The following is a 264176-nucleotide window of genomic DNA, read 5'->3' as shown; positions in this document are numbered from 1 at the left end:
ATGGGGCCTGGTCTTAAAAAAATATGCTGGTCTTTGTACTGTTATTTATATGTACTGCACCATCTTGCCTAGTGTCCCATTGTTCAATTTGGCACCTTTGCCCAAGTCAACAAAATGTCAGCCTGTACCAACCATAATATGGACCTAACCGTATTGATCCGAAAAGGCCTTCTATCATCATGTATAAACCTGTGCCTGACCCTCCCATTACTGATGTCACCAGAGGGATAGCACGTGTTCAGCAAGAATGTATAAAAGAATGCCAGCAGAAGGATGAAGGGGAAAATGTTGAGGGCAGGGCATGAGTCAGCTATTGTGTTTTGCCCTTACCCACCTGATCCTTGGGTAAATCAACAGGTTCCATTGCAACCAAGCAGCAGTTAATCTGTTTTTTGGTTGCCGCAGTCACTGACTGCAATTACCTTAAAAATGACATTAAGATTGTTTTGTATTTCTGTAGCCAGCATAGAGGTTGTAGCCTTTTTTGAAAAATTACTTTAAAGGAGAAGGAAAGCCTAAGTCACTTGGGGGTGCCAAAATGTTAGGCACCCCCAAGAGAATTTAATCGCTTACCTTTTACCCTGGGCTGGTGCCCCTGTTAAGAGAGAACCACACCAGCCCGGGGTAGCAGCGAGCACTTCCTTCTTCTGCGTTGTGCATTAGAGTGAATTAGAGTGAAAAGCTGAACTTTAAAGGAACAGTAACACCAAAAAATGAAAGTGTATAAAAGTAACTAAAATATAATGTGCTGTTGCCCTGCACTGGTAAAAGTTGTGTGTTTACTTCAGAAAGTCTACTATAATTTATATAAATAAGCTGCTGTGTAGCCATGGGGCAGCCATTCAAAGGAGAAAAGGCACAGGCACATAGCAGATAACAGATAAAACACTATTGTATTCTACAGAACTTATCTGTTATCTGCTATGTAACCTGTGCCTTTTCTCCTTTTTTCCTGCTTAAATGGCTGCCCCCGTGGCTACACAGCAGCTTATTATATAAATTATAGTAGTGTTACGGTAGCAAACACCCCAGCTGTACCAGTGCAGGGCAACAGTGCATTATATTTTTATTACTTTAAAGCTCTTTAATTTTTTGGTGTTACTGTTCCTTTAACAACAAAGTCGGCTTTTCACTCTACTGCGCATGCGCCGGCCCAGGGATTTCGATCCATACCTTAATTAAGCCTACTAAAAATAATTTAAACATTAAATAAACCCAATAGGATTGTTGGATTGCCTCCAATATGGATAAATTATAGCTTAGTTGGGATCAAGTGCAAGGTACTGTTTTATTATTACAGAGAAAAGGGAATCATTTAACCATTAAATAAACCCAATAGGGCTGTTCTGCCCCCAATAAGGGGTAATTATATCTTAGTTGGGATCAAGTGCAGGTACTATTTTATTATTACAGAGAAAAGGGAATCATTTAACCATTAAATAAACCCAATAGGGCTGTTCTGCCCCAATAAGGGGTAATTATATCTTAGTTGGGATCAAGTGCAAGGTACTGTTTTATTATTACAGAGAAAAGGGAATCATTTAACCATTAAATAAACCCAATAGGGCTGTTCTGCCCCCAATAAGGGGTAATTATATCTTAGTTGGGATCAAGTGCAAGGTACTGTTTTATTATTACAGAGAAAAGGGAATCATTTAACCATTAAATAAACCCAATAGGGCTGTTCTGCCCCCAATAAGGGGTAATTATATCTTAGTTGGGATCAAGTGCAGGTACTATTTTATTATTACAGAGAAAAGGGAATCATTTAACCATTAAATAAACCCAATAGGGCTGTTCTGCCCCCAATAAGGGGTAATTATATCTTAGTTGGGATCAAGTACAGGTACTGTTTTATTATTACAGAGAAAAGGGAATCATTTAACCATTAAATAAACCCAATAGGGCTGTTCTGCCCCCAATAAGGGGTAATTATATCTTAGTAGGGGTCAAGTACAGGTACTGTTTTATTATTACAGAGAAAAGGGAATCATTTAACCATGAAATAAACCCAATAGGGCTGTTCTGCCCCAATAAGGGGTAATTATAGCTTAGTTGGGATCAAGTGCAAGGTACTGTTTTATTATTACAGAATATCATTTTTTGAAAAATATTTGCTTATAATGAAGTCTATGGAAGATGGCCTTCCCATAATCCAGGACCTTTTAGATAATGGATCCCATACCTGTACTTAATGGTATTTTTGCAATAAATTGGTCACATCAGGTTTTTTTTTTTCTGGGTTAACTGTGCAAGAATGTTATATCTTCTTAAAGGAGAAGGAAAGGCTAAGTCACTTGGGGGTGCCAAAATGTTAGGAAATCCCTCGAAATCCCTGGGCCGGAGCATGCACAGTAGAGTGAAAAGCCGACTTTGTTGTTAAAGTTCAGCTTTTCACTCTAATGCGCAAGCGCGCCAACGCAGAAGAAGGAAGCGCTCGCTGCTACCGCGTGCTGGTGTGGTTCTCTCTTAACAGGGGCACCAGCCCGGGGTAAAAGGTAAGCGATTAAAGTCTCTTGGGGGTGCCTAACATTTTGGTCACTCACCAACCCCTTGGATGTTGCTCCCAGTGGCCTCAAAGCAGGTGCTGATTTTTCAATTTCTGACCTGAAGGCAAGTTTGAGAGGCATAAAGACCATGTGTACTGTCAAACCAGTACCAAATAGCCAATCAAAGCCCCTACTGGTCACCCCCTAAAAAATTTTTTAAATGCTTTTGTTGCTTCCCAACTTTTTATATTTAAATGTTGCTCACAGCCTAGTATAGAGGCATGATTACCATCCCCTAGTCACCCATAAACCGTCCTTTACTCGTGCCAGTGTTCTGGCAGGCCCCAGTCAAACCTCCTGTCCCCCTGGTGTTATTGATACTTATAAAATGCCACTAATTCAGTCAGTATCATATGTGTTTTGTAATCCTTTGCATTGATTACTATCTCACAATGCTACTTAAATTGATACTTAAAACATCTAAAAAAAGCTTTACCCAATTTCCTTCATCTTTCTTCAACTCTAAAGTATCCCTTGTGCAGATTTGGGGTGGGTACATATACAGAAGGGTACTATAATATCTGTGCCACGGTAGGACTGTCTGAGCAGGACAATTGCTGCTAGGTTTAGACACAATGTTCTATCTCACTTCAGTAAAATAAGCCTTTTCTTAGCACAACAGGTTTATGGTTTCCTTTAAAGGGAATGCAAACATTTTGTAGCATTGTTATTGTACCGAAAGGTTGCTGGAGCACAACTCCAAGCATACTCTGCCGTATTAACAAGGGCTAATGCATCCTGGGATCTGCAATCAACATAAGGAATGGACCATTAGAGCAATATTTTTTTGATAAAAAATTGTCCAAGGTTATCTAGGGCCAGGAGCTCAGTTGATGAAAGAGCCATCTTCCAGTGACACCCTGGGTATATTTGGCTTTCTGTTGTTTGTTCTTACAGACATTGCCAGAGGAATTCCATTTTTTTTCCAAGCAGCATAGAACAAAATAGCACTATACCTACCTTTGTGATGTTTGGTTATGGTGTAATATATGAAACATAAACAGTATGGCAATTTCCCGGTGCCCCATAATAGCAGCATAAGTGAAATAGCACTAATAGCAATTTTTGGTGCAGACTCACCTTAAATTTATAATAAAGTATGTACCACCTACTTTGGGGATCTGGGGGCGGCACAAATATGAAAGGTTAGAAGGTTTCTATTCCATTTAATGACACCAGCTTTGATTGCAGGAGCAAAATTAAAGAGCCAAGCATACACGGAGCAGATGGAATTCCCCCTGGACAATCTGTTTGAATTTTGCAAAAAATGGAGGATTGCTACCTTTTTGGCACTTTGTATACTGACTGGTGCAGTTTAAATAAGAGTATGCTGGTTCTCCACCTTCCAGTTTCAGAAGACTACTTAAGTGTTGTTGTAGTGATCCAGAGATTGACAATTTTTTTGGCCCACAGATGACCCTAAGCCACCCTAACCCAACCCAAGATCAAGCCAACCCACTGCAGAAATTTATATACCCACCCCATATATAAAAGTATATAAGTAAGTGCCTCAATATCACTAGTAGGACTGGGACAGCAGGGACAGGTCAGAGAAGGGCCTGGGCTGCCAGAATACAGCCCACTACTACCTCTGGGGACAACTGGTCAGCCCTAATGCCCAACCTTTCCCTCGGTAAACTGCATCACTTATGTGTTGCACTATTTCATCTAAGGCTGTTGGCTGTTTTGCAGACTTTTTTCCACCATTCTCAAAAAATAGCAGCAAAAGCAATGTCAGATTTGGCCTCCTAGGGCCCACAAAAGAACCGAATAAACCAGGCCCACTCTCACAGCATTCCAGTGGAGATAGTGCCAGAGTTTAGGGACCGACACACAATATACTGTATATATAGAACATAAATGTCACACTATATGACTGATTAGTAAATAATACAGGTTATTGGTACATGGAAACTCTGAAATCAGGGGTCACAATAATAATCAGCCCTGTTGTATGACATATATAACAAGCAATCCTTATTTTCTGCGTGATAAATTGGGAAAACCCCTAAGCTTAGCTTCTCAAAAGTTGCCCAGAGCACACTGAGCATGTGCAGTGTCACTGATACTCCTAACAGAATCCACAATGGGGAGTTCCTGTAAAAACTTTAAAGGCCTGTATCATTACTGCTATACTGAAGCTTTAGGCTGGTGCAATAAGTTCATTATATATAATATAGCATTTCTATCTATATTGTTTTTTAGGGTTTAGTTCTCCCAAAAAAAGATTGTTATAAATTTGCCCTTTTCAGACAAGATTGTAAAAGAAATTATTATACATTTGCATATTTCACTAGGAAGCTTTAGCAAAAGGCACACCTGTGTTTGGTATGGGATTACATGTGGGATTATGGCAGGCAATAGGTGGAGTTGTGTGGCCATGTTTTACAAGAGCTGTAAGCCGAAGGCTGCACCTGGATATATTTCCTTGTGCACTAGTCTGTGGTGAGCTCGAAATCTGGGAACTAGTTAAATACGATATTGTTTGAAGTGTAGCAGATTGTCTGAAATAGTAGCTCATTTACAGCAGAAAATCAGTTTCTGTTTGACTCTCTGTTACCGGTAACATTACAAGTGTCTGGTGTCTACTAGAAATGGCTGTAAAACCCTCGCAAAGCACATACCTCTGCCATGAATCCCGCTCCGCTTCTGAGAAAGGCGACTTCCCTTCCACCCTCAGGCAAATGGAAATTCTATGATTTATTTCATTGTCTAAACTTGCTTCCTAGGCCCTTGTAAAAAAAATCTTGATTATTTATCTCAGTTTCCCTTCATCCCTCCACTTTCCGAAATCTCTCTGTTGTAATTAAAGCAAGAAAAAAAGCAAATGTAGTCTGTGACAAGTCTTATACACTGATGCTTTTAGAATTTACATTGCCCTTCAAGTGATAGTATCAAGCGGCTGTTAGAATCTATTGGAAGATATACGAGAGATAAAGCAGATGCAGGACTCCAGAATGGCCTTTTGACAAGTGGTGTTCCGCCATGCTGAGTGTGCCCAAACATAAGAGAGAGAAGTTAATAAAAAAGATGAACAACCCCTTTAAGGAATAAATGGCTGCTCGATGTGAGTAACAGCCAACCCATTGCAAATGCAGTGTCTGCCTTTGAGCCTGAGACAAGAAAATCATAATATTGTCTTCATCATACCATGTGCAGAACGAGTGTGTAAACCATTCCTAAAGCTCTCCTGATAATGAGAGGCAATGGCCTAACCCAGCCTAATTATCCAGTTATTCCCATTACTGTCTGTCCAAACCCTGTCGCAACTTCACCACTTTTGTGGTCCACAAATCAGGCCCCTTTGTTTTATTGGGCCTCATCCTGCCATAGGACCCCTGACAGGACTTCCATAAGTCCACCGTGATGGCTGCCCTGTATAAGGATTCTGTGTCATTGATCTCCTAAAACTACAAGAGGGGAGCAGAGGCTTGGCTCAGTGGTAAGGGGGGATTTGATTGGTGGGTCTTGTCAGGATATATGTCCAACCCTGACATGAGCACATATTTCAAATATTTTTATGTAAAAATGATCTTATCATATGTGTTTTATGCGAAAATAAAATCTTACCTGTGCATTATCACAGGTTAGGGGTTGCACAGACCATGCTTGGGGAATTAAGTATAGTTATTCAGTAATGCAATGTAAGTAAGTTAGGTAACAACAGTCCTATGAACAAATATTTCATGGACTCTATGCAATTAAGCCCACCCTCCTAATTTAAAATGTTATTTTCCTCACGGCCTCTAGGCCACAATAGCACTGCATCCAACCCCATGAAGTGGGGTTGCCACCAATTTAGTTCTGAACCAGACCACCTGGCAACCTAAATGTGCCCAAGTGATGCAGTAAGCCTGTCCAAACATTGTAGCCCCACCCCTGACATCATCAATCCCACCCTCAATGTCATAGGCCCTCCTTTCATGTCATCATCCCCTGACTGCATTGGTTCACCCCCTTTGCTGGTTTTAAAATGGTGGCAACCCTAGATCCACATTGCTGCATAAGGGGCACAGGAAAACTTGTGCTTACTGACTGCTTAGTTGCCTCCAACCTTCTGCTCCTCACCTGCCCCTGCCCCTCACCATTACAGCTCTGACTAGCGCAGTCAGTGCTATATTCATGTAGGAAGAAGAAGGTCTTTGTGCTCTGAAGCGGAGTGCAATTTGTAAAGGGAAAAATGCAGCATGGTCAGTTGCAGCTTTTTTTGCAATTTGCACATGAGTTTTTACCATGTAGGAATATAACATTACCTCCAGTGTCTCAACTCTCATTTATGTGCATTCTATTATGTCCAATTCCATTGTAGGTGTAGCATTTGGATATAGAACCAGCTGTTTTGTCTAGGACAATACAGATATGAATGAGTTAAACAACTTTCTGCAACTTCCTCTCTTGCTGAGTTAGACCAGATGCTGTATTCATAAGAACTTATTGTCTTCCTCTCAACTGATTGAAACCGCCTGATGGAAGGAGCAAAGGGCTGGACTACTGCCAACCAGCGTCTCTAGGAAGCCTTCAATAGAGGGGTACAGAAGCTTGTTCTGCCTATGACTTGCAGCATTGGCTTTTATCATCAGTCTCCATGCACTGATCTTCAACCTGTGGCTTTCCAGCTGTAGCTTAACTCCAGCTTGCTGCATCCCAGTGACAGCCAATGAGAATCCCGTTTGCTCTGTTTATACCCAGCTCCTCATCAGTTTAGTCTCGTGGGTCTTCTGGTCATGGGCCTTCTAGGAAGATCCTCTTGTACTCTAGTAGGGCAGTTGGAACCTTCTCCTTATCATTTGCTGACATGATGGACAATGGGGGAATTAACCACGTTGGCTAGCTCGCACATATGATTAAACACATAATAAGGACTATGTCCACCTATCCTGATGTTTGATTTCGTTGAAATATCATCAAGCCAAAATTACCCAGTAATTACCCTATGATTTATAACTGCAGGATGGCTGGCATGGCACTGGAAGGGAATATTTGCATCAGTAATTAAGTTTGGTGGCCAGCCTAATTTAAAGAGCCAAAGAGGGCAATTAACAAATTTAAACAAGGTTTCTTCTGCATTACCCTTAACAAGAGGTCATTTTATCAGGAGAGTCAAATTAGTCATTTTCTTATCCGATTGCTCCACCATTTTCTTATTGTGAGGGGCTTTTTGAAGATTCTGATGGACTAGTAAGTGATTTTATCAAGGTCACTTATTCTGGACTGTGACCTCATTCTCAAGCCCCATCCACTTAAGTGGAAGATACATGCAATCTAGTTTTTTTTACATGTTGGCCAGCTTGCAAACCAGTCATTAAGCTCACATAACAACCATCCCTTAAGTGCAATTTACTGCAAAGGTTTAAATGCTATGCAAAGTCAGCATACTAGCATAATATACCCTCTAGTTTCCATGCAGAATTGTATTTAGTACAAGGAAATACTTGTGGCTAGGGTATACAGGCTAGGAAGTTGTCCCAGCTACAGAACATACCATGCCCCATGGACTCCTGGGCCCTCTTTCTGGAATCTTGTTATGGGATTATAACATAATAAAATGGCCATGGAAGTTGTGATTGTAGAGAGGAATACATTTACAATTACAAAGACAGCAGTGTTGCTCCAAATGTAAGTGAAAGCGAGGGCTTTAGTCTGTGATTTATAGAATCAAGGAATGTGGGAGACACAAAGCCCTGAAGCATTTTACATCTCATTGACTTTGTATAAAGTAACCTGGTGCTAAGTATATTGTTAACAGATTGAAGTTATGGGATCTTATTGTCTACAAAAAAGTTCAAGTCCATTCCTAAATCCAAGGTGTTTTGGATCTTGCAAGAGAGACTGGTTTGATGAACGACTTGAGCCTCTTGTCCCCAGTATCTCATTCATTACACACCCTGAAGCAATTGGGCGGCTCTGATATTTCCTGAATACCAGCCGCTATGGATCACACATGACCTTACATGAAAGATTACTTTTTTGTTGCCCTGCAATGTTTTCTTACCTGTGGCAAAGTTCACACCACTAATAGCATAATTTGCTTTAAAATTATATCTACAAAATTAGGCAAGGGTTTATTTTTTTTATTTGGTATTTAAGACTCATTCAGCCTATACTTCCAAATAGAAATACCCAAACAAGGCTCCCTCTCTTTAGGGACCTAGTTTATTTTTTTACTGTCTAATTTATATAAAGTGTCTTTATCCCTGTTGACTTGTAAAGCACTGATGCTATATATACACTACATTACAATGTGAACTATATTATTATTGATTCTGACCTATTAGAAATATGTTGCTTAAGGGTAGGCTGGCTTATCTGGTCAGTGGGCATCTATCTTGGTGTATCTTACCTCTAGGTGTATCAGTGGGCATCTGTCTTGGAGTTTTAGGGCATTTTCAGATGAAGCGTATATCCGCCAATCCGCACTGCTCTGTGTGCGCTTGGGCTGATGCTATTGCATTTTGCATGCACAGAGAGCGGTGTACCGGAGCGGATCCGCTTCTCTCAGCCAGGCAGAAAAGTGCAGGGCTGAGAGAAGCAGATTAATGCTTCGTCTGCCTTTGCCTTTAGAGCTGGAACTAGGGTTAGAAAGGAAAAGCATGAGCTTTCGGCACAGTTAGGGGGTGCAGTAAAGGGGGAGCAATTGGGGAGGAAGGTGCAAGTAATAGGGAACCTGTTCTAGACCGAATGGTTTGCAGCAGGCAGAGTAAGCAGGGGTGGGTATGCGCCAGCGTTTGGGGAGGATGGACAGAGGTACAGTCAGCTTGAGTAATCCGGGAAGGGTACCGGGCCAAGTAGTACTACCTTGGGCAGCAATGCTTGTTGGCCCTGCTATGTGTCTGCTTTACATTGTCTTATGGTGGCCATAAATGGGCCGATTGTAGCTGCCGATATCAGTCCCTTATCAGCCTGTGTAGGGGCACAAATGATGGGCCTGCCCGACTGACATCTGGCCTGAAAACGGGCAGATATTGATCGGGCAAGTTAAAAAATTTAGTTGGATTTAGTTGGATCGGTTCATTTATGCGGTCCCCGAACCGACTGCACCTATTACCGGCATTCTAATTTGATTGTTTGGTCCTAGGCCCTAGGGGATATCGGGAGAAGATCCGCTCACTCGGTGACCTCGCCAAGTGTATGGCCACCTTTACTATAGACTCCATCGAGTGAGAATCAGATCTTAAAAGGAGAAGGAAAGGCTAAGTCACTTGGGGGTGCTAAAATGTTAGGCACCCCCAAGTGAATTTAATGGCTTACCTTGTACCCCGGGCTGGTGCCTCTGGTAGGAGAAAACAGCACCAGCCCGGGGTACCTGTAGCGATACGCTGCCTCCTTCCTGCTTCGTTTCGCTGCGACTAACACAATAGGCGCATGCGCAGTAGAGTGAAAAGCCGACTTCTCTGTTCTCTGTGCGCGCTCGTGAAGACGGAAGGAGGAAGCCCGGGAGAAAAGGTAAGCGATTCAAGTCACTTGGGGGTGCCTAACATTTTGGCACCCCCCTTTCCTTCTCCTTTAAGTAGCGATGAGCAATTTTTTTCAGAAGGCATGGATTCTCAACAAACTTTTTTTTTTTTTTTTTTTTTTTTAAACTGTGGCAAAAATTTGCCACGAAAAAATTTGCCATAACAAGAATGACGCTAAGAAAAAAAAAGTCACCAAGACAAAAATGTTACTGATATAAAAAAAGGGCATTGACTGTAATGCTTGCATGCAATGCGTGTAAAATTGTATCTAAAATTTGTTGCCTATTGACTTCAATACTTTTCACAAATTTTTAGCGGAAATGAAATGGGACAAATTTGCTCATCACTAAACATGTCTAAGGAGGTAATATGTTTCAAGGTAATATTTTTTCCTACAACTAATAGCTGCTAGAGCTAGGCATTCTGTGGGATATAAATGTATAAATGTTTATATGCCCTTTTCTAAGCTATCCCTGGATTACAACTCCTTTCATTGATGGACTGGATAATGCCATTGCCCTTACCAAGCAATGGATAGTTATGAAACAAAAGGTATTTTACAATTTCAGCTGCAGAAAGACTTCACTTCCATGGGAATTCTGCTGTATACACTAAAATATCTGCAACAGCTTTGCATTTTATGATTTGATTTATATTTTTCCTCCCAATGAACCCTTGTAATGATGGGGGCCAAGTTAAACTGCCCTTTAGGCTTAAAACTTCCCCTGTGTATTTAACTCCCCAAAAGATTTGTGTTAGGGGATATGGGAAGACTTACTGAATCGCACCACAAGAAAGTTCATTTTGTCATTATAGGTTTTCGAGAAGCACATAAATAACAGCCGACAATGAAATGGAGACTTCTGGGTAAAAGCATGAACAGTTACAGTTACATTAAAAATAAATAGGTCTGTTGGGTGGTATTGTTTCATGTGCTGTTCTGTGGCTCCCACCACATGCAGAGAATTTATAGCGTCTGCGGGCACTGGAGAGGGGTCGGAACTTGGCAAAGTTAATCCTAAAGTCTACTAAGAACTTATTGTGACTTAAAGAAGAACTAGGGCTAAAAGTACAAAATGACCCTATAAACAGAGAACATTAACACAAATATAGGTGCCTTACACTGTAAAACACTAATGGACTTAATCTTAGTGGGACATGTATTTTCCTTAATAACATTTATCAACCACAGGAAAGGAAAACTATACCCCTAGATTGAATACATAACCAACAGATAGTTTATATCATATTAAGTGGCCTATTAAAGAATCTTACTAAACTGGAATATACATATCAGTAAATATTGGCCTTTTACATCCTTTCCCTTCAGCCACCATTTAGTGAAGGGCTGAGTGCTCCCTCAGAGATCACATGACAGGAAATAATGCAGCTCTAACTGTAACAGGAAGTAGTACAGGAGTAAACTCTGTCCATTCATTGGCTGATGTGACCTAACATGTATGTGTGCCTTGGTTAGTTTGTGTGCATCATGAATCATATGATCCCAGGGGGCGGCCCTTAGTAATTAAAATGGCAGTTTTCAATTTAGGATTACCCAATGGCACATACTACTAAAAAAGTCTATTTTTATGAAAATGGTTTATTTAGATGAAGCAGGGTTTTACATATGAGCTTATGTAATACATTGTTTGGGGGTATAGTTCTTATAAATCTCTTCCTGGTTCCTAAAAGCCAACGGCTAACTTTAATGCATGCAAGTCCTTGAGGGAAACACTGGTTTCCAAACCAAAGTTTGTTAAAGAGCCCCACATAACAGAGAGACTCCTAATATGCTGTAATATCACTTTAATCTGTTCCTTCAAAAAGTGCTATTTTATATGCTAAAATCTAGCTACAAAACAGTTCTTCTCTTTTTGCATCATTTGAAATCCTCGCAGGGGAGGAGGGACTAAAACACTTACACGCCTATGGATTTAAGGGTGTCTGCCCTATGCTGTCTATGCGTGCCATACTCTGCCTGCCTTATGCTGTCTGTGTGTGTCATACTCTACCTGCCCTACCCTGTCTGTGTGTGTCATACTCTGCCTGCCCTATGCTATCTGTGTGTGCCATACTCTGCCTGCCCTATGCTGCCTGTGTGTGCCAAACTCTGCCTGCCCTATGCTGCCTGTGTGTGCCATACTCTGCCTGCCCTATGCTGTCTGTGTGTGCTATACTCTGCCTGCCCTATGCAGCCTGTGTGTGCCATACTCAGCCTGCCCTATGCTGCCTGTGTGTGCCATTCTCTGCCTGCCCTATGCTGCCTGTGTGTGCCATACTCTGCCTGCCCTATGCTGCCTGTGTGTGCCATACTCTGCCTGCCCTATGCTGTCTGTGTGTGCCATACACTGCCTGCCCTATGCTGCCTGTGTGTGCCATACTCTGCCTGCCTTATGCTGTCTGTGTGTGTGTCATACTCTACCTGCCCTATGCTGCCTGTGTGTGCCATACTCTGCCTGCCTTATGCTGTCTGTGTGTGTCATACTCTACCTGCCCTACCCTGTCTGTGTGTGTGTCATACTCTGCCTGCCCTACCCTGTCTGTGTGTGTCATATTCTACCTGCCCTATGTTGCCTGTGTGTGCCATACTCTGCCTGCCTTATGCTGTCTGGGTGTGCGATACTCTGCCTGCCCTGCCCTGCCTGTGTGTGCCATACTCTGCCTGCCCTATGCTGCCTATGTGTGCTATATTACAGCTGCCCTATGCTGCCTGTGTGAGCCATACTCTGCCTGCCCTATGCTGCCTGTGTGTGCTATATTACAGCTGTCCTATCCTGCCTGTGTGTGCCATACTCTGCCTGCCCTATGCTGCCTGTGTGTGCTATATTATACCTGCCCTATACTGGCTGTTAATCTTGTAACTAACAGAAGTATACAATGATATGTATATGCAAAGAAAAGCTGGTATTTGACTCTTGTAAGGGCCAAACCATGCAATTGTGCTATGTGACAAAATACAACACCATTACAGTTAAACCTGTGGGATTGAAATGGCATCTAAGCAGAGAATATGGCACAAACATATATAAAAGGGTGCATCGCAGACAGAAGGCAAGTAGGATGGGTTAGGACAGTTCAGTGAAACAGGTTCATATAGAAACACAAAGATTGCCCTAACAAGTCGGTGATGGTATGGAAGAGGTAGATAATGTGGCGTAACTATATGGGCCAGGTAGGAAGCAATAACTGAAATTAAGAAGAACAATAGGGTATTGTTAGAACAAAGGGAATGCTGTGGTATCCCAAGATGTAGCATGTCTAGCCTGTGGGTGGACAGGACTGGCTCTGACATAATCTTTATTGGGAGACGCTATCTGCTCTGTGTGTACAAACTGCCTTATTTCACTTGTTTTTTTTCCAGTGCTGGTTAAATGTACATTATATTTAAATGCATAAAAAGAAAAAAAAATCTTTTTTGGTGTTACTTAGTAGCCTGAGACAGTTACTTGTTAAAGAACTATAGGGTTATGTGGCAATCCAGCTTCCACCACAGCTAAAGGGTACCGCACATGTATGTGCAGATGGCTGTACAGATATAATGCAATAAAACATGTCAGTATTTCTTTTAAAACTACCACTAACCTGGTGCTTCTCTGGACAGCCAACAGCCTAGTATAATTCAAATTTTGGTTCAATAGCAGGGAACTCATCAATTCCAAAAATAAGATCTTTGGGTATCGTGTAGCACCAATCCAGCCCTGCAAAACTGCTAGGAAGAAGTGTGTGCATGGACTTTATTCAAAGGTTATACTTTCTCTCTTATTCCATGAAACCTGTTTAACATGATAAACTACAGGAAGACATTCTTTCAGAAAAATCCCAGTTTAAGAGACCACACAGTTTGGATACTAAAGATAAATGAAAATAAAAAATGACAGATAAAATATTTCAGGAATAAAGGCACAGTTTCCTTTCTATTTCAAGCCTATAGAAGCTTCCAGAATAAACACTGTTAGAAGTCTACTGACAGAGCACATAATGTAAAGCAACTGTATTTCTTCTGGAGAAGCCCACACTGGGGATTTTATTTAAAAAAAAAAAATCAAAGCTTACAGGAGTCTGAATTTTTGGGAAAGGAAAGTAGGGAAACTCCAGATGTCTAACTGCTCTTATACAGATGGGTCATTTGGCAGGCAATTTTTCTATTTTTCTATAAAGATGCTTTCTCATGACATTTTGGCACATACCAATGGAGTCTTGGCTGCCTCTGGGACTTGTCAGTTCTTGAACCTCCTCCCAGATGTAATTATTCACCCAATGTGCAAACCTGGCATGCTGCTCCTTAGGGTAAAGACACACAGAGTTACTTAGTAGCAGCTACTAAATGCCAGAAAATACCCTGCCATAGACAATACTGAGAATTGCCTCTGCTAAAACACACGTAGAGACAATTATCAATAAATGATCAGCACTGACTATTTTAGTAGCTGTGAAAAGTAGCTGATACTAGTAGCTCTGTGTGTCTTCACCATTAGGAAGCCAGGCTATTCATAAAAGAGAGACATGCCATCAAGAATGTTCTTTAGCAGGTGTGGGGAAACAGACCGATACATTAATGTTAGAGAAGAAAATCTGTGGGCACGTAAATCTGTATATTCAGGATTAAGGGGCAGATTTAGGTACAAAAAAAGATGTCTGCATTTTTTATCAATATCGGCAATATTTTTTTTTTTAATTTGACAATTTTTATTGTTTTATCATCACAAACAACCAACAACATGATATATAAGTAGCCTCTGACAAGGTTATCATTATAGTAAGTATCTTAAGGCTAAACATCTATGTATGAACCATAACTTATGCTCTTTGCAGAGCACGCTTGGGAGAAAGGAGGAGAGGGGGAGAGAAAAAGAGCAAAGCAAGAGTGTAGAAGAAGAAAAAAAAAAAAAAAAAAAAAAAAGGAACACATATATATATATTAACCCATATAATTTCAGTACAAACTTTCAAAGACCTTTTACTTAATCTTATATTCCCTCATAATTTATCTTTATAGTTTTTCCATAAGGACCATTTTTTACTGTACATGTTCATAGCATTCTTGTTTCTAGCATCAAAGAATTCGAACTTTTCAGTTAAGTCTAGGAAGTTGACCATATCCGAGATATCAGGAATGGTGTCTGATTTCCATCTCTGTGCAATTAAAAGTCTTGCCACTTCTAAAAAATGCACCACTAGTAATTTTTGAGAAAATTTTACAAAGTCCAGCTCCAGGTTCAAAAGTGCGGTGGAGGGTGTTTTAGGAATTGGTATATCTACTACTTTGTTTAGTAAGTCGAATACCTGTGTCCAGAATGGGACCAATTTGTAACAGTCCCACCATATGTGGATATGAGATCCTTCTTGTCCACATCCTCTCCAGCATTTATTGGGTGAAGTTTGTGGGTAGATTTTATTTAGTCTCTCTGGAACCAGGTACCAACGATACATTAATTTAATACTGGGTTCTAATAGTCTGGCTGATTTTGTCGAGGTTGAGATCAGGGCAAATGCCAAGTTCCAGTCTATCGGATCTTGTGTAACTTTCAGTTCGTTTCCCCAGGCAGTTAAGTACGGATCTGGTGGTCTAGAAGTTTGATCGTTGATGCTGGCATAAAATTGAGAAATCCGCGCTCCTGTTAGAGTAGCAGAAGTAATTTTTTGTTGACTAGCCGACAGGCGTTTTGGGATGCAGTAAGGATTAGCTCTGAGAAAACTCGAAAGTTGGAGATATATGTAGAATGTCTTGGCAGGTACCAACCATTTGTTTCGAAGGATATCGAATGTAGGTAAATGATCATTAATCAAAATGTCAGACCATAGAGTCATTCCAGCCTGAGTCCACTGGTGTGGATTGAAGTCAGGGATGATCCCTTTAAAAGCAGAAAGGGGGAATTTTGGATGTAAACCTTGGGTCAGAGGGTCAGAATGCATAAATAGGTCCCAGACCTTTATTGATGCCTGGCATGTTGGGAAAAGCTTGATAGTTTTTAGCCTTAACTGCGGAGGGATCCAAATCAATTCATCTAACTGAAGTAGCGCAGGAGTGGATAGGTCCTTTTCTTGTAATACCCATTGAGGTTGGTTTGTTGCAGTGACAATGCGTTGGATAAAGTTTAGGTGAGATGCTTGGTAGTATTTTTTAAAATTAGGGAAACCGAGACCTCCTTGTAATTTGTTTTTTGTGAGCACCTTAGTCGAGATTCTAGGTTTTTTAGTTTTCCAGACATATTTTGATAGTAGTTTTTTGTAGTAATACAAAGAATTTGTTGGGGATCCTTATTGGGATTGTCCGGAACAAATAGAGAATTTTAGGTAGTATCATGATCTTGATGGAGGCTAGTCTGCCCAACCAAGAAATTTCCTTAAAGATCCAAGTTTTAAGGTATTGTTCTGTTTTCGCTAGGATGGGTTTAAAGTTAGCATTGTAGAGACTTGCTGTTGAATAACCAACCTTAATGCCTAAGTATGAGATAACAGATTGCTGCCAGATAAACTTATAGGACGTTTTTATTTCAGTTAAAGAATTATGGGGTAACCAAATTGGTAGGGCTTCGGATTTAGCTGTATTAATTTTATAATAAGAAATCTCTGAGAACTGGGTGAGTAGCTGAAATAAAGCCTTTAAGGATTCTACTGTATTGGTCAATGTTAAGATTATGTCATCTGCGAATAATGATATTTTGTATGACTTTTTTCCTATCATGAAACCAGAGATTAAGGGGTGTTGTCTTATTGCTTCTGCTAGCGGTTCCATTAATAGTACAAAGATTAATGGTGAAAGGGGGCATCCCTGCCTAGTACCATTTGTTAGTGAGAAGTTGGGGGAGGATTGGGCATTTGTTCGGATTAGTGCTGATGGAACTTTATAAAGTGTAAGAATGTGTTCTAGAAAGGTACCCGAGAAACCGAACTTCACCAAGACATTTTGTAGATAAAGCCAAGAAACCCTATCGAATGCTTTTTCTGCATCTAAAGCTAGTAGTAGACAAGGTGATCTAGTTTGATTTGCTTGGATGGCAATATTTATAACTTTTCTTGTGTTGTCTGGCGCTTGCCTTGTTGGGACAAATCCGACTTGATCATTGGCAACTAGGCCTCTTAATATGGGGTTGAGTCGGTTAGCCAGAATTTTAGCATAAATCTTAATATCTGAATTGAGTAGTGAGATAGGGCGGTAATTTTCTACCTTTGTGGGGTCTTTATTAGGTTTTGGAATGGTTGTTATCATGGCTTGGAAGAGTTCCTTTCTCGGGGACTGTGCATTATATAAAGAATTGAACAGATTAGTTAAGTTAGGTACCAGGGGAGCTACTAGTTTTTTATAAAAGTTATTTGAGAAACCATCCGGGCCTGGCGCTTTATTATTTTTAAGTGCCTTTATTGTGCTGGTCACTTCTTCCTGAGTGATGGGAGCATTTAAAAATTCAGATTGTTCATCTGATATTGTTGGTAATGATAATTTGTCCAGGAAACTTGTAATGGAATCTGGGTGCGGCTGTGGGGTGAGAGGGTCATCTTTTAAATTGTACAGTTTACTGTAGTATTTAGAGAATTCCTGTGCAATTTGTTCTGGGTTAGATATGTTGCTTCCATCTGTTGATTTAATACATAGAATTCTATTATCAGCCCTAGCGTCCTTCAGTTTACTGGCCAGCAATCTGCCATTTTTATTGTCTTCTATGTAATATCTTTGTTTTGTCAACAGTATTTGATATGCAACCTTTTCCATATTTAAAACATTAATTTCTTTGTTAAGGGATGTCACCTTTTGGGCCAGCTCACCAGTTGGATGAATCTTGTGTTGGCTTGTGACTTCAGCTAGTTCAGCTATTAGCTCTGTTAATTTGGTGTTTCTTATTTTCTTTTCTTTAGAAGCTATGGCTATTAGATGGCCTCTAATAAAGGCCTTATATGAACACCAAAGTAAGTCATTAGGGGTGTCAGGGGAGGAATTCAAATTGAAGTATTCCTCAGTTAGTTTTGTTATTTTTTCTGCATGTATTTTGTTCTGTAATAAAGTATTGTTTAGTTTCCAATATCGGCAATATTTTTAATGAATGGAATGTTTTTCATCTATTTACCAAAACATTTGTTGAAATTTACCATTAGCTTCACCAGGTCTGAGATAGCACACACCATTATACCCTATTGTTGCTTTTTTGTATCCTTGTAAGAAAAAGTGAAAAAACTATAGATATTTTTGGGATATATGGGATCCATTTTAAAGAAACCCGCTATCCAGAAAGCTCCAAATGACAGAAAGACCATCTCCTATAGGCTCAATTTTAATCAAATAATCCTATGTAATAAGAAAACAGTTTGTTGTACTTGATCCCAACTAAGATATAATTACCCCTTATTGGGGGAAGAACAGCCCTATTGGGTTTATTTAATGGTTAAATGATTCCCTTTTCTCTGTAATAATAAAACAGTACCTGTACTTGATCCCAACTAAGATATAATTACCCCTTATTGGGGGCAGAACAGCCCTATTGGGTTTATTTCATGGTTAAATGATTCCCTTTTCTCTGTAATAATAAAACAGTACCTGTACTTGATCCCAACTAAGGTATAATTACCCCTTATTGGGGCAGAACAGCCCTATTGGGTTTATTTAATGGTTAAATGATTCCATTTTCTCTGTAATAATAAAACAGTACCTGTACTTGATCCCAACTAAGATATAATTACCCCTTATTGGGGCAGAACAGCCCTATTGGGTTTATTTCATGGTTAAATTATTCTCTTTTCTCTGTAATAATAAAACAGTACCTGTACTTGATCCCAACTAAGATATAATTACCCCTTATTGGGGCAGAACAGCCCTATTGGGTTTATTTAATGGTTAAATGATTCCCTTTTCTCTGTAATAATAAAACAGTACCTGTACTTGATCCCAACTAAGATATAATTACCCCTTATTGGGGGCAGAACAGCCCTATTGGGTTTATTCAATGTTTAAATGATTCTTTTAGTAGATACGTCACAATTTAAAGACATTATTGTGGTGTATTTTCTCTTTTTCTTTCTGCAGACATAATACAGGGTTTGATGGCTGTACAAACACTTTATAGGCTGAAGATTCTGTTTATGTTGAGGCTGCAGTCTGTTGGGTCTTTCAGTTAGGAGTTGGAATTTTAAGAAAGGAATATCACATGGAATGTTTGCAAAGCAAAAAGAATCCTTAGAAGAAGACCAAATCTTGCTCCTGAAATTGTAATACCTTCATGGAATACCCTACAGAGTAAAGCTTACCACTGAGCTTATAATGCACCTCAAACTCAACCTAACAAAAACTGAACTAATGATCTTTCCGCCTAAACCTGGTCCTACTCCCCCCTTTTCTATCTCTATTGAAGGCACCCTCATCAACCCTGTCAATTCCATGCGTTGTTTGGGGGTGATCTTTGACTCCAGTCTCTCTTTCTCTGACCATACTAACACCACTGTCAAAACCTGTCACTTTTTCTTACACAATATTGCCAAAATCCGCCCCTTTCTTTCTACTGTAACAGCTAGGCTGCTCATGCATGCCCTCATCCTATCCCGACTTGACTATTGTAACCTGCTGCTAACCGGCCTCCCTAATTCCCATCTTTCCCCCCTACAGTCTATATTAAACACCGCTGCCAGAATTCTCCTCCTCTCATCCAGGAGAGTTCAGGCCCCTCCCCTGCTAAAGGCCTTATCATGGCTTCCTGTTAAACAAAGAATAGTTTACAAACTCCTTCTCTTAACCTTCAAAGCCCTCCATTCCTCTGCTCCTCACTACATCTCTTCCCTGGTGTCTCCGCATGTTCCTGGCCGTCTCCTTCGTTCCTCGCAGAGCAACCGTTTGGTTGCGCCCCCCACTACTACTGCTGTTTCCCGCCTTAAATCCTTCTGCCTGGCTGCCCCTTACATTTGGAATTCCCTCCCTGATGTCCTCCGGAGAGAATCCTCCCTCAGTCTTTTTAAAACTAAACTTAAAGACTACCTTATGGAGCACTCGCCCAGCACCTGATCTTGAAACTGGCACTTATACTGTAATGTCACCCACTGTGACCTATAGCACTTATATTTGCCTATTTGTGTCTGTTAGTTACCCTCCCATATAGATTGTAAGCTCTACGGGGCAGGGACCTCCTTCATCTTGTGTTTCTGACTCTTATTGCAACTGTACCTTGTATTTATTTGTATTTATTGTTGTACTTTGTATTTATCCATTATCTTTAACCCCCTGTCTGTATTAATGAATTCTACTGTACAGCGCTGCGTACATAAGTAGCGCTTTATAAATAAAGATATACATACATACATACATACAATGCAGCCCCTTAGTTTGGGTGTAGGATTTTGGTGTAGAACAGGGTTTTCTAATCAGCATGAAAAGCAGAGAAAGTAGATCCATTTAGGGGCAGATTGATCAAAATGTGAGTTCAGCTCAATACAGAAAACCTCACCCACATTCTATTCATTCCTATGGGATTTTTAGAAGCTTATTTATCGAATGGTGAACTCTGAAATAAGAATGGCTGTCAGTATAGCTTCACCGTTTTTAACTGGTCATTGAATTAGATGGACCACATTTTTTCAAAGCAAAACCTATGGTTAGATATGGGTGAAATATTTGGGCAAATTTCTAAATTCTATGGCTTTTTGTGGTTCACCACCATCAAAATGATTTGCAAATGTGACCAAAAGTAATTTTTATTAATGTTCCAACAAAACTTTTAAAAGGTTCCAAGAAAGCAGCAGTTCATCATATGGTCTTAAATTTTCACTTGTGAGTGCCAGGTAAGGGGCAGTCTGGGTCAATATCATTTAAACATACATCTACTCTGCTTCATTATACCTACAGAAAGGGAAAACTCCTGTTATTTTTGTAGCAAAAGCACATTACCGCAGATTATATACATCACCTGCCCAGAGGAGCTTACAATCTAAGGTCCCGATAACATTCATTCACATGGTCAATTTAGTGTGAAGCAAATAACCTGCCTGTAGGTTTTTTGGAGTGTGGGATAAAAACCAAAGTACTTGATGGAAACTCACAAACACATAGCAGAAAGTGCCCTGGATGGGATTAAACTCAGAACTGCCACTGAGCCACCATGCTGAAAGATTTATTGCTGTTTTGCTCTAATTGCCCCATTTTATAGCCTGTTTTGTTTTCGGTCCCTCATTTTATAGTCTGTTTTGCTCTTATTTCCCCTAGAGAAGTAATAGTGCTAAATAGTAGCATATATAGGAGCAGAGACAAGAGGACGGTATTAGATAGGGTAATTTCTGCTTAGTTTTTATTTATTCTACTTAAATATGTATCAATAGCACTAGATAGGTGTCTAAGTTACTAATATATAGGAAAATAGATAAGGTGCTTAAGTTGAACGTAATTGCCTGTATATGGGGCCAAAATCACTGCCTTCACTACCGAAATCCATCCCAGGAGAGGTTTAAAAATTTCTTTGGACAAGGAGACCAGCAGCCCATTGATGCTGCCCTCTCCTAACAGGTCATTTGCAAAGGGGCCAAATATTTGGATATGACCCTACCAGCAGGCCTGAACTGTGTATTCTTACAAATGCCAGAGGCAGTGTCGGACTGGGACCCCAGGGGCCCACCAGAAAACCTTAGACTCTAGGCGAAAAGTTGCTGTATAATGACCTGTTCAAACAGGCAGTAGCTGGGGAAAGGAAGGAGTTTGTTTATACAGGGGCCTCTCAGAAGACTGCTGATTTGTTTTGACCATGCTCATAGAATATGACTTTGCTTAAGTATTATATGTTGCCTTGTTCAGTGTAAGCAATTTTAAAACCATGCATATTTCCAGCTTAAAAAGTATGTTCAGCACAAGCCCCATGGAATGAACTAATGTTTAAAAAGGGGGTATATTGTCCCTTTAATGTATCACAACACTCCTTTCAACTGACAAATGCATAAAAGCATTAGCCCTTGGTTTCCATTATCTAGTAATGGCCCTTATCCAGATCGTGCTTAATGAAAAGTCAATTTGTTTCTTGAATAAGGGATTCTAAAATAAACAGCCCCTTTGGTTTATTTCTGAGACACTGAGAACTGCACACGTCCCACCCAAGCATCAGCTACCCGTGGGTGTCTATTCAGGAAGAGAAAAAAATAGTTGTTGCATTGTTCACAGTTGTGAGCTTCCTTTCACTCACAAACTCTGATGCTTTAAAATATTTCAGAGATTAGTGAAATACCCTAAGGAGCTCTTATTGTGCTTCATAAACACCCCTCTATAACCATTTACAGACACAAACGGTAAACTGAAATGACGATGACATGGAGCCACTTTCACTCTCACAAATCCCTTTAGACAGGACTCACAATAGTTCTGAGGCACTAAAAAGCCTTTATTAAATACAGCTTAATGGATCCCAAGATGACAAATGGCTTGTTTTGGACACATGTCTGCTAATATGAGATATGGGGAGGCTTCAGTTATTTACGTTTGTAATTTTGTTAAAGATTTTAAGCTTTGTTAGTCTCTGTTATGTCTGGTATGAACCTTCTAGCTCTTATTAGTTACATTAAGTACAGGACATAATTACATCAAAGCTTTACCTTCCCTATTGGAATGTATTGTTTACTAAATGCCTATGGGTCATCTTTAGCACTGTCTGACTGAGCAGCTCACAGGCAATTGCATCTTGTCAAATTTGGCCTTTATTTATTTGGGATGAACATAGGCAGCTGCTACTACCCAATCCATATAATAAACAGCACTGGTGGATAACATTTTCACATGATCCAATTTGATTTTAGGATGATCTGTCCAAACTATAGATTGCATTTGGCATTTGCACAGCATTATCTGAATGCTACAGTAGCCATATGGTACAGTCAGGGGTAACTGGGCAACTGCAAAGAAAAGGACAATTAAAACACATGTTATAGGTGGTTTATAGAATGTCAGGAATAGTGATGGCCGAAATGTTTCGCCAGGCATGGATTTGTGGCGAATTTCCGCGTTTCACCATTGGCGGATTGTTTCGCGAAATGGATGAAAAAAATACGCTGCAGAAAAATTAGTCGCACGTCCAAAAATTGTTGTGGGCGTCAAAAGAATAGCCGTGTAACAAAATAATAGCCGTGGGCGGCAGTTTTTTTTGCCGCACAACATTTTCGCCGGAACAGATTCGCTCATCACTAGTCAGGAATCATATGATTGTGGAATGGGATTGTAGTCCGTGGAATACCCTAGTATGATGCTGACTGGTCTCTAAACCAGCGTTTTTCAACCGCTGTTCCGATGATGTTGCCTGGTGTGCCGTAGGTGAAGACAAGACTCCCCCGGTCCCCTCTGGGACACCTTCCACTTCCTGGCTCCCTGATGCCCGGAAATCGTCACTGCCTGTGACGTCATCCGGCATCGGATCCAGGAGGGCGGAGCAACCAGAGAGGAGAGGCAGCACTATCCTGCCCTGGCACAACCCGACCGGGGGGAGCAACTGCCCAGGCCCTGCCCCGACAGACCAGATCCACCAGGGGCCAGGCCCATGCACAGCCGCCCTACTCCCCACCGGAGGACAATCCCGGGACACCCCTGGATGCCGCAGCCTGACATGTAAGAAAACAATTAATAATAATATATATATATAATATAAATTTTTTGTGTGTATAAAAAAAAAAAAAAAAAATCAGTGGGGGGGTGGGTTTGTGGAGAAAATGTCCCGGAAAATACTTTCTTTGTGTTTATTTGATTCCTATTCAAGAGAATTACTTTATATATAGTCAATATAGGCACAGAGTTACATTTTTTAACATTTTCTAATGGTGGTGTGCCTCGTGATTTTTTTCATGAAACAAGTGTGCCTTTGCCCAAAAAAGGTTGAAAAACACTGCTCTAAACGATTGAATTACAATGACAGGTATAGGAGCCATTGGAAAAATCAATAAGCCCATGCAGTCTTTGATCCAATGGGGCAATCAAGCCTGCCCAAACAACATCTGGCCAATTTTCTAACGACCCATATTGGCAGCTTAAATCTGCCCATGTATGGCCACCTTTACATATTCAAAGATTAGATCGGAGAGGGTTGCAACCCTCCCCCACATTTTGTAGAAAGTATCTAGTAGTCGACTGAGGGCTTCAGAAATTTGTTGTGTATATATTTATATAGGCATCATGGGTTCTATGTGTCTATATAGAAAATAAGGCCCTGCAGACCTGACCATGCCCTGTGGCACCAAAGCCCCTAAGAAGACACCTTCCTGCCCACCTTGATTGCAGCCTGCTTTTATACCATATAGGGGAGTCTTGCTTGTTTAACTATTATAAAACCCACTGTAATTATTGCAATTGTAATTATTGTGAAGTGCTATGTAACATAAATAATTGATGATTATATGTTCCTGTCTGCCACAAAAAACTCCCCATGACTCTCTTTTGAATCGGAAGAAGGATACCTGGGAGTTGGTAAAAATTGATGAAAGCAATGAAGCTGGCGGAAAAAAAAATAATGATCCAGTACAACCCCTTTATATGGGAAGTAGTCTACAGACAATGACACCCAATATTTTTTTAGCAGCCTTTGGCATTTGTTCAGCCCAAAGTGTAACCGATGGAAAACACATGAATATGAGGTTTGTAATTGGCAAAGGTTGAAGGGATCGTTTATTATATGTGAATTAATTTCCCTCCTCCAGCTCAGTGTTTAGTGGAAATATATTGCAGAGGGTAGTATGGGAGGATGGACGACTTGTAAGTAAAACAAAAATAAATGGTCTTATTACATGTTGGAAATCATTTACCATTGCCCCAGAGGTAAGTACAAGAGCAATAAGGGTATATAATAGGGCCTGATCTCTGCAGGGTGTGTTTTAAGCCTTGTGCATTATTATGAATCTGGTGCAAGCAACAGAAAGCAGCAGTGTCAGGTGTGGGGATCCTGGTATATAATGTTTGCCAGAGTCATATGGTACAGGGCTCTCCTACACCTTACAGGGGCCAATAGAGTGTAGGGATCCATAGGGTTAACTAGTCCCTATGGCTTTACTCCCTGCAGCTTCCTGGTTTTGTGCTGTTACTGGGCAAAGACCCATGTATCAGTTTTGAGTTCATATGTGTGATTATTGGTTAACAGGGAGACCACTCCCTTGGCACTCTGATATAGTGTTTAGCAGGGGGTGGGTCTGTCTCTTTGGCTGCCTGTGTTCTGAGAGAGAGGAGCATTGAGCCTGGAGGGAGAAGACTAGGCCTCCAGTAAAGCCATGTGCCCCAGAGTGTGGTCAGCCACTCTGGTGAAGTCGGGGACAGGGACCCCGTGAATGAGGACCAGTTAGATAGCAAGTTTTGTGGAGCACTTTCTAGTAAAGTGAGATAGTGAGGGAAGAGAGCACGAGCAGTTTGGCTCAGAGGAAAGTAGCTGTGGGAGTACCCTTCCAGACAGGCACTGTGCCTTACTGTAGGGCCACGGTTTAGACCTAGGAGGCAGGTAGATTGAACCCTGATCCAAAGTTGCCGTGGGGCCTGAGGAGTGTGGTATCCGAGCTGGCTGTTCCACAGAGTGAGCAACTGAACCGGTGGCACTGATCCTGCCCGGGCTCAAGGGGAGTTGGGAGGAGCGGGTGTGCACCCTCTCTGTGCTGTCCTCAGAGAAAGCTATGCTAACTGATGTGTGAGTATATCTAAAAACCCTGCAAGTTGCTTGTTGCTGAAAATAAACCAGTTCTACTGTTAAACTGCAAGAACCTTCTGGCACCCATTTGTTATTCTGCACTGCACACAGCTACAGTGGGTTGTAGTTGCACTACACCATAGCTCCGTTTGGTTACTTCCACATAGCGATGGCCCATCCTGAAGGATTGAGTCACGTGTACCCCATGCTCAAGGCCTATCTAGCCGTGCTGTTGGCTTGTTACAGCCAAGAAAGGGTTACAAGAGCTACCTAACTTTTGTTACAGAATGAAGTGCAAGCTGTTCCAGGGGACAGTCACATACCCCCAAACACCCATCAGTGCTGCCAAGTGCCATATGCAATCAGCATCACATTCAGGTACAGTCCTTTGTGCCAAGTGGTGCCTTGTGAACTTACTTCCTTCTGATGATTCTATATCTGGCAAGGACTAAACCCATTATTAATTGCAACATTTTTTAATGCTAGTGTGAAATTTGATTGATAGCTTTTGGCTTATATAATGTGATTGACTAATAAGCAGTTATTGTTCCTCCAGACTTTAAGCTAATAGCACATGAGTCACTTTATTTACTGATTTGTATACACCAGCAGAGAAAGGTCTATCCACTGCCTTGCACTCTCTGAATGTGTGTGTGTACTGATAAGCATGAAATCAGCCTCCCAAGGCACACACAGCGGATTTTGGCAAAAAACACCCGTGGGTATTCTAACGGGTTGGACCTCTGCCTGTCAGCACACACACATTCAGAAAGTGGAAAGCAGCAGATTGGCTTTTCTCCACTGGTATATAAATGCCGGTGGCAAAAATTACCTGTCTGCCATTAGCCTAAATGTGTGTGTACTAAGGCATGGGACCAGCCATTCAGCATACTCACAGAGAGGATTTCAACACAAGTTTCCACACTGAAATCTGCTCTGTGCATTGACAGGCTGAATGATTTTCCTGGTTAGTGCAAATTGGCCAATGGAGGGATTTTTGGCATCTTCTGCATCCTTTTTTGCTACCATAAAGCCATCTGCATTCCGTCAAGAGGAAAGTTATTGTGCAGACTTAGCCAGAAGGCATCAGCTAGGGCAGGGCTAGAGCCTTTTTTGGACTAGAGGGGCAGAGACGGGGAGTTGTTTGGTTACTCATGGCACTACCCAATCCCTGGACAAGTGTTTTAGAAACTGCAGCTAGGGTATGGGGATGCCTTGCCCCCTTCCCCCCCATTCCCTACTTGCCTCTATATACCTCTATCTGCCTCTCCCTACTTCCAGCCCAGTCTGTGACTTCTCTGATTTTAGGTCAATAAGGAAAAAGGAAGGAAATATTACATAAATAGAAAACTGCTGAACACAGTAGGGGTTCCCTTATCTGGAAAAAACTATTGGCTTTATTTACTGTTTGTACATGTTTTTTTAGTATGGTCATCCAAATTAGGGAAATACTCCTTTTCTAGAAAATCCCAGGTCCAAGCAAACTTGATAAAATACATTTTAAACATTCTTATCTATTAATGGGAGGGAGCAGAATGTGCAGTTAGGTTTGAGTACCCTGAGTTTTTGCCAATTATTTTAATCACAAAAAGTCTATGTTTCTGTTATTTCTTGACACAAAGGAGCACAAAGGAGATTGAAGATACTTCATGTTTGGTCCTTGTGTGGTAGAAAGATTATCTGGTAATTAAATTACCTACCTAATGTGTAGTAGTTTTAATCTATACATTTTCTCTGCTCATAATTACCTTGTATTGTGAGCTGCAAGATGATTGGATATGGTAGGGTCCCATTAGCAAGCAAATTTCATTAATATGCAGAAATGCTGGCAGCAAAACCCAACCAATGCAAAACCAGTTTTCTTCTTTGACATTGATAAAGAACATAGACCCAAGCTTAAAGTGGGCAGGAAAAAATAAATAAAGGAGATCAACAATAGAGAAGAAAAGTCATAAGGCATTAAAGGACAAAAACGCAAACTACTGACACTGGGAAAAATCTGAATAAGTAGATATAAGGGCAGACATTAATAGAAAAGAGTAAGATGAAAAGAACATTAGAGAAATGGAAAAGTGAACTGGAGAACCTTAGAGAGAACTTATGGAGATAAGAACATGAGTTTGTACTGACAAAAAACAAAGGAAGGGAAATAGAAGTGAAAAGCATATAAGAAAGAGGGAGAATGGGAGAGCAAATTAAAAATAAAAAAGGAAGAGTAATATAGAAATGGAGAATATAAACAAGATTAGGCAAGTGTTGAGGTGTGCTTGCTATGTTTAGGTATCGGGAAAAGTATAGTTATGGGCATGTGCCCTGGGTCTTTTTCAGACCTTGCAACAGAGCCAGTCTGGGATATTTCTGTGCCCTTGGCCACAGTACACTGTTAAGGGTGATGGCCAGGATGAGCGGCAGTCAGTGGGGAAGGTCATGCTCTGGGGCAGTGGGAATCTGGTCCTGGGAGACCCTAGTGCAGGGAGATCCTCAACCTTTTTTACCTGTGAGCCACATTCAAATGTAAAAAGAGTTGGAGAGCAACACAAGCATCAAAAATGTTCCTGGTGTTACAAATAGGGGCTCTGATTGGGGATTTGGCAGCCCCTACGTGGACTGGCAGCCTACAGGAGCCTACAGTTTGCCCAAAAGCCAGGAATTAAAAAATAAGCACCTGAGGCCACGGTGAGCAACATGTTGCTTGTAAACCACCGGTTGGGAAACACCAGATATCTGTCAAATGCACCAAGAGGCCACTCCTACTCTACGGCCCCAAACCCCCCCCCCCCCCCCAAGATTGGCTTAGCATGCCGCCCCTAAATCCTAGGTCTGGGCCTTTGTGGCCTTACCACAAATCCGGGCCTGCCTAGAGGTTCAGTTTCCGGTGGAACCAAATTACTTCAGTCCGACTCTGCCTAGAAACACTCCTAGTGATTAAATCCTGCTATGGAGGATATGATTAAAATGTTAAATATCAGTGGGGGGGAAGGGAAACTGATTATAAAGCATATGCACAAAATGTATAGCAAATTCTTCTTTTGACCTGTAATTGTAATTCTACTCTACAGCAATAATCCATCTAATGCTTGGCAGCAGCACAGCACGAGAAGGCAATTTAGGTAGAAAGGCCACAATGACATCCCTTGGGCTCTGATATGATACTGACTGTTCCCTGGCTTGCCAATAGCATTCATGTCCTGATGGACTTCATCCAAAGACGTTCCCATGTTTCATGACAATGAAGAGAATAGTAAATAGCTGTGAAATTCCTAAGAGAGTGAAGCTAAAAGGTCATTATATTTGCAACAATACAAACGCATTGAAAAGACTCAACAAGTCCCGCCATGCCTCCTGTAAGGCACAAAGAGCACACTTTTAATCTAGATATTGTATCATCAAATACATTGGCCTGATCTATTTAATTGATGTAAGTGATGTAGCAGGTCTATTAATGAAGAGCTTTTGAAGTCGAATTCTTGCTGTTAACTTTGTTCTCTTTCCCTGTGCTTATAACATCTTTTAAATATTCCCTTCTCTTTTTTAATGGGCAGCTAAAAATAAAACTGAAATTCCATTTCAATGTCTTAAGGGCACTTCTGCAGTAATTATATTTAATTATAGCAAAAATGTATTCAGTCCCTGCTTAGGTTTAAAATATCCATAGGAATTATTTCTCCTTGTTATGTGCAGTGCATAAAGGTAACTACCAATATAAAGGAAACTTGAGTGAATGGGGCATATTAAATATATTTAATGCTCATGCTACATCACAGGTTTGGTTTCAGAATGTATCAAGCCATTAACGTGCCATTATATAGTAAAATTATGGCTAAATCCAATATATATGGCTGCTAGGAGGTTAAGTACTAAGGTCGGTACTTGTTAAATTGCTGAGGAACCTATTCTGATTTATTATAATTGATATTCTATGGGTAGCTCTTAGTGTGAAATCATCTTAAAAATGCTTCCCCCATAGTGAAATTAGAGACAAAAGTTAACACTAACAGCTAGAAATGATCATCATCAATTTATGTAGCGTCCCCCAAGTGAGGCAGCACAAAATAGCTTTCTGTATGTGAACTGATAAAATCTGCCATGTCTGTCCCTTCAGTTGGCATCTAATTGGCCAAGGTATGGGGCCTGCTGGCTGGTCTAACCAACCAATATCTCACAGAAATATTTTACAGATATCTCACAGAAAACCTCATTTGGCAAGGACTAAATTTGATTTGGTCTAGAGGCCCTGTTGCAAAATATATGTGTTAGCCCCCAGGTCAACAATTGGCCTGGGGGACTGATTTGGCCTATCATGTGGGTGGGCATATTGGTCCAAGTGGATTTCACTCTGTATGGCCATCTTAACTTATAACCAATTATGATAATCCAGTAAACAAAAGTTGCAGAATAAAAATAGAGTTAGGAGGCCCTTTTCACCGCAGCTTACAGTCTAAAGGTTGAGGGGCCAATAGATATACAAGGTGACAGGCAGAAACTCAAGCAAAGTCTATAATGAAATGTATGTAGAGGTGAGAGGAGAAGTGAAGAAGCAAAGCACGGGGAGAGCCAAGTAGTGTATTTTGAGATCAGAACTCATATATGGTGAGAGGTTTTGTTTTGAATGCGAATATTAGTAATTTAGAGTTAATTTGAAAAGTGATTTGTTTATAAGATTACACATTTTTTGGTTCAGCCCTAATTATCCTTGTATGAATTCTATATAGACCCCTCAGATTTCCAGATTTGCATTTGAGATCTTCTGGAAATAGCAAACGTGGCCAGTTGGGCTTTGTGCATACTGAAGTCCAGTGCTTTGAGCAGGGTCATTGGTGGGACCTGGGGAATAATGGGTTCAGCGGGACCCTTTATATAAATAACCAAAGGCTGTCCTGTCTCTGACTCTCAACTGTTCTTAAACTGCAAATATCAACAACCAATGAACAGCCACAGAAAAAGTGTTAATGCTGGCATCTTACCCTAGTGTAGCCATTTAGTTATCCTATACCTGCTATTTCCCCAACCTTTCTTCCTATAGCTGACGCTTGATTGGGCAGCTCTTCCTCTGAAGTGCCATTTGTAGTCTGTGATCACTGGATCACATCATACCCATTAAGAATGCCACTGGCCATTTTAATTTTCATTTTTTTTGCAGCTAAGATACCAAAAAATTGCATCTCATTTACAGCCAATGTGTTCAGACTAAGTTTTCATTTGGATCAAATTATGGAAATTAGCATCTCTGCTCAAGGCAATGCATTATTATATACACAGCTTTGGATCAGAGCTTTGTAAAGAGTAGAAAGTGAACAGTAGTTCCAGTATTACATATGTGGGTCTCTAAGGAGCCTCTAGGAAAAAAGCTATTTGTAGGGAAAATGTAAATAGTTCATCTGTTTTATTTCCATATTTGCCCTTCTTTGCAGATTTCATTATGCATCCTCTCAATAACAACCAGGGGCGGGCCAAGCCGACCGGGCACCCTAGGCAACCCGGTCGGCCAACTCCGCCCACCTCCCCGCCCCCTGCAATTCGATCGGTCATTGCCTCCACCACTAATGTTAAGTGGCGGAAGCAATGACAAAGTAGCACTAGGGGTAGGCAGGAGAGGTACCTGCCTGGCGCCCCCCAATCGTTGCGCCCTAAGCAGCTGCCTCTTCTGCCTACCCCTAGTTCCGGCCCTGATAACAACGTAACAGTTGCTTGCAACTCTAATGGTTTCCTGTAGAACAGTGGTTCCCAAACTATGGGGCTGACCTCCTAGTGGGGCTCAATGCCCTAACATGGGGGGGCCAACATAAAAGCCACATAGGGACAAACTCATGCACATGAGTTACATAAAGGGGTTACATAAGTCTAAATATATCTGAAGACCATTGCTGGAGAGGATATGCTCCATCTCTAGTTAGCCAAGAACTAGAAACCCCTTACACATTTTTATGGAGACTATACCACAGTATTTCTTAACCAAGTGACCAAAAATGAGCCAGAGAATCAGTTTTGGAAGCAAAGAAAACTGGTCTGGAACCAGTGATGTACCCTGTTGAATTACTACTTGCTTTCTGTATCATGTCTCACCTTAGAGATGATTATTTGCTTGGGAAGCACAAGTCAAACTCCATAAACAATAAAACTGCTTATTCTGCTAGTGTTAAATGTAGCGAGCCACAGCTTGATTAGCTCATCGGCGCTCATAAAGAATAGTATTTTAGCAGAATGGTAATCTCATGTGCAAAAGAAAGCAAATCTTCCATTATTCTAAATCCTGTTGCCTTTTTTTGTGCAGTGAAGCACAAAGGTCCATAGTTCATTCCCATAACAAACACAGAGTTACTTAGTATAACATTTTCTGATTATTAAAGTGGGATAATGATCTGGCTCCTATTTAATTCCCTTCTACAGAAAGAAGTGTGCAAGTATAGTTTATTGTATAGAAAGTGTCATTTTAATATCTCTCTGCTAATTCACCATATCCAATTATTCAAACGTATTTAGCCCCTTATAAGCTTATAATATGGGTGGTTGCTACAACATTGACCACGGAACATAACATGGATATCTTGTTAAATAACAGATAGTTCAGTAGTGACTTAATGGGACACTGTAATTTAAAAAAATAAATATATATATATACCTCTTTTTATCGGAATATAAGCATATAAGAAGACCTCCATGACCATAACAAGAACAGTTTTCTTATAGCCTGCACAGAGACACAGGGTTGGACAGGCCAACCAATGATCTCCCTGTAGGTCCCTGCCAAAAAGTTTTCTTTATCCCTTTCTATTTCCCAGGTCTATATGACACTTATGTGAGAAGAACAAATATAGAACACACAAAACTTTATTTATGGGAGCTTACCCAAGTGTCAGTTACAACACAACAATATGGTATATGACTGTTATTAGTACTGTCAACATGGCTATGAAAGTGAGTCCTTCATGTCAGGTTCTCCAGTGGACCCTTGGAGGCGTAGTCTGGCACTAAAGATAGACACCTTAAAGAAGAACTAAAGCTTAAAAAGAAGAAGGCTAGAGATGCTACACATTATGTTTTGGGCGGCTCTACTATCCCAGAGGGTGAAGACACTAGTAGCTACTAGTAGCAGCTACTTGTCATGGCTACAAAAATAGACAATGCTGATCATTTACATGTGTTTTAGAAGAGGCAATTCTCATTTTTTTCTACTGATTTCCAGCTCATGCCCTAGGGACCAACTCTAAATATATAAAGTAAAGTATATATAAAGAATATAAAAGCCGCAATATAAGACTAATTATTATTACATGGCAGCTCAGTACCTAGTAGGTTTGTGCAGAATGTAGTTAAAATTTAATGATCAGCCCTATAGCATTGGCTTTGTGAAGCTTTTCTCCTTGACAATTTCTGACTTGACTATCCCCAAGCTTAGTTTCTTAACAGCATATTGAGCTTGTGTGTTATCACTGATGCTATTAAAAAAAATTATCATTTGCTTAAAATGGAGTCTATGGGAGCTTTCTCATAATTCCGAGCTTTCTGGATAACAGCTTTCTGCATAACGGATCCTATGCCTGTACTAGAATTCATATTCATTGTATTGTGTTTTGCAAATTTGCAAAAAAAAACAGTGACACTTTTTTTTGGAGAATAGGGATGGTGAGTTGCCTGCCACTGAAAAACATATAACCTGGAAATGTAAAATTGAGGGCAATGGCATGCTGGTGTTTCTGTGTTGGCATAGCAGATTCTCTGGTATACAGAACACATCTTTGTGTTAACACATATTTGCAACTTTATGGAAGTTTGTAGTTCAATTTGACTGGACTATTTTCTTTTTGTCAATCCATTTTCATGTTTGCCGAAAGTCAACAATAGAAAAATGGGAGTTTGTACACATACAACAAAGCCCTTCCCAAATATTGGTCTGTGCTCAGGCAGCCAGATTGCCAGAGAAAAGTAAACCATTTCATAGAGTAATGAATAGACTGCTTAGACCACAACATGAAAGGGAAAAGAGAGTGTGTGGCTTAATGGCATAATATCTTTGTCTCCCTTCACCCCAATGGTGCATGAAATGATACTGTCTAAACCTTTACACAGTGCATTGTGTCCTTGCATGGAAAAAATGAAGCCTGGGGTAGAGTATGTTATTACTGGACCCCTTTAGAGCCCCTTCCCTTGGCCTCCACCCTCTCATGCTTCTGATGAAAGGCGACTCTGTCACAGGCACAGGGAAACTGCTGAAAAGGCCTCTTTCCATTAGCTGCTGAATGGAGATTTGAGTGGTAGACACCCTGGATAAACAGTCTGCACTAAAGCAGCCCATGCTAAAGAGGAGAGTTCAAGCAGAGGCAATGAGGAGCTTTAGGTCAAGAGTTGTGTTTGCCTACATTGGGGCAGGAGAGTATGTACACTGGGGCTCTCCATTGCTAAAAGGAAATTCAGCTATAAGTAGGGTTTATTTTCATTTCCAGTGAGGTAATAACCTATTGTTTGCACAGAAAATTCCTTCTTAGCCTATCTGCATTAATGTGTAAGTGCAAACTGCCATAAATAGTAAGCCAGCTGAGGCATTTTATATTTTAAGCAGCATGATGGGACAATGGTTATTATTGCGGCCTTTCAGTGCTGAAGTCCTAGGTTAGATTCCATTCAGGGTACTATCTGCAAGGAGTTTGTTTGATCTTCCTGCATCTGAATGGGTTTCTCATTCAGGTATAAACATAAAAGCAGGTAAATTGCTCCTGATAAAACTGGCCCTAGCGTGTGTGTGATAGGGACCTTCGACTGAAACTCTACTAGGTAAAGGTCCCCATACACTATAAGATCCGCTCGCTTGGCGATGTCGCCAAGCGAGCGGATCTTCACCCAAAATCCCCACCTACGGGTGGGCAATATCGGGTAGCAAGTAGCTAAAAAAAAAAATAATCCGATCGTTTGGCCCGGGGGGGTATGGGGACCTTAAGGGGCTGATGTCAATGTATAACCTCTGTAGAAACACAGCAGAACACATTGTTGCTATATAAATAAAGAATAATTCCAGTTGCTTTTCTAAAGATATGTGGGGGTTGCTTTCTATGGGTCATTTATTATACCTATGGCTGCAAGAGTGCAGGGTGCTCAATGCAGAGGGCAGTGCCAGGATGCTGAATAACGCAGACATATAGCAGTGGAAGTGGGGATACCATGTGCTTTTCCCCATCCAACCCTCGTGGATAGAGTTCTGCCTAACGCAAGCAGCATTCTATTCAATTTGACCTATGGACTGCAAAATGAAATGCAGAGGCGTGTGGCCTTTCTGGACAGGGAGAAAAGTGCAGTAAGTGCAGAAAATACTTGATTGTGGTCTTTTGAGGGCACTTTGCACAACAGCAATATACTCCTGGCAGGGTTTGCAAGATGACAGCAGCCACTAGCAGGCATACGTAAAAAAAATAAAGAAGAAGGCTGGATTTCTAATGCATTCATCCCTAGGCCGACCACCAGGCAGTGCAGATGTGGCTAAGTGGCATGCTTCCCTGTGCCTTAGTGGCCTATCCACAAATCTGGGCCAGTAAAGAAGTAATTTTCTATGAATAACATAAGAATGCCTTATATAAATTAGAGTTTACAAATCCCACTGACACAAGTTCTGGAGCAATAAGGAGCACAAAATTGCACCTAAAGCTGGCCATACACGCCGAGGTCACCAAGCAAGCGGATCTTCTCCTGATATCCCCACCTATTGGTGGGCAATATTGGGCTAATTAGAGTGGTGGGTATAGGCACCACCGGTTCGGGGACTGCATCAAGGAGCCGATAACGTCCCTGATCCAAAGGAGAAATAAAACCTGCCTGATTTCAGGCCAGATATCGGTCGGGCAGGCCCCTCGTTCATGCCCATACACGGGCAGATAAGCTGCCAAATCGCTCTAAAGGACCGATATCGGCAGCTAGAATGGTCCTGTGTATGGGCACCTTTAAAGTACAACTACAGAGCACTTGCCTCAGTTTGCACGTTGGAATGACACATAATCAGTGCTGCGTTCTGTATAAGGCACAACTCCTTGTAAATCATTCTAGGATCACAAAGATTTGTGCCTTAGGGCACAGTCAGATAGGAAGGTGCAACATGTATGAAACTTGAATCTTGCCTCTTGATTGATATATGAGATTATATCAATGGTTTTTTTTCTTGTTTCAGTTAAAAAGATAATGATATTTGTAAACTTGTGGCAGCCCTGACATACAGTTGCATACCTACCCATAGGTTGTGCATTTGCTTCAAACATTGTCAAGCACCCTACAGATTACACGACTCATGCAGAGTGTGCATTCTGTTCTCTAGTGTTTCCCTGTTGTCAAGGCTGATAACTTTTAATTTGTTATAGAATGACCAATTCTTAGCAACGTTTCAATTGGTTTTAATTTTAATAGTTTTTGAATTCTTTGCCTTCCTCTTCTGACACTTTACAGCATTCAAATGGGGGTTCACTGATCCCGGCAGCCAAAAAACTATTGCTCTGTGAGGCAATTTTATTGTTGTTGTTACTTTTTGTACCTTATCTTTATATTCAGGCCTATTTAAATTCCACTTTCTTATTCAAACCACTGGCTGGTTGCTAGGGTAATTTGGACCCTAGCAACTATATAGTTGCTAAAATTCCAACTAAAGAGCTGCTAAAGAAAAAACTAAATGGGGAGGGGAAAATGCAACCAATCAGACTGCTTTTATTTTTTTGACTGCACTTATTAGACATATACATATACTCCTAGGTGCCCTGTAGCCATTGGGTCTATTATCTATTGTTATGGCTCTGGCTTGGTCTTAGAAAAAAATAAAATTTAAGTATGAAAAAATGGTTGACATTTAAAAAATTGCCTATGTTATCAACTTCACCTACCTATAACACGCCAGCTTTGACAGAAATCCTTCTTTGACTGCCATTTTGCTCTCTCGTCATAGTTTCCATTGCTACATCGCCGACCATTCACTTCCCTGCAGCGCCGGCAGAGCAGTTGTTAATACACAATTCCTACTTAGACTCAAATTGCGGAAGACTTTACTACTTCACTGCTTTAGAATAAAGGACCCTTCATTTAAGAATGACACTTTAAGATCCATTTGTGATAGCCTCTCAGTAATCTCTGAATGCTTCAAAATATTCATGGAAATCATAATTTTACATGTACCCGTAGCCTTAAGGGGCAGGTCCACTCAACACGCACTGAAAGGGCAGCACTCGTAAGAAGTGTAAGAAGTATTGCTTTCTGCTGTACAATGGCCATTTTATTCTTTCTCCTACATGAAAGCTGCTGCTGAGTAAATATAGCCTGAAAGCATACTTGTGGTGCTTGAGTGCCTCCATTGTTGGCCAGGCTGCTGCTTTCTGACTCCTAGATAACACAACTGCACAGAGCCAGCTCTTGAAATAAGATATTGTGCAAAAGCTCTCAGTGCCCTGATAATTATATGGCCAAAATGAAAAAACAATAATCCTAGAAGGGGAAAAACAACACAGATTGTGGGCCTGCACTGTTTTATGGTCTGGTACAGGCTCCCTGGTACATCCTACTTTAGTAGGATCAGTTTAATGTACAGCCAGTAGATATTCTCCGCCAAGGCATTCACATTTCTTATCAGTTTTCGATCAAACCCATTACTTTAAAGCAGTAGTTGTCAGACATGTTGGATTCAAACCTCTTTTTAAAGTCAAACATTTGGCCAGGGCCCCCCTTAGCTCATACAAAGGCCGCAAACATTGCTAAAATACAATAGTCATTGGGTGGGACTTCAAAGATGGCATTTCACTTGTATCTAGGATAGCAAATAGACATTCTCCAGAAATATCTTTAATGAACTTCAGTTTAAACCCCCCAACCAAGGCTATGAGTCCACCTAGGGGAACCAGCTCCAGAGTTTGGATACTACTGATTTAAAGCATAACTATGGATTTTAATTTTCCTTTGCCTTATGGAAACATATATAATTATTTTGCACTTACTTAGCTGTCCATAGCTTCTGTGTTAATTTTGCAGTTCCAGCCTTGCCTTGGTGTTTATTGTTGAATTATTTGACAACCTCTGTACAACTTTCATTTTGCCCATTCATGTAACTACAGGGTTGTAATCTTTTTAGAAAAGTCCAACAAGGTATGTTATTACTGTATAGCTTACCAATACTGTACAGTAGTCGAACTATTGACAATAGTTCGACTCAAATTGGTTCAAACTCAAATTGGTAAAACATATATATATTAACCTTCCCCAACACACAAAAAAGGGGCAGAGTTAACACAATATGGTGGGATCTTGGGCAGATCAGAAAAATAACTTGGAGTAGGAGGGTGTTTCCTGCAAAGATGGATTTTGGTTTTAAATGTTGTCAAATTTGGTATTGTGTGCAGAGTTAATACAAGAACCTGAAGGCAGCAGTATGAGGTAGGTTACCAGAGGAGGTAAAAAGGTCAGAAGACAGAAAGGGTAAGTATGGGGGGTGAGAGAGTGAGAATCGCAAAGGCTCAAGACTGGGGGAGTTAGAATCATCCTGACTGTGTGTAAATGAACAGTAATATAGCAACATAGTAACATAGCAGATGAGGTTAAAAAAGGCATGTCCATCAAGTTCAAACTATTTGCTTAATTAAAACTTGCCTAATTGCTACTTGATTTAGGAAGGTGAAAAAACTGTCTCTCCAATGTGCTTCAATACAAATTCCTCAACAGAGAGTGTATTGTATGGCTCCCTTATATAATTATACAAAGTTACAGAGAAATTCATGAAACGGCGATAAATCCATGAAATGCGTTTGTTGCGTCTTTATTTTGTCACTTGCGACCCCCAACCCCATGCAGGGGCCCCCGCCTGTCATCCTCCCCTGAGCACACAGAAGTGATACACATCAGAGGAGGACATCAGCGACCAGGAGAAGTGCAACAGGGATCAGGTGTGGCCCGCCGGGGCCCACCAGGTTAAGTCCGACCTTTCTTCCAGGTGCAAATTTATTTTGTGTGCCCAGATGGGGTACGGGCCCAAGTGCAGTCACACCCCCTGCACCCCTGGTAGTTATGCTCCTACCCTGCTGGCTTGTTTATTATGAGAATTATCTCTAGGTTTTTTCCATCCAGGATTTCTCTTATATGGTCCCATTAAGGGTTTATGTGGGCATTGTATTATGTGGTAGTACTGGAGTCTACAAGGAAACTCACATTCACTGGGAGTGCACAGATAAAATTGCTTACTTTCTAGCCTGGTCCAGATCGCCTTTTCTATTACCCACTATCCTGGGGTACTTTCCATTAGAGTATTGCACCACCACCATCTTCTTTCCTTCTCCTATGGGTGGGTATATGTGCAGTACAGGCATTTTTCTGACTTTCCCCTGATAGAGAAAGTCAAAACATGAGTGGATTTCTAGCTTTCCTGTTCTGTTCTGTTCTGTTCTATCCACGCATAGAATGGCTTTTATTTGGCATAACTGTTCTCGGGATCCTGGCATTCACTCCTGTTCTCAGGTGTTTGACTCATGATTTTTACTTCTATTATGGCCAGTCCCAGAGCACAGCTCAGAACAGCAGAATCCCCCTAGTACATGACAGAGAGTCACCCCTTAATTCAGATCCCGCTGTCTATGTCCTTCCTAGGCTGCTGTAACAGCAGATATTTTTTAACTGAGAACATGTCAAATAAACGACGGCGGATGATGCGGTCTGTTTCTCATTAAGGGCTGCCCTGGGTTTTCTTCTCTGCGAGACATTCTTCAACTAGAAGAAGTTGTGGGATAAAGCTTGGGATTACAGTCTGGGCTGGGGAAGGGGGCTGCTGCTATGAATCAGATGAGTGAACATACAGTATTATTTAAGGAAAAAAGTAATAAAAGGGGCAAGTGAAGGTGACACTAGTAATTAGAATGAAAAGGCCAGGAGGTTGCGGCTAACTGAGAAAAAAAAAGATCCTGTTTGAAAATGTGAACCATACTTTTTTATTTTTCATTGCTGCAGTTTTGACTGTATGAGCTGAGCTACAGTACGGAATCCCATTCATTATCTGAACAAATGGATTGGAACGATCAAGCTGGCAAAGCACAGCTTAATTTTCCATTTATTCTCCCTTAAAAACAGTTAAGAATAAAGAACTGCCATACATAATACCTTCTTCCACTTCGTAAAGAACTTCTGTCAGAAATGGTCCAATGGCCACAACACTTGTATAATCTTTTCAAATATATATCATTAGAAAATAATTACATGCTGTATACATATATTAGTCGAAGACAAATATTTAGCCTGTAATACTTCACTGCCTATGCCTCTCACCGCCACAGACTTCCACTCGCTACAAAAATAACTGCTGCAGGGACTAGAAGCAGCGGGGCTCATTGGGAATTCTTCCAGTGTCCTGGCAGTGTCAGACTAGGATGCCAGGGACCAATGGTAAATCCTTAGTTAGACCATAGGCCCACTCAAAGTTACATAGTGAAGTTGGGTTGAAAGTCCATCAAGTTCAACACCTCCAAACAAATCCCAGTGCATATACAGTATATACACACATTTATACCAACCAATATATACACTCACATACATAAACCATATACACCAACATCAATACTAACTGTAGATATTAGTATCACAATAGCCTTGGATACTATGCTTGTTCAAGAACTCATCCAAACCCCTCTTATGAGCATTAATGGAATACTGTCATGGGAAAACATGTTTTTTTCTAAAACCCATCAGTTAATAGAGCTTCTCCAGCAGAATTTTTAACTTTAACAGAATCTGCCATCACTACATCACTAGGAACCTTACTGTGAAAAATTACCTACGCTGCTTCAAATGGAAGTTCTGTTCCTCCAATTTATAGGGGTGGCCTCTTGTGTGTTGATTGTTTTAATGGGAAAAAAGATCCCCCACTGTCTATAATGCCTTCTAATGTTCTTAAAAAGAGTAATCATTAAGGTGACCAGATTTTCAAAGAGAAATCAAGAGACGGGGAACTACAGCAGTGAAAATTTGAGACCATGCCCACTTTGGGAGACAAACCCCTAATAAACCAGTCGCCATTTTACAGATATGCCCTCGGTAAATATAGAAATGAACACAGTGGCAGTTTCATGTATAATTCCCCCACAACTCATGACCCCCTTCCACTAAGGTGCAATCCGTCATATATATAAATTGAACCCCAAGGAAATATCAGCCCAGTGCTCTTGGAACCCAAACCCTCCTTTCCTACACCAAGACTTTAGCCAAACTATTATTACCCCTCTCCTCACACAAACTCTATATTCTCATAGTCTCTTTTATTTACATACTATAATCTGTCTTTCTATTTATTTCGCCTCTATGTCAATTAAATAGGCCAAGTGGTTAGAAGCAGGAAAGCCCACTGACACCTCGGCCCATTTACAATACAGATGGAACAACTTTATCAGGAAGGATTGTTTTGTGCACTTTTGAGCTCATACTGTCGGTAACTCAGTTCAAGGTGAGATGGCCAACAGATGTGAATCTAGGTGCTACTCACTTAAAGAAGATAGGCAAATACACTATTAGAGGGATAGATTTATCCTAAAATCCCATAGGAATTAATAGAAAATGGTTGAGCTTTTCTGTGGTGAGTTGTAATCTCACATTTTGATAAATCTGCCCTAAAACTAAGCTACACTTGGAAGTGGCAGTAACCTAGTAAAATTGCAGAAAATTTCAAGAATGGTGTCCAAAATATAATAAAAACTCCCCAACTTCTTCTTGGATAGTAGGCAGACGCTGCTCATTTTGAGAGCTTAGCTAGACATGACTGTTTCATGTAGATTTTAATGTTTGGTAATGATAGATCACTAGATTCTAAATTTTATTAACTAGGTTTTGCGTATTAACATTTACAAGCAACTCATTGATTGTATATAGTTACATAGTTACATAGTTACATAGGGTTGAAAACAGACCTGTGTCCATCAAGTTCAACCCATCCAAGTAAACCCAGCACACCTAACCCACACCTACCAATCTATACACTCACATACATAAACTATAAATACAACCACTAGTACTAACTGTAGATATTAGTATCACAATAGCCTTGGATATTCTGATTGATCAAGAACTCATCCAGGCCCCTCTTAAAGGCATTAACAGAATCTGCCATTACCACATCACTAGGAAGGGCATTCCATAACCTCACTGCCCTCACCGTGAAAAACCACCTACGCTGCTTCAAATGGAAACTCCTTTCCTCTAATCTAAAGGGGTGACCTCTGGTGCGTTGATTGTTTTTATGGGAAAAAAGAACATCCCCCAACTGCCTATAATCCCCTCTAATGTACTTGTACAGAGTAATCATGTCCCCTCGCAAGCGCCTCTTTTCCAGAGAAAACAACCCCAACCTCGACAGTCTAACCTCATAGTTTAAATCTTCCATCCCCTTAACCAGTTTAGTTGCACGTCTCTGCACTCTCTCCAGCTCATTAATATCCTTCTTAAGGACTGGAGCCCAAAACTGCACTGCATACTCAAGGTGAGGCCTTACCAGGGACCTATAAAGGGGCAAAATTATGTTCTCATCCCTTGAGTCAATGCCCTTTTTTATACAAGACAGCACTTTATTTGCTTTAGTAGCCACAGAATGACACTGCCTGGAATTAGACAACTTGTTATCAACAAAAACCCCTAGATCCTTCTCCATTAAGGATACCCCCAACACACTACCATTCAGTAGATAGTTTGCGTTTATATTATTTCTACCAAAGTGCATAACTTTGCACTTATCAACATTGAACCTCATTTTCCAGTTTGCTGCCCAGTTATCTAATTTTGTCAAATCGCTCTGCAAAGCGGCAGCATCCTGCATGGAACTTATAGTTTTGCACAATTTAGTGTCATCAGCAAAAATAGAAACAATACTGTCTATGCCCACCTCCAGGTCATTAATAAACAAGTTAAACAGCAAAGGCCCAAGGACTGACCCCTGCGGTACTCCACTAACCACACTGGTCCAATTAGAAAATGTTCCATTTACAACCACTCTTTGTACTCTATCCTTCAGCCAGTTCTCTATCCAATTACAAATATTATGTTCTAGGCCAATATTCCTTAATTTGATCATTAACCTTCTGTGAGGTACTGTATCAAACGCTTTAGCAAAGTCCAAGTAGATGACATCAACTGCCATTCCAGCATCAAGGTTCCTACTCACCTCCTCATAAAAGGCAACTAAATTAGTCTGGCAAGATCTGTTACGCATAAAACCATGCTGGCACAAACTAATAGTATTGTGAACTGCAATGTATTCAAGTACCCTATCCCTTATTACCCCTTCCAAAAGTTTTCCTACTACTGATGTCAGACTAACAGGCCTATAGTTTTCAGGCTGAGAACGGGATCCCTTTTTAAATAACGGCACCACATTAGCAATCCGCCAGTCTCTTGGCACCATGCCAGACCTCAATGAATCCTGAAAAATTAAGTGAAGAGGTTTGGCAATCACAGCGCTCAGCTCATTTAATACCCTGGGATGAATCCCATCCGGCCCTGGACCTTTGTTTACCTTTACATGTTCAAGTCTCTTTTGAATTTCCTCCCGAGTGACCCATGCGTCAGTAGCTAAATTACTAGAACTGGGCATATTACAAGGGAAGCCTTCATTATCTGGCTCCTCAGATGTATAGACAGATGAAAAATAAGAGTTCAAAATTTCAGCTTTTTCCCCGTTTTCATCAACCAACGTACCCCCCCGTGATAATAAAGTTCCCACCCCTTCTTGCTTCATTTTTTTACTATTCACATAATTAAAAAATAATTTTGGATTCTTTTTACTCCTAGCTGCAATATCCCTTTCCATCTCTATTTTAGCTTGCCTGATAGCTTTTTTGCATGCTTTATTTGCTTCCTTGTACCTGATGAAAGTTTCCGCTGTCCCAGCTAACTTGAATGCCCTAAAAGCACATTTTTTCTTACCAACCTCGACAATAACACTTTTATTCAGCCATAAAGGTTTTGCTTTGCGATGCCTCTCCTTGCTTACTAGGGGGATATACTGTTGTGTATACCTACAAAGCAATGTTTTAAAGATGTTCCATTTTCCTTCTGTGTCTAACCCCATGAAAAGCCTTTCCCAGTTGACACATTGCAGAGATGCCCTTATACTGACAAAGTCTGCACGTCTAAAATTGAGTGTTTTAGTTACTCCCTTATTAAGTATATGTTGCTACTTTGCCTCTTTTTTCATCTCAAGTCACTTCTGGAGGGGCATATTTAGGATGCCATGCTCTTTGGTTCAGGGCCTTTTTAATAAATGGGCAAAATGGGACATTTGCCTATGGCCCACAGGGTGGGGGGCCCACTAGCAGACCTTTCGTCTGGGATACCTTTTGGCAGAAGCATCCTGCAGAGGTAGCAGACCCCTCATTTTAATCAGCTGGAAGTGCTTCACAATATGGATTTCAATTTTTTTGCCTTTTTCTTCTGGCATCATCATTTGGTCATTGGTCTGCTCCCAAGGCTGCTGGGCCAAGGTCTGTGCTTACTTCAGTAAGCACAGACCATTTCTTCACTGCCTGCCTTATTATATTTATTTATTTATATGGGTTATTTTTTCACAAACTTCTTGGGGCAGTGGAGGCCCACCAATAAAATTTTGCCCAGGGCCTGTTGGTACCTTAATGTAGTCCTTCTTTGGTTGTTTGTTAATCCTTGCACCCTGCTGTCTTCCCGCTAGGGATAATTACACTATAATGAGAAAAGAATATAATGAAAGCGAAATCTACATTCACCTGGTAACATTTCCATTGAAAAGATAAAAGAGGAAACATTAAAAAGAAGGGTTCAATGAGCTTTCAACATTGTTCAAAAAAACTATGTTTTTATAAATACATATAACAAACTGAAACCTTTATGCGCATCCAGAATTTTCTCACACTGGATACCCAAGATGCCCTAGGCCAAGTAGGTGTGAAGTTTTCTAATGTCAGATCGCTCTTTTGTGAAGCAATGTACCATGACACTAACAAGGAGAGGCAGGTAGCAAACTTGATTTCAGTTTTGCATTTATGATTAATCCTTAGCTTCCTTCCCTGTCTCTACTTGTTGCTTGATCTCTGTGTACCACATTGCAAGATCTGTAAACATTTTGCCGTTGCTATGGAACCCAGTTGTTAACCAGATGTACATACAGATAGCATCAGTGTATTAGGATGAGGGTAACTTTTGTTTGGGTGGCTTGGTATTAATTGTCCCTGTGCTGATGGATATTATAACTAGATCCACAGCAGAGGGTTGAATATAAGTTCAAAGGGCGACAGAATACTATAGAAACTCCTGATAAACATTAGGGCCCCATATTTATTAATGTTTGCTAAAACTTTGCGGGATTTCCTATTACACAATATCATGAACCACCTTTAATTCATATGGATCTGTGCTAGTAAAACCAACAAATGACTCAACTGAATTCATCATAGAAAAAAAATGATGACTGGACCATATATTGTTTCTTTGTTGGCCAGAATATTGTGAAATATTTCTGTTTTCATGTCTGAATAAAGGAAATTTTTTTAATACATGCGCTACTTTTTGTTGGGAATGCAGGAACAGCCTCTTTTAGCTTTGGTATTGTTTATAGTTTTTTTATGGTTAACTTAGCAGGCACCTGGGCCGCTGCTGGTCAAATGGGTGCCCTAAGCAGAAATTTACTTTTGTGCCCCCTCCCCCAATTATTACGGAAGTAAAAATAAAATAATAAAAAAAAACACCTACTATAGGGGCCCCACACACAGTGCCCCCAATTGCCCCCATAGACAATGCCCCCATAGTAAGTGCGCCCAATAGCCCCCATAGACAATGCCCCCATAGTAAGTGCGCCCAATAGCCCCCATAGATTGATAGAACTATCCGGGACAGCGGGATGCACTATAAAAACCGGCAGGACAGTGTTGGGGGATATGTTATAATATATAAAAATGTTTTTTTTTGGAGCAGCTGGGATGGTGTCCCCCTGGGAGTTGGTGCCCTATGCAGACTGAGTACTCTGCTTATAGGGAACGGCGGCCCTGGCAGGCACGGGCACCAGAAGCTTCCGGTTTTGCAGAACAGAAGAAGAAGAGCACAAATAACTATTCCCTTATATCACAGGCAATGTAATTTATGTAAATAAAGTAGTGTAATTAATTATTTTGTGAAAAGGAGAGTAGTATGCCACAAAAATGGTAAATTCTTCTATGGCCTTCTCTACCATATTTACTTCTACAGGTATGGGATCCCTTATCCGGAAACCCGTTATCCAGAAAGCTCCGAATTACGGAAAGCCTGTCTCACATAGACTCTATTTTAACCAAATAATTCAGAATTTTAAAACTGATTTCCTTTTTCTCTGTAGTATTATAACTGTACTTTGTAATTGATCCCAACTAAGATATAATTACCCCTTATTGGGGCAGAACAGCCCTATTGGGTTTATTTAATGGTTAAATGATTCCCTTTTCTCTGTAATAATAAAACAGTACCTGTACTTGATCCAACTAAGATATAATTACCCCTTATTGGGGTCAGAACAGCCCTATTGGGTTTATTTAATGGTTAAATGATTCCCTTTTCTCTGTAATAATAAAACAGTACCTGTACTTGATCCCAACTAAGATATAATTACCCCTTATTGGGGGCAGAACAGCCCTATTGGGTTTATTTAATGGTTAAATGATTCCCTTTTCTCTGTAATAATAAAACAGTACCTTGTAATTGATCCCAACTAAGATATAAATAATCCTTATTGGATGCAAAACAATCCTATTGGGTTTAAATAATGCTTTATTGATTTTTTAGTAGACTTTAGGGCTCTGGCACACGGGGAGATTAGTTGCCCGCGACAAATCTCCCTGTTCGCGGGCGACTAATCTCCCCGAGTTGCCATCACTTGCCATCCCACCGGCGAAAGTGTAAGTTGCCGGTGGGATGGCACACGCGGCGGCGCGATCTTGGCAAATCGCCGAAAAAGCCTCGTGAGGCAACTTCGGCAATTTGCCGAAATCGCCTGTGCGGGTGACTAATCTCCCCGTGTGCAAGAGCCCTTAAGGTATGGAGATCCAAATTACAGAAAGACCACTTATCCGGAATACCCTTGGTCCCAAGCATTCTGGATAATGGGTCCTATACCTGTAACTATCATTCTCTTGATATGGAATAACCCAAATAACACACTCCCAATCTATATCTGATTAGGGCTCATTCTAATATAGATAGCAACAGCTGAAGTCCTGGCAACTCAAGATAGGGCTGTGGAAGGAATCTACGACTAATGCATCTGCTCTGGGCCCAAGACAGTTGGCCTTGGATTCAATCAGTCTTATGAATTCAGAAGGCACACACCAAATGCTTTAGGTGTGTGCCAACTGAATTGCTATGACGGTATTTGGAAGACTCCCGAGACAGCACCATCTGAGCACAATCATCTGGACTTTGTTATGTGTGATTCCCATCAATTTAATCATCATGGTTTGGCCCACTACTTTGTTATAGGGGGAGAAAGTGCTAAAAGATGCTGATGCAAATGCAGCTTAAATTTGATTAGAAGTGAAAATTGATGTCGGGATTTAAAATTTCAGCTGAAAGGTAGCATTGGTTAAACACACAACAGCTTTTGTACGTTTATTTAGGTTCTTCCCTTTCATGCAGTGGAAACAGAAATGATGGACTTAACCTTAAACTGGAATAATAGTTGACTTATATGGGGAAACACTGGAAAGCCATTGCTAAGGGCTGATTTGTTTCCTCACATGGTATGATGTTGCAAATCATGTCAATAAAGGCCACCCAAACTGGTGCAGAATACTAAATCACATCTTTTCTTTAATAGGTTATGTCAATAGGTGTGAAATGGGTCAAAAATCTTCTCATCACCTGATCTGCATCATCATTGTTAAATATCATGTTCTTATCGTCAAGTTTGATTGACTACAATGTGGCATTGGTCCTTCACGAGTAAAATAGCTCAACCTAAAGAATAAGTCTGTATTTCAGAGTTAAACTAAGGGGTTCCCTGCCAATATGTGCAGCTGTGAAAGCCCTTAATTCATTCTTCTTCATCTTAGTCTCCCAGTATAAGTGAAAACAAATACATTTGTCAGAGATCCATGAATCAAAAGAAAGTGTAGGCACATGGATCCACTTTACTGTATAGGCATATTTTAAACTACTTAAATACTGTAGGTTCCCTTAAGTTGAGGGCATGCAACAGGGAAGAAAAGCCATTGCGTTTTTCTCTATAATGAGTTATTATCCTTCCTGAGGTTGATTCCAGGGGCGGGCCAAGCCGACCGGGCGCCCTAGGCAACCCGGTCGGCCAACTCTGCCCACCTCCCCACAGGAGGAGGTGCAGGGGGGGCGGTGCGAGAGAGGCTCCTGCCTGGCGCCCCTCAATCGTTGCACCCTAGGCAGCTGCCTCTTCTGCCTACCCCTAGTTCCGGCCCTGGTTGATTCTACTAATTTTTCTTAGTTGTAAGCTGGCATAGAAACTAAGAGCATCTACCCTTAACAAAACATTGCTAACAACCATAAATATAGCATATATCATTATTATGGACAAGAGCCATAAATATCCTGTAAGCAATATCCTTATAAACAGTGCTTAGTAATGTCATCAGTTATAATTGTGCCTAGTGGTCTCCTTGATGTCTTAGATGTGACTCATTGAAACTTGTGTATATCCTTATAATACACAACAGTCATGAATATTCTGTTTATTATATTTTTATAAACAGTACTATTGATGTCATCAGATATAATAGTGTCTAGTTGTGTCAAGTGACGCAATGAAATGTGTGTATGATATGCTCATAATACACAACGGACATGGAAACTTGTGTATTAATAATGTTTGCCCTATTGTAAAGTATGAGGATATTAGAAGTCACCTCAGAGTTCCATGGCCTTGTGGTTTTATATAACTTTTAGGTTATACATAGTTTAAAGTAGACACTACAGTTTTCCTTTAATATTGCAGCTTTATCATTCTGTTAAGGGTTTTCCCAGTCACAATGATGTAAATGCATCAAATGGATCATCTTCGACTCCACTATGCCAGCCATAAAGCATCACAGGTCTGCTGTATCCTACATAAAGGAAGTAAATAAGATCTGCTTACCTGCCATGGAAAAAGCTCTCAGGGAGTTTCTGAATAAGGGATATTTTCCTAATTTGGGTCTCCATACCTTAAGTCTACTAAAAAATCATTTAAACATTATTTAAACCCAGTAGGACTGTTTTGCCTCCATTAAGGATTAATTATGTCTTAGTTGGGATCAAGTACAAGGTACTGTTTTATTATTACAGAGAAAAGGGAATCATTTAACCATTAAATAAACCCAATAGGGCTGTTCTGCCCCAATAAGGGGTAATTATATCTTAGTTGGGATCAAGTACAGGTACTGTTTTATTATTACAGAGAAAAGGGAATCATTTAACCATTAAATAAACCCAATAGGGCTGTTCTGCCCCAATAAGGGGTAATTATATCTTAGTTGGGATCAAGTACAGGTACTGTTTTATTATTACAGAGAAAAGGGAATCATTTAACCATTAAATAAAGCCCAATAGGGCTGTTCTGCCCCCAATAAGGGGTAATTATATCTTAGTTGGGATCAAGTACAGGTACTGTTTTATTATTACAGAGAAAAGGGAATCATTTAACCATTAAATAAACCCAATAGGGCTGTTCTGCCCCCAATAAGGGGTAATTATATCTTAGTTGGGATCTAGTACAGGTACTGTTTTATTATTACAGAGAAAAGGGAATCATTTAACCATTAACCCTTTTACTGCCAGCCATTTTGGTCAAAGCGGAACTTGTATTGCCAGACAGTTTTTGAACATTTTGCACTGTTTCACTTTAGGGGCCTTTCCTCGGGGGGACTTTTAGTTTACCAAGGAAAACAATATATCGTTTTTTTCAGAACAACCTAAGCTTTCAAAATATGGTAGAATTTTTGTGTAATTCCAATTCTGTAACAAGATATAGGCTTCTAAATGTCTAAAAATGCAAAAAAAAATCAAATTTTCCATAATATAATCACACATACTAGAAACAAAAATTATTTTATGCATGAATATACAACTGATTTGGAAAGTCCCATGTCTCCTGAACGTGCCAATACCAAATATATATAGTTTTATGGAGATTTCTCACTTGTATAGGTCAAAAACTCCCAGCAGTACACTACCAAATTCCCAAAGCACTGCTCCAAAAAAACTGCATACTTTGGATTTCAAGGCCAAAATTCCACTAACAGAAGGTTTATCCCAGAAAATTGTACATTTTTGGAAAGAACAGATTCTGGGGAATACAGAATAGGCACAACTGTCTGTCTACTCCAAACTATCAAGTCGCAATGCTTTCCTAAAGTTATTGGTTTTTATCAAAATTTGTGATTTTTTTTAAAAATCGCTTCAAAGCTTCTAGTCTATAGTATCTTATCTCTTACAGGTCATAAAGTAACCAAATAAAACACCCTAAATATGAATGCCTGGGGTCCACTGAACAGTTTGATGCCCAATATGTATAGGTTTACCTAAGTATGTGGCATGTAGGGGCCCGAATGTGAACATACCCCATATGAACTGTCATTTCTGTCATTTCAGCTTCTGCAAAATCAACACATTTACATCATTATATGTGGGATAAAGCTAGTAAAAAGTATGCTCACCCCAGAAAGTCATATATTTTTGGAAAGTACACATTCCCCCGAATCTAAAACGGGTACCCATGTCTTTCTACTCCAAAGTACCAAGCCGCACAGCTTTTCTAAAGTTAGCAATTTTGATGACATTTCCAAAAATCCCCTCAAAGCTTCCACTTTGAAGCATCTTATCTCCCACATAGCATTAGGTACCAAGATAAAACACCCTGAATTTGAACGCCAGGGGTCCACTGAACAGTTTGATGCCCAATATGTATAGGTTTACCTAAGTATGTGGCATGTAGAGGCCCCAATGTGAACATACCCCATATGAACTGTCATTTCTGTCATTTCAGCTTCTGCAAAATCAACACATTTACATCATTATATGTGGGATGAAGCTAGTAAAAAGTACGCTCACCCCAGAAAGTCATATATTTTTGGAAAGTACACATTCCCCCGAATCTAAAATGGGTACCCATGTCTTTCTACTCCAAAGTACCAAGCCGCACAGCTTTTCTAAAGTTAGCAATTTTGATGACATTTCCAAAAATCCCCTCAAAGCTTCCATTTTGAAGCATCTTATCTCCCACATAGCATTAGGTACCAAGATAAAACACCCTGAATTTGAACGCCACGGGTCCACTGAACAGTTTAATGCCCAATATGTATAGGTTTACCCAAGTATGTGGCATGTAGGGGCCCGAATGTGAACATTCCCCCATATATACTGTCATTTCTGTCATTTCAGCTTCTGCAAAATCAACACATTTACATCATTATATGTGGGATAAAGCTAGTAAAAAGTATGCTCACCCCAGAAAGTCATATATTTTTGGAAAGTACACATTCCCCCGAATCTAAAATGGGTACCTATGTCTTTCTACTCCAAAGTACCAAGCCGCACAGCTTTTCTAAAGTTAGCAATTTTGATGACATTTCCAAAAATCCCCTCAAAGCTTCCATTTTGAAGCATCTTATCTCCCACATAGCATTAGGTACCAAGATAAAACACCCTGAATTTGAACGCCAGGGGTCCACTGAACAGTTTGATGCCCAATATGTATAGGTTTACCTAAGTATGTGGCATGTAGGGGCCCCAATGTGAACATACCCCCATATATACTGTCATTTCTGTCATTTCAGCTCCTGCAAAATCAACACATTTACATCATTATATGTGGGATAAAGCTACAAAAAAGTACGCTCACCCCAGAAAGTCATATATTTTTGGAAAGTACACATTCCCCCGAATCTAAAATGGGTACCCATGTCTTTCTACTCCAAAGTACCAAGCCGCACAGCTTTTCTAAAGTTAGCAATTTTGATGACATTTCCAAAAATCCCCTCAAAGCTTCCACTTTGCAGCATCTTATCTCCCACATAGCATTAGGTACCAAGATAAAACACCCTGAATTTGAACACCAGGGGTCCACTGAACAGTTTGATGCCCAATATGTATAGGTTTACCCAAGTATGTGGCATGTAGGGGCCCGAATGTGAACATACCCCCATATATACTGTCATTTCTGTCATTTCAGCTCCTGCAAAATCAACACATTTACATCATTATATGTGGGATAAAGCTACAAAAAAGTACGCTCACCCCAGAAAGTCATATATTTTTGGAAAGTACACATTCCCCCGAATCTAAAATGGGTACCCATGTCTTTCTACTCCAAAGTACCAAGCCGCACAGCTTTTCTAAAGGTAGCAATTTTGATGACATTTCCAAAAATCCCCTCAAAGCTTCCACTTTGCAGCATCTTATCTCCCACATAGTGTTAGGTACCAAGATAAAACACCCTAAATTTGAACGCCAGGGGTCCACTGAACAGTTTGATGCCCAATATGTATAGGTTTACCTAAGTATGTGGCATGTAGGGGCCCCAATGGGAACATACCCCCATATGATCTATCATTTCAGCTCCTGCAAAATCAACACATTTACATCCTTTATGTGGGATAATGCTACAAAAAAAGTACATTCACCCCAGAAAGCCATATATTTTTGGAAAATACACATCCCCCCGAATCTATAATGGGTAAATATTTCTTATTGCTACAAAGTACCAAGCTGTAAAGCTTTCCTAAGTTTGCAGATTTATATGACATTTCGAAAATCGCATAAAAATGTTGCAATTTGCCGCATTTATCTCTCACAATTTCTTGATAAAGATCAGATAAAGACAAATCACCCCAAAAAGGAACACCAGAGGTCTACTGAACAGTTTGATGCCCAATATGCATAGATATACCAAAGTCTGCGGTATGTACTGAACCCAAAATGAAAATAGCGCATAAGGATTTCTCGCCTGCCAGCTCAGCTTTTGCACACAGAGCCCCCTGTCAGTGTATTATGTGCCAAAACTTCCCCTAACCATACAGTGACCCCCACAAAACCATATATTTTTGGAAAGTACACATTCTGACAAATCCAACAAGGGTAAAGAGTCCTTTCTACACCAAAGTACCAATCTGCAGAGCTTTCCTAAAATTATTGGTTTTTATGACATTTCAGAAAATCGCCTAAAAATGTTGCAATTTGTCACATTTATCTCACACAATTTCTTGCGTACAAAGGCAAGTCACCCCAAATAGGAACACCAGAGGCCTACTGAACAGTTTGATGCCCAATATGCATAGATATACCAAAGTCTGCGGTATGTACTGAACCCTAAATGAAAATAGCGCATAAGGATTTCTCGCCTGCCAGCTCAGCTTTTGCACACAGAGCCCCCTGTCAGTGTATTATGTGCCAAAACTTCCCCTAACTATACAGATCCCCCACAAAACCATATATTTTTGGAAAGTACACATTCTGACAAATCCAACAAGGGTAAAGAGTCCTTTCTACACCAAAGTACCAATCTGCAGAGCTTTCCTAAAGTTATTGGTTTTTATGACATTTCAGAAAATCGCCTAAAAATGTTGCAATTTGTCGCATTTATCTCACACAATTTCTTGCGTACAAAGGCAAGTCACCCCAAATAGGAACACCAGAGGCCTACTGAACAGTTTGATGCCCAATATGCATAGATATACCAAAGTCTGCGGTATGTACTGAACCCTAAATGAAAATAGCGCATAAGGATTTCTCGCCTGCCAGCTCAGCTTTTGCACACAGAGCCCCCTGTCAGTGTATTATGTGCCAAAACTTCCCCTAACTATACAGATCCCCCACAAAACCATATATTTTTGGAAAGTACACATTCTGACAAATCCAACAAGGGTAAAGAGTCCTTTCTACACCAAAGTACCAATCTGCAGAGCTTTCCTAAAGTTATTGGTTTTTATGACATTTCAGAAAATCGCCTAAAAATGTTGCAATTTGTCGCATTTATCTCACACAATTTCTTGCGTACAAAGGCAAGTCACCCCAAATAGGAACACCAGAGGCCTACTGAACAGTTTGATGCCCAATATGCATAGATATACCAAAGTCTGCGGTATGTACTGAACCCTAAATGAAAATAGCGCATAAGGATTTCTCGCCTGCCAGCTCAGCTTTTGCACACAGAGCCCCCTGTCAGTGTATTATGTGCCAAAACTTCCCCTAACTATACAGAGACCCCCACAAAACCATATATTTTTGGAAAGTACACATTCTGACAAATCCAACAAGGGTAAAGAGTCCTTTCTACACCAAAGTACCAAGCCGCAAAGCTTTCCTAAAGTTATCGGTTTTTATGACATTTCAGAAAATCGCCTAAAAATGTTGCAATTTGCCGCATTTATCTCACACAATTTCTTGCGTACAAAGGCAAGTCACCCCAAATAGGAACACCAGAGGCCTACTGAACAGTTTGATGCCCAATATGCATAGATATACCAAATTCTGCAGTATGTACTGAACCCTAAATGAAAATAGCGCATAAGGATTTCTCGCCTGCCAGCTCAGCTTTTGCACACAGAGCCCCCTGTCAGTGTATTATGTGCCAAAACTTCCCCTAACTATACAGATCCCCCACAAAACCATATATTTTTGGAAAGTACACATTCTGACAAATCCAACAAGGGTAAAGAGTCCTTTCTACACCAAAGTACCAATCTGCAGAGCTTTCCTAAAGTTATTGGTTTTTATGACATTTCAGAAAATTGCCTAAAAATGTTGCAATTTGTCGCATTTATCTCACACAATTTCTTGCGTACAAAGGCAAGTCACCCCAAATAGGAACACCAGAGGCCTACTGAACAGTTTGATGCCCAATATGCATAGATATACCAAAGTCTGCAGTATGTACTGAACCCTAAATGAAAATAGCGCATAAGGATTTCTCGCCTGCCAGCTCAGCTTTTGCACACAGAGCCCCCTGTCAGTGTATTATGTGCCAAAACTTCCCCTAACCATACAGTGACCCCCACAAAACCATATATTTTTGGAAAGTACACATTCTGACAAATCCAACAAGGGTAAAGAGTCCTTTCTACACCAAAGTACCAATCTGCAGAGCTTTCCTAAAATTATTGGTTTTTATGACATTTCAGAAAATCGCCTAAAAATGTTGCAATTTGTCGCATTTATCTCACACAATTTCTTGCGTACAAAGGCAAGTCACCCCAAATAGGAACACCAGAGGCCTACTGAACAGTTTGATGCCCAATATGCATAGATATACCAAAGTCTGCGGTATGTACTGAACCCTAAATGAAAATAGCGCATAAGGATTTCTCGCCTGCCAGCTCAGCTTTTGCACACAGAGCCCCCTGTCAGTGTATTATGTGCCAAAACTTCCCCTAACTATACAGATCCCCCACAAAACCATATATTTTTGGAAAGTACACATTCTGACAAATCCAACAAGGGTAAAGAGTCCTTTCTACACCAAAGTACCAATCTGCAGAGCTTTCCTAAAGTTATTGGTTTTTATGACATTTCAGAAAATCGCCTAAAAATGTTGCAATTTGTCGCATTTATCTCACACAATTTCTTGCGTACAAAGGCAAGTCACCCCAAATAGGAACACCAGAGGCCTACTGAACAGTTTGATGCCCAATATGCATAGATATACCAAAGTCTGCGGTATGTACTGAACCCTAAATGAAAATAGCGCATAAGGATTTCTCGCCTGCCAGCTCAGCTTTTGCACACAGAGCCCCCTGTCAGTGTATTATGTGCCAAAACTTCCCCTAACTATACAGATCCCCCACAAAACCATATATTTTTGGAAAGTACACATTCTGACAAATCCAACAAGGGTAAAGAGTCCTTTCTACACCAAAGTACCAATCTGCAGAGCTTTCCTAAAGTTATTGGTTTTTATGACATTTCAGAAAATCGCCTAAAAATGTTGCAATTTGTCGCATTTATCTCACACAATTTCTTGCGTACAAAGGCAAGTCACCCCAAATAGGAACACCAGAGGCCTACTGAACAGTTTGATGCCCAATATGCATAGATATACCAAAGTCTGCGGTATGTACTGAACCCTAAATGAAAATAGCGCATAAGGATTTCTCGCCTGCCAGCTCAGCTTTTGCACACAGAGCCCCCTGTCAGTGTATTATGTGCCAAAACTTCCCCTAACTATACAGAGACCCCCACAAAACCATATATTTTTGGAAAGTACACATTCTGACAAATCCAACAAGGGTAAAGAGTCCTTTCTACACCAAAGTACCAAGCCGCAAAGCTTTCCTAAAGTTATCGGTTTTTATGACATTTCAGAAAATCGCCTAAAAATGTTGCAATTTGCCGCATTTATCTCACACAATTTCTTGCGTACAAAGGCAAGTCACCCCAAATAGGAACACCAGAGGCCTACTGAACAGTTTGATGCCCAATATGCATAGATATACCAAATTCTGCAGTATGTACTGAACCCTAAATGAAAATAGCGCATAAGGATTTCTCGCCTGCCAGCTCAGCTTTTGCACATAGAGCCCCCTGTCAGTGTATTATGTGCCAAAACTTCCCCTAACTATACAGATCCCCCACAAAACCATATATTTTTGGAAAGTACACATTCTGACAAATCCAACAAGGGTAAAGAGTCCTTTCTACACCAAAGTACCAATCTGCAGAGCTTTCCTAAAGTTATTGGTTTTTATGACATTTCAGAAAATTGCCTAAAAATGTTGCAATTTGTCGCATTTATCTCACACAATTTCTTGCGTACAAAGGCAAGTCACCCCAAATAGGAACACCAGAGGCCTACTGAACAGTTTGATGCCCAATATGCATAGATATACCAAAGTCTGCAGTATGTACTGAACCCTAAATGAAAATAGCGCATAAGGATTTCTCGCCTGCCAGCTCAGCTTTTGCACACAGAGCCCCCTGTCAGTGTATTATGTGCCAAAACTTCCCCTAACTATACAGAGACCACCACAAAACCATATATTTTTGGAAAGTACACATTCTGACAAATCCAACAAGGGTAAAGAGTCCTTTCTACACCAAAGTACCAAGCCGCAAAGCTTTCCTAAAGTTATCGGTTTTTATGACATTTCAGAAAATCGCCTAAAAATGTTGCAATTTGCCGCATTTATCTCACACAATTTCTTGCGTACAAAGGCAAGTCACCCCAAATAGGAACACCAGAGGCCTACTGAACAGTTTGATGCCCAATATGCATAGATATACCAAAGTCTGCGGTATGTACTGAACCCTAAATGAAAATAGCGCATAAGGATTTCTCGCCTGCCAGCTCAGCTTTTGCATACAGAGCCCCCTGTCAGTGTATTATGTGCCAAAACTTCCCCTAACTATACAGTGACCCCCAGAAAACCATATATTTTTGGAAAGTACACATTCTGATGAATTCAAAATAGGTAAAGTTATTTTTGTACACCAAAGTTACACCTGGCAAAGCTACGCTAAAAACAGATCAGGAATACTTATATAGGGATAAAATGTGATAAAACCACAAAAATTGTGCAAATCAGTGAAACAACAAAATAAGTCACATGACAGTGTAATTAGTGGCCAGAATATCTGATCCAATAGTTACGCTGTCAAAATAAACAGTTTTTAGGTAAAAGAAAATAAAAACAAAGTGGTAAAATGAAAAAAAAAAAAAGCAAAACAAAAAAAAACCAAAGTGTTTGTGTATACATGTGTGTACATGTGTAAAAGTTGTGTGATAGTGTGTAAGTGTGTATATGAGTGTATAAAAGTGTGAAAAATGAAAAAAAAAATAAAAAAATAAAAAAATAAAAAAATGCTAAAATGTGTGCTGTAAGTGTGTGTAAATGTATGTAAGTGTGTATAAATGTATGTAAATGTGTGTATAAGTGTGTAAAAGCAATAAAAAAAAACTCCTTACCTGTTCCTGAAGACCCGATCGCTCCTGGCTCAGTTGGGCCGGCGCTGGGGGAGAGGGAGGAAGCAGGAAGCAGCAGATGCGATGCGATCGCGTCTGCTGCTTCCTGGAGGGTCCTGCGAGCGATCGGCTCGCAGGACCCTGATGACAGCCCCCCTGGCACATTGCCCAGGGGGGCTGTCATTGTTAGAAGCCCTCTGCAGCGGCGGCACATGCCGCCGCTGCAGAGGGCAGCGCTTAAACGCCAACGACGTATGAGACACGTCGTTGGCGTTTAAGCCCTTTTACTGCCAGCACGTATGCCATACGTGCTTGGCAGTAAAAGAGTTAAATAAACCCAATAGGGCTGTTCTGCCCCCAATAAGGGGTAATTATATCTTAGTTGGGATCAAGTACAGGTACTGTTTTATTATTACAGAGAAAAGGGAATCATTTAACCATGAAATAAACCCAATAGGGCTGTTCTGCCCCAATAAGGGGTAATTATATCTTAGTTGGGATCAAGTACAAGGTACTGTTTTATTATTACAGAGATAAATCAAATCAATTTTTAAAAATAGAATTATTTGATTTAAATGGAGATTATGGGAGATGGCCTTTCTGTAATTTGGAGTTTCCTGGATAACGGTTTCCGGATAACAGATCCCATACCTATACAATAAAAAATAGTATTCTCAAAATAAAATATATTTCTTTATATTGATGATAATATTTATATATATAATTAGTATCACAGTTGCTTACTTTTATGGGGGCTAAAGTAATTTTTCTAAAGACACTCATAAGAAATTAAATGTTTTCTTTCAAGGTAGCTTGCCCTTAAGAATTACTTATATAAATATATTTAACATGACCTGCTCTGACTGGGTGTGGTCTCAGACGATCAGGGGTGGGACTTAAAATGGTGGGAGGGATGCACTCTAGCAGCAAGAGTGCTTGCATTTTCTTGCATAGCAACAAGCATACTTTTCTTTATTTTAAATAACTGGGTGCACATTTGATGACAATTTTCACATCCATTGCACCACTCATTAAACTCAGTCCAGAGGTGTTTCCTCTGGGAGACTTTCCTATAACTTGTTCTTGATCCAAGCATCAAATTGGCAACTCCATCATGCTTCTATTTTTGTTAGAGGCGGGAGACATACTGGAATGTTCTGATATAAATGCAGCCTGGATTTGGTTAGGAGTGTAAATGAATGCCTGATGCCTGGATCTGAATTTCCTGACTCTTTGGTTTCATTATACTGGCAATATGGCAATGCTTTACTGGGCTTTAATTGCAAGATCTGATCTACAGCATTTATACTCTGAAACTGTACCCCTACCTTGTTCATCAACAACTCTCAAAATTAAATATTGGTCAAGTAAATCCAAGTACTTTCAAAGCCGTCACCATAATCTGTAAAACTGAGGCTTTTTAATTTCCCTTCTGAAGGACCTCGCCCTCTCTGAAATAGAGCTCCTGATTCAACAGTCACGCAGGCAGATTAGTGCCACACAGAAAGCACTAGCACTTTGTAACTGTGTCAGTATTTCTATTGCACTTTTTACCTACATTTAGGCATAAGGCACAGTGCTCAAAACTATAAGGGAGCTTAATTAAAATCCAGATATTCCCTTGTGCCCTGTACCTACACCTTTTTGCACCAACTAATATGCACATAATTGGAGGGTGTGTAAGAGTATGACCATGGCCCATCTATATGATCCGACTGATGCTCAGCATTTACAAAGCACCTATTGGCTGGCTGATTTTTTTGCATTTAGCGCACTGCCTTATTTAAGGTGAAGAGGTCTATTGTCTACTTCTTTGATCCCTTAATTTTCTGTTATCCTTCCAAATCCCTATGAGCAATCTAAGTCATGCAATAAACCTGGCACAACATATTGGGTGTGCGACATGTTTTGATATTATTTGGCACATGATAAAATATACTAGCGAAGACCAGTAAGGGAAATTGTAGGTATAGCTTCTCCAGGAAGAACCTCCACAATTTGCTTCTAGCCTGTTAGTATTGGTATAAGCCTAGTTCAGAAGGAAAAATTACATTTTCATCAACACTCAATTAGGGTTTGCCAAATTTCCAGTCACTATGTGGTTAAAAGTATGTGGCAAGATTTTATCTGTATCAGGTATGTTTTGTAATAACATACCTGATAGTAAAATTGGGTAAAATGCATTGAAAGAAGCCTTGGGAAGAATTGGTTGTTTGGCAATATTACAAATGAGTGGACATAATGGTTACCATACCCACAGTGCCTGGAAGCTCTACTTAGCACTGATATTTGGAAGGGTAGACTGACAGGCCTCCAGGGCCAGTGGGCAGCCTAATGTAAGAACATCATCTAATTATTCCCTGTTGCCCCATTTGTCTTTGGGTTTTATTTACTATTGTTTTGTACCTAGCACCAATGTGCCAGTTGCTCTTAGGTTCAAGCCCAGTTTGCAGAGAATGTGAGCCCTGGAGCAGCAGGGTCGGAGGAGGGGCTGCATGACTAAAAAGCGCTGGGTGGATACTGAACATGGATAATTGGGAAAGGGGACCGGATAGGTCCCAGAGTGGCAGCAGTTATCCTCTGAGCTAGGGATTTGGCGGCTGGAGTATAGCACGGCTCAAGGTGGTTGTGGAAGGGCAGACTGGCAAGGGGCTCGGGGTCAGTATTTTCGGTTCGGTAATGTTTGCACTTGTTACATTGATGTATTGTTATATTTAAACATGTTATGAGTTTGTATTCAATTTTCACTTTTTGTATTTATAAATAAAGCTGTGGCCCTTATCATTTCCAACAATGATATCGTCACACAGTTTTTATTGGTGAGTGAGGTGAGCAAGTGTAGGTGGATGCGTGGGTCATGAAGGGAGTTCTGTGCTTTTCACCTGCCTTTGGATGAATGCAAAGTACAGGGCTTTCATTGTGCACCCACAGGGCGCCTGCATGATTTCCAGAATGTACCAAGCACATCCTGTTTGCCATTTAGCAACAGGCAGAAATGTTGTGCCATTGTATAATTACACTGGCAGGAATCTTATTGGAGTCTACTCTTGCACCTGGAATTAAGAGACTGCTATTTGAAGGGGTAGAAAGTGCAATGGGAGAGTTATGAAGGACTAACATGTCATTTATATGCATGTGGCAGACAAATAAAGAATAACCATGGGCTGCATTAGTGTTTTGTCCTCTTTCCCATTAGTAAAAACAGATAGGTAGCATCTCAAGGGGCCCAAAATAGATAGGTGGCATCCGCCATGTGAAGAAGTCACAATTAGAATGATATTCCGCTGTGTGTACAAAAGGGAAATACAATGATACATTGGGTAAGATTTCCTACAATCACCTTTAGGGCTGTGGCAGACAGGGAGATTAGTCGCCTGCGACCCACTGTGACCTACAGCACTTATATTTGCCTATTTGTGTCTGTTTGTTACCCCTCCCATATAGATTGTAAGCTCTACGGGGCAGGGACCTCATTCATCTTGTGTTTCTAACTCTTATTGCAACTGTAATTTGTATTTATTTGTATTTATTGTTGTACTTTGTATTTATCCATTATCTTTAACCCCCTGTTTGTATTAATGTATTCTACTGTACAGCGCTGCGTACATAAGTAGCGCTTTATAAATAAAGATATACATACATACATTGTTGCGGGCTACTAATCTCCCCGATATGCCACCCCACCGGCTTAAATGTAAACCTGTCTGCCACGGCCCTTAACTTAAGGAATTTATTATGCCCTAATTCTGAAACTGTGATACTGGGTCAAAGAGCCCCATTCATAAAGAAACTTTCCCAAGTGTAAGTTAGCTAGGCTACCCCCCCAGCTATGATTGTGGTAGTCTATTGTTTTTAGTGGTTAACATTTGTATCACTTGACTTTGCTTGAGAAGAAGTAATGACGCTGTACATCCCTTTTTCCTTAAAGTAAATGGGCAGCAAGGCAATTTTAATATCTAATTTTATCTCTTATAAATGCCCCTTGCTTTAACCACAGATCCCAAGGAGTTAAATGCTGCTTTCAAGCCAGGCTTCAGAAAATGCCATGTCCTGCATAATGTGGCAAGCTCTGGAGAACAGTTTTATGAGAACGCTTTATCGAAACAGCCTATATTTGCCACTTTTCCCATATGCTCTTAAATACACAATAGGCTCATTAACTTCTTAAAATTTCAGTAAATTGTTTTAGTTGGTTCCAAGATGACTCATGTTTCTAAATTATAACAAAGTCTGCTAGAATTTAATCTACTGTGACCTTTCTCCCCCTGGCAAAGCTGAATACTGGGACAGATCTCCAATTGACTGAACTGATCTTTCTACACTGTGTAAAGTCTAAAATGGCTTTCACTTTATGGCCATAAATACAGTATAAAAGAACTATTTTACACCTTAGCTTGGCTTGGTCAAGTATGTATTTAAATAATAGACTGCCTTTTTAATATGTCGTTCTTTTTGCCTTCATGTTATGACCGCATTTGGGTGAATTGCAACAGAGCAGATAATGCTTATCCAGCAACTGCTAGGAAACAAACTACATACCTGCAGAACAGGTAGAAAGTGCAATACCTTTAATAAAGGTGGCTTTTCATGCAACTGACTGCAGGTAAATTGTGGGGACTGCACTTGCAAATGTACATGAACCCTATAGTTTTGTACGTATTCTTTCCCCATCACATCTCTTTGCTCTTCTAGACACACCTGGAAGCCCAGCTTGAAGGTTAGTTAGAGTGAGATTTGGGGTGATTATGTATTTTCTATCATACATATTCTTGGACCTTCAAGTGTCAAGTGAACTGAAAAGGTTTGGACAACCACTGGTCTAAAGATAATAGAGATTAGTGGGACCCAAGGTTAATATCTAACTGTATTTAGAAATTCAGGTTGAAGAAATAGTTTGGCGACATTAACTTTATGGCTGTGAGATAAAAGAGATTTTATTCGAACAACTTTAACATCAGCAAGACGTGATGCAAGAAGACAGATGTGAGAATTAAAGACCTTGTAAAGGAGCTGATATAAGTTAAAAGGTTGGTGTGTAGGCTTGGCAGAAGATGTGAAATGTAATGGAGTATTTGAAACTCTGTAGGTAGTAGAATGTCTGATGACATGTAGTAATAGAGTACAGGGAGACAGGTAGGGAGCTGCTAATGCAAAGTCCTGTAGGTGTGCATGTGGTGAGGTTACTAGGGAGAAAGAAAGTCTGAGGTCATTGGCCAATTTGGAGAAAATTTGGAGATGGGGTTTGTGATGTAAGGTGGGGCAAGAGAAATCTGTATATGCGAGGTTCAGATATTTTAATCCAATATGAGAATATGTGTACGTACTACTCACCATGGGCAAGGAAGGCAGGGTGGCCTCCCCCTAGGGAGTGGCAGGAGGTACAGTCCACATCAGGGCCGTGTGTAGGTAGCCAGTGTAGGCATTTGCAGAGAGTTGCAGCAGAGGTGGTTTGATGAGTGAGGTAGATGAGACTTGCAGCTGGATTTTGGATTGATTATAGAGGGGATAAGAAGGTTAATTGCAAGAGGAGGGCGCAGAAGTCTAGATGGGAGATGTCTCCTCCAGTACATAACAGCAGAAAGATGGTCAATCCACCCGGCAAAACAGAAATGGTAAAGTAGCTGTGACATAAAATGAATGAAACATTTTGGATGAGGAAATTTAAAACAAAACCAAAAGAAAAACACTATAACAATTGTTTGTCCCTGCCCAGGTATAGCATCATGGAGAACGGGTGGCTATGGATGCTGATTACTGAGTTAACAAAAGATGCAATCCACAAGTTTGACATCTCTATTAATAGAGTGTTTAAAGGTTCCCGGTTCTGTTCCTTTGCTGACAATAACACACTGGCATCGTTTCACCGTCTTTGTATTCTGCACAATGAAAAATGTTGCTGACATTCAGGAGACTCCTGGAAAACTGTTATACACTCCCCTGGATAAAACATGCTATTAGAGCTGAGCTGCAACAATTGCTAAACAGCTGCACGTCGGGTATAATGGCTTGGCAGGGACACTGTAGGAAATAAAACTTGACAAATGCAATTTTTTGAATTTCAGCTTGAAAACATGACCAACCTTATCTTGCAGCTCTGTGGAGCAAATGCATTTCATTGTCGGGCTGTGGAAGGCAATTATTTTATTCCCAACAAAACCCTCCTTCTCTTTTAATCATTCCGGAACTTTTCTCTGTATTCCGTCCCTAGGCCATTGACTGTATGTGCACTGCTAGTCTCTTAGCATGTCTGTACATTACAAGGCCCAGAGTATGTGGGTCATAATTATTAACACCATAAAACACAAGAAATGCCAAACTGCTGCTGGGGGACAAGGGGCCCTGGATCAATACAAAGAAGCCTTGGGCCTCAATAGACAGGCAGGAATTGCAGCTTGTTGTCTCCCTCCCAACAGACTTCAGCTCTCTAGGGGTTGCTGGAAATCTAGTGTCTCACAAGTTGAGTATCACTGGTTTAAATAAAAATGTAAAAACAATTTTTTAGATAATCTGTAATTTGTTCTCATAGCAAGGATATGCTCTGGTCAAGAGGTCCTAATGGCAATCATAAAGGGAAAGGCTTGCCCACCATGGCTTCTCAATACTTGAGAATGATATAATGATGAAGTGTAATTATCTATTTTCAAATGGCTTCCAGAGGCTGCAATGGTGTGTGATTGGTTGATACCAAATATTTTGTGTTTGGAAAGAACATGGCAGGCTTGTTCCAGTAAATCAGATGTTGGCCAAGCAAAATCTAGCCTTGATTGAGATCAAAAATCCATGTAGGGTAATAATCCCACACAGCTGTCTCAAACAAAACCAATTGTTGCATTTACTGATCTTCTGTGCTTAAATAAAAAGCATTTTCTCTGGAGATTAAAGCTCTTTAAGGCTTAACTTTTCTGCAAGATCATGAATGGGCCTGGTCTGAGGTAGCCCCTATATGGACTGGCAGCCTACAGGAGGCTCTATTTGGCAGTACTTGTGGTTTTGCAACTTGAATTGAAGAAATTCAATAATACGCACCTGCTTTGAGGCCACTGGGAGCAACACCCAAGGGTTTGGGAAGCAACATGTTGCTCCTGTGCCACTGGTTGGGGATCACTGTCCTACAATATGGTTTGATTTTACATCCACCCAATTGAACTTTAGAAAGGTTCTTCAGGTTTGAGCATCTCCAAACGGGATTTGATAATGACAAACACAAAATCATTGATTTTGACGTTTATTTTTGATCCAGTTTTTTGATTGGCAGTGGAAGCAATTACAAGAAAATGATGCCAAATGCATTATATAAATAAATGCTATCTAAAGGGTTTTCTGCTTTTAATTTCAAGTAGCTTCTTTGAAAAACCAAAGAATCCTGCACAAATCTCTTTTAACTATCTCATCAATGTAATAACATGCAGCTGCATGGAACAACTTGCCGGAGCGCTAGTTCTCCTCCATCTTTACCTTAAATGGCACACATTTACAACAGAGTACAGTATATTTGAAATATGCAAAACATAAAGCATGTAAAAGCAGCCTTTCTATGTCTAGTTGCAAGATGGAGCACAATAATTCCCTTTTTCTCTGTAGGGGAGGCAGAAGGGGGGGGGCATGCTTAAGTTGCACGCTGGTCCCCTCCAAACCGCCAAAGATTTTTTTGCAGGGGGGCCTGGTGAGATCTAGGAAAAAAAACAGACAAAAAAACTATAGACTAAGTACAACATTCAGATTCTATTGCTAACACAAGCCCTATTTATTGGGATCATGTGTATCACAGGTGTATTTAAAAACATTGAATATTTTCCGATAAAAATAATGTTTTACAAGAAACACTTCTTTATGGCCCAGTATGTTGAACAGATGGAATGATGCCACATAGTATTGATAGTCTAAGGATGAGTGTATTTTCCAGATGATGATAATCAACTAAATGCCCATGTTTAAATACATACCCAGCACTGTGTGATATTCTAGGTGCACCGTCTGCCTGATGACTCAAATAATATGGCATAAAATCATATTTCAATGCAGAGTACTAAGGGTAAAATGCATTAGAAATTATAGCAGAGTTTGTCATTCTGAAGAGCAAGTAAAGATGGCAAATGTATACGACTGTGGGGAGTTATAAACTCTCTTTGGAATCAATGAGGAAAAAAAAACTACAAAATACTTCTAAATCCAGAGATAATATATTTTTTACCACTGTAGTATGGAGCACCATGAACCATCATGCTGTTAGTGATGAATTTGCCAAAGGGTGAGGACACACAGAGCTACTTAGTAGCAGCTTCTTTGTACCGCCTACTAATCCCCAGAAAATACCCTGCCATAGACAATACTGAGAATTGCCTCTGCTAAAACACACACAGACAATTATCAATAAATGATCAGCATTGTCTATTTTAGTAGCCGTGACAAGTAACTGCTACTAGTAGCTCTGTGTGTCTTCACCCTAACTGTGCCTTTGTGCCTGTGCAAAGAATCCCCAATACTATAGTTTATTGCTTACTTTCAGTATGTTATAGAATGTCCTACTCCAAGCAACTTTGCAATTGGTCCTCATTATTTATTTTGTATAGTTTTTTATATTACAGGTATGGGACCCATTATCCAGAATTCTCGGCACCTGAGGTTTTCCGGATAAGGGGTCTTTCCGTAATTCAGATCTCTGCGAAAAAAATTATTATTATTATTATTATTAACAGTAATTAAACCCAATAGGATTGTTTTGCCTCCGATAAGGATTAATTATATTTTAGTTGGGATCAAGTACAAGGTACTTTGTACAGAGAAAAACTAAATCATTTTTAAAAATGTGAATTATTTCTTTATTAATTATAGCAAATATATACACTATTTAAGGTGATATTTCAACCTCCCTTGGCATAATTCACTTATTGACTATATCTTGGTCTAGCCATGTGACATTATGTGCTCCTTTTTGTCTACCAGCTGGTCTAGGTAAGAGATGTGATCATTCAACTGCTCTCATTGGCTACTTGTTGGTTTAGCCATGTGAACATTTGAATCACTCTTAAAACTCAACCACATTCTATTCATTCCTATGGGATTTTTATATTTATCAAATGGTAAACTCTAACTTTCACCCATTGAAAAAAATCCCATAGGAATGAGTAGAACATGGGTGAGTGATCCCCAACCAGTGACTCGGGGCAACATTTTGCTCCCCAACCCCTTGGGTGTTGCTCCCAGTGGCCTCAAAGCAGGTGCTTATTTTTCAATCTCTGGTAAGGAGGCAAGTTTTGGTTGCATAAAAACCCAGTGTAAAGCCAAATAGAGCCTTCTATAGGCTGCCAGTCCACATAGGGGCTACCAAGCAGCCAATTATAGCTCTTATTTGTACCCCCAGGAACTTTTTCCATGCTTGTGTTGCTCCCCAACAATTTTTTCATTTGAATGTGGCTCACGGGTATAAAAGGTTGGGGACCCCTGATCTATGTGTTAAACTCTGAGCTGACATTTTAATAAACCTGCCCCTTTATGTTGCTTCTACATGGAGCACACTATGTATTAAACAGAAAGAAGCTGACAGACTGGCTAATGCTTATAACATAGTGATTTTTTACACTGGTTGCTGGTTGATATTTGTTTCCTCAATGTGTCATCAATGTGAATGTCATTAACACCTGTTTCTGCCAAAACTGGCATATAAAAACTATGTCAAAGTACAGAGCCAAGAATTCTTGTAGTGAGAATTTGAGCAACTCTTCGTATTTCGTATTAAGAAAAAATGCCAAAAAGTTACTGGTGAATTTCACAATGAGTAATCCTTGGCACAGCGTATAGAATCCCGACTAATGCTCGGAGAGCATGGAAATAGCAGGCGTATGGGAACAGTTAGAATTTTCATGCACGTATGACAAATGAAAAGGACTGTTTAGAATAACGACAGCCCCTCCAATATGGCAGCCCCCTCACCTGCATTATCATTTTTCATGCTCTCTAATCTTATACTTTGCTTCTTCAGCGCAATATTACTCGACAGCCAGATGTGGAAGATCTATAAAATCCCAGAGCTTTCCCGAAGCCATATAATATTTTGGATAGAACAGTCTAAGAAAGATACAATCATTTGCTGACAGTTGTGAAGTGTCTCTGCCTAAATGAGCTATTCTGCTGAGAAAAATATGCTTTGAAGTTATGAAAAATACTCCATTAACATGGAGCACTGCAGCTGTGGCCAAAGGACTTGCTGAATGCAATTACTGGCAGTTTCTCTCGAAGTCACGTTACAGACAGCCTTCTCTCAGTCTTCATTAATGACTTTATTTCCTTCCTGGAACTCTGGGAAAATCTTTGAAGCTGATTTATAAGGTTTATAATGGAAAATATGTAACTTCCATTTCAGGGATATCCGTTCACTCCCCAATCTATCTGAGATCTCACCCTTGCAAGGAAAAGATCCTGCTGCCAAGCCTCATCATATTATGTGTCTGGTCTTAATTGTGCCTGATTATTCCCCCAGCTAGAGAAACAATGTTTCAGTTGCTCTGAGGGAGTGGAACACTGCTCTCTCTGGGCTGGTAGCTGAGTTGGTATTAGGGAACAAAACCTTGAATATTTTTTATGCATTTGCATTTCATTTCATTAGTATAATTGTGGGCTACAGGAATATATTGCTTAACCAATTGTTAAAGGCATATTCCTATAAACTGTGTTTTTTTCTTTTGTTTGACCCTCTGCTTGGAACATTGATTTTGTGGAATCAGTTCCCAGGGCCGCCATCAGAAATCACGGGGCCCCTCACAACAACATTTTCTGGGCCCCCCCCTCCTCCCATACCCCCAATGGCCCCTCCCCTAGTGACCCCTCCCATCAATACAAAGGACATACAGACATTGGTAGCCAGGGCCCCCCTAAAACATTGGTGGCCAGGGGTTACGTTTTGCATTGGTGCCAGGGCAGGTACCCCCTAAATCATTGCTAGCCAGCCCAGGGCCCCCTAAAACATTGGTGGTCCTCCCCCAAATTACTCATACTATGGCCTGCTCTCCGCTGCTATCTTCTGCATCCTTCAGCTCCCCCCCAGCGTCCTCCGGCTCCCCCCAGCATCCTCCTGTTTCTTCCCAGGCCACCCAAGCATCCTCCTGCCCCCCCAGCATCCTCCTGCTTCCCCCCAGGCCCCTCCAAGCATCCTCCTGCTCCCCCCCAAGCATCCTCCTGCTTCCCCCAGGGCACCCCCAGCATCCTCCGGCTCCCCCCAGGGCCCCCCCAAGCATCCTTCAGCTTCCCCCAGGGCCCCCCCCAAGTATCCTTTAGCATCCCCCAGGGCCTCCAAGCATCCTCCAGCTCCCCCACAGCATCCTCCTGCTTCCCCCAGGGCACCCCCAGCATCCTTCAGCTTCCCCCAGGGCCCCCCCAGCATCCCTCAGCTTTCCCCAGGCCCCCCCCAAGCATCCTTCAGCTTTCCCCAGGGCTCCCCCCAAGTATCCTTCAGCTTCCCCCAGGGCCCCCAAGCACCTTCCATTTCCCCCCTTACCTTCCCCCCAGGGGCCTCCAGCTCCGGTGATGTCCTCCGCTATGTGCCGCGGCTCCCAGCTACTTCTGTGCTTTTATAAGGTTGCGCCCCATGCGTGTGATATCAGTACGCACGGGCGCAACCTTATAAAAGCGAGGATGTAGCAGAGAGCCGCGGCACATAGCGGAGGACACAAGTAAAGATAGGGCCCGGGCTTGATGGAAGGGGGCCCGAGCTAAGGGAACTCTAGCACGGCCGGGCCCCTGTAAAGCTAAAAACGCCCAGGCCTGGGACGATCGTACCCCCTGTGCCCCCCTGATGGCGGCCCTGTCAGTTCCAGTCTATTAAAGGATAAGTAACCTTTTTTTTAATCTAAAATGACTCTGCACAGCCCCCAGAATAGCATACCTTTCACTATTGCAGCCAGTTCAACTACAGCTCTTTTACTGACTTCCTTGTCTACATGAAGCTCTTCCCCTTTTGCTTTCTGAGCCCTCCTTCTCTCCGACTATGATGACCTAAATGAGGTGCCTACTGTGCATGCCTGATTTTAATTGGAGCAAAGGCAGTGAGCATGCCCAGTAGGCACCTCTTCATAGTTGGAGAGAGAAAACACTAGACATGGAAATCAGTAAAAGAGATGTAGTTGAAGTGGCTGTAATAGAGAAACAAAATAAATCTGGATGCAAGGAGAAAGGTGTGTTATCCTGGGGCCTTATAAAGCAATTTAGAGATAAAAAAAGGCTTACTTATCCTTTAATGAGAACTAACCCCCCTCCCTACAACAGCCTCCTTAACTGTCCCCCTGCAGGAGTATGCACAGCTAAAGCCGATTTCTGACAAGTCCCAACTGCATATGTTCCTGCAGGGTCCATGTCACCGAAGAGACCCCAAAGAGTATTGGAATGGACAGAAGATGGCGCCTGGGAACTCTGCTGTGCTGATCTACTTTTTTACCTCTGGTTTTAAATAGGGGCACCTTTCCACATAACAGACTATGCGGGGAGGGAGAGGTAAGGGAAGCCGATAGAGGGCAGTTAAGGGGGGCTGTTGTAAGTAGGGGGGTTTAGTTCTCCTTTAATCAACTATTTCCACCATTGTTCTCTATTAGACACCAGGAAAGGATTCTCCAGTGAGAATATTTTTTCTGCTGTGTCTGCTGCTCATCATTAAATAACAAAGTTACTAGACCCAATGGCAATATATTTGCTTTAGATATATTTGTGCACAGATTTATTAAATTTGTGCATCATTGGGGAACCCAAGAGACCCTCTATAGTAGAGCAGCTGCCTCCATTATAAGCAGTTTAAGCCATGTTGTTCTTCTCTCTATGTCCAATATGTGCTCTGCCTGAAACATTAGACATATTTGTCTTTCTCCAGGTATTTATTCAGTTGAAATTACTATCATAACATTTTCTTCCACTGTAGCGGTTAGTGAACACAGAAAAAAACTGTATTTATTTTAATCCGCAGATATATAGATCAGAGTTCAGCTCTGTCATTATTCCTGCAGATTGTTCTGAGTCAGATTTGCACATCTGTAACTATAATGCAGAAATAAGCTCCCTCACCCAATACTCTTTGGGATGGGTCTTCCTGAAAACACAGTGACTCTGCTGCCCTCTGCAGGATGCATATGGTCCTGTAGCCAGACACACACAATAAACATCTATGCGTGTAACAATTAGGTACAGAATTTGTAATAACAAAGACTGGTGTTTTACAATATTCTTGTTATACACATCTACAACTATCTTTTTGCTACAACTATCTTTTTATTAACCATTGGTAGAAAAGAGAGGCTTTGTACATTTAATCATTTGTTATCTAAAGCAGTGCTGTCCAACTTCTGTTGTACCGAGGGCCGGAATTTTTCCGACATACGTGGTGGAGGGCCGATAATGGAAGCCAGTTTTTACCACTCCCCTTTTTGAAACCGCACCCACTTGAAACCACACCCATGTTATCACATGACCATACCCATATTAATGGTTGCAGTACAGCAAAAACCTGCCATACTCTGCCTGCCCTACCCTGCCTGTGTGTGCCATACTCTGCCTTCACTACCCTGCCTGTGTGTGCCATACTCTGCCTGCCCTACCCTGTCTGTGTGTGCCATACTCTGCCTTCCCTACCCTGCCTGTGTGCCATACTTTCACTGTGTGTGCCATTCTTGGCTGGTTTGTGCCATACTTGGCCTGTGTGTGCCATACTCTGCCTGCCCTACCCTGCCTGTGTGTGCCATACTCTGCCTTCCCTACCCTGCCTGCGTGTGCCATACTTTCACTGTGTTTGCCATTTTTGGCTGGTTTGTGCCATACTCTGCCTGTGTGTGCCATACTCTGCCTTCCCTACCCTGCCTGTGTGTGCCATACTCTGCTTGCCCTATGATGCCTGTGTGTATGGCACACACAGGCAGCCTACAGTGACACAATGCTGGCACTGCTCCTACAGTCTGCACAATAAATTTGTAGTGTGCAGGGATTATTTGTGGTTTTCTACTGCTCCTGAGGTGTGAACAGGGGAACAATGGGGGTGATTACAGCCTGAGCCTGAGGTGTGAACACTGCAGGGGTAGAACAATGCAGAGATTAAAAGGTGTGAACAACACAGGGGATTACATATTTAAACAATACAGCCTGATTACAGCCTGAATCTGAGGTGAGAACCATGCAGGGGGGGCAGTTAATCACAGTACTGATATAGAGCTTACACAAGAGTAAGCCATCAAAGCAGCCAGACAGGTGGGGGGCCACACAGAGGGGGGTCGCGGGCCGCATGCGGCCCGCGGGCCGCCAGTTGGACAGCACTGATCTAAAGTATAATAATGATAAAACTATTGCACCGTTAAAGCTGTGTATATTTTCCCTTTAATGTCAAGAGGTATTATTCTAATAAATTAATTTTATGCTTTCCTGCATATACTAGTTATGGACTATGAATATATTAATCATGTATAGGGTTCTAACCCATATCTGTGCCATGCTTGTAAATAGCTGCTGTAACCTGCAACAATATTTAACCATTTATGTCTACATCAAATGCTACAAGTACATGCCCCCATCTAAAGGGGTGGCCTCTCATTCTTTGATCTTTTCTATGGGAAAAAAATAGCACCCAGCTATCTGTCTATAATCCCCTCTAATGTACTTGTACAGAGTAATCATGTCCCCTCGCAAGCGCCTCTTTTCCAGAGAAAACAACCCCAACCTCGACAGTCTAACCTCATAGCTTAAATCTTCCATCCCCTTTACCAGTTTAGTTGCAGTCTCTGCACTCTCTCCAGCTCATTAATATCCTTCTTAAGGACTGGAGCCCAAAACTGCACTGCATACTCAAGGTGAGGCCTTACCAGGGACCTATAAAGGCAAAATTATGTTTTCATCCCTTGAGCTAATGCCTTTTTTATGCAAGAAAGCACTTTAAATGTGTTACAAAGTTTGGATTTTTCAAACCTGCCGAACTGACCGCTATCCCCATTATGATCAATTTAATCAGGAGCTACCCTAGTATCAAGAGGAAACCCGCACTAGCATGGGGGGAACATAGTAATTACATTCCCAGCAACATATGGGATTGCATAGATAGCATAATGATGGCACGTGTACATTAGAGGATTGAAGATAAAATGCACAAACATTTTCTTGTAAACCATTCCGAAATCCAATTCATGTATCTTGATATTTTTTCTGATTCTTTAGTGGGACATTGATTTTCAGCCTTTGATGACTGTTCCTACATGAACAGGGATCTTTATAACTAATAATTATTTGCAGGGTTTTCTATGAGTTGTAGTGCAATAACCTTTGAGCAGCCATGGTTAAAAAGCACAATTTTTATTTACGGAATGGGCAATAGTAGCTTGTATGGTGGTGGCCAGTTTAGATGATGTTCCTTATGGGAAGACCTATTTAATTCCATTTGTTTAGCTGGCTAGCACACAAGGTTCACTAGGGTCATATCTAGAGCCCTACCAGGTCCACAAGGCCCAGTCACATCAGAAAAAAACAGCCATCTTTTGTGGGGCCTATTCATTTTTGATAAATTCTAACTCCCAACTTACTGGCAACCTCCAAGAGTGCTACTATAAAATGAAGGGCCCCAGTTTAGGCAAGACTTAACGTGTTACTGTCACATTGCCTTGTGTCACCATTACTAACACACTGCCTGCAAAGGCAGTCCACTATTCAATATCAATATTTATAGAGTGGAACAAAGGAATTTCAGGGACACTGGGACAACACATAAGGTGTCAAACATGCAAAACTTCTATAGCCAAATGAAAACAGTCAGCAAGTGACTGAGGATACTGGGACTTGTAGTTTATGTATCTGATTTTACTTTCCATTATCCCTAAGCTGGGGGAGGGATGGCATGCCGGACCCCTTTCAATCTCACAGCAGCTCAGCTGCATCCCAACCCTTAACCACAGTTACCTGCCTCCAAAAACCCCTGGCAGCCTTAACCAGCATCCCCTCTAAGCATTTTTGTGTGAAAATACATCATATTCTTTCAGACCCAACCCTTGTGCATACAGTTTCCTAAAGTAACCTGTTGTTGCTGGATTATATCTCCCAGCATTCTCTATCACAAAGGCCAAAACAGACCCCCGCCAGCCTGAAAAATAGTGAATGTCTACTATGGCATCCTACACCAGCCCCTTTGGCATTTGCCAGTCCCCCAGTGAACACAAGTACCAAAATCTTTACTAAAACCTTGCTAGTGGTTGCTAGTCATGTAAATTACATAACATTTAGCGTAAGTTTATCTGTAAGTTATGCAATTTATATAATTTTATGGTATGCAGCTGGCCCCCCTTTTGGATCAGAATTTCGCTTGGCCCAGAACAACAGCCCCCCCCCCCCCCCCCCACTGGTGCCATCTTTACATTAACTTTGAATAATAATTTAAGTACCATATCCTGTGTCAGTCACTGACGTGTTTAAGCTGAGCCATTTTTGCTGCTATGAAGTGGGCAGTTTTGGACTGGGCTGGTGGGACAATGAGAAAAAACCTGGTCGCCGACCCAGCCCATTCCTCCCACTCCCCCTGCCGGGAACTGCATGTGCCAGTGCACCCTGATTGCAGAAACGGTGCAATAGGTGGTACAGGGGGTGGGGTGTGGAACAAGGAGCTCGCCACTGGAGTGGGGAGGCCCCAGGAGGCAGCCCTGTGGGCTCCTGACAGTCCAGTACTGCAAGTGGGTCTTTAAATTATACCATACACAGGCAGATATAAGCTGTCTAATTGCCCCATTCAGACTGAGTTGGCAGCTTTTCTGCCCGTGTATAGGAACCTCCGACTTGCCTGTCCAACAAAAAAACTGGCTAAAAATTGCCCAGGTGTTAATGGGGCAGGTTTAAAAATCCCATCAGGATGAGACTCACATTGGCTTGTTGATGTGGCCCTCACCTTGATGCAGTGCTGGGCTCTAGGCAGCCCGATTGGCCAGCTCACCCACAGCACCGCCCCTATCCTGTCGCATTACCCATTGCGCCCTAGGCACATGCCTTTTCTGCCTACCCCTAGTTCCGGCCCTGCCTTGATGGCCTACATACCTTCACTGTAGGCAAGGTGAGCCCTGATGTTGCTGGGCAGGGAGTTTGTATGTATTCCTAATACTTATGTGGATTACCTGCCACATTTCAAAAACATACAAACAAGTTAATTGGCTTGTGATAAAATTGATCATAGTGTGTGAATTTGAAATTAACTCAAATGAAGTAAATGACAGGCTCAACAGCCACAATCAGGTGCTTTTCCGCCAGCAGAAAAACTGCATTAGAGGATAAGCCTGATTGCCATAGGCCTATCTACTTTCCACGTTGCAGTTATGTCCCTTCTACTCTACAGTCTTGATAGTCCATTTCAGCCTGAAGTGGTAACACCAGGAGAACTAAACATTTAAAGTATCTGTTTAGAAGAATGCAGGGAATTTAGCCACAGGTTTTGGCAAGAACCCAACATCCCAATGCAGAAAGATTCAAAGACATTTACCTTTAAGTGTGGAACCAGCACATTAAACATGGGGATTAAACTAATGCTGCCACAGGGAATTGTAGTAAGAAAGAACAGAAAAGCACAGAGCAGCCAATACACCTCACTGAGATTGAGGTTTAAAGAATAAGATTTTGTGCATAAGGTTAGTTGCTGAGACAGATGTTTCTGGATGGGTAGGACTCGAGAGGGCAGCATCATTGGCTTTCAGCAGCATTAGGGACCCTTTGGAGAAAACAACAGAGGTAAAAGTAACATAGAGAAATTGCTAGATTTTTTGAACAAACTGATAGATATAAATCTTGTTTGCTATCAGCTGCTGTTGAACCGCAACTCCCAGAGTAGTTATTATTTTTTATTTATACAATCATATTTATATTTTACAGCACAATACAGACATTATACAGCACTGACATCATTCCCTGTACCAGTCCAGCCTACAAGGTTCCTATCATATTCACTATGGTCAATTCTATCAGGAGCCAATTAATGTCCCTGTATGTTAGGAAACCTACACAACCACATGGAAAACTTACAGATTTCTTGCAGATAGTGTTTCCGGCTGGAATAGATACTTGAACCCCTAAATGAAGAAACAATTGTTGGAATGTTCTCAATTTATACATATAAATTATATATGTCACGAGTCTCAGTTTTTCTGCATTACAACTTTAATTGACTGTATGCACAAAGCTAACATGGGCTACAGGAGGTTGTAAACAATGAATATATGTTTGACTCATTCTTTTAATTAGGATCTCATTATCTAGTTTTATAAAAAAACAGATCAGGTTAGGTTATATTTATGCTTATATATTAATATCAAATTCAAAGGGGTTCACAAAATTAAGCATCACTGTATATCTTCTATGGCTGCGGTGCAGCTTTCCACAGCAGTTATATGAAAACTAATATACAGCCCCATTTACCTACTGTTTTGCCAGGGCTAAGCAAATACCCTAAGAAGTTCTCTCTGAGACCTGGAAAAGAAGGCTGAACCAGAGAATCCTTGGAAGGTAAGTTTTAATAGCATCCCATCTGGTATAGGGCCCAAAGAGAGCTCTCCATATACAAAAGGATAATAAGAAATAAGACTTTGTACATAGGGTATATTTACCCATTTCTCCCATCTGTATCCAGTGCTACTGATTTTAATTTTCTTTATTGGTGGAATTATTTGGCTCAGTGAGTGATACACACAGTGCTAACATGCTAAGTTATAAAAGGACTGATATAAGTCTGGTTATGGAAGGTTCTGACCAATTTTGGAAACACTGGGGATTATCTACTACCACAAATAATGCACTAGAACAGGTAACCCATAGCAACCAATCAGATCTTCAAAGTCATCTTCTAATTTGTAGCAGACCAGCAAAATAAATTCTTCTTGGTTGCTGTGGGTAACTGAACTAGTGCAGTTCAGCCCCTACATTAGAAAGTCAGCTCCACTATCCAATTTGCAATGGTCTGAAAAAGTAACAGAAAAGAAACATAACAGCAAATGAATGGGGACTATTTTGAGTACACAGTTAGAATCATAATTTCTATATTTTAGTGATTCAGATATAGGTTCTGAGGGAGGCACAATAGACTTAGTGATGCACTTTTTGACCTTAGTAAAGGAAATTGTATTCCAGGGAAATTCTATTCTGGGGCGAAGTCTCAGACTCTTGGCTGCAGGCTAAAGGAACCATTGGCTGCAAAACTAGGGAGCACTTTTGAGGCAGTACCATTTTCTGCCAACAGATGGCAATATATAGTTCAATATCCCCAAACTTCACAGGCTAGCTTTTTTTTTTTAAGAGAGCAAGTAAGATTGTTGTCTAAATAAAGTTTTTTTTAGGAATGCACTCAGATAAAAAGCATTGTTTAAGCAATATAATTATTTTTCTATAGAAATATTTTGAAGCCATGTGTCAAATAGTCTAACATTTCTATGTATGGCTATATAAATAAAGTATCTTGGCATACTTATACAATCATATAGTTATAATTATACTAATATAATTATCCCATACTAATACAGGTATGGGATCCATTATCTGGAAACCCTTAAGGGAATTAAGGGAAGGCCGTCTCCCATAGGCTCCATTTTAATCAATAATTCAATTTTTTCAAATTCATTTCCCTTTTCTCTGTAATGATAAAAAAGTAGCTTGTACTTTATCCCGACTAAGATATAATAAATCCTTATTTCAGACAAAACACTCCTATTTGGTTTAGTTAATGTTTAATTTATATTTTAGTAGACTTAAGGTATGGTGATCCAAATTACCGAAAGACCCCTTATCCGGAAAACCCTAGGTCCCGAGCATTCTGAACAGGTCACATTCCTGTATTAACATAAAACTTATAGTGTAGTAGTACCTAGGCCATTTTGATCATTATCTACTTGTAGCACCAATTAATGCTTATCTGGCAGCTTTGGGTCACTTCCCAGAGGCATTAGGGTGTACTCTAGCACCTCCCTAAGTCAAGAGTTAAGGTGGCCATACAAGCTAAGATCACCTACGGGTGGGCGATATTGGGCTAATGCGGTCGTTTGGCCCTGGGGCCAAACAATCGAATTAGAACAATGGGTATAGGCATCCTTCGGTTCCAACTAATTTTCAAACCTGCCCGATAGAAATCTGGGCAATTTCAGGCCAGATGTCAGTCAGGCAGGTCTGTCGTTAGTGCCTATACATAGGCCGATAAGCTACCGAATTGGTCTATGGGACCGATATCGGCAGCTAAAATCGGCCCATGTATGGGGACCTTGAGGGTGACCCATAAACATTCACAGTGGGTAGCCATATGCTTACATACACTTTCCTTTACTCTAAGGTCCTTGTTAAATGGCGTATTGTTTTTGTTATTGCAAGAGTTGTGGCCAATGTTTGGTGTGATCAACACAGAAACCAAAACTGGGCCTTCCAAATAACCCAAAGGTAAGGACTGTATATGGGACAAATGGCCAGCCAAACACTAGAGTATGTGGGCCCCATGTGAATTATGTGCAACCTTCCAAACTCGCTTTGTATATAGTTTTCAAATGAGCAAAAGAGGTATTCTTGCTTTCATGGCAAAAAGAAATCAAAGGTATGAGCTGGCATGTAAATGATCAGTTCATAGGTCATATAGTTGCATAGTGCGCCTTTTCTTGGCACTTCTGGTACAGGTAGCATTTGGCTGGAAAAAGCACAGAACAAACAGAAACTGCTTTAATAACTAAACATTAATGAATAACTTTAAATAATTAAAAATTGTAATAAATGACATAGTAACATAGTAACTTGGGCCAAAAGAGACACATGTCCATGGAGTTGGGCCTTTTATGTCTAAATAAAACCTGCCTAACTGCTAGATATTTATATTGGAAATATAGTTAGAATTAAGTTTACTCTTATTATACAACATTTTGTATTTGACTTTAAACCCATGTAGTATATTTCTCTGTTTGGCAGAGAGGGTTGTTGCCAGGGGGAGTTTAGCTGGAGCTCTGCGCACTGATTGGCTCAGTCTAGGTTTAGTGCAGTTTTGCTGGACAGAAGAATACAATAGCCCAATAATGAACATGATGACATTATATTATGGCAACTACTCTCACTCTTGCACTGCATCACATAACTGTAATGCTTTCATAAGGTGAGGAACTGCTTTAGGTTCATAAAAGTTATTTTTGGGTATAAATTGACCTTTAAATCCTGGAAAGCGATTAGAACTCACAGCTGCCAAAACAACAGCAGTAAGGCATGATAGTTGCTGGGATCACAATTACCTCTCGTGTCACGGTGTTATTCCTTTCAAATTCATTGTAATGTGATGTAAGAATTTGCTTTTATTTGGTGCAGTATTTAAATTCTATAAAAATAAAGCCTGTGACTTTTACATGCTTTACATATAATTTTAGTATGATGCACAGACTGATATTATGAGACAATTTGCAATCAGTCTAGTCTTTTTTCAGCAGCTCTCCTGTTTGGAATTTCAGCAGCTATCTCGTTGCTGGGGTTCAAAATACCCTAACAACCAAACAGTTGAATTGTGTGGAATATGAATAGGAGAGGCCTGAATAGAAAGATAAGTAATAAAATAAAGCAATAACAATAAAATGAAAGCCTCACAGGGCAATCGTTTTTTGGCTTCCAGGGTCAGCGACCCCTATTTAAAAAGTGGAAAGAGGTGGAAGAAGAAGGCAAATAATTCAAACACTATAATAAATAAAAAATGAACATTCTATAACAAAGTAAAAGTTAATTGGAAGGCGAACTACCCCTTTAACTTCTACATATCTTGGCCTCATCTTAAATCTGGTCAAATCCATTGTTACCTACAACGTTGTACAATACATTTGTAATGTGAAAGGTAGAACTTGAAAATGGAGCTATCATATAACATGTTGCCTGTATTCTAAGTATACTTTAAGAAAACAGAATTAATACAGGTTATAAATTGGCTACAACTCTGCTGAAGCCTAAAGCTGAAGCAATTAGCAAGGCAGCTCTCACGCTTATATATAAATGACAATATCCAGTGGAAGGATGTTCTTTACAAACAGTAATAATGAATGAAAGATAAAGCTGACTTGTAAATACCTTATAGGTTAAATAATCTGCCAAATCCCACTGTTGTTCCCACAGGAAATAAATAATTGAGATACAAAGCAGACGTTGGCGCTTAAGACACAAAATGCTGTAATCGTTCTAGTGACTGACGTGTTCCTGTTCTATCAGCTTGATCTCATATAACATAAGGGTTACCACCTTTTCTGGAATAATACCAGCCTTTTTAAATACCAGTCAGGTATGTCTGTATGAATAAGGCAGAGCCAATAGGGTTCATTTATATTTTGTTACTCACTAAATAGGGTTAACACTACTCTGATTGCTGCATCGTGCCATTACTTCTGTTCTGATCCACTTTTTTGGGCCATCAGCTGAACAAGCGATTCAGCGCCCATCTGTGTGAAGGGGACATCAGACTAAACTACTGAAATACCTTCCTGCAATGGTTAAATAATGACATAATGTCCCTATGAGACATGCTGATTGGGTCCAGTAAGTACTAATATATGTCTAACACAATTTTTTTGTGCACACCACAATTTCTTACGTGTGATGCTTACATAATTGCCGACAACTTATATTGTCAAATGTTTTCAGATCAAGCTCTCTTTAAATGTCCAACCTTTGGTCAGGGGGACTTATTTTAGCCCATGAAATGGGTACAAATAGGAAAATAATGGTGTATAGTTCCAACAGCAAATACATATTTAGCCCAAATCTCACCCTAACTGACATTAAAGATGGATTTTCAAATGTATCTCAGAGAGCAAATGGTAATTCTACCCAATTCTCACCCTAAGGCTAATGATTTCCAGGGAGCAGATGTTACACAAGGAGCAGAACAGATATCGGCTTAAAACTATGCATTTTTTTACCGATATCCAAACCTTCTGTCAGTGCAGAGACATACTACTAGTGGGGCTCATTTATAAAAAATGAGCAAATTTGCACCTGGGCAGTAACCCATAGAAACCCAATCAGTGATTAGCTTTTTGCAGCCAGCTGCATGCCGAACAATGAAAATAAACATCTAACTGGTTGCCATGGGTAACTGCCCAGGTGCAAATTTGCCCAATGTTTTTATACGACCCTATTGTGGAAGGGAGAGCAATGGCTTTTCTCTTACTAGAGAGAAAATGCAGGCAGAGAGAAGCTGACATTAGCCTAACAGACCTTAAGGCTGAGACCCCCTTGCTACTGCTACAAACCCCCCCAGGAAGGCCAGCCACACAGTTTGGGAACCACCAATGTAGATGGTAAATAAAGCAGCAATTCTGGTATATTCAGTTTTCAAAAACTTCTGCCTGTGAGCCTGCACGCCTGATGGTTTCACCTACAATTAATTCAAATCAATATTGTTTTTTTATTTTTGTCATGAGTGAAAGATGTAAATGTTTTTGTTTCTTGGTTGCCCCGTAGTGGTTGCCCCGTGCCCCTTAGACACATCAGTACATTTAATTGTCTTCTACCTGTACCTGTATTTAATTATCTTCTACCTTCAGTACATTTAATTATCTTTATATTTTAGTGCAAGTTGGTCTTTGCAGTTATTATCCTAACGTTGAAAAGAATGTAATGGTGGGACACAAATCCTGCAAATATATACAATATAATATTATTTATCTGTACAATATACAGTCAAATCCTGAATTTACATCTCCAGATTTAACGTTTCCCTATGAAGCATGTATGTGAGATCACTTAAATATCTCAGCAGACTGTAAAATCTCCTTTCTGCTGCAGAACACGGTAAGCACTTAATTGTTAGTCCCAAAGAAAACACTTTTTTTTTCCTTGAGGAGGAAATATCAGACATTACACACATTCCCTAAAACCTACAAAATCCGAATGAAGTCATCGAACGCTGCAACAAAAAGTAGACTGTGATAGTCGTTCTCAGATTTCCCCCTTATTCTGTATGAAGGGACAGTTACATAGAGAGTAATGGAAACTGGCAATGAGTACAGGAACGAGACATTCTATACTTTCTGAAGTGCAGCTTTCTATTCTTTATTTAGCTTGTTAAAAGGCACACTAACCTTAACATTTTCTTTTCTCACTTGGGTCTATTATGGGGCGGTGTACATTCTACAGATGGTTTTATGTTACATCTTAACACTAGGGTTGCTAGGTTGCCTAGCTGGTAAAATACCAGGCAAGGCTGGGCCGGTGTTTACTGGCAATGTACATACAATCCACCTCTGATCCGCCCCCCGTTGTGACTTGACGATATGACTCTTCCCTCTCTACGTCAGTCTGCCCCTTGACATCATGACTCCACCCCTCAATGTCACCCTCCCCATAATGGAGCCACCCCTAGCCAGTATAGACATTCTAAAAAGGTTGCAACTGTACTTAGCACAGGCAATCTGAAAAGGTAGGGGACTCCGCCTCCCCCTTTTTTACCTGGTCACTGGTATTACTCTGATTTTGACTGGCCAACCATTCTACATCCGAATAACATCAGACCAAGTATTTCCTTAAACTGTGAGGTCAGCCTTGCTTGTGAGACCTAAATACAGTTGTGGCAAGGCCTTTATAATTTCAGTCTTAGTGTATTTAAAGTGCCAGTCTCCTATTCTACTAAATTAATAACTTCATACCCTCCTGTCTTCATTATCTCTCTTCTTTATTAATAACATTGCCATCAGGTATCATTTTTACTGACCTGAAAAACATTGGTCATTCTAGTAGGGATTGTTGAAATAAACAATGCCTATATTTACGGTATGATAAATGCTTTGGGTTTTGGTGGGCAAGGGTTGAGAACCACTGCAAGAGGCTGTGATCCCAAGCTGGTATACTAACAGGGGATTGTCATATAGACTGTAAGCTCTATGGGGCAGGGACCTCCATCCTCTTGTGTCTTTGACTCTTAACTTATTGCAACTGTATCTTGTATTTTTTGTATTTATTCATTTATTTGTATTTATTGTTATACTTTGTATTTATCTATTATTATCTTAATAACCCCCTGTTTGTATTAATGGATTCTACTGTACAGCGCTGCGTACATAAGTAGCGCTTTATAAATAAAGATATACATACATACATACATACATACATGGTAGATATGGTAGTCCCATAGCTAGTATGTCTGACTGAGATTCAAAACAAGCCCTTGCAATTCAAGTAGACTTAGGTCTAAACAGCCCCCACATGCCCAATAATGAATAGTGTCTGCCTATGCCATCTTATAGAAGTTTCCTTGGGGGTTTCACCCTTCTTTGGGACTCTTTTCAAACTAAACTGGCCTGTTGATTACACCTTTGGGTCATCCTACCCATTAGGGGATCAGTTATCACTCTAATCCAGTGATCCCCAACCAGTGGCTGGTGACCAACATGTTGCTAAGAACCCCTCGTTGATGTTGCTCCCAGGGGCCCCAGAGTAGGAGCCCATTTTTACATTTCTGGCTTGGGGCAAGCTTTGTGAGCACAGAGACACAGTTTTACTTCAAGCAGAGCCTCCTGCAGGCCAGCAGTCCCTATGGGGCTACCAAATAGCCAATCATAACCCTTATTTGGCACCCCCTAAAGAACTTTTTACATGAGTGTGACTCATGAGTAAAAAAGTTTTGGGATCCCAGCTCTAATCCCTGGCATTTTCACCTGAGACCCCACTTTGTGTATTTGTTACACAAAGTATCAATATCTACATTGTACTAAAAGTTTATTTGAATGTGATCTACCCCTTTATTTAGTATATTACTGAACCCATTTTAGAAACCATTTAATGACATGTCAGGTATTTTGGCAATCAGTAAAGTCATTTTTTATAAATGATTGGAATGGTCAAAAAAAGTAAAATGAATGTGTCAAAAAATGAAACATTTTTAGCAAAATGGGAAGAATTAGACTAGACTAAGGCATCCACAGGGAATAGAAGTACAATGACACCTGGAGGGTCGCTGACCCCATTTCTGAAACCCTAAGCCATTATTATATGATGCCATTATAATTGTGCAGTAGCACACACGGATGCAAAGCATTTTGCCTTCTATTCCTGTAACTGTGTGATGTGCCCCGCTGTTAACCAGCCCATGTGTTCTAAACCAATAAATATGAATTATGTAAAAAGAAGTAAAAATAACCCGGGCATCGCTGCCAAGTCTGACTTGCCTCACAGTCTTAGTACCACTGGCACTAAAAATTCAATTATTCAGTTGTAAGACCCTGGAGGAGATTAAGATTAAAATGACAAAACCACATGAAGCCAAGTGAATACAGAATGCTGCAGAAAACTGTTTATTAGGCTGAAAAATAGAACTACATTTGTTTAAAAATGTGGGAACTATGATTTAAATACAATAGAATGTACTAGTGCTTCATCTTGTAGTTTTTCCATTAAAGAAACTTAATTAGTGCGTACCTGAGATATTAAAACACATTTCTACATCTAGTTACACAGTGTAGGGAAAGAACATATTATAGGGTTGTTTATTGGAAAATGGTTTTCTCGCTTCATCTTTATTTGTAAGTATTTATTTTTCTGATCCATGGGCGATTCTGGGTGTGCTTCTGCTGGGGGAGGGGGGCAGGGTATAGTATTAAGAGTATTATTGAGCTCTCTTTACTTAATGTGATTTTTTTGGTTAAAAACCTGGATATTCAGATGAGCAAATGAGTATGGGCAGTGGCACAGGAGGAGACTAATCTCCCCAACATGCCATCCCACTGGCAAGAATGTAAATCGCTGGTGGAATGGTATACGCATCGACTCATCGCCCAAAGTTGCCTTGCAAGAAAACTTCGGCCGACTTTGCAAAACCGAAGCAACGCAAATGCCATCCCACCAGCCATTTACATTCTTGCCAGTGGGATGGCATGTCGGGGAGATTAGTCGCCCGCAATAATCTCCACCTCCTTCCACTTGTAAGGGTGAAGACACATGGCTACTAGTAGCAGCTACCTGTCATGGCTATCAGCATTGTCTATTTTAGTAGCTACAACAAGTAGCTGCTACTAGTAGCCGTGTGTCTTCACCCTTAAGCTGCCCACCCTGTAAATTCCCCCCCTTGGTACCTCCAACTGCCCCCTCCACCCTCCCACTTGGCAAATTCTCCCTACAACTTGCCCTCAGCCTCTAGCTCATTGGCCCCCATTTTCCAACTCAGAGCAGGGCCAGAATTCTGCTTACCCCTAGTTCCAGCCCTCTTTCAACTCCTAGGAGTATGAACATGGGACATTTTGTCTGCTGCTGCAATCAGGCGGAACACAGAAGTGAACAAAATGCCCCTGTCCATCTGTCATTGCTCATTTAGTAGTAATTAAAAAGTGCTATATTGTATACACATGGAGTGGGGATGGGCAGACCTTGGTGCCAGAACACTTTTGTCAGGAGCAGTGACAAGCAGACATTCTAACCTCCACTGTTCTCAGCCTGCAGGGCTGCAGTGGTCAAAACACCCATATGCCAGTAGCCTAAGGCATGCATCCCCAGATTATTATTCCTCCTCCTCCAAAGTTTACAGTAATCATTAGGCAATCAGATGTTCTGCTGGCATTTTCCAAACCCAGACTCATCCGACAGATGGTGCCAGATGTGTGAAGAAAACATATTTGAACTGCTTCATGTCCCATTTGAATCCATGTCAGATAAGGTGGCTTTTCTTAAAGCATTCCTGCTGGTGCAGAAAATCCCAAAAACCATTAGCAGGAACTCCCACCAAAGGTTTTGCATAACATGTATAGCAGTGCTTGTCAGACCTTTTATGTTTAAGCCTTCCTTGGTGGTCCAAATATGACCCCTCTAGATTATAACAAGGTTATATGCATAGGAGAACATTAGTGTACATTCCAAGAATATCTAGGGCAGCAAAATTCCACCCTAACTGAGCTTCAAGCTGGACTAATAGACATATTTAGGAAGAGCTAATAAACATTTTCTCTAAAAATGGCCTAAGGAAAGAGATTTGGAGATGAACCTTTACTTATGTTACCAAGGTCTGGCCCACTTCTGGTTTGATGAAAGTATACACATAAGTTATATGTGTGGATTGGTGGGCTGGCTGTCAGGGATAAGATAAGCAATGTGCCTTCATGTATTTGGGGTGTGGGAGGAACACAGGGAGTGAATACAGACTGCTTTCAGGTAGGTCTTTGGTTGTAACTAGCCTCAGGGTGCAGCACCACTATCTCTTGATGCCCTGTGCCCCCCAATTCAGAGATAATGGTAACATGCAAGGACATGCATATTTTGCAGTTTTCTGTGACATTTTCCAATTATCCCCCAAAGGCTCAGAATTCTACTGTTTGTTAATCAGGGAAGGACATACCTGCAGGTTTAAACTCTCTCCGATGGAGAGGAGCCTTAACTGCAACATGGTACTAATTTGGAGTCCACGTGTTCTAGACACTGAGCTTTTTTTTGACCTAGGCTAACCACTAAAAAAATATTTCTGATGTTAATATGTCTGGGTCTTAAAAACCTGGAAGCCGCCCTAGAACTAGGCAGAGACCTATCACTCCTGGGGGCACATGCAAAAATTTGTGTCCAGTTTGTACGACAATATCGCGTTGTATCTGAACGATCGTAAATGGCACAGTAACCTTTCAGACTTCAGTGCATGATTTTGAAAGCCTCCCATAGGGCTCAATGACACTCTGCAGCTCTAACCCGGCCCAAGGAAAGTCTCCCATAGGGCTCAATGGCACTCTGCAGCTCCAACCTGGCTCAAGGACAACCTCCCATAGGGCTCAATGGCACTCTGCAGCTCCAACCCGGCCCAAGGAAAGTCTCCCATAGGGCTCAATGGCACTCTGCAGCTCTAACCTGGCCCAAGGAAAGTCTCCCATAGGGCTCAATGGCACTCTGCAACTCCAACCCGGCCCAAGGAAAGTCTCCCATAGGGCTCAATGGCACTCTGCAGCTCTAACCCGGCCCAAGGAAAGTCTCCCATAGGGCTCAATGGCACTCTGCAGCTCCAACCTGGCCCAAGGAAAGTCTCCCATAGGGCTCAATGGCACTCTGCAGCTCCAACCCGGCCCAAGGAAAGTCTCCCATAGGAATCAATGGCACTCTGCAGCTCCAACCCGGCCCAAGGAAAGTCTCCCATAGGGCTCAATGGCACTCTGCAGCTCCAACCCGGCCCAAGGAAAGTCTCCCATAGGACTCAATGGCACTCTGCAGCTCCAACCCGGCCCAAGGAAAGTCTCCCATAGGGCTCAATGGCACTCTGCAGCTCCAACCCGGCCCAAGGAAAGTCTCCCATAGGGCTCAATGGCACTCTGCAGCTCCAACACGGCCCAAGGAAAGTCTCCCATAGGGCTCAATGGCACTCTGCAGCTCCAACCCGGCCCAAGGAAAGTCTCCCATAGGGCTCAATGGCACTCTGCAGCTCCAACCCGGCCCAAGGAAAGTCTCCCATAGGGCTCAATGGCACTCTGCAGCTCCAACCCGGCCCAAGGAAAGTCTCCCATAGGGCTCAATGGCACTCTGCAGCTCCAACCCGGCCCAAGAAAAGTCTCCCATAGGGCTCAATGGCACTCTGCAGCTCCAACCCGGCCCAAGGAAAGTCTCCCATAGGACTCAATGGCACTCTGCAGCTCCAACCCGGCCCAAGGAAAGTCTCCCATAGGGCTCAATGGCACTCTGCAGCTCCAACCTGGCCCAAGGAAAGTCTCCCATAGGGCTCAATGGCACTCTGCAGCTCCAACCTGGCCAAAAGATAGTAACAAAACCAAAGCTTGAATGAATTCCGAAATGTTCATAGTCACTGCGAAAAATATGATTTTTTGTGTGCAAATTTAGGCAAAACGCGAAAAAGTTGTGTAATTTTAATGATATTACCGTGGACATTACGAAACGTTCTAAACTTTAGAAAAAATATGAATTTTTCACAATCGTGGTCATCGTGCTTTAATGAATGGGCCCCCTAGTGTGCATAATACAGCTGTAAATGAGTAGGATAAAATAAGCCTTCCCAGTAAAATGCTATATAGATTGCCATTGCCATAAGAAGCAATATTGGTCACTCTGTACAAAATCAGTGCTTCTCAGCCATAGGTCCTTAGATGTTACTATACTACATTCCTAAGCATATACCAGCAGCTAATTGGTATACTCCATGATACTGGGCAGTCATCAAAGAGTAAAAAGGCAATTCAGTAAATCATCCATAAGTATTAAGAAGGCTATCAAAATCGGTTTTGGGCTAGTTTACATAGAATTTTGTCAGGAATTGTCCCATAATGATGAGTTAAAGCTGATCTGGGGGACCCAGAGTTAATATTAGCAATAGCTACCTAAATAAGAAATTCTGGCCTCCCTGAAAAAGGGGAGGACAGGAGGGAGGACAGTGCTGTCCAACATTTTCCGTGCCACAGGCAAAGGATTGGAATAAAATAAATACGTCAAAAAAGAGATTTACTGAGTTCTTGGGAATGTTGGTGGGGGGCTTAGAAAGCAACATCTGGCCCCTGGACCACAGTTGGAAATCCCTGTCCTAGACCATGATGACATTCTTTAAGGTCTTGGACTGTAATGTTGATGAGCAATAGCAGCAGCCTTTGTCATGAGTCAGTCATCATCAAGGAGTGACAACACAATCCATTATGATGCAATTGTATATTGCAATAGTATCTGTAAGCTTCATTTATGAACACTGGGCATGTTTGCACATGGGAAGCATCTCATACCAACATATCAGCCAGCAGCAAACTGAATAAATGAAAATTTGATTGGTTGCCATGGGTTACTGGCCAGGTTCATGATTTGCCCAGGGTTTATAAATTTGCCCCCCTTTGTTTGGGTTTACCAGTATGGCTTCTACCTTTTTTAAAACCTGCCTTTGTATCTTTTTTATCTTTCTTCCATACAAGCAACATTTAAATCAATCATTTTTCAATCAATAATCAATCATTACCATCCAGGTGACCACCCTAATGGTTGCTATTCATGTTAGGCTGATGCCACACGTGGCGTTTTTACGCTGCGTATTTTCTCAGCCTAAAAACGCCGCACAAGCCACACAGCCCCTGACTATGGCGTTTTTCAGCCTAGTACTGGTGACGTAGCAAATCCCGTTTCCCATGGTGCTAATAGTGTGAAATAGTAAAATACGCAGCGTATTTCCGCTTGGTCTGGCAGCTGCCTTTGTGTATACATAGGGATAGGTTGCTGTGCAAATACTGGCGTATTTCGGCAAACGCTTGAAAAATCCGTGGTAAGGCGCTTTCTAGCGTATTTACGCATTGTGTGGTTTGCTTCGAGTCTTTTCAAGTTATTTCTATGGATGATGATATCATGCGTTTTTCAGCCGCTGAGAGAATTAGAAAATATGCAGCGTAAAAACGCCACGTGTGGCATCAGCCTTAAGATCCTCTCATTTGGCAAGGTCACCATTCAGGCTGAAAAATAGTGTATGTGCACATGCGCTAACTTTTGGGAGAGGGGGGCCTATGGGCGCACAATTTAGAAATCCAGGCCTGGCTTGGGGCAGTCCTTTGGGCAACTAAAAAGTGTCAAAGCAAAGACTTTTGATGCATTGTGCAATATTTGCAACAAAGTACAAGTTTTACTACAGGCCCATCCTCTACCCTCCTCCCTATGTGGGTAGATCCCCTCCATAGTGTTGCAGGGCCCCTGAGGTCCCACCATAGTCCCATGTGCCACACACCCCGGCACCATTGGTAGATATCACTGCCTCTCTAGCAGAGACAATACATTAACAGGGGAATGATGAGGTCCCCCATTCTCTTACATGCTTAGGGCCCCCATTTGTCTTAATCAGTCTCTATCAGCAAAACTTGTTTTTCCTAAATCCAACCCGACCCCATCCCACCCCCTGCCCAGTTAAATCTGCAAATGTCCCTGCATACAAGGTCCCACTAAATTACTGACAGTAATACAGGAAATGGTATCAGCAGAACTTTCCATGACCCCCAGTCTTATTCTCCCTGTGAATTTTGGCCTGAGCTGTCACAATCCAATTCTTATGGAAACAGAACTGTGTGGGTTGCAGAGAAATCCAGGGCCCAGAAGATAGATAAATCTGAAAGGCAGAGAGTAAATGAGCTGGTGCCAGTGGAAGGAAATACATTATTGTTGGTCTCATCTCTGTCACAGTTTTCCTCACTCCTACATTAAATCTAAGTTACTGCTCTACAGTCCTAAACGTCCATTTCAGCCTCAGGGGTGACACCATGAGAAGTGAACATTTAAAGTATCCGCTAGAAAGAATGCAGGGAATCCAGCTGCAAGTTGGGGCAAGAACCCACCGTCCCAATGCAGAAAGACACAGGGACCCCAAGCTTTTCCCTGTTAACCCATTACCCTAATTGTGGAACCAGTAGATTAAACATGGGGATTAAACTGAACCTGCCATGGTAACTGTTAGTAGGAACAGAACAGCAGAGACTGCCCAACAAACATCACTCAAACTGGGCTAGAAAAAACACTGGTGATTTTGTATATAAACTCAGGTGTGATTTCAAATACACTAAGGGGGTATTTGCCCTGGGGGCTGTTATATAGGAGATTTTTTTGTGTGTACACAGAGATGTAAATCCTGAAGGATTTCAGATATTGTTGAACTGTAAATCCAACTATCCCTCTGACATGTCAAGAGCAGAATTTCAACAATAGCTGGGGGGCCATTCTTTTGGCATGAAACAATGTTAAGAATTGTTAAAATGCTTTAAAGGAAAACTATGACTGAGGAACCATGGAAAGATTAGTCACCTGTGATAAATCTCTGCCCACCAGTGGAAAGGCCTATGCACCGCTTTGGCACCGCTTTGGCTTTCTGTGTGACTTTGGAAAACCTAAGCGATACATAAACCTATCTACCGGCGATGCCCTTTGTTGCCAGTGGAAAGGCATTTTGGAGAGATTTATCACAAGCAACTAATCTCTCTGTGGGACATTAGACTTAGGACAGTGGAACACGGGGAGATTAGTTTCCCATAAATATTCACTAAATCACCTGTGGGATGGCATACATGCCTCGCAAGGAAACTTTGGGCAACTTCAGAAAACCAAAGCAACATGTATGCCATCCCACTGGCAATTTACATTCTTTCTGGTGGGATGGCATGTCGGGGCGACTAAGATCCCCATGTGCCACTGCTCTAAAGCTTAATAAACCAATTAGACTAGAAATGCTCACATTAAGTTTTGGGCTTCTGTACCAGCCCAGAGCAACCACAGCCCCTTAGCAATGAGTGTCTGTACCTTAAAAATTGTCACCCAATGAATCCCCCCCATCTTTTTTTGATATTTTCCCAGGCGTGCATAAAAACATTTCTGGCAGCTTGAAGTTGCATCTTTACCTTAGCAGCAGGTCTGGGATTCAAAATAGGCCCTGGCATTTCCAGTACACAGAGGCCCAAACAACACCCCATTGGCCCATTAAAAGTAAATGTATATGGCATCTTATAAAAGCTCCTCTGGCATTTGCCAGAATCCACAGATTCACACTGGATCTCTGGCAGGCTATTTAGTTGGTTCAGAGTATGGGAAAAGGTGGCTAATACTATTTATATTTATCAAAAAAACATGGAAAAACCAATTATGGGATAAGACTGTAATCTTGGGATGGGGGGGTAGAAATTACTATGCACATCACACTTCCTGTCTATAAAGTGGCCATACCTCAAAATTAGTGTTTTCCATGATCATAGAGTTGATTGGGCCTACAATTTAAAGCAATTTAAATGACAGGGTAGAAAGAATTAATTCCATTTAAACAAGCAGTTTAACTTTTTAAAATTAATTATTAGTTCTACATAGACATTGATGTTTGGAGATAAATTGCAGCTGGTCTTCATTTCTGCTATCTGACTTTCTCCAGCCTGGAATTAAAAATGATATCTGAATGTTGTGCTTTATGAACTAAAAAGCCACAATGCACTGACCATTTGGCCTGATGGGGGCCATTTACCCAGGGGTCTGATCATTTTTTAAAAAAGCATTAAGAAAGAAGATGTTCCATTAGTAGTTTCACCATTGAATGGTGTAGTCCAGTGATCCCCAACCAGTGGCTCAGGAACAACATGCTGCTCCCCAACCCCTTGGATGTTGCTCTCAGTGCCCCCAAACCAGGGAGTTATTTTTGAATTCCTGACTTGGGGGCAAGTTTTGGTTGAATAAAAACAAGATTTCCTACCAAATAAAGCCCCCTGTAAGCTGATAGTGTGCATAGAGGCTGCCTAATAACCAATCTTAGCCCTTATTTGGCTCCTCCATGAACTCTTTTTACATTTGACTGTGGTTCACAAGTAAGAAAGGTTGGGGACCCCTGGTTTAGTACATGGAGCATATAAGGTGTGTTATGGGGTTCCATCTGTAGTCTATATTTCACCCTGCTCTAAACCTGGTCTTGCTTCCTGTACTGTATTTCTAAATGTCCCAGGCTTCTGGCTGTTTCAGATTACTCTCTTCTGTGATACCTTCCTTTGAACCAGAAAAGAACTAATGTTAAGCGCCACTAAAGCAATAGCATGTAGCCATTCTGCTACACCTCACTAACAATAGCCACAGGTGCAGCCCATACACTCCCAAAAGAGAACTGAGCACTACTAATCAGAGCTGAAAGCCGATAGATCAAACGTGCAATGGATTGAAAGGGGTCGGCTCTCGCCCAGCACCAAGGACACCTGTCACATTCTTCATTTCTTCATACGGAGTTGAGGCTGCTCATCCTTTTCACATAGGGACCTCAGGGATTTCAAAGCCCTCCCTGCGCCAGATTCTAAAAAAAGATTAAAAGGAGTTGGAACACAAACTGGGATAATTCACAATGGCCTCCAGCTGAAAAAATAAAGCCTCGGACCTGCATCATATTGAATGAATCCTGCTTTGTAGGATTCTCATTATTGGTACAGGTACAGGACCTGGGTATTTTTGGAAGAGGGGTCCTTCCCTAATTTGGATCACCTACAAAAAATCATTTAAACATTAAATAAACCCTAAAGGATTGTTATGCTTTCAATAAGGATAAAATATATCTTAGTTGGGATCAAGTACAAGGTACTGTTTTATTATTACAGAGAAAAGGGAATCATTTAACCATTAAATAAACCCAATAGGACTGTTCTGCCCCCAATAAGGGGTAAATATATCTTAGTTGGGATCAAGTACAAGGTACTGTTTTATTATTACAGAGATAAGGAGTTTTTTTACATTTTGAATTATTTTAATAAAATGTCTATGTCTATGGAGTCTATGTCTATGGAGTCTATGGAAAATGGTCTTTTATTATTATTATTAATATTTAGTTATAAAGCGCCAACATATTCTGCAGCGCTGTTCAATAAGTTTGCCATCATTTGGAATTTTCTGGATAATGGGTTTCCAGATCCTATCCCTGTATATATAAAAGCAGACAAAGCAAGTACCTGTATCTAGATTATTTAGGGTGTTTTTTTGCAATTAGTTGCGCACTGCCGGAACTTGTTACTGTATCCCACTAAAACTGACAGCAGCTTATTTTTTCCAGAATTGCTTTTTGGAGAAGGACCATTTAAATCCACACCCTGCCCATTCAGTCACACCCAACTACATCTAGAAGGTCATTTCCCAAACACCATAAGGATATGAAACACTAGATTGTCCTCTGTAAAATACAACATATGAGATGATCTGTAGCATGATACACTTGGACCGACTATTCCCCTCTCCCCTGTACGTTTTTACCCCTTCCTCTCCACGTTGTTTCAGAGCATCTGTGCCCCACCTTCAATGTCATATACAGCAAATCAGACATTTGCAGGCCAGTTAATGCTACCTGTTTATTGGTAACTTTAGGCCACTATACCCAAACTATACAGCAAGCTTCACAGCTGTTATATCCAAAGGAGACGCAGAAACTAAAGTTGGCCATACACGGGCCGATTGTAGCTGCCGATATCGGTCCCTTGGAACGATTCGGAAGCTTATCGGCCCGTGTAGGGGCAGCAACGGCTGGCCTGCCCGACCGATATCTGGGCTGAAATAGACCAGATATCGATCGGGCAGGTTAAAAAACCCAGTCGGATCGGGGACCACATCGGCTCGTTAACGTGGTCCCCAAACCGACTGTGCCCTTAACAGTCCTCATAATTCCGTCATTTGGCACCAGGGGCAAAGGATCGAATTAGCCTAAATTCCCCCGATATCGCCCACCCGTAGGTGGATATTGGGAAAAGATCCGCTCGCTTAGCGACCTCGCCAGGCGAGCGGAACTTTACGTGTATGGCCACCTTTAGGTAGCTAGCCTTATCTATATATACAAACACACCTGCACCGCTGCTCATACAGATAGCTGCTCAACCAGATAGCTGCTCAACCACACACCTGCAACAATGTGAAAACTCCTAGATTTAGGTCTGAAGTTACTCGCTAATCTCTTGCATTATTATTATTATTATTTTTATTATATAGCACATTAATTCAGAAAAGCTTACAAAAGTTAAAAAGAAATAGTAGGTAGTGCTCAAATCTGAATCAAATTCAAAGACCCCATTTATGCTAGGAAGTCTTTTTAAGCACGGCCACAATACTAATCACAGAATAGCTCAGGTTCTGGGGAAAAACAATAAAAGTTTGTAATTTCCATTGTGCCCCAAGGCTACGGTCACACTAGACTGATTCTCGGCCTGCAGATAACCCAGGCCAAGAATCAGCCCCTACACTCCAATCAGCCAACCCCTGTGCCTTCCCTGAAGCTGCTGCATCAGCCTGGGTGCAGGCACACAGAACAAATTTCAGAGCCAAAAAGCATACTTTCGTGTTGTGATGCTAAAATCCACAAATAAGCAGATCACTGATGAACTTATGCAGACCCAACTGGCTGATGCAGCATCACCTTCTTCTTCTTAAACCTCTGACTCAAGAGTGGCTGCTAGTGAGTCCCATGTGTAGCTAGCATTGATAGTATAGGAAGGGAATCATCTACACAGTATTGCAGTTTATATAGAGGGGGAGTGAAAAGAATCATTAAATGGGTGATGTCTGGAGCTTTTGCAGCAGTGCCAAGATCATAGGATTTCAGCAGACAATTTTCCCTACAGTTAAGATTTCCAGTATATGCCACATATTGGCATGCAGACAAAGTTTTTGGGTAAGATATAAACGAATAAGGATATAAATTAATAAAAGTAAATTTAATAATTACATTGAAAAAAATTTAATGAATCTTTGAAGGAGTAGCAGAGACTAAGGCCTTGCATCCAAGAATACAGCCATGCTTTGACTACTATAATTATATTATCCTGCATTTAATATGGCATCATGTGGGTCCTGTCCATGTTCTTTACACCAGGACCATCATGCAAGTGCATCTCTTTTACAACTATGTTTCAGGACTGGGCCTGTAGTGTAGGGCAGAGAGGACATTTGCCCTGTGCCCACATCACACTGTTATTCAGTCCCCTAGCTATACTGAGTTACAACTATTGCTATGGCTGCTTGCAAGGTCATATGAGTAAAGGTGGCCATACACTGAAAGATCCATCCATTTGGCAAGGTCGTCAAACAAGTGGATTTTGCGCCCTCTGATTGTTTGGCCTGAGGTCCAGTAGATTGAATCACATTAAAACAGGCCCAGACTGGCAATCTGAGGGTTCTGGCAAATGCCAGAGAGGCTGCTGTAAGATGCCATAGGCAGTCACTATTTATTGGGCTGGCGGGGGGCTGTTTGGGCCTCTATTTACATGAAATGGCAGGGCCTATTTTGAATCCCACACCAGACCTGATTGACAGGATGTAGGCTGCACAAAGAGCTGATGCAATCCTCACCCCTAATTTCCAGACAAATATCAGTCGGGTAGGCCTGTCTGAGGGCCCCATGCACGGGCTGATAAGCTGCTGACTCAATCCATAGCCATTTTTTATAAGCTCATGTATGACCACCTTCAGTGTTCACTAGCAGCTGGAAAATAATTTTCTTCCCCTTCAAAAGGGAGCAACAGCCTTTCCCAGGATCCATTCTTTTATAAAGGACCCCCATATAAGATAAGGCTGTTGAGGAACGCAAGTTAATGGTCCTTAAGAAGCACAACCCTTTCCTAGGAGAGTAAGGGGAAAAAAATACAACTATAATGTGCTTTATGTCTAAACAGCAAAACAGATGTCAATAAGTCAGACTTTTCCTTTACAATAACTTGCTGTTTGTGGGTTGCTGAGCACTAACTGAATTATGAAGAGGGCTGAAGTAATGGTTTGTGCAGCCCAAGAGACAGTTCTTGGCTGAATTGGGCGGCGGCACACACATGGCCCTCATTGGGAGGTACGGAGAACTGTAAATAATCAATAGCACTGAGAATGTGTTGATGCACTGAAGTGATTTTCAGTTAGAACAATGAGGGGTTAGAAAAGGGAATTAAATTAACTGAGAGGAGTGGCAGGCAGGAGGAGGGAGATCATGACAGTCAATGAGGAAACAGGGAGTGGGAGAGATAGTAGGAGAATTGGGAATTCACAAAAATGTAGGAAAGGAAATGGACATTTAATAAAATAACAACAGCTACATAACAGACCACGGTGAGTCACCCCAACCACAGACAGACTTTATATCCCATATTTAAAGGGGAAATACACCCTATGTAAAATTATGGGCTTTGTCATTTTAGTTTTCTATTAAGGGTGTTTGCATAATTGTTCATATGCAGGAACTGCCATACTGTTTTTTTTACACTTGTACCTGAATCTCAACCACTGAAACAGAAAACCTTTTCAGACTTTTTTTTCTTTTACTCAACATTTATGTGAGGCTTTACTTGCCCTTTAACTATACTTCCCTATAGTCAAAATCCAGGAATAACTATCAGGACAGAAACTAGACAAACTCATATGTCCACTGCCAAAAGTGTCTCCAAGGGGAATGTAGAGGCAAGGCAGTCTTGTCTGCCCTCTGTTGACCTATGAAGGCATAACCTGCTTTAGAGAGATTTTAAACAAATTGTTGGGGTACCACAACTGGGTCCAATGTAGTCTCAACCCCTATAACTATATAAGAAACAAAGTACAGCATTAGACAGTGATTTAGCACTGGGCATCCCAAAACCCATAGGACTAGTGGGCTGGCAGGTTCGGGCCGACAAATTATGAGTGGCTTGTAGCCCTAACTCTGCCCAGGGCCCTTCCACTGCTGATGTCACTCCCCCAGCCCCTCTTGTGTTACTCCCCCTAGCCCAACCACATCTGACAATGGCCTGCTGGTCTGATCATAAACTTGTACCAGCCCCCTCCATAGAGATGTATAGGCACAATCTCTCCCTGCTATACCCGCTATCCCACAGCCCCAGTCCCTTCCCAGAGGCTATTATCCCCACTGCTACTATAGGCACCATCTCTCCCTACTATACCTGCTATCCCACAGCCCCAGTCCCTTCCCAGAGGCTATTATCCCACTGCTACTATAGGCACCATCTCTCCCTATTATACCTGCTATCCCACAGACACAGTCCCCTCCCAGAGGCTATTATCCCACTGCTACTATAGGCACCATGTCTCCCTACTATACCTGCTATCCCACAGCCCCAGTCCCTTCCCAGAGGCTATTATCCCCCCACTGCTACTATAGGCACCATCTCTCCCTACTATACCTGCTATCCCACAGCCCCAGTCCCTTCCCAGAGGCTATTATCCCCCCACTGCTACTATAGGCACCATCTCTCCCTACTATACCTGCTATCCCACAGCCACAGTCCCTTCCCAGAGGCTATTATCCCCCACTGCTACTATAGGCACCATCTCTCCCTACTATACCTGCTATCCCACAGCCACAGTCCCTTCCCAGAGGCTATTATCCCACTGCTACTATAGGCACCATCTCTCCCTACTATACCTGCTATCCCACAGCCCCAGTCCCTTCCCAGAGGCTATTATCCCACTGCTACTATAGGCACCATCTCTCCCTACTATAACTGCTATCCCACAGCCACAGTCCCTTCCCAGAGGCTATTATCCCACTGCTACTATAGGCACCATCTCTCCCTACTATAACTGCTATCCCACAGCCACAGTCCCTTCCCAGAGGCTATTATCCCCCCACTGCTACTATAAGCACCATCTCTCCCTACTATACCTGCTATCCCACAGCCCCAGTCCCTTCCCAGAGGCTAATTCTTAAAATCCCCCCATGTCCCATAGTCCATTATTAGTCCCCTTCATAGAGATGTCAGAGTTAAGCCAGTTGGGCACTGGTTATAAATCATAGCGGCATGGACAAAATGGAAACCAGTGCATTATTACTGGGCAGGTAATGTAATAAAACTGACAAAGCTTGCATTATTAACCTCATAAACTAGCAGTTACCAATCCAGTGCAAACATTGTATTGGTTGCTATGCGTTACAAGCCATGGTGCAAACGTTGTTACTTTTAATGTATTAGCCCCAAAGTGTGAATGAATCAGTAGGTATTGAGGGCTGTCCCCTGGCAAAGCTATAGTCAAACTATCCCAATATTATTTTTCCAATATACCAGTATGACAAATGGCCACTAGCAGATGGGGCATTTTAACAAATGACAAAAGCCACTGTTACTATACAACTTGTGCCATAGGCAAGTTAATATTTTCCATTAGTCTGTTTTGGCTAGCCTTGCCCCGGTGACATGGGAACACAAGCCTGTTTCACAATGACTCTTGCAAGGATATTAAGATAGGTATAAAACTACAGGAAATCTATAGAAGGTAATAAGGATTTATGGCCTGACAGTAATAAGGAAATAATACTAGAAACCTTAACATTTATAATAGAGAACTAAAAAACAATGAACAATTGATATTTAAAATTCAGATCACTGGGACACATTAAATTCCTTTCTATTGTAGCTTTCTTCAGAGGGATTTTTACAATGTTTTTACAATGTTGTCCGGTCCTTGGGGTCAATAAGGCCCAGTAGCCAGAGAGCAGGTTCATCTTGAGAGCTTATTTTTACTGCTATTATTGTTTTTAATTATTTATCTTTCCATTCCATCCCTCTTATTCAATGCCAGGCTGTTATTCAAACAACTGCCTGGTTCCAAAAGGGCACCCTAGCAACCAGATAAAAGTATAAATTCCGAACTGGAGAGCTGCAGCAAAAAAAAAAAAAAATAGTAGAAGTAGAAAATAAAGACCAACTGCAACTTGTGTTATAATACCACTACAACAGTACATCATACTACCTTGCTAGTAATTCTGTGGTTCTCTATGTGGCTTGCATCTATAGGCACAACTGACTTGCACCGCCATGGCAGCTTGTGTGCTAATTGCTAATATAGATGCAAATTACATTTGTAACCTACAATGACACTGTAATTCAGGAAATCAAATCTGTATTGTGGGTAAAAACATGGTGATTTCCATATGATTTAGCATTTTGCACTGTATTTGTAAAAAAGCCCTATCTTCTTTGTTTAGTTACGATGGGGCCTTGGGCTAAACATTCTTTGCAGGCAGGTGTCTAATGTGACATGCCCAGGCCACTCAGCAAAGGGGAAACAATTTGAACCTCCTCTGGCCTTGGTACCCCTGCAGTTACCGTAACCCACTGTTTTTATAAAGTAGGATTGTCCTGTCTGTGGCAACATTTCTCACTACTATACCTGCTGTCCCACTGCCACAGTCCCTTCCCAGAGGCTATTATCCCACTGCTACTATAGGCACCATCTCTCCCTACTATACCTGCTATCCCACAGCCCCAGTCCCTTCCCAGAGGCTATTATCCCCCCACTGCTACTATAGGCACCATCTCTCCCTACTATACCTGCTATCCCACAGCCCCAGTCCCTTCCCAGAGGCTATTATCCCCCCACTGCTACTATAGGCACCATCTCTCCCTACTATACCTGCTGTCCCACTGCCCCAGTCCCTTCCCAGAGGCTATTATCTCACTGCTACTATAGGCACCATCTCTCCCTACTATACCTGCTATCCCACAGCCACAGCCCCTTCCCAGAGGCTATTATCCGAACTGCTACTATAGGCACCATCTCTCCCTACTATACCTGCTATCCCACAGCCCCAGTCCCTTCCCAGAGGCTATTATCCCACTGCTACTATAGGCACCATCTCTCCCTACTATACCTGCTATCTCACAGCCACAGTCCCTTCCCAGAGGCTATTATCCCACTGCTACTATAGGCACCATCTCTCCCTACTATACCTGCTATCCCACAGCCACAGTCCCTTCCCAGAGGCTATTATCCCACTGCTACTATAGGCACCATCTCTCCCTACTATACCTGCTATCCCACAGCCACAGTCCCTTCCCAGAGGCTATTATCCCCCCACTGCTACTATAGGCACCATCTCTCCCTACTATACCTGCTATCCCACAGCCCCAGTCCATTCCCAGAGGCTATTATCCCCCCCACTACTACTATAGGCACCATCTCTCCCTACTATACCTGCTATCCCACAGCCACAGTCCCTTCCCAGAGGCTATTATCCCACTGCTACTATAGGCACCATCTCTCCCTACTATACCTGCTATCCCACAGCCACAGTCCCTTCCCAGAGGCTAATTCTTAAAATTCCCCCATGTTCCATAGTCCATTATTAGTAGTACTACCTGTTTCAGATCCATGGGAATATGGTTGATGACATACGCTGTTGTCTTTTTCAAACAAAAGGCCTATAATCCTTGCCTTATTTTATAACAATTGTTGGGCAGTGCTCTTTTCACTCAAACTGTGTCATTGTTATGGAAATCCCATACAGTGAATGTTTATACAGCAATACTTACAAAAGCTCTGTTGTTGATGGTGCATTAAGCTGGTTACCCATGTGGCAATCATTTCACACACTTTGGTCCTTTCCAATCACAGCTGTCTGTAGGGGGCACAAGTAGGGGTAATAGCCCCAGGACCCACAGCAGCAGATATATGCAGGGCAGGTAGAAAATCTCTTTTACCTGTTATCATCCATCCAGTGCTGAAGGCTGCCATACAACAGAAATAATCTACTGAAACTGAAAGTATATGTATTTGATATTCTGTCTCCTGTGACCTACTCATGAGATTCCCACTGTGTAAAGCTAGCCATACATGTTCAGATATCAGTCATCTTCCGACCAACGTTCGGATATCAGTTGTACATTTAAATGCAATGATCTGAAACTAACATTCAGACTGAAATTGTAGGATAAAGCCGTAAAAATAACAAATTGTAGGATGTTCTGACACCAATCGTACCAAAGTGACATTGTAGGTCCCCCAAGGATATCATCAGATACACAATACATCTGCAGATTTTATCATTATCCTACCAAAATTTTCTAACCTGTCCAATCGACTAAATAACCAATTACCATGGTACGGAAATTACTGGGACAATAATTCCTGAGCCCACACACAGTCCGAAAATTGGTACGTGTATGGTTTCACTGATGCCAGAATGAAAAGTGATTAGGAATGGGTCTGAATACTGAATATAAAATTGGTTCTATCTTTAATTAGCTAAAAAAATTGATGCAGTAAAAATATCTACATGCAATCAAGATTATGTCTAATCCAGAGATAGGCTATCTTTGTTGGACTACGAGTTATAGTTCTACAGTCTCTGGGCTGCTAAATGTTGCCTGCTGCCCCTGCTCTATTCAGTAATGCCATGCAGAATGGGCTCTTCAGTTAAAAAGGATGATGTGGTTAGCATGCAGTCAGGGGCTTATGAGGATACTGTGAGTTGCATTTCACCAACAGCTGAAGAAAGAAGCTTCGGGGATGACCAGACTTTTCCATGCATAGGAACAAGTACAGCCCATCACTATACAGTTAAAGAGCAAGTAAAGCACTAAGTATTTATAATATTAATCGTAGAGCCCCTTAGCCATCAGTTGGTGCGCATGGGGGGGGTGGGGTTGGGGTTTCAGCAGACCCATTAAGGTGACCATACATGGGCTGACTATGTCACTATGCAACTAATCTAAACAGACATAGTGTATGAGGGACCATATGGCCACATTTCTACTGTTCTGATTGTTCTGGTTGACAGCCTGAACTATTGGAACAGCAGGAAGGGAAGCGGAGCTATGCCTCCTATTCACGTTCTCATCTGCAGATGTACCATACACCAGTAGATATGGTGCAGATCGAACTTTTAAACCTGCCGTATCCTTGAACTGACTGATATCCATAGTACAGATCCAGATCACGGATTGGTGGGCTGCTATACACTTACAGAATATTTATGAAATTGACGTTTCTTATGCTTTTATTAGAATATGTATAGTTACTTTAATACTAGGACCATATCCAGGCCAGTGCAGTCCTCACCCAGTGGGATTTCCCAGCCTGTCTAATCAATATTTAAACAAGCCACAATCAAATATCAGTTCCAAAGGCTATTGATTTGGTCCTTGATACAGACCCAAAGGCTGCCAGTTCAGCCGCCATCCAAAATCTCTTGTTCGGGCAACTTAAGTAATTCATCCAGAAACATTGGTGGCACAAAAACACTGCAGCTTACAGCATGTCTATATTTCATAACTAGCCATGTAGGGCATTACTTTGATTTGAGGTCAATTTTTAAAGGGGTAAAATGACAAATCTAATACACATTTGTCTACCGGGTTCTTCTGGGACTAGCATGGTCGCCCTCTTACATTGAAACAGGAGCATAGTGCACAGGGCTAAGGGGTACTGAAACATATGCTATCTGCTGGGCTTAGAGCAAAATGAAGTCACAAAAGACACTAAAATTGCCCATGCAGAACTGTTTAACTTGGCAGCTGTCCTTCAGACCATATTTATTATATTTTTTTAATAATCATTTATCATGTATCTATCTATCTATGATCTACATATCTCTCACTCTCATAATCTATCTATCCATCTATCTATCTATCATCTACATATCTCTCTCATAATCTATAGATCATATATCTATCTATCTATCTATCTATCATATATCTATCTATCTATCTATCTATCTATCTATCAATCATCTATCTATCTATCTATCTATCTATCATCTATCTATCTATCTATCTATCTATCTATCATCTATCTATCTATCTAATCTATCTATTTATCTATCTATCTATCTATCTATCTATCTATCATCTATCTAATTAATCTATCTATCTATCTATCTATCTATCTATCTATCTATCTATCTATCTATCTATCTATCTATCTATCCATCCATCCATCTATCTATATATCCATCTATCATCTATTTACACAAAGTCCTTTACACAGACTGCTAATGGTGAGAGCACAGCAGCCCTATGCATTAATACAATTAAAATAAATATATATTTTGATTTGTTTTACTTTGCCTTAAATAAGTAACAACTTATCCAGCTGGTGTTCTTAGTTTAAAGGTAACTGTACCCTGTCTTTAAGTTTTATTTTCTTATTTTGGGTGCCATAATTAAACATACAGGAAAGTATTACAGAATCCCAGGGCTGATCACCTTCGATTTAACCTGAGGGGAAAGTCCTGTGAGGCAGCGAATGAGTTAACGGGCATTAGCACTGCCTTTGTGAAGGATTTACTAACCTGCCCCCTTCTCTCCTCCTCCTCCTCCCCCTCAGTCCCCTCCCCCCTCTCTCTCTCTGTCTCTGTGTGTCTGTGCTGCAGCCTGTGGGCTCCCCTTGCAGCCTGTGTGAGCCCTCTGTTCCCAGCGCAGAGACTGACCGGGGCAGGGAAGGGAGTACGGGAGGACTGAGGACTGGGCCCAGCTGGCGACTGGAGGGGGAACAGCCATGAACACAACAGGTAAGCGGTGGGGTCGGCATGTCGCCCCTTTAAGACTGGGCACCTATAAAATACACATGTTGCATGGCAGCTCCACAATGAGCCCGGGGAGCAAATGAGTGAGTGAGATAAATAGCTGGCAGGGTGCTGTATGCAGTTGGGAATACACTGCCCGCAACTGAGTAGCTGTGTGCATCTGTTGTCATTAATGTGCACTGTGGCACTGTGTTTATGTGCATACTGCAGGGGCTAGCCTACCCTGTACTTTGTTGTACTACAACTCCCAGCAACCTCTGTTCATCTTTGGGTGACAGAGAACTAACATAAAGCCTGGGTAAATTTGCACTGCCACCCCCTCCCTTTACACTGCCACCCTTCTTACTGCTCAGGGTGCACCCCCTGGGGCCACAGAGGCTTTTAAACCCAAGGCCACCGCAGTGCTGCCCTGATGCAGTTGCACCCTGTGCCCCTCCAGTAGTTGCACCGCTGTGACAGAGGGTGCAGCCAACATTATTTTAAGGGCTACAGGTTGTATCCCCGTAGGGTACAGAGAATGTGTGTGCACACCCATACACATGCATGCTGTCTACAGTGAGAGCGTCTATGAGACTGCATTGAGTCTCTATTTGGGTGTCTGGTTGTATGATTATGTGAGTCCGCCCCCGTTCCATACAGTGGCACAGGGTACAGGAGTGTATATGGACATGTGTTACAGCAGCTGAATATGTGATCAATAGAACCCTAGGCCAGATCCTGGGGGTAGATTTGCAGCAGCGCTGCCTGGCTCTTGGAATGAGCCTTGGAGGGATACATGGGAAGGCTTGCACTGGAGAGAATATAATTTATGGAGGCAATTAAGGGAGGGCTGTGCTGTCAGCCTGACTGAATTTAAATTTGCCAGAACAGCCCATCTGTATTTTTTAAGGGTGTTTTCCTCTATTAGTGTGCGTGAGTCAGTATATTTAGGTTATTTGTGCTTGAGATCTGTAAATGGATACATAATGAAATAGAGATCCATGTTTACTAAGCTGAATGAAATATTAAATGGAATATCCATTTTGAGGTCCTGGTATTTGAGATCATGCTCTGACATGATAGGGGGATGAGTTTTTCCCTTGCGCTTATACTTCCTGTTGGTTTGGGTAAATGCAAAATGTTTCCCCCAGCAGGTTATGAAATAGCACACATTAGTTAGGTTTTATGTCATTCTTTGTGACCTGGTAGCGGAAAGTGTATTTGCAAATAATTATACTGTATTTTAGGCAGGGAAGATGGACAAGGCCCCCTCTGCTTGTCATTGGTTCAAAGGCTACTCATTGACAATAACCCTATCGAACCCATGGAGAGCGGAGAGAGCTGTTTTGTCTGCCACTTCTCTCTGGCAAAATGCCCCCTGTGCCATACTTTACCGCCTGGTTGTTGTTTTTACTACCTCTGTTTATTTGTAAAAGTAGGATTATATCGACATCTTTCGTTACTCAGTGCTAGTTTAATAGTCAGTAAAGTCTTTGTTGAACTACAGGTCGCCGGATAACTGAAGTCGTAGTCGGCTAAAGTGGAAGGCCTACCGCAGGCTAATGATTACTGCCCTGGCTCTGCTGCCAAAGAGTTTGAACCCTGTCATGAGTCCGTAAAGGGCATCAAACAAACCTGACCACCAGGACGTTGGCCTTCAGACAGGGGCATGTTGGGTAATGCTAGTTTGGCTACTTTACCTGTACTTTTCCATGTATTACATATTTATATTATTTGTTGATTTTTTTTTTTCTGCACCATCATAAAAATATATTGTTTGGTGTGCCTATCTGCAGCCGTGCTTCCCCGGTTAGCATAGCAGGCTTTCGGCCTCATGACAAGGACAAAAGGTGTACAATGGAAAATTCTTTCCTGTAACTTGTGTCCTTGACTATTTTCTCTGTGTCCCATAATGGGAAATAACCGAGTGGAAATACATACACATTACACGGGATAATTTCAGCATTTTGTAGCTGGACAAATGGTCCGAACTGCCCCATTCATTTACATAAATGTCAGTTGCCTGGGCCACACAGTGCTCTTTTGGGTCAGGTGATTGTCGCTCAGAACACAGTTGCATTTCCTAGCTTGAAACTGCAAGTTCTTCCCGGTTGTCAGGGTCAATGACCCCAGCAACCAAAACATAGGCAGACTAGGAGGCTTGTGATTTATTGCTGTTTTTATTTGTAAATGTTTATCTTTCTGTTCAGGCCCTTCTCCTGTTCCTTTCCTAATCTGACTTCTGAACTGCTGTCTGCCTGGTAATTAGGCCCTAATAACTGTAGCTGTTAAAATTCCAAGCGTGACAGCTGCACAAAAAAGTAGATTATATCAAAACCAGAAAAAAAATTAAGGCCAATTGCACAGCTAATAAGTACTCTTTCTATAAATAGTGTCAGGAAGGTAGAGCTGTTATTATGAAGTTCCTGCTAGTTGCAATGTGAAATTATTTTTCTGTACCCATATAACTGAAGTGCTGACATTAGGTCAAAAGCCCCCCAGGATTCAGGGAAGGTCACTTGCCATTCATAAGACTTTTCCCAAATAGTCTGCACCTGGCTCGCCAGGATCGGCCGTAAGAAGCAAATTCCCTTTAGGAAGTTTATCCCTGCAAAGTAATGTGGCCACTGAAAAGGAATGGTGGGGGGCTCAGACTTCTTCTTAATATTTTAATATTGTTTAAATGCAATTGCAATTCAAAGTATTTGTTTATTCCTTTCTGTTCTGTGTTCTGAATCTTGAAACAATGTAGCAGGTCATTTCTTCTCCAGGTCTTTAAAATCGGCTACATTGTTTCAGGGGTCAGACAGAGACTACTTTTAAACCACTTAAACGAGAATGTTGTTTCACGTATTTGAGAAAGTTGCTCAGGATTACATTTACTTCTAGTAAGCAATAAAAGTTTTTTTGGGGGAACAGTTGCCCATTAATAGTAGTGCAGGATGACATATTAACATTACATAGTAACATAGTAAGTTAAGTTGACAAAAGACACAGGTCCATCAAGATCAACGGTATTTTCCCATGATTTAGAACTGCACATTTTTGTGCAGCAATGGTCATAGACCCCCAACCATAAGCCTTGTGAGCTCCCATGTCAGTATATTAACTGAACCCACTGCTTGAATTACTAACTGGTTCAAATACACCAATACAGCAACCAGTTAGCAATTTATTTTCCTCCAACTTGCCGTGCGTGGACCAATAATATTCAATTGCTGGTACATCTATAGAGGCATGCTGATCCTGACCTATATACATTTACAATGGATATCAGTCCGTTTGGGTATCAGGCAGGTTTTAAAATTCCATCTGTCGATGCACATCATAGGCCAGTGCTTAGTGGATCGGCAGATTGTCCAGACTTTGCAAGTGCGAACCTGATCAGCCTAAGTATGGCCGTTTTTTTTTTTTTTAAAGCATATTAAGGCTGGCTGCTGATTGGTTGCCTCACTAGGGACAATTTTTTACACCTAGCCTAGTGATGTTCGGGTCCAGAAAAATTCAACCTGGCCCCGGACCCTAACCCGCAAAACCTTAACCCACACCTGTCCCTAACCCGCAAAATGTTGCCATTGTAGGATCCACACCCAACCCATACCCGCCCTTTTCCGCTCTGTACCTTCTGCGTAGGCCTTTGGTTCCAAGACAGGGAAATTTCAGGAGTAGAGGAAGATTGTTCTTCCCCTGTCCTAACCCGTCTGACCTAAGGGTAAATTTGCCGGTCCTGCGGGTTGCAGGTCAGCCTGCACATCACTAACCTAGGCTGTAAATTTAGATGGACTTGAGATGAACATCCAAAATAATAAATAAATTGGTCATAAAAAGGTTTTAAGGCCTTGGCAACTTTTCAATTGTTCTTCAATTTATATAGATTTTTTAATTCTTTGCCTTCATTTTCTGACTCCTTCCAGCTTAATGGGGATCACTGACTCTAGCAGAATAATATAAAATGTCTCAATAGCATGTTCTATATCGTTTATATATAATATATATATGTGAGCAACCCGTCAACCCTTCACCCCTCAGCAATCAAATTAGTGCTGTATTCATACCAGCATATAGTAAGAGCTTATCATAGGGGCCCTATTGACTGCTCACTTTCTGTATAATTCTTATGTGCATGATTACATCTAATTTGTATTCATTTGCATAAAAATTATCTTTGGTGCTCACTTTTTAAAAACTCTGATTATAGAGGTGGGTAGGTTCCAATAAGTCTTATTAAATAAATATTGTGTTGGGGGGTTTTTTTCCCCAGAGAATTCTCTGTGCACTGAGAGGGAATGTGGCTTATGTGCACTAAGAGGGAATGTGGCTTATGTGCACTGCTGACAAGTGTATTCAAGCATCATAAAAAAAAATTGAGCCTTTAGTTAAAGATAGGTGTGCCAGAGTACTAGAATCTCCTTGTAGGCCCCAGTCTGTTCGGCCAGGGGCAGTGGATTTGGCCTAATCCAAATCCTGCTGAAAAAGGCAGAATCTTGGCCGAATCACTAACCAAATTTGATGCATCCCTAGTCTATATGACGCGTATTACATTTAGCTCTATCTGCATCTAGTGGGCCCTCCATGTCAGGTTCTTTGGTGAATGATTCATTTGCCCCTTAAACCTGGGGAGTCTACCTATACGATTTTTAAAAGAAGAATACATGTTAGATTGTATTTGAGATGTTGTTGAATCTTCGCTTTTTTAATATGGCAACAATCTGCACAAATTGTTTGGTGTTCCATCTGTGTGGATTCGGACTGGGGTGTGAGAAGCCCACCACGGCTGTTACCCCAGGGGCCCCACAACCCCTTAGGGGCCGCCCTCACCCACCGCCAGCATCTTTCCTCCACCACCCTGTGTGCCTACCTTATACTGCTACACGATCGGGGGAACAAATGCATTGTGGATCAGGTTTGGATCGGCGGGGCCCAGCGGGTTTTTTTCCGAGTGTCCTGTCGGCCCAGGCCAACCATGCATCATTTCGCGTGTTGACTTCCAGAAATACTTAACCCAGTTTTTTTAATCTAAAGAGAGGAAATATATTGTGGCCGTGGCCCAGTTTTTAATGACACGTGCATAAAGCAGACATAAGGAAGTGTGTTTAGAATTACATTGCATGAAACCTAAAACTTCACATCCCAAAGGCAATCATGGAATTTTAATCCTTTTTACTTGCAAAGCTTTTTGCTGGTCCAGCAGTAATGTGACCATTCCGCTGCATGTGTATGCCACTGGCACTGGCTTTATGAAGAATAATAGGCAGCAAGGCAACGTTCCCTTTGGGAGTATGAGCTGTAGATGTAGAGTCAGTGCAGAGATATCGCACAGACCAGATGGAATATCAAGGTGAGTCAATAGAAGTCGGAATGGTCAGCTGCAAGGCAAACTGTACCGCAACCATAAGGTGCCTCCGGCAGATCTATTTTAATTATAGAACATGTAGGAAAAAGAATAATACACTAGATTTATCCCTTATATATGTGTGTACTGCGTCCAACCATGTAGGAATGATACAAAAGTGGAAATATGCAGCTTCTCATACTTCATGAAAGGCCTTGACACTATTACTGGAAAAATATCCTGTGGGTGCTTGTCCTTCTTACTTGGAACTACTTTCTTTCTTTGCGGAGGCCCCAAGGCACAAATCTCCCATCATTTATTTAATCTGCTGGGTTTTTGTGGTATTCTCTGTTGACTGTGCTTGAGGAGTTCTAATGTGAAAACACAAGCTTCTCATATATAACATTCTTTTATATGTTATTGTAAATATTTGCTTTATTTGTTTAAAACTTTAATTACCATGAAAAATGTGAGGATGCCTAGATAATAAAATGTATTGTTTTCTCCTGAAAGGAGCTATTTAAGATAGATTTGACTGGGAAGTAGGCCAGTGATGCACACATTGGGAAGTCCCTGACCCGCACCCACCTTCCTTTTCTTAACCCGTCCAAAACTGAGAAGGGACTTGACCACCTAGTCTTGACCCACCCCCCAATCCCACCAATGATGCAGTCAGGGATGGGTGACCAGCCTCAGTGCAAAATTATGACCCCGTCCAGATGTGAGTGTCCATTTTCAGTCCAAGCACACAGGTTTCAGGCACCCCCACCTCACTAAAGTTGGCTCTTATTGCAATTTTTTTCCCCTCTTTACCATATACTAAAATACATAGTCACAGTGTAGGAGGCCGTGGTTGGGGCAGGGTCCTCCTCACAAAAGAATGTGTCTGGGACCTGTTAAAATGAGCCCAGTGATTACAGATGGTGGCACTGTCTTTGATAATTGGATGGCCATGTTAATTTGGGAGCATACATAAAATGTATGTGTGCTACTTACTAATTTGTGCTGTTTTCCCATTTGTCAAGAGGAGGCGGATAGGGGTTCCAGATGAAAAGTGACCCATGTGCTGCTAACCTCATACTTAAAGCTTATCAACAAGCTTCTTTATAAACAGCAGATAAAAGTAGAGGAATGTGGTATTTCTTCATACATACATTACATGTCCAGTACCTTAAAGGTGGCCATACATGTACCAGAACTTATATGGTGGGCAGGTTGATCCCAGCCAATATCTTTGTACCATGAATATTGGTCAGCTTATCAGGTAGACATTTGAAAATGTCATCTGCCTGTGCACCTTGTTGGCCAGTTCATCAGCAGATGAGAAACACAAGCCGCAACTCTTCGTCTCTTCTAATCATTCGAACTGTCAGCCAAAATGAACAGCACAGTAGAAATGATATGTGTCCGTACAGCTCGCAGGACAGTTGGTTAGATACTGATATGTATGTAACCATTGTGTGGCTACTTTAACTGAGGAGCAGTGGCACAGTCCACTGGGGCTCCTACAGTCCTAGTCCAAGTTGCCCAGTAACCACCGAGCTCTGAAGGCCATTGCAAGGGAAAACAGGGACACAGAAGAGAGCGATTGACTGATTCTTAGATTGTATATACAGTCAGCAGGTACATTTCCCAGTAGTGCATACAATGCAGACAGCGCTTCCCACTCCCATTACTAAAAGATCACTTAGAATAATAATCTCTTGCTGACAGATAATGTTGAATAACATTAACAATATTGGCCTTTCATGGCTCTCTGCTCTTTAGGATATCCATATTGGAACCACCTCTGTTCAAGGGCTGTGAGACTTGACAGTTAGAATGTACCTGACAGTCAGAGCCAAGTGCAGATCACAGTGTGTGCATCAGGGAAAATCCCACCCCTTTTACACGCTACAGGCCAGGGCTTTTAAAACAACTGAATGCTTATGCCAGAAATCCAATAACTTAGACATTAACTTTTTATTAGGTTTTTACATACATTCACACATGAGTGCTATCCAGCCATTTTCATACAGTGTAAGCCACAATAGCATATGTTTGAGGCTGGCTGGGGGACAAAAATATCAGTTGGAGGGTGACATCTGGCCAGCAAGCCTCCAGTTATCCAGCCCTGACATACATATTTCCCTAATATTAGAGAAGAATTTAAATTACATTTAATCTGTTGCGAAACATTTACTATTAGCGTATGTACCAACAGATGCTTAAACATGCATTTCTTAATTGATCACATGCTGCTCTGTAGGGCCGTAGCCATGAGTTTGGATGCTAATTGAAATTATATAATTTTTTTTTAAAATACATTTAAATATTTTAATATATGTAGTATTTTTTGTTCAGCATTGTGGCAGCTTGAGAGTACGAGCCCTACAGGGCAGAAGGAAATCAGTTAACTGGTGTTGCCATTTGGTAGAACAATTTAAATGCCGGAATATGCTTAAATACTGGGGATACATTGCAAGTTAACTCCCTTTGTATTGTCGGGTTGGCTACGAAGACGACCACATTTAATTACATAATTTCAATGGTGTGCCAAAGTTTGTGCCCTGCCATAAACATATCCCTCCCTTGTTGCAGCATTGCTTTGCATTCTGTCCTAAATTCTTCTTTTAGACCAAGGATGGTCTATTTTTGTAGATAACAAGTTGTCTTATTCCAGACAGTGTCATTCCGTGGCTACTAAAGCAAATAAAGTGCTGTCTTGTATAAAAAAGGGCATTGACTCAAGGGATGAAAACATAATTTTGCCTCTTTATAGGTCTCTGGTAAGGCCTCACCTTGAGTATGCAGTGCGGTTTTGGGCTCCAGTCCTTAAGAAGGATATTAATGAGCTGGAGAGAGTGCAGAGACTGCAACTAAACTGGTAAAGGAGATGGAAGATTTAGGCTATGAGGTTAGACTGTCAAGGTTGGGGTTGTTTTCTCTGGAAAAAAGGTGCTGTGAGGGGACGTAATTACTCTGTACATTAGAGGGGGTTATAGACAGATAGGGGGTGTCAGCACACCAGAGGCCTGCTGTTTAGATTGGAGGAACAGAACTTTCATTTGAAGCAGCGTAGGTGGTTTTTCACAGTGAGGACAGTAAGGCTGGGGAATGCCCTTCCTAGTGATGTTGTGATGGCAGATTCTGCAAAGGGGCTTGGATGAGATCTTGAACAAGCATTGTATCCAAGGCTACTGGGATACTAAAATCTACAGTATGGTTTATGTATGTGAGCCTTTAGATAGGTCAGTATAGGTTTGCATGTGCTGGGTTCATTTGGAAGGGTTGAACTTGATGGACTTTGGTTTCAGCTGTTTCTAAAGTTCTGCAGCACTTGGATTGTAACTCTCAGTTGTGTTATTTTTGCTATATCCCCATAGAGTCTGAGGTTTCTTTCAGACACCTTCCCTAGGGAGAACAGCCTTCACTCTTGATATCTGGGGATGCTAGCTAATACTGGTAAAAAGTGGATGATGGCTTTTACTGAATTGCAGTGCTTTAGCTAAAATATCAGTATTTAATACTTAGCTCATTGTGAGAACTCAAATTAATATGGAAATATGTAGTACATATGCTCGTCTGGCTACCTTGGGATCTTAGCCACCCGCATGTTTAGCCAAATCTGGCTGATATAATTATTGGGCTTCCAGATCGTAGCACAAGTCTATGCAAGCCTGTCAGAAGCAGACTGGATCAACAGAACCTTCTGTATAGTCCTATTGATGCATATAGCCTGATGGAATTTGAAAACATGCCCAACAGATTTCTGCCCATCAGCTTGCCAATATGCACAGGCCAATAAGCTTCCAGCTGGTAACTTGGCCTATAAGTTTAACTGTTCATATGCTGCTTTCCATATATATTGAATAGTACTTTTTATTTTTTCTTGTGAGGATATATTCTGCCCTATGTAAGCCTATGCAGACTTCTTCCTGTGACATTATAATATATCATCATCATATTATTATTTTTCTGAGCAAGTAATGGGCTGCATGGTTTCAACATGGTTTCTTTTATTAAAAAAACCCAATACTGCTGAATCATCATAATAATAATAAAGTAGTTTGCCCCACACCCATTGATTGTGGCTGCGCTTGGGTTGTTCATTTTGCTTTTGACCAGACCTTTATTTCACGTGTGACTGCAGGTTTCACAAATGGACTGTCATTATAAGATTCGTAATATTGTTGAACTTGGCTCACCATAGCAGTCACTTTGGGCTCTCTGGGTTTGCTGCCTGTGTCCCTACTAAGACTATGAAAGACTTGGTTCCCTTATGGTGGATGGTATTGAGAGGAAAGTGTTAACATTCCCCTTCAGTAAACAAGAAAAAAAAAAAACATTGGAAATTAGATTTCTTTTATACCTCATAGAACTGTGTGGGAGAGATGCAATAATGGAATAATGGCGGGCGCATTTTTCCCTTCTTGGATTATTGACTGTATGAAGCACATTCTTTGTTTTTGAGGCGCAGTCTGAGCTTTTTCCCTCCATGTACAACACTGCGTGCCTCGGGCGAGTTCACAAAGAGTTCACACTTCTGATGGGTTTCACCACTTTATTTTCCAGTGAATAGGATCTTACTGTATCTTAAAGGTCTTGGGATTCTCGCTGTTGAAACAGCGTTTTTTTTCTGGCTTTACAGACATCCATGCGACTGTCTTCTATATGATAAAGTTGGGATGGGGGGGAGAGAAATCATTTTGTGGATCCCTGTCGCGCGATAACAAAATTCATCAGCCCAAGGCATTGTTGCTTCAATCTCCTCTATGCGATAAAAGCCCAGAACTAATTGCCGGAGCACGCTTTTCTGCATTGGGTTTTGTGTGTTATAGAATGTTTTTAACCCCTTTAGCGACTGCCGAACCCATAATTTGAGCTCAATGAAGTGATTAAAATGCATGAATTCGAACCTCCACTGAGCAGATCTGCATTGCCGCTACCAGGCTGCATTATAAGAAGGGGGGAACCGGAGAGAGAGCGAGAACACACAATGGCGGGTATTGTCGAAGGTTCCTTCACATATTAACTTAACATAAATCTCTGAAAGTCATGACTAGGGGACAGTTTTCACAATGCAGTGTGAAAAAGGAGAAAGTGCAAAAAGAAATTGAACTGTAAATGCATTTTTTTTTAACAAGCAGGTCTAAGGGTAGCACTTATTGGCAAGTGAGAGTCTATCATCTGCTCCTTGGTGTAAATGCAGCCTGCTAAATCCATAAGAGGATCATGTGTTTACCTGCTGACCTGGACTTTGCAAGCAAACGCCCAGTTCCAAGTTGTGTCAACCCTGACCCTCCCCAAGTGTGACTCTCTCAGGCATTAAAGATAAGTAGGAAGCCGTTCCAATAGATAAATATTATGTAACACTTATGGATCCGCTACCTTTTCACGCCTTTACAAAGCTACGTATGTGTAAAAATATGCTGTGTGTCATATTTCTGAGCAATATTGGCCTGGTGCTCCTATATTATTGAATTTTCTTCTAGATAGCACATTCATATATGCCATTATCAGCTGGCTTTGAGCTGTGAGGTAGAAGATTGCTTTCAAACAGCAAACCAGTAAATGCCAATGGCGGAACAACTGGGGTTGTAGGGGGGATGCTATTGCACCTGGACCCACTGTTGGGCTTATGAGCACACAAATCCGGCACTAAGATTGCATCTGGAGGGCGGCACGGCTGCACCCAGGCCCCGCAAGCTATAGTTATGTTACTGGTAAATGCTGTCTTCTGATTGCTTTTTGTAAGTTACTAGACCTAGAGCAAATCTCCTGATTTGGTTGCTGAGGGTGACCAGACATGAATTCTGCACCATTAATGAAGTTGAGTGTTGTAGTAGTTATGAAAGGTGTAGCACTGAACAGCATGCTGGCCCATTATTCTTTCTGTAGCGCTGACATATACCACAGCACTGATTACACAGCATTCAGTGGAGTTTGCAATCTAACGTCCTGATCACACACACATAATTCATAATTACAGAATTTTGCACTTATTCGTACACACAAAAGGTTGTTTGCACACCTTGTCCGAAAGACCGTTGCATAGGATTCCTTTATATGTAATGACTAGACTAGACACATTGTGAATGGATTCGATTGCATTATTAAAATGCCCTGTGTGAGCGGACCTATAACTCAGCGTACATTTTCATTGGCCTGTGGTTAGAACTGGACAACTTGGAGCTCAGAAACAAGGCCCCCTTGCAGTGTGTTCAGAGATGTTTGTCTGGCCTGCAGCCACGGCGGAACATTATCGAGCATATTTGAAGATTCTGGGCAGGTACTGATGTGAGGTGCTATGTGAATAATATCTAATAATAGTAACCTTCCAGACAAAGCATCTCTATGCAGCTCTGGTTATTATAGTTCTAATACAATAATACAATTGTTAGTAACCTGGATTTACAATCAAATAGAAATGAATAGTGTCTAGTGTAACATTTTGTTTCAGCAAATGCAGAAAGATCAATCGACCCACCGCATCTGCCAGCTACTCTGAGATTTATTACTTCTATCTATCCTAATTTGAATGCCTGTGGCACTGAACAAGGGGAAGCTGCCATTCTCACAATACAGTATGCATAGTTGAATTCCAGACCTTAGTTGGAATGTATGTACATATGGAAGTGCCATAAAACAGACGACGGAGTTTCCCCGTGCCTCGGTAGACTCCATAATCTGGGGAAGCATATCTCCAATAATGGCATTCTTTTTACAAATAAAGAATTACATTTTGTTGCGTGAGCTGCTTATGGCTTTAAATGGATTAATCCTTTCTGTGATGCTATGCAAAACATCTTTTAAATGAGTAGAAATGCAGCTGGGTTTTATATTAGGCCCCTTTTTGTTTCCTTTTCATGCAGCTGCGTCTTTCAGAAATCTGTCAAAGATCTGAGTGACTCAGTATTTCTGTTGTTTGCACCACTGCAGGCTGCACAAGAGGCATAAGAACAATATCAGACAGAGCACCAAATAGGCCTCAGATCTTCTTTGGAGACTGGCCAGACCAAGCTTGTCAGTCTGAAAGTGACTGTGCCATTGAGGCATCATTAGACATCTCTGAGCCCTTTCCTGTGAACACTTCTACCTGTCCCTGGCTACCCTGATGCTCTTTGTGTATACTGTTGGCCTAACAAGGCTAAATCAACTGACCTGGGTAACAGAATAACTTCTGTGGGTTTTTCTTAGCTGTCCAACACATTGGCAGTCACTAAAATTGTGCCAGTGCTTTTGTCTGCTATACTCTTCCAGTGCTGTCCAACTGGCGGCCTTCGACCCCCCTCTTTGTGGCCCCCCACCTGTCTGGCTGCTTTGATGGCTTACCTTTGTGTAAGATTTAAATGGTATCAGTTCTGGCCCCCTGCATGGTTAACACCTCAGATTCAGGCTGTAACCCTCTGTATTGTTTAAAAATGCAATCCCCTGTGTTGTTCACACCTTTTAATCTCTGCATTATTCACCCAACATGGGTGCGGTTTCAAGTGGGTGTGGTTTTAAAAAGGGGAGTGGTCAAAACTAGCTTCCATTATCGGCCCTCCACCACGGAGGCTGGAAAAATTCCGGCCCTCTGTACCACAGAAGTTTGACAGCACTGGTCTATCCCATGTTCAGCGGCACAATATTTTCCCAGTATCCACATCTTCCTTACCTCCTGTTGACTTGTATGTGCCAGAATTTGGTGGACAACGTCAACCCATAATGTTGTCACTGTAGACATCCACCAGGCTATAGGATGGGTAGTACTCTATATCAGTACCATGGCTGTTCTTCTTTACCCTAGGCCACTGTGGGTGTTTCAGCTGGATCTCCTGAGCATAGCAACTATCAGAAACCCAATCTGTAGTCTAGTGCTTTGTACAGGTGGAGCACTCATGACTTATAGAAGACTCTAAATAGCATCTGCACCCATTTGGGGGTTAGAAAGTCTCTTCTAATTGATGCAGATGGGAGGGAGCAGTTGAGTGCAAAAACATGGGAGAACATAGTAAATGCATCTAAAAATATATAGTGATGGGTAGTGTGGAACTATGAATGGGAGAAGCATTTGAATGACGTCAGCTGTAAAGTTGTGGAATTCTCTCCCTCATACTGGCTGATAGATTAGATAGCTTCAACAAGGGGTCGAATGTCTTTTTAGCAAGTGAGGGATTACAGGGCTACTGAAAACTCCTTATAGTACAAAGTTGATCCAGAGTTTGGTCTGATTGCCATCTTTGAGTCAGGAAGGCTTTTTTTAGCCTCTGAGTCAAATTGGAGAGGGTTCAGGTGGTTATTTTGCCTTCCTCTGGAGTAAAGGTCCCCATACACCTTCAGATCCGCTCGCTTGGCGATGTTGGGATCTTCTCCCGATATCCCCCACCTATGGGCCTCAGGGCCAAATGATCAAAATTATAACGACGGGTATCGGCAAAGTCGGTTCGGGGAACGCATCAACAAGCCGATGCGGTCCCCCGTCCGACTAGATTTTTTTAACCTGCCCATTCGATATCTGCCCTCTGTATGGGGACCTTTATTTGGCCCTGCCTTTTTAGTGGGACCTTGGTGGAAGCCTTATCCACTATCACATTTAAAAACGTGTTCACTTCTGTAGTTGTCCTTTACTAGAATTTTATAATATTGTGTCAATGTAAAAATAATCTAAAGAATGCTTGTTTTGAAATGTTTGTGTTTGTTTGTTTCAAATACACAGAATATAATATAAACAGAAGATTGCCATATATCAGTAAAAAACTCAAGTGAGAAAAATTATAAAATGGAAATTACATATAAATGAACTTCATGCAGGTGCTTAAATATTTCCACAGCAGTTTACCAAACCTAGAAGAGAACAACCATGCAATATTAATTGCTATGTGGGCCAGGTGTTTTTAAAGACGCAAGCTGGTGGGGAAACAACCTATACGGCTGTGACCTGGTTCTGTCTAAATTGTAAATTGGGTTATGTGCCAATATAGCTCTGCTTCTCTGGTTGCGGAAGGAAAAGTTGCCCCAGGAGGCCAATTAGTGGTGTCACCTCTCCCGTCTCCACCATGTCTGCAGGAAAGGCTTCCCATGTGAATAAGAAGAAGCATTCGTGCCTGTCTGACAAATAGATATGGGCATTACGAATACACAGTACAGGGAAGAGTCAATGATGGACTGATGGGTTTGTGTCATTTGTATTCAATTTTTTTGCATATTTTTTTTTTTTAGTTCTACAAAGTGTTGTTAAGTGAAATGACAACCATGGCTTTCCCACTGAAATAGATGCTTTAAGAGAGGATTGATGTGCATTAGCAGTTCTATGTGTTTGGATTTTTTCAAGATTTATAGGGACTAAAGAACAGGATTAGGGCGCAGTCCTTAGCTATGGTTGTGGAATAAAAATAGTAACAAGTAGAGCTGCAGGGCAGCAGTAAGGGTGCTCTGGCAATGGATGTTATTGATGTGCTTCCCTTGGCATCTCTGCTGCATAAAGGACCAGTTTTAGAAATGCTTTGGGGTGGCCTGGAGTCAGTTTGCCTGCTTGAATAGCTGGGGAGCACCTGTCTAGATGCGAGGCGTGTAGAAGGATTTGGCTGCTCTCCTGTGGAAATGTGACCTAGTTTGGAATATTCTCCCTGCTTGTCACCAGGCAGGTTTGATTCATGCAGAGAACTGGCACTGGGAAACGCACACTAGAAGGATTGTTACGAGAGGCAGAATGCAAATAAAGTTGAATTAACCAGGGTTTAGTAATGTGAGTAAGGTTATCTGTGTGCCCTATTTGCTTTGTATCTGGGGCAGGGGGAAGGGAGTTTGCACTAATTTGCCAGATGGGCTTTCACCCGGTGTCCTTAGAATAACCGAAGAGTCTGGATTAGGCATTTTCTTATATTCACCATCTTGCTGCAGCTGTACTTGGCATGGTACGTGAGAGAGATGTGAACTTGCCTTGTCTGCTTGACATTGAAGCATATGGATGACAGTGTATGCATGCTGCTGTGCTTTCTGCACATACCCTGTAACTATAAGGTCAGTGGTAAAAGGAAAGGAGATCTATTTGGTTCCCTGCAGAATTCCTTTGATGCACTATAATTTAATTACATGGCTGTTCTGCATTCACCATTGTATCACTAAAAGCTTGTACTGATGTTTCTCTTGCAGCTTGTAATGTTCAGAAGACACATCACGCAGAATCACAATCCTAATTGCGAAAAGCATGCTTCACAGTCATTTAAATCTAAGGCATCCCCCTCCAGTGGCTTTAACATCTCCTCACGCTGGCAAGAACCATCATCAGCCAGCTCCTTGCTCCCGTTTCATCCTAGAATTGGACTTTGGATGGACGTGCCATGGTGACATGAACAGGCTGAGTCAGGGGAACTTGTAAGCAAAGCTCGTGGGCACGCATTTGTGAGCTTGTGCCATTCCTCTTGGGACGGTAGCAAGACCATGAGCTTGTCCCTGAAGACACGCAGGTTTGGGAGGCCAGTAAGACCACAACTGGTGCTTTTGCTTCTGTTTGCCCTCTGCCTTCTAAGTGTCTTCATCTCTGCCTATTACCTGTATGGCTGGAAAAGGGGATTGGAGCCCTCAGGAAGTGAGGCCCAATCTCCAGACTGTGATGAACCCAAGATAAGCCCATCCCGTTTGCTTCCAATGAAGCCTTTGAAGCCAGTGGACTCCTCTCGCACAGATCCTTTAGTACTTGTCTTTGTGGAGAGCCTGTACTCCCAACTTGGGCAGGAGATAGTCGCCATCTTGGAGTCGAGTCGATTTAAATATCGTACTGAGATTGCTCCAGGTAAAGGGGATATGCCTACCCTGACCGACAAAGACCGGGGACGTTTTGCACTAATCGTGTACGAAAACATCTTGAAGTATGTAAACTTGGACGCCTGGAACCGTGAATTGCTTGACAAGTACTGTGTGGAGTATGGAGTTGGGATTATTGGCTTTTTCAAGGTAAGCTTTGAATTAAGATAAAAGTAGACCAATACGTTTATATTGATGCCACACACTAAGCACAGTCACACATAGGTCAATGTTAATATTAGAATCCCTTATTACAAAGTCTGTGTATTATATAAGCACTAGCCACAATTTTTTTGCACCTTTATTGCACTGTATTTGGCCACCATAAGATGTTCTAGCAAAGTTCTTCTTAAATTAGAATACTATGACTTTCAAGAATAATAATACAGTTACATGGAAAAAGAGTGAACATCTGTCTCCGCTTATTAATATAAGATAGAGGTAGTACCACAGACTCCAGTGTATCAGAGCTCCCAGTGGATAAATTAGCGCGAGATATGGCAACTTTCTTTGGGTTTACCAAGCCATAACCTTTGAATGAGGCAATGCTCAGACAACAGAATACCCTTGTTTTGTACAGTGAGACAATCCTTTTAATCATTCAGTACAGTGTCCCTTTTGAGAGCATGTAGCAACCTGAAAGCAGAGGTTGAAGCAATAGCATAAAGTCGCAGCATAGGATGTAGCAGCAGGGACGCAAATTGAAAATTCTTAAAGGGCAGACAAAAGGAGGTCTCAAGCGGCAGTAGTCTGAAGAGTAAGATTTATTAGGTTTCCCCCATCTTTCTGGTCTCTGCTGTGACACCAAGACAGAAAGTATTTTAGGCCAATTGAGTGGCATTAATCCTCTCACAAAGTTGTAAATGGGGCATTGTTCTCAGAACAGGGGACTGACTGGAGAGCCCATTCAGCTGACATATCTCTATTCAGTACATTCCGTCTTCCCTTCCCTAATCCACACAGCAGTTTGGGAGAGGTCCCCGCATTGCTCTGCATTGTGTTGCCCATGCCCAGATTTGCCATTTCAAACTTACAAAGCAATACGTTGAAAACCGTAAATCTTCCCACCAATTCCTTACAGGCTGGTATTTAAAACATAACATTTGCATGTTTTCAGTCATTTGTTTTGTAGCCACTAAGAATAATTACTATTATATTGTTCTTCTGTCCGCTTTATTGTTTTTACATAATTCTGGAACTTAAAATGGATCCTTATCTTATGAAAACTGTGTGGTGGCCTATATTGATGTGACTGGATGCTTGCACAGTGAGCAGAGTTCAGATCAGTGCTTAGTGGCCTTTCTGGTACTTGGCTAACAAGGCAGGCTGGGTTACTGGCATCTTACTAGTGACAAGTTAGCCCAGCAGGAAATTTGCTGGCAGCCACATTTATAAGTTATTGTCTCAATTTACTCTCCATCTCTCTCACTCCATAGGGGGCAAGCTATCACAGTTTAATATCCGTGGGAAAGCTGTTTGACCCAGGCCTTAAGGTCTCTTCTAACTGTAGTGCTACAAACAATGGAAACTGTAAGGGCATTTATTGTAGAGCCACAAAAGCAAAATAAGTGCTTCGCTCTTCTATCATGTTTTCTTCCCCGGTTGCAGCTCTATATATAGATTGAGAGATTTGTGTGGATTTGTACAGCAAATGCTCAGTGGATGCCAATGAAGTGAAACGTTTCTGCGCGGATCAAAGCATAGTTACAATTGTTGCATGCCGGACCGCAACACACTGCCCTACAATAGCTTCGGGGCTCATACTGTTCTGTACTGATTTCTGCATTGACAGCCTGTGTATGGGACCAACATTCCAAACTTTCCTGATTGATTTGGGGCATTTTGATAATCTAACAACATTAATGTTACAGCCCAAACGTTACATGATGTAGGTTACCAAACAGAACCACAAACAGCTCTTTCAGTCTATGTACAAGAGTGGTATAGCTATAGGTTAACTTTTAGTATTTTATAGAATGGTGTGTTTTTGAATTATTTGCCTTCCACTTTTTCATACTTGTCATGCGTCCTCTCTTTATAGTTGGCAAACGTGTTTTATTTTTATAGCAGCAAAACTTAAGAAACAATTACTGTTAGATCAAAACGTTTCCAAAATCAAAACATCTCCATCTACAATATACAGACAGGGCTCAATGCACAAAGCACAATGCTTTGAAATCTCACACCCTCCAGTGCACACTTGTGGCCCGTTTAGGCTTGTTGTGACAATGCACAGGCTACAGATGGAATTACTGGGGCAATTTGAGCAGCAAGGGCAGTGTGACTTTCCTGATCTGCTCCGGTCCCTCCAGTTTTGTGTGGGCACTAACGCACGTTATTGACACATAGTGTTGCATTTCTACACTGAAATCTGCCCTGTGTGTGTGATTTTCGGCTGGTTGAGAAACCACTGGTTTTAAAGTGGACCTGTCACCCAGACATAAAAAGCTGTTTAATAAAAGTCCTTTTCAATTTAAACATCAAACTCAAAATCATTTTTTCATTACCACATTCATACCCATTATAAAAGCATTTAAAAATCCTAGCTGTCAATCATATATTGTCTGCCCCGCCTCTATGCCTTAGGCATAGAGGTGGGGCAGACAGTTACTTTCACTTTCAATTCAGAACTTCTTAGATGTCACTGCCCTCCTCACTTTCCCCCTCCCTCCTCACCTCTAATTGTGTAACCAGTGCATGGACATGGGCATCAGGTCCCCCCCATACTGGCACAGAAACAAGATTTTGGCAGGATGCAATGCCTGCTTTGATAACAGTGCCCACAAAATGGCCCCTGCCTGCTTACTGCAATTGTGAATTCCAAGGCTGAAGAAAATACGATTCAAATAATTTATATAGTGTAAGTAAAGTTTATTTTTCTTGACAAACACAATAGAAAACAATTTGGAATTATTTCTTAAGGTGACGGGTCCCCTTTAGGGCTCTGGTACACGGGGAGATTAGTCGCCCGCGGCAAAACTCCCTGCTCGCGGGCGACTAATCTCCCCGAGTTGCCTTCCCTCTGCCATCCCACCGGCGAACATGTAAGTCGCCGGCGGGATGGCAGACGCGGCGGCGCGATTTCGCGCAAATCGCCGAAAAAGACTCGCGAGGCTTTTTCGGCGATTTCCCGAAATCGCCTCGCCGCGTCTGCCATCCCGCCGGCGACTTACATGTTCGCCGGTGGGATGGCAGAGGGAAGGCAACTCGGGGAGATTAGTCGCCCGCGAGCAGGGAGTTTTGCCGCGGGCGACTAATCTCCCCGTGTACCAGAGCCCTTAAGGGAAAACTGTGATTTTCAGAAGAAAGCACTGGTTTAGGGTGAAGACACACTGAGCTACTAGTAACAGCTTACTTGTTCATGGCTACTAAACTCCAGAAAATCCCCTGCCATAGACAATACTGAGAATTGCCTCTGCTAAAACATACGTAGAGACAGTTATCAGTAAATGATCTGCATTGACTATTTTAGTAGCCACGACAAGTAGCTGCTACTAGTAGCTCTGTGTGTCTTTGCCCTTAGAGGGAAATAAAATTTAACCTTTACAGATAAGTTATCCAGTTATTACTTTGTTAGCTGCATGGGAGGGGCAGGTAAGCCCATTAAAGACAAGCACTTGGGAGCATTTGGGTGGGACAGAGGGAAGGCTAGTGAATATCGTAACATTCTGACAGTGCCTTAGGATGAAGAATTACTGAGCTTACTGGTAGCAGCTACTTTTTTGCAGCTACTAAACTCCAGAAAATACCTTGCCATATAATTGCCTCTGCTAAAACACACATAGAGACCGTTGTCCATTTTAGTAGCTATGACAAGTAGCTGATACTAGTAGCTCCGTGTGTCCAAGGTGTGCCATACATGTAGCAATTACGATTTTTACTGTGTCGCAGGAAAGATCATTCATTTCCACCACTGATGTTCAGGGCTGAATCATCCGATATGGAAGTAGAAACAATAGGAATTCTACCTCCACCTGCTGCTTCCATCTTTTATCCTGCCCAATCGACGAGATTACCGATATTTGCAGCCTTTGTGATATCGGACGTTTCGTTGATGCGCCATACATGCACAAAATATCGTATGAAACAAGGTTTCATGTGATAATATCGGTGCGTGTTTGGCCAACTTAAGATCTACTTGGGAGATTGCAGTGAGGGGTGGGGTTATTACTTATTAATGTATATTTGCACCTCTCCCATAAGGCTGATGGCATATAAGGAAAATTTTGTCTAGGGGATAACAGCAGCAATCAAAACCCTCTTGTCCCCAGAAGCTGTTCCCCATTAATTTAAATAGTAACACTTTGCTGTGACAGATGTTTCCCTGCAAGGTGCTCATTGCTCAGAAACATAGAAAGTAGCTGCTGGCAGGCAAGGAAGTTCTGATCAGCTCTTAAGAGAGCTGTGATAATCAAACCCCCTCCCATGAGCCATCAGCCTAAGGGTAATTGTTTACAAACTGAATATCTTTCCTCAGAGTGACAATTTTGTTTTTCCCTCTCTTGTTAACTATAGCTTATTGGTTTAGTAAACACCAAAGTGCTTTTGAACAGAGGGTCCTTTATAAAGCCTTTACATGTCACGTAACTTAGAATCCATGGTGCTGACCCGAGTCAAGGTTTCCTTTTACTGGCAACATGCAATGAGGCAAGACCAACAGGGCACAACATGCAAACAGTTAAAATCAGCAATATTTATTACTTCAATTGACTGAAAGCGGCAGGTGATTATAGCCTGGAGGTCTGGGTCATCCATTTGCCCCCCATCCTGACTGTGCTGGCAGGAGATGTGACAGCTGGCTCAGTCCACTGTGCAGCTTGCTTCTCTATAATACTAGTATTGCAGTTGCCCCTAAAAATTTTCCTTTCTGGACTTTGTGGCCATCCCAGAAGTTTGGGCTTGTCAACCATCAGAAATTTGCCCTGCCCTCAAGCACATGATCACTCTCCTTCAAGTTGTGTAAGGAATTGACACCGGTTAGTAAGCTGGGAACTGGTGGGAGGCAGGAAGTAAAGATTAGCAATGTCAGGGTTTATATTGGCATAATGACCTGTTTCTTGACCATTTTCATAAAAATAAGTATTAAGGGGGATCTTATGGGTTCATATGATTCACAGTGCATACACACAAGCCAAGGGCATGCATATATGTTAGAGCACATCAGCTCCCACACTTCTTCCTGTCGCAGTTACATCATTTCCGGTCAGCTGATCTCTGAGGGAGCACACAGACCATCACAAAATGGTGGCTCAAGTTAAAAGATGTAAAAGGGCAAAATTAACTGATATACACTATCATATAATCTTAATAAATTGTAATACATTGTAATATACCTGTTGGTTAAGTATTAATTCTGGGGGTATAGTTTCCCTTTAATATATAAAAAGCTGAAAGCTCATGGCAAGTTTTTATTGTAGCTTTGTGCCGGGAAAGTGCAGCGCTTGCCTATGTAACTCTATACGTGCAGCTGTGTTTATCTACTTTTCCAAAATACATGGACATGATGTCATATAGCTGCCCTGTGCCCCCTCCATGGATTATTTCCACCTGACACAAATTAGCCCCCCCAGTTAGGAGGGACATTAGCGGCATAGCCAGGCTTCATTTGCTGTCATCACATTAGGCAGCTCCTCACTATTGGCCAGTTAGATGACTATTACCATGGTTCCTTTAAAACCATGCAGTGTATCATCTGGCAAGGAGTTTAGTGGTCTCAGTGCTTAACTTGGAAAATGCAAAGTCCAGATAAACATAAAGGAATGTTCTTGCTTTGATTTCCAGTAGACCAGGATGTGGTTTCTGTTTACAAGTTTCTTTCCTGTGCTTGATAAACATATACAGAACATGGCTAATTTCACGCAATTATTAGTAACGCACATATGGTCCTGGGTTTCTGTAGTTGTTGTAGAGGCTGCCAAGCAGGGCCCTGGGCTCACTTTGCATAGCAACAATATAAAATACATATGGAGGAATGTAATAAAAGGCACACAGTTTGCTCCAGTGCAGTAACCCATAGTAACCAATAAGTTTGCATTTAAGCAGGAGACCAGGAAATACTACCTGCTGATCGTTTGCTTTAGGGGCTAATACCTGTTGCTAACGTTGCACCTGTTCTTACATAATCCCCTTAGAATACAATGTCTTCAGTTGTGCCACTACTGCAGATTTTCTAACCCACTGCAGGGTAACCCCGGTGCTGGCTAATTTATGTGGTATGTTTTTATTCAGTTTATAAGAAAATCTAGAGACTTTCCCTGGTGGGTTTCCTATTGTTCCATTTAGGGAACCCTTCAATAGGAAACACCCACAGCAGCCACACTGCTAGGCCACACAGACCCTTGTTTTATTTTAAGGTAGTGGTTCCCAAACACTGAGGCTGACCCCCCAGATTGGGCCTGGAGAGGTGGAAATTGCATCAGAACAATATCTAGTAAACAGCCATAAAATATGAATATGCAGAAACTGTATTGCTGGAAATAGTCCTCCAGAAACAACCACAATGAGTAATCATGACTAGATAAGCCCATATAGGATCTATTTGGATCATTTTGGTTCTCGTGTTGGTAATGCCATGTCTGTTTCAAAAAATTCATTCAAAGATTCAGCCTGGAAAAGGCCTTCACTATCGCAGGGAAGAAATTCAGATTAGTAAGTTCAACATTGCACTTTTGACAGCCTACAGTTTTCTTGCCACTACAGTGTCATTTCAATACAGACAGCTTCGAATTGAGCTAATTAATGAAGCATTTATTTACTCTCTTTAAACTTAGCAAATCCTTACAATCTGTGCCCTCCAGATGTCTGTAGTGTAGATAAAGCAGAGTTGACTTTGCGCATTCTTTTTGGTCACGCATCATGCAAAGAAAAACGTTTTCCCTTCCCTCTCAGGCTAATGTCACTTCTCTCTCTGTCTGTCGGGCTAATGTCCAACTTCTCCAAAGAGATTAAACTCTATAGCAGTGGTTTCCCCCATAGGGGGCTTAGAGCCCCAGAAGGGGGACCCATTCCATAGGCCACTTAGGACATATTTGAGGGTGAATTAGAAAATATTTGTTGCCATATATAAAACTTTACAGCAGTGGTCTTTCCCATAGGGGGGCTTTGAGTCCTGGAAGGGGGAGTCAGACCATAGGCCACATAGGGACATAATTGAAGAGAATGCTTATTACATCTTCTAGGTTCTTCTGGAAGGCCAGATGAAAGGTCACATATTTCTTGCCATTTTTACCTACTAACAAGGTTAGAGATTAATAGGCACCCTGGAACCTATACAAAAGGAAGTTTTCTAAAAGTTTTTTTGTTTTGGGGGATGTTCTTTTTTCCCATAAAAACAATCAGCGCACCAGAGGTCACCCCTTTAGATTAGAGGAAAGGAGCTTCCATTTGAAGCAGCGTAGGTGGTTTTTCACGGTGAGGGCAGTGAGGTTATGGAATGCCCTTCCTAGTGATGTGGTAATGGCAGATTCTGTTAATGCCTTTAAGAGGGGCCTGGATGAGTTATTGATCAATCAGAATATCCAAGGCTATTGTGATACTAATATCTACAGTTAGTACTAGTGGTTGTATATATAGTGTATGTATGTGAGTGTATAGATTGGTAGGTGTGGGTTAAGTGTGCTGGGTTTACTTGGATGGGTTGAACTTGATGGACACTGGTCTTTTTTCAACCCTATGTAACTATGTAACTATGTTTTGGGTACTTCTAAAGCAGCTGAAATTTCCCCAGAGATGGGGAAAGCAGCCCATGACTTTGTGGGATGCTCTGTAAAATAGTCTTATGTACTTGGAAACTGCTCATGTTACAATTACATATTTAATGTGCCTAATTTTTCTTTCTGACCCATCTCAATCTCCTTTCTCTGCATCCTGTCGTCATACGTTAAATGCATTGTCTTGTCTATCCTTTCTGTTAATGGCCTTGTTGGTAGATTAGAAATATAGGAGGCCTCCTCAAATTTCCTTCTTGCCCCAAGGAAATGTGATAATGACAGAGTCTCTCCATCTGTTTTTGCTGAAGTGATTTTCTCCCCAGATAATGGAGGTGAGGAGGGCTATGTCCAGTTTTCTCCTAGTGAGAAAGAATCGGGTTGCAAGGAAAGTCAGAATCCTTAGATGGATACTCTGGGTGAGGACAGATGAAAATGTGCAAGTGTCAAACACAGAAGTACAAATCCTTGTTGTTTAAGTGATTTTCAGCTTATTGGGCAGCAAAATAATTGGAATGGACTAAAGTGGGTCAGATTTTTTTGTTGCTCAAAATTGTTCTATGTAGTGGTTCCAGGCTCTTGTCACAAATGAATGAGGGGGGATATTTAGCATTTTGTTGCCCTCTCACTGAGACATAGCTCAGGCAACAAAACATTCTTAATTGCCCTCTTTGTTAAACCTTACTTTCACCTTCCATCCTCTATCCCTGCACTGACATGTCTTTGATGGGCCCTATTGGGGGGATGGGTACAGTAGTTATGCCGCGGATATGTGGCTGATATTGCACAGTTTAGCCATGCAAATGCAATACAGATTGCGCTTGTTTGTCCAAATATAAATGAAAAAGCAAGGCCCAGCCCCCATGATGCTGTCCAGGGATTCCAAATGTATAGGTTCCTCAGATATCCTCTATGAATAGACCAACTGAAATCCAATGGGGTTAAAGGATGGTCTAGATTGGCGCTGTCCAACTGGAGGCCCAGGGGGCTAGATTTGATCCTCCAAAGGTTTTTTTTTATACCCCCCAGACAGTTCAAGAACTTCACTGATCTTTTTGAATGACATTATCATTTTCCTGTAATCTACCCTCCAAAGATGTAGTATAGTGATCAAATAGCCAACTATATAGATACGAACTGCAATGGACTAGAGCAGTGATCCCCAACCAGTGGCTCAGAAGCAACAACCCCCAACCCCTTGGATGTTGCTCTCAGTAGACACAAAGCAGGTGCTTATTATTGAATTCCTGGCTTGGAGGCAAGTTCTGCTTGCATGAAAACCAGGTGTACTGTCAAACAGAACCTCTTGTGGCCACCACTCCGCACAGTAGCTACCAAATAGCCAATCACAGCTCTTATTTGGTACCCCCAGCTCCCTGGCTTTTTTTTTTTTTTTTTTTTTAAATAGTTGGGTACCCCTGGTCTAGAGAAACTCACTCCTAACAAGCCAATGCACTTTGTTATGGTTAGGCAATTCAGTTGAAATCAGTGAATGTTTTCCCCCCTGTGGGAGAGAGTTTCCTAATTTAATACAGTTTATTTGCGCAGCAAAGTATTTCACAATATTTATCAACATTTGAACACAGGTTCCCGAAAGCTCATAATAAAGTTGCAGACAGTGGCAATAAATACCAGGGGTTATAGGGTGTGACTGTGCCCTGTGCCCAACCCCTTTTTTAGGGCTGCCACAGACACCATAGTGCGGGGATGGAAAACTATATGGAATGAGTATGTGCACTTGTGTGCATACATAGGTGGCGATGGAGGCCATGGGGGACCTGGTTGCTACTCCAGCTAAAAAATTCCAGCAGAGAGTATGTCCCGTGTGTCTTAGCCTTATTCTTATAGGTGGTAATGCATTTAGCGTAAATGTGAATTCCATTGCTTAAACCACTTATGGTAATGAGTCATTATCCACCCTCTTGAATAAAAGTCTGATCCCTTGTTTCTAATGCCCGAAGGCTCAAGGTACCTGTAATTGTACATCTGCAGCCTGATTATCCCATGCTGAAAATTTTGTGAGTTGGCTTTTTATTCCAGGCTTAGAAATGAATCAAATACAAGTTAATAAGAAAAAAAAATCTATTGAAAGGCGCTTTGCTATGCAGTACAGTGATTTCTGGCTCTACGTTTTACCTAAACATTAGTTAATTTGTGGTTTAGAGGTAAGCAGTTGCTGCTGTCTCACATTTAAAGGGCCATTAATATAAAATGAACACAGGGGGGGCATATGTATTATAGTGTGTAAAGCCAACATCACTGGTGAGATTGCTCATAGCAACCAATCAGTAATTAGATTTGAACGGTCACCTACAAGTTAGAAAACAGAAGCAAAGATCTGATTGGATGCTACGGGCTTACACACTATAAAAATACGGCCCAGAGTGTGCACTAAGGTCAGCGTCGCACATAACATTTCTTGGCCAGCATACTTCAATCACCAGAGAAATGCTTCATTCTCCTTTATGCTGGCTGTCATTTAGCTGTATGGAAACCTGTGCAATTTCCCAAAAACTACCTGTTACCGCCAAAATGCAAACAGCCATGGCTTCTTTTCATTCCCTTCTGTTTCAGTTGCCCATATGATCAGAACAATAGCAGCAGCGCCCTGTGTGGTCTCTTCATATTGGTTGGAAACCTACAAGCACTAGCCCATGAATAGTCACTTTTAGCTTTAATGGGTATAGGTTCAAATGGCTTAGAGAAGAGATTGTTATGCAGTTCAAGGTCAGTTTATGATCCCATAGACTTCCAATTGGAAAGGTTGTGGGTAAAAAGAAACTGGCTACAGCATACACTGATATTCTGGTAAAGAAGTTATTTGGGGTTGGCCGTTTGTGCTGTTATGGTTGAGATGGGAGCAGAAGAAGGTGCTTGGGCTATTGTGTTGAAGTCAGGACAATGACTTCATGGATGGAGCCAGGCCTGATCCCCAATACAGATCCCAACCTCACTGATTCTCTTGAGGGTCACTGGAAGCCTGTTCCACCAACATCTAGTGAAAAGCCTTCTGAGAAGAAGCTGTTATCACAGCAAAGAGAAAGGCAACTTTACATGAATAGCCTTGGTGTAAGAATGAGACGTTGGACAGACAGGTGTCTGTACATTATTAGTCATATAGTATATTAGTTACATTATGGACTTTTTCACAGCAAACTTTTTCCTCGTCATATTAATTGGCCTCTTACTGGTACTTAGTGCTACATTGTTGCAATTAAGCCTCCAGCGTGATGCTACCATTTCTTTGATAATCTAACATTTTATATGGAAATGTTTCCACAAAAGAAGGAAAATGCTTTATTACAGAAAATAAGTCCTTGTGATTGCCCTATAATTTGCACCAGTGGGGTGTTTCAGGAACCTAATTTTCCCACCAGTAGTTTGAAAATTAAAATAATTATTCTTTTTGTTAGAAAACATATACAGTATATTTTGTGTAAGGAGGAACTCTTGTGAAGCTTATTTTCAAATTTTCTTCTACTACTGTTGCCAATTTAAATGGAAAATATACCGAGTTCATTATATCTGTTTAGCTTTTGTGTATTTTTCCATTAAGTAGACAGTACAGTATATTGGCATAGTCTAGGTGTTCAGAACAAGGCTTCTCTGGATGTAGGTATTTATGTACAAACATGATGGCTGCCATTTTGCTTGCCTCGGCTAAACTCTTCTCTGTATTCTGCAGTAACAGGTCACCAGAAAGTGAGTGAATTTTTCAAGAGGATTATAGTTCTGTAGTGGCAGTTCCTACTTGCAATTATAAATACAGATCTACAGATGAGCAGTTTTAGGCTCATATATATAATAACCAGATCAACTCACCATAAATATTAACTAAATGATGGCAAAAATAGCATTATCCTATACTAATTTGCTTTAAAAAAAACAAAAACTAAATAACATATACAGGTATGGGACTTATGCAGAATGTTAGGGACCTGGGGTTTTGCAATAGGATTATCTCATACCTGTACAAACATTAAATGAACATAAGACTGACTTCGAAACCACATATTTTTTCTTTAATGATAAAAGTGTGCTTTTATATGTGACTTTATATTGGAAAAGGCACAGAGGCACTGCTATGGGAAAGCCCCGCAGTACAACATCTCTACTGCACTTGCTCTTACAGTATTTTTTTCCCTGCAGCAGGTCACTAAACCGCTATACAGGCTAAAGCTGACCACACACATTCCATTCAGCTTGACTATCTCTGACCAAACTCTATGATTAAAGGTCCACAGCCACATGTTTTAAACTTGGGTTCACTGGCCAAAAGGGCAAACCAAAGCTACGAAGGACACAACATAGTAACATATCCCCATTTGGGCCAGTTAACCCAAGTCTAAAACACCCCTTTTTTTTGCCAATGATCCCAAGTCTAAAACATGTGGCTGTGGACCTATAATCGTAGAGTTTGGTCAGAGATAGTCAAGCTGAATGTAATGTGTGTGGTCAGCTTTAGCCTGCATAATTGCTTAGTGACCTACAGGTTTATCGACTAGCTATGAACTGCAGGGCCGCTCTTATACATGACCTGGCTGAATTCCTGTTTGACTGTAGCACTTAACCTGGAATATCGCCGTCACCTTTATTGGAAAACCATGCTTTGTTATGGCATTTAGTATGCATACATTTGTTTCATTTTTTTATTTATACATTTACTCACAACAGCTAGCCTGTACAAAGTTATTCAGTTATGTTCTAAAACCCTTGAAACATGTATTTTTAAAGGTGCACCGTACCATTGTATGCTGTACACAAGTTCAACCACTATGGCTTGTGCTATGCTTACTTTTAGCCCTCATTATTTATAAAACTGAAAGCAGTTTCACTTTCTTCTTGGGAAGAAAAGATGGTATTTAATCAACTGATTATTTTCGATTGATTATTATTATACGCTTATTGGAAAGCCTGGCACAAATTATTAGAAAGGATGGGGTTTGTTTATACAGATCTCATGTTTTTTAAATAAACTATGCTAATTATAGGGAAAGAGAGAGGGGCACAATGATCCATTTGTGCTTTGTCATAAAAAAAATCAATATTTTTCTTGTGTTTTTCTAGTTCAAATGAATAGTTATAACATATTTTCATTTTAAATCCTACTTATTATGTTCATGTGGAACAAAGTGTATAATGGTGTATGCTGCCCCAATAATGCAGACTTTCCGATTTTGATCCCATAGGAAATCCAGGTAGACTAGTGGGAAAATGATGTGTCTTAGTAGGGGAGAGAAGCGTGGTTTAATGTATCTCCATTTAAACAATCCATAAGTAAATGTTTGTACTAGAGAATAAGCATTTAGTCATGGTCTTTGGTACCTGGCACCCTAATTGTGTAGCATTGGATCATTTCTGCCAAAAAAATACTTGTGGTTATGGATTTTCACAAGTTTCATACATTGCATTTCTTTCAACCACAGGCCAACGAGAACAGTCTGCTGAGCGCCCAGCTTAAAGGATTCCCCCTGTACCTTCACTCGAATCTTGGTCTGAAAGACTGCAGCATCAATCCTAAATCCCCTCTCCTGTATATAACCCGACCTAACCAGGTGGACAAGGGGGACCTTCCAGGGGAAGACTGGACCGTCTTCCAATCCAATCATTCCACCTATGAACCTGTTCTTTTGGCTAAAACCAAGTCAGCAGAGAGCATACCCCACCTCAGCGTTGACGCAGCCCTCCACACCACTGTGGTCCAGGACCTGGGATTACATGATGGTATCCAGAGGGTCCTGTTTGGCAACAATCTTAACTTCTGGCTACACAAACTAGTGTTTGTTGATGCGGTGTCATTCCTTACGGGAAAAAGGTTGTCCCTGCCCCTTAACCGCTATGTACTAGTAGACATTGATGATATCTTTGTTGGGAAGGAAGGAACTCGCATGAAGGTGGAAGATGTGAAGGTAAGAAGTGTGCTCATTAATTTTATAGGTTTAGGGATTTGGTGTGGTGTTAGAGCTCAGTGCCATCACTGACCTCTAACATCTCATAAAACAGAATGACATTTTACTGCTCAAAGCAGTTGAACGTGTTCTGACAAATAGGCACATTGACCTGCTTTGATAAATTTGTAAATTTTTTAAGAACCGTTTTACTGGCAGTCAGGAAACATTAATTACATTGGCAAAAATTAGAACTGCTGGAATTCCCCAATTGAATTGGAGAAAATATGCCCCTAGAGGCGCCTGTGTGAGAAGATAATGAAAAGTTTAAAAACAATAGAGTCCTTATTGAAGTCTGAAATTGTAACCAGAATTATGAAATATAAGGAATATAAATATATATTGTGCCTTTGGGAAGGCAACATTACCTTTTCACAGAGAGCCAGGTTAGACCTAATAATAGGTTTATAATTAAACATGCAGCTAATTTCAGCATCATTGTTTATTTTGGGAAATGGTGACCTGTCACCAATAAGCTGTATAATAAAAGTTCTTTGCAAATTAAACATGAAAACCAAATTCCTTTTTTTTATTTATACTTCCATACCCATTATAAGGGCATTTAAAAATCCCAGCTGTCAATCATATATTGCCTGCCCTGCCTCTGTGCTTTAGGCATGGCTAAGAGGTGGTGCTTGTGGCTGCATTGTTCTTAAATTGCCAATATCATATTTCTGCTATATTATTACAGGCACTGTACGACACACAGATGGAGTTACGAACACACATCCCCAACTTTACTTTCAATCTTGGCTTCTCTGGCAAGTTCTTCCATACAGGTGAGCAACTGCAGAGTATGAGAAACTTTATTTATTTATTTATTTATGAGAAACCTTATTTCTAAAAAAAAAAAAAAAAAAAAAAAAAAATTCCACAAATTTGTGTTTCTTAATAAGGAAAGCCCAGAATCCACAGTTTCTGGATATGGGAGACTATACAGGTATGAGATCCGTTATCCAGAAAGCTTTGAATTACGGGAAGGCCATCTCCCATAGACTCAAATAATTCTAACTTTTAAAAATGATTTCATTTTTCTCTAATAATAAAACAGTATCTTCTACTTGATCCCAACTAAGATATAATGAATCCTTATTAGAGGCAAAACAATTCTTATGGGTTTATATAATGTTTAAATTATTTTTTAGTAGACTTACGGTAAGGAGATCCAAATTATGAAAAGACCCCTCATGCAGAAAACCCCAGTCCCCAAGCATTCTGTATAACAGATCCCATACCTGTACCTTATGTATGAAAAATTATTTTATATTTACAAAAGACCACACCGTGCTAGGACCATAGCTTATGGTATATATATATATATATATATATATATATAATATATATATATATATATATATATGTATGTGAGCTACCATATTGCTTGCCTCAACTAAGTTAGGTCTAAAGGTGGCCATACATGCTAAGATCCATATCTAAGAGCATATCTTCTCCCTATATCCCCACCTACAGGTGGGTGATACCGGGCTGATTCGGTTGTTTAGCCCTGGGGCCAAATGATTGCATTAGAATGATGGGTATAGGGGACAGCATCAATGATCCAATGCGGTCCCCGATCCGACTAAAAATCAAACCTGCCCGATCGAGATCTGGCTGATTTCAGGCCAGATGTCAGTCAGGCAGGCCCGTAGTTAGTGCCCATACACGGGCCAATAAGCTGCTGAATTGGTCTAAGGAACTGCCCTGTGTATGTATGGCCACCTTAACTATTGAACAAACACCTCAAACTGCACAAGCACCCACTGTTTATAGTAACTGCTTGAATATTCAATTACAGTCTTTGGATGAGGTTTCCTCATCAGAGCAATAGTGGCTTCCCCAAGTGCTATGTTCTTCTCACATCTTTTAGATCTGTAATAGTGCTAAAAGATGCCTAATGGGCAGTTACATAGCCTGCAGCTCATGAGTACCTGTAGAACACTGAGGTTTCATTAAAGATGTCTGACTTTAAAAGCCAAATAGGAAGAATGATCTAAAAAGCTGTACAGTTTATTTTGTGTAAGACACAAATTCCTTTATGCTATGAGCATTTCTATCATCGATCCAGGTACAGATGCCGAGGATGAAGGGGATGACTTGCTGCTCTCCTACGTGAAACAGTTCTGGTGGTTTCCCCACATGTGGAGTCACATGCAACCCCATCTCTTCCACAACCAGTCGGTGCTGGCGGAGCAAATGGCCTTAAACAGGAAATTCGCTGTGGTAGGTAGAGATATTTATGACACGCAAATGCCACAAAATTAAATTTACAGTGTTATTGTAAGCTGCAGCTCCTCATTCAAAGGCAATGATTAGTTTTGCTAATTGCAAAAATGTATATTCTTTATGGTAACAAAAGTGTATTCTATATCCTTATCGTTCCATTTAGGAGCATGGCATACCTACGGATATGGGGTATGCTGTGGCCCCCCATCATTCTGGTGTGTATCCTGTTCATGTACAGTTGTATGAAGCTTGGAAACAGATATGGGGGATTAAGGTTACAAGCACAGAAGAATACCCTCATCTGAAACCCGCTCGGTACCGCAGGGGCTTTGTTCACAATGGAATTATGGTGAGGTTTTCATGTTGTCATATACAAGGAATAGTTTGCATGGGGGGGACATTAAGTTTATGGTCTAATCAGTGAATCCCCAACCAGTGAATCATGAGCGCAATGTTGCTCACCAACCCCTTTGGTTTGGCCCAAATTAAGTGCCCCTTTTTAGCTTGGTGGCAAGTTTTGAAAGCACAGACACAGTTTTACTCCAAGCAGAGCCTCCTGCAGCCAACAGTCCACATGGGGCTACCAAATAGCCAATAACAATCCTTGTTTGGCATCCCCAAAGGACTTTTTCCATGCGTGTGTGGCTCACTAACATTTTTTACATCCAAGTCTTGCTCACAAACAAAGAAGATTGGGGATCCCTGGTCTAGACTTTGCTACTACGTGGGAAAGTGAAATACTAGTGCAGAAATACTACATAGGAACTGGTAAATATGGATACTCTTAAAGGGACAGAATCCTGTAGAAGCTGTGTTCTAGCTGATGTTTCATCAGACCTTCCGAATTCCTAAGCTCGCTAAAGCCGCAGATGTGATACACATGGAGCAGACTATAATGAAGTATTTGGCATATACACAGCTATGGACTTTTTTCAGGACTGAAATGAATAGAGTACTGTCTGCACCATATGTGTCATAAGCATTGCGAACGTTTGCACAGAATGTTGTTCCAACCTAAGAGAGGGAACCTAATTTTTCTCCCTTAAAGGGTATGCTTACTTCACCTGATATATTTTCCTACTGCAAAAAACTCACTCATGCTGTTTGTCAGTAGTGCTTAGCAAATTGCTGATGCATGCTGGAAACAGCTAATTAGAGTAGGTGAAATCTGCCAGGAAGCAATAAAAGCATTTGTGATACATTCAGGACCATATTTCCTGTATAGAGACTCAAGGGTTTGTGCCTATAGAGCTTGGTTAAGGGCCACAGCACTCAGGTGTCTATATAGAAAAAAATAATTCTACATTCTTTTAACCCCCAATCGGTGTTGGACATTTGAGGCAAAATCCAGCGACAGAGCTGAGGAGGTGGGAAAACCTTCTGCTCTGCTAATGTTGGCAGCTAAAGAGGCATACCTAGGGCAGTGCATCCACTACAGCTTAAGTCATTTCTCGTTATAATGACAGTTCATCTTTAAAGAAGAAGGAATGTTCACTGGGGATGCCAAATGTTAGGTATTGACACAGATATGGGGCCTATTATCCAGAATGCTTGGGATCTGGGGCTCTCTGAATAAGGAATCATAATTTGTATCTTCATACCTTAAGTCTGTTAAATAACATTTTAACATTAAACCCAATAGGCTGGTTTTGCCTTTAATAAAGATTCAATATACATTAGCTGGGATCAAGGTACTGCTTTAATATAACAAAGAAAAATCTATTGTTAAAATGTGAATTATTTGAATAAAAGGAAGTCTATGGGAGATGACCTTCCCGTAAGTTTTCATGACAACAGGTTTCCGGGTATCGGATCCCATACCTGTAATAGCTTACCTGAAACTTGTGTAAGAACACCACTGAGCAATCTTCTTTGTCCACTGTAAGCCACCTGTTTAGTCCCCAGGCTTGCTTTCGGTAGCATTGCTATTGTTCAGAGTAGCTGTGCATGTGGGCAGGAGGGGGTTAAGCTTTGCCCAGGCATGTGAGCTGTTCCATATGCTTGCTAGTGTTATGAATACAGGTTCACATAGGATTAGTTTGTACTAAGGCTTTGATAAAGGGCCTCGCTCTGGCAGCAATCTTTCATTCGGTTTATTTGTACTGCAGCTCTATCATGAGTAAACGCCTGGTGAATGAGGCCCGGCTACTGTAGGCAGTTGTACTCGGGCTTCTTACGGGAACTCTGCACCTGTGTTTAAAATGCAAATGTTTTCATTTTATTTTAATTCCCCCAAAAAATTGTTTTGTATTCTTTTATCCGTGCTTTGTATAATAGGCTTCAGCCTCCCCTTCCTCCCAATAAAATGTGTGACTGTGAGCTCTGTAATACTGACCAGTGCCTTGCAACCTCTCTTGCCTGTGGTGTGGGCGCATTCGGTGGCAAAGACTATAAGGGATGCTTAGGTGCCAAGTAAATAAGCATTACTGTTAATTACTCCCTCCCTTGTTTTCTTCAGTGTAATGAAATGAGGCATCAGGTGCATTTTTCCTCATGGTTAAACTAAGTGTATTCCTATGTACGTATGAAGGATCTCCCCCACCCTACTTCTAAGGCTAATATCACACTGGGCACCTTCCCAATAGCAATTACAGGCAGATAAAATAAAATGTCCTCTATGGTGCAAGGCACATTAGTGCCCCCTCCGGTCTAAGATGCTGGCTCAAAGGCAGTTCAAGGTGGCTAGCAAACCTCTTGGTCTGATGCCAAGTTTTGAATTGATTAGTGACTGACTAATCATATTGTGCCCCTAGACTTCCCCCAAAGCCATGGACAGTTGCAGTATTTGTTTGCTCCTTTTCCCATGAACCCTAGTAGTATAAAAAAAAACTCTATACTTTTATCTAGCAGTTTACCAAGCACCCTTAAAATTCATAGTGCTCTGTATGTTAACCTCTAATATATTTATTTTCCTCATTTACAGGTCCTTCCCCGGCAAACTTGTGGCCTCTTCACACACACCATATTCTATAATGAATATCCCGGAGGGCCTGTGGAATTGGACAAGATCATTAATGGAGGGGAACTTTTCCTGACTGTCTTGCTTAACCCTGTAAGTGAATAAAATTCATATTTGGCTTTATGGGGTGGGGCAGGGACACCGAGCAATGCAACAGGACCTGGGACCATCAAGTAAAAAAAGAAACTGGTGTGCATAGTAAGATGAGATTGTGCCAGGGACTATCATTGTGGGATAGTGTATATAGTCAAGCCAAGATGTTGTTAGGGGAAGGTGCAATACCTGAAAGAGTGTATAGTAAGATAAGATGGTGTTAGGGTAAGGGGTAATAACTGAGAGAGTGTGACAAGATTGTGTTTGGGGAAGGGACAATACCTGCAATAGTGTGTATGGGCAAGATGATGTTAGAAGAAGAGTCAATACATGAAATAGTGCGTATAGTGGGACAAGATGGTGTTGGGGAAAAGGCAATACCAGAGAGTGTGTATGGGCAAGATGGTGTCTGGGAAAAGGGCAGTAACTGGAGGTGCTTCATCTGGAGACAAGATACACTAACGCATACAGTGGAACAATATGCACACTTGGTAAATAACAGGGCCCACTCTTTTTTTGGCCCCATGAGTTTCCCTTTCAGTCTGCTGTACAAGCCCATGGGAGCTGGCTGCCATATGTAGTGTTCTGCCTTCTAAGCTGAGATTTATGTTTCTGACCCATCCTGACATCTCTCCATACTGTTCATCATTCACCCCAGACATTTATTTGGAATACAGAAAGTGAGCCAGCGCTCAAGTATTTCCTGAAACTCCGCTTAAAAGCCATAAACAGGAATCTATGAGGCTACTGAATGCCGGTTATGAATCTCAGGTGCATATCTCAAGGCAGTTCCAGTCAATCAATTCAATAAACTGCTGGCACGCTGAGAACAATAAAAGAGCCATTAAATGGTGTATCAATATTTAATTAAGGCATAATTGGTTCTTGAAGCTTTTTCGTGCTGAATGTGTCCGGGGAACAAGGTACTGTGGTGTTGCATGAAAGTGCTCAAATGGGGATCCCATTGATTAAGCTTCCCAGAACGTGTTCCTTTGCCCTCAGTGAGTGTTTCTCCTGGAAGGTGTTGGTCACTGATTGCTATTTGTATATATCAGTAGTGTTACATAGACCTCGGTATTATTGCCTTTTCCATGACCTTCCACTAGGTGAAACAACCATGAAAAGTTGGCTCAGCACTAAGTTGGTTCACCTTAAAATTCTTTATGGACCCCAGAGACCTGTTTCCGTGGCCAGGCTATGTGCATTACCACCTCCTGAAGTAATAGATCAGTCTGCCCTTTCTCTATATAAGACCGTGTCCAAAATTTTTATTTTTTTTTAACATTCTTGTTGTGTGGCTCTGGAATTTCAAGTGCTGTTTCTAGGGTCACTGACTGTAACAACTCACCTGGGATTTGTTTGATTAAAAGAAAAATCATAAAAATAACTAGGGCAGTGAAAATGTAGCCTTATTACAAGTCTCCTCCTCTGGTTGCCTGCATTAAGATATACAGATATAGGTATGGGACCTGCTATCCAGAATGCTGGGGCCCTGGGGGGGTTTTCAGATTAGGGTCTTTCCGAGATTAGGATCTCCATATCTTAAGATCAAATACAAGTTACTGTTTTATTATTACAGAGAAAAAAATAAATATTAGAATTATTTTCTTAAAATGGAGTCTGTGGGAGATGGGCTTCCCATAACTTCTGAATAACTGGTTTCCAGGTAATGGATCCAATACCTGTATAGCTTTCGGGTTGCTGGGAAATGAAATAGACCAGGGGTCCTCAATCTTCTTAGCAAGGGGCCAGTTCATGGCCCCTAAGACTGTTGGGGGGCCAGACCAACCCCCCCCCACGTCAAATATGGCCATGGCCCATTCGTGCATTCTCTTCCAGCCCTCCCGCTCCTGCCCTCCGTCCGTCCATCCACCCTCTCTCTGCCCGCTAAGTCCTCCCTCTTCCAGTTCCCCCCGCTCTGTCAGTCTTCCCCTTTCCCACTCAACGCTGAGTCCTCTCTCTGCCAGCGCCGTCTGTCCTCCATCCCGCTCCCCGCTGAGTCCTCTCTCTCCGCTGCCAGGGGTGATGACGCAGTGGGGGGCGGGCCTTAGTTTGAGGATCCCTGAAATAGACAAATAATTCAAGGGCACAACAAATATAATGGAAAATAAATTTAGCCCAGCAGCAAACTAAGGATATCCCAGTCTCCATTATACTGGAAATGAATCAGGAGTTGAATTTCCCCTTTAAGTGCAATGTATTATCTCAGTTTGCTGGAATATTTTGCAGGCTGCTACTCCATACTGGTAGCAGAAGGCAAATGTCTGTCCATACAAGCAAACCTTCCAACAGAATAGCTTTTTTGAAAAGTAAACATAGTTCAAGCAACTTTACAATATATGTCAATTAAAAAATATGCAGCCTTTTCATGATTTTGTATGTAATAATATTGTTTGGAAAAGTTCCCTAAGCCCCGCCCCCCTGTTCCCCTGCTGATCTGACTACTTTGAGACTCAAATAAAATGTAACAGTAGTCGACTGTCCTCAGCCCGCCTTCAGCCTGCATACTCCAAATCCCACAATTCCCTGCACATGTGATGTCAATAAGGAAAGGAACATCACAGTACAATGCATTGTGGGTTATGTAGTTCCTGCATGCTGTCTGTAAGATGTGGAAAAGTTGTTAAAATTTGTAACATCAGTGTTTTAATCCCTCCTCCCCTGCCAGGATTTCAGATGTTGCAGAAAGAGGTGAACTGTTTTGCAACTGGATTTCAGCCTATAAATATGGTATTTGTTCATACTTTTTGAAGGAGTATTCTGTGGGGTGTCTTTTAACAAATTTTAGTTTGGAAGCCAGAGTTCCTCTTTAAACAGAAATAAAATTTTAAAACGTGTCGGGTGACAATATGTTTGGCACCTTCAGTGGTGTAAATTGCTAACCTCCAGGTAAAAAAACTCCAGCTTTCTCTGGTTTAGCATGCCACACCACAGCATATGATAACTCTCCAAAGTATCCCCATTGTTGGTCTGGGCAGCCACTTGCACAGTAAGTACATTTACCGAAACCCCTATACTACATATTGGCAGCACAGGGAATACAGGAGAATGAGATCAAGCATGGTGTGACACGCTAGAACAAAGTCCATCATGGCAGTATGTATTTTATGAGAGATGTACATCAGTCTGGACCTGAAGATTAGCCATTTTTCTCACACTGGCGGGGTTGCACAGTATATTTGCAATCTGAGTGTTTAAACTTTCTCCTTTAAAGGGGAACTCAGGCTTCTGGACCATAATTTGTTAAAGTGACACACACAGCACAAAAAAACCCACTATACCCATCTCTGTAATCTGTTCCTTCAAAAAGTATGAATAAATACCATTTTATATGCTGAAATTCAGCTGCAAAATAGTTCTTCTCTTTTTGCATCATTTGAAATCCTGGCAGGGGAGGAGGGACTAAAACACTGATATTACAAATTGTAACAACTTCTCCACAGCTTACAGACAGCATGCAGGAACTACATAACCCACATTGCACCGTGATGTTCCTTTCATTATTGTCATCACATTGTGGGATTTGGAGGATGCAGGCTGAAGGCAGTCGACTACTGTTACATATTATTTGAGTTTGGGTGGCGTTCCCCTTTAAATAATGCTCTGGTATTTGTGCAGTTGCTACAGTCTTACTGGTTTGCACTGTGCATTTGCTATGGCCATGCTAATGAAGCCCTGTAGGGGTTAGAGAGACTTTGCTAAGGGACAGTAGGTATCTAACAAACCTTATGTTTTCCACCTTTGCTGTAAGATTCCCCTGGATAAAACATGCTGCACCATATTGAATGTGAAATCTCATTACTTGCTGGTGTTGTTCAGTATAAGAAGTTCTTCTTTATTTATGTTTGTGTTCTTTTTATTTTCTCTTTTTTTCTGGTGTGTTGCTTTAGATCAGCATTTTCATGACCCACTTGTCTAACTACGGTAATGACCGCCTGGGACTCTACACCTTCAAGCATCTGGTACAGTTTCTGAACACTTGGACAAATCTGAAACTGGAGACTCTGCCTCCTGTACAGCTCGCACATAAATATTTCCAGATCTTCCCTGAGGAGAAGGACCCTCTGTGGCAGGTTCTGATCTCACATTTATTGATTGTTCAACAGGTTTGGCTGCCTTGTACCTCTGCATAGAAAAGTGCATTTCATATCAGAGGTGCAGGATATGTTTACTATACTTATAGGGCCACAGAGTTCATTATAATGGTTGTTATATAGCTGGAACCGCCATCCAAACACAAATTAAGCTTTTTGAACAATAAACACCATTTCTAGCAACATTGCAATATACATCAATTAAAAAATATGCAGCCTTTTCATGATTTGTAATGTAATAATATTCTTTGGAACAGTTCCCTAAGCCCGGCCCTGTGTTTTCCTGCTGATCTGACTACTTTGAGACTCAAATAAAATGTAACAGTAGTGGACTGTCCTCAGCCTGCCTTCAGCCTGCTTCCTCCCAATCCCACAATTCCCTGCACATGTGAAGTCACATGATGTTTTCACATGAAAAGGGGTTCAAATGTTGTGTTTTATTTTTGCAGGATCCATGTGAGGATAAAAGGCACAAAGACATTTGGTCAAAAGAAAAGACTTGTGATCGTTTCCCTAAACTTCTCATAATTGGACCTCAAAAAACTGGTAGGTGTCCCTTCTTGGGCTATACTGGCACAGAAGAAGAGCGTGTGCAAGGTACATGGCACACCCAGGCAATGCTCTGCTATGAAGCAATGCAATCACCACTCAGGCTACTTGGCTTCAAAGTGAATGGCAACCCCCTGTCAGCAGCTGTGACAGGCGGATGTTGGCTGAAAAGTCACATTTGCATATTTTCTGGCTAAAATCAGCTTGACTCTGCTGGTGAGGGAAATATGCCATTTAAAGGGAAACAAGCTCTTAGGCCCCCTTCCATCGCCCCCCCTCCCCGCATCACCCATTACTGTCAAAAGGTACCTGCTATAAAAATGTTGCACAGCAGGGTTGTCAGGCACCATCTTGTGCACTTCGGATCATCCTCTTATATTGCTGACAATCTGGGCCTAGCTTCAACTGCACGTGCTCCATCTGGCGAGCTTTGAGAGAAAAGAGTGGTGTGAGATGGTGCCTGTCAACCCCGCTCTGCATTTTTATATTAAGTACAAAGATAAGGAAACTTTTAACCATAATAGGTGGTGCGGTGATGGGGGAGGGGGGCTGATGGAGGAGCAGAGTGGGTTTCAATCTTTTAAGTCTAAGGTAGCACACATAGGTGGCGAATAAAGAGAGTTTAACCTCCGCACAAAGCAAACAATTGCTATATATTCTAGAGATGCGCCAAATACAGGATTTGGCTTGTGATTTAGCGGAGTACTTTTTACAGATCTGGGACTGGGCCAAATCCTATTGTTTAGCCAAACCAAATCCAAACCCTCAGGTTATGTGAACTTGCTCCAGGGAACTGAATGCAATAGCTGTTTTGTTTACAATTAATAGCTAGTTTTGATTTTACTCAAATGTGAATATGCAATTTAAGGATATATATTTATAATATATATTTTCTAAGTTCCCCAATTGAAACCCTCCAGATAGCACAAGTGGTGACAAGCATTTCATTACTAGCAAAGCAAACGCCTGGTGAGCTATGGGACCAAGTGCTTACAGCAGAATTCAGTACAATGGCAGCTCCCTTATGTTCTGTTCAGAACAACGGAGGTGGGATTATTACGGGGAGCAGAAGAGTTTTCTGCTTGACACTGTGGGGAGTACTTATTAACACTGGAGACAAACATTACCTGTGATGTTGCCCAAAGCAACCAATCTGCAATTAGATTTGAATGGTCACCTATAAGTTAGGAAACAAAAGCAAAGATCTGATTGGTTGCTATAGGCAACATCACCGGTGATGTTTGTCTCCAGTGTTAATAAATACTCCCCTCTAGAGTGTGAATAGAGGAGACACTCCGATTAGTACAGGATGTGGTGCATACACTGAGGGAGCTAGGATTAGTGCAGGATGTAATGCGGGTGGTGATATATGTACTGTATATAAAAATGTGAGAATTGCAAAAACAGTGGTAATGATACAGGGTATTCATAAGGGAGGCTGAAATCTCTACCAGATGTGCAGAAGAAAGCACAAAACAGCGAGGGGCATGTTGTCGTCTCTAATGGCCAGTGCGTAGCTGTCAGCTTTCTTTCTTCTAATGTTTCATGCTGGGAACGGCAGCTGCAATTTCTGCCTGATACTCTGTGCGTTAGGAAATGTGAGATTCTTACTGGATCAGCGCGGAGTGTTCTGCTTGTGACTGAGGCAGCACAATAAAGGCCTTGCATGCTCTGAGCTGTAAACTGAAGTAAAGGGAAATATGCCAAGATTGATTTACATTAAAGAAATATTTTCTGACATCATTCTTTCCATTTAGTACTTGCGCGTCTTTTCTTTCTAGTTAACGCAGGCATAGAAAGTGCCATTATTTTCCTATTAATATTTTATATCTGCTGCAAGGTTTCTCGGCTGTTTCTGAGAAAAGGCTAGGCTAACGTGGGCAACTTCATCTTGCGCCAAGAACGTCAGTGTTTATACTAAATGTATTTTACATTTTAGGATCTCTGTGTGTTTATATTCTGCATGTTTATTACATGTGCATGCATCTATGAGCAGTTACTGTATGGGCAGGCTTCCTGCTCAAGGATGCACAGCACTGTGTAAATGCCTGGAGGCAACTCACGTTCCACAGCCAGGGCATGTTGTATAAATCTGCTCTGCCCCATTGCAGCTTGGTTTCTGCACAGCGAACTTAACCCTGGCAGTGCCAGTAAGCCTGCAGGGGAATGCCATTACACCAAATGTTTTTGGGCCCCCAAAGATACCCCCCCAGTAGCTTCCCATCATCTTTTCTGCTGATTCACGCAACATGTTCTGGGCTGCTGTCAGTTACGTAAGCTTAGAGACCAACCTACAATATTCTGTATGAATACTAAAAATCATTAATACAGTTACAATACTGATAAATAGTAAATAATAAATACATTGCAGTGCACTCTGCATCAGAATCAATAATAATCAGACCTGCAGCATCGGCTACAAATGGAACCTCACATTCTGCTAATGTTTAGATCATTTTTGACAACCCCTAAGCTAAGCTTCTCAACAGCAGCTCAGAGCAATACTGGAAAACTATATCCCCAAACAATGTAGATTTCTATAAACCATTTGGTAATCCTAAATAGAAATAGAAAAAAAATCCAGGCACAGTGCACACAACCAAGGGCACATGTAGAATCTGAGAAAATTCTTTAGCACACATACATGTTAGTTCACATCAGCCAATTAATAGACTAAGTTCTGTCTTTTACTCCCACACTACGTCCCGTTATAGTTAGAGCTGCATTATTTCCTGTCAGCTGATCTCTGAGGGAGCACACAGCCCATCACTTAATGGTGGTTTAAAGGAAAGGATATAAAATGGCAATATTCACTGATATATACCATGTATATATATATATATATATATATATATATATATATATATATATATATATTCCAGTTTGGTAAGATTCTTTAATAGGCCACTTAATAGGATATAAACTGTCTGTTGGTAAAGTCTTCCTTCTGGGGTATAGTTTTCCTTTAAGAGCCACTGGCCTAACAAGATCAAAGAATGAGGGCTGCTGTGGACCGCTTTGAATTATGAAACATTACTGTTATAAGGCTGCTGAACCTCTGGGTAGATACGGATGTTCAGTATATAAAATAAAGCATTTCAAGTTATAATCTTTTATAGGCTTAAGTTCTTCTTTAAGTTTTTTCTGCTGAAGGACAGATGCCATCATCTGGAACTGACTCAAGGCGGCCGTATACCTTGAGGTGGGCAATTGATATCTTGACCGATTTTTGTCAAATTATCGGGCTAGTAGGCCTGTCTGACAGTCTGCAGCTTTTATCGGCCATTGTATTCCCACCTTAACTCAGCCTGTCTGCCTTGAGGTTTTATGGAGGCACCCATATGTAAACATGCATAGGCACTCATATGTTTATTAAAATATATTTAAAGTTTAATGCAAAGGGAAATCACCTAAGGGCCAGACACAAGCAAGTGTTGCCCAAGACAAACACAGATCCAGTTGCCTTCCGAAGGAACATTGGCAAGGGGCCAGTTATAATCAGGCTGACCAGAAAGTCAACCATGAGGTCATGGAAGCTGATCAGCCGCCTTCCACACATACAGTATATACAATCTATAGCTGAATTTAGCATGAATGACAGGCGCGGGGTCAGACCAGGAGACAAAAGTTACTTTTAATTATGCTGTGCTTTTTAAACTTAGGTGCTGATTGCTTTGTTGACATAAGGCCTAATTCCTCTCTAATCAAGCCTCTTCTAATTATTATCTCAAGTTGCTAATTTCAGTCAGCACTGAATGTAGAATTTATTTAGGCACAGTAGGAGCTTACTTATCCGGGCCATTCTGCATTCTCATAAATGCATCAACTGCTGTGGAGTCACACCGTGCCCTTGCACACTTGTCCTTGCTCTGTGCTTTACAGCAGGCTGTATATTCCTTTGGGTACACATTTGGGTCCTTTGTATGTTTTGTTGCACTGCATGTGATAACTCTGCCCCAGAATTAATGATGAATACATACATCTCTGATCAAGCAACTCAAATGTCATTGCAACAACATGGAATTTCATACATTTTTATAGGGGCCAGTATGTACAGAGTCATTTTATCCATTTCGGTTCTAAACCATTTCTGTTAATGCAGTACACTAATTCCCAAATGTAATAAAAGTTACTAAGTTTGCCCGGTAGCAGTAGCCCTTAGCCACCAATAAGATCTTCGCTTTTAAACATGTGACCCGTAAATACTACCTGCTGATTGGTTGCTATGGGTTACTGCTCCTGGGCAAACGTAGTGCCTTTTTTTCACATAACTTCCTTAGCTTCTTGCCTGTTGAGCATCTCAGGCTGAGGTTTTGCTCCTTAGGTGCCAAGAAAGTGATTTGCCCAAGGCTGAAGCTACAATGGTTTATAAAATTATTGCTGCTCTGATGAAAAGATCTAGTGCTTTTCCAAGTCATAGATGATGCTTTGAACATCAGCCTGCAGCATTGTTATCATAACTGTTCTATACCTTCTATTTCTTTCAGGCACCACTGCGTTGTACCTTTTCCTAGGTATGCACTCTGACCTGAGCAGCAATTACCCCAGCTCTGAAACCTTTGAAGAGATCCAGTTTTTCAATGGACAGAATTACCATAAAGGCATTGACTGGTACGAGCTAAAAGATATAAGCAGCTAGCATTCCAAAAGATAGCAGGAGATAGGTCAGATTTTGATTGTGCCTTGTCATAGTGTTAACATGGGTATGTTGAAGGAGCATTTTATTATATAGAGATATAGAATTGGAGCACAATATGTGTTCTGTATGGCTTTTATACTCTTGTGTCTGAGAGATGAATAGTTTACTATTCAAAGCAAAGTTACTGCTTTGTAAATCCACTGTTTCTGCTACACTGGCCCCTGGTTCCACCCTCCCACTTATAGGTGTAAACACAGATAATGGCAATAGGAAAAAGAAAGGAAATGTATATAATTCTGCGCTAAAATATATATGATGAAAAAAATAAAAGTACATTATATATACTTTATACATCCCATACGTGGTCCCCCCCCTCCCCCCCAAAAAAATGTAGAGAAAAAAGCCATTTAGACTGAGTTGGCTGCTTATCTGCTCATGTAAGGGGCTTTCCGACGGGCCTACCTGACCAATACCTGGCTGAAAATTGGGCAGATGTTGAGGGGCAGGTTTGATTTTCCCGTCGGATCAAGGACACATCCTTGATCTGAGTATGCAGTGCAGTTTTGGGCTCCAGTACTTAAGAAGGATATTAATGAGCTGGAGAGAGTGCAGAGACTGCAACTAAACTGGTAAAGGAGATGGAAGATTTAAACTATGAGGTTAGACTGTCGAGGTTGGGGTTGTTTTCTCTGGGAAAAAAGGCGCTTGCGAGGGGACATGATTACTCTGTACAAATACATTAGAGGGGATTATAGGTACATAGCTGGGTGTTCTTTTTTCCCCCATAAAAGCGATCAACGCACCATAGGCCCCCCCCCCCCTCCTTTAGTTCTTGAACAAGCATAGTATCCAAGGCTATTGTGATACTAATATCTACAGTTAGTATTAGTGGTTGTATATATAGTTTATGTATGTGAGTGTATAGATTGGTAAGTATAGGTTGTGTGTGCTGGGTTTACTTGGAAGGGTTGAACTTGATGAACTCTGGTCTTTTTGCAACCCTATGTAACATCCACTCATTGATGCAGTCCTCACCCCAACAGCTTGCATACCATCATTTTGATGCAGTTGCTTGGCCCAGCGTGAATCAGCCTGATATCACCCACCTCAAGGTGGGCATATTGGGAAAAGATCTGCTTGTTTGGTGACCTTACCAAAAGACGAGATCTTTAGATGTATACCAAGTTTTTTAGGCAGAAAATGAACCTCTTGTGATGCTGCTCTGTTTAGAAAATGAAGTTAGTAAGCAGAAAGGAGTCGTCTTTCTTTTAAATTCATTGTATAAGCAGTGTAAAAACTGCTAAAATTTGAAACAAAAAAAGCTTGGAGTGCTCTGAGCACTTGTTTGTTTTGAAGGAAAACTTTATCATCAACTTTCTTGGAAAAAATGTGCTTACTGCAGTGCATGTCACTGGATAATAGTGGAGTGCATTCTCACACATCACCAACATCGGCATGTGGTGTAGGGACCTGAATGTGGCCTCCGACTGAATACACAATTAAAGCTTGAATTGAAGCTTAAATTGGAGCATTCCAAAGCCTAGGTTAACGGATTTATAGATACTGCAGTGAGTGGCTATGCTGGCATAGATTTATGGTATTTAGTGGGAAACAAAGAGTTGTTTTTGCTATGGCGACTGCCATTTAAAGCCCTGTTTGCTGTTGTGAATGTTCCGAATGAATCCTGTCACACCTTTGCACTACTAGACCATGTCCCTTATGAATTCTTTAATTGGCTCATAAAACTGTAGGAGAGCTACGTGAGGTCATAGAGAAATGCACACCCTGTCTGTCATAGAAATAAGGGGAATAAAACTAAGCTTTTGGAAAATAGAGCGTATTTGCCTTTAAATATTATTCCTTTACAAAGAAACATTTGAAGATAAATTTCAATGTCCTCTACATGGTAATGACAAAAACCTAATAAAACTATGTTGTTTCTTTATTCTGCTAGGTTCATGGAGTTTTTCCCCATTCCTTCTAACACTACATCTGATTTCTACTTTGAAAAGAGCGCTAACTACTTTGATTCAGAATTGGCTCCACGGCGAGTGGCGGCCTTGCTGCCAAAAGCTAAAATAATCACTATCCTTATCAACCCTGCAGACAGAGCCTACTCCTGGTACCAGGTACATGTCTAAAGCAAAACATTGTTCATATGTGCGTATATAATATATATATATAGTTTTTTCCACCACTGTTTCCTGTTGGATTCCAGTGGCAGACAAAACAGCACACCATCAGCCCAATAAATAGTGACTGTCTATGGCATCTTACAGCAACCTCTCTGGCATTTGCCAGAATCTATAGATTGCCAGTCTAGGCCTGCAGCCATGTTCACTTGAAACCTGATGGGCATTCAGCGAGCATTCTCCTCATCGCTGATAAACTCTGAGGAGCCTGTACACAGGATGTAATGAATGGAGAATAAAGGTGGCCATACACTTTCAGATCCACTCGCCTGGCGATGTCGCCAAGCGAGCGGATCTTCTCCCGATATCCCCCACCTACGGGTGGGCAATATTGGGCCAATCCAGGCTAATTCAGTCGTTTGGCCCTGGGACCAACAAGCCGATGCGGTCCCCGATCTGACTAAATTTTTAGTCGGGCAGGCCCGTCGTTGGTGCCCCTACACGGGCCGATTAGCTGCCGAATTGGTCCTAGGGACCTATATCTGCAGCTACAATCGGCCTGTGTATGGCCACCTTAAGACAGGACAGACAAGCAGAGCTCTCTTGCTATGTTAATACTGGTACAGTCTGGAAAGGGTCCCACTCAAGAAAATCATTACAGGGTAGAGCTGGGCGGTATGACCAAAAATTTATATCACGGTATTTTTCAAAATTATATCGGTGTCACGGTATTTGACGGTATTTTTTTTTCCATGCATGATTAGGTGTTAACCCCATTTCCTAATAAATTAGAGAATAATTACTGCAGTATTGAAAATCAGAGTCAGGCAAGCGAAGGATCGGCAACAGAAAGTCGTAAGGTAAATCAGGCAGGCTTAGTTTCCCAGGCAAAGCCACAGACAACATAGCACAGGAGGAGGCGTTTGATAGCTTTAAATACCCCCCACGCATGCGCAGAACCGGCGCCATCAGCACGTCACGGACGTGCACACTTTGACATGTACGTGCGCTTTGACGCACACGCACCTGGACGCGCGTGCGCAACGTCCCGCAGACAACGGGACGCACGCGATACCGGGCCGCATGGGTGAGTACCCTGACACCCCGGTATTGCGGTATCTGAAAAATGAATATAGTTTTAAAAAAAAAACACCGGTATTCGGTATTAAACGGTATATCGCCCAGCCCTATTACAGGGTGTAATATCAAGTGCAAAAAGATAGTTCTTATAATTCTTTTCTTCCCCATTTATGATACATTTCCTGGTGCTGGTCACTTTTCGCTATCATATTGTTTAACCACTTGCTTCCTTCTCTCAGCACCAGAGGGCTCATGATGACCCTGTGGCCATGAAGTACACATTTCAGGAGGTGATAACAGCTGGCCCTGAAGCTCCCCAGAGGCTCAGAGCCCTACAGAATAGGTGCCTTGTGCCAGGCTGGTACTCAACGCATATAGAGCGCTGGATGAACCACTTTCACGCTAACCAGGTGAGGAGCACATATGCTTAACCAGCAAAACAAAACACACACACACCTTATATCAAATAGGGAATGACAGTACAGTTATGAGACCCATTCGGATCCGGAAACCCGTTATCTGGAAAACTCAGAATTATGGGAAGGCCATCTCCTATAGACTCATTTTAATCAAATAATTTAGTTTTTTTTTATTATCACCTTTGTCTATAATAAAACAGTACCTTGTACTTGATCCCAACTAAGATAAAATAAATAATTAATCCTTACTGGAGGCAAAACAATCCTATTGGGTTTATTTATTGTTTAAAGAGTTTGGGTTTTTTTTTAGTAGACTTAAGGTATGGAGATCCAAATTATGGAAATCCATTATCAAGAAAACCCCAGGTCCTGAGCATTCTGGATAACAGGTTCCATACCTGTATAAAAACCTTTTTTGCACACACTTTTGGGGATGTTTAGTTATTTAAGGGATTCCTTTATTCTGTTGTTCAAGATTAGATTCTTTTATTTAATTACTGCAAATTAGATTATGGCAAAATGCCACATTTTAACCTTTAATTTTAAATAACCAGTAAATATCCTAACTGATAATTAAACGGCTAAATAATAAAGGGCAAATAGTAATGGAATAATATACATGGTTTAAAGACACATTTAAAGGACCATCATAACCTTAAATATTCCCAAAGAATTTCTTGGTACAGTGGTATAAATGTACAGGTATGGGACTCGTTATCCAGAATGCTTGGGACCTGGTGTTTTCCAGATAAGGGATCTTTCCTAAAGTTGGATCTCCATACTAAAAATAATTTTAACATTAAAGGAACAGTAACATCAAAAAATGAAAGTGTTTTAAAGTAATTAAAATATAATGTACAGTTGCCCTGCACTGGTAAAACTGGTAAGTTTGCAACAGAAACGCTACTATAGTTTATATAAATGAGCTGCTATGTCAACACGGGGGCAGCCAGAAAAAAGAGGAAAAGGCACAGGCACATAGCAGATAACAGATAAGCTTTGTAGAATATAATGGGGTTTTATCTGTTATCTGCTAGGTAACCTGTGCCTTTTCTCCTGTAAATGGCTGCCCCCGTGGCTACACAGAAGCTTTATTATATAAACTATAGTAGTCTTTCTAAGGAAAACACACCAGTTGTACCAGTACAGGGCAGCATTACATTATATAGTAATTACTTTTATACACTTTAATTTTTTGGTGTTACTGTCCCTTTAAGTAAACCCAATAGGATTGTTTTGCCTCCAATAAGGATAAATTGTATCCCCATCATATGGGGTTTACCTAGACGAGTATAGTGGCTTATTAATTTTATGATCATAACTTTGCAACTTAAAACCCCTGTTTTTGTTAATACATTCACATACACACATACTGAATTACTAATGAGACTGGCGGAGAGTGCATTGATCAATCCACTCTCTTTTTGGCTCTAAGTAAGGTTTTGCAAACTGCTTCACAATATAAAAGAAAACAGACTAGGGCCAAGCAGTACAGGCAGTCGGAGTACAGTCCTTTGGTAAGTGCTGGGCAGGGCCGGAACTAGGGGTAGGCCGAAGAGGCAGCTGTCTAGGATACAATGCTGGAAGGGCCGGGAAGGTACCTCTCCTGCCTACCCCTCGTCCGCAGTCCCTTGTCCCTGCTGCTTATCATTGTGCAGCATCACTGCACATATGCACTTCTTCACTTAATTCCACTTATTGGCTCACTCAGGGGCCCATATAGCACTGTTGGCTGAGCACCACTGCCTGATTTAATCCTCAGCCAAGGGGAATTCAACAGTATAAGAATGAGTGTGGGAGAGAGATTGATGAGGGATACAGGGGGCAATAGGCTGCTGACTACTAGCCATCCTAATTTGCTCTATTCCTCATCCCACTGTCACATGTTAAAACCAAGTTTGCATTTACAAGAACTAAACTGCTGTTAGTTTTGTGGCACCAGCCATGGCTCTGACCTTTCAATTCCTTTCTAGATATTGGTTTTAGATGGTAAATTGCTGCGCACTGAGCCTGCTAATGTGATGGAGACTGTGCAGAAATTTTTAGGAGTCACAAATGCCATGGATTATCACAAAACTCTGGCGTAAGTACTAAGATTTCTCTCCATTGCCCAGTTTGTGCGATTGTTGGATATACAGAATTATGTTTTACGCATTGACGCAGCACTCACAATATTCTAAGACCGGATCAGAGTGCGGCTGCATCTACATACTTATATATATTTACATATACATGCACATATCTTCTTAGAGTATACAGTACTTGGTAACACTGCAAATGGTAATAAATATATAGAAATGCAGATTGCAGCACTAGAAGTTGGCCACAAGGTGTCATTAAGGAGCGATTGAAAGCATTTACTACTTCCACATGGCCTATTTCGCACTTGCAAACTAGTAAATGCTAAATATAAGGTTTTTGGTTTCCTATGGTGCAAATGGTTGTATAGGTTTCCCATAGCAAGCAATAGCACCTATTTGTAGCCAGTCACATATGGTAACTGATTTCCCTGTGTGCCTGACAAAAACAGAAACTGTAGAACACTCTGACACCTGGTTTAATAGAGGGGCTGCCGAAAACCCATTGTATATAGAAAGCACTATAGTGCTTTGGCAATCCTAGGCCACCCATGTAATTATTGTGTGGTTGCTTAGATCACTTTCTTTCTACAGGATATTAACATTAAAGGTGGCCATACACGTTAAGATTCTTCTCCTGATAATCCCCACCTACGGGTATTGGACGAATTCAGACTAATTCGGTTGTTTGGCCCTAGGGCCAAACAATTGAATTAGAACAACGGTAATGTCACAACCTCAGGGCCGTGAGTTCCCAGACATAGGGCAGGACCCAAAGAGCAAACAGTTGGTATCACAGGATGAGGCGTTTATTGGAGAAATGGCAAGTAGCCATCAGCAGGTTCCCATAAGCCAGTAGGTGGTAGCCAGCCTGCACTCTTGTTCCTTAGGGAGTAGGGAAATACACACAGTTGGGGGGAATCTTCTTGCCGCAGCTAAGGTAGATTCCAGGGGAACACAGGGGAGGGGGTCCTGCCGTAGCTAAGGTTACACCCCAGACAAAAGGCCCCTTGGAACTCTTGGCAGCCACCTTTGTAGCCAGAAAGGGAGCAGCCCCTGTCGTAAAACCAAAACAGGATTTGACTCCTTCTGCCAATCCAAAGGCAGCTTCCAGAGGGGCCAATCATAGCTAATCCCACTGGGCCTATGGGAAGCCCCCTAGTGAGCATGCCCAGTTCAGTCTTTTGCATTTACTAGACAGAGCACTGCTCTCACAAGGGGTAACTATGTGTATTGTGTCACTATGGGGTCTGGCTCTGTGTGCCCTCACAATAGGGGCAATTACATGGGGAGGGCCAGACAGAGCCGGCTGGCTACACACAATACACACCTAGATGAGATTAACCTACACAATGCATTTGCTATAACAGGTAGGTGGGGGCAGGGGGTACATTTCAGCATAAACAGAAATATCTAATAGTTTCATCCAACTTATACAGTTTGTTATGTCACAGGTAATAGGCACAGTTGGTTCGGGGACCAAATCAACGAGCCGATGCAGCCCCGATCCGACTAAATTTTTTAACCCGCCCATTCGATATTTGCCCGATTCCAGGCCAGATGTTGGTTGGGCAGGCCCGTCATTAGTGCCCCTACACAGGCCGATAAGCTGCCGAATCGGTCTAAGAAACCAGTATCAGCAGCTAGAATCGGCCCGTGTATGGCCACCTTAAGTCCCCTTTTAGTGCAAGCTTTTTATTTTATACACTTACTAATTTATCCTGTTTTTTCCTTCTTAAGATTTGATCCCAAGAAAGGATTTTGGTGCCAACTTCTGGACGGTGGGAGAACCAAATGCTTGGGGAAAAGCAAAGGGAGGAAATACCCAGACATGGATTCAGATGTAAGGGTTTTTTTTGTGTATGTTTTACATAAAAAAGAAGTTGGTTAGAAATGCTACATATTATATCGTAAGCTTCTTGACAATCCCAAGATTATCCCAGCCTTTAAAAAGATCTGTGCTGTAATATATACTCCCAGTAATTACCCTTTCTGCTGATTTCCTGCACATCCGGTTGGCTGCTGACGGCTACATAAGCATAGGAAAGACTCAAAAGATCCGGTATAATGATAATTATCCTTGTAATTAAGTTAAATGTTTAGTATGTTACAGAATGGCCAGTTCTTTGCAACTTGTTAATTGGTCTTCATTTTTTATTTTTAATTATTTGCTTTCCTCTTTTGACTCTTTTGAGCTTTCAAAAAGGGGGTCACTGACCTCAGCAGCCAGAAAATAATTGCTATCATTTTACTCTTATTGTTATTCTTTATCACTTATCTTTCTATTCAGACCCACTCCTATTTATATTCCAGTTTCTTATTCATACCAATGCCTGGTTGCTAGGGTTGTATGAACCCTAGCAACCATAAAGCTGCTAATATTCTAAACTGGAGGGCTTCTGAATAAAAAGCTAAATAATTCAAAAACCACAAAAAAAAAAAAATGAAGGCCAATTGCAAATTGTTTCAGAATAGCAGTATGTGCAACAGCAGTTAAACCTAATTTTCCATTTGATGATTTTGAAACAAACCACAAAGCTTAGGTTCTCTAAAACAGCCTATAGCACACGGAGCATGTGCAGTGTCAGTGACACTCAAAAAATAACCGATCACGAACAAATGTTGGCCGGCTGCTGTAGAAAACTTAAAAGGCCAGGATCATTAAATGCTAGATGGTTAATGAACATATATGCTGGTACAGTATGTTCAATGTATATGATGAAGCTTTTCTAGCCATACCCATGATTAGGCTTTAGTTCTCCTTTAAATCCCAGGGTACTAAGATGTCATTTTAATTGACTTTATAGCATGTTCAATTTTTTTTTCTCTTTTTGTCTCCAGTCAAGGTCCTTCCTAATGGACTATTATAGGGACCATAACATTGAGCTTTCCAAACTGCTTTACAAGATGGGGCAGACACTCCCCACCTGGTTGAGAGAAGAGCTGCAGAGCACTAGGTAGCTGTTACTGATGCATGAAAGAAGATGGATTTGCCTCTGCGAACTCTTCAGTCGTGACATAATGGCGGCAGCGTTGTTCCTACACGGTGCATTCAGCGTGTGTAGATGAACTCTATGGGTCTCCGTTGGAAAGACTCCGCTTGTTCCTCCGTCTCCCTTGAAGACATCAGTCAATGATTGCATCCTGAAAGGCCTGTTTTAGAGGCCTCGTTTATTTTTTGTGGGACTCTCTGCTGTATAGGGCCCCACATACCTGTCTGACTATTGTTCTTGGACTCAACCACTGATTAAGTATTATGAAATTTGGCCTACTGATCCTGAATGAAGCAGGCAACGGTGAATATTTCAAATGGTGTAGCGATGGTTCCTACACTGGGCTGGAAGAATGGCGATCCTCGTGACTTGCTCTGTAGGGAATGGAAGAACCACAAAGCTAGGAATACTATGTATTTTGAAGTGATGCCCCGGTCTTCCTTAGCTACAACCGCTGCACCCCCTGTGGTGGTTACAACTCCTTGGGATCCCAATGTAAATAGCTTTGTCACAAACAAGGAATTAGCTCTTCGTTCAGTCATTGCCTTTTGGAGTTAGAGGCTTTAATGTTGGTGCTAGAAAGGTCTATGGTATCTGTTGCACTTGACAGACGCTTGGGCACCAAGTATATTCTTCCCTAAATAAAAAAATGTACTGCCCCTTTCAAATTGCTACTGAGATAAAGGTCACTATGGAGTCATGGCACCCCTGTTTGGGTGATGCTACCAGCTCTTCAGCATGACTCTTACAGTGATACAGGCACCTCTAAATTAATGTCGGCTATGGATTACTGACACAAATTTACCCCTGATGTCCCTACATATGTGACTTGTGGCCCCCACCAACATCTGCTCTTCTATTGTTTTGCCTCTGTTTCTTGTCTTATACAGTTGAGTGCCACTCACAGGCAGTGCACACAGTAAAACCCCACCCATACTCACAGGACATATGATACGGCAGACCTTAGGGGTATTTTCATGCTAGATGCCCAGCATGGTCATTAGTTTAGAGGTGTCAGCATCATTTTCAGTGCCTTCTAGCATGAGTTCTCAACAAGATTCCAATTGACTCCCAATCAGTGCTGGTTCTTTGGGTCCAACACTGTTTGTACTTCAGTTCTGATGCCTAAATTTGGGAACAAATGCATTCAAGCAATAAAATGTTGGGATTCTGCTAAAAAAAAAAAAAAAAAATGCTCATATCACCTAATACTCACCAGGTCTAAAGGTATCCCTATTTAGTGCACCCCGTAACTTGTACTGGGAAGTCCTTATACACAGTATGCTCAGTGCTATAAAGATGCAGTTCCAGGTCGTGACATTTTGATATTCCCTTGTTGGCTTGTGTAACAACCTTCTTCTTTTTTTTAATTTTTATTTTTGTAATACCCATAAATGTCATATTTGCCAGAAAATGAATGGGGTTATGTAATAAAAGGCACAAAGTTTGCTCAGGAGCAGTAACCCATAGCAACCAATCAACAGGAAGCATTTACTGGTGGGGATGCACCGAATACACTATTTTAGGATGCAGCCAAACCCGAAAGCCTTTGTGAAAGATTCAGTGAATACCGAACAGAATCGGTCAGAAATGACAAGGAAGTGATAGAGAACCACGTGCAAGAGAAGTTTTAACTGTGTTTTTAAGGATTCGGTTCAGGCAGAGGCATGGGTTCAGCCAAATCCTGCTGAAAAAAAGCTGTGAATCTTGGCTGAATCTCAAACCAAATCCTAGATTTGTTGCATCCCTATTTACTGGTCACCTGTTTAAAAGCAAACATCTTATTGGTTGCTATGGGTTACTGCTCCTGGCCAAACTTAGGATTCTTACCCTCATATGTAATAAAAGGCACTAAGTTTGCCCAGGAGCAGTAACCCATAGCACCCAAAAAGAAAAAAAAAATAGTAAATGAGCTGAACGACTTCATAAAGAAGTGTGACATGGTGGGGGATTTAGATAACTGAATTTTACCCAAGTGAAACTGCATCTTTTTTAAAGACTATTCCTATATTTTGCTCTCTCCATGGGTCGCACATAAGCAATAATGTTCCTGATGTTATACTGGGGAAGACCCCTGAGGGCTCTCAGAATGGAAAAGACCATAGGCCTTTGGATAACTGACCACTACATACCGAACAAGTACTACTCTCATGTGAACAAAACCAGTCATGGTCTCTCTTGTTTTCATTTGATCATCTGTATACATGGGTCTTGCTGTACTGACACTTTTAGCGGAGTTTTGATCAAATAGATTTGCTGCTTTATAGAACCTTCATAAAACTGTAAGTGTTAGCATTTTTGCTATTGGCTACTGTAAGGCTAATGCCACACTGGTTGACATACTGGGGGCAACCAACTGACCATTACACTTATAAATCTACTTGCTGAATTGTGCTAAGTACAGGGGAATACCCAGGGTGGAATAGTATAATGGCACAGGTATGGGACCTGCTCGGAACCCAGTGTTTTCCAGATAAGGGTTTTTTTTTCTGTAGCTTGGATTACCACAAACATAAACATTAAATAAACCCAATAAGGATTAATTATCTTTGTTGGGATCCAGTATAACAAATCTTGTTGCTATTACAGAGAAAAGGAAAAGTTTTTTTTTTTTTAAATTTTTGATTATAATGAAGTCTATGGGAGATGGCCTTCCCATAATTTGGAGCTTTTTGAATAACGGATTCTCAATGTGGATCCCATACCTGCATCTCTTTGTACAGGCTAAATACAGAGAGAAACAGATATGAACAAATGAGCAGCTCTTCTCCCGATATGCTCACTTAAGGTGGATGATATCTGGCTAATTCAGTGATTTGCCCCTAAGGCCAAAGGAGCAAATGAAAATGACGGGTATATGGGCCATCAGACTGAGAATCGCATCAGCAAGCTGGCATGGTCCCCGATCAGAAGGGCAAATCAAACCTGCCTGATCAAGATGTGGGCAAGTTTAGGCCAGATATCAGTTGGGTAGGCCCATTGGGGGTGCCCATACATGGCCAGATAAGCTGCCGAATCATCTGAAGTACCCAAATATTCAGCTAAATCTGCCTGTGTATGGCCACCACCTGATTGTTGTCTGAGACACAATGGCAAGCCTGTAACGGATTCATAGAAGCTAATTGGAAATTAAATTGTTGTGCAGAAGTCTTTCAAAACAACCCTTTCAAATATTTAATTAAATATGTATACCAAATATATATATATTTATTTAAAATTTATTTTATATAAGCAACTTCACAATTGCTTATATTATATATATGTGTATTGTGCAGTTTGTTACACTAAACCACTAACGCTTCACTAGGGCATGGCCCTAGCAACCAACTAGCAGTTAAAATGCTGATCTGAGTGGAATCTCAGTTTAAGCCTGCAGACATTTAGGGGAGTTGCCAGTGTGACCTTAGCCTTACTGGGGTCATTTCCTGCCATGCATCATTAAGATCAATGCTCTGAATTGAATATTATGGGGTGGGTCTATTTAGAATATTGCTGCATGCTACAAATGTTTGAACAGTACACTGCTGATATGTGTGTATTATAGCCCTGATGCACAATCAAAGCTGTCAGGCACAAAGCTGTGTGTATGAAAAATAGTCGTTTTTGGAGCAGAAAGGTGATTTTTTTTTAACTCTCCATAAAAAAATCTGCAATTAGACTTTTTTAATTTTTGTAGAAATGTGCCATTTTTATTGCATACTGGTAAAAGCCAGGAAGCAATGCGCCAAAATGTGTGTAGCCCCCATTTCCGTGCCTCGGTCCTACTAAGGGCAACTCCCAGCCTCAGTGATGATCTTCGTGTGGTTCAAACATTTCACTTTGCCTATTTGCCAGAGTTTGTACCAGGAAACATGCCAGCTTTCCTGTGAAAAAATGTGTGTTGCTAGATATATATATTTTTTTTTTTTTTTTTTCCTCCAATGGTGTAAAGAGCCAGATTTGCCTTATTGAACGTTACAATATTGGTCATTTTGATAATTATTAGGGCAGTGGGCAGCAGGAAAATTTCAGTCTATTACTAGCTGACTTTTTTCCTGGTCAAAAAAAACCCAATAAAATTATAAAAAGCATATGTGCATGGGATAGACTGGCCCAGTAGGTATTTTCTACATTCAATATTAAAGGCATACTGTCATGATTTTTATTTCTAAATTACACTGTTTACATAGCACATAATTCACTCTACCATTTAAAATTTTATTCTTGAAGTGACAAATGTATTTTTTTTTAGTTATAATATTGGTGTGTAGGCACCATCTCAGTGCATTGTGCCTGAGTCTGAGCTTTCAGAAGGAGCCAGCACTACACATTAGAACTGATTTCAGGTAACGTATTGTTTCTCCTACTCCCATGTAACTGGAGGAGTCCCAAGCCGGACTTGGATTTCTTACTATTGAGTGCTATTCTGATACCTACTGGGAGCTGCTATCTTGCTCCCTTCCAATTTTTCTGCTCATTAGCAGCTGGGAGGGGGGATATCACTCCAGTTTGCAGCTCAGCAGCAAAGTGTGACTGAAGTTTATCAGAGCACAGGTCACATGGCTGTGGCACCCTGGGAAATGAAGACTATGGCTAGCCCCATGTGAAATTTCAAAATTAAACAAAAATGTGTTTTTGAAAAACAGATTACAATGCTGGATTCTGCTGGAGAAGCTCTATTAACTGATGGGTTTTGAAAAAAACATGTTTCCCCATGACAGTATCCCTTTAACTTTAGCCCTGCAGCTGATGTTTGGCCAGAACACAACACAGCACACAAGTGACATGGAGGTATGTGCAAGTCACTACAATAACACAACTGTTTTAGAAAGCTAAAGCCTATTGTAATGTCCATGTTGCTGTGACATTTGTTACATGGTGCATGCTATTAATCCAGCCTAGTTACTGTTCTCATACACTTTGGGTTCTTTTGGTTTTGGATAATGACATTTATTTTGTGACTTTGTGACACCAGAACATCAAACCGCTGCATGGTGTCTTAAAATCAGGCAGGGATAGAACTTGGTATGTGCCAGTTCCCCACACAGCTGGCAGCAAGATACAGCAGAACTAGTGCAGATCAGGGCATTTCAGCACATGTCTGTTCTTGGTATTTTGTCACAGATTGATTCATATAAATGCCTTGGTGCAAAAATAATATAACCTGCTGTCTGGCACTGTCCGTATAGCACTTGGTATCCTAGTGTTAGCAGCGTGGGTCCCTGTCCATGAGTACATGTGGTACCAAAGGAAATTGAGTGAAACCTGGGCATGATGTTACCCCTTACTGGCTTTATCCCCACATACAACTTGTACTGGCACTATAGCGTATAACATAGGGTACTAGCATTTATGGTTTAAAGCATAACATGAAAACAAAGTGCAATCAAGGAGCCCTGCCAAGCCTATGGGTAATGGCACAATGACACAAAAATGCAGAGAGGCATTTTCAGTACTGGCTTCAATACAAAGGTATTTTTGAGGATTTTGTCTTCACAAACTGTATGCCATTACCCTAAAGGTCTGTGGGATTTCCTCCTGCCCACACCTCAAGGTTCCATGCATACTTCCCTACATGCATAAATGAAACACAGGGCATTTAGGCCTCACCCCAATATTTTCAGGCCATGCACAGACACCGCTAATCTGTCTCACTGAACAATGTTATCAATAATATTCTGGGGGCAGGAATCAGGATCTTTTTTTTCCCCCAAGTAGGGATAGATTGGACGCATGTGGCCACTTATCTCTATAAGTAGATTTAGGTGTATTTGCCTTCGCTCGTTATGTAACACTGTGCGTCACGTTCAGAAGGAATGATGGGAAAGTGGATGGAGAATCTGCACCTAATCAGAAACCTTAAAGGGGACCTTTTCACCGGAAAAGCAGCTTATTAGCCTGTGTATGGGACTCATCGACCTGCTTACCCCAACCAATATCTAAAATCAGACAGATATCTATTGGGACAGGTTTGAAAATTAATGTACAAGGATCATATTAGTACGTTATTGGAATCCTTATCTGAAGGCTCTGCGTAGGGCACTGTACGATTGGATAAGGAGCCAGCGATCAGATCAGCCTGATTTGACCCAGTACATGGGTGGCCCAATTGCACTTTCTGTAACCCATCTGGGAATCTTCCTTTCAAACGTAGTTTTTATTGCAGTCATACAGTGTCTTAAGGAAACAGCATCAGATTGCAAAAGCTTTAGAGTCATTAGTTTAACTGTGAATTATCACTATGTTGGAATCTGAGCAGAATTTGGCCTAGAACATGGGTGGCCAAATCAGGCAGGGATCCTCTGTGCCATAGGAACAGATCCTAAGGTCTATGGGCAGCTAAATTATGATGTTGACAGTGGTATTTTAAGACAATCTGCAAACAGTCACCTTACAGTACATGTTTGTTGTGTTGCTGGAATTGTAATAGCTGGCTGCCAGGGACAGCCGTTGAGAGAATCATAATGGAAATAAATAGTAAACAAGCAGTTTGTTTTTGGTTGCTGAGGTCTGTGCCCCCCGCCCGCAGGTGTAACTTCACCTTTAAGGGATCTGGCACATGGGGAGATTAGTCACCCGCGACAAATCTCCCTGTTCGCGGGCGACTAATCTCCCCGAATTGCCATCCCACCAGCGACAATGTAAGTCAGGTTTTGCCAAAATCGCGCCGCCGCCTGTGCCATCCCACCAGCGACTTACATTGTCGCCGGTGGGATGGCAACTCGGGGAGATTAGTCTCCCGCGAACAGGGTGCCGTGTGCCAGAGCCCCTGCACCAGGGTATCAGTGCAGTCTCCTCAGATAAAATGGTTGAAAAGATAAGGCTGAAAGACTGATAAAAGGGTTGAGTTACATAAAGTTAATGTTATGGTAGATTAATGCCCATGTTTTACTATTATTAAAATACACATTTTCATTGAGAACACATCAAACAGTACATTATGTACTATGTAAGGATACATGTGACTCGTGCCTCCCAGTACCCTGTACTGTTTGGTTAAATTAACTATATATGCCCTTTCTTAATTATATCCACAACTCTCTAAATATGGCTTTTGTTGGTTGAGGCAATTATCTAGTTTCCATAACCCAGCGAGTCTGAGTGTGTAAATGTATAGGTCGGGGGGTGGGAGTGGACGGTAGGAGAGAGAAAACTACAATACCCAGTCCTGGTTTCTTTTTTTATTTTAACATATATATTTTGTTTTTTACCAGTGCTTGTTCTGTAAAGAGGGAACCCAGCAAGTTGGATATAATACATTGTGCAAGTCATTACTAATAAACTGGGACATTTTTCATCTCAAGGCTCCTGTTTCTCTGTACCTTGGTCACTTTATACAGCAAGGATATTGTATATTCTATCTGTCTTGTATAAAATATTGGTTTACAGGCTTCCAGGTTTGCTCTGCTACTATACCTGATATCCCACAGTCCCTTCCCAGAGGCTATTATCCCCACTGCTACTATAGGCACCATCCCTACTATACCTGATATCCCACAGCCACAGTCCCTTAATAGGACCCAGACTAAATGTGGCATTCCATTTTGAGACCCAAGATTAAAGACAGAATTATTCTCATTTAACTCATATTGGCTATTGTAGCAGGAAATGTCAGTGCCATTTAGCTCAGATACATCATCTAGGCAAAGAGGCACAGACCAATGCTGGATTAGAGCTGCCAGAATTCTAACTTCTGACTCCTGTATGTAGAGACACCAACTGCTGAGAGGGGAATAGTGAAGGGGAATTTGATCAATTCAGACTCAGCTGAGAAGATTTCAACGTTTCTGCTCTCTCTAGGGGTTATTGGTTCAGTCCTTGCTGTGTCAATATTAAGCCCCATAGCAGTTTCCCAGCAGCACCAGCACATGGGCAATATAGTTGTTTTTAGTTACTACAAAAAATGCAAGAAAAACAGACAAAGAGAAAAGACCTACTTCCACTTTATTTTGGCCGTAAATCAAGGAGAGGTTTGTTCAGTCGAATTTTGCTTCGTCATACATAACTTGCACCTATACATACTACGCTAATAGTGCACTAGAGTGGGATTTTCTATTAATGTGAAATTATGAGAAATCCTTGCATTGAGTGGAAAGATTGAGTAAACTTGCACAACTTCAGTAAATGAGCCCTTTTATGTGTTTTAAAGGAAAATAAAGCAATTTTTCCACATCTTCTGCATTCTTGTTATGTAAACATTACTCAAAGGGGACATCTTATTAATGTATTCAAGCCATCTGGCCTTTCTTACGGGAGGGACCTGTCCATTTCATAATTAATAATTAGCAAATGAGAATCTGGCCAATGTATGTACATTATTATTGGGAAATAGACTACCCACAAATACAAATACTCAGTTGATCCTTACGGATAGTTTTAACCACACACCTTTATATATACGTATAAAAAATCCAGTGTATGTGATGCACACATACTGTATATTCCAATTGCATATAAAGTGGGTGCATTATACTCAAATCAAGGTGAGTTGATCTGCCAAAATTAATATTTCTATTAAATTATATATGTATATAAAGTTTTTTTTGGGGGGGGTTGTTCCTTATGCGTCTGGTTAAGTTATTTAGACACTGAACACAAATAACTGTGTCCAGGACTGGCCTCTCATACAAGAAGAAGCCAGAGACTATTTGACTTCAGCATCCCATAGCCAACAATTATATGCTAGGCTTAGAGGTTTTCCAAGGTGCTTGGTTTACTTCTGCCATTCGTTTACACTATAATCACACGCCTGCCCATCTAACCAGTCAGATTGCATCAATTTTTGAAAGGTACTGGATTTCAATCTTCCATGCATTGACCCCAAATACATCGGACCAATAAAATAGCGCCTTTCCATATTGTCCTAGCTCTACTCAACATTGTATTGCGGCAAAAGTAAACAAGTGCATAGGGGTTTTCTATGATACTGAGCTTCAATCTGCTGTCTGTTTCCCCCCAAAACCAAAATCCTTGGCTCACCCATATAATGAGTCAAATGGTGCAATTCCATAGTAATAGAGAACTGCTTAGCAATACAAATCCTTCACTACTCACATACACTTAATTTCCAGGTATAAAGGTGGTGGGTGTTCCCTAGACACCTGGCAGGGTGCCCCAATGATACGCAATGTTCACCAGATTCTATGATTACCTTGCTGAGGCTCGGATGTTATTAGCCTCCTATCTCTTCTTGATCCTCCTGACTTTGGTTAAGCCCCTTGTAACACCTGGGGATGGAAACATGGCTTCAATATGTATCATTGTGTAAGTTCCCATTTTCTACTCATAATTTAACATTTAGATAAAGGAGAACCCCAATTTTGAATGTGACCGCATCAAAATGTCATAAATTCACAGAAATAGTAAGATCTGGGACTGGGTGGAACTGGGAAAGAAATAACATCAATTCTGGGAAAAAGCAAAACCCCGGGCCGGTAAAATTGGGTTTCTACTGCAGCTGATTGTCTCTGCATGCTTGTCCTATGTAGTATAGCGTGTGATGTTAATGTATTGGCACATTTCTTCCTATTCTCCTTGCCATAATACAAATATGTCATCCGCAAATCTGGGGCAACGGAGACTGTAATTTGTATCTGTGGGATACATGAAGATGTTAGCATACAAATGTAAGTGATTTTTGTTAAAGACAGATTTAAGGCATTCACATAAATTAATTAGTGATGAACGAATCTGCCCTGTTTCGCTTTACTGCATAATTTTTTTGACCCGTAAGCCAATTTTTGTTGTGGAGCATTTTTGCTGCAGTTTGGCAACAAAATTTTGCAATGGCAAAATACAGAATTTCACTGCGAATCCATGCCTGCTGAATAAATTCTGCCACCACTAAAATTAATCTTATGGTTGGTGCTCTCTTGGCATGGACATTTAGGCCAATGGCACACAGGGCTGGGTATAACATGTTCTCTGCCTGAATTTAGTAGTTGCATCTTCTGTACACAGGGAAGCGCTGTCTCCTTCTCTCCCCTTTGTTTTAGATTGCTTTCTCCTTTCCTGCCCATTCTCATTTCTGACAAACGGAGGTCACCCCACCAAAACAAATTCACAGTGTCACATGCTTGGATGTTAATAAAAGGCTAAAAGCAATTTCTGAAATATCATAAGATTGTATCTTTCTGTTTCAAAAATTGTCCCAAGTTGCAGGGCATTGTGGGAAAGGACAAACCACATGGGTTGAAATCCCCATAATGGACCAATCGAGTGCTAGTAAAATAAAGTCCCTTCCCAGCTTTATTGGTTTTATGGTTACTTTTCTAGGCCCTGAAATATAACATTTACTTTTGCTTCTTTAAGCATACTGTATGTGTGTTTGTGGGGGGGATATGTTTTCTTCGGAATCAGTCAGACATTTCTACTACTTTTCCTATTCACATGAAAGCAGTACAAGGATTTCTTTAGTATCAATTTTTATTGATGATGTTAAACACTGCACAGTAGAATATGCAAAATGGTATTAACTGGATTAGCTCCAACTGCACATGTGCCAGAAGCCTCCATCTGTCAGTGAAAGAGGATCCAAAGACCCAGAAGATGGCGCCTATGAACCCCCATGCACTACTCTGCAGTCTATTAGAATCTGTGGGAAGAGTTCTTTGATTCCAAGGTAGTGAAAAAGTGAGTGGCTGAGGGGGTGGGGGTGCACACCTTGCACCATTTCATTTACCTCAGGGGAGGACGTCGGAATGCGGGGCCCCTGGGGCGGCAGCCCTGGTGGACCCTTCACCCCCCTAGTCCGACCCTGTCCACATATAGAGAAAATATATATGTTCTTTTCACTGATCAGCACAGTCAGCAAGGTTACAAAGTGATGGGAAATATAGCTCAGATATCTGTTTTCATATAAGTTAGAATATTTCATATATCAGACAGGGCTAATTCTGCTAAACAAGATTAGCTGGGATACATTCAATTCACAACATTTAAAATTCATTAAGAAAGGAAGAGCACTTCACATCAGATACAAATCGCAATGTTTTCCCATAATGCAGCATTTTCTCCCAGAATTCAAGCATAATTGTAAGTGTGTCATATTTCCCCTTTGAAATATGTGCTTTTGCACACAATTTATCAGACCAAGTATGAGCACATTGGTGCTCCTGCAAGTACTCAATAGTGCAAGGAGCATGTTTGGGCATTACTATATTTTATGACATTAATACATGTGCAACTTTCCACCCATTTTACCATCCCCCCCAGTTCGACCCTGACAGCTACAAAATTGTTTGAGTCCTTAAATTAAAGCCCCAGCAAAAAACTTATGAACGTGACGCACTTGGCGCCATATTTGTTGTGGGTAAACAAGTAAATACATCTTCTGAGCACGAATACGGTGCAGATTATGTAGAAGAATAATTGTGCGGCAACTTAAAAAAAAAGCCAAATAAAGTAAACTGTAGTTGTAGCGTCTCCTAAACCCACTTTCAGGCGCTAAAGCGATCTTTATTATTGGTATGGTGTGCCTGAAGGGTCGGGCAGGTTTCACTTCCGGTGGAAAGAGAGACCTATGGCCCCTCTGCGCATGCTCCTTCCTTTCCTGTAGCGGCTCCACGAGAAGAGACAGCAGTAGGTACGGGCCTCCGAACTCAATCCGGCCGAATCCTCTCAAAATCCGCCTCCGTACTGCTCGACACTCCTCTCCGGTGTATAGCAGGGGTTCTACTGCCGGGACAGCGGAATTTGGGTCCCGGGATATTTAGATAGTAGTTAGGAGGAGAAGGTATATTTGAGTCCAGGGATTGGGGGTCGGGCCTTGCGCAGAGTAGCCGGAAAGCGCAGCGCTACGTTAGTTCATCTGTAACATGAGTTCTACTAATTGTATAATCGGGTTTATTTTTTCACTAAAAGCTATAGTGGCTTCCAGCTTGCTGTAATGTGTGGTATCTGGCAGCTTCTATAGAAATGTAGTGCTCACAGGTTGTGTAGAGCACAGCGCAGTACTTCCCTAGCACTGGGTCTGTTGATGCATATGGGACTTCCCTGTCTTGGTTATATGTTATATGTAGGAATCTAATGGGTCTATTTGTTGTCTTGTTTACTTTTTTACCATTTCTATTGGGCTGTGTATTTCCCCCCCCCCCCTTCCCTTCCATGGTACAGCCCAGTGTAGAGTATTGCAGTGCTATACATACCTGGTGGTAATAACTTTTTTTTTTTTTCTTCCAGAAATGGCTCCACGTAAGGGTAAGGAAAAGAAGGAAGAGCAGGTTATCAGCTTGGGGCCACAAGTGGCTGAAGGTGAAAATGTGTTTGGAGTTTGCCACATCTTTGCCTCCTTCAATGACACCTTTGTCCATGTGACTGATCTGTCTGGCAAGTAAGTGATGCAGCCTTGGTATATTGTGCTTTAAACGTTGCCTTGTGGTTTTAACTGAGGATTACTGCCTTTGCAAATCCGGAGTTTTAATGTTCTGCATGTCTTCGAACAACTGTACTATGGTTCCACTTGGCATTTTTGCAACTGCTTACCAGTAACTTGCCTCTTTCAGAGAAACCATCTGCCGTGTAACCGGTGGCATGAAGGTGAAGGCCGACAGAGATGAGTCCTCTCCATATGCTGCTATGTTGGCTGCACAAGATGTTGCCCAGAGGTGCAAGGAGTTGGGTATCACAGCTCTTCATATTAAGCTGCGTGCTACTGGTGGAAACAGGTATAATGGAGTGTAGACTCTGTATTGCTTCATATAAATAGTAAATACCTCTTGCAAATCCATAGAGCTCTTTAAGCCAAGGACTAAACTACACAGGTGATTTTAATCAGATTTAATCTTGTCAAGCAACAGCATGAGATGGCGGGAGGCTGCTAAATCTGATCATGTGTTGCTGTAATGTTGGGTTGGATGGAGTATTGTGATGTGATTTGTTGGATGTCAGTTCAACTCCATCCCCTTTGTAGTTAAAGGTGCACATGCACGTTAAGATTCGCTCGCTTAGCGAGATCAGCAAGCGAGTGGATCTTCACCCAATATCCCCACCTATGGGTGGGTGATATCGGGGGAGCGTGGGGCCCTGGGGCCAAAAGATCAAATTATATTGGCGGCAATGGGGGCAGTCTGTTCGGGGACCGCATCAACAACCCGATGTGGTGCCCGATCGATGGCAGGCCCGTCGGTAGTGCCCATACACAGGCCGATTAGCTGCTGAATCGGTCTAAGGGACCGATATCGGCAGCTAGAATCGGCCCGTGTATGGGGACCTTAAAGTTACAAAGGGGATGGTGTTTTGTTGGATGATGTTAGTTCAACTCCATCCCTTTTGTAGTTAAGGCCTAATGTCACACTGGAAGGTTTGATCTCTAATGTACTTTGGTTGAAGCCTGTCAAAAATGCCCCATTGGGGAATATGCTGCATGGGGCCAATGTGACTGGAGAAACGCTTGCTTTGTTTGAATGGAGTTCTACTGGTCACCACCACATCTGTCTTACTCACAGGGGCATATTTATTAGTGTGTAAGTTCTTGTAGGTGAATGTTCAAATCTAATTGCTGAATGGTTGCTATAATAAATATGCCCCAGGATGTCTTATGTACATCACTTTGAGAACTGACAGGTGAATGGAATGTTTTGAATGCCAGTGTTTTCCATCTGAAGGAAGTGGCAGTGCAGGTGGGAGAACTCAGGCACCTAATGGTTTATTTTGGTTTGTATAGGCTGTAACACTGAGACTTGCTGGGCCTGAATAAAAGATTTGGGGCCTGATTTTAGACATTTAAGACTGATGCGGTTGTGTTGTTGTCCATTCATGGATCAAATTACTTTTAAAGTAGAAGGAAAGGTTTGAGCACTAGGGGATGCTGAATGTTAGGCACCCCCCAGTATTTGTAATCACTTACCTGATAACCTGGTTTGGTGCTCCTGTTAGAAGAAAACTGCACTGGCCTGGGGTACTTGCCAGGAACGATCCTCTGCCCACTGTTTGCTTTTGCATGGGTGTGCATGCCCAGTAATAGTTACATATATAGTTACATAGTTACATAGGGTTGAAAAAAGACCAGTGTCCATCAAGTTCAACCCATCCAAGTAAACCCAGCACACCCAACCCACACCTACCAATCTATACACTCGCATACATAAACTATAATTACAACCACTAGTACTAACTGTAGATATTAGTATCACAATAGCCTTGGATATTCTGATTGATCAAGAACTCATCCAGGCCCCTCTTAAAGGCATTAACAGAATCTGCCATTACCACATCACTAGGAAGGGCATTCCATAACCTCACTGCCCTCACCGTGAAAAACCACCTACGCTGCTTCAAATGGAAGCTCCTTTCCTCTAATCTAAAGGGGTGACCTCTGGTGCGTTGATTGTTTTTATGGGAAAAAAGAACATCCCCCAACTGCCTATAATCCCCTCTAATGTACTTGTACAGAGTAATCATGTCCCCTCGCAAGCGCCTCTTTTCCAGAGAAAACAACCCCAACCTCGACAGTCTCACCTCATAGCTTAAATCTTCGCAGAAAAGCTGGCTTTTTAACTACTGCCCATGCATCAGCCCTGGGATTTTGAAGACAGAAAAGAAAACTCTTGCTCACAGGTACCCCGAGCCAGAGCAGTTTTCTGCTAACAGGAGCACCAGCCCAGGGTATCCGTTAAGTGATTATAACCCCCTCCCCCTTTGTCCACATTTTTTTGAACCCTTCCTTCTCTAAAAGTTTTCACAAACTGATCTTTTTCTGAGCAAAGATGTGTTTTGTTACTCTATCAAAGATGTTTGTGTGTAGTTTTGTTCACAACTTCATTGATGCCAAATATTTTGTTCTCATTTTAGTTCTCGTTTTGGTTTGTGTCCAGTTTTGTGTTTAGGAATTTAGGAATAACTGATCATTACCCAAAAATCAATTGTCAGCATCTTTATTCAAATGAGGCCTAAACCAGCTTCAACTTTATTCCTGGTAATTGTCAAGCAGTACTTAGTGTGTGCTGCATAAACTGCTGTTTTTGTGTTTGAGCTGGAAAGGGTTAGTACTAAAACAGACATGTTAATTTCCTGTATGTTGACTTCTGTTTTGTGGAACATAGCAATTCTTCTAGCAGAGCCTGGGAGACTGTAATAGATTTTTAGGTATGTTCAGTGTTGACCTTAGTAAAGGGACATTATCCCCCTTTATATGGCTACATATTCTGCAGTGAATTATGGAGATTTTTATTCATATGAATTCCTGCCCCAGTAGAGCTTAAAATCTATGGGTATAGGATACAAACTATGGTAGTGAATAGGCACTATGGCAGTATGCTCCAGGTCTAGTAACAGCCATTAAAGTTTGATTTCAAACAGCAGGGCAGTGATTGTGACTGGTTGATTAGTAAAGAAGGCTCTTTATATCAACCCATATGCATGTCTGCACTGTATATCAGTCTGTTTCATGGTAGTTGTCTTGTGACCAGTCACACCAGGGTGGTTTGTATGTGTTAAAGCATTGCACCTTTCCCCTAAAATATACCCAAAAATCTTTCTAGAGTATTCTGACCCTAAATGCCTAAGTACACTTAGATGGTTGGACACTCGCTACTCACACTCCAGTGTTTCTGAGCAGTGCCCCCCTCTGGCTTTTTTTTCATAGGGTGCAGTGTCAGAAAATTCTGAGTATCGTGCTGGTCAATATACCCTATGTGCCATAACCCTAATTTCCAGGATAAGAAAGAATAACCATGTACTATATTTCCTTTGATCAGATACTACATGATCATACTACAAAATGTTTATTTCCTTAATTCCATTGGATTTTTTCTGAAACTTTTAGAAAAAATATTCTGCTGTGCCAATTTTTGTAACTTATATTTTCCCCATTGTTTTATCTTTTAGGACCAAAACACCAGGACCCGGTGCCCAGTCTGCTCTCAGAGCTCTGGCTCGTTCAGGCATGAAAATTGGTCGCATTGGTAAGAAGTTTTTACTGTCATTTTCCATCATTCATTTTTAGTGCTTAATTTTTAAGGCCTTTTTCTAAGGAAGGTGTAAAACTCCGTAGAATGGGGGTGGTGGTGAAGCACCTGTAAAACTAATTTTGCTATTTTATTTTAAAATTTTAGTTAGGGAAAGCTTGAATTTGCTTTTAATGCTTATTAATGTAAAAGTACGGACACCTTAGCCAGAGAATCCAGAAGGAAAGAAGGCCTTCGTTTGTTAACTTGTTCCCTGATGGCAACTATTTGTTGCACCCAAAGCAGCCCCGAGCTGTTTCCTCTTATCAAGGGCTGTGGTTTATGGTTCAGTGTATTTGTGCAATGTCTCCTTTACATTAAGAGGTATCTTTGACTCAAGACAAGAACTACTTGGCAGTTAAGGGCAAATGCCACGGAAGCTAGCACAGGGGGCTCTTACAAAGTTGCAAAACGTACTTTTTATTGCATGACCAAACGCTGGGAAAGAATTGACAATATTAGAATGTGGGTGGGGCCTAGACAGAAACAGCCAAACCGTTCTGTCTGCATTAACAGGCACTGTGTTGGCTTCTGTGCAGACTTACTGAGCAGATTTCTGCACAAAAGCACCAGTGTGTATTTTTGCAACAAATTATCTCTGAAACTATACACAGGCCGACAGTGTTTGATAATGCAGACACAGAATAGAGTGGTTTGGCTGTTTCTTGGCCTTTGTTTATATGCAGACTGAGAAAAACCTATGTTATACGGTAGCCTAATAGACCTGATAGACTGTGCTCTCTTTAACTACTGTGATGCATTCATATGGAAAATGTACAAATGTAATTTAAGAATATTTGAAATGTGTGACTTTGATGGTGGTCTGTTAAACTTGATTTTGGTTTAATGCTTTGATGAAGTTGATTCTGTTAAATATAATATGTATTTTTTCTTTTACAGAGGATGTCACCCCCATCCCTTCAGACAGTACCCGCAGAAAGGGTGGTCGCCGTGGTCGTCGTCTGTAGTTTTCCATCTTTGCCTTTCGGTTGTTAATAAAATGTATCAGACCAATTTGCCTGTTTTGTGGTTCTTAATGTTGGTGGCTCTGCAGGCATTGAGTTAACGCTTCTTAGCATGGCTGCATGTGAACTACCCCCTAAAGCTGTTTACTATTTTTTTTAATTGTTTCTTTCTGGGAGAAAGCATGCTTAAAGGACAAGGAAAGCAGTGACCAATCAACCCAGAGTAGCAAGGATCCCATATTATATGATTTGGTAACACTGATGGGCATACCAGTGGGAGAAGACAGCAGACCTCTCCAGATAAATGGTCTGAGATGTCCCAGGCCAATCTGCCTATTCTGAGAAATTGCAACTGCTCTTCAATTTAGTTTTGTGGTTTTGAAGAAGAAAGCCTATCTGGTTGCTAGGTCTTCATTTTTTGGAACTATTGGGGTTTTGTGGTTTGAAAGTCTGAATAGGAGCTAATAGAAATGTTTAAAAAAAAAAAAAAGATATGTAACTTGTCTGCTTAAGAAAAAAAATGAAATTCAGTAACACCAATAGGATTGTTTTGCCTCTAATATGGAATTATGCAACTTAGTTACCATAAAGTACACACTCCTGTTTTATTACAAAAAGAAAACCAAACATTGCAAGTTACTAAAACTATCCAAATGGCTGAATTACAACTGTTCATGCTTCTAATGTGGAACCTGATGCTTTAATAGAAAAAACAGACCCCCTGCAATTTGCCAGAATCCACAGATTGCAAGTATGGCCCTGGTGATGAGCGACATTAGTTTATAACTAACAGCATACAGCTCTCAAAATGTGGAGCCAAAAAATGATTGCACAATGATAAGCTCAGAGTGTGGAACATTGCATTACATGCTGGGGTGGGCAGTGGCACGTTACCATAAAAACAGCCTAGGCAGTAATCCCAGGGTGCCCAGAGCAGTGGAGAGGGAAATTGCTGTCAGGATTGTCAATGGGCAAGGTACAGCACAATGCTTATAACACTTAATGTCCCCCTGGGAGGAAGGTATGCTTACTTGGGGGGTGCTACTATGCATTGTAGCTCCGTTATTGTGCCATCACCAATAATCCCTATTATTATTATTAACATTTATTTATAAAGCGCCAACATATTCCGCAGCGCTGTACAATAAGTGGGTTTCATACATTGGACATACAGAGTAACATATAAAGCAATCAATAACCGATACAAGAGGTGAAGAGAGCCCTGCCCAAAAGAGCTTACAATCTACAAATAGGATTATTTTTCCTTCAGTAGGAGATGGCCTTCCTGGAGCTTTCTGGATAACAGGTGTCCAAAAAATGGATCTTATACCTATATTATACTAAGTTAAATTAAAAGTAAAGTCAGTGATATTCTGAGACCTTTTGCAGTCAGTCCTCCTTTTTTAATTTTTTGTGGTTATAAATTATTTAAGCAGCTATCTAAGCTAACCAGGCACTGAGAGACTAAAACATGAGTAGGCGCATGTCTGATTAGAAATATAAGTAATAAAAATGAATAAAATAATAGCCTCAAAAATAAGGCTGTTATAACATCCTATCATTGTTAAGTTACAAATGTGAAATATATGACTTTACACCTAGCCCACCCATCAGGGGGACGGGAAATAATGATTTGGTGCTTACACTGCTCTGCTTCCTGCAGCTTCATTGGCAAATTATTCATGAGCGATTGTGAGGCCAATTCTGCTACAATCAAGTGCTGGAATCTCATAAATACCCCTCACACCTGTTCTGTATATAATGTCAAGGGTAAAACTTGCTGCTGCAGATTCTCCTGCTCTAATAAGGGAGGGGGCTGATTTGCAGCAATGTTGCAGGGTTCCTGGGGTGACTGGTAATGCTAATGTGATTGGCAGACACAGCCGGGATCCTTGTAGGGTAACAGCAAATCAATGATGTATCTGTTAGGCAAGATGCCCTGCTGTATTTGGTGTCCAGGAAATTGCTCCATTCTACTTTCTTTTTTTAAAAAAAAGTCAATCCACCATCAAACATAACAAGATTAAAGGGGACCTCCTGCTTCCACACCAAAATAGCATTTTTATATGCTGAAATCCAGCTGCAAAACAGTTCTTCTGTTTTTGCATCATTTGAAATCCTGGCAGGGGAGGAGGGACTAAAACACTGATGTTAAAAATTGTAACATCTTCTCCACAGCTTATAGACCCCCAGGTGCTTTAGACTGAATAACATTTTGGCATAATATAAAATGCAAAGCCTCACGTTTTATGGTGGATATCGACTACATGTGCCTGCACCCAACGTATTCCATGCTTTCGGGTGCAGGCACAAGGTAGGCTGATTTTACAGTAGCGGGGCGTATTCTCAGCAAGTGTATTTCTGCAATCGTTTTTACGCCCTGTGTGACATTAGCCAAAAGCTAAACAAAAGGGCTGTGCCCTGGTCCTAGCATTTAGGGCACGTGCTCTTGGTCGGTGATTTATGCTGTGGTGCCTCAGACTGAATAACATTTTGGCATAATATAAAAGCTGCCAGTAACAAAGGCTAGAATATATTTCCATAGAAATGTTCTTTATACAGGTATGGGACCTGTTATCTGGATGCTTGGGACCTGGGGTTTTCCAGATAAATGAGTTAAACTCAATAGGATTGTTTTGCCAATAATAAGGATTTATCATATCTTAGAATTAAGTAGAGGTATGGGGTCCCTTATCCGGAAACCCATTATCCAGAAAGCTCTGAATTACGGAAAGCCTGTCTCCCATAGATTTCATTTTAATCAAATAATTCAGAATTTTAAAACTGATTTTCTTATTCTCTGTAGTAATAAAACAGTAGCTTGTAATTGATCCCAACTTAGATATAAATAAATAGTGATGGGCGAATGGCCGGCTGGACACTGGGAAAAAACCTGACCCTGCCAACCTAGAACCCTTGCATCCCAGACCCCAATCTCACCTAGGTAACTATGATGTATGTGTACTTGGAAAGGGATGGCGGGTGGTGGGGGCACCTGGGGTGGCAGCCCTGGAGGCCCCCACACACTCTAGTCTGACCCTGATCCCCCCTATGCAAAGTCACTATAGGAAGGAATAATCTAGTCCTGCCTTCTCTCTCCAAGGAAAAGAGGGTTCATATCTGTATAATATGCCCCTCCCTTATTTCTGTGCTACCTGTGCTTTAAATCAATGAGCAATAATACTTTTAAGCAGTGGTGTAACTACCAGGGGTGCACCCCCTTGCCCCCCTGTGCCTGCCGGAGCTGTGTTAAAGCTTATCGTGGGCAGCAAGGCAGGGCAGTCTTTGTGCACGCGAGTCTGGAGTGCGGATCCTACACCCGAGGTGGCCGCCCCTAGTTACCCCACTGCTTTACAGGGGTTGTTTCTATCTGCAAATGCAGTGAGCAAAGTACAGTTGCACGTGGCACAATTGCATTGCATCTGACGCTATTGCACTGATTGCTTGCTGGCGTAAATGATCCCTTTAATGTTCAGTGACGCAGCCAATTTAACCGTTTAGTACCAGGGGAAACACTGCCACACCCTTGGTACAGAATGAAGGAATTGATGCTTTGATCAATAACATACAATCATTTTTTGCTGGGCTTTTACTTGCCCTTTAAAGGTAATTGCCATTTATACTTTGCATTTAATTTAAGTACAATGAGAGAGGATCATCCTGACTGACTCTTGTTCTTTCTTTCTTTTGGCTTTGACAAGTACTGGGAGTATTTAGGGTAAAATGCAGCTGATTTTTTCCACCATTTGAAATATGGAAATAAATGGCTTGTCATGTTTAGCCTTTTAAACTGTCAGCTGTGAACTTACATTGAAAAGGATTTCTGAATAAAACCAACATTGTAGAATAAATTAGCTAAAAATCATTTATTTTTAAGACAGGACAACACTCAGCTGAAATCCTTAACCACCTATGCCCATATGTGTCCCTGAATTCTCCTAACAAAATAAAGACTTTGCAGACTATTCTGAACAGCAGTAAAAGGGCCCTGACAGGGCTGGAACTAGGGGTAGGCAGAGGAGGCACTTGCCTAAGGTGCAACTACCCCTAGGGACTACCCCTAGTCTGCTCTCCCTTGTCATTGCCCCTGCCACGCAATGACAAGTGCAATGAACCCCCCGACGACATTGCACATGCAGATGGGGCTGGAGGGTACAGGGCGAGGTGGCCGGGTTGCCTAGGGCACCTGGTCGGCTTGGCCCACCCCTGGGCCCCAGCAAAATTTTGGTTCCATACACTAGAATCTAGGTAACTAAAGCTAGCCATGCATTTGAAGATTGGCCACCCTGCCAAACAAGTGGATCTCTTACTGATACGCTCTTAGGCCAATGGCTGGATCATTATTAAAGCTATGCAGGGCAGATTGAGGGCCGCATCTGAATGCTGAAGTGGCCTTGTCCCTATGGCAAAATCAACCCTGCCCAATCAATATCTGGTCAGAATATCTGTCGGCAGTCAAGTTGGCTGGCCAAGTTTCCAGTGTGAGTCACATACAGTATATGTGCTGCCTTGGCTCACTATTAGGGTGCAAGAACTATCTTGCAGAACCAACTGCCGGTGTCTACTAAAAGGAAATCTAAATCTTTTCTATCATGTGTTGAGCAAAATAAACTTTACTTACAGGCAGGCGCCATTTTGTGGGTATTGTTATTCAGAATTAAGATTTGCGTCATTCCAAAATCTTGTGGATGCACCAAAATCAGAGCCCTAATGCCCATGCACAGGCTACACAGTTATAGACTGTAAGAAAGGAGGGGTGTTAGACTAGTGTGTGTACCCTGGCAGCAACAAAAACCTTCTCACTAATAGATTCTAATAAATAAATAAATAGGTCTCCCAGTAGGTGTCAGTAACACTGTTTTGTTTTTGTAAAGTTTTTATGAAACCTTGTGTCTCAACCCTTTCTCCTTGTAGATTGTAAGCTCTTTTGGGCAGGGCCCTCTTCACCTCTTGTATCGGTTATTGATTGCTTTATATGTTACTCTGTATGTTCAATGTATGAAACCCACCTATTGTACAGCGCTGCGGAATATGTTGGCGCTTTATAAATAAATGTTAATAATAATAATAATAATAATAACCTGTATATTCTGGAAAGAGTCTCCAGGATATGGACTGTCACTGCACCTTTAGATTACCCAGATACTCTGCTAACAAGGGGCATGTGAGAAATGCAGTGACATCTAGAAAATGCTAAATGGAAAGTGAAAGTAATGCCTGAGGTATAGAGGCTGGGCAGGCAATATATGAGTGACAGCTGAGATTTTTAAATACATTTATTACAGATATGGATGTTATAATAAAAAAAGGAATTAGGGTTTCATGTTTAAGTGGCTAAAGAGATTAATTATCCATGTATGTATGGGTGTCAGCCCCCCTTTAAAAAATTTCCTGTGGGGTCCATAACATCTTGCAGACTTGTGTGTTGAGAGATGCAGAACAATCCAGGGAGGGAAGTTTTCTTTTTCGCTGCCCATAATTCTAATGTTGCTGATATAGGTACTAGCTATTCATGCTAATGCCAGCACCATCTATTAAAGTTTGGAAACCTAAAAAGAACTTGATTTCAGTGATTCCTGTGAGCTTCTGATGTATTTTCAAAAACCAGCAGGGTAATAAATAGATGAATCCTGCGATACATTTCTAGCAGTTCTGCAGTACCAACAACCACAGCACGATGGCAGTCACTCCCCAGCAAACACTAGATACCTCCGCTAATACAAACAGTTCAGCTTTTTCAATAGTACGATCAGATAATGATATTGCTAATGTTATTCCTGACTGTTTTCCTATTGAATATAAGTTTGGTTTTAAAGGGGTGAGATGACAACCCTTCCTGGGAGGCTGGATGTCCCGATGCTGAAAACCATGCAAAACTATGTTCTATCAGTTCTATCAGTGCATGTATGGCCAGATTGTGCTGCTGTGATTGTGACAGACTCAGTAGCTAGAACTTTTAGAAATAAATAAGCACTGGGGAATATACTATATTGGTGCTTCATGTTGATAATAGTAGTAGTGATTTCCTTTTTCTCTGTAATAATAAAACAGTACTTATACTTGATCCCAACTAAGATATAATTACTCCTTATTGGGGGCAGAACAGCCCTATTGGGTTTATTTAATGGTTAAATGATTCCCTTTTCTCTGTAATAATAAAACAGTACCTGTACTTGATCCCAACTAAGATATAATTACCCCTTATTGGGGGCAGAACAGCCCTATTGGGTTTATTTAATGGTTAAATGATTCCCTTTTCTCTGTAATAATAAAACAGTACCTGTACTTGATCCCAACTAAGATATAATTACCCCTTATTGGGGGCAGAACAGCCCTATTGGGTTTATTTAATGGTTAAATGATTCCCTTTTCTCTGTAATAATAAAACAGTACCTTGTACTTGATCCAAACTAAGATATAATTAATCCTTATTGGAGGAAAAACAATCCTGTTGGTTTTATTTAATGCTTAAATGGTTTTTATTAGACTTAAGGTATGGGGATTCAAATTACAGAAAGACCCCTTATCTGGAAAACCCAGCATTCTGGATAAGAGGTCCTATACCTGAAGTAATAAAAAAAAAATCATAATTCAGCATAAGTGCAACAAGTGATAAAGTGTCCCCTAAACTGCTCTATAAGCTTAACTGGTTTGTCTGTGGTGCCTCAACAAGCAAACACAATCCAGCCTTGTTATATAAACTATTTGCATTACATTATCCTATCTCCATACATCTGACTTTTAAACATAAGGTCTGGCTGACACATATAATAACTGTAATAAACATATCTGTAGGAGTCAGGCGCCCTTGTGTTCAAACGGAAGGCACAGGAATGTATAAAATGTCATCTGAACCCTCCTGCATCCCATTCTCTAACTAAGAAGCAAAGAGACAACAAACTGGAGTTTATGTAGGTTAGAAATAATTGTGTTCTATTTAAAAGGAAAAGTAAACTTAAATAACCTAGTGCCGGCATGTATTTTATTCCTAAAACTTCCATTGGTAGGGCAGAATCCCATTGGGTTGAACAATGGCTGCCTGGGGGTGCTGGCACTTGAAAAGCTGAATGATGGGGGTTTCTAAGAGGTATCAGCACCAGGTATAGACTTCATTGGTTCAATTAATATGAGAGTTTGTTTTGTGTTTTTAAAAGAAAATGAGCACAAAAAAATGTAAGAATGTATCAATAAGTAAAACCCACAATCAGTGGGGTGCCACTAGGCTAGGCACACAACTTAAAACAGACAATGGTTTTATGCAGAATTCCAGAATAACTGCAGCCATGATGGGAAGTTGCGTCTAAAATTAATAATTTCAGGCACTCAGACTATCAGCTGCATGTGTTTTGTTTGGGCGCAGGTTCCCTTTGCCTACTGACACTGACTGCTGCGGGGAACCCTGGCGCTACCACCACCCTCTCCACTCATGCACTTATCTGTTTGCCAAGAGATCACATCAGAAATTATTTTACAAGAAGCAAACGTAGATGAAGACTTTGCCTACAGCTCCAATATAATGCAAATAGCGTTATCACAAAACAAACCTGGATAGATCATATAATACCTTAGAGCCATCTGGTTGCCATGTGCTTATTAACCTATCATGGTGCAGAAAATGAATGTACTGATGTGCAGCTATTGTGCATTGTTTTGGAAAGTCATTATTATTATTATTATTATTATTTAGAAACATTATCCCACAGCAACCAATCAGATATTTGCTTTCAGCTTCATGACTGGTCTAGATCTTTTTTATAGGTTCCTGGACTGAAACAAATGTTTGCATTACTGCATAAACCCTTAAATAACAAACAATATCTATATCTAGTCTCAACATTTTCCCATTGTTTATATCTCTGCTATCTGGGGAGGAATTTAAGCAGCTTTTCCAAAACTGTGGGGCAGCCCGACCCCCACCAGCAAGGGAGCCCTGAGACTTGTCTTTGGGGGCCCAATCTGGTTAGGGTAAAATTTAGGGAGAACATCTATTTGCCCTTATATTTCTGATGTGGAAAGAACTCTTATTGGCTTCCCTGAATATCAGCACTGATTGGTTAATACATCAATGTTTTGGATGCTATCTATCACCTTGTTACAAAGTAAGAGGGTCACTGACCAAAAGTTGGACCCCAAAGTGGTGGGGCATGAACCAAAAAAGCATTGAAGGCCGACAGTGGTTCACACTGGGCAGATTTGAACCTGGGTGGTAACCCATGGCAACCAATCTGGACCCCAAAGTGGTGGGGCATGAACCAAAAAAGCATTGAAGGCCGACAGTGGTTCACACTGGGCAGATTTGAACCTGGGTGGTAACCCATGGCAACCAATCAAAATTTTTATTTACTTGGGGGCTGATTTACTAAGACACGAATTCGAATCCGAATTGGAAAAATTCCGACTGGTAAACGAACTTTTTGCGACTTTTCTGTATTTTTTCGTTGCCTTTACGATTTGCGCGAAAAAACGCGAGTTTTTCGTAGCCATTCCGAAAGTTGCGTAAAATCTGCCGATTTTTTCGTAGCGTTAAAACTTGCGCGAAAAGTTGCGATTTTTTCGTAGCGTTAAAACTTAAAAGGCGCAACGTTTCGCGCAAGTTTTAGCGCTACGAAAAAATCACAACTTTTCGCAAGTTGTAACGCTACGAAAAAATCGCCAGATTTTGCGCAACTTTCGGAATGGCTATGAAAAACTCGCGTTTTTTCGTGCAAATCATATTGGTAACGAAAAAGTCGCGACAATTTTACGAAAAAATCGCAAAATAATGATCATTACGAAAAAAACACAATCGGACGCATTCGGCCCGTTCGTGGGTTAGTAAATGTGCCCCTTGGCCTACTTTTAGCTGAAAAATGTATTAGGTTACTATAGGTTATATTAGTATAGGTTAATGAAGAGCGTTCATCAATACATGAATTCTGAAAATGTTACATACGTTAATAGTTGTCCTGCTAGGTAAATCAGGGATTAGAATAGGTGATAAAAGAAAAGTTAGGAGCCGCGTGGTACTGTTACATATCAAATGGTGTCATTTTGCCTCAAACTCACAGCATGAGTGTAGTGTAAAAACTGTAACAGGGACAGTGGGCCCCCTTTTTGGTGAATACAGCTTGCATTGAAAATATATTTTGCATAGTGTGTTAATTAAGAAATATTCTTGGTTTTTATTATTTATTGCACTAAACATGGCAAATTTTGAAAATGAAACTAAAGTTCTACTTCCTGGTCCCAATGAGCAAAGTCCAACAAATTAGAGATCCACTGAAAAGCCTCTGTATAATGAGCTATTCATTATCAGCTGGGAGAAGGGTGGGGTTTATTCAAATAGGCTATTCAGTAGACTGCTGATTTGTTGGACTTTGCTCATTTGGAACAGGAAGTTGAATGTCACCTTACTTTCATTTAAAAAAAATAACAAAAACTGCAGATATTTTCTAATTAAACAATAGGCAAAAAGTATGTAAAGCATATGCCTATTCATTGAGCTTATGCTAAAAAAGTGGGTATTCTGTCCCTTTAGATTCAGTGAAGGGAGCTCAAAATGATTAAGATCGTTTGTCAAGCTCTTTATTCAGCTCCAGCTTACATGCATGTCACTCGCAGATTGAGGCCTTTGCCTATTTATTACAGTTCTTGTTTCTGATTACCAAGGTTTCCTTGCTGCAATGTGCAGGAACTCAAAAGTTCCAAAACCTATTTAAACATTACTGTGGGGTTAAATAGAACTATTTCTATTTATTTATCGCTCCACTAACTTGAGAGTTCTTGCTGCCACCTCAGGGCGCCCCACCCCAGCCATAAGCTTCTCTGCAGGGATCAGCGCTAAAGACACACGCACTGCCTCTTTATTAAGGATGCACAAAATCCTTTGACTCCTGTGACTTTTTGTCACATAAACGAGGAAGTTGAAAATTTTTCACCATTAGGATTTGTATCTGGTTCAGTAATCTTTCACAAAGGATTCCAAAATAGCGGATTCAGTGCATCCCTATTCTGGATGCGAACGAGGGTGCAGGGGGGAGGGCCTGGGAGTAGGACTGGGTTGACCCGTTTTTTTCCCAGTGTCCTGCCGGCTCAGTTTGATCCTGGGTAGGAATAACTGAGAATGTTTCTTGATCTTTGATAAATCTGACTCCAATATCTGTGAATCACATGTATGAAACATAGTTGGGCTAAAAAGAGTTAATTCACTGCATTTCATGTGTTTCTTTTTCTGTCCGAAGATTCTGCTAATTTCTTCAGCAGGGGAAATAAACAAATGCTTGCTTGGTAACTAGTGGGTTTAATTTCAAATATGTGCAAAAAAAGCCTGAGTTATTATTGGGGCTTCTGCAAGTCCTGGAATTAGATTTCTTCCAACTGTACCAGCAGGGACACACACACACACCGCCCAAATCTCCTTCAGCAAAACAGTAGCAATGCTCTAATGGCGCCATATGGCTGCGTTCTTGATGGATGCCACTTTTTGGGAAGTAAGAGATTGCAGCCTCATGTCTACTCCTGATGAAGCTCACGGGGGGCATAAAGAAAGGAAACAATAAACATATAGACATATGCCTAACATCAAAGACCATCTGCTTGGAATCTGATCATTTTAGAAACGTACTATACTACAGTATACTATAAGATACCACATTATTACTGACCAGATAAAATGCTGCACTAAAACCAGTGGCATAGCAACAGGATAAATATTGAAACCTTCCCTATTCATCTTCCTGGTTGCTAGGGGAAGATGGAATATACTGCATACTTTGGAACTTTTTTTTACTCCTTTTAGCTTACCCCACTGTGAATTTACTGGTTCATTCTAGTGATGAGCGAATCTGTCCCATTGCGCTTCACTGAAAAAATTAGTAAATCTTTGAAAAGATTCGCAAGACAGTGAAAAATCTGCGAAACTGTCAAAATGGCGTGTGACAATTTTTTTAACCGTGCATCATTTTTACATTTTTTTTTTTACATGTGTGACAATTGTTTTTGCCGCAGGCGACGTTTTTTTGCCGCACAGTGAATTCTGACACACCAAACTTTGTCATCCATTTCGTGAAATAATCCGCCAATGGGGAAATGCGGAAATTTGCCACAAATCCATGCAAATTCTTTTGCCCATCATTAGTTCATTCTTATTTTCAGCAGCTCTGCAGTCTGGAATGTCAGTAGCTATCTGGTTGCTAGGGCTGTATTTAACCTAGCAAACAGGCAGTGGTTTAAAGAGAGACAGGAATATGAATAGAGGAGGGCCTAAAGAGTAGGAGAGGGTCTGAATAAAAGATACTTAATAAAAAGTAAGCATAACAATCAAATTGTAGCCTCCCAATGGAATAGTTTTTTGGTGGCCGAGGTCAGTGACCCCCTTTTGAAACCTGGAAGAAGGCGAATTATTCAAAAACTATGTTATATAATAAAATAAACTAAGTTTGTCCAGGGCAGTAACCCATTGCAACCAATCAGCAGGTAGCATTTTATGGCCACCTGTCTAAAAGCTAACATTTTATTGGTTGCTATGGGTTAATGCTCCTGAGCAAAGGGCAGTGTCAGACTGGCCCACCAGGATACCAGGAAAACTCCCGGTGGGCCCAGGTGTCAGTGGGCCCTCCTGCTCCTAACCATTTGGCCTAATTTATGGTCATTCCCTATTTCTGAATGGGAAGAAAGAGGAGAAATAAATGGAAGAATAGATGTAAATAAAAGAGACTAGGAGAATAAAGAGGTTGGGGAGGAAAGGAGGAAATATAGTTTGGAGAGTGGGCCCATGGTCTAAGGTTTTCTGGTGGGCCCCTGAGGTCCCAGTCCAACACTGGCAAAGGGTTAAAGGTAAACTACCCCTTTAAGGGCATATACGGATTTCTTTACTTGTCTCTGCATTTATGGGACAGAGGATTAATCAACATTGTATAGTATTAGGATTATAAAGCTATTGTGAATCCAGCCTGTGGCTACCCCGTGTGTTTGCCCTCCCTGATACTGTACATATTGTCACACAAACAAGCAGCTCAGCCCTAGAATGTTCCCAGCATTCACCTGTATAGGGAAACATATTTTCATCAGTATTTCAGCTTTTATTCCAGGAAGCAGAGATAGGACAAATATTTATCTTCAGCTCAGCGAAGCATGCTCGATTTTATTTTGAAAGGGAATTATAAATAAGTAATTGTCTAATCCCTAATTTTCTTTATTTGTTGTATTTTTTTTTACTTTGCTGTAATTCCCCTAAAGGGGAGTAATCATGCGTAGGCGCGGTGTTATTCCTCATTCCCAATCCTATTAATAATGGCAAAGAAAGATTCATAACAATGAGAAAGATTAATAACAATTTCCAAGCTCACAGATGATTGTAAGAGCTTTGCTTGTCTGTGCTGTAGATGAATGGAGGATTAAAGGCAACACTAAAATGATAAACTTTGTACCTTTCTTATTTTACATATTTATTGCATATTGGAAAGTTGCTTAGAATTACATTTTCTTCCATTGTGCAAATAAGAATTGCAGTATTGCTTGCCTTCCATTTCTTACCCGTTTTATATGATGTGCTGAGAAATACCCAACTGTGTGCGCAGAACCGTCATTCTCTGGAGAACTGCATTAAAGGGGTAGTCAGTGACCCCGGCAGCCAAAAATAATTGTTCTGTGAGGCTGTCATTTTATTGTTATTGTTACTTTTTATTGATTATCTTTCTATTCAGGGATCTACTATTTATATTCCAGTCTCTCAATCAAACCACTGCCTGGTTGCTAGGGGTAATTTAGAACTTAGCAACCAGATAGGCACTGAAATTTCAGACTGGAGAGTTGCTGAACAAAAAGCAAAATCATTTAAAAATCACAGATAAAAAAATGACAATGCCAATTGTCTCAGAATATCCCTACACCATACTAAAAGTTCATTTTAACACGCTACTGCCACACAGGATTCAGGGTTGTACTGGGCCTCCGGGACACTGGGAAAAAACCAGGTGGGCCCCGGTGGCCCAAAACCAATGCCTGTCCCCCAGTGGCCAGTGTCCTCCCCTGACACGTTTCACTTATGCGCACTCAGGGGAGAATGTCAGGAGGGGCCCCTGCGGGGTTGGGTGCGTCAGGGGACGGAACGCGGTGGGGGATGCGGCCAGTGGGGGCACCTTGGGGGGTGTGGGGCCCCTGGGAGGTAGCCGCGGTGGGCCCTGCACCCCCAGTCCGACCCTGACAGGGTTGATTCTCATCCTGTGTATAAATGCAGGCAGAGAATCAGTTGATGCAACTACTCCTGTGACTGTTTATACACAGGATGAGAATCAGCCCCATGTGCAGGCAGCCATAATGCTTTATATGCATTGAGATGTACCTGTGATGCTCGCAAGTCTGTATGATGGCGCTGGCTATATGGCAAGAAAGGAATATTTGCATCTCACGGAAGCAAAGTAATCAGACAAGTGAAACAAGCAGAGACAGCATTTTTTTAAAGGATAAGTAAACTTTTAAAATAAATTGATGCAATTGATGAATGCGTTATTCTAAGCACTGTTGCAATTTACATTATTTATTTATTTTTTTAATTCTAAGACATTATGGGTTAAAAGTACTGTTAATATTGTTACAATTGCGCCACCTGCTGGTCCGAATATAAAATAGTCCAGGGCGTTGTTGAGGAAATTGTTAAAGAAAGAGGGTCGGGCTGATTTTCTTCTGGTTAGGAAAGACGGGAGAAATGTTATCTGAGGTTTCTAATGATTTCCCTAACCAGAAGAACATCAGATCAGCCATTTTTCTTTCTCCTGACAATTTCCTCTACAAGGTCCTCGCTGCTTCATATTTGGAAAGTGACCAGCAAGTAACAAAATGCATTCATATTAACAGTACTTTTAACCCTTAATTTCTTGGTTTAAAAATAAACTAATTAATGAATTTAAATTGCAACAGTGCTTAGAATAGCGCTCTCCTCTGGCAGCTTTCTAGGCAAAGATTTGCTTCTCCAGGCATAATGTTCCTGGGAGCCCTCCATTCCACCTCTGTCCAGAGATGGTACAGCACCCGGCACATCCAGCACAGCGTATTTCCATCACTTGTACCTACCCTTTATATACCTTATTGCCAGAATCACATCACTACCGACCAGTGTGGGGTGGGGGGAGTTGGCAAAAGGGGGCAGGTCAGTGACATGAAAGGGGCGGGATTACGACACAAAAGAAACAGGGCTATGACACACAATGGCCATTGGGAAGGATGAGGGAAGGAAAAATTTAAGTTTGGGGTGGACTGGGGGTGGATCAAGGGCAGGCCAGGGCCTTATCTTAAAGGAGAAGGAAAGTCATTTTGGTATTTTACTGCCAATAGATTTGCCACATTAGTGCCACCAAGAACACTATTTTTATTCTGCAGAAAGCTTTATCATACCTGAGTAAAGAGCCCTAGAAGCTTTCTCTGTTCGTTTAAGATTGCAGCTGCCATTTTAGCTTGGTCTTCATAGCTTTCTGCTTGCAGCTTAGCTGCTATAGCTCAGGTTATGCATTCTTAAGGGTTGGGGGGAGTGAGTTTTATGAATTCTTATGGGAGTGGGGAACAGGAGAAGGGAGAGAGGAGAGAACTGCGCAGACTCTGGCCCCAGGAATGAAGGATTTTTCTGAGAGAGGAAGTCTGATACTGAAGAACATGTTTACAAAAAAGGAAACAAGAAATCCTGTGTTTTTTTTGATAGAGGACTTTCTGTGAGTTCTTATGGCTGTATTTACATAGACCTTTCTGATAAAGCTTACTTAGTTTTTACCTTTCCTTCATCTTTTAGGCTATTACAAATTTACCAGCAGCAACATTGCTGATAAATTTGCAATACCAGCCCCGGCATAGGCAGGTGTTTTCCCGGCTAGGCTACCCTATCCAGAGCCCATCCCAGTAACCTGACAGCATTGTGTCAATGGGCTCCTTCTGATTGGAAAAACCATTTAAGCTAATGGCACACAGGGCCACGCTGACCTTAGTGTGAGTGATTAACCCTTGAACTACGCTTCTTGCTGCAGGAGGTGTCAGTGTCCAAACACTCAAATAAAACTCATTAATAAGACAAAAATTGAAATAAAAAATCCCCATTGTGCTTCTCTTAATTGCTCGGTTAACTATAGAAAGCATGACGGTTTTATTTTTTTAATTAATATCTTCATTCTGCAGAGCTTTCTGTCCTGAGTTACAGTTATATTCTAATCTATAATCAGCTGTAGTAAATAGAACTAAGGCTGGGTCGGTGGGGATTTTCTTTTCAGCAATAGATAAACATGCCTCCAGACATTGGGTTAAAGTGCAAACACACAACAATGGTTTCATAGTATTTCTGCTTCCAATAAAACTTTTTTTACATGTACTCTATAAAAATATGAAGTATGTCCATTCAAAGCAATGTCTACAGAGGTCTCCAACTCATAAGAATGATTACATTTATATATATATATATATATATATATATATGGATTAAGCAGAGCTGACAACCCTCCTGGTATAGTCACCATATTTGTACCCTAGAGTAAGTGGCAATGTCAGGGAGTGTAGCCAAAAGAATAGCCAAAATCAGCCAAATTCAGTTCCCGTGAGGTTTATGTCTCTGTGTAAATATATTTTGTCCTGTTTTAGTTAAACAAACATGCAGACCATGACTGTGTGTTACTGCACTGTACATGCTTTGCACTCCAAGCAGCCTCTCCCATATAGAAGGGACTCATCCACTGGCTACAGAATAGATTTGATTCATTAGGGCTGTGATCCCCAACTAGTGGCCCAGGAGCAACATGTTGCTCACCAACCCCTTGGATGTTGCTCCCAGTTTCCTCAAAGAAGGTGCTTATTTTGAATTCCTGGCTTGGAGGCAAATTTCAATTGCATAAAAACCAGTTATACTGCCAAACAGAGCCTCCTGTAGGCTGCCAGTCCATATAGGGGCTACCAAATAGCCAATCACAGCACTAATTTGGCACCCTCAGGAACTTTGTTGCATGCTTGTGTTGCTTCCCAAGTCAAAAAGGTTGGGGAGCGCTGAATTAGGCGTACATGAGCAGAGTCAGAAATAAAGATATTACTTACTGTTCGTATAGGAATGCCACATCCCCTTGTTCACAATATGAGCAAAGTCCAGTTTATATTATCATTGCAAATAAATGTTTTGGAATGTAACCAGTTTAATTGGGGAGGCCTCAATAAAATCAGTTTATTATAGTTGGCTTCAATACAAAATGCTGCCTTGTTTGCAGGTGATGAGTTCACTGTAAAGCAAAGGGGGCATTTTTTTGTTGTTGTTGTTGATTTTTGAGGCAGAAAAATTTTATTTCTTGTCAAAAAAGCAGCCAGGAATCGAGAGAAGGTCTTCTATGTGGCCACCCCGGTAGAACACTCCAACAGGCAGACTTGCTACACAGTGTATGTATTCTGCCATAGCAGGTGGCTCTGTATAGCAGCTTTGTAAGGTGCTCTATGGCCAGTCAGGAATGAATGTATAAATGTATGCTAGTAATTCAGTTGGCTGCTTGATTTAACATTGAAGGTGCTGCTATAGAGAATATTCCCATTGATCCTGCCAATAGCACAGTCCAAACACCTGGATATGCTGTGTCAGAGAAAGTGGCTCTCCAGGATGGCTGCAGCAGCAGTGCTAAGCAGGATTCTAATTGGTCAATGTACTTGGATCTGTAATTATGATTGGGCTGCATTTTTGGAAAGCTCTAAGGCACAAATGGGAGAGATTTAGGGACACATAACTGTTTGGTTAAATGCCATAGGAAACCTAACTAAATTATCTTCCTTTTTGTGCTAAAAATGTAAAAATTCCCCATCTAAAAGCTTGAGAGTTTCCATAGAAGTCAATGGGAGTTGTCCTAGGCAAGGTTAAGCCATATTTGTACCTCGAAAAATGTGAGTTTATTATTCAAACAAGTTTTCCTTATTAATAAATAGTCAAGCATTAGCTATGCGAGTTTATGGGATTTAGAAAAACAAACTTGAATTCACAAACTCAAAAACTGATAAATAAGCCCATTAGTAAACTCCTTAAAAAAGTGCTCGTTTGTATGTAAAAGAGAATGGATTTTGGAAAATAAGTCATCAGACCTGGGGTTTTCCGGATAAGGCATCTTTCTGTAATTTTGATCACCATGCATTAAGTATAATATAATAAGTATAAAAAATATATAAAATATTAAATAAACCCAATATGATTGTGTTTCCCCCATTAAGGATTAATTATATCTTAGTTGGGATCAAGTACAGGTACTGTTTTATTATTACAGAGAAAAGGGAATCAATTAACCATTAAATAAACCCAATAGGGCTGTTCTACCCCCAATAAGGGGTAATTATATCTTAGTTGGGATCAAGTACAGGTACTGTTTTATTATTACAGAGAAAAGGGAATCATTTAACCATTAAATAAACCCAATAGGGCTGTTCTGCCCCCAATAAGGGGTAATTATATCTTAGTTGGGATCAAGTACAGGTACTGTTTTATTATTACAGAGAAAAGGGAATCATTTAACCATTAAATAAACCCAATAGGGCTGTTCTTCCCCCAATAAGGGGTAATTATATCTTAGTTGGGATCAATTACAAGGTACTGTTTTATTTCTACAGAGAAAAAGGAAATCAGTTTTAAAATTCTGAATTATTTGATTAATATGGAGTCTATGTGAGACAGGCTTTCCGTAATTCAGAGCTTTCTGGATAACGGGTTTCTGGATAAGGGATCCCATACCTGTACAAGGTACTGCTTCATTATTACAGAGAACAATTAAATACTTTTTTTTTTAAAATTAGAATGATTTGCTTATAATTGAGTCTATGGGAGACAACATTCCTGTAATTCGGAACATTCTGGATAACCGGTTTCCAGATAACGGATCCCATACCTGTATATGTGAATCAATAAAGGATCATAAACTGCATTCAGATTTGGCTATTTTTTCAGTGTTGCCAGAATCAGATGCCTGGTCCTAAATATGAGAGCTAAGGTAATGACTTTCTGCACATTAATGATACACTGATGATTCCCACAAATTAATAACAACAATATTTCCCTGCACCTTACTGGGGGTGCAATACAGCTTGAGCATGGTGGGGATTTATTCCCTGCTCTGCTGTTCTGCTTGATACCTGTCAGCAAGTGCAGCCCTGGAGGAGGATGGGGCAGATAAGCGTTTCAGTGTATTCCATAGAGGATAAAGCCTTTGGTGCGGTCACAGAGCGTACAGACCTCCCTCTCCAGCTCCAATCGCTCTGTAACTCAGCAGTCACACATACTCCCAGCTGCTGTGCCTTACACTTCTCCCAAAGTCTTCTGCAGCAGCGCTCTTAGGGCACCATGTAAACTCCAGGGGGTGACCCCCGACACTTTGACAATATTGTCTTCATTCAAGTAGGTGCCACTTGTTGTGACTTATGGATACAAGGATAAGAGAGGCAAGGAGCAACTACCAGAGCACAATGGCAGGATAAACTAAAGGTAAGATGCACTTTCTGGGGACTTTGCAAACAGACACATTCCCAGGCTGCAAATCACATTCATTTAAAGCACTTATGCTGTTGGGCATATTGGACCATTTAGCCATTTTAACTTCAGTTTATGGGTCAAACCAGCCTGATTTATCTTTCTGTTGAACCTAATATTATATAGAATATGATGCATATGGGCTTAAAGCCCCTAACTCATTGCTTGGGTTTAATTATCATTAACACTCCAGGAAATCACAGCTTTCTCCCAAATGCACAACTCGGTATGTATGTAAAATGATTTACTTGCTTGCAAAAAGAAGCCTTGGATTAACCCTTTCCTACAAAGGGAATTTTGGAAACAGTTAACTGTCTCTTACTCTATTCGTTTATATATTTCATTCTGTGCCTGGCACCCTTTGCACATTTCTCTTTTATGTCTTTGACTCTCTTGCCCAGCCACAGTAACACGCGGAACAGCCACATTGGGGAAACAGTTTGTCTTATTTATGGATTTGTTTTAGGAACAAGATCACAATAACCTAGTTCAGAGAACTATAGAGCAGCACCAAACTTCATTAAATTGCAGAGGAGGAGAAGTGCAGCGCTCACCCCCTAAATTATGACCCTTGTAGATTCTTTGCTTTCAATGGGAAATAACAGGAGCCTTTTATATTCTGTGGGAAAGACAGCGTCTTGTTCTGTTCAATAGCTAAATACTGTAGGTTATAAGCTCCTCTAGTCAGTGCCTGAAGGTAACTGCGTTATCACGCTCTTAAAGCAAAGTTGCAGGTACGGAATGCGAAATCTTATGACAATATTACATTTGTTTCTGTATTTTGTTATGTACTGACCAACCAGAATCATCACGCCTGGCTATATGGGTGCCATGCTCGCCTGTATTGTAGAATCAAAGCTCAGAGCAACCCTTCTAATAAATGGTCTGTGCAATGAGAATAAAGTGCTTTTAGCATAATATCCCTCTGAGGGCACAGATCTCCCTTGCAACTGATAACAGATGCATCACCAGCCCGCAACTGCCAACACTGAGGGCACCAGAGAGCTCAGTTAATTACATGGAGACTGATTTCCTACAGCGATTACATTAATGTGACAGATATTCAGATCCCATACCTATAATTTATTTTGAGAAACAAATATGTGTGTCTATGTATGTATGCACACAGCAACCCCATCTTGTTATTTTTTGAAATACAATACAGGTACAGGATCTATTATCCAGAATGCTTGGGAGCTGGGGATTTCCACATAAGGGGTCTTTACATAAGTCTACTAAAAGATTGTTTAAATAAACCCAATAGGATAGTTTTGCCTCCAATAAGGATTAATTATATCCTGGTTGGAATCAAGTACAAGTATAGGACCTGTTATCCAGAATGCTTGGGACCTGGGGATTTCCAGATAAGGGGCGTTTCTGTAATTCAGATCTCCTACCTTAAGTCTGCTAAAAAAATTATTTAAACAGTAATTAAAGCCAATGGAATTTTTTTGGCTTCAATAACGATTAATTATATCTTAGTTGGGATCAAGTACAGGTACTGTTTTATTATTACAGAGAAAAGGGAATCATTTAACCATTAAATAAACCCAATAGGACTGTTCTGCCCCAATAAGGGGTAATTATATCTTAGTTGGGATCAAATACAAGGTACTGTTTTATCATTACAGAGAAAAAGGAAGTCATTTCTAAAAATGTGAATTATTTGTTAAAAATGGACTTTATGGAAGACAGCCTTTCCGTAATTCGGAACTGTCTGGATAATGGGTTTCTGGATAAGGGGTCCGATACCTGTACAACAGGGATCCCCAACCTTTTATACCCGTGAGCCACATTTAAATGGCAAAAGTGTTGGGGAGCAACACAAGCATGAAAAAGGTTTCTAGGAATAGCAATGACAGCTATTATTGGCTACTTAATAGCCCCTATGTGGACTGGCAGCCTATAGAAAGCTCTGTTGGACATTATACTTGGTTTTTCTGCAACCAAAACTTGCCTCCTTACCAGGAATTCAAAAATAAGCCCCTGCTTTGAGGCCACTGGGAGCAACATCCAAGGGGTTGGGGAGCAACATGTTGCTCACGAGCCACTGGTTGGGGACCACTGCTGTACAAGGTACTGTTTTATTTTTACACAGAAAAAGGAAATCATTTTTAAAAATCTAAATTATCTGATTAAAATGGAGTCTATGGGAGATGGACTTATATAATTGGAGCCTTGTGGATAATGGGTTTCCAGATAATGGCTCTGTCATATCAGTTCTTCCTATGTAATTGGGCAATTCAGGCCTAGATAAATCTGTGTTTCAGTAAAAATAAATTATAATACACTATTATGACTATTATTGGCTTGAAATGAGTTCATACTGTACATGTCTTAAATATATTACTTTAAAATGTTCAATCGTTTTAAAGGAGAGGCTAATTTTCACTTACTGGGGGTGGCAAATATTAGGCAAACCCCCTCCCCCAGTAACTGTGATCACTTACCTGATACCCCGGGTGGTGCTCCTGTTAGCAGAAAACTGCCCCGGCCTGGGGAACCTGCGAGTGAGAGATTTTCATCTTCCTTCTTTCCGAGAGAGTGAAAAATTGAACTTTAGCAAAAAAAGTCGACTTTCTCACTCTACTGCTCATGTGTTGACCCAAAGATTTTGAAGAAGGAATAATGGAAAAAGAAAATGGCTCCTCGCAAGTACCCTTGGCCAGGGCAGTTTTCTGCTAACAGGAATAGCAGCCTGGGGTATCAGTTACTGGGGCGGGGGGGGTACCTAACATTCAGCACCCCCCAGTGATTGAACCTTTTCTTTTTTTTTTTTATATATGTAAGGGGTTTCAGTGTGGGTATTTCCTGCCCTAGTGAGGTCAGTTCTGCTCTCGGTCTGTTAACTAGCGAGCTTCTGCTACATAGTTTAAAGGGTCAAAACCAGAGAACGGAAATGGATAAACTCTGCTCTCAGTTGCGATTACATTGACGCTTAACCTTATAGGGCATGTACACCTTTCTCACATTTCCACCATGTCTCCCCTACGATTTGCAAAGTGAGAAACCTGAACAGATTGGAAAGGATTCTCTTGTCAATATTACACTGCAGGCAAACATTACAAGTATTGATATAATGATATTTGGTCATCATTGCTAGAAAAAATACATTTAAAGAGGGTATAAACCCTAAAATTGCACCTCTGAGGTCTCCAAAGTTAGCATGGCAAAGTACCCAGCTATATGGTGCTGAACTACTGCTTGCACATTGCTTTAACCTAGCCACGGACTGAGTCAGGGTCGGACTGGGGGGTGCAGGGCCCCCCAGTGACTCGCTGGCCCAGTCTGACCCCGGGTTGGGTGGGCAGCCAGCGTCTAGATGGGCCTTACAAGGAAGTGCAGTTTACTTTTCCCTTGGCTACCCACATCCTGCTGTGTTTTTGATTGGAAGGTCCTCTAGGAAAAACCCACTGCTCATTTGCAACAAAGACACTGACCAGAAAGGATCAATGGGGTACTACAGTAAAGGTATAGATTTTTATTTAACAATCCTTTTCAGCCAACGTTTAAATCAGACACTATATATTTGTTACTCTCTTTATGGTGAGGGTGATTGTTTTGTCCCCCTACGTCAAAGAGTTTGATCCATAAATTGGAGGGGGTAGAAGCAGGAAGGATCATTTTTTTAAGGCTCCTGTATTTCACTTGTGCTATTATTTATGAACAATGCCTGGAAAACAACTCAGTTCCAACTCATAAGCCTAAATGCCAAAAGATTCTACCATTGGCCCGGAAATGTAAAACTAAACAGTGAATGCATAATATCCATATTTGAGCAAATGGATAATCTTCTTGTGCTTTCTGAAAATCCCATAGGAATGAATAGAACGTGGGGAGTTTTTATTTATTAAGCTCTAAACTCACATTTTCATAAATCTGCCCCTAATGGGGACATTTACTCTTGATTTTTTCTGGTTTTTTGACACCAAAAACGTGATTTTGCTGCAATTTATTATGTGACAAAACTGCAACAAATCTGAATGGAAAAAGACGTTAGCTAATACCTGTCGGGATCATGTAGAAGTCAATGGCAGATGGAAGATCTTTCTTTGCTTCATGATTTTATAGGATTTCAGTGTTTCCTGGCTTTTGTGCGACAAACAAAAGGAATCACGGTTTACACATTTTTACAGAACTTTTTTCATTTGTACTTTTTCAGTTTGATTCTTTTGATTAGTGGAAATGATTTTATTTGTGGATTATAAAAAATGTAAAACCATGAAAATCCGAACGTTAGTAAATCCCTCCCCCATCAGTGTGTAATTCCATTCCTGCAGCGACACTTTATTTTCATAATATAGAGAATGATAAATGTATTCTTTTATATGCATAAAAACTCAAGTGATTTGACAAAGACCATATCCCTCAAATGTCTTTATACAGAAACCCATTACCCAGAAAGCTCCAAACTTCACGAAGACCATCTCCCTTAAAGCCCATTTAACGCTTATGTTTAAAAATTATTTCCTATTTAATAATAAATCAGAACCTTGTACAAGTATAGGACCCCTTATCCAGAATGCTCAGGACCAAGGGTATTCCGGATAAGGGGTCTTTCCATTATTTGGATCTCCATACCTTAAGTCTACTAAAAAATCAATAAAACATTAAACCCAATAGGATTGTTCTGCCCCCAATAAGGGGTAATTATATCTTAGTTGGGATCAAGTACAGGTACTGTTTTATTATTACAGAGAAAAGGGAATCATTTAACCATTAAATAAACCCAATAGGGCTGTTCTGCCCCCAATAAGGGGTAATTATATCTTAGTTGGGATCAAGTACAAGTACTGTTTTATTATTACAGAGAAAAGGGAATCATTTAACCATTAAATAAACCCAATAGGGCTGTTCTGCCTCCAATAAGGGGTAATTATATCTTAGTTGGGATCAAGTACAGGTACTGTTTTATTATTACAGAGAAAAGGGAATTATTTAACCATTAAATAAACCCAATAGGGCTGTTCTGCCCCCAATAAGGGGTAATTATATCTTAGTTGGGATCAAGTACAGGTACTGTTTTATTATTACAGAGAAAAGGGAATTATTTAACCATTAAATAAACCCAATAGGACTGTTCTGCCCCCAATAAGGGGTAATTATATCTTAGTTGGGATCAAGTACAGGTACTGTTTTATTATTACAGAGAAAAGGGAATCATTTAACCATTAAATAAACCAATAGGGCTGTTCTGCCCCCAATAAGGGGTAATTATATCTTAGTTGGGATCAAGTACAGGTACTGTTTTATTATTACAGAGAAAAGGGAATTATTTAACCATTAAATAAACCCAATAGGGCTGTTCTGCCCCCAATAAGGGGTAATTATATCTTAGTTGGGATCAAGTACAGGTACTGTTTTATTATTACAGAGAAAAGGGAATCATTTAACCATTAAATAAACCCAATAGGGCTGTTCTGCCCCCAATAAGGGGTAATTATATCTTAGTTGGGATCAAGTACAGGTACTGTTTTATTATTACAGAGAAAAGGGAATTATTTAACCATTAAATAAACCCAATAGGGCTGTTCTGCCCCCAATAAGGGGTAATTATATCTTAGTTGGGATCAAGTACAGGTACTGTTTTATTATTACAGAGAAAAGGGAATTATTTAACCATTAAATAAACCCAATAGGGCTGTTCTGCCCCCAATAAGGGGTAATTATATCTTAGTTGGGATCAAGTACAGGTACTGTTTTATTATTACAGAGAAAAGGGAATCATTTAACCATTAAATAAACCCAATAGGGCTGTTCTGCCCCCAATAAGGGGTAATTATATCTTAGTTGGGATCAAGTACAGGTACTGTTTTATTACTACAGAGAAAAGAGAATCATTTAACCATTAAATAAACCCAATAGGGCTGTTCTGCCCCCAATAAGGGGTAATTATATCTTAGTTGGGATCAAGTACAGGTACTGTTTTATTATTACAGAGAAAAGGGAATTATTTAACCATTAAATAAACCCAATAGGGCTGTTCTGCCCCCAATAAGGGGTATTTTTATCTTAGTTGGGATCAAGTACAGGTACTGTTTTATTATTACAGAGAAAAGGGAATCATTTAACCATTAAATAAACCCAATAGGGCTGTTCTGCCCCCAATAAGGGGTAATTATATCTTAGTTGGGATTAAGTACAGGTACTGTTTTATTACTACAGAGAAAAAGGAAATCAGTTTTAAAATTCTGTATTATTTGATTATAATGGAGTCTATGGGAGACGGGCTTTCCATAATTCGGAGATTTCTGGATAATGGGTTTCCGGATAAGGGATCCGATACCTGTACTTGATGGTAACTAAGCTGCATGAATCCATATTGGCAGAAAAACAATACTACTGAGTTTATATAATGTTTAAATGATTTTTAGCAGACTTATGAGGTTATGTAATAAAAGTCACTAAGTTTGCCCAGGTACAGTAACCCATAGCAACCAATCAGCAGATGGAATTAAAAGGTTACCAGTTTAAATGCAAATATCTTATTGGTTGTTATGGGTTACTGCTACTGGGCAAACTTAGTGCCTTTTATTACATATGGGGTTAAGGTATGGAGTACCAAATTACAGTACAGGTATGGGATCCCTCATCCGGAAACCCGTTATCCATAAAGTTCCAAATGACAGAAAGGCCATCTCCCATATACTCCATTATAAGCAAATAATCCTAATTTTTAAAAATGATTTCCTTTCTCTGTAATAATAAAACAGTACCTGTACTTGATCCCAACTAAGATATAATTACCCCTTATTGGGGGCAGAACAGTCCTATTGGGTTTATTTAATGGTTAAATGATTCCCTTTTCTCTGTAATAATAAAACAGTACCTGTACTTGATCCCAACTAAGATATAATTACCCCTTATTGGGGGCAGAACAGCCCTATTGGGTTTATTTAATGGTTAAATGATTCCCTTTTCTCTGTAATAATAAAACAGTACCTGTACTTGATCCCAACTAAGATATAATTACCCCTTATTGGGGGCAGAACAGCCCTATTGGGTTTATTTAATGGTTAAATGATTCCCTTTTCTCTGTAATAATAAAACAGTACCTTGTACTTGATCCCAACTAAGATATAATTACCCCTTATTGGGGGCAGAACAGCCCTATTGGGTTTATTTAATGTTTAAATAATCTTTTAGTAGACTTAAGTTATGGAGATCCAAATTACGGAAAGATCCCTTATCCAGAAAACCCCAGGTCCCGAGCATTCTGGATAAAATGTCGCATACCTGTATAATTTCTTATCCGGAAAACCAAGCATTTCAGATAATAGTTCCTATAATGGTACCCGATATGTAAAGTGTTATTTTCAGGGATACAATGAGGATTTTTAAAGCACCACAAACAGCAATAAGTGTATTTTTTATTTTAGGGCCAAAATGCACAGCAAACCGTATTGACTTGGAGTCTACAGATTCTGAAGGATTAAGGGGCAGATTTATCAAAATGTGAGCTGTTCCTGTGGGGTTTTTAGTGGGTATATAAGAATGGGTGAAAGTTAGAACTCACCATTTGATAAATAAGCTTCTACAAATCCCATAGGAATGAATAGAATGTGGGTGAGTTTTATGTATTAAGCCCTGAACATTTTGATAAATCTGCCTCTTAAATAGGTACATTTCTGCAAATTTTCACTAAATTAGTGGTGGGGGAAATGTAAAAAAAAGTCTTAAACAAAAAAAGTGCACAAATAAGAACAAAAAACTGCATTTTACAATGTAATATTTTTTATGAATTATTGCATGGCAAATTTTTATGGCGCATGGTGTACTTTTAAGACTTTCTTTAAGGGGGTGTACTCGTTTGGAGCAAGCAGAACTTTTACACTAAGAAATTTCATTACACTGTTCACTCGCAAAAACTATAATATGAAGTCAGAAGTGGTCGCGAAACAGTTTCTGGGTTCACAAAAGCTACATTACATGGGGTTTTCCGGATAAGGGGTCTTTCTGTAATTTGGATATTCTACCTTAGTCAGCTAAAAAAAATGATTTAAACAGTAATTAAACCCAATAGGATTGTTTTCGCTCCAATAAGGATTAATTATATCTTAGTTGGGATCAAGTACAGGTACTGTTTTATTATTACAGAGAAAAGGGAATCATTTAACCATTAAATAAACCCAATAGAGCTGTTCTGCCCCAATAAGGGGTCATTATATCTTAGTTGGGATCAAGTACAGGTACTGTTTTATTATTACAGAGAAAAGGGAATCATTTAACCATTAAATAAACCCAATAGGGCTGTTCTGCCCCCAATAAGGGGTAATTATATCTTAGTTGGGATCAAGTACAGGTACTGTTTTATTATTACAGAGAAAAGGGAATCATTTAACCATTAAATAAACCCAATAGGGCTGTTCTGCCCCCAATAAGGGGTAATTATATCTTAGTTGGGATCAAGTACAGTTACTGTTTTATTATTACAGAGAAAAGGGAATCATTTAACCATTAAATAAACCCAATAGGGCTGTTCTGCCCCCAATAAGGGGTAATTATATCTTAGTTGGGATCAAATACAGGTACTGTTTTATTATTACAGAGAATGTGAATTATTTGCTTATAATGGAGTCTATGGGAGATGGCCTTTACGTAATTTGGTAATTCGTCCAATACCCCCAAAATGTCAAATATATTTGGAAAGTGGAGAGCCAGAAGAAATAAAAATGGCAAATATGCTTTTGTTGTTTAAAAAAATGGTCTAGATTAAAATTGATTAGTCTCTTTTGTCCTTTTGGCTCTTATGTACAAAGACCAAAGACAAATGTTCTAAATATGGCTTTTATATCTTTCTTACAGTAATTAGTAGTATTTCAAGGCCACGGTCAGGGAGACAGACAGGAATTCTGTAATGGGCCCAGTTAGGGTTGCCATCTTTATTTATTTGTAATACTGGTTCAGGGGCAGACTGTGACGTCCTTTGGGGTGGGGCTATGACATAAGGGGCGGGGAAATGGACAGACTGGGCAGGGCGAATAGGCTGGGGGAAACGGGCAGATTAGAGAGGAAAATGGGTGGGGCAGTGGTGGGCCTTGGATTATAAAGGCTGATTGCTAGCGGAGAAGGTGAGGGAAGGGATTGGTTTATGGGGCATTAGAAATTTACCGGCAAGTACATTGTAATTGTAATGTAAATTTGTAATACCGGTTTGCTGGCTGGGTTGGTTAAATACCTGCCAGGTGGCAACTCTATGCCCAGTTGGTAGGAAAGAGGCAGGCTTCTACTGAAGGGGGGGAGTTTGATGGATAGAGCTGGGTGGGGCAGATCAGGAACTTGGCCAAGCAGGCGTATGAAGCCCTGTGACACTAACCATGGTTTAACTTGGCATGCCCACTCTCCTTCCTGGGTGCAAATCCAAATATATAATCTAATATCAGACTGAGAGCTCCCCGGTATTGACAGATATGAATGATGAAAAATGTTTGTAATGTTTGTGCTAAATACAGAATATTATTTATATAAAAATATTAAAGAAGAAAGAATTGGGGTCTGTAAGGTACAGCCTGCTCTGCAGCATATGACATGTGAGGACATGCCTGATTATACATTCCCCGGCTCTTGGTTTCAGGCATTATTTGCAGATACGAGGGGGAACAAAAAGCCTTTCACATACCATCAAGCGATGCAATGTTACAGGCGACGTCTGTAGCTTTTCTGATAAAAAAAATGCATTAGCAACTTGGGGAAGGCGTTAACAAGAAATGCTAGACGCAAAGTACAGAACAGATTCCTTGTGGACCTGAGGTCAGGGATGATGGGAGTCCCTATATTGTATATTTCTATACACAACGTTGATGAGGATAATACTGCTCAGTGCTGTGCAACCCGCTTATTACGCCACTGTAGCTCCGATGGGAATAACGCTGGCTATATAAACCAGAAAAATCATATGAAACACATTTTTGCACCACTTTCTGTACATATAAGCTTGGGCAACCATCCGGATCAGTGCTGTCCAGCTTATTACATGCAGTGAGCCAATTATTTCTCATATATCAGGTTCAAGGGCTGAATTTAATTAATATTATGGTGAAGTGAAGTCTTTGGAGCCTTTAAGCAGTCTGGGGGCTATAGAATCCTTTGGATATTGTTCAGTTTGCCCATTGGACATGTTGCAATATATGACCTGCTGCTGCTCCTTTTCATTTCCTGCAGTTCTGACTTCCCAAGGTAAAAGTGGTATCCACAACAATATACCAACAAATGATCCTATACAACCAAAATATTCATGCACTCCTTGGTAGGTTTTTTTATTCATGCCAAGAAGTGGGAGGAGCATTTTGGTTATTTATTTATAATTATTTTTGCTTGGTTCATGTGGAGGCTTATCATATATGATATCATATGAATACAAATTCATATTTATGTAGTTTTCACACTCAGAAAACACGAGTGACATCATCTGAAGTGGGCGGGGTTAGAAATAAAAAACGTTTCAAAAAATGTATAAAGGAGTACCTGAGCCGTTGCAGGACAGAAGTAGTACAGAAGTAGTACAGAATTTTGCAGCTACCTCTATGCGCCCTCTCTACTCCCTCCATCCCCTCTGTAAGACAAATTTGGCAAACAGCTCACAATTCAAACCATCGTTTGTTCTTCTCTAGTTAAACAATGTAATTTTACAGAGGAGCAAAGTGAGTTTTAGTGAGATGACAAATGCTTGTGAAGCAACACATGAAAAAATAAGACATTTTAGAATGACATGTTTCTGGTGTAGGGATAGAGAAGTTATGGATAGATTTCCGAGACAGCCATGATGCAATAGCCATTAACTGGACTGATATATCATGTTGTTGCTATAGTGAAGTGATTTATAGAATGGTAACATTTAGGTATGTTTGGAGCAATCTCTTTGCGTAGGTTGCTTTGTCTGTTTTGTTAAATTAATTGCAGACTTCATAATTCCTTCCATGAGTCTTTATAAGTGGAAAAATATTGATGTCCAAAGCACTTCTTGTCTCAAGTCATTTCTCTGATTTGTGCACCATCCATACTCCCTTCTGTCTTATCAAGTGCCCATTCCCTGCTGCAGAAAGCAGTCCCACAGTATAATGTGACCCCCACTGACTGCTTCACTGTAAGTATGGGGTTTTTTGAGGTGGGGGCAGTGTGAGATTTTTGGCTCACAAAAACATTTTCCCACATTGCAGCTGGGACACTCATAACTTTTGGCAAACTACAAGGTGTTTCCACGAGGGTCTTTTTTAGTAATGGCTTTTGTTTTTGTCATCCCAGACACGTCCTGTATTTGTCAGGAGATGATGAATATAAGCCCTTCTTCCCCAGTCTCCCTCAGTAACAGGTCTGTCTCCTGCTGTCAATAATTTACACCCAAAACTTACCCGCTCTATTGAAATACACAGAATCATCGCCTCTGATACCATCCTCTCAGAGGACCGACAGCCCTTACCAGGTTAAAGTGTGGACCAAGTAGGAAACTTGTATACAAAAAAGTTAAATTCAAAGTATCCAAGGGGCAGAGAAGGATCTAAAGGTCCCCATTCACAGGCCGATTCTAGCTGCCGATATTGGTCCCTTAGACCTGAAATCGGCTAGATATTGATTGGGGAGGTTAAAAAATCTAGTCAGATCGGGGACCGCGTCGGCTCGTTGATGTGGTCCCCGAACTGCCTTTGCCTATACTTGGCGTTATAATCCGATCGTTTGGCCCCAGGGCCAAACGATCGAATTAGCCTGGATTCTCCCGATATCGCCCACCTGTAGTGGGGGATATCTGGAGAAGATCCACTCTCTTGGCGACATCGCCAAGCAAGCGGATCTGAAGGTGTATGGGGACCTTAAGTAATATTCAGGCAATTGGTTGAGGCAGGCAGAAAACAATCGTATTTAGAAAAGCAATTTAGATGCACCCAGGAACTCATGGAGTAAGACCTATGAGACCAATTTTAGGCCAGATATCGGTTGGGTAGGCCTATCGGGGGTGCCCATACATGCAGATAAGGAAGGACCAGAATCAGCAAGTGAAATCTGTCCATCTGGCCACTTTAATACTTTAGCAGAGAGGGTCAAGGAAGGGAGATATTTGTAGGGTACATTGCCAGTACATTTTTAATTCTGGCCCCAGTCCTAGCTGGTGATTTACTGGCTGGGCCGGTCAAATACCAGCCGGGTGTTAACCCTATTAGGGCTCTGGTACACGGGGAGATTAGTCGCCCGCGGCAAAACTCCCTGCTCGCGGGCGACTAATCTCCCCGAGTTGCCTTCCCTCTGCCATCCCACCGGCGAACATGTAAGTCGCCGGCGGGATGGCAGACGCGGCGGCGCGATTTCGCGCAAATCGCCGAAAAAGACTCGCGAGGCTTTTTCGGCGATTTCCCGAAATCGCCTCGCCGCGTCTGCCATCCCGCCGGCGACTTACATGTTCGCCGGTGGGATGGCAGAGGGAAGGCAACTCGGGGAGATTAGTCGCCCGCGAGCAGGGAGTTTTGCCGCGGGCGACTAATCTCCCCGTGTACCAGAGCCCTTAATGACTAAGGCAACCGTGGGGGGAGGGCCCTGCTGACTTTGTATTATAGGGTCCCATGGTTTCTGATGGTGGCCATGTGTCTGCCCTTTGATGTTTGTTATCAGTGAAATATCAGCAAAGCTAACAACAAGATGGCTGACAAGATGATCTCCTAACTCTGGAGAGCTACAAAGTACAGTGGATATATTTTATGGAAGTTTTACAGCCCAACTCATACAACCAGTGAATACAACATAAAACATGTTTTACTAGAAAACAGCTATGCACTATAATTGAACCCATGTGACATATTTATAAATGCATATTTTCTTTGGTATATGTAGTTGTGTGATGGACTGTTCATTTTTTTATTGCACAAGACTGAGCTGATCCCAGCCTCAGGTTAATGGAGCCAGAATCTAGTCATAAGAGGATCTACAGAGTAAAAACATCTGCCTGTGAGGTTGTTCTTGGCTCTTCTACGTAATGATCTGCTTTAAATCTTGGATTCATTTGCTGAGTATGAGTCAATAGAAATAAAAAAAAGCAATATTCTAGGGCTTGTATGTATTTCTTAATTCAATTATGGGGCTCATTTATGATTATGGGAACATATTTGTACCCAAAAAAATCAAACATAAAAGTGGTTATATGGGCTCCTGTATGATTTGTTGATCTGCAGGCTATACCTTTTCATGAATAAGGTGCCCTGCAACAGAATACCCTGGGAACTGTAGATGCACCTAAGCAAAAGAAGCCCTATAAATACTGGTAGTAATTATAAGGCTTCTTTGGTTTGGTGAATCTACAGGAAAGCCCATTTGTTTTAGCTGATTTACTCACAGAAAGGGCATGCCCACATTGCCACTACCACAGCTTGTAGCTAAATAATCATTGTGGTTGTGTGACACATCTTTTTTGTAGCAAGCACTATAATGCTGTAATGCTGAGTAAGGGTAATGGGACATAGGGAGATTATGCAACTTGTATGTATGTATGTATGTATAACTGTATTTATAAAGCGCCACATGGGTACGCAGCGCTGTACAGTCTTACAATCGTATGTGCTTTGCTACTGGCGATTTACTTTATTGCCAGTGGAAAAGTAGCCCAATGACCCGTAGTAAAACGTAGGGAAGCAGGGGCATGACAGACGCGTTGGACAGACTTAGCCACTCCCAGTTGCAGGTGATTGGTTAGTTTGTAAGGGGTATAAAATGCTGGTAACTGTTCCCGCTTCTCACTCCATTTTAGTCAGCATAGTAAAACGCCCACCCTCCCTCCCTATAGAAGTGGAGGTAGCGGAGTGTCGTTGGCGGGGTGATTAAGTTGGGGGAAAGCAATGGTTGGGTTAGGAGGGGAGTTTTATAGTTAAGTGGGACTGGCATGCTTGGAACCTCAGGGGTAAGAAAGTGGATTAGGAGGTGAGTTTTATTGGGTAGTTGGTTCCGGGCCAGAAGGGCAGCTGGCAGCGCCAGTTGCGCAGCGCAGTTATTGGATTGTTACAGTGTTTGGCTATTTAAAAGTTGATTTGTTTGTTATACAAACATTTGTGTTATGTTTGAGATGTTGTTTCACATTTGTTATTTATGTTATGTTTTAAATTAAAACTTCACTTGTTGTTAATAAATTTTCTGCGGCCATTTTTATCCCAAGAATTGGTGTCTGTGTGTTTTATTGGGGATGGTAAGTAAAGAGGTAAAAGGGGGTTGTTGGTTGGGCGGGTCAAGTTCCAACGTTGCTCATGTCAAGCATTTCGGGGAATTTTTTTTTGCCTGCAGTAGCTAAGATTTAACTGTGGGTGACAAATCTCCCTGTGTGCCATTATCCTTAATGTAGCTACATGGACAGATTTAAGCTGCCTATTTGGACCCTTTGGACTGATTTGGCAGCCCGTTTATGGGGCCCTCTGACAGTCCTACCCTACCAATATCTGGCCAAAAATCACCCAGATGTCGATCAAGCAGATTTGATTATCCCATCAGATCGAAGACCTCATTGGCTCATTGATGCGGTTCTTGCTCTGATTGTTTGTATTCTCGTTGTTGTAAACCAATCATTTGGCCCTAAGCCCAAATGTAAATATAAGCCCGATATCTCTCTCTTCTTAGGTGGGAACATGGGGGAAAGATCAGCAGGCAAACAAGCAGACGTATAATGTATGGCCAGCTTAACACTGCTTTGTGGGTAAAAAACATGGTTAGTTGCATGTATATTTTTACTTAGTATTACAGAGTTGGAGTGGGCAGATTTAATTTTGTAAATACAAAGTTATTGTGTGCACAAAATTTATTTTGTGCTAACAAAGCATATTCCATGACTACAGAATGATTTATTTTCATACAATTGATTTTGTATAGACAAAATTAATTTTGCGATGACATAATGGTTTTTAGTAACAGCACTAGTGAAATATATTTTGTGGCCAAACATACAGTATTCCATAGTCAAGCAGACACTTTCCTTCAAATATATTTCCTTCAAATAAATAAACAAATTGCTACTTTAGATGATTCCATTGCAGTTATGCAAGCCACATGGGAAATGTTCTATTTTATTTTTTTCGGCATTTTTAAGTCCAAGAATAATTCATTTTTAATTTTTTCAAGTTTTGTGCTTATGTTTCACTCAAAAAACAAAACAATACACTGCTGTTTTTCACTAATGTATTAAAAGTATACATGTCATACTTACCATTGTTTCATGCCATTGACACAACCAGAGTCATATTTAAGGGAAAAAAGCTGAAATATAAACCTGTTTCTACCATGTTGAAAGCATTCTGTGCATCTCAGCAGATACACAACAGAACTTGGCATCTATAGAGGAGGTTGAGGGCATAGCTACCACCACAGTCAGACAGATGAACGGCCCCGAGACATAGGGAAAAGATAAGTAGAGATAAGTAACATTCAACTGTCCATCAAGGAGTGTTCCATTAAGGTTCTAGTTAGGTTCTTGCTGTGCCCCATACATATATGCCCCAGGCATCATTACTCTACCTACTTCTAGTCCAGCTATCCCTGAGACTCACACTGGTTTAATTTTCCATTTCAGTGGAAACCAACAGTCTTGTGCAGACACCCTTAAAGTACCAATAGCCTCAGGAATTACTGTTCACCAATTTGCCACTCAGGAAGTCAAAGGGGCAACTGAGCTCTGAAAGGCATCAGCTGCAGATGTGTGTACCCCCTCCTTCCGCAATGTCTGCTTTTTCTGCTATTATGGTGCCTCAGGCTCAGGTTGAAAGAATAGAAAATATGGCTTAGGAGATAAGTTAATAGCTGCTTTCTTGGTTCTGTTGTGCCCAAAGCATAGAGCATAATTGGCAACTAAAGGCAGAATAAGTACAAGAAGGATTTCCACTTAAGCAGCAGCGAAGTTGTTCTTCCCTGTGATTGCAAGGCAAGAATGGCTCATTGAGCCGCAGCACAATGGCGCTGATGAAGAGAAATCATTTCTCTTGACTGCCGGTGCAGGTGAGGAAAGCTCAATTCTGAAGCTGAAAGCAGCAGGGCAGCAGGGGCTCTTTCTATCTCATAGAAGCTTTTACTGGAGGTGGGACTGATTTTGACAGTAAGTAAATAGCTACAACCCCACATATCACTTTTTTTTTTTAAATCTAATGCTCTCTCCTTGTCAAAAACAAATAAAACAAAATATTTTCTTTTTTTTTTGCCAGGTTATTTTTGATGTAAAAGTAGATTTTGTTTATACTAAAGACATGCTGCCACCGCTAGGATAGAAAGATTACTCGTTCATACAAGGGGGCTTTATTCACAAACTTACCCTGGCAGCTATAGCAATACTGTAACTCTGAACAAAACAAGTTTTTCTGTAAAAAACAGCCATTATACACACACACACACATATATATATATATACACACAGGTATGGGATTCGTTATCTGGAAACCCATTATCCAGAAAGCTTCGAATTACAGGAACAGGAATTACAATTTTTAAAAATGATTACCTTTTTCTCTGTAATAATAAAACTGTACTTTGTGCTTGATCCCAACTAGGATATAATTACCCCTTATTGGGGGCAGAACAGCCCTATTGGGTTTATTTAATGGTTAAATGATTCCCTTTTTCTCTGTAATAATAAAACAGTACCTGTACTTGATCCCAACTAAGATATAATTACCCCTTATTGGGGCAGAACAGCCCTATTGGGTTTATTTAATGGTTAAATGATTCCCTTTTCTCTGTAATAATAAAACAGTACCTGTACTTGATCCCAACTAAGATATAATTACCCCTTATTGGGGCAGAACAGTCCTATTGGGTTTATTTAATGGTTAAATGATTCCCTTTTCTCTGTAATAATAAAACAGTACCTGTACTTGATCCCAACTAAGATATAATTACCCCTTATTGGGGGCAGAACAGCCCTATTGGGTTTATTTAATGGTTAAATGATTCCCTTTTCTCTGTAATAATAAAACAGTACCTGTAATTGATCCCAACTAAGATATAATTACCCCTTATTGGGGGCAGAACAGCCCTATTGGGTTTATTTAATGGTTAAATGATTCCCTTTTCTCTGTAATAATAAAACTGTACTTTGTGCTTGATCCCAACTAGGATATAATTAATCCTATTGCAGCCCTATTAATATAATAAATGGGAGTATGTGCAGAGGTAATGAGCAAGATGTTGAGAAGTAGATAGAAGTAAGGTCAGAGATGGAGAGAGGCGCAGATTGCTTTGAATGACATTAGCAGAGTAGTATGGCATAGGAGGAAGGTGTATGAGCCTGGCATGAACTATAAACTGAGAGGTGTCAGTCGCTGGAGGCTAAGGCTAATCTACTTACAGTACATGATATGATAAGAGAGGGAAATGGAATTTTGCTGGCATCTTAGGTAATAAATGATCATGCTTTGGAAATGTTCTGTTGGGAAGAGAGACACAATTTAGTTATCGATTGGATATGAGCAGTGGGGGATCGGGCATAATCAGGGAATACCCCCAGGCAGGGGGTGTGGGGAGAGGGGGTGATAGTCAGTGTGTGTGTGTTTATGAATATATGTACATATATATATAAATATATATACAAAAGGACAGTAGTTCACTCATCAAGTCTATCGCAGACTCCAAACACTGATATAAATATACAGAAAGTGAAACTTTAATGGACATTCTATTTATTTTATATTTGTAAGGGGTTCTATCCTTGATCCAGGATAGAGTTGGTATTCAGAATCCCCCGTCCCCATAAATAACTATTTTACCTTTACTTAATCAGGGTAGAGAGGCCCCTCTTTTCTACCTTTCATTAAAAATGAAGCACTGGGCTGTATAACAATCTAATAACAGGTTAAATATTAGTTATTCAAAAAAAAGAACACAACAAAAAAACAAGTATATAACCTTCATGGAAAAGGCTCATATGATCAGCTGTAGTAGGTTTGCCACCTGGCTGTTGTTTTATCAGCCCGGCTGGTCAAATTGATTCTTAACAACAATGTAATTAATAGGGAAGATAGATAACACAGCAAGGAAAGCTATTATTTTTTTCCAGGAAATGTGGCAGCCCTAGCTACAGAAAAGATAACAGCTATACAGCAATATTATTAAAGGCACAGTGAGACTTTGATGCCTCTTTTTATCAGTGAAATCAACTAATTATTGTAGTTGTGGGGTCACTGCAGTTTCTGAAGCGCCATCATGTTGCGCTGGAGCCGTAATTAATGGAGCTGGGGGCTAAAGGGCAAAGGGTGCCTTTATTTATTTTCTTTTCATTAAAGGGACAATGTAATCTATATAGTTACAGTGCTCTGGAAAAATATATTGGCTACGATAGGATCTGCTTAGTAAAATAAATTTATCTTATCATATTAATTATTTACTCCTGAAAATTGGAGCAGCCATAACATTTTTTTCTTCATCCTTAAGGTGGCCATACAAGCACCGATAATATCATATGAAACCTCGTTTCGTATGATATTCGGTGCGTGTATGGTATGTCGGCAAGTCGACCGATATCGCAGGAAGCTGCTGATATCGGCCGACTCGCTGATCGGACCAGTTTGAAAATTTTGATCAGGCGCCATAGAATCCTATTGTTTCTACCTCCTTACCTGCCGATTCAGCCCTGAATGGTGTGTGGCGGATCTGACGATGTTTCGTGCGACCGATGGTCGCACGAAACATCGTCAGATCGCCACGTGTATGGCCAGCTTTAGAAGAAGGCATATGGCCCCTCTAGAACTATTGTGTATTGGACCAAACCATTAGCTTGCAGTCTTGCAAGAGATGTTTAGGAACCTCCAGGTGCCATAGAATCATCAAACATGATAATTATACACACCAATATCATGGGCATCTACATGTATTCTCCCTTACTAGCGCCGAGCTTCTTAACTCCCCTCCGCCGGGAAACATGCACATTGTGCCATATACCATTTGACCTCTATGAAGATGCACATATACATCCTACACATACATCCTACACATACATCCCACACATACATCCCACAAATACATCCCACACATACATCCCACGCATACATCCCACATATACATCCTACACATACACCCGTGCCTCTCAAGATCAGTTTCTAATCTCCACTCTGAAAAGTGAGCTTGGGACGTTTCACTAAACACAGGGCTGTCATTTTCACCAGGGCTGCCATCACAAGTCATGGGGACCCTATCTTACAGTGCCAACTCCCCCAAGGGGTAAGGTTTATTAGTCCAAAGGACCCCCTGAGCAATAAGCCCTGCCAGCTAAGTAGAATGGGGCCACAATAGAAAAACTGACCATGCCCATAATGTACCTTGACCATGCCCCGGTAAATAATATTATTTAATCCAACCTATTCCCTATAAACCCTGCGCCTTGGGTCCAAGAATTGGGCTAATTTCCTTTTCTGAGGCCCCCGATTACAACTGTTCCCCAATTGGTCTTCTATAGTGATGAGCGTTTTCTTTCAGCAAGCATGGATTCGCAGTGAATTTCCGTATTTCGGCATTCTTCGGGGAAAATCTGCCACAAAAAAATTTGTTGTGCGTCAAGAAAAGCTGCGTCAAAATGTCACGTCAAAATGGGCACGGTCGCGTCAAAAATAGGCATGATTGCGGCAAAATAGGCACGGTCTCAGCAAAAAAAAGACAAAGATTCACACGACAAACACGTTTCGCAGATGTTTTGCCATTTCGCAAATTTTTGTGTTTCGCAGATTTTCTGGCGAAGCAAAACGGGACAGATTCGCTCATCACTGGCCTTCCACTGTCAGCACCTGGCGGTGGCCTTGATTTCTACAAACTACTTGCAGCAATACATAGACAATAATGGATTTATTTATTAATTTTCGAGTTTGTGAATTGAAGTTTGTTTTTCTAAACTGAATAAACTTGCATATCAAACACTTGCTTATTTAATAAAAAGGGAAACTTATGCGATTAAAAAAACCTCAAATAACACTCAAAAAATACTCAAATAACTCGAATTGAAAATTTGGCTTGACTTTGACTAGGTCAACTCCTATTGACTTCTATATAAACTCGCTAAATTTTAGATGGTAAAGTTTTACATTCCATTTTCTAGGTTTTTTGTACTTAATCTGGCCTAGATTTGTGGTGAGACCTGGGGCAGCATAACTTTTGGGGCGGCCGCCCAGCCGTAGGTAAAATTTGCTCAAAAAACTTCAGCCCATCCTGCCTGCAGTGCTTCACATGCATGCGATCCTGGGGGGGTCGGAGAATGGGGCACCCCAAACTGAAATCCAGCGCTGTACTTAATATATACCAGACATTCAAGTTTTTGAACAATAATTGAAATTCATGAAAAAACTTTGATAAATCATTGATAAAACATTGATAAAATTGATCCCCTAAATGTCTTCAAAGCTCACGGAATGAGCAGCAGGATGAAAGGTCATCAGACCACTTGGGTTTCTCCATAGCAGGGGAAATCCTGAGCTGTTACAGGATATTGCCTTTATCTAGCTGAGAGGCATTTGAAAGGGTTGATGACACACTGTGAGTAGTTATAGTTGACTTGGTCATCTTTCATAACACACGAGCTGCAGAACAGGTGGTCATATACTTGTAAAAGAGCATCTTTGCGATATTCCTTCACCTCTTTCTTCTTCCACTAAGACCCTTGGCTTTTTTTTAAATTTACTTCCATGTCAGGGTCATCAAGTTGATATATGTTATTGGTTTTAGCTACAGAAAAAAGGCTTTCATGGCTGCAGGATAGTTACCCTGCTCAGGAAAATAGTTATCTCTTCTGCACACTAAGAGCTATGGCACACATGGAGATAAAACACCTTCCAAGGCCGGCAATGTTGTTGCTGGTAAATGTGCAATACCCTTAAATTAGCCCCCAATCCTTCCCTGAACCACCCTAATCTGCCTAGATCTTACCTTATTTCTTCCTAGATGCACTCCATTAGGGTAAGCAGTTTGTAGCCAGTGATAGCAGAGATCCATTGCGGGTAACTCAACTGCTCCGTGGGTTCTTGCCCTAACCCTACCTCCAGCAGTTGCAATGTCATAGCTCTGCCCATTTTACATCATTGTCCCTCCAATTTTACATCATCGTCCCACCCATTTTACATAATTGTCCCTCCGATTTTACATCATTGTCCCACCCAATTTACATCATTGCCCCACCCATTTTACATCATCACCCCACACCCCTTTTGTGCACACCCCCACCAGGTGGTAAAAACTCTGTAGAAAGGTGGCAACCCTACTCATTGGATGCAGATGCAGCATTCCCTTCCCACAGGCATGTCTTGTTGGGTGGCAAATATTTCATGTAGTTTTTCATCAGACTTTTCTAGCAGTCAAATTATATTTTGACCTGTGCAACTAAATCGTATTGTAGGATGTGATCTGTAATTTTAATACCATAAAACATTTTTTTTAGCTCTAAGGAGTTTATGTAATAAAAGATACTAAGTTTGCCCAGGAGTAGTAGCCCATAGCAACCAATCAGCAGGAAGCATTTACTGGTCACCTGTTTAATTGTAAAATCTATTCTATTGTGTTTGTCAAGCAGAATAAACTTTACTTACGCACATAGACAGGTGCAATTTTGTGAACACTGTTATTAAGGCAAGCTTTACATTCTTCCAAATGAATGTGTATGCACCAGAATGGGGGTGCCAGAATTTTCAGGCTTTATACACTTTGCATAACCCCTTAATTAGAGCATCATACAGTAATCTTTTCATGGGTTCTATTTTTATTTACTTTGCTGATAACATCTTTGAGTTAAGTTGTTTCTGAAATCTGTCTTGAAGCAGTTTACTTGCTAATATAGGTATGGGACCCGTTATCCGGAAACCCATTACCCAGAAAGTTCAAAATTTTAAGCAAATAAATCTAATTTTTATAAATGATTTCCTTTTTCTCTGTAATAATAAAACAGTACCTGTACTTGATCCCAACTAAGATATAAATACCCCTTATTGGGGGCAGAATAGCCCTATTGGGTTTATTTAATGGTTAAATTATTCCCTTTTCTCTGTAATAATAAAACAGTACCTGTATTTAATCCCAACTAAGATATAATTACCCCTTATTGGGGGCAGAACAGCCCTATTGGGTTTATTTAATGGTTAAATGATTCCCCTTTCTCTGTAATAATAAAACAGTATTGTACTTGATCCCAACTAAGATATAAATACCCCTTATTGGGGGCAGAATAGCCCTATTGGGTTTATTTAATGGTTAAATGATTCCCTTTTCTCTGTAATAATAAAACAGTACCTGTACTTGATCCCAACTAAGATATAATTACCCCTTATTGGGGGCAGAACAGCCCTATTGGGTTTATTTCATGGTTAAATGATTCCCTTTTCTCTGTAATAATAAAACAGTACCTGTACTTGATCCCAACTAAGATATAATTACCCCTTATTGGGGGCAGAACAGCCCTATTGGGTTTATTTAATGGTTAAATGATTCCCCTTTCTCTGTAATAATAAAACAGTATTGTACTTGATCCCAACTAAGATATAAATACCCCTTATTGGGGGCAGAATAGCCCTATTGGGTTTATTTAATGGTTAAATTATTCCCTTTTCTCTGTAATAATAAAACAGTACCTGTATTTAATCCCAACTAAGATATAATTACCCCTTATTGGGGGCAGAACAGCCCTATTGGGTTTATTTAATGGTTAAATGATTCCCCTTTCTCTGTAATAATAAAACAGTATTGTACTTGATCCCAACTAAGATATAAATACCCCTTATTGGGGGCAGAATAGCCCTATTGGGTTTATTTAATGGTTAAATTATTCCCTTTTCTCTGTAATAATAAAAAAGTACCTGTACTTGATCCCAACTAAGATATAATTACCCCTTATTGGTAGCAAAACAATCCTATTGGGTCTATTTAACGTTTAACTCTTTCACTGCCAGCTGTTTTGGACAAAGCGGAACTTCTACTGCCAGACAGTTTTTGAACATTTCGCACTGTTTGACTTTAGGGGCCTTTCCTCGGGGGGACTTTTAGTTTACCCAGGAAAACAATATATTGTTTTTTTCAGGACAACCTAAGCTTTTACAGTATGGTGTAAATTTTATATTTTTGTGTAATTCCAATTCTGTAACAAGATATAGGCTTCTAAATGTCTAAAAAATGGAAAAAAAAATATATATTTTCCATAATATAAACACATACACTATAAAAATTATTTTATGCATGAAAATACAACTGATTTGGAAAGTCCCATGTCTCCTGAACGTGCCAATACCAAATATATATAGTTTTATGGAGATTTCTCACTTGTATAGGCCACAAACTCCCAGCAGTACACTACCAAATTTCCAAAGCACTGCTCCAGAAAGCTGCATACTTTAGATTTCAAGGCCAAAAATTCCACTTTTTTTTTTTTTACAAAGAACAGGTAGAACTGTCTGTCTACTCCAAACTATCAAGTCGCAATGCTTTCCTAAAGTTATTGGTTTTTATCAAAATTTGTGAAATTTTTTAAAAATCGCTTCAAAGCTTCCAGTCTATATTATATTATCTCCTACAGGTCATAAAGTAACCAAATAAAACACCCTAAATATGAATGCCAGGGGTCCACTGAACAGTTTGATGCCCAATATGTATAGGTTTACCTAAGTATGTGGCATGTAGGGGCCCCAATGTGAACATACCCCCATATGATCTATCATTTCTGTCATTTCAGCTTCTGCAAAATCAACACATTTACTTCCTTATATTTGGGATAACGCTAGAAAAAGTACGCTCACCTCAGAAAGCTATATATTTTTGGAAGGTACACATTCCCCCGAATCTAAAATGGGTACCCATGTCTTTCTACTCCAAAGTACGAAGCCGCAAAGCTTTCCTAAAGTTGGCAATTTTGATAAAATTTCCAAAAATCCTCTCAAAGCTTCCAGTTTGCAGCATCTTATCTCCCACATAGCATTAGGTACCAAGATAAAACACCCTGAATTTGAACGCCAGAGGTCCACTGAACAGTTTGATGCCCAATATGTATAGGTTTACCTAAGTATGTGGCATGTAGGGGCCCCAATGTGAACATACCCCCATATGATCTATCATTTGTCATTTCAGCTTCTGCAAAATCAACCCATTTACATCATTATATGTGGGATAATGCTAGTAAAAAGTATATTTACCCCAGAAAGTCACATATTTTTGGAAAGAACACCTTCCCCTGAATCTAAAACAGGTACCCGTGTCTTTCTACTCCAAAGTACCAAACCGCAAAGCTTTCTTAAAGTTGGCAATTTTGATGACATTTCCAAAAATCCCCTCAAAGTTTCCACTTTGCAGCATCTTATCTCCCACATAGTGTTAGATACCAAGATAAAACACCCTAAATATGAACCCCAGAGGTCTACTAAACAGTTTGATGCCCACTGTACATAGGTTTATCAAAGCACATGGCACTTAGAGACCCCCCAAATATACCGTGTGCACACTAATTTTATGGCTTACCTTTACCTAATTAATGCCACATGGCAGTTTTATGAGTGTTAGAAGATGCAGAAGTGTAGCATGACCCCTAAAAACCATATATTTTTGAAAAGTACAAATTCTGACAAATCCAACATGGGTAAAGAAGACTTTCTACACCAAAGTACCAATCTGGAAAGCTTTCCTAAAATTAATGGTTTTTATGACTTTACTGAAAAGGCCTAAAATTGTTGTAATTTGCCATATTTATCTAACAACATTTCTTACGTAAAATGACACATCACCCTAAATATGAATGCCAGCGGTCTACTGAACAGTTTGATTCCCAATATGCAAAGATTTAACAAAGTATGTGGTGTACAGAGGCACCCAAATGAAAATACTGCATAGGAATTTTCTCAGCTGCCAACTCAATTTCTGCAAAAAAAGCCCAATGACCATGTATTATGTGCCATAAGACCCCCTAACTGTACAGAAAAACCCAGAAAACCATATATTTTTGGAAAGGAAACATTCTGACAAAGCCAACATCCGTAAAGAGTCCTTTCTACACCAAAGTACCAATCTGCAAAGCTTTCCTAAAGTTAGTGGTTTTTATGACATTTCAGAAAATCACATAAAAATGTTGCAGTTTGCCGCATTTATCTCACACAATTTCTTGCGTACATAGGCAAATCACCCCAAATATGAACACCTAAGGTCTACTGAACAGTTTGATGCCCAATATGCATAGATATACCAAAGTCTGTGGTATGTACTGACCCCAAAATAAAAATAGCGCATTTGGATTTCTCGCCTGCCAACTCAGCTTTTGCATACAGAGCCCCCTGTCAGTGTATTATGTGCCGTAACACCCCCTAACTATACAGAGACCCCCAGAAAACCACATATTTTTTGAAAGTACACATTCTGACAAATCCAACATGGGTAAAGAGTCCTTTCTACACCAAAGTACCAAACTGCAAAGCTTTCCTAAAGTTTTTATGACATCGCAGAAAATCGCCTAAAAATGTTGCAATTTGCATAGGAACACCAGAGGCCTACTGAACAGTTTGATGCCTAATATGCATAGATATACCCAAGTCTGCGGTATGTACTGACCCCAAAATAAAATTGCGCATATGGATTTCTCACCTGAAAACTCAGCTTTTGCACACAGAGCCCCCTGTCAGCGTATTATGTGCCGTAAGACCCCCTAATTATACAGAGACCCCCAGAAAACCATATATTTTTGGAATGTATACATTCTGATGAATTCAAAATAGGTTAAGTAATTTTTCCACACCAAAGTTACACATGGATGGCAAAGCTGTGCTAAATTGTGTGCTGTATGTGTGTGTAAATGTATGTAAATGTATATAAGTGTGTGTAAGTGTATGTAAAAGTGTGTATACATGAAAATAAAATCGCACTTACCTGTCCTGAAGCACAGATCGCTTGCTTGGTTCTTTTGGCTGGAGGAAGTAGGTGGGAGACGGCGCTGGGGGGGAAGCAGGAAGCAGTACAAGCAGCAGACGCGATGCGATGCTTGTAGGTCAGTCCTGCGACAATCGCATTGTAGGACCGGCCCCCCAACCCCCTCGGCTCGTTGCCGAGGGGGTTGGAGGCACAGCTGTCTCTCTGCACCGGCAGCAAAAGCTTAGGTACCGATAATGTAGGTACTATGTTGTTGGCAATTAACTGCTTTTTTTAAAATAACGTAGTACCTACGTTGTTGGCAGGGAACGGGTTAAATGATTTTTTTAAGTAGACTTAAGGTATGGAGATCCAAATTACAGAAAGATCCTTTATCCAGAAAACTTCAGGTCCTGAGCATTCTGGATAACAGGTCCCATACCTATAATATGTGCATTAGCATAGTTTTTTTGCTCAAAGTTAATATTATGAGGCAATAATCCCAACAAGTCCAAGTCGGGGTAACAGGTATTGCTTTATTGAGGACATCATCGATAAATATTTGTAACCAGTAAAGTTTAAGCATAGTGGCATTCCCACCAGAAATGATATATGGTCCTAGGTTTGCCACATGATCCCCAACATAAATGCAATGTGTTTTGATATATATTATGCATTCAAGTTGATTCCCAGTATGTCTGTGTTGTAGTTTTATCATCTACTCTTTATGGTTTAGTCATTTGGAGTGTTTTGCTATTTGTTTGGAAATAAAAAGCCCAAGGTGAACTGTCAATAGTCATGTTGAGATCTTTTTCCTACAATATCTGCTCTTTAGTTTGTTGTCATCCTGGTCTGTGGATAATATGTTGTAGGTTAAGCACTTGAAAATTAAAGGTATCTGAATCTGAATTCTATTAGCTTTGGAAAAATGTAGTATCTGTATAGCAATATCAGTTATAGATATGTAGTAGGGGTGCACACTGAGATTGAGATTCTTTTAATTTTTCCCATTCTGTACTATTTCCTTTACTAATTGGACTTCTTTGACATGATTTGGGTCCTTCAGACCAATTTGGCAGCTTATCTGCCCATGTATGGGGACCCACCCCGACGGGCCTACACAACCAATATCTGGCTGAAATCGGGCAGATTCGTTTTTTCCTGTTGGATAGGGGAATGCATGGGCTCATTGACTTTGCCAAACAAGCGGATCTTGATCCACCAAAGGAAAGAAGCAAAGAGTGTAAATCAACTCATACACCCAGCTTATTAAAACTTTTCAAGAGTTTTCCAACTTTACACAATATTGTGTATCCCTATGTTGCTATCTCATATTGTAAAATACCTGTTATAGAGCCACTCATTTGCCATAAACATACAAGACATAAAAACACAGAGATTTTTTTATTATAAGTAAATTTAAACAGAATATTTAATGTTGCATAGAAACAATACAAAACAAAAAAAATCTATTTACCTAAGGCAATGATCCCCAACCATTGGCTCAGGAGCAACATGTTGCTCACCAACCTCTTGGACTTTGCTCTCAGTGGCTTCAAAGTCGGTGCCATTTTTAAATTTGTGACTTGGAGGCAAGTTGTGGAAGCATAAAGACCATGTGCACTGCTAAAACATAATAGTCTGCCAGTCCACATTGGGCTACTAATTAACCAATCTGAGCCCAGCTTTTTATTCATTCATATGTTGCTCATTGGTAAAATGGTTGGAGATCCCTGACCTAAGGGCAAGTTTATCAAAGTGTGAGATAAGGGCTCACCTCAGAAAAATTTACCCATTTTCTATTCATTCCTGTGGGATTTTTAGAAAAGTATTTATCAAATGATAAACTCTAACTTTCAACTCTCACTTTTCATATATCAGTCCCTTAGAGTGAAGTAGAAACTATCTAAAGCTACTTTGTAATCCTGCTAAGAATTGAATTTCTTCTCCACCGATCATTAAAGCTACTTCTGCACACACACACACACATGCCTCTTGTGATTCTGCAGTTTGCACTATAATTGGGTTTTATGTAACATTACATATTTGGTACCTGTAGTTCTATCATTACGGTCTGGTACATTAGTAGTAACAAACACATGATATAGTGGAAAGAAATTACGTCTTAGTTTGAATCTCTTTTAATTGGGAGCTTACCCAGTTCCTGTCTGCTTTGACCACAAGCCATACATAACAAGAACCTGTCTGTCTCTGACTGTGGAAGGTCAGGAGGAGATGATTAGCTTAAGTTCTATATTCTGTGAGGCCAGACTGCACATCGCTGAAATCATTCATCCAAAGCATTCACTGTATGACAATTATCAGAACCATAATAAGATTGAAGCCGTGGAGAGCTTAAGGTTCCTCCCCCACTAGCCATGATGCTATCTATGCCTCGAGTTCGGCTTGTGTTTGTAAAGGTCTATTGAAAATTATTACCTAGGAGGCAAAGGACGGGGTTGTAGGTGGACAAAACAGAGCCAGAAGACAATAAAAACATGAGCAGCCAGAAGGTTACCAGAAAATTCTCCATGACAGACTAGAGAATAAACAACAGCTCACTAGCTGGCTTCATACACATTAACACTTTCCTTTTGAGACTGTGAGAAGAAGAAGATAGCAAGCCTGGCTAGTTCTACCCTATTTAGAGACAGCACACTATACACATTTTAACCTCCGTACTGCAATGTGGTCAGTGTGGGTTTCTCATTACATTAAAGAATCAGTACAGGTCAATATACAGGTTAATCATTGCAGATCTATTACCCAAAATGCTTAGGATTTATTTATTTATTGCTCTTTTTATTTTTTTGCCCTGTCATCATGTGAATATTGATAAATATATAAATCATAGTGGATTGAATTAAGATAAGATCCATATTGAAAAGGCAAGACAAATCTAGTAGGCAGTTACTTTCCCTAACTAACTAATGCTAGTTAAATCTAGTACAGGTATGGGATCCCTTATCCGGAAACACGTTATCCAGAAAGCTCCGAATTACGGAATACCTGTCTCCCATAGGCTCCATTTTAATCAGATAATTCAGAATTTTAAAACTTATTTCCTTTATCTCTGTAGTATTAAAACAGTACCTTGTAATTGATCCCAACTAAGATATAAATAATCCTTATTGGATGCAAAACAATCCAATAGGGTTTAATTAATGTTTTATTGATTTTTTAGTAGACTTAAGGTATGGAGATCCAAATTACAGAAAGACCCCTTATCCGGAATACCCTTGGTCCCGAGCATTCTGGATAATGGGTCCTATACCTGTATAAAGATAATTTATATCATATTAAGTGACCTATTAAAGAATCTTAGTAAACAGAAATATATATCTCAGTAAATACTGCCCTTTTACATCTTCCCCTTGATCCCCCATTGTGGTGCTGGTCTGTGTGCTTCCCCTTATTTTTGAATTCATGTCTCGCAGGCAAATTTTAGTTACATTAAAAAACATGTGTACTGCCAAACAGAGCCTCCTGTAGGCTGTCAGTCCATATAGGGGCTACCAATTGCCAATCACAAGACATATTGGGCAACCCTGGGACTTTCTGCATGCTTGTGTTGCTCTCCAACTTTTATTACAGTTGAATGTGGCTTAAAACTATTGTTTTATCACCCCTTCAGCCACAGTTTCAAGAAAATCTAGGACAGAAAATAAGTGTTCATTCCAAAACTTGCTCTAACGACCATCAAGATGGGCTTTCAGGAGTATATAAGGGAGCAAATGCGTATTCCACCAATATATTTTTCTAATTGACCTCCACAATATGCCCTATTTTTGTCAAGTTCCTTTTATGATGCATGATGGTGCCGTGATTTCCACATGTTGGCAGCTATAGAGATAAACAGACATGGATTACATTTCAAGTGCGGACATGTGTTGGGTCTAGGGATGAGAGAAATTAGAACATAGTAACCTTAATTTGTTACAGTTCATGGTAATTTAAGTTTTGCAAATGGCCAAGAAAGGGATTTTGCTTGAATCTTGCACATTATTGCGATTCTGGCTATTTGAATAGCTGTAAATGAAAGTAAAAGCTATTTCTGGATCAATAAGCTCATTGCTACTTTTGATTTTAGAAAGGGGCTAAAACTCTCCTGCTTCCCTGATCTTTAAGTGGGCATTTACTTATAGGCAATTCCACTAGATGTCATTAAAGTGATAATAAAGCTCCAGTTTTATGAGTATAAAAATGCTTAATATGTACATGGATATTTGTATATGGCCTACAGTCAAAAGGGTGACATGATGTCTCCCCCCCCCCCCCCCCACAATTCTGCTACTTTTTACAATACTGGTCTAAGAAATATAATTTGCCATTCTTGGGTAGCGCACTATGAGGCATAAGAGTGTGCTTCTTAGTCAGGGGTCCCCAACCTTTCTTACTCTTGAGCTACAGTCAAATGTAAAAACACTTGGGGAGCAACACAAACATAATAAAAGTTCATGGAGGAGCCAAATAAGGGCTAAGATTGGCTATTAGGCAGCCTCTATGCACCCTATCAGCTTACAGGAGGCTTTATTTGGTAGGAAATCTCTTTATTCAACCAAAACTTGCCCCCAAGTCAGGAATTCAAAAATAACTACCAGATTTGGGGGCACTGAGAGCAACATCCAAGGGGTTGGTGAGCAACATGTTGCCCCTGAGTCAGGGACAGGACAGGGCCCAATTGTAGCCTGCACTTCCTGCCACTCGCCAACTTGCAAATTAGGAGACAGGTAAGGGCGGCAGGAGAGGGTATACCTACATGTCTCGCCCCACCCACCCCTCATTTATAGAGTGCTTTATAGCACAGGCAGCGCTCTATCCAATTGGCTATTGCCCATTCTACAACAAATAAACGCAGTGTAAAGAAAAAACTGATTGAAGCCTATGTATTTTTCACTTTGTACACTGTGTTCTGCAATGTAAATGACCCCTATAATTATCTGATATTAAATCTGGTAGAATCTATGCAACTCTATGGAACCTGCCATAAAGGGAAAAGCCATTTCTGGATCAATAAGCTCATTGCTCATTCAGGCTGCTATGAACAACTTGTAATGAGTTCTTATGCTGCCCAATACATGGTGTGTTGGCAGGGAAGAAGTAAATAAAATGTGGATGGAGAGACATCTTGACCCTCTTTTAATCAAGTGACCATGCTGTTAACTCACCACACACATTGGTAGGGAAAGGCTAGATACTCCCCCACACTCTATCTTTTCATTACACTAACCCCAAGACAGGGCTGGAACTAGGGGTAGGCAGAAGAGGCATTTTCCTAGGGTGCAACGGGGGGGGGGGGGAGGCACTAGGCACATACCTCTTCTATTTCCTGCCCCTAGTTCATGCCCTTGTTTCCCCACCACCCGCTGCTGCACATTTTACCCCACGGTGTCAGCATGCATGCGTGCACCCAGTTGATTGTTGACAAGGGGGTCGGTTGGGTTGCCTAGGGCTCCCGGCTGGCTTGGCCCGGGTCTGCCCTAAGACAAGTTAGGGACAAGTTATAGAGAGAAGGCAGGCCGAGACAAAGGCATCACAGAACAAAAAGCTTTTTAAGAATATAAAAAGGCCCAATATCCTTTAGTAAATAAAATTCAGCATTATTCTAGAAAATATAATACAGCTCTCTCTTGAACTGGGCATAAAGATTCCATAAACTACTTCCAAGGCTTAATACAGCTCTTCAAAATAGGCACCACTGGACATTTGGGGTGTGTGAGGCCCACCAGGGCTGCTCCCCCACACCCTGTCTGGGGCCCCCGCCACCTGTCCACACACCCACTGCCCCACTGCAAGCCCCTTACTTCCCGCTGTGCGTGCAACTTATACCTACTTTTGCCACAATCAGGGGAGGGAGGGCAGTGGGGGAGTCACAGGACAGGCAGGGATCAGGTTTGGGTCAGCAGGTCCCACAAGGGCCAGGGCCCACTGGGTTTTTTACTGATGTCCCGCCGGCCCATTACGGCCCTGAATGGAGCTGAGGATAAGTGTCACTCTGCTAATTGATACTGGACCAGTATATTTGCAGTAATGCTCCAATCTACCAGTACAGAGAACATGTGATGGAGGGGGAGGGTCATATTTAGGGCAGCAGCACACTTTAATGCACCGCCGGTACTGGTATTTTTATTTTTGCACAAATAGAAATGTCATGTTCTTATGGCAACTCTTAAAATAAATCTGCAGTTGTTAGATCAATAAGCAGTTACCCGTAGGACAAACTACTACCAAGCGAGAAGCAAGAACATTTTCTTCCCCCCTGGGGAGGGATATTAATAATTCATTATGGATTTACATTCCACGAGTAGCTAGGAACCACAGCATCCCGGCCTTCCAGGCACCGCGGCTGGGAATCAGTAAAGTAAATTTCCTAAAAGCACCTCAAGGTCTCCCCTGCCGGCTTCCCATCCTCACTCACTGTAAATAAGAGAAATCATTTTTACACCCTTTCATAAAAGTGTTGCTGGGGATTTTCACAGCTGCAGAAGAAAATGATATAAAGAGTATCACTGAACTGCAAAAGACGCACTATAATTTTATTTTGCAAATATGATATGAATAGAGAATACAGGATTATGGGAGATTGCCATCTTGGAGTCCGGAAGGAGTTTTTTCCCCTTCTGAGGCAAATTAGAGAGGCTTCAGATGGGCTTTTTTGCCTTCCTCTCAAGTCCTGTGAGTGCTGTATTCATTCGGTGTGTACATTTTGATACTTACACTTGGCACCCAGGCAATTTTTATCATTTTTGGAGAGTGCCCTTCCATTACTATAGTATATACATACCTGTATATATACCCGTATATACTCGAGTATAAGCCAATCCGAGTATAAGCCGAGGTACCTAATTTTACCTAAGAAAACTGGAAAAACGTATTGACTCGAGTATAAGCCTAGGGTGGGAAATGCAGCAGCTACTGCTAAGTTTTAATAATCAAAATAAATACCAATAAAATTACATTAATTGAGGCATCAGTGGGGTATATGTTTTTCAATATTTATTTCAAAGAAAAACAGTAAACTAGCTCTGTGAGTGGAGAAGAGGGTCAACAAAAACAATATGAGTACTACCCCACGCTCATTTCACATTGGCAAACTGGCAGCAGACCCAGTCCCAGAGGAGATGTAAGGGGAAATAAGTATTGCTAGTGGGAGCCTAGGCCAGGGCACTGGAGGGTCTGGTTGCAGGTGGCCTAATTTGCACACAAAGTAGAGAGGGTGCTAGCCTAGAGGGACCCATGGCACCCGACTCGAGTATAAGCCGAGGGTGACTTTTTTCAGCACATTTTGGGTGCTGAAAAACTAGGCTTATACTGGAGTATATACAGTATATATATATATTGGCTGTATGTTCCTACTTAATACACATTTGGTTTTTCACTAAAAAATCCTGGTGTTGCTGGTCTTTTTGTGGATTTTATATATATAAATATATATTTTCTTGTTTTATGTTGTACCTCTGACCTGGAGTCAGATAATTAGCTGTGTATAAACAAGCATTTCCCTTGCTGCCTGTGGCTCCAGTTTACAGATTAGGAACAGTTCATTGTAGAGAAGGTTTAACTGGTAAGAGTATTTTGATTAACCACTTTCTCCTCCTCCTCCTCCTCCCACAACTACTTAACAACAATGAGATAGAATCAACTCTAAAATGAAACTCAAATGCATTTTTGAGAAACGCTCCCAAACAAAGCTTGTGTCTCATTTTTAGCTTAATATTTTTAGGTATACGCCGAATCTATAAATTTCAGACCTGGCTAAATATTGAATCCTATTCAAACGATTCAGTCAGATACTGGTTCAGCTGAACTGAATCCTGCAGAAAGAGTTAGGTCAATGTAACTGTTATCCTGAGGTACAACCAGATGCAATCATTACTAGTGATGGGCGAAATGTTTCGCCAGGCATGGATTCGCGATGAATTTCCGCATTTTGCCATTGGCGGATTGTTTCGTGAAATGGCTGAAAAAATTTGCTGCGGAAAAATTTGCTGCACGTCCAAAAATTATCACCTGCATCAAAAGAATAGTCGCGGTCGACAAAATAATAGCCGCGCGACAAAATAATAGCCACGGGCGACAAAAGAATAGCCGTGCGATGAAAGAATAGCCACGGGCGACAAAAGAATAGCCATGCGACGAAAGAATAGCCGCGCAGCGAAAGAATACCCGCGGGCGACAAAAGAATAGCCATGCGACAAAAGAATAGCCGCGCAGCGAAAGAATACCCGCGGGCGACAAAAGAATAGCCGCACGACAAAAGAATAGTCGCGGGGGACAATTTTTTTTTTGTCAACATTTTCACAGTTTCGCGAATCTTTTGAAAGATTCGCTAATTTTTCGGTGAAGCAAAACGGGACAGATTCGCTCATCACTAAATCATTACCTTCCGCTTTCTGAATGTAATGTAATATGCATTTATGAATGTAAATGCATGCTAATAATAATATGGGTAGAAATAGCTCTACTGAATTCAGGACTGTTTTTCCCCATACAGCGTCATATCTCCCAACATTTGAAAAATGTAAAGAGGGACAAAAAGAAATGGGGCGCATAACGCAATGAAATGTTTTTTGACCATGCCCATTTTTGTGGCCACACCCCCTAAATACCACTCCTAATACCACAAATCGGGACAGATGGGAGGTATGCAGTATGTATAATATCAATAGGAATGGAGGGAATCCTGAAGAATTTCCAGCAGTTGCATTTTTTTCTAATCAACTCCCTGATAATTTGGAAAGTGTTTCATGAATTGTATTTTTAGCTGCAATCAAAAAAGTGTTTGATTTGACAATCATTCTTTTTTAAGGGACTCTAAAACCACCACCTTCTTCCAAATAAATGGTCCCAAGTGCAAATGAATGCAGGGATCAGTGATTTAGGTTTTATGTGCAGCATGGAAAGCATCATTCCAAATAGACCCTGGCATTTCAAGTACACAGAGGCCCAAACAGCCCCCCCCAGCCCAATAAATAGTGACTGTCTATGGCATCTTACAGCAGCCCCTCTGGCATTTGCCAGAATCCACAGATTGCCAGTCCAGTAAAAAAATACCAATACTTAATAAATTGGCCCCTACCAGGGGCTACAACTAGTATCTTTTGCTCTGACTACAAAAACCTATATCAAGAAAGTAAAAAACCCCCTAGCTCTCTGTGTGGCACTTATGAAGGTGACGCAATAACATAGGGAGGCCTGATCCACTACTCTGGAACCCACTTCTGCTAAAAACCTACGGGCTGGAACAGACTGTTGCTTCAAAAAAATCCTTTTGATTTATATTTTATTTATGAACGGGAAGCTTCTTTGTAACATTAATAGAGTTTTTCCTGGAACGTATTACTCATGCTGTGGGTTTAAATATCGGTGCTATTATTATTCCCAGCTTTATTGAGCGCAGGACTAGAAAATAGATTCATGTCAATAGCTTGTTATGAAAACTGATACATATTGCTGAAGTCGTATTAAACCTGGATGATCTGTAGTTCTTTTTCTATACTTTTGTATGCTTTATTTCTAAAGTTTTTAGTTTTTTTTCTTTAAAATGCTTTCTGCTCAAGCCGAAAACCAGCCTTTTGTTTCACAACCAGAACATTTTTAAAATTTCAGAACTGAAAGGCTGGTATTTCACTTTGCATTTTGTTAGAAATGCCATTCTTATAAATTGCATGGACTATATTACCAAGAATCCAGAGCTTTATGCTGAAAAAAAAATATACAAATGAATGGGCTTACAGCCTCAACACAGCATCAGACTGAGGGGTCTTGGGGCCACCAGGGCTACCATCTCAGGGGCCCCCACACCCCAGTTGTAAGGTAACCCAATTCTGCTACCCCCTGCACATACCTTGGTGGAGGGGGAGGAAGGTCAGGGGGGGGCACCCAGGGCTTCAGAGGGAAAGCAGGTCTGGGTTGGAGGGGCCCACAAGGTTTTTTCTGGTTTTCCACTTGCCCAATCAAACCCTGCCTTAACACTGTATTGGTCCTAAATGCTATTTTTTTCCTAGTTCTTGAATTTCTAGGAGAAAGATGTCCAACACCAACAAGTTATTAAATGTATGAGATGCCATTAAAGGGCCAGGTTAGGGCTTGCTGGGATCAAATGAAAGTTTTGCTTGTTTCCAGCAGAATTACTCTACTATGGGGAGATAAGGGCAAAAGATAAGGTCATCTCTTATAGACTCCATTTTAATCAAGTAATTCAAAATCATAATTAATCCTAATTGGAGGCAAAACAATCCTATTGGGCTAATTTAATGTTTAAATGATTTTGTAGTAGACTGAAAGTATGAAGATCCAAATTATGGAATATCCCCTTATCTGGAAAACCCCAGGTCCTGAGTATTCTAGATAACAGGTCCCATACCTGTACAATCCCTAGGACAGAGGGATTTCAGACCAATGACTTACTTTTCCGGTTACACAGATTAATGGCATAAAGTAGATATATATAGGCAATCAGGCATATGTGTGCACCATTTTTATAATACATCCTTTTTTTCCCTTTGCTACTCTTGGCTACAACATCACATACACCATTTTCAGGTAAAACCAAAAATTGTTGTACAGGTATGAGATCCCTTACTTGAAAACCCTTTATCCAGAAAGCTCCGAATTACGGAAAGCCTGTCTCCCATAGACCCATTTTAATCAAATAATTCAGAATTTTAAAAATGATTTCCTTTTTCTCTGTAATAATAAAACAGTACCTTGTACTTGATCCCAACTAAGATATAAAGAATCCTTATTGGATGCAAAACAAGCCTATTGGGTTTGATTAATGTTTTGTTGATTTTTTAGTAGGCTTATGGTATGGAGATCCAAATTATGGAAAGATCCCTTATCCAGAATACCCTTGGTCCCGAGCATTCTGGATAACGGGTCCTATACCTGTAGTAACAAATAACATGGACAATATTTTTCTAATCTACTAACCCATCAGAACTGAGAATGCGTTAAGTCCAATGCAGTTAGAATAATAAAAGCAAACTATTACTACTTGCTATGGATTCGGCACAATTACTATCGATTTTTTGTTTTATTAACATATGTATAAATATATTTTAATTATTCTTTCATTCTTACTAGATCAGTTTTAACAGCTTTTCAAGAAACCAACCAGCAACAATGGGGACACTTAAGCAGACGAACCCAACTGAGGAACTGGGCTCTAGAGGACTGCATTCAAAGAGTATGCATACTTTCCATGGTGCCCACACTATCATGATGGACTACACCAAGCTGGTGGGGGTCCAAGTGATTCTCATTGCAGCCTACTCTTTAATTATCCTCTTGGGATTGGTTGGGAATTCCCTGGTAATATACATGATCGTGAAGTATAAAAATATGCGAACTGTGACCAATTTCTTTATTGCCAACTTGGCAATTGCAGACCTTATGGTGGATAGTTTCTGCCTGCCATTTACTTTGGTGTATACCCTCATGGACGAATGGAAATTCGGGTCAGTTTTGTGCCATCTATTTCCTTATGCTCAAGCCATGAGTGTCAATGTCTCTACCCTTACCTTGATAGTCATTGCATTGGATAGATACTGGTGCATTGTTTTCCACCTAAACAGCCGGATCTCTAAGAATCTCAGTTTTCTCATTATCAGCATCACGTGGATCACTGCTGCCATCTTGGCAATTCCCCTGGCTGTTTTTAGGGAATTCCGATATGAGGACCTGCCACCCTTCAATTTAAAGATAGCAGTGTGTGCTGAAAACTGGACTAACAGGGATTCCACCATATATAGCTTGTCCATGTTGATTCTACAGTATGCCTTGCCACTTGCTGTCATTTGTTATGCCTATCTCAGAATATGGTTTAAATTAAAGAACCATATCAGCCCAACAACCAGAAGTGAGAGCCAGCAGAGAAGAAAGAATACCACCAAAATGCTAGTGATGATGGTTGTAGTGTTTGCTGTGTGCTGGCTCCCCTTTCATATCTTCCAGTTGGCGATCGATCTGGAGTGGACTGTAGCAATTCATGAGAATAAGCTCCTTTATACGATTTTCCATGTCGTTGCCATGTGTTCCACCTTTGTCAACCCCTTTCTTTATGGCTGGATGAACAAGAACTACAGACATGGCTTCCTGACTTTTTTTGGTTGCAAGGATACACTTCAGAACAGCCAACCAGACGGATCACTGAGAGGCCACTCCTACACATTTCGTCCTACTACCTTTCATGGAAGCATTAAACATGCTTGTGAAAATGGAAACCCACCCACGCACGTGTAACTGTGGCCCTCACCAACGCATATAACTCAACATATCCAACCACTGTGTAGTGACGGCAGCAGGAACTACTTTAAAGGATACAGACTCTGAAACCCCTATAAAAAGAGAAATGGGGAACAAACATGCACATTTTAAAGAGGTTCAACTGTGCAAACAACACATACAGGTTTATGTATGTTTCCACACTTACAGTACATGAAAGTTAAAACACTTAAGGTTGTATATTTTAATTTTCCAGAAACACTGGGGACTAACATATCATTCTATCCAGGTCTAATCCTCTTCCGGTCTGTCTTTCGGACCACTGGTTGGTTGCTATGGTCAGGGCTTGGGACCTTAGCAAACAGTGAACAATTCAGATGAATGAAGCAACTTAAATTCTATACTGTTCTGCTGAATATTAAAACAATAACACAGTAATTTTAATTAGGAAGTATGAACTAAGTAACAGGGGCAAATTTGGCACCAGTTTCATTAACCCTTAGCAGATAACCAGAAGGTAGTACTGACAGTCTGCCTGTGCCTATGATTACATTTTCCTTTATATGGCTGTTCCGACTGGAGCTGGCACTGACATTGGAAGTGAGAATATTACATGGCCTTGATTACTACCTATATAATGTATTAGCCTATACATGGATAGATTCCATTTTTAACAACATAAGATTCTCAAGATAAATAGTTTCATTTACATGTAAGAAATCTAAGTGCTTAAATCTAACAGACCAAGTCAGTTTAACCAATTGTTTCTTTGAATTACTGGTTTGCACCATTACATTGGAAGAATTCTGAATGTTTCATTACGTGTGTCGGAGGTGTGTTTTAACAAGTTGCACAACGGATTGTCCCTTTTGGCCTGATCGGCCAATCGGAATCACTGGTTTGGGGAAAGTCTTCCTCCCTCTCCAACCACAAAGATATTTGCTTCAATGATTACAATCACCACTAACGATAGCGTATGGGCATTCAGCAAAAGAACATGTTTTATAGGGTACTGAGCAACCATTTAACTAGTCCAGAATATATTTTCAAACAAAAGAGATTGGTTGTATATAGTTACTTAAGGGTTGTTATTAGATATTCAAGACTCCGTATCCAGGCAGTCACATTTAGAAAGGCAGCCCATAAAGAGCATAAATGGAATGACAGAAAATAGTGTTATACAAGCAGGAACATTACTACAATCAGCAAACCTAAAAGGTCATTAAAGAATAAGTAAACCTTTTTTCTGTCTATTAAATGACTCTAAACAGGCCCCAGATTAACCTGCCTTAGTCCCTGCATTCGATCCAATCTGGTTCCTGAATTATAAGTTAAAAGGAAATAGCCAGAGTAGGACATTTTGCTAAAAGGTGTGCCAAAGAGACACTGACATGCATGTTTGTATAGCTTTATATAGTGCTACCGGTATACACAACTTTTTTCATTTTATAGCTGCTTTTGTTGTTTATAAGTGCTTGGCTTTGGGTTTCCCAGTAAGTGCTGTTCTGCCTACATGCACAATGGAAAGCCTGTCAATCATGGCGCTGGGCAAAACAGTTGTCCTAAGTCAGTCATGCATTCAGCTGGACCGTGACATGTGCCTGTGAATATAAAGCATTTTATAAATGCAACTTGTGCCGAGAACTCAAAACTTAATTTGAATCTGCCCTTGACTCCCCCCCCCCCGTTTATTTTAAAATAAGGAAAAAACAGGTGACACAGGCTCACTGCAATGCTGAAAACAAACGGGCCATAGGCCTCACTTCAGTTGTATTTATTTCTCTAGAAATATGCCAGTAACTGAAATTAGAACATTGAACCAACCAAATGAAAGCAGTATAGAAACTTACTAATGTTCTTGATGGCAAATGCAAGAGGTAAAAAGGGAAAAAGAGCTTACAGTCTAGAAGGAGAAAGGGGTATGAAACACAAGGAGTGGGGCATATAGCGCACACTGAAGCTATGCAAGCCTATACGAGGGTAAGTTTCTCTAAAGAAATGTATTTTAAGAGCTCTTTAAAGGGGAACTCCAGCTTCTGAACCAAAATTTGTAAACGAGCCCCCACAACATGAAAACCCCCTAATATACCTATCATTGTAATCTATTCCTTCAAAAGGTAGGAATAAATACTATTTTATATGCTGAAATCCAGCTGCAAAACAGTTCTTCTCTTTCTGCATCATTTGAAATCCTGGCAGGGGAGGAGGGACTAAAGCACGGATGTTACATATTGTAACAACTTCTCCACAGCTTACAGACATCATACAGGAACTACATAACCCACAGTGCATTGCACTGTGATGTTCTTTTCCTTATTGACATCATGTGTGCAGGGAATTGTGGGATTTGGAGGATGCAGGCTAAAAGCAGGCTGAGGACTGTCGACTACAGTTGCATTTTTTAAATCTTAAAATAGTCAGCCAGATCAGCAGGGGAACAGGGGGTGGGGCTTAGGGAACTGTTCCAAACCATATTATTACATTAAAAATCATGAAAAACCTGCATATTTTTTAACTGATGTATATTGCAAAGTTGCATGAAATGATGTTTATTGTTCAAAAAATTTAATTTGTGTTTGGGTGGAGTTCCCCTCTAAAGGCACAGAAATTGGGAGAAACTGTGACAAAACATGGGAGGGAATTCCAGTTAATAGGTGCAGCCCTAGCAAAGTCTGAGTGTGTGAAAACATATCAGTGAGGAGTAGGTCAATAGAGAAGAGTAATAGTGATGTGTGGGTTCAGAAATCTTTGACCCACACCCGACTTTAACCTGGCTGTTCCCAACCCTAACCCGCCCGCTCCCAACCCTAACCCTACCTGACCTGGCTTCTTCCCTCTACTTATAGACCCGTGCCGCCCCACAATTACATCACAAAAGGGGCGGGTGCACCGGGCACATGCCTATATATTAGAGAGCCGGAAGAGGAAGCCGGCAGTCATGGGCAGGAAGGGCGAGTGGAAGAGCTCAACCTGAACCCGCCCATAACCCAAAATTGATGTGCCAAGGTCAGCCCGAACCTGCCTGACCCACAGGTTAATCCGTGGGTCCCGCAGGTATTGGGCCACCCTGCACATCACTAGAGAGCAACAAGCGCTTTGGGCATTACCTGAAGATACACTGAGAGGTGTAGGGCGGAGCAGGTTTGTGAATTGGTTTCCATGTCAGCGTCACTAATTTGAATGTTATTCTGAAAGGCAGAGGGATCCAGTGAAGGGACTGGCAGGGCTGAGGAGGGACTGGCAGGGCTGAGAAGGGACTGGCAGGGCTGAGAAGGGACTGGCAGGGCTGAGAAGGGACTGGCAGGGCTGAGAAGGGACTGGCAGGGCTGAGGAGGGACTGGCAGGGCTGAGAAGGGACTGGCAGGGCTGAGGAGGGACTGGCAGGGCTGAGGAGGGACTGGCAGGGCTGAGGAGGGACTGGCAGGGCTGAGGAGGGACTGGCAGGGCTGAGGAGGGACTGGCAGGGCTGAGGAGGGACTGGCAGGGCTGAGGAGGGACTGGCAGGGGTGAGAAGGGACTGGCAGGGCTGAGAAGGGACTGGCAGGGCTGAGGAGGGACTGGCAGGGCTGAGGAGGGACTGGCAGGGCTGAGAAGGGACTGGCAGGGCTGAGAAGGGACTGGCAGGGCTGAGGAGGGACTGGCAGGGCTGAGGAGGGACTGGCAGGGCTGAGAAGGGACTGGCAGGGCTGAGGAGGGACTGGCAGGGCTGAGGAGGGACTGGCAGGGCTGAGGAGGGACTGGCAGGGCTGAGGAGGGACTGGCAGGGCTGAGGAGGGACTGGCAGGGCTGAGGGGGGACTGGCAGGGCTGAGGAGGGACTGGCAGGGCTGAGGAGGGACTGGCAGGGCTGAGGAGGGACTGGCAGGGCTGAGGAGGGACTGGCAGGGCTGAGGAGGGACTGGCAGGGCTGAGAAGGGACTGGCAGGGCTGAGGAGGGACTGGCAGGGCTGAGGAGGGACTGGCAGGGCTGAGGAGGGACTGGCAGGGCTGAGGGGGGACTGGCAGGGCTGAGAAGGATTGGGTTTTGAGGTTTATGAGCCTGGCAGCAGCTAGGAGAGATGACAGTTTCTGGAGGAGAAGGCAAATTTCAGATGTCAATATGTGATATGATGAGAGAATAATTAAGACCTTTGTTGGCATCTTTGGTGATAAATGATCGTATTTCTGAATTGTTCCTTAAGCTAAAGTGACATGATTGATCACAAATGAGGAGTGAAGGACTGCGCAGAATAGAATGCTGATCACCATTGAAAAGAGTGAAAGAGGGTTGATTTGAAAAATATGACCCTACTTATCTAGTTAAGAAACTCCCAGGTTGACAAAATACTCATGTCTGTGCCATTTTCCTTATACTGTCAATCAGCTACACTGTATTCCTCTGTACTAGCACCCTCATTGTAACCAAATACTGCTGTTACTCTTACATCTTGCTTGGCCTGTTGTTATCAAGGACATCTGTATATTTCTTTTCTTTCTTGGGGGCCGGGGGCAGGGTATATATCCTTGAAGACAATCTACTTATTTATCTTTATATGTACAGTGTGATCTTTCATGTATGAAACTCTGTTTCAGCATAGTGCCAATTCCTGCTACATTTCTGTATATACAGCTGCTGAATGTACGATAGCCATCTCAGCTTTTATCATTGTATATGGAAAGAAGGTTTGTAATTAAAATACAAATAGAGATTTGAACGATGATTTGTATAAGCTAACTGTATATAGGGTGATTTATACTGTTTGCTATTGGAAAGGAAAGATTACTTTTAAAAAGCTGTTCTTTAATGTAAATTTTATCTACTTGATGTATTTATTGCTGTTTTAATAACTGTTATATATAGCATATATATATATATAACAGCAGCCTTTCAGTAAAGAAACAAACAAAAAGAACAAATACAAGAATATGTGTGCTATTTTGCCTATTCAAATTCCCAAGAACCTGTCATAGAATGGTCTATTCTTAGCAATTTTTTAACTGGTCTTTTTTTTTTATAGTTTTTTTTAAATTACTTGCCTTCCTGTTCTCCCTTTTTCCAGCTTTCAAATGAGGTCAATAAACTTTGCTGTGCGAGGCTATTTTAATGTAACTTATCCTTCTATTTTGACTGTTTCCTAAATGGGACCCTAGCAACCAGTTACCTGTCGAAACCTGAGAACTACTGAACATAACACTAAATAATTCATAATACAAAACAAATAAAGGTCAATTGCAAATTGTCTCAGAATATCACTGAGACAATTAGTAGCATGCTAGAACCCCTTTTGTACACATCAATGTACTGACCCCTCCTGTCCACATTAATGTAGATACACTGAAAGATCATTGGACCTTGAGGTGGGAGATATCAGATCACATTGGGATGCAGGCTGTCAGGGTGAGCACCACATCATCGAGCCTACACGTTCCTAACCACAACAGCATTTGTAAATCTGCCCAATTGACATGTTGGATGATTTTCGATCGGATAGGCCCATCGGAGGGCCCCATACACAGGCTGATAAACTGCTGTTCAGTCAGTGGGCAACTTTTATTTGCCTGTGCATGACCACCTTTACTAGCATGCCACTTCACTTGCTTAAACCCATGCCCAATGATTGGTGGTACTTGAATACCTTTGGTACAATGGAATGGTGGAGGCTCCTCCAATCAGAAAATCCCTGTCAGTGATCCCCAACCACTGGATCGTAACCAACATGTTGCCCACCTCCTTTGATGTTGCTCCCAGTGGCCCCAGAGTAGGTGCCTATTTTTACATGTCTGGCTTTGAGACAAGTTTTGGGAACACAGAGACACAGTTTTACTCCAAGCAGAGCCTCCTGCAGGCTAGCAGTCCCCATGGGGCTACTAAATCCCCTGGCTGATACATTATATAGCTTTAAGAAGGGGCTGGATGGATTCTTAGCAAGTGAGGGAATACAAGGATATGGGAGATAGCTCTTAGTACAAGTGAGGAAATACAGGGGTATGGGAGATAGCTCTCAGTACAAGTGAGGGAATACAGGGGTATGGGAGATAGCTCTCAGTACAAGTGAGGGAATACAGGGGTAGGGGAGATAGCTCTCAGTACAAGTGAGGGAATACAGGGGTAGGGGAGATAGCTCTCAGTACAAGTGAGGGAATACAGGGTTATGAGAGATAGCTCTCAGTACAAGTGAGGGAATACAGGGGTAGGGGAGATAGCTCTCAGTACAAGTGAGGGAATACAGGGGTAGGGGAGATAGCTCTCAGTACAAGTGAGGGAATACAGGGTTATGAGAGATAGCTCTCAGTACAAGTGAGGGAATACAGGGTTATGGGAGATAGCTCTCAGTACAAGTGAGGGAATACAGGGGTAGGGGAGATAGCTCTCAGTACAAGTGAGGGAATACAGGGGTAGGGGAGATAGCTCTCAGTACAAGTGAGGGAATACAGGGGTAGGGGAGATAGCTCTCAGTACAAGTGAGGGAATACAGGGTTATGGGAGATAGCTCTCAGTACAAGTGAGGGAATACAGGGGTAGGGGAGATAGCTCTCAGTACAAGTGAGGGAATACAGGGGTAGGGGAGATAGCTCTCAGTACAAGTGAGGGAATACAGGGGTAGGAGGGATAGCTCTCAGTACAAGTGAGGGAATACAAGGTTATGGGAGATAGCTCTCAGTACAAGTGAGGGAATACAGGGGTAGGGGAGATAGCTCTCAGTACAAGTGAGGGAATACAGGGTTATGAGAGATAGCTCTCAGTACAAGTGAGGGAATACAGGGGTAGGGGAGATATCTCTCAGTACAAGTGAGGGAATACAGGGGTAGGGGAGATAGCTCTCAGTACAAGTGAGGGAATACAGGGTTATGGGAGATAGCTATCAGTACAAGTGGGGGAATACAGGGGTAGGGGAGATAGCTCTCAGTACAAGTGAGGGAATACAGGGTTATGGGAGATAGCTCTCAGTACAAGTGAGGGAATACAGGGGTATGGGAGATAGCTCTCAGTACAAGTGAGGGAATACAGGGGTAGGGGAGATAGCTCTCAGTACAAGTGAGGGAATACAGGGGTAGGGGAGATAGCTCTCAGTACAAGTGAGGGAATACAGGGGTATGGGAGATAGCTCTCAGTACAAGTGAGGGAATACAGGGGTAGGGGAGATAGCTCTCAGTACAAGTGAGGGAATACAGGGGTAGGGGAGATAGCTCTCAGTACAAGTGAGGGAATACAGGGGTAGGGGAGATAGCTCTCAGTACAAGTGAGGGAATACAGGGGTAGGAGGGATAGCTCTCAGTACAAGTGAGGGAATACAGGGTTATGGGAGATAGCTCTCAGTACAAGTAAGGGAATACAGGGGTATGGGAGATAGCTCTCAGTACAAGTGAGGGAATACAGGGGTATGGGAGATAGCTCTCAGTACAAGTGAGGGAATACAGGGGTAGGGGGGATAGCTCTCAGTACAAGTGAGGGAATACAGGGGTAGGGGAGATAGCTCTCAGTACAAGTGAGGGAATACAGGGTTATGGGAGATAGCTCTCAGTACAAGTGACGGAATACAGGGGTAGGAGGGATAGCTCTCAGTACAAGTGAGGGAATACAGGGTTATGGGAGATAGCTCTCAGTACAAGTGAGGGAATACAGGGGTAGGGGAGATAGCTCTCAGTACAAGTGAGGGAATACAGGGGTAGGGGAGATAGCTCTCAGTACAAGTGAGGGAATACAGGGGTAGGGGAGATAGCTCTCAGTACAAGTGAGGGAATACAGGGTTATGGGAGATAGCTCTCAGTACAAGTTGATCCAGGGACGGGTCCGATTGCCATCTTGGAGGCAGGAAGGAATTTTTTCCCCTCTGCTGCAAATTAGAGAGGCTTTAGATGGGGTTTTTTGCCTTCCTCTGGATCATCTAGTAGTTAGGCAGGTTATATATAGGCATTATGGTTGAACGTGATGGATGTTTGTCTTTTTTCAACCCAACTTACTATGTTACTAATTGGCACCTCAAAAGGCTTTTTTCATGCTTGTGTGGCTCAGCAACAGTTTTTATGTCTGTGCGTGGCTCAGGAGTAAAAAAGGCTGGGGATCCCTGATCTAGAGAGAGAGGCAGATGCATAGCACAGCTTTCCCACTTCTGTGCAAGGCTCCTATCAGTTTATATGTGGTCTTTTTGGCAATCCACCATTATCCTAATGACTGCAAAATTATATTTAAATCACTCAGATTTTAGATTGTTGGCACTCGCTGCTCAGGTGTTGATTTCTCTTAAAGCAAATTAGCTGTCCTAATACAGAAACTGTGTTGCGTCAGATTCCCACATGCACATAATGGCATTTGTTTATGAGGATTAGGACTGATTTAGTAGGATTTACCTACAGACTACTCAAATCCTGCTGACGGATAAGATGTTGCGCGTACAGACCACATTATCTTTTCAAGGCACCTTTCCTTTTCATGCTGTGCTTAATTATCCGCCCGGCAGCTGCTTGGGGAGCGCAACTTGGAAAGTCTGATTAAAGGCTTTATTACTGAGGGACAAAAACACTTTCAGTGGGGATGTTACGGTAACTTGATTACAGGAAAGAAACTGTATTGGTCGACATGAAAATAAGTGCTTTAGGTATAATAAAATGCTGATGGACACCGGCTCAACCTCTTCACAAATAATTCCACCCTAGTTCAAGATGAGCCACAGGAAATAAAAACACATCATCTGAACCTGTATCCTAAAAAAAAAAAATATTTCTAAAACCCTAATTGAACCAGAACCAGGCTCAACATTGAACTATTGGGGTTATGTAATAAAAGGCACTAAGTTTGCCCAGGAGCAGTAACCCATAGCAACCAATCAGCAGGAAGTGTTCACTGGTCACCTGTTTAAAACCAATCATCTTATTGGTTACTATGGGTAGGGGCATATTTATAATAAAAAATGCCTTCAGCCTCTGCCGCAGATTTCCATTGGACGTCACTCATACGATGCAGGTTAGTATTTAGGTCCAGTGCCTAGGGCAGTACCGGACCTAAATACACCCCTGGCTTTGGGTTACTGCTCCTAGGAAAACTGTGTTTTATTACATAAGGAGGTATCTGTATTAATTCCTACCTGATTTAGATCTGTTGTATGTGGAAGACAATGGAAAGCTTTTAACGCTTTTTTTACTTTAGTTTAAGCCCAAGGCATGCTCTGCTGCCCTCTGGAAAGTCCCATTTTTATAGTAACAAGGGTACAAATCTATGAGAACACAATGCAATTAACCGAACGTGAAAGGAAACACTGGCCTTCACACATAAGGCTCAAAATCAATAGGTTTCTCATTTAAATCATATTTGTAACATGGTTTAATTTAAAAACAATCAGTGTTTTCTCAGTGTTTAAAAGATATCAGATACTCTATTTTATGGATGGGTTGCATCACATCACATGACGTAAGGCAAGTGTAGGCATCAAGTGTTACTGTGCTTGAAAAAGCTATTTTATTTTTTTTTTTTAAATAAACCTTATTGTAAGTATGATACAAATTACTTTTTTGTTGGAAAGATATTACATATTGAGGACAGGAAAAGAAAAGGGACCAGACTGTCCAATGTCTATAAAAAACAGTCCAGTTTTGGTCTCCAGCACTTAAAATGGTTATGAAAAAAATATAGAAAGTGCAAAGAGGGGCAACTAGGCCTGGTAAAGGGAATGGGAGCTCTTAGTTATAAGGAAAGGTTGGCTAAGTTAGAATTGTTTACATTGGAGAAGAGATAATAATTATATTATTATTATTATTAGAGATGATAATTAGTTATAAGGAAAGGTTGGCTAAGTTAGAATTGTTTACACTGGAGAAGAGGTGATATGATAATTATATATAAATATATAAGGGGCAATATTCTCTGAAGCTTTATTGAATTACAGGTCCTTCCAGCGAGGGCATTCATTCAGATTTCAGTTTTATTGTCACCTCAACTATAAACAATTATTGAAATAATAGCATTTCAGGACTCACCAATATACAACATGTATTTCAACAAACAATAATAAGGTGAGAGCTGTGAAGTTGTGGAATTATCTGATGCTGGCAGATACATTAGATAGCTTCAAGAAAGGGCTGAAGACCATTTTATAAAGTGAAAAAATACAGGGTTACTAAAATTAACTTTATGTATAAGGTTGATCCAATTGCCATCTTGGATTCAGAAAGGAATTATTCCCCCTTTAGGCTAATGCCACAAACCAATTATTGGTTCTCTAAGCTGACAACAAGACTTAATATGGTTTAAGAGGAAAAAAGTAAAAAAAAAATCCACATAATGATCCACATAATACTGATAATTAATTAAACTTTTAATTAAATTTAACTTACCCTTTGGAAACAATAGTTGTCTTACAGTAGTAAGTGATGCGTACTGATGTGGTGACATAAAATATGTTCATATATTTGTCAGCATTTCAATTTTTGGATTATGTTCACTGTAATAAAATAAGCAATAGCTTTTGTATCTTGTGGTTTAGTGTAATTACATAAAGGAAACATCTGCAAAATACACAGCTGCCCCACTGAAATCTCAGTCCTGTGGGAGTCTCCAGACACAGGAGAGGCATAAAAACTCCCAAAGGATTTGTAGTGTCAGTGTTATGTGACTGGAAAAACATTGGTCACATCCACAATTATTATCTAAGTCACTGGGCACTATAATGGGGATTTCTGATCTTATGGAATATACTTTCCCTCTGCCATCTATCCCTAACCCATCTCCTGGAGTGAAAGACACACTTATTCAGCAGTGCAGCGCAAATGATGGGTATCTACATCATTACATATTCCATGTACACACCAATCTTTTCTCTGTGAAGTATGTTGGTGCTTTATATATGTTTATAGTTATAACAATAATAGAGGGATTTGCCCCTTTCCTCAGATACCTAGGCTTTCAAGTTTTGATAGCAGGTATAGTAGGGAGAAATGGTGCCTATAGTAGCAGTGGGGGAATAATAGCCTCTGGGAAGGGACTGTGGCTGTGGGATAGCAGGTATAGTAGGGAGAGATGGTACCTATAGTAGCAGTGGGGGGATAATAGCCTCTGGGAAGGGACTGTGGCTGTGGGATAGCAGGTATAGTAGGGAGAGGTGGTGCTTATAGTAGCAGTGGGATAATAGCCTCTGGGAAGGGACTGTGGCTGTGGGATAGCAGGTATAGTAGGGAGAGATGGTGCCTATAGTAGCAGTGGGATAATAGCCTCTGGGAAGGGACTGTGGCTGTGGGATAGCAGGTATAGTAGGGAGAGATGGTGCCTATAGTAGCAGTGGGGGAATAATAGCCTCTGGGAAGGGACTGGGGCTGTGGGATAGCAGGTATAGTAGGGAGAGATGGTGCCTATAGTAGCAGTGGGATAATAGCCTCTGGGAAGGGACTGTGGCTGTGGGATAGCAGGTATAGTATGGAGAGATGGTGCCTATAGTAGCAGTGGGATAATAGCCTCTGGGAAGGGACTGTGGCTGTGGGATAGCAGGTATAGTAGGGAGAGATGGTGCCTATAGTAGCAGTGGGGGGGATAATAGCCTCTGGGAAGGGACTGTGGCTGTGGGATAGCAGGTATAGTAGGGAGAGATGGTGCCTATAGTAGCAGTGGGATAATAGCCTCTGGGAAGGGACTGTGGCAGTGGGATAGCAGGTATAGTAGGGAGAGATGGTGCCTATAGTAGCAGTGGGGGGATAATAGCCTCTGGGAAGGGACTGGGGTTGTGGGATAGCAGGTATAGTAGGGAGAGATGGTGCCTATAGTAGCAGTGGGGGGATAATAGCCTCTGGGAAGGGACTGGGGCTGTGGGATAGCAGGTATAGTAGGGAGAGATGGTGCCTATAGTAGCAGTGGGGGGGGATAATAGCCTCTGGGAAGGGACTGGGGCTGTGGGATAGCAGGTATAGTAGGGAGAGATGGTGCCTATAGTAGCAGTGGGGGGGGATAATAGCCTCTGGGAAGGGACTGGGGCTGTGGGATAGCAGGTATAGTAGGGAGAGATGGTGCCTATAGTAGCAGTGGAAAATTGATAAATTGAAAGCCTCAATTTAACTGAGCAGAAAGAGTGACAGGCACTTTTAGAAGCTTTTTGCTCATAAAGATACAAGAAACATCTAGTAAAAATGAATGTGCCTTAAACAGCTGCAGTCAATCCTAAAGCACATTCAGTACCTTAATGAGTTAATAAAGGTCAGAGATTCTTAGGTAAAGTATCTCCAGATCCAAGAAACAAAACATTGGCAGTCAGGCCCCCCCAGGTTACAGCTTAGAATTGTAGTGTAACTTGATCACCTAGAAAAAAATATATTTATTCATCTTCCTCCACCACCACATGCATAACCTGTACTCCCCCTGCTTGCAAATCTACATTTGGTGCAGTCTGCCAGGGTAGTAGAGGGAACTCAGGACCCCCTGCTCTTAGGTGTTAACCACGTTGTTACGCCACAGGTTCAAAAATATTTGAAAAATCTGTCTGTGGTGCCATTTTAAGATTCAAATTCTAATCTTGTACAGCGAGGGAGAATATATTTTAATGCTTCAGTGCTTCATGCAGAGGGAAAGAGATTATGATCTGCAATGTGCAAGAAAGGAAGTAAAGAAGACTTAAAGCACATTACAAAATCATGCATATTTCCAACCGGAGGACTTTGTAGTAACATTAAAGAAACAAACTGTGATTCAGATTAAGTTCAATGGTCACCTGGCATCTGCTGAAATGATTATTCCTTAAAGAACCACTATAATGTCATTTCCTGGTATTGGTCTAATAATAAGCTAGGGATATATTAAACAGCCACAACTTTACTTCTGCCTGTTGCTCTATAGAGAAAAGTACTCTCTGTTTGCTCTTAGCCTGTATAGAGAGAATAAGTATCACTTTACCAACATAGGTTACTGACAGCCTTTAGCATTAAGCAATACATAGGGGGTTATGTAATAAAAGTCACAAAGTGTATTGTTTTTTTATTTAGTGCATAAATCCAGTTATTGTTATTGCTCTGTATTATCCAAAATGAATTATCAATAACATTGTCACATACCTTTATAAGAGAGTGTGGTCAGCACAGCACTCATCCTTCCCATGTTATGTGGTCTGATTCTGCCGTTAATTCTGGGGATAATGGTGTGGTGAGTGTGTGGTGGAAGGGGGGGGGGGGGCAGATTGCCACCCTTGCCTTGGGTCCAAGGCAAAAGCCAACATTGCATAACCAGCAAGTAGGCAATAGCCAGTATATCCCTACAAGCGGAAACAATACTTACTGTAGCAGCAGGGCTAAAGCACTGTAATAATACCCAAAAGTCTTTGTTCAGTAGCACATTATGGGCATTGCAGGTCCAAGGACCAATAGGGAGAAAGTATAAGAGATTTGGAAAATAAATAACCATGATCAGACCTGCAACTCCACCATGGGGATAGAAAACTCCACTGCAACCAGCTGAGCATCTTATGACTAGTGCCATGTGGATTCTCGGCCTGTGGATAAATGGAGGCCAGGGATCCGCCGCTATGATGCTAATAGCTTTCTGATGTATGGCCACTGAGTTGGCCACATGAAGCGGATTTTGGTGCAAAAATGCATACTGGAGCACTCAAATCTGCTCCGTGTGTCTGCAGCCAGGGCTTCCAGTGGCTCCGGCATTGCTCTAGGTCAGGGGTGCCCAGACTTTTTCACCCTGTGATCTACTCTTGCCACCTGACCTCCGTCATGGGATCTATCACAGTTAAAATAGTGCGAGTGCATGTATTAATTAAAACAACACAAAACGACACTCCTGCAAGTGGGTGGCTATAGATATACTTTGTATAGATAGATAGATAGATAGATAGATAGATAGATAGATAGATAGATAGATAGTAAGACTAAATTTTGCTATAGTGTGTGTGTATATATATCTTAGATTCAAGTACAGGTATAGGATCTATTATCCAGAATGCTAGGGACCTAGGGTTTTCTGGATAAGGGGTATTTCTGTAATTTGGATCTCCACAGCCTAAGTCTACTAAAAAGTAATTTAAAAATTAAATAAACAGAATGTTCTGGATAATATGTTTCCAGATTATGGATTCTATACCTATGTATTAAATCAGCTGTCAGGCTAGTGAATGAATGCTGACATGGATAAACAGAGAAAGACAAACATTCTGTCAAATTCTATTGCAGGCAGCATTTCTGCTAGGCAGAGATAACACAAAAGCAGTTCATTTGTGCTTTTACAAAAGCATATGGGTGTGAGCTGCCTTGCATTACGCTACACTAGTGAAAAAATGGAAAAAAGAGACAATGTATTTGCAACCTGGTGTATCCGCTGATAAATCTCCTTTCCATAGCCTGTTAACTGAGCTCTACGACAAGCTTCACTGGGAAAGGGCAAGATGTCATCCACACAAGAAATTGAAATTCCACTTTTCAAGATAATCGAGTCCAGACCAGTGTTGTCAACTCACTTCAGCACCTTATTATGTTATTAACTAGCAAACAGAAAAATGCCGTTAAAGGCACAGGCATAATCCAAAGTCCTCTGGTACCTCTCCTTGGTTGTGACCAGCAATCTTCCCTTTACCTTATGTTTTGTCTTTTTTATCGTATCCTTATATATCGTATCGGCACCACACCCCCTGAAGTCTTTAATATGGGATTATTGTGATAAAGTGATGCGCAATTGTTTGTAAGGGCTATGAACACATGGAGATTAGTCGCTCGCCATAAATCTGGGGGCTGGGTAAGCATTTTCAGGAGGTTGTTCACCCATGGTAGAGCTGGGCGACTAATGTGGACCATCACCCTTATATCCAGATGGGTTCACTTGTAAGGGCTATGACACATGGAGCTACTTGTAGCTACAGAACACCAGAAAATCCCCTGCCATAGACAATACTGAGAATTGCCTCTGCTAAAACATATGTAGAGACAATTATCAGTATTGTCTATTTTGTAGCCATGACAAGTAGCCCTATGTGTCATTATCCTAAGGGTAAGGAAACACAGAGATCTCTGCTATCATGGGCGTCTTACAACTCCGAAATGGCTTTCCACTGGCAACAACAGGAGTCACCAGTGGAAAGCTCTTTGTATCGTTTCCGTATTCCGAAGTCTATGTAAATGCAGCCAAAAGCACTCACAGAAATGCTGCACTAAGATTTGTTGTGGCTGTAATTCATGTGCCAGAGACACGCAGCCCTCTGCTCTCTCCCCTCTCCTGCTCCCCCCTCCCTTAAGAATGCTAAGAACTCACCCCCCCCCCCCCGTAGGAATGTGGATCTGAGCCAATCAGCAGGAAGCTTCCTCATAGTCTAACTAACTGAGCATGTACACCGGTCTTGGTCTTGGTACAGGAGCGAGGCATTATGGGAACCTTCTTTACACAGCTCAGCGTTTTTTCTTCCTGTTTGGCTTCTGATCATCTGACAGGTGAAATATGGGGAGACTTAAGGGCACTATTGAGAGAACTGAAGGTATGCCTGCAGCTTGAGATTAACTCTGTATTAGCCTTTCCTTCTCCTTTAATTTGTATTTCAAGCTAACAAATCAATAGACAAATCTAAACAATTAGAAAGAAAGTGGGTAAAGCAGTATTTCCTAATTTAGTCCAATGATAGCATACAGGAACTCATTATCATGATGCATCCTTTGAACCTCTTCCAGATTGTCTATGTCTTTTTATTCATGGGTGCCAAAATTCTACCCTGTGCTCATGTTGTAGCCTTATCAAGTCAAATCAAATCTACCCTATGTATAAAGTCTGGCTATCCTGATGAGGATTATCATCTAATCACTGCAATTTTCATTGTTTTTGAAGCTCAGTGCAATTTCATTAGAGAAAGCTAAATCCATTATTTCCAGCATTTATCTTGCGCTCGGAGTAATTATAACATACAAAACAAGCTGCTGCTAAACCTTCTGCTCACATCTTGTCACAGCAGGGCACCGAACGGTGGACTGAGAGAATGGCAAATTGAAAAGGACATGAATTTTAATTTAGCTTCTTTGTCTGGTACTGGAATTGACAACCGGTTTTTTTTTTTTTTGTTAAGAAAAATACCAAGAGTGTCTTTCTGCATGAATTTTAGAGGGGCTGAAGACCTACTACTTCTAATGCTTGTCACATTATTTCTGGCTCTGTTGAGACCATCAACCCTTCTACTGCAATTCTGCATTAGGAATACTGGGGCTCATTTATAAACAATGGGCACATTTCCACTAGGGCAGTAACACATGACAACCAATTAGCTGGCTGAAAAAAGCTGATCACTGACTGGTTGCTATGGGTTACTGCCCAGGAGCTAATTTGCCCAGTGTTTATAAATGAGCAGAGGAGCAGTGCTGCTTTAGAGAGAGCTAGCAGCAGTGTGGAGAGGGGTGGTGACTGTGCAGGGTCCTATGTAGAAATTGTTCTTCTTCTAGCGATTTCTTATAAGTTCCTTAACAACAAATTTCACCTGGTCTAGTAAGCAAAATCAAGGTCGGACTGTGGTGTGCGGGGCCCACTAGGACCCCCTGGGGCGCCCCCAGGGGCCCGCTGCCACCCACACACACCCTTATCGCTCCCCTCAAGCATGCATATCTCATAATTAACTATGGGTCGATGGGGCCCACGTGGGCTGAAGCCAACTAGGTTTTTTCCCGGGGTCCTGCCAGCCCAGTCCAAAAGACTAATCAATTTGCAATGCACACAAATAAACCATTAAAGGAGAAGGAAAGGCTAATAAAGAGTTAATCTCAAGCTGCAGGCATACCTTCAGTTGTCTCAATAGTGCCTTTAAAGGACAATGAAAGGTTAATATACATTAAAAGTAAGTCTAAAGGCATTCTTTTTAAGTACTTACTGCAAATCTAAATTCCCAGATCCCTGCTTGCTTCTCTGAGATATGGTGCTGGCAGCCTACAGCAGTGTGAAGCCTACAGTGACATCACTGAAATCTCTCTCCCCTTCCTGTAGGTGCCAGCGGCAGCCTTCCTATTCTCTGAGCATGTGTGTAACTTGATCCTGTCTCCTGTTCTGAGCTACACATGCCCACCAGCCAATCAGAAGCGGATCTAGCAGAGGGGAGGGGGGAGGGAATGAAACACATGTGCAGTATGAAGCAAGGAGGGAAAGGAAGGGAGAATACCTTTTTAGAGATGGCTGCCTGTTCTAGAAAATGTGAAGTAAGTGTGACTGAGTAAATATTTGATTAGGTGAGCCAAAAGTGTGGCGTTTTTACTAAACAATAGGAGGACTATTGGGCAGTATGCTTTTTACATTTTGACTTGCATTCTCCTTTAAGTCTCCCCATATTTCACCTATTCAGATGATCAAAAGCCAAACAGGAAGAAAAAAACGCTGAGCTGTGTAAAGAAAGTTCCCATAATGCCTCACTCCTGCACAGACACCCAGACCAAGTGAACATGCTCAGTGTGTGAGTCAGCTTCCTGCTGATTGGCTCAGATCCACATTCCTAAGGGGGGGGGAGTGAGTTCTTAGCATTCTTGAGGGAGGGGGGAGCAGGAAAGAGCAGAGAACAGAAAGCTGCGTGTCTCTGGCACAGGAATTACAGACACAACTAATCTTTTTTCAGAGAAGTCAGTGCAGTGTTTCTGTGAGTGCTTATGGCTGTATTTACATAGACCTTTCTGATAAAGCTTACTGAGTTTTTACCTTTCCTCCTCCTTTTTTTTTTTTTTTTTTTTAATAATGTTTTTATTGAGATTTTTTACATATATATTGTACATACATTCTGTTTGTTTTATGCCATTTTTTTTTTTTTTTTCCCTTCTGTTAATAAAGTCATTTGTTTATTTTACAGCATGCTTTATTCATGGCATTTCACAGTTTCTGTATTGTTATTGTAACTTTATTTTTTTATTCAACTAATAAAATATAAACCTGTTGACCCACCTTTGAGCTCAGTCTGTTTATTCTTTTCTTAGGAGGTATTTGTTCTCCTTGATAGTATCTTAGCAGTTCTGTGACTCCTGGGAGGCTCTGATCGTTGTGATTTTTCATCTTTTGTTATTGTTTGTATATATTTCTGAGTTTCTGCTAATAGTTGGTTGTTTCTTATGAGTTCTGTTTCGTACCATGTCGTGTTCTGTAGGGAGTATATTGTTAAGTATTTTGCCTGTTCTGGAAGAGATCTTATGTAGTTTTCCCAATGTGTAAAAAATTTGGTTGTATTTTGTTCTCTATGTATCATTGTTTCCAGCCAGTCCATATAGAAGATGTGATGCAGTTTTTGTTTAGTCAATTCTATTGTTGGTTGTTCTGAAGTTAGCCAAAGATGTAAAATTGTTTTGCGTGCGGCAGCGGCGAGGTATTCTGCGAGGACTCTCTCTGATTTTGTGAGTGGGGTCGGTTGTTTTAATTTGCTAAAGAGTGCCCATTCCAAGGAGGGGTGTAAGGTTTTGTTTGTTAGGCTAGACCAATAATTGCTGATTTCTGTCCAGAAATTTTGTATTGTTGGGCATGTCCAGAGGCAGTGTTCTAGGTCTGCTTCTGGAGTGTTGCAGCGTAGGCAGTTTGATGTAGGTAAGTTGCCCATTTTGTGTCGTTTAAGCGGGGTCAGGTATGATTTATGTAAAATTTGGAGTGCCATTTCTTGATATTTGCTTGATGTAAGAAGTTTCATTGAGTGGTTATGAAGTTTTAATATTTCTTGTGTTGTTGTCTGTGGGGGCATGTTTGTCCATTTTGCTAGCGTTTTATCTTCATTTCCCTTGTATATCGAGATTTTTAATATATAATATAATTGGGATGTGGATTTTATTGATGTTTTGTCTTTCCATATGAGGTTGAGAGGGTTAGTCTTGTCTGTTTTGGAGAGATGTTTTAATTTTGTTGACGTGAAATGTATGATTTGTAAAAGGAGGAAGTAGTTTTGTGAGGTAAGTGGGTATTTTGATTGTATCGTTTCTTGCGTGAGAATTGCGTGGTTTGGTCCTAATAGGTTTTTGATATTGTATAGGCCTTGTTGTTCCCATTGGTATAGAGTGGAATTGTTTCTGCCTGCTGGGAAGGATGTGTTTCCGTTCCACGTTTGATATATGGATTGGGTAAAAGGTAGTTTACATTTTTTTTGGAGTATCTGCCATGTTTTATATGAATGAATAAATAATGGATTTTCTCGCATTGTGTGTGGGATGTTGGTAAATGGTGTATGTAATAGGTAGTTTAAGGATTGTTTAGCTGCTGGGAGGTGGTCTAAGTTGTTTGTTGTGTATATATCTCTATGCCATAGCCAATCTCCTATGTATCTAGTAAGGGCTGCTTCATTATATTCTTTTATGTTAGGGAGATTAAGTCCGCCTTCCTGCTTAGACTGTTGTAGTTTTGTAAAGCTTATTCTGGAGTGTTTTTTGTCCCAAATAAAAGATCTGAATGTTTGGTTTATTCGTTTAAGGTCTTTGGGTCTTATCAGATATGGTAGCATCTGTATAACATATAATAGTTTGGGAAAGAATACCATTTTTAATAGGTGTATTCGTCCGAAAAAGGTGAGGTTTATGTTTTTCCAGATTGACAGTTCTTGTTGTAGTGAGTCTATTTTCTGTCGTAGGTTTAATTTATATATCTCTGTATGATGTTTTGGGATGTTGATCCCTAGAAATTTTATATGTTGTTTTGCTTTTTGGAAAGGGAAGTCTTTTGACCAGTCCGTTTTGAGCGTGTGTTTCGAAAGCATTGCTTCCGATTTTTCTAGGTTAATTCGGAAGCCTGCTATAGTCCCAAATCTGTCTATTATTTGTAATAATATGGGGATGTCCTGTGTGGGATTATTGACAAATAACATAATGTCATCAGCAAATGCTACAAGTTTTTGGGATGTTTGTCCTGTTTTGATTCCTTTGTACTGTGGGTGAAGTAGGATGTGTCTGATGAGAGGGTCTATAGCTACATTAAAAAGGAGGGGGGAGAGGGGGCATCCCTGTCTCGTCCCTCTTTGGATTTGGAAGTAGTCTGAGTTTAAGCCGTTTACCGTGAGTTGTGCCATGGGTGATGTATATAATGCTTTAAAGAGATTGAGCATATGGATTCCGAAGTGTTGGAATTTTAGGAGTCTGCGGAGATGTGTGTGGGAGATCCTATCAAATGCTTTGTCGGCGTCTAAGCTTAAAAGCATGCCATGTTTTCTTTTTTCTAGGTTACATTGATATAATACTGCTATGATTTTTCGAAGGGCTTTGACGGGGTGTCTTGTTTTAAGGAATCCTACCTGATTGTCTGTGAGTATTCTTGGGAGGATTTTTTGGAGTCTATCAGCTATTGTTTTTGTTAGAATTTTTAAATCTTGGTTTAACAGGGATATTGGTCTATATGAGGATGGTTCTGTTGGGTTTTTTCCTGGTTTTAGTAAGACAATTATTCTTGCATCATTTGCTGTGTGCCACAGAGGGTGGCCTTGTAGTGTTTGATTATATAATGTTGTTAGGATAGGTGATATATCTATTGATAGTAGTTTGAAAAATTCTGCGCTAAAGCCGTCTGGTCCTGGTGTTTTCCCTGATTTTAGATTTTTGATTGTTTCTCTTATTTCTGTCTCTGTTATGGGGGAGTCTAGGATGTCCCTATCCTGTACTGTCAGTTTTTGTAGTTGTGCTTCCTGTAGGAATTTCAAACCATCTATTGGGTCATCTGGTTCCTTCTTGTAAAAGGTTTTAAAATATTCTGTCATCGTTTTGTTTATGTTGTTGGTGTCGGTGGCCCATCCGTTTGTGAGTTTTAGACGTTGTATGTAGGTATTTGATTTTTGTGATTTTACTATGTTGGCTAATAGACGTCCTGGTTTGTTTCCCCATCTATAGTATGTATTTGTTGTATGTCCTAATGTTTTGTGGGCTTTATCTGTCATTAGGGTATCAAATAAAGCTTTAGTTTCCACGTATTTTTGTTTTGTTTCTGCAGTGTTCTTGATTTTAAATAATTTGTAGTTTTGTGTCAGTTCTTTTTGAAGGTGTCTATATTTTTCATTGTAGAATTTTTTTTGTTTAATCTGGTATGAGATTATGTGTCCTCTCAGAACAGGTTTCGCCGCTGCCCAGAATAATTGAGGGTTATCCCAGTGTTCTAGGTTGTCATCTACGTAGTTGGCCCAGCATGTTTTAATGTATGATTTAAAGTCTTCATTTTTCGTGAGGTATGTTGGGAAGCGCCAGATTTTTGAAGTTGGTTGTGGTTTGGCTAATTGTAGTGTTATAGATATTTGAGCGTGATCTGAAATGTCTATTGTTCCTATAGTTGCTGTAATTAGGTTGATTAATTGTGTTTGGGAGATTAGTATATAGTCTATTCTAGAGTGAGTGTTGTGAGCTCCCGAGTAGTAGGTGAAATCTCTAGTGAGTGGATGTATATATCTATACGTATCTTGTAGTTGGAAGAAGTTGCTAAGTGTTTGTAGGGGTTTTGCTCTTGTTTTCGTTTGTGAGGTGTGTATACCTGTTTTATCCATGGTTGTGTCCCAGATCACGTTGGCGTCTCCGCCTAAAATCAGGTTGCATGCCTCCCAGGAGTCAAGTCTCTGTAATAGTTCTGTAAAAAAGTATTTGTTTTCATTAGTAGGTGCATAGATGTTAACCATTGTATATTTAACTCCTTGTATATCTAGGTCAATTATCAAGTATCTCCCTGCTTTGTCTTTGTATGTTTTTTGAACTGTACAGCATAGATTTTTATTTATGAGTATGGCTACTCCTCTTTTTTCCTCGTTTTATTTTTGTAAGAGGCTGCTATTGTATGCTGTAGCCATTTGTCATGTAACGTACTATTATCTTTCCGTCGCCAATGTGTTTCTTGGATAAATATTATATGCGCGTTTTCGCGCTTGAGTCTATCTAGTACTTTTCTTCTTTTAATCGGGGTATTTAGACCCCCAACATTCCAGGAGATCACCTTAATTTGTTCAAGATTATTGGTAAGATTTTCTGAGTTAGTTACCATTTTTGGGTATTAGATGTTGTAATTTATCCTATTCCCTTTTTAGGGATTTCAAGGTGTTTTTGAGGGTGAGTTTGAAGATATGGTCCGTCCCAGCGAGCGGACCATATCTTTGTTTGTGATCTCCTGCAATGTTGTTTATCCGTAATGTAATGTAATGAATCAGACTGAGCTCTTGGTCTTTGGGTCGTTTTAACTAATTCTAAAATTATTATTATAACAGTAAAACTTAGACATTTTGTCATAACAGTTAGTGACATATTTTACATTTTGAACCTTGCCCTTTACTTTCTAGAGTTGGTGGGGAGGGGGGGGGGTATTGGGATGGAGGGTTTGAGGAGTGGAGGGAAGGGTGGGGGGGGGATGGTGGAGGGAGGGAAGGGGGAGAAGGGTTAGTAGGTTGGGTTAGGTAGCAAATAGCTTAAGTTGTTCAGTTAACCAGTAAGTGAAGTCATATTGTTTTGATTCTTTTCTGTTCTGTTTTGACTTCACGGTTGATCCGTTGAGTTTTGTTGTTGGAGGTATTCTGATGCTTGTTTTGGCGTCTCAAATAGGAGTTGTCTGCCGTTTGTTTTGTCCCATATCTTTAGTTTCGCTGGAAACATCAAAGCAAATTTGTATCCTGTCGTGTAAAGAAGTTTGCAGATAGGTGAGAATTCTCTGCGTTTTTCTGATACTGAGGCTGAATAGTCTTGGAACATAAGTAGTTGGTGATTTTCGTAGGTCAGAGTCTTGATTTTCCGGTAAGCTGCCAAGATTCGTGCTCTGTCTGCGTAGTTTAAAATTCTGAAAATGACTTGTCTTGGTCTTGCTTTGTCCGTGGATGGTGGAGGTCCAATTCTGTGGAATCGTTCTATTTGAAATGGTGTTTTAGTTGTGTCTATTTGGAGCTCTTGTGGGAGCCAATCTGTCAGCAGTAATTCCAGGTCTTTTCCTTTGATTGTTTCTGGGATTCCAACCAGTCTAAGGTTGTTACGTCTGCTACGATTTTCTAGATCGTCCATTTTTTCCGCTAGTATTGTGATTTCTTTTTGTTGCATGTCTATTGTTTGTTGTGCTTTTTCCAATTCGTCTTCCAAGGTGGATATCCGGTTTTCTGCTTCTGTGATTTTTTGTGTTTGTTCCGTAAGCTGTTGGAGTACTTCCCCGATAGAGTCTTTTATGGTAGCAAGTTTTTGGTCCAATAATGGACCTAGAATTTGTATTAGTTCTTGCGTTGGTGTTGTTTCTGCCATTGCTGCAGGTTGAGATTTTTGTGGTGAGTTTTGTTCTGTTGTTCCTTTTTTGTCTTTTTGCTTTGTTTTAGGGATTCTTTGTGGCATTGTGTTAGGTTGTTCCAGATATTTGTCCATGTTTATAGGATTTATCTCCTGTTATTTGGTTATCCTCATTTTCATTTGTTGTTTTCTCTTTTTTCTTTTGTTTTTGTTTTATTTGGTTAGTCCCCTTTTGCAGTTTTCTTTGTTGTAAGGCAAGGTTTTCAAGGAGTGTTACATTTGTGGTGTTTTCTTCGGTTCGTTGTGTTTAGCGCTGTTTTGATTTGGTAAGTTTGTGTTGTTGTGTTTCATTTGGTAGTCTGCCCTCCCGTGACTTGATTTGGTTGTTATGTGGGTAGTTGTTTTCCCAGTAAAGTTCCAAATCTGTCCGGGTCCACAGTATGTATATAAAGTTGTTTGTTTTCTGGGCCTTAGTTTAAGACCGTTGTGTTTAGATCCTATGTTGATTTAGGCCGATTTATATAGTTTTGTTCTGTTTAGCAGTCTGCCCTCCCGTGACTCGATTCGGTTATTGTATGGATAGTTGTTTTCCAACAGCGTTTCGAATTAGTCCGGGTCCACAGTTAGCTATATATCTATGGTTTGGTTGTAGGATTTCAGGGCCTTAGTATTATGTTCTGTTTCAGCGCGTTACGTATGTTTTATAGGATTTATGAGATTTTTCGGTTTATAGTCCAGTTTTAAGTTTGTTTCTGCCCTCCCGTGGCTTTATGTATTTTCCTTCCCACTTTCTTTTATGTATAATTCTTTTAGTGAAGGTACCTGTGCCGTTCGGGTCCGCAGTGTCTCAAAGTTTGCTGTTGCGCACTTACAAGATGGCGCAGTAGTGTCTCGTCTGGGCCTTGGCTTTGGGGTTTGTTAGCCTGCCGTCTCCGCGCTGCCTATCCGAGTGTCGACGGTGATATTGTTGCCGTAATTTCGTTAGCAGTTTCGCCCTGCTCTCCCTTTGAATGTGTGTCGCTGTCTCTCTGTTGTACCTGTCGGTTGCTCGGTATGGCGTGGGCCCGCAGTTTCTGTGCGCTGGCTTCCAGGGTCGCAAGGTGAGGGGGGCTGGTGGATTGTATTTCCTTTGCCCTCAGTCTTATCCCTTATCCTTTTACCCAAGTTTTTGTCAAGTTTTGTTCGTTTTTCTATCTTTGATAGCGGGTGTTTTGGGTATGTCGGCGGGAGCCTCTGTAAAATGCGGCCGTCTCTTGGGTCCGCCCCCCGGAAGTCCTTTCCTCCTCCTTTAATATGCTTCAAAAAAAAAAAATAATAGCATATATTTGTGCAAAAGTATCTCCACTATGGAAACTGTTTTCAGATGTTTTCCGATACATGTTCAGTCACTTTACCAGAAAGGAGGGGGTGTTTCCAGTGAGGCATGTAACACAAGCTATTAGCTGGACACGGGTTTCGTTTAAAGGTCAATATCAGGGATATATTCTTCAATCCTTTATCTTCATCATCTTTGGCTGATGCAAAGTTCCACTCCCTTTCTGTCCCACTGTTGCAATATTCTACGTAACTCTATTGCATTTTTAACTGCATTTTTACACCTTTTCCACATTCTTCCCTGAATGTTAAACCAAGTTGGATGATTGAATATAGCTTCATATATGAGAGCTTTTCGTCTATATGTGGGTTGGTGTTCTGTAGCAGCTCTCCCCTGGTAATACCAACCGTTCCCCCCAAGCACTGAACACTTTAAGCAAAAGCCCTATTCGCTAAACAATTGGTACACTTACCCTTTCAAGGAGCCTCGATCCCCAAGGGGTGATCATACCAGAAGTGATGGATGATCCAGTCTTGTAACATACATCCAGTAATTTTACTGCATTAAAAAAGCAGCTTTTTGCTTAAAGGCACAGGTGACTTTGAATATTAACCTTACAATAGATAAAGGGGAACTCCACCCAAACACAACTTAAGCTTTTTAAATAATTAAACATAATTTCAAGCAACTGTTGTGGGTTATGTAGTTCCTGCATGCTACCTGTAAGCTGTGGAGAAGTTGTTACAATTTGTAATATCAATGTTTTAGTCCCTCCTCCCCTGCCAGGATTTCAAATAAAGCAGAAGGAAAAGAACTGTTTTGCCGCTGGATCTCAGCATATAAAAATGCTATTTATTCATACTTTCTGAAGGAACAGATTACACTGATAGATGTATTAGGGGTTTATGTGTTGAGTGGGGCTGTTGTAAAAAATTTGGTTCAGAAGCTGGAATTCCCCTTTAAGACACTCTAAGATAATACGAAACTTGTCTTTATTTTGTATTTTCAAAGGTTTTTGAAAGATTTACAAAATTGGAAATGAAAGTATTATACAGTTGCTGCGGCCCACACCTACCAATTATAAATATTCACATGAAAGCAAAAATGATGTCCTGCAAATAGTCTCAAAATATCATGGCCACAATCATACCCGGAGTTAAAGAGGTCCAGTAAACTACAGCAATGATTTCAACTTTGTCTCCTTTAGTCTTAAAATTCACAATCATAGCAAGCAGGCAGGTGCCATTTTGTGGACACTGTTAGGCAAGTTTTGTAGCACCTTAATATCTTGTGTATGTGCCAAAATGGGGGACCTAAAGCCCATGCTACACAATTATAGGGAGTGAGAAGGGAGGAGGAATGTGAGGCGTGCAGTGACATCTAGGAAGTGCTGAATGTAAAGTTAAAGTAATTGACTGCCTTGCCTCTATACCTGAGACAGAGGCAGGGCAGGCAATATATTATTGTTCTAATAAAAATGAATTTGGATTTCATGTATAATTTGCCTTTTTATTTTACAGCTTTTATGTGTAGGTGTAATGGCAAATTTACCAAATCCAATAAAGGAGAAGAAAAGGTACTGCAAATGTTAGGCTCCTACAGTGATTATAATGTGAGCAGCACTTTGTTATTTTCTTCCTGCTTTGCGTTTGGAGCGCGGTGAAAAAGGTGAAAAAACAATCTTTTTTTTGTACTGGCCTGAGGCTTCTGAAAAATGCTAGAAAAATTTTAAAAAATGCATTTTTTATCTAACTACTTAATACATTTGATTTAAATGAGAAGGAAAGCTACTCAGACATACTACAGCAATATATTAGTCATAATAATGCATCAGAATGCTTTACCATACCTGAGTAAACAGTACTAGAAGCTCTCTCAGTTTGTTTAAGATAGCAGCTGCCATTTTAGCTTGGTCTGACTACACTTCAGTGCCTGAATCTCTGTGCTCAGATTACAGCAGAGGGGGGGGAGAGGAGGAGGAGAAGAAAGGGGGAGAGAGGAGCAAACTGAGCAGGCTCCTGCCGTTCCCTGAAGGATTTTGCTGAGAGCAGAAAGTCTGACACAAAAGATCATGCGTACAGAATAGAAGGAAAGAAATGTAGTGTTTCTTTTCACTAAGGACTCAGAGCAGCAGGTCTGTAAGTGTTTATGGCTGTAATTACTTAGCTACTCTGTAATTGTATATGGCTGTTTTTACTTAGTTTTTACCTTTCACACCAACTTTTACCCCCGTACGAAAAAAAAACGAGAACAAATTCTTGACCAATAAACTTGTTAAAAATGAACAGTAAAAATGAATCAGTAAAATGCATTTGAGCTTTGATAAATCTTCCTTTTAAGTTTAAGGTGGACGACACATTTACTGACCCATTACTCATCTGTACAGAGCAGCCCTGTATTGAGTGTGACAGCTTCTATCAAATGTAAAAAGATGTACAGCCCAGTGTGCACAGTTGCACTGTTTAAATATAGACATACATAAATACATACATTTGAGTAACAGGGGTGAAAAGCAAACATAGGCTGTATGGGTGTAGGGAACATATGGGTGAGTGACAGAGGCTCTGAAAGGAAAATGATATAAAATTGCTTTCCAAGACATCTGAAAATCATGTGCACCTAATGCAATGATTCAACCTTAGTATTAAAGGAAAACTAAAGCCCAAAACAATGTAGGTCTCTATGAAAATGTCTAAAAAAATCTCATAATACAGCTCATATGTAAAATGTTGCTTCATACAAATAAACCATTTTCATAAAAATATACTTTTTTAGTAGTAGGTGACATTGGGTGATCTTAAAGGAGAAGGAAAGGCTAATAAAGAGTTAATCTCAAGCTGCAGGCATACCTTCAGTTCTCTCAACAGTTCCCTTAAATCTCCCCATATTTCACCTGTTCAGATTATCAGAAGCCAAACAGGAAGAAAAAACGCAAAGCTGTGTAAAGAAAGTTCCCATAATGCCTCACTCCTGTACCGAGACCAAGGGGTATATTTATCATGCTGTGTAAAAAGTGGAGTAAAACATCACCGGTGATGTTGTTTATAGCAGCCAATCAGATGCTTTGCTTTGATTTGCTAACTGTTGAAATCTAATTGCTGATTGGTTGCCCTGGATTGCCCATCACCAGTAATGCTTCACTCCACTTTTTACACAGCATGATAAATATACCCCCAAGTGTTCATGCTCAGTTTGTAAGACTATGAGTCAGCTTCCTGCTGATTGGCTCTGATCCACATCCCTAAGGGGGGGAGTGAGTTCTTAACATTCTTGAGGGAGTAGGGAGCAGCAGAGAGGAGAGAGCAGAGAGCTGCAGGAATGAAGCCCCCCTTTGTTTCTGCTCCCTCTTTATCTGAACGGGCGAGCGGCTTAAATTGAGGAGGGAGCACGCAGGTCCAGAGAGTGAGCAAAATGAAGGGAGTGGGTAGATTTTTTATAAATATACACAGTTATGTGGATTAAATGCTGTGTTAAAAAACACAGAAGAAATGCTGTCCCTGTCCTGTTGAGCTTACATTAAAGGTGAGTGTGTAACATACAAGCACAAATAAGAGGGCTGCGTGCTTTGGCTACATATTCCTATGCACCAGCTATTACTTTTTACAAAGGATATTTTCATTTTGAGAATTTAGAAAAGCAATAAATCACATCATTTCCTTTACAATCTATTTTTTTCCGAAGCACACAATAAAAAAGATATCAAAACAAAGCCTATTCTAAACATTTCAGAGAGTGTTTATATTCATGGCGGAGTCTCCTTGTTCTCCAAGTTGTTGTCGAGTAAATTGAAATCCACAAATTACAAGTTAGCCAAATGCTATGCCGAGTCTTCGGTCTACTGGAGCCATTTAAAAATAGAAACTGGATAATCTTGTCTTCCTTTGGAATTGGATTAGAATTTATATGACCATCTCTCTGCTAAGAATACTAATATGTCTCCATACAACAAATCCAGTCTAGGTTTCAAAATTCTGCAGCCCCTTCCAGAGTCTGTTATAGGTTATAAGGAATAGCCATGTTACTGTTATTTCATTTGCCATTCGTAAACTAAATAATCAATGGATACATATAAATAACTCAATAAATTCAAACTTCTCCCATAAAAAGAAATTATATATATATATATATATATATATATATATATATATATATATAAACAGCAGCTTCTGTATATTGCATCCCATTGTTAGTGTTTAGTTCAAGGGAGGAGAATGACCTTGGTTCACCCCAATCACCAGGGTGTTTGTACATGGAATTGTGGGTAGATTCTACATAGCTGTCAAAGATAAAATACAAATTAGCTTTTTCAGAAAAATACAAAGCATTTGTTTACTTTCTGACTTAATCCCATGACCTAATGTAAATCTTTATTCTGTGCAGTTGTAGGTCAGCAAATCCCTGTAGAGCCTAAGAATCAAAAAAGTGTCAACCTTGGTCAATTCACCAGGGGGGGTGAACCAATATATTAACCTTTCCTAGGCTTATCCCATGGGAAGTTAGGAGATTCTGTTTTTTTTTATATTCCCTAGTTCGCTGTTCCTTAGGGAAATTCCATTTAGGATGGAAATATCACTTAGCATTAACATATGTTCATTTAATTTTAAATAACCTAGCCACAAGTCATTTGGTTATATATTTTTTATTTTTGTTCAATTCAAATATGCTAGCTAAGTTGCCATTCATGTTTCCAGTAACTTTAATATATTGGTTTTAATTAAAGGAGTAAGTAGTTATGATGCATTATTACAGGCTATAGGCAAATCTATGGTAAAGGCATACATGACTGGCTATTACCTTCATTGGTGTTTTCCCCAGAGAGGCTGCGGGAGATAAAGAAGGTTATTACTATATTACACTGTTCACACTGCAAATAATTGATTCTACCTTTTAAAATGTTATTCTTGAGCAAACAAATGTATTTTTGTAGCTGTAATATTGGTGTGTGTCTGAGTCTGATTTCAAACGTAGTGGACACCAACGTAGTGTCGGAGTCTGAGCTTTCAGAAGGAGCCAGCGCTACACATTAGAACTGCTTACATGTAACCTATTGATTCTCCTACTCAATGTAACTGTACTGTAACAATGTAATCATGACTTGGCTGAGCTGGACCTGGATTTTTACTATCAAGTGCAACAGCTGCTATCTTGCTCCCTTCCAATTGTTCTGCTGATCGGCTGCTGGGAGGGGGGGAGATCACTCCAACTTGCTGCTCAGCACTAGTGTGACTGAAGTTTATCAGAGCACGAGTCACATGACTGAGGGCACCTGGGAAAATAAGACTATGTCTAGCCCCTTGTCAAATTTCAAAATGAAATATAAAAAATATGTTTCCTCTTTTAAAAAACTAATTTTAATGCAGGATTCTGCTAGAGCATCTCTATTAACTGATGCATTTTGTAAAAAAAAAAATGTTTTTTCTGATAGAATCCCTTTAAAGTAGCAGAAAGTTGCTAAGTTGTACTTGTGAATCCCTTTCACTGCTTGCAGTTTGTTATTTCATTATTATTACAGAAGCTACTCTAACTTTAACATTAGAAAAGGAAAGATTTTGTGCTTTGACTGACAGCTGTATAGGCTTGATGGATCTTTTGGTGACAGCTGAATGCGGACTTGTCAGCTAACCTGTCATACAGAGCAATTCATTGCTGAGAGAGAATTCCATTAAGTAGGGCACTTGTTATGTCTCAAGTAAGGTTTAGTTTAGGATATTAATCAGACAGTTAATTAAATAATGAATTGTATCTTTACCACTGAGAGTTATGGTTATGCATCGATTTTATTTGTAGGTCTCAGTTTGGATGTGGATTTTTCGAGGCAACTAAGATCAAACTCGACAGAACTTAAACAGCTGTACCACTCAGATGCACTGAATCTTGTTTTATTGAGTCTGCCCTGCCAGAGATACTCACAGAGTGTCAGCTGGTCTATGGAATTTTAGGGGAAGCGAACCTCAGGAAATCATTCAAGATCAAAATACAGGTATGGAAACTGTTATTCAGGAGGCTCGGGACCTAGGGTTTTCTAGATAAGGGTCCTTCTGTGAATCTGATATCTGAAAAATGATTTAAAAATGAATCAAACCCAAAAGGGTTGTTCTGCCTCCAATAAGGAGTCATAGTTGGGATTGAGTACAATGTAATGTTTTATTATTACAGAGAAAGGGGAATTAATTTTAATTATTTGATTAAAATGGAGTCTACATGTCCTTTCCATAATTCTTTCCAGAAAACAGATTCCATACATGTACTATGTTGTTAAAAGCTAAGATTCTGACATTTGGGAAGGGCTGTGGAAGATCAATTAATACCAAGGACTAAATATAATGGCATACAATGTGTTTCCTCCACTAGCTGTTACAGCCTGAAAATTATGAGCAAAATTTTTGCCAGGTTTCACCATGAAAAAAAGCCCATAGACTCCAACGGCCACAAAAAGTTGCTGCGAAATGAAAAAAGTCCCCAAGAAGAAACGCTCAATCTACGCTTCATGAATATTCGCCATTTCCAGAATTTTTAAGCAAGGTAAAATGGGACAGACTTGCTTATCAGTACAGTCTAATGCTGCTCCTTGTGTGCAGTAATTGCCATTAATGTGTAAAGTATCGGATGCTAAAAAGTAGAAATATTAATTGAGAAGGAAAAACTAGTAAAGAGTTAATCTCAAGCTGCAGGCATACCCTCAGTTCTCCAAATAGTGCCTTTAAGTCTCCCCATATTTCAGGAAGAAAAAACGCTGAGCTGTATAAAGAAGATTCCCAGAATGCATCGCTCCTGCACTGAGACTAAGACCAGCCACTCAGGAAGCGCATGCGCATTTAACATACCCTGTGAGCGCGCTTTGAATCTCACAAAGCAGGAGCGCTCGGGTAGAGTAGGTTGCGCTCGCATCTAGGGGAGGGAGAAGGTTTGCGCATGCGCTTTTTCTTACGCTGCGCAATGTTGGAATAATTAAAATATCCAACATGGCTGCCACAATAGAAGAAATATAGCATTTAGGAGAATCAGAGGCTGCAGGCAATATATAGGCTATCCAGGTAAAAAAAGGTAGCGATGAGCTACAGGGACATGAGGCCTTTCTATTTAGGGGGTTGCACTTTACACCCTTTCCTAAGTTCCATTCCACTCCCCAGCACTCCCGAAAAAGGTAGTCAAAAAAAATGTTAATTAATTACAATGAAAATCTCATAAAAAAACAACAGAGATCCATGTTATAAGTAGTATTTAGCATGGCACTATAAAGATGGAGATTGTGTCCAAAATACTGGGGCTCATTTATAAAACACCGGCATTTTAAAGCAAGAAGTAGGTTGCTCCTTGCAAATACCCTGAGTCAATGCGGTTTTCTAACAGAGGTACCAGCCTGAGATATCATGTAAGTGATTACAATAATTGTACTGGAATCATTTACAAAAGTCTCTCAAAACCAGAAAACACTATAAAAATCATTCTGCCTATCCAGAAGATTGTAACTAGGAGTTGTTGTTAGGAAGCAATAACAACACATCTGGTTACATCCTCCTAAATGTGGATAATGAGGAACCAGAATTTCAGCCTAAGCTCTTGTATGCAAATTGTAAGCTCCTTTGTTTGTAGTTGTCAGCAGTGGGGAGATTAAATGATTTCCACTCCATGCGGTTTCTCCAGATATTAAAGTGATACTGACACAAAAAAACTTCACTCTTCAAAATATGAATGTGAACATTAAAAGTTCTCTACAGGTCATGTTGATCATTTTTCACTGATTGTGCTAATTTTGTAAGTAATTGTTACTTGCAGTTCCTAAACCTGACTGTTTTGCCAACGGGCCCCTGCTGCACAAATATGGCAGCCCCCTCGTAGAGGATCAGAAAGGTCATGTAAAAGCATTGGGTAAATACTTTTACAGCAAAACTATAAATCTTATGCAAAGACAATGTTAAAGGGATACTGACACCAAAAATCATAATGCTTTTAAACCTCTCATTGTTATATTATTGTATTAGCTTTCTCATTTCAGTGTAAAACTACTTGGCTATTACACTTATATTTCCTGTACTATCCCCTATTTAACTGCCTGAGGGCGCCACCATCTTTGTGCTGCAAAAGTCGGTTGGTGTTTAAAGCAAGACTTTTTTCTGTCAAATATCTACAGCAGGTCGCATAATTGACCTCTTACAGCAAAGAGTTAGAGGCAGTGGTTTCTCAGAGCAGCGTGCAGGACATTGTTCTGGGCTGTGTCCGGCATTAAAGTATGCCGGTGCTAGGGAGATGACGCAGGTCGCACAGGCAAACAGCATGATTAATAGACAGCAAACTCACAGTTCAGATGTGAGGAGGAACAGATCACTTGTTTAGGTAATGCACGGACTGCCTAGAAGTAAGGGGGGGGAAAAAAGCAGGTCCCGTCTATGTCATGTGATGTCAGTGAAGAGATAGATAACAGACAGGGAAAGAAGTGGCAGTCGGGCTGTAAAACAGTCGGGATCAATCTTCAAGGTACTGGCAAAAGCAAAAGTTTAAACAAAAAATGGTCAGCATGACCTATAGCTAACTTTTGATGCACATTATTATTTTGAAAAGTCATTTTTTTGTGTCAGTATCACTTTAATATGTGAAAAAGGTTGAATTTCTGGTGTCACTATCTATGGGCCAGTGACAATCAGACAGTCGTGAGCTGTCCACAGTTTCAACCTGACTCATCATAGCATTACATGTTTTGACTTAACAGCCTTCCTCAGGTGCATACCATGATGTCTCTATAAATAAACTACACTGGTATGAAGCGTTAAGATACCGCGTGCTCTCCGGGTCATTAGTTATTTGTATCTGTAAATGACAACTGGTGAGGGAGACCCCCTGCCAGCTCCAGTCTTCACCGACACCCACTTGGGGTCCCGTTTCTTTCTAGTTGGATTTAGAGCATTTATAAAATGTTAACTTTGATTCAGCCCAAGTCAGGCTGCAGCAGGATGAATGATAAAGCCAATTAAAATCACTGAATTCAGACAACATGGACATGCAGGGTGTCACAAACATTCACAATATCTAGTAGAAATAAATCTAAATCAACTGAACTAACATTTCACCACTCATCCAAGTGGCTTCTTCAGTTCAAGTTCCCTGGTATTTAAACCCTTGATGGTAGTACAGTCACAGACATTCAATCACAATGGTTCCATTGAACTTATTCGGTTAGGTGTTGGCTGAAACTGACAGGTGATCCAGTCACAGTGGTACCATGATTCTCATTGATGGCGGTTTTAATCCTGCAGTGCTAACTGGAAGTGTGAACTGTTGTGAAACTGCTGGGGTAAGGATGTCAAAGCGGCATTGTATGTTGATGACAAGCGGTGTCACAGGCCCCCTCCTCTGTTCTGGGATGGTTTTTCCAGGCTGGCATAAATGGCCTCTTTCACACCTCTTTCAAACCATCTGTCCTCTCGGTCCAAAATATGCTCCCTACCAGTCACTTGAACTGTAGAAGCCACTCGGATGAGTGGTGAAACGTTTTCAAGATAAACTCAGAAAGGTCCAGTTGTTTTAAACTTAATTCTACTTGATACTGTATATCATGACCTGGATGTATGTATGTAACTTTATTTATAAAGCGCCACAAGGGTACGCAGCGCTGTACAATCTTACAGAATACAAAATTACACACAGGGAGGACAAGTGATATAATAAATAATGATGAATGAGAATCCTTATAGACATCATTCACAATATTCATTACAAGTAAAAATTGATTTGTTTTTTTTCCTTATTGTTGCACAAATGATAGAGCCAAAATCCTCACACCATGAGCCAAAGAAAGACAGTTGTAAAAAGCCCCCTGCTATCTTGTAGATTGTAAGCTCTTTTGGGCAGGGCCCTCTTCACCTCTTGTATCGGTTATTGATTGCTTTATATGTTACTCTGTATGTCCAATGTATGAAACCCACTTATTGTACAGCGCTGCGGAACATGTTGGCGCTTTATAAATGTTAATGTAATCGATGTCTACCTGATTGTGACAGTGTACCTTTTGTTTGTATTTGTTGCATAATAAATTATGAAGAAAATCATGTTTTTCCTCATCAAAATTGTACTTTTGCTCAAAAAACATTGTGAGAAAAAAACATGGAAAAAAATATAGACCTCTAGTAAATGCCCCCCCTTGATTTTACATGGCCCGAGTTTGCAGAGAAACTTTCATTTTCGGCCTGATTGGATAAAGAGGCACTGAGAGCAGCAGCATTTGGAACTACACTAAT

The 264176-nt window shown here is 40.9% G+C and overlaps 3 protein-coding genes across 6 annotated transcripts; all 3 read left to right on the top strand.

The window, feature by feature from the left end:
• Window positions 1-102932: 102932 nt before the first annotated feature.
• ndst1 (N-deacetylase/N-sulfotransferase (heparan glucosaminyl) 1) lies at window positions 102933-157602 on the top strand. 2 transcript variants are annotated; one of them, XM_012958919.3, is made up of 16 exons: window positions 102933-103133; window positions 104635-104803; window positions 118576-119376; window positions 132359-132841; window positions 133572-133659; window positions 134946-135100; window positions 135267-135452; window positions 138027-138155; window positions 142046-142228; window positions 142699-142795; window positions 147286-147409; window positions 149392-149566; window positions 150889-151059; window positions 153042-153151; window positions 154887-154989; window positions 155988-157602. In XM_012958919.3, the coding sequence occupies exons 3-16, from the start codon at window positions 118864-118866 to the stop codon at window positions 156105-156107; spliced, it is 2637 nt and encodes an 878-aa protein (XP_012814373.1). In that variant the 5' UTR covers window positions 102933-103133; window positions 104635-104803; window positions 118576-118863; the 3' UTR covers window positions 156108-157602.
• Window positions 157603-167618: 10016 nt separating this feature from the next.
• Window positions 167619-173076, top strand: rps14 (ribosomal protein S14). 3 transcript variants are annotated; one of them, XM_012959041.2, is made up of 5 exons: window positions 167619-167702; window positions 168299-168449; window positions 168622-168783; window positions 171944-172020; window positions 172963-173076. In XM_012959041.2, the coding sequence occupies exons 2-5, from the start codon at window positions 168301-168303 to the stop codon at window positions 173028-173030; spliced, it is 456 nt and encodes a 151-aa protein (XP_012814495.1). In that variant the 5' UTR covers window positions 167619-167702; window positions 168299-168300; the 3' UTR covers window positions 173031-173076.
• Window positions 173077-191221: 18145 nt separating this feature from the next.
• On the top strand, window positions 191222-231684 carry npy2rl (neuropeptide Y receptor Y2 like). Its single transcript, XM_018092806.2, has 2 exons — window positions 191222-191475; window positions 228400-231684. Exon 2 carries the CDS (start codon window positions 228439-228441, stop codon window positions 229555-229557), a length of 1119 nt encoding a protein of 372 aa, XP_017948295.1. The 5' UTR covers window positions 191222-191475; window positions 228400-228438; the 3' UTR covers window positions 229558-231684.
• The last annotated feature ends 32492 nt before the right edge of the window (window positions 231685-264176 follow it).

This window comes from Xenopus tropicalis, chromosome 3 (assembly GCF_000004195.4).
Source record: "Xenopus tropicalis strain Nigerian chromosome 3, UCB_Xtro_10.0, whole genome shotgun sequence".
Lineage (NCBI taxonomy): Eukaryota > Metazoa > Chordata > Amphibia > Anura > Pipidae > Xenopus > Xenopus tropicalis.
The sequence above is the reverse complement of the archived record's forward strand: the minus strand, read 5'-3'. Positions and strand labels throughout refer to the sequence as shown.

What these genes read in the sequence shown, in the direction of transcription:
- npy2rl (XM_018092806.2), top strand. Translation starts at nt 228,439, where the DNA reads ATGGGGACACTTAAGCAGACGAACCCAACTGAGGAACTGGGCTCTAGA.
- ndst1 (XM_012958919.3), top strand. Translation starts at nt 118,864, where the DNA reads ATGAGCTTGTCCCTGAAGACACGCAGGTTTGGGAGGCCAGTAAGACCA. An exon ending in GGATTATTGGCTTTTTCAAG is followed by an intron (nt 119,377 to 132,358) that starts GTAAGCTTTGAA and finishes TTTCAACCACAG; the next exon opens with GCCAACGAGAACAGTCTGCT. An exon ending in GATTATCACAAAACTCTGGC is followed by an intron (nt 153,152 to 154,886) that starts GTAAGTACTAAG and finishes TTCCTTCTTAAG; the next exon opens with ATTTGATCCCAAGAAAGGAT.
- rps14 (XM_012959041.2), top strand. Translation starts at nt 168,301, where the DNA reads ATGGCTCCACGTAAGGGTAAGGAAAAGAAGGAAGAGCAGGTTATCAGC. An exon ending in GTGACTGATCTGTCTGGCAA is followed by an intron (nt 168,450 to 168,621) that starts GTAAGTGATGCA and finishes TGCCTCTTTCAG; the next exon opens with AGAAACCATCTGCCGTGTAA. An exon ending in CATGAAAATTGGTCGCATTG is followed by an intron (nt 172,021 to 172,962) that starts GTAAGAAGTTTT and finishes TTTCTTTTACAG; the next exon opens with AGGATGTCACCCCCATCCCT.